The sequence below is a fragment of the Procambarus clarkii genome, chromosome 47, assembly GCF_040958095.1.
Source record: "Procambarus clarkii isolate CNS0578487 chromosome 47, FALCON_Pclarkii_2.0, whole genome shotgun sequence".
Taxonomy (NCBI): domain Eukaryota; kingdom Metazoa; phylum Arthropoda; class Malacostraca; order Decapoda; family Cambaridae; genus Procambarus; species Procambarus clarkii.
Genome location: NC_091196.1, coordinates 17,799,371 through 18,087,728, shown reverse-complemented (window position 1 = coordinate 18,087,728; position 288,358 = coordinate 17,799,371). Strand labels below are relative to the sequence as shown.

The 288,358-nt window shown below is 48.0% G+C and overlaps 3 protein-coding genes across 7 annotated transcripts; 1 reads left to right on the top strand and 2 right to left on the bottom strand.

The window, feature by feature from the left end:
- Positions 1 to 76,702: 76,702 nt before the first annotated feature.
- LOC123762883 (enteropeptidase) lies at positions 76,703 to 201,889 on the bottom strand. The gene is made up of 13 exons (XM_069302011.1): positions 201,737 to 201,889; positions 195,741 to 196,356; positions 139,793 to 139,828; positions 108,785 to 108,850; positions 103,152 to 103,275; positions 99,781 to 99,962; positions 97,751 to 97,938; positions 96,931 to 97,070; positions 96,005 to 96,240; positions 91,817 to 91,951; positions 90,084 to 90,308; positions 81,756 to 81,907; positions 76,703 to 80,855 (listed from the first exon to the last, which is right to left on the bottom strand). The coding sequence occupies exons 2-13, from the start codon at positions 195,849 to 195,851 to the stop codon at positions 80,732 to 80,734; spliced, it is 1,719 nt and encodes a 572-aa protein (XP_069158112.1). The 5' UTR covers positions 195,852 to 196,356; positions 201,737 to 201,889; the 3' UTR covers positions 76,703 to 80,731.
- Positions 196,414 to 200,285, top strand: LOC138350860 (coagulation factor V-like). The gene is made up of 4 exons (XM_069302305.1): positions 196,414 to 196,426; positions 196,946 to 197,511; positions 198,761 to 199,313; positions 200,218 to 200,285. The coding sequence occupies exons 1-4, from the start codon at positions 196,414 to 196,416 to the stop codon at positions 200,283 to 200,285; spliced, it is 1,200 nt and encodes a 399-aa protein (XP_069158406.1).
- A 33,619-nt stretch (positions 201,890 to 235,508) lies between the features above and the next one.
- Positions 235,509 to 288,123, bottom strand: LOC123762884 (uncharacterized). 5 transcript variants are annotated; one of them, XM_069302009.1, is made up of 12 exons: positions 287,430 to 288,123; positions 280,248 to 280,419; positions 276,356 to 276,467; positions 273,349 to 273,538; positions 266,642 to 266,915; positions 265,833 to 265,996; positions 262,667 to 262,803; positions 259,834 to 259,977; positions 258,383 to 258,523; positions 245,199 to 245,322; positions 238,144 to 238,326; positions 235,509 to 236,967 (listed from the first exon to the last, which is right to left on the bottom strand). In XM_069302009.1, the coding sequence occupies exons 2-12, from the start codon at positions 280,367 to 280,369 to the stop codon at positions 236,213 to 236,215; spliced, it is 2,346 nt and encodes a 781-aa protein (XP_069158110.1). In that variant the 5' UTR covers positions 280,370 to 280,419; positions 287,430 to 288,123; the 3' UTR covers positions 235,509 to 236,212. The 5 variants fall into 5 exon arrangements, 1 of the variants encoding a protein (XP_069158110.1); XR_011222258.1 differs by lacking the exons at positions 235,509 to 236,967; positions 258,383 to 258,523; positions 259,834 to 259,977; ... (5 more) ...; positions 280,248 to 280,419; positions 287,430 to 288,123 and adding exons at positions 246,037 to 253,297; positions 253,796 to 254,788 and having other exon boundaries at positions 238,301 to 238,326; positions 245,199 to 245,538; XR_011222260.1 differs by lacking the exons at positions 235,509 to 236,967; positions 258,383 to 258,523; positions 259,834 to 259,977; ... (5 more) ...; positions 280,248 to 280,419; positions 287,430 to 288,123 and adding exons at positions 246,147 to 253,297; positions 253,796 to 254,788 and having other exon boundaries at positions 238,301 to 238,326; positions 245,199 to 245,538.
- Between the last annotated feature and the right edge of the window lie 235 nt (positions 288,124 to 288,358).

Sequence of the window (288,358 nt, the reverse complement as noted above, 5' to 3'; positions counted from 1 at the left end):
GCGGGAACAGTACCTTCATGGTGTGCAGGACAGCAGCAGTGTGGATCAGATTGTCAGGTGTAGAGCGCTCTGGCAGTGTGTGCGCTCCTGCTGAAGTCAGAGGCAATAATGCGCACCTTGCTCTCCGCCTTATAATTTAGGTGCTCCCCCACACCCCTGTCCCCTCCACTACTGATACTTGCCACTGTTCACCATCTCAGAGTATATATATACTCCCCCACCTGTCCGCCACCACTGATACCTGCCACTGTCCAATCAATCAATCGGTTGAACAGGTAAAGTGTGAGCGGGAAGTGTGGGACAGATGGAAGAACAGTATGGAGAGGAAATGCATCAGTGGAAGAGTGTAGTGCCAGGGCTTGACGCAGCTGCTGGACTTGTAATCAGGCTATATGTACACCCAAGCGTCGAGGAAGCCACAATGGTATCGGAAGTCCCGACCAGCCATCATAAGATTCTTTTTTTAAATGAAGGGGGCGAGGGATTGGACTGGTCTAGGTGGAGTGGCTGTCGAAGTTAAACAGTTATGGGTTAGTGGCAAGTTATGTGGTTAGTGACATATTATGTATACAGTGGTGTGGGTGGTGGGTGTTGTGGTATGTTGGGAAGGTTGTCAGCGTTCATGTGTTGGTGAGGAATGTGTTGTGGTGGTGGTGGTAAGTGGTTAGTCTGTGTATCTGTTTGTTGGCCAGGTGTTTCTAGTATAAGTTTAAGGGTGGTGTGTTGGCCCTGAGGTGGAGGCTGCCATCCGTGACGAAGTCGTCCCAACGGGTGTCGTATATATGCACCTCAGAGCTTTGTTTTGGATGCGTTGGAGTTTTGTTTTGTTTGAGTGTGCTGCAAGCATTAGGGCTGCTGGGACGTATGTTATATGAGAGGACGGATTAGGGCTTTGTGTAGGTGTATCTTAGTGCGGAGGTGAGTTTGTTTGAGTCTGTATAGTATCCGTAGGGATTTTGTTGCTTGTGCGTGTTTACTTGCTGTGTTTGTGTGTATCTGAAGGTTGTTATCGAGGTTCAGGCCCAGTACTGTGGTGTTTTTTTGTGACTGGTATAATTGTGGGGGGCTGGTGATTGTTAGTAGAGGCTGACTGGTATTGTGTTGATACGTTTATTGTAGAAGAGTATGTGATGTTGGCTTTTGTGTGATTTGTCTGTATTCTCCAGTCGTATTCCTATGTTGTTATGTTGTTGATATCCTGTTGTGTGAGTGGTGAGAGGTTGTCAATGTGTTGTGTGAGTGGTGAGAGGTTGTCAGTGTGCTGTGTGAGTGGTGAGAGGTTGTCAGTGTGTTGTGTGAGTGGTGAGAGGTTGTCAGTGTGTTGTGTGAGTGGTGAGAGGTTGTCAATGTGTTGTGTGAGTGGTGAGGGGTTGTCAGTGTGTTGTGTGAGTGGTGAGAGGTTGTCAGTGTGTTGTGTTGATTAGTTGTCACGTCGTCGGCGTAGCTCAGCGTAAGAAATTTAAAATTTATAATAATTCATTGTGTCGGGGGACAGGAAGCCAGATTGTATTCATACACGTTTGGCTTTTATCGCCCCCTCCCCCCCCCTAAAGGCCGAATTACTGACCCCCGCCCAGGATACAACCCCACAACAAGCTGACTAACTCCTGAACACTGCTACGTGAACAGTGGCATTAGGTGAAAGGAAATGTGCCCAACCATTTCTGTCTCGCCCAGAACTCGAACCCGGTATTCTCGACTGTACTTCGAGAACGAACCCGACTGTACTACAGGGAACCTTTATTTAGGGTGTAGAGGGTCAGGTAAGTCGTTCACGTATAGTGTGTAGAGGGTTGGTGCAAGAACGGAGCCTTGTGGGACCCCTGAGTGGAGAGGGAAGTAGTCAGAGTGAAAGCTTTGAAAGGGGATCCTCATCTGTTGGTCGTCCAAGTAGTTACAGAGTAGTTTCTTAGTGGGTAAGAGTAAGTGGAAGTTGTTGGTCAGTTTGTATTTTAGTCCCTCGTGCCACACAGTGTTAAAGACCTATTCGACGTGTTTTGCTACTAGAGCTGTTTTAATGTGGCACCTCAATGTAACACAAGAATGTGGCACTACACAGTGACACAAGAATGTGGCACTACACTGTCACACAAGAATGTGGCACTACACTGTCACACAAGAATGTGGCACTACACAGTGACACAAGAATGTGGCACTACACAGTGACACAAGAATGTGGCACTAAACAGTGACACAAGAATGTGGCACTACACAGTGACACAAGAATGTGGCACTAAACAGTGACACAAGAATGTGGCACTACACTGTGACACAAGAATGTGGCACTACACTGTGACACAAGAATGTGGCACTAAACAGTGACACAAGAATGTGACACTCTGGACCTCAACAAGAGACAAGTGAAGCAGGTGAAGGAAAATAAAGAGATCATTGCTTCCTTCTTATTCTTTACTTGTAAAGTTGATGAACATAAAGTTTTTACACAAGTTAAAACGGCAATAATTTCATAATACAATACTTTGTACAGAGGCAATAATACAATACTTTGTACTGTGGCAATAATACCATAATACAATACCTTGTATAGAGGCAGTAATACCATAATACAATACCTTGTTAAGAGGCAATAATTCCATAATATAAAATATTGTAGGGAATGACCCTATATGTATTACAAACCAAAATTTCGGATGAAACCTACATCCTTACTCAAGGTGCTGTATACAATGTTCACTGTATTCAATGCACTCACAACATTGTATACAGTGCACCCACAACATTGTATACAGTGCACCCGCAACATTGTATACAGTGCACCCACAACATTGTATACAGTGCACTCACAGCATTGTATACAGTGCACTCACAGCATTGTATACAGTGCACTCACAACATTGTATACAGTTCACTCACAACATTGTATACAGTGTACCAACATCATTATATACAGTACACCCACAATATTGTATACAGTGCACTCACAATATTAAATACATTGCACATACAACATTGTATACAGTGCACTCACAACATTGTATACAATGTACTCACAACATTGTATACAGTGCACACACAACATTGTATACAGTGTACTCACAACATTGTATGCAGTGCACTCACAATATTGTATACAGTGCACCCACAATTTTGTATACAGTGTCCCCACAACATTGTATACAGTGCACCCACAATGTTGTATACAGTGTACTCACAACATTGTATACAGTGCACTCACAACATTGTATACAGTGCACTCACAACATTGTATACAGTGTCCCCACAATATTGTATACAGTGTCCCCACAATATTGTATACAGTGTCCCCACAATATTGTATACAGTGTCCCCACAATATTGTATACAATGCACCCACAATGTTGTATACAGTGAACTCACAACATTGTATACAGTGCTCTCACAACATTGTATACAGTGCACTCACAACATTGTATACAGTGCACTCACAACATTGTATACAGTGCACTCACAACATTGTATACAGTGCACTCACAACATTGTATACAGTGCACTCACAACATTGTATACAGTGCACTCACAACATTGCATACAGGATACCCACAATATTGTATACAGTGCACCCACAACATTGTATACAGTGCACCCACACCCACGGGGGGCCTCGTAGCCTGGTGGATAGCGCGTAAGACTCGTAATTCTGTGGCGCGGGTTCGATTCCCGCAGGAGGCAGGAACAAATGGGCAAAGTTTCTTTCACCCTAAGTGCCCCTGTTACCTAGCAGTAAATAGGTACCTGGGAGTTAGTCAGCTGTCACGGGCTGCTTCCTGGGGTGTGTGTGTGTGTGTGTGTGGTGTGGAAAAAAAAAAAGTAGTTAGTAAACAGTTGATTGACAGTTGAGAGGCGGGCCGAAAGAGCAAAGCTCAACCCCCGCAAAAACACAACTAGTAAACACTTACTCACCTTGAGAAAGGTTGAAGGTTACATCCAAAAATTTGGTCTTTAATTCACTTATACATATAATGGGTCTTTGCTTTACCTACATTCAAGCACTACGGCATTGTAGTAAGTTTCTCCACAATTTCTTGCAGAGAAGCACATAATACAATGTTCTCCACCTAAGAGTATACTTCCCCCTGTCCTCCCACCACTGATACCTGCCACTGTTCACCAAAATACATGTACACGCGAACTCTGCTGTTAGTGGTGACAACAGCTGTTGGTGGTGAGGTCTGCTGCTAGTGATGACGTATGTGAAAGTTACGACAACAGATGTTGGTGGTGATATCTGTTTTTAGTGTTGGAGGTAATGTCTGCTTTTAGTGTTGGCGGTGATGTCTGCTATTTGTAGTGACGTCAGCTATTATTGGTGACGACAGCTGTTTGTGGTGACGTCTGCTGTCGTTGGTGACGTCTGCTGTTAATAGTAATGACAGCTTCAGGTCACACACATATTACCTGCTCATTGTCTGCGGGTCACACATGTATTATCCAGTGATTGGTTGCGGGGCCTCACAGCTTAATCACAGAGGTAGGTTCCATCCCGCATGTGTACACACACCTTCCCGCAGGAGTACACACACGTCTGCTGGTTGCTGTCATATGTATGGCATGGAGGTTTACAGCTAGGACTATCACCAAGAACTGCCCTTTTGACACGTCTGCGCTGCAGGTCCGGGGTAGCGAGGACCGTCGGCAGCAGCAGCAGCAGCAGCAGCAGCGGAAGCAGGAGGCAGCAGACACACGGGAACTGTACCTTCATGGTGTGTAGGACAGCAGCAGTGTGGCTCAGGTTGTCCGGTGTAGAGCGGTCTGGCAGTGTGTGCGCTCCTGCTGAAGTTAAAGGCAATAATGCGCACGTTGCTCTCCGCCTTATACTTATATACTCCCCCACACCTTGTCCACCCACCACTGATACTTGCCACTGTTCACCACCTCAGAGTATATATACTCCCCCACCTGTCCACCCCACCACTGATACCTGCCACTGTTCAATCAATCAATCGGTTGTACAGGTAAAGTGTGAGTGGGAAGTGTGAGACACATGGAAGAACAGTCTGGAGAGGAAATGCATCAGTGGAAGGGAGTAGTGCCAGGGCTTGACGCAGCTGCTAGACTTGTAATCAGGCTATATGTACACCCAAGCGTCTAGGAAGTCACAATGGTACCGGAAGTCCCGACCAGCTATCATAAGATTCTTTTTTTTTTTTAATTGAAAGGGGTGGGGGAGGGGGTTAGTCCCGGTGGACTGGCTGTCCAAGTTATACAGTTAAGGGTTAGTGGCAAGTTATGTGGTTAGTGGTTAGTGACTTATTATGTATACAGTGGTGCGGGTGGTGGGTGTTGTGGTATGTTGAGAAGGTTGTCAGCGTTTATGCGTCTGTGAATTGTGTTGGTGAGGAATGTGTTGTGGTGGTGGTGGTAAGTGGTTAATCTGTGTATCTGTTTGTTGGCCAGGTGTTTCCAGTATAAGTTTAAGGGTGGTGTGTTGGCCCTGAGGTGGAGGCTTTCATTCGCGACGAAGTCGTCCAACGGGTGTCGTAAATCTACCTCAGAGGTTTGTTTTGGATGCGTTGGAGTTTGTTTTGCTTGAGTGTGCTACGAAGATTAGGGCTGCCTGGGCGTATGTTATATGAGAGAGCGGATTAGGGCATTGTACAGGTGTATCTTGGTGCGGAGGTGAGCTTGTTTGAGTCTGTAGAGTATGCGTAGGGATTTTGTTGCTTGTGCGTGTTTACTTGCTGTGTGTGTGTACTCACCTAGTTGTGTCTGCAGGATCGAGCATTGACTCTTGGATCCCGCCTTTCGAGCATCGGTTGTTTACAGCAATGACTCCTGTCCCATTTCCCTATCATACCTGGTTTTAAAATTATGAAGAGTAGTTGCTAATACTATATTATTGAAATATATATTTGTGTGTGTGTGTGTGTGTGTGTGTGTGTGTGTGTGTGTGTGTGTGTGTGTGTGTGTGTGTGTGTGTATCCGAAGGTTGTTATCGAGGTTCAGGCCGAGTACTGTGGTGTTTTTGTGACTGGTATAATTGTGGGGGCTGGTGATTGTTAGTAGAGACTGACTGGTATTGTGTTGATACGTTTACTGTAGAAGAGTATGTGATGTTGGCTTTTGTGTGATTTGTCTGTATTCTCCTAGGCCTTCGATAAATGTGACCATGGCGTGATAGCACACAAAATGAAGTCAATGGGAATAACCGGTAAAGTAGGACGCTGGATACTCAGTTTTCTGTCAAACAGGACTCAGCGAGTAACTGTCAACCATATAAAATCTAGTCCAAGTGCAGTGAAAAGCTCTGTACCTCAGGGTACAGTCCTTGCACCACTGCTTTTCCTTATTCTCATATCAGATATAGACAAAAATACAAGTCACAGCTTCGTATCATCCTTTGCAGATGACACAAAAATCAGTATGAAAATTACCTCGGCTGAGGACATTGAAAAACTTCAAGCTGATATTAATAAAGTTTTCGACTGGGCATCAGAAAATAACATGATGTTTAACAGTGATAAATTCCAGGTACTCAGGTACGGTAAAAATGAGGACCTTAAACATAATACAGAGTACAAAACACAATCAAATGTACCCATAGTAGGAAAACAGCATGTAAAGGATTTGGGAATAATAATGTCTGACGACCTAACGTTTAAGGAGCATAACCAAGCAAATATTGCGACAGCCAGAAAAATGATAGGATGGATTACGAGAACTTTCAAATCCAGGGATCCCATCACAATGGTTGTACTCTTCAAGGCACTTGTGTTGTCCCGTCTTGAGTACTGCTCAGTACTCACTTCCCCCTTCAAAGCAGGAGAGATTGCTGAAATAGAGGGAATACAGAGAACAAATACGGCACGCATAGACGCAATAAAGCACCTAAATTATTGGGATCGTCTCAAAGCCCTCCAAATGTACTCACTAGAAAGAAGACGAGAGAGATATCAAATAATATACACCTGGAAGATACTGGAGGGCCAAGTACCAAATCTACACAGTAAAATAACAACGTACTGGAGTGAACGACATGGAAGAAAATGTAGAATAGAACCAATGAAGAGCAGAGGTGCCATAGGCACAATCAGAGAACACTGTATAAACATCAGAGGTCCGCGGTTGTTCAACGTCCTCCCAGCAAGCATAAGAAATATTGCCGGAACAACCGTGGACATTTTCAAGAGGAAACTAGATTTATTCCTCCAAGGAGTGCCGGACCAACCGGGCTGTGGTGGGTATGTGGGCCTGCGGGCCGCTCCAAGCAACAGCCTGGTGGACCAAACTCTCACAAGTCGAGCCTGGCCTCGGGCCGGGCTTGGGGAGTAGACGAACTCCCAGAACCCCATCAACCAGGTATCAACCAGGTATCTCCAGTCGTATTCCCATGTTGTTATGTTGTTGATATCCTGTTGTGTGAGTGGTGAGAGGTTGTCAATGTGTTGTGTGAGTGGTGAGAGGTTGTCAGTGTGTTGTGTGAGTGGTGAGAGGTTGTCAGTGTGTTGTGTGAGTGGTGAGAGGTTGTCAGTGTGTTGTGTGAGTGGTGAGAGGTTATCAGTGTGTTGTGTGAGTGGTGAGAGGTTGTCAGTGTGTTGTGTTGATTAGTTGTCACGTCGTCGGCGTAGCTCAGCGTAAGAGATTTATAATCTGTAATAATAATTCATTGTGTCGGGGGACAGGAAGCCAGAGTGTATTCATACACGTTTAGCTTTTATCGCCCCCTCCCCCCCCCCCCCCTAAAGGCCGAATTACTGACCCCCGCCCAGGATACAACCCCACAACAAGCTGACTAACTCCTGAACACTGCTACGTGAACAGTGGCATTAGGTGAAAGGAAATGTACCCAACCATTTCTGTCTCGCCTATGATTCGAACCCGGAATTCTCGATTGTACGTCGAGAACGAACCCGACTGTACTACAGGGATCCTTTATTTAGGGTGCAGAGGGTCAGGTAAGTCGTTCACGTATAGTGTGTAGAGGGTTGGTGCAAGAACGGAGCCTTGTGGGACCCCTGAGTGGAGAGGGAAGTAGTCAGAGCGAAAGCTTTGAAAGGGGATCCTCATCTGTTGGTCGTCCAAGTAGTTACAGAGTAGTTTCTTAGTGGGTAAGAGTAAGTGGAAGTTGCACAGTTTATATTTTAGTCCCTCGGGCCACAAGTGCCACATGTCAACAGTATCCGTGGCGTAGTGGTTGCTTTGCTTTGCTTTGATGTCCAAAGAGCTTGGAGAGGATGTGGGATGAAGAAGGATGAGCTGATGAAATTCTTGAAAGAGGATCTGGATGTGGATAGAGGAGGCTTGAAAGTTCGGTGGCCTATACACCGCGGATTGGAGATGTTTTTTCGGTCAATGCCTGTAGCTTGAGTTCTTCTTCAGCAGCAGGAGGCTAGTGGTGAGGTGGTGTGATGTCGTCCTGGTTCACTTGAGGTGTTCTGTCTGGCTTGGAGGAGGCGTCTTCCCTATTGAGATGGTGAGAGGTGAGTTCACTGTTGCTTGGTTGTGTCTTGGCAGGGAGGTATTCGCATGTACTTCCCAAATGACAGCGCTGGTATTGGAGTTCCCATCGGGTCTTCATATTTGTCCAAGAAGGGCATTTGTCCTTTCTTGAAATTGAATTTCGGGTCGATGTATTTTCTCTTCAGAGCGTTGAGGTCTACATATTGTTCCACGGTCTCGTGGTGGACAAAGATTGGGTGAGGAAAGTCAGGGTGGTTTGTGAAGAGTTTGACGAGCCCGTTGCATTCTAAGGCGATGACTATTCTTGTGCTGTTGTTGCCGTTGAAGACGTCATCATCATGGGGAAAGAAAGGAAGTAAGGTTTTTTCTTGCTTGAGCTGCTTGGGTTTGGATCAAAGTTTGGTGCCACGTATATAATGATCTTTGCCAAATTGTCTGGATCAATTGGTTCCCGTGGTTGTGGATATGGTTCTGATTCTGAATCTGATTCTACTTGTTTTTTTGCTTATCTTTTTCCCTTTGTCACCCGCCTGTTGACGGTAGGTGTTGAGGCTTCCATTAGTTGTTGGGTTGACTGTTCTGGGGTGGAGGTGGACTGGGTGGATGTTGATGCCTGAGTAACTGGTGTTGAGTCCGCCTTAGGAGGGAGGGGGCGGTAGTGGAATGGCTTCGGTTGCTGGTGGTGTTGGAAGCTAGTCTGTTTGGGTTGAAGCAGCATTTTGAGGCTGCAGCATTTCCACTGGGATTGACATCGTAGGTAGATTGTTTTGGTCGAGCAGCATGTTCAATGCTCTCACGTATTTGGCGACGTCTGTCCCTGCCATCTTCTCAGCTACACTGATCAGGGATGGGATGAGAGTGGTGGCGGGCGAGACCGCTGATTGGTTGACTGGAGAGTTGGCTGGCTGGGCTGCAGTCGCCTGTGTGATGAGTGAATGAATCACTTAAATATAGGCCAAGATACCCAATGGGTGATGGGAAAGTGGGGATAGGGGAAAAATTAGTGGAGTGAGAGGAAGGGTTTCAGGAGGAGGCAAAGTGCCAGGGCTAGACCCAGCTGCGTGGCATTAAACATTATGACCAGACTAAGCAGTGGAGGCAAGGAATCGAATTTTTGTGACAACATTTCGTCTTTTCGGCGTTCCCACGGAGATGGCAGCCCTCAGCTGGGTGTGCTCTGGAGGCTCACACCAGTTGTGGTCTTGGATTTGCTAATCAGCATCGTGCCCTACACAGAGGCACTAGTAAACGGGAGCTAACAGGTCCCCCCCTCCTAAAGAGGGGGAGAAGAGTTAAGGTGGCTATGTAGTTTGGAACTAGGTGATTGAGTAGTAGTATAGGAGGAAAGAGGGGTCATGTAAATGACGGAGCAGGAGGTAGGTCGTCAATCAGGTTAAAGAGGTTGTGCGTATGTCTAGGTCTACTAGGGTGTTCTGAAGGTGTCGTAGTTGTCATGATAGGTGAGGATTCTTGTGATCTGTTTCTTCCCCATAGTGTCCCAGACCGTGTTCAGAGACGTGATGTTCGCCCTCTTATGCAGGGCTTCACTAGTGGTGAAGTCCTGCCAGTGGGTATCGAGCATCCATCTCAGGGCCTTGTTCTGGGTACGCTGGAGTTTTTTTTTCCTGTTTGGATGGAGGGATGGAGCTCGGTTGTCAGTGGCGTAATTCCTGTTCCTAGCAAGCTAACTGAACCCGGTTCGGCACAAATACGAAGTATTCGTGTGTCGTGAAGGTATTACTTGAGGGCAACTCCCAACTGCCAGTTGACTCGCACTATCACGAGGTTCTAGCAGTGGATCGGCATAGCAAAACAAGTCAGGCAGGGTGACACAGGGCGCAAGCACGTTCTGTGGCCCCAACTGGGAGGAAGGGACGAATACCTCTCAGAACTTTCACCGTACAGGAGGTTGGTCCCGACCTGGAGAGGAAGAAATGTTTAGCAGAGGAGAGAGAGTGCTATACCCGGCAATACCCATTACGTAAGTTAGGCTGTCCAGCTGTCCGTGGTTGTATTCAGGCTGGCAGTTCGGGTTGACCCACTAGGGTAATATATGTTTGCACGCTATCTCACTGATAAAGCTGTGAATCTAAACCGTGAACACGTCGAGAGGAAGCGCTGTCGTTGCCTGGGAGGAAGTGTGTGCCAGTTGGCCTGGGTGCTGCCATGGAGGCAAGAGGTCGTGGCCCCAGATAGTGTTACCACGAAAGTATACTCGTCTGGGCCGACCAAGCGGCGCCTTACCTTACAAGTTCCCCAGTGGGGGGGAGGGGGGGAAACTGGCCTGGTGTGGATGTCTGTGTAGCAGAAGCAGAAGTGCTGGGGAGCACTGGGAACGATGTAGCCTGGATATTGAAGCTCGCCGGCTGATTGGTTGTTGGGTTGGCAGTTACTGTTTTCTTGATTTCGTCCAGTCGTACTTGGCAGATCATGTAGACGGCGGTGTGAGCTCCTCCACAATTGAGAAACAATTTGCTGGGTGACTGGCAGGTTTTGAAGAATGTGGCACTACACTGTGACACAAGAATGTGGCACTACACTGTGACACAAGAATGTGGCACTACACTGTGACACAACTGTCGTCAAATGCAGAGAGGTGGTGGTACTGCTCTTTACTACCACCAAGACCTAACATGCTTAAAAATAATTAGAACTAGAGACTGCTGTGGGGAGTATATCTTCGCCAGTTTCAGAGTCAAGGGTGCCGAGTCTGTCCTGTCTGTGGGTGCAGTCTATAGAATTCCTAACACTGATGTGTCTGAATTCAACTCAAACCTTAGAAGTCTAATACTAGATAACAGATTGAACAAAAACCATCTAATTATCGCAGGGGACTTTAATATTGACCTCTGCGAGCCTGAACACCCTACTGCTGTTAGCTTCCTCAACTGTATGAATTCCTGCTTCCTCATACCCTTAATCACTAGACCAACTAGAATCACTGATAGTACTGCTACGACTTTAGATCACATCTGGACCAACATAACCTCTCCGCTTACTTCAGGTATAATCACCGATAGCACTACAGACCATTACCCCACATTTCTCTTAACTAACATTAGCAAACCACCTCTAGAGACAAGGGAGCTAAGCTTTAGGCTGCACAATGAAACTGCTATAAACAATTTTATAACTGCTGCTGATAATGTCAACTGGGAGTCCGAGTTAGGTAACATTGGGGACATCAACCTAGCAGTGCAATCTTTTCTTCAAACAACTCTTAGCCTTTATAACACCCACTGTCCTATGCTTACAAAACAAGTCACAAGCAAAAGACTTAACAATCCTTGGCTTACAAAGGGAATACTTAAATCCATTAACAAAAAACACGACTTTGAGAAGAAGTATAGGCTAGGAACAGTCTCCAAAGAATTCTCAAAGAATTACTCGTTATTGCTATCTAAAATAATTAGACGAGCCAAAACTAAATACTATGAAGATAAATTTACCCAAATAAAGAGCAACATTAAAAAAACTTGGAGCACAATTTCACAAATATTGGGATCAAAGAAGATTTTAAATAACAAACCAACACTCCTTTCCAATAACGCTGGTCAGCTTTCAGCCTCTGATTCTGCTATTGAGTTCAATAGGTTCTTCTCTTCCATTGGGTCATCCCTTGCAAATGATATTCCATCTTCCTGTACTGATGTTAAGGACTATCTTACAGGTAACTATCCACAGTCTCTGTACCTAAAGCCTACTAGTTCCACTGATGTCAATGAAATAATCCTTTCCCTTAAAACCAAGTCTAGTGCCCTCGAGGAGATACCAACTTTAATTTACAAAAAAGCCTCCAGATCTCTAGCCCCTGCTATTGCATTGCTCTTCAACAAGTCACTTGAACTCCAAACCTTTCCTGACATTCTAAAAAAAGCTAGAGTAACACAAATGTGGTGATCTCACAGATGTTAACAACTACAGACCTATATCAATCCTGCCTAACTTGTCAAAAATATTCGAAAAACTAATCTACAAGCAGCTTTACTCTTTTCTAGCCAAACACAATATACTTAGCTCTTGTCAATATGGCTTCAGACCCAAAAAAAGCACTAACGATGCACTTATTAGTATGATTAACTTAATTCACGCAGCTCTTGATAAAAAGGAGTTTCCTGTTGGGTTATTTGTGGACCTGCGTAAGGCTTTTGACACTGTCAACCATCAAAACCTTCTTCTTAAATTACATCATTATGGAGTCAGAGGACACTCCCTGCAATACCTCAAATCTTATCTTACAGACAGGCTCCAGTATGTTTCTGTGAATAATACAATTTCTCCCACCCTACCCATCAACATTGGTGTTCCTCAGGGCAGCATACTTGGCCCTCTCCTCTTTCTCATAAACATTAATGACCTTCCAAATGCCTCCCAACACCTCAAACCAATTCTATTTGCTAACGACACAACCTTCATTTACTCCAGTCCTGGCCCCCTTGCTCTAAATGCCACAGTAAATACTGAGCTAGAGAAAGTCCATCTTTGGCTAACCGCCAACAAACTCACCCTTAACATTGACAAAACGTTTTATATTCTGTTTGGCAATAAATCCTCTAATCAAATAAATCTCAAAATAAACAATACCCAAATTTGTAACAAATTAGATGGCAAATTCCTTGGCGTTCTCATCGACCACAAGCTGAATTTCCAGGGTCACATTCTAAATATATCAAAAAAAGTTTCAAAAACTGTTGGCATTCTTTCTAAGATCAGATATTATGTACCCCGCCCTGCCCTGGTTACTCTCTATTACTCCCTCATCTATCCATACCTCAACTATGGTATTTGTGCTTGGGGTTCTACTACCCAAAATCATTTACGTCCTCTTATTACCCAACACAAAGCTGCTATTAGGATAATATCCAACTCTGGCCCCAGACATCACTCGGTACCCTTACTCAAATCTCTGAATATGTTAGATATTAAGTCACTGCACATTCTCTCTTGTGTATTATACATATATAAAACGCTGAACTGTAATGCCAATCCTGACCTCAAAAGCTTCATTGAAGGTTGTAACAGAACCCATGAGCACCACACCAGAAATAAATACAGTTTTGATATTCCTAGAGTACGACTTAATCAAACTAGAAATGCTCTACAAATCAAGGGACCCAGAATGTGGAATGACCTTCCCAACCATGTTAAAGACTGTACCTCTCTCAACCAGTTTAAGATAAAAACTAAACACTACCTAATAAATTCCATGTAACCTACCTCACTCCTCTATTGTCAACCCATGTCTGTAATTTTTTTTTGTTTAATCAACACTGTTTGTCAACCTATTGTATTTGTGCTGCTTTTTCAGTCATGTTCCCCCCCCCCTTTTTTTTCTTTAATTGTATTTGTTCTCAACACTTTTTATTCTTTATGCTCAATTAGTATTAAGTTCTAGATATTAATGTTTTTCTTGCCCGAAACGCATTGCGTAATAGTGGTTTTAGGCATTGTATGTACTAGCTCTATCTATATATCAATCCATTAATGTAACATCACTTGTATGTATGTATGTACCTTACCTGAATAAACATATTTATTTATTTATTTATTTATTTTAAGAATGTGGCACTACACTGTGACACAAGAATGTGGCACTACACAGTGACACAAGAATGTGGCACTCTGGACCTCAACAAGAGACAAGTGAAGCAGGTGAAGGAAAATAAAGAGATCATTGCTTCCTTCTTATTCTTTACTTGTAAAGTTGATGAGCATAAAGTTTTTACACAAGTTAAAACGGCAATAATTTCATAATACAATACTTTGTACAGAGGCAATAATACAATACTTTGTACTGTGGCAATAATACCATAATACAATATTATGTAGAGGCAATAATACCATTATACAATACCATTTACAGAGGCAACATTGTATACAGTGCACTCACAACATTGTATACAGTGCACTCGCAACATTGTATACAGTGCACTCACAACATTGTATACAGTACACTCAAAACATTGCACTCACAACATTGTATACAGTGCACCCACAACATTGTATACAGTACACCCACAACATTGTATACAGTGCACCCACAACATTGTATACAGTGCACTCACAACACTGTATACAGTGCACTCACAACATTGTATACAGTGCACTCACAACATTGTATACAGTACACTCACTACATTGTATACAGTGCACCCACAACATTGTATACAGTGCACTCACAACATTGTATACAGTGCACCCACAACATTGTATACAGTGCACTCACAACATTGTATACAGTACACCCACAACATTGTATACAGTGCACTCACAACATTGTATACAGTACACCCACAACATTGTATACAGTACACCCACAACATTGTATACAGTACACCCACAACATTGTATACAGTGCACTCACAACATTGTATACAGTGCACCCACACTCACTCACCTTGAGAAAGGTTGAAGGCTACATCCAAAAATTTGGTCTTTAATACACTTATACATTTAATGGGTCTTCCCTTTACCTACATTCAAGCACTACGGCATTGTAGTAAGTTTTTCCACAATTTCTTGCAGAGAGGCAATAACATACGAACTAATACAATGTTCTCCATCTAAGAGTATACTCCTTCCTCTTCCCCCACCGCTGATACCTGCCACTGTTCACCAATATACTTATATACCCGAACTCTGCTGCTGGTGGTGATCCTTGCTGTTTGTGGTGACGTAGTAATGACAGCTTCAGGTCACACACATATTACCCGCTGATTGTCTGCAAGTCACAAATGCACCCAATCACAATCCAGTGATTGGGTGCTGGCAACAAATGTATTATCCAGTGATTGGTTGCGGGTCACAAATGTATTATCCAGTGATTGGTTGCGGGTCACAAATGTATTATCCAGTGATTGGTTGTGGGGCCTCATAGGTAAATCACAGGGGCTTCGTGCAGCCCACAGGAGTACACACACCTCCCCTGGTAACTGTCATATGTAAAGCATGGAGCTTTACAGGTAGGACCACCAGGAAGAGCTGTTGGCCTTAACGCAGTGGCCAGGACCACAGGCAGCAGCATCAGCAGGAGGAGGCAGACACATGGGAACTGTACCTTCATGGTGTGTAGGACAGCAGCAGTGTGGCTCAGGTTGTCCGGTGTAGAGCGCTCTGGCAGTGTGTGCGCTCCTGCTGAAGTCAAAGGCAATAATGTGCACCTTGCTCTCCGCCTTATACTTATATACGCCCCCACACCCTGTCCCCCCACCACTGATACTTGCCACTGTTCACCACCTCAGAGTATATATACTCCCCCCACCTGTCCACCCACCACTGATACTTGCCACTGTTCAATCAATCAATCGGTTGTACAGGTAAAGTGTGAGCGGGAAGTGTGAGACAGATGGAAGAACAGTCTGGAGAGGAAATGCATCAGTGGAAGAGAGTAGTGCCAGTGCTTGACGCAGCTGCTGGTCTTGTAATCAGGCTGTATGTCCACCCAAGCGTCGAGGAAGTCACAATGGTATCGGAACATCTATCTATAGATTACATCTCTAATTCAAAACATACAAGGCCTGGACCATGTCAGGAACGGAACCAGACTGTGTGGAGTCACGTCAAGGTCTTCAAAAGAAAATTCTCAGAGGAATTGACAGAGTGGGAGACTTGTATCCAAGATTGATCATGTAATATATCAATCATACAATGTATGTATGTGATGTAACTATATAACCTGAGCTTGTAAAAGCACCTTCATCACCTTCAGTGATTAAGTGCTTAATTGCACACTAGTTTCTTTATCAGCTACCTCACCCTGTCAGAGTAAATGAGACAAATGTATGTGAATGCATGTGTGTGTGTGCATATATGTATGTATATGTGTGTGTGTGTGTGTGTGTGTGTGTGTGTGTGTGTATGTATATGTATGGGTATAAAGTATATATGGAAGCTGATCAGAATTACATTTCACCTTTGTGAATGTACAATAATGACACTATGTAAAAGACACATCTAACACTTAATGTAGGGCATACGTAAATCTGTGTATCTATGTATTTACGTATGTAGGTTAGCTTAGCATTTTAAAAGCACCGAATCACCTTCTGTGGTTGAGTGTTCAATAAACCCTTGAACTATATGTTTAACACTTCTCTAACCCTGTCCATGGAGGACAGAAGAAAATGTATATATGCTGGTTAGCATTGTAAATGTCTGGCCACGTCTGTGGTAGAAAATAATAATAATAATAAAAAAAAAATGGTATCGGAAGTCCCGACCAGGCATCATAAGATTCTTTTTTTAAATGAAGGGGGCGAGGGATTGGACTGGTCTAGGTGGAGTGGCTGTCCAAGTTAAACAGTTATGGGTTAGTGGCAAGTTATGTGGTTAGTGACATTTTATGTATACAGTGGTGTGGGTGGTGGGTGTTGTGGTATGTTGGGAAGGTTGTCAGCGTTCATGTGTCTGTGTATTGTGTTGGTGAGGAATGTGTTGTGGTGGTGGTGGTAAGTGTCTGTGTATCTGTCTGTTGGCCAGGTGTTTCCAGTATATGTTTAAGGGTGGCGTGTTGGCCCTGAGGTGGAGGCTGCCATCCGTGACGAAGTCGTCCCAACGGGTGTCGTATATATACACCTCAGAGCTTTGTTTTGAATGCGTTGGAGTTTCGTTTTGTTTGAGTGTGTGTGTGTGTACTCACCTATTTGTGCTTGCGGGGGTTGATCTTTGGCTCTTTGATCCCGCCTCTCAACTGTCAATCAACAGGTGTACAGATTCCTGAGCCTACTGGGCTCTAATATATCTACATATGAAACTGTGTATGGAGTCAGCCTCTACCACATCACTGCTTAATGCATTCCATCCGTTAACTACTCTGACACTGAAAAAGTTCCTTCTAACGTCTCTGTGGCTCATGTGGGCACTCAGTTTTCACTTGTGTCCCCTTGTTTGCGTTCACCAGTGTTGAATAGTTTGTCCTTGTTTGCCCGGTCGATTCCCCTGAGGATTTTGTAGGTTGTGATCATGTCTCCTGTTACAAATTTGAGTATGTTCTATGGGGGGATTTAGTATTAAATGGATGTAGGGGCAGTAGTTACAATAAAGATGTATCTCTAGCAGTGGAGATCAGTAAGGCCCGGTCCCCAAATAAAAATAACATCAGTGAATATTAATTGGCTACCAGATAATGTCAGTCTAGAGGTTGATCATAGATCTCCTACACAGGAAGAATGGATACTCCTTTAACTAACTTACTTATTTATTAACCCCTTAACAACCCCCCCCCCCATATACATTCACACCAATAACAATAATAATAATTACTTTACCACACTATCTTACGTTAAAAGCCTTGGTCTACATAAGCAGGATACAAGGTTTACACTGAGAACAAGCTAGGGTAAAGTACTACTAGTGAAGAACTTGAAGCTTGAGTCAGCTTAGGGTAGGGAGACCACGTGGTTCCACTGGGACCCCTTTAGAATAACTAGGCATATAAACACTAGGAACTCCCAATTCATACAAAGTATAATACTCTACACATTAGAACACGCCTATGCCAGACAATGTGGACACAATACAGTATACTTATCTTGGTAATTAGACACAGAAATAGAGAGACAAGAGGTAGAGGAGGAAGTTCTTTTCACCACAACGCCAGCCCAGAGAAGGCAGACCGTCTCCAGTCTCCTTCCTCAGCTGCCTCGCTGCCGGCAGATTACCCAACTAATCGTACAGCAGCCCTATATCCAAATTTACTTAGATCTACTTTAATACTTTCTAATCATATGTAAACATAGTTGATGCCTATTTATTTACTTAATAATTAACCCCAAGCTCAGTCTTTAAATGTTCTTTGAGAAACAAGAATCGTCTTACGTCTGGCAGGGAAGATACAAACAAATACACCTCGCCATGCGTCCCACTACTATAAGATAGTTTATTTAGCTCAATTTGACCTTTGGTTTCCAAATGAGGAACCCAGGGTCGTAACATCTCCCCTTATTCTTCTGTTTTCCAGTGTTGTAAGGTGCATTTCCCGCAGCCTTTCCTCGTAACTCATGCCTCTTAGTTATGGGACTAGTCTAGTGGCATACCTTTGGACTTTTTCCAGTTTCATCTTGTGCTTGACAAGGTACGGGCTCCATGATGGGGCCGCACACTCCAGGATTGGTCTTACATATGTGGTGTACAAGATTCTGAATGATTCCTTACACAGGTTCCTGAATGCTGTTCTGATGTTTGCCAGCCTCGCATATACCGCAGAAGACGTTATTCTTTTTATGTGGGCTTCAGGAGACAGGTTTGGTGTGATATCAACTCCTAGATCTTTCTCTCTGTCCGTTTCACTAAGTACTTCATCTCCTATTCTGTATCCTGTGTCTGGCCTCCTGTTTCCACTGCCTAGTTTCATTACTTTGCATTTACTCGGGTTGAACTTCAACAGCCATTTGTTGGATCATTTACTCAGTCTGTCTAGGTCATCTTGTAGCCTCCTACTATCATCCACAGTTTCAATCCTCCTCATAATTTTTGCATCATCGGCAAACATTGAGAGAAACGATTCTATACCCTCTGGGAGATCATTTACATATATCAGAAACAGTATAGGTCGAAGGACTGACCTCTGTGGGACCCCACTCGTAACGTCTCGCCAATCTGAGACCTCACCCCTCACACTGACTCGTTGTCTCCTGTTGCTTAGGTGCTCCTTTATCCAATGGAGTACCTTCCCTTTCACTCCAGCCTGCATCTCCAGCTTTTTCACTATCCTCTTGTGTGGCACTGTATCAAATGCTTTCTGACATTCCAAAAATATGCAGTCTGCCCACCCTTCTCTTTCTTGCCTTATTTTTGTTGCCTGGTCGTAGAATTTAAGTAACCCTGTGAGGCAGGACCTGTAATCCCTGAACCCATGTTGATGCTGTGTTACAAAGTTCTTTCGCTCCAGATGTTCCACTAGCTTTCTTCGCACAATCTTCTCGATCAGCTTGCATGGTATGCAGGTTAGGGACACCGGCCTGTAATTCAGTGCCTCCTATCTATCCCCTTTCTTGTATATCGGGACTACGTTAGCTGCTTTCCAAATTTCTGGCAGTTCCCCTGTTGCCAGTGATTTGTTATACACTATGGAGAGTGGTAGGCACAGTTCTTCTGCTCCTTCCTTTAGTATCCAAGGGGAGATTCCATCTGGGCCTATAGCCTTTGCCACATCCAACTCTAGTAAACACTTCCTTACTTCCCCGCTGGTAATCTCAAACTCTTCCAGTGGTTCCTGGTTAGCTATTCCCTCTCTTATCTCTGGAATTTCCTCCTTGCTCTAAGGTGAAGACCTCCTGGAATTTCTTATTCAGTTCCTCACACACTTCCTTGTCGTTTGTAGTAAATCCTTCTGCCCCTATCCTTAATTTCATAACCTGTTCCTTTACTGTTGTTTTTCTCCTGATGTGGCATGCAGCAATTTAGGCTGAGTCTTTGCCTTGCTTGCGATGTCATTTTCGTATTGTCTTTCTGCCTCTCTTCTCATCCTGACATATTCATTTCTGGCATTCTGGTATCTTTCTCTGCTCTCCAGTGTCCTGTTATTTCTATAATTTCTCCATGCCCTTTTACTTTGCTGCTTAGCTAGCCTACACCTCTGATAAACCATGGGTTTCTCATCTTCATTTCACTGTTTTCCTTTTGGACTGGGACAAACTTGTTTGCTGCGTCCTTGCACTTCTGCGTGATGTAGTCCATCATATCTTGGACCGTCTTTCCCCTGAGCTCTGTTTCCCATGCTATTTCTGTTAGGAATTTTCTTATCTCCTCATAGTTTCCCTTTCGGTATGCTAACCTTTTGGTGTCGGTATCCCTCCTCGAGTTAAATAATCCTTCTTCTGTCAGGTACTCAAACACCAGTACACTGTGGTCGCTCATTCCTACTTGGGCCTCAAAACCGATTTCTCTTATGTCGGAGTCGTTCAGAGTGAAGACCAGGTCGAGTCCCGCTGGTTCGCCATTTCCTCTCATCCTTGTGGGTTCTCTGACATGCTGAGGTTAAAAGTTTCTAGTCACCACCTCCAGTAGTTTGGCTCTCCATGTATCCTCGCCTCCATGCGGTTCCTTGTTCTCCCAGTCAATCCTTCCATGATTGAAGTCCGCCTATGATGAGCAGGTGGGATCTATTTCTACAGGCAGCAGAGGCTGCCCTCTCAATTATAGTGTTAACTGCCATGTTGTTGTTTTCGTACTCTTGACTGGGTCTTCTATCATTTGGTGGAGGGTTGTATATTACTGCTACTACTATTGTTGGTCCTCCTATTGTCATGGTGCCTGCTATGTAGTCTCTGAACCCCTCACAGTCCGGGATAGCCATCTCCTTAAAACTTCATTCCTTTCTCATGAGTAGGGCCACTCCGCCTCCTCCCCTACCTTCCTTCTCTTTCCTTATTACTGTGTACTCCTGGGGAAACACGACATTCGTTATGATTCCAGAGAGTTTTGTTTCCATGAGTCCAATTACATCTGGGTTCACTTCCTGTGCTCTTTCCCTTAGTTCACTTGTCTTGCTTGTGATCCCATCTATGTTCGAGTACATCACCCTGAAACTGACTCTCTTTTGCTTCTCCTCTGGGGGGGACCTGTGGGATCTGGGGTGAGTGGTAGCTGGGAGGGTCTGGTACGGGAAGACTGGTGGAGGAGGAAGGGCTTGGGGGAGGGGTAGAGGGAGAGGGTAGGGGCGGAGAGTGAGAGGGGGAGGGTTGGGGGGGGGGAGAGTGAGAGGGGGGAGGGTTGGGGGTGAGAGGGGGTGGTTTGGGGGAGCATGGGGGGAGGAGAGGCTTTGGGAGATGGGGGGCTTGGGGGGCATGAAAGGGGGGAGGGCGTGGGGGGGGGGAGGAAAAGGAAGGCTGAGGTGGGTGAGGAAGAGGAGAGGGTTTAGGGGAGTGGTGGAGAGGGGAAGACGTAGCTGGGGTGGGGGAGAGTGGGAGGCTTAGGGGGGGTGGGGGAGAACGGAGGGCTTGGGGGTGGGAGAGACGGGAGGGCATGTGGGAGAAGGGAGGGCTTGGGGGTGGGAGAGACGGGAGGGCATGTGGGAGAAGGGAGGGCTTGGGGGTGGGAGAGATGGGAGGGCATGTGGGAGAAGGGAAGGTTTGGGGGTGGGAGAGACGGGAGGGCATGTGGGAGAAGGGAGGGCTTGGGGGATGGGGCAGAAGGGAGGTCCATGGGAGAGGGGTGAGTGGGAGGAGGGGGGTGAGTGGGGGGAGGGTGCCCTAGGTGGTTACTTAGTGGGGGGGGCTGACAGGGGATGGGGCATGTACGGTGTCTGTTGGGTAGAATGTAGGGGTGGTGCCCCATTCCTTGTGGCTGTTGCACTGTTTAAGGAGGGTTCCCCACTCCCCTCTGGGATTGTAGGGTTTGGGGTTGTGGTTCTCTGATTCCTTTCTCTCTCCCTGCTCTCCTTCCTCACGTCTGCTGCCTGCTTTCTCTCTTCCCTTGTCATATCCACCTGCAGGAATACTTTTTTGAACTTTTGTGGATTTGCTAGACAGCACTTCCTTGCTAACAGTTCCTCTTTCGTGATTTCACTCATGAATACCACCTTTATCATTCAGTGTGTGTGTGTGTGTGTGTGTGTGTGTGTGTGTGTGTGTGTGTGTGTGTGTGTGTGTGTGTGTGTGTGTACTCACCTAGTTGTACTCACCTAGTTGTGTTTGCGGGGGTTGAGCTCTGGCTCTTTGGTCCCGCCTCTCAACCGTCAATCAACAGGTGTACAGATTCCTGAGCCTATCGGACTCTGTCATATCTACACTTGAAACTGTGTATGGAGTCAGCCTCCACCACATCACCCCCTAATGCATTCCATTTGTCAACCACTCTGACACTAAAAAAGTTCTTTCTAATATCTCTGTGGCTCATTTGGGCACTCAGTTTCCACCTGTGTCCCCTTGTGCGTGTTCCCCTTGTGTTAAATAGACTGTCTTTATCTACCCTATCAATCCCCTTCAGAATCTTGAATGTGGTGATCATGTCCCCCCTAACTCTTCTGTCTTCCAGCGAAGTGAGGTTTAATTCCCGTAGTCTCTCCTCGTAGCTCATACCTCTCAGCTCGGGTACTAGTCTGGTGGCAAACCTTTGAACCTTTTCCAGTTTAGTCTTATCCTTGACTAGATATGGACTCCATGCTGGGGCTGCATACTCCAGGATTGGCCTGACATATGTGGTATACAAAGTTCTGAATGATTCTTTACACAAGTTTCTGAATGCCGTTCGTATGTTGGCCAGCCTGGCATATACCGCTGATGTTATCCGCTTGATATGTGCTGCAGGAGACAGGTCTGGCGTGATATCAACCCCCAAGTCTTTTTCCTTCTCTGACTCCTGAAGAATTTCCTCTCCCAGATGATACCTTGTATCTGGCCTCCTGCTCCCTACACCTATCTTCATTACATTACATTTGGTTGGGTTAAACTCTAACAACCATTTGTTCGACCATTCCTTCAGCTTGTCTAGGTCTTCTTGAAGCCTCAAACAGTCCTCTTCTGTTTTAATCCTTCTCATAATTTTAGCATCGTCCGCAAACATTGAGAGAAATGAATCGATACCCTCCGGGAGATCATTTACATATATCAGAAACAAGATAGGACCGAGTACAGAGCCCTGTGGGACTCCACTGGTGACTTCACGCTAATCGGAGGTCTCACCCCTCACCGTAACTCTCTGCTTCCTATTGCTTAGATACTCCCTTATCCACTGGAGCACCTTACCAGCTACACCTGCCTGTCTCTCCAGCTTATGTACCAGCCTCTTATGCGGTACTGTGTCAAAGGCTTTCCGACAATCCAAGAAAATGCAGTCCGCCCAGCCCTCTCTTTCTTGCTTAATCTGTGTCACCTGATCGTAGAATTCTATCAAGCCTGTAAGGCAAGATTTACCCTCCCTGAATCCATGTTGGCGATTTGTCACGAAGTCCCTTCTCTCCAGATGTGTTACCAGGTTTTTTCTCACGATCTTCTCCATCACCTTGCATGGTATACAAGTCAAGGACACTGGCCTGTAGTTCAGTGCCTCTTGTCTGTCGCCCTTTTTGTATATTGGGACCACATTCGCCGTCTTCCATATTTCTGGTAGGTCTCCCGTCTCTAGTGATTTACTATACACTATGGAGAGTGGCAAGCAAAGTGCCTCTGCACACTCTTTCAGTACCCATGGTGAGATCCCATCTGGACCAACCGCCTTTCTAACATCCAGATCCAGCAGGTGTCTCTTGACCTCCTCTCTCGTAATTTCGAACTCCTCCAAGGCCGCCTGGTTTACTTCCCTTTCTCCTAGCACAGTGACCTCACCCTGTTCTATTGTGAAGACCCCCTGGAACCTCTTGTTGAGTTCCTCACACACCTCTCTGTCATTCTCTGTATACCTGTCCTCGCCTGTTCTAAGTTTCAATACCTGTTCTTTCACTGTTGTTTTCCTTCTGATGTGACTGTGGAGTAGCTTTGGTTCGGTCTTGGCTTTGTTTGCTATATCATTTTCAAAAATTTTCTCTGCTTCTCTTCTCACCCTGACGTACTCATTCCTGGTTTTCTGGTATCTCTCCCTGCTTTCTGGTGTTCTGTTATTCCGGAAGTTCCTCCACGCCTTCTTGTTCAGTTTCTTCGCTTCCATACATGCCCTATTATACCATGGATTCTTTTGTTGCTTCTCGGATTTTTCCCTTTGGGCCGGGATGAACCTGTTTACTGCCTCCTGACACTTTTGGGTAACATAGTCCATCATACCCTGTACAGACTTGTCTCTGAGGTCTGTGTCCCAAGGTATTTCACTTAGGAAACTTCTCATCTGTTCATAATTCCCCTTTCGGTATGCCAGCCTTTTGATTCCTAGTTCTTTTTGGGGGGAGATAAGTCCTAGCTCTACCAGGTACTCAAAGTTCAATACACTGTGGTCACTCATTCCCAAGGGCGCTTCCATCTTAACTTCCCTTATATCCCATTCATTTAGGGTAAATATCAAATCAAGCATTGCTGGTTCATCTTCTCCTCTCATTCTTGTTGGCTCTTTGGTATGCTGGCTTAGAAAGTTTCTTGTTGCCACGTCCAGCAGCTTAGCTCTCCATGTTTCTGGTCCTCCATGCGGGTCTCTGTTCTTCCAATCTATCTTCCCATGGTTGAAGTCTCCCATAATTAGTAGTCCAGATCCATTCCTGCTAGCAACAGAAGCTGCTCTTTCTATTATGTTAATGGTGGCCATGTTGTTTCTATCATATTCCTGTCTAGGTCTTCTGTCATTTGGTGGTGGATTATATATGACTGCGACTATAATTTTTTTCCCTCCATTTGTTACAGTACCTGCTATGTAGTCACTGAAACCTTCACAGCCCTGAATATCCATCTCCTCAAAATCCCAGCCTTTTCTTACCAGCAGAGCTACACCACCCCCACCTCTTCCTTCCCTCTCTTTCCGCATAACATAATAGTCCTGTGGAAACACTGCATTTGTTATTGTTTTCGTGATCTTTGTTTCTGTGAGGGCTATTATGTCTGGGTTTTCCTCTAGTACCAGTTCTCCAAGCTCATTTGCTTTATTTGTAATTCCATCTATGTTAGTGTACATCGCTTTGAGGCTCACTTTCTTCTGTCCCTTCTCAAATCGCCTCCTTGGTGAGTGTTCTGCTGGTGGGGGAGGCTGTTCCATGGGTGTGAGGACCTGTGAGGTGGGTAACAGGATCTCAGAGGATACTGGAATGAGGGGCGGGGGATCCAGTGAAGGGGGAGGGACAGGGAGGGTATGGGGTGAAAGGGGAGGGAGGACGGGAAGGAAAGGGGGGGAGGGAGGACTCGGGAGGAGGGGAGGGGTAGAAGGGTGGGGATTGGGTGTGGGGGGAGGGAGATTTGGCTGAACTTTTGAGTGGGGGCAGGGAGGGTTTGGGGTAGGGGGGTTTTCTATGCAGAGGAGGGAGGCGGGGTTGTCCTCCCTTCTGGTGTTACTGGGTAGCTGGTTGTGGGTTCCCCCCTCGCCTCTGGGGGTGTTGTGTTGGGAGCTGTGACTTCCTGGTTTTCCCCTCTCGCCCTGCGCCTCTTCCTTGCTCCTGCCGCCACGGCTCTCTCCTCCCTTGTCATGTCTCGCTGGAGGAATACATTTTTTAATTTTCCCACGTTTTTCAGGGAGCTCTTCCTTGATAGGATCCTCTCCTTTGTGTTCTCGTTTGCAAACACTATCTTTATCATTCGGTCTCGGTCTTTGTTGTACCGGCCTAGCCTGAAAACCTTCTCAATGCTATGCTCGGCCCCTTCCATGTCTAGTGCCTTTAGTACTTCATTCACTGCTGCTTTGTCCTTGTCATTCCACTCTGTCCTATTGGTTCCTTCCTGTTCCCTAATACCCACAGCAACCACTGATCTTTTCCTTTCCAGCAGTTGGCTAGTGGAGCGTGCCGCCTCCTGCGAGGTGGCTGCTTTCATGGCCACCTCCATCACTGCAGTCATTACTTCAGAGTTATTTTTTTTTAGTATTTCCGCAAATGTTGCTTTTATTGTGGCATTCTCATCCAGAAAACTATTACCACCTTCTCCCTGGGTGGTTTTCTGACTCTCAGCCTCGATACCATTCTCTTTGAGGGTTCTAATCTCCTCCTTTGCTGCTGTCAGCTCTCTTTTCAGGTTGCTTATTTCGTTCTTCATTTCCTGCATCATTTCTTGCATCTCACTCTTGATGTCCTCCAGAAACTGGGCGAACATTTCCTTCATCTCGTCACCTTGGCTCTTTCCTGCTCCCCTGGGACCTCTGGCTGCCATCTTGACCCTGTTGGGATGGGGGAGGGAGAGAGAGAGAGAGGGAGAGAGAGAGAGAGAGAGAGAGAGAGAGAGAGAGAGAGAGAGAGAGAGAGAGAGAGAGAGAGAGAGAGAGAGAGAGAGAGAGAGAGAGAGAGAGAAAGGGAGTGATAAAGGGAGAGATAAATGGGTGGGTGGGGGGGGATCCGACCCTTCCACTGAAGTGAGAAGAAGGTAGAAGGGGAGGGGGGGAGGAGATGGAGAGAGAGGCGGGAGGGAGAGGAGAGGGAGAGAGTGGATGAGGAAGAGAGCGGGTGAGGGAGAGAGCGGGTAAGGGAGAGAGGGGGGGAGGTGTGTGTGTGTGTGTGTGGGCAGAGAGGGAGGGGGAAGGAAAGAGAGGGAGGGGGAGGGAGGGGGAAGGAAAGAGAGGGAGGGAGAGGGGGAGGGAGGGAGGGAGAGAGAGAGAGAGAGAGAGAGAGAGGGAGAGAGAGAGAGAGAGAGAGAGAGAGAGAGAGAGAGAGAGAGAGAGAGAGAGAGAGAGAGAGAGAGAGAGAGAGAGAGAGAGAGAGAGAGAGAGAGAGAGAGAGAGAGAGAGCAGGGGAGAGAGAGCAGGAGAGAGATAGTGGGAGTGGGAGAGAGGGAGTGGGAGAGAGGGAGAGTGGGGAGGGGAAGAGTGTGTGTATGGGCGATGCGGGGGACTGGGGGTGGGGGGGGGGCGGAGATGGCGACTAAGTCAGGTCAGGTCAGGTGGTGGGGTCAAGAGGGGGGGGGGATAGTAAGGTCTATCCCAGGTGTTAATGCCTTTTCCCCTGACTGAACAATTGTGTGTGTGTGTGCGCGTGCACGTGTGTGTGTGCGTGCACGTGTGTGTGTGTCTGTTTTAGCGTGTGCACACTTGTGTGCGTGTATACGTACGTGGGCGGGCGTGCTTGTATGTGTCAAGATATCCCTTATGCGTTACCTCTGCCTAAATGAGCCACTCTGAGATTTTTAAATATATTTTATATCCTGAACGAGAATTTGATAATCTTTTACCTCAATCTGTACACCTGATTAATTGACCAGAGAGGGGTACATACCAGACTGCCTCCCGCTCACACAACCAGATGAGCGATGTATGATGACGATGTTTATCCTTCGTTGTCTCCCACTAGGTGATTCACTAAATGCTGGTAGATTGATGAGGTCTTCTTCTCTGTCTACACAAAGCTCTGGAGTCAGTCACTGTATCGTTATGTGACAGTTCACTAATTCACTGTACCACTGATCACAGTCACCACTCACAGCACAATCAGGTAGCTCCACGGCGGGTCGTCCCACCCGGTCAGGTCACACACTTACATGCACCGGTGATGCCCTAGCTCCACTTTTCGTTTCTTCGCCAAATCTTCGCACTATCGCTAGCGATATGACTATGCTATGTTGCACCCTGCTAGCTAGCTACACACTGCGAGAGGCCAAATACTATGATCTAGCCTCTATACTCCTTCAATGTCCCGAGAAATTGACGAATTTCCGCGGACCTCACTAATCGCGTGTCTCCTACAGACTCCCGCGGTGTGTGTGTGTGTGTGTGTGTGTGTGTGTGTGTGTGTGTGTGTGTGTGTGTGTGTGTGTGTGTGTGTGTGTGTGTGTGTGTGTGTGTGTGTGTGTGTGTGTGTGTGTGTGTGTGTGTGTGTGTGTGTGTGTGTGTGTGTGTGTGTGTGTGTGTGTGTCCGAAAGTTGTTATGTAAGATCAGGCCGATTACTGCTGTGTTTTTTGTGATTAATATAAATGTGAGGGTCTGGTGATTGTTAGTAGAGGCTGACTGGTATTGTGTTGACACGTTTATTGTAGAAGAGTATGTGATGTTGGCTTTTGTGTGATTTGTCTGTATTCTCCAGTCGTATTCCCATGCTGTTATGTTGTTGATATCCTGTTGTGTGAGTGGTGAGAGGTTGTCAGTGTGTTGTGTGAGTGGTGAGAGGTTGTCAGTGTGTTGTGTGAGTGGTGAGAGGTTGTCAGTGTGTTGTGTGAGTGGTGAGAGGTGTTCAATGTGTTGTGTGAGTGGTGAGAGGTTGTCAATGTGTTGTGTGAGTGGTGAGAGGTTGTCAGTGTGTTGTGTGAGTGGTGAGAGGTTGTCAGTGTGTTGTGTGAGTGGTGAGAGGTTGTCAGTGTGTTGTGTGAGTGGTGAGAGGTGTTCAATGTGTTGTGTGAGTGGTGAGAGGTTGTCAATGTGTTGTGTGAGTGGTGAGAGGTTGTCAGTGTGTTGTGTGAGTGGTGAGAGGTTGTCAGTGTGTTGTGTGAGTGGTGAGAGGTTGTCAGTGTGTTGTGTGAGTGGTGAGAGGTTGTCAATGTGTTGTGTGAGTGGTGAGAGGTTGTCAGTGTGTTGTGTGAGTGGTGAGAGGTTGTCAGTGTGTTGTGTGAGTGGTGAGAGGTTGTCAGTGTGAGTGGTGAGAGGTTGTCAGTGTGTTGTGTGAGTGGTGAGAGGTGTTCAATGTGTTGTGTTGATTAGTTGTCACGTCGTCGGCGTAGCTCAGCGTAAGAAATTTAAAATTTATAATAATTCATTGTGTCGGGGGACAGGAAGCCAGATTGTATTCATACACGTTTGGCTTTTATCGCCCCCCCCCCCTAAAGGCCGAATTACTGACCCCCGCCCAGGATACAACCCCACAACAAGCTGACTAACTCCTGAACACTGCTACGTGAACAGTGGCATTAGGTGAAAGGAAATGTGCCCAACCATTTCTGTCTCGCCCAGAAATCGAACCCGGAATTCTCGACTGTACTTCGAGAACGAACCCGACTGTACTACAGGGATCCTTTATTTAGGGTGTAGAGGGTCAGGTAAGTCGTTCACGTATAGTGTGTAGAGGGTTGGTGCAAGAACGGAGCCTTGTGGGACCCCTGAGTGGAGAGGGAAGTAGTCAGAGCGAAAGCTTTGAAAGGGGATCCTCATCTGTTGGTCGTCCAAGTAGTTACAGAGTAGTTTCTTAGTGGGTAAGAGTAAGTGGAAGTTGTTGGTCAGTTTGTATTTTAGTCCCTCGTGCCACACAGTGTTAAAGACCTATTCGACGTGTTTTCCTACTAGAGCTGTTTTAATGTGGCACCTCAATGTAACACAAGAATGTGGCACTACACAGTGACACAAGAATGTGGCACTACACTGTCACACAAGAATGTGGCACTACACTGTGACACAAGAATGTGGCACTTCACTGTGACACAAGAATGTGGCACTTCACTGTGACACAAGAATGTGGCACTTCACTGTGACACAAGAATGTGGCACTACACTGTGACACAAGAATGTGGCACTACACTGTGACACAAGAATGTGGCACTTCACTGTGACACAAGAATGTGGCACTTCACTGTGACACAAGAATGTGGCACTTCACTGTGACACAAGAATGTGGCACTACACTGTGACACAAGAATGTGGCACTACACTGTGACACAATAATGTGGCACTACACTGTGACACAAGAATGTGGCACTTCACTGTGACACAAGAATGTGGCACTTCACTGTGACACAAGAATGTGGCACTACACAGTGACACAATAATGTGGCACTACACTGTGACACAAGAATGTGGCACTTCACTGTGACACAAGAATGTGGCACTTCACTGTGACACAAGAATGTGGCACTACACTGTGACACAAGAATGTGGCACTACACTGTGACACAAGAATGTGGCACTACACTGTGACACAAGAATGTGGCACTTCACTGTGACACAAGAATGTGGCACTACACAGTGACACAAGAATGTGGCACTACACTGTGACACAAGAATGTGGCACTACACTGTGACACAAGAATGTGGCACTACACTGTGACACAAGAATGTGGCACTACACAGTGACACAAGAATGTGGCACTACACTGTGACACAAGAATGTGGCACTACACTGTGACACAAGAATGTGGCACTACACTGTGACACAAGAATGTGGCACTACACTGTGACACAAGAATGTGGCACTTCACTGTGACACAAGAATGTGGCACTACACAGTGACACAAGAATGTGGCACTACACTGTGACACAAGAACGTGGCACTACACTGACACAAGAATGTGGCACTACACTGTGACACAAGAATGTGGCACTACACTGTGACACAAGAATGTGGCACTACACAGTGACACAAGAATGTGGCACTTCACTGTGACACAAGAATGTGGCACTACACAGTGACACAAGAATGTGGCACTACACTGTGACACAAGAATGTGGCACTACACTGTGACACAAGAATGTGGCACTACACTGTGACACAAGAATGTGGCACTACACTGTGACACAAGAATGTGGCACTACACAGTGACACAAGAATGTGGCACTACACTGTGACACAAGAATGTGGCACTGCACTGTGACACAAGAATGTGGCACTTCACTGTGACACAAGAATGTGGCACTACACAGTGACACAAGAATGTGGCACTACACAGTGACACAAGAATGTGGCACTACACAGTGACACAAGAATGTGGCACTACACAGTGACACAAGAATGTGGCACTACACTGTGACACAAGAATGTGGCACTACACTGTCACACAATAAAGTGGCACTACACTATGACACAAGAATGTGGCACTACACAGTGACACAAGAATGTGGCACTACACTGTGACACAAGAATGTGGCACTACACTGTGACACAAGAATGTGGCACTACACTGTGGCACAAGAATGTGGCACTACACAGTGACACAAGAACGTGGCACTACACAGTGACACAAGAACGTGGCACTACACAGTGACACAAGACTGTGACACTCTGGACCTCAACAAGAGACAAGTGAAGCAGGTGAAGGAATATAAAGAGATCATTGCTTCCTTCTTATTCTTTACTTGTAAAGTTGATGAACATAAAGTTTTTACACAAGTTAAAACGGCAATAATTTCATAATACAATACTTTGTACAGAGGCAATAATACAATACTTTGTACTGTGGCAATAATACCATAATACAATACCTTGTATAGAGGCAGTAATACCATAATACAATACCTTGTTAAGAGGCAATAATTCCAAAATATAAAATATTGTAGGGAATGACCCTTTATGTATTACAAACCCAAATTTCGGATGTAGCCTACATCCTTACTCAAGGTGCTGTATACAATGTCACTGTATTCACTGCACTCACAACATTGTATACAGTACACTCACACTCACTCACCTTGAGAAAGGTTGAAGGTTACATCCAAAAATTTGGTCTTTAATTCACTTATACATATAATGGGTCTTTGCTTTACCTACATTCAAGCACTACGGCATTGTAGTAAGTTTCTCCACAATTTCATGCAGAGAAGCACATAATACAATGTTCTCCACCTAAGAGTATACTTCCCCCTGTCTTCCCACCACTGATACCTGCCACTGTTCACCAAAATACATGTACACGCGAACTCTGCTGTTGGTGGTGAGGTCTGCTGCTAGTGATGATGTATGTGAAAGTGACGACAACAGATGTTGGTGGTGATATCTGTTTTTAGTGTTGAAGGTAATGTCTGCTTTTAGTGTTGGCGGTGATGTCTGCTTTTTGTAGTGACGTCAGCTATTATTGGTGACGACAGCTGTTTGTGGTGACGTCTGCTGTGGTTGGGGACGTCTGCTGTTAATAGTAATGACAGCTTCAGGTCACACACATATTACCTGCTCATTGTCTGCGGGACACAAATGTATAACCCAGTGGTTGAGTGCGGGTCACACATGTATTATCCAGTGATTGGTTGCGGGGCCTCACAGCTTAATCACAATGGTAGGTTCCATCCCACATGTGTACACACACCTTCCCGCAGGAGTACACACACATATTACCCGCACATTGTCTACGGGTCACAAATGTATTATCCAGTGATTGCGCGCTGGGGCAACGCAGGTGGGCTCCCCTGGCAGGAGTACACACACCTCTGCTGGTTGCTGTCATATGTAAAACATGGAGGTTTACAGCTAGGACTATCACCAAGAACTGCCCTTTTGACACGTCTGCGCTGCGGGTCCGGGGCGGCGAGGACCGTCGGCAGCAGCAGCAGCAGCGGAAGCAGGAGGCAGCAAACACACGGGAACTGTTTCTTCATGGTGTCTAGGACAGCAGCAGTGTGGCTCAGGTTGTCAGGTGTAGAGCGGTCTGGCAGTGTGTGCGCTCCTCCTGAAGTCAGAGGCAATAATGGCCACATTGTTCTCTGCCTTATACTTTATATACTCCCCCTCACCCTGTCCCCCCTCCACTGATACTTGCCACTGTTCACCACCTCAGAGTATATATACTCCCCCACCTGTCCCCCCACCACTGATACCTGTAACTGTTCAATCAATCAATCGGTTGTACAGGTAAAGTGTGAGTGGGAAGTGTGGGACAGATGGAAGAACAGTCTGGAGAGAAAATGCATCAGTGGAAGGGAGTAGTGCCAGGGCTTTTCGCAGCTGCTGGTCTTGTAATCAGGCTATATGTCCACCCAAGCGTCGAGGAAGCCACAATGGTACCGGAAGTCCCGACCAGCCATCATAAGATTCTTTTTATTTTTAATTGAAGGGGTGGGGGAGGGGGTTAGTCCCAGTAGACTGACTGTCCAAATTATACAGTTATGGGTTAGTGGCAAGTTATGTGGCTAATGGTTAGTGACATTATGTATACAGTGGTGCGGATGGTGGGTGTTGTGGTATGTTGAGAAGGTTGTCAGCGTTCATGTGTCTGTGAATTGTGTTGGTGAGGAATGTGTTGTGGTGGTGGTGGTAAGTGGTTAATCTGTGTATCTGTTTGTTGGCCAGGTGTTTCCAGTATATGTTTAAGGGTGGTGTGTTGGCCCTGAGGTGGAGGCTTTCATTCGTGACGAAGTCGTCCAACGGGTGTCGTAAATCTACCTTAGAGGTTTGTTTTGGATGCGTTGGAGTTTGTTTTGTTTGAGTGTGCTGCAAGCATTACGGCTGCTGGGGCTGATTAGGACTTTGTATAGGTGTATCATGGTGAGGAGGTGAGCTTGTTTGAGTCTGTATAGTACGCGTAGGGATTTTGTTGCTTGTGCGTGTTTACTTGCTCTGTGTGTGTGTGTGTGTGTGTGTGTGTGTGTGTGTGTGTGTGTGTGTGTGTGTGTGTGTGTGTGTGTGTGTGTGTGTGTGTGTGTGTACTCACCTAGTTGTACTCATCTAGTTGTGTTTGCGGGGGTTGAGCTCTGGCTCTTTGGTCCCGCCTCTCAACCGTCAATCAACAGGTGTACAGATTCCTGAGCCTATCGGGCTCTGTCATATCTACACTTGAAACTGTGTATGGAGTCAGCCTCCACCACATCACCCCCTAATGCATTCCATTTGTCAACCACTCTGACACTAAAAAAGTTCTTTCTAATATCTCTGTGGCTCATTTGGGCACTCAGTTTCCACCTGTGTCCCCTTGTGCGTGTTCCCCTTGTGTTAAATAGACTGTCTTTATCTACCCTATCAATCCCCTTCAGAATCTTGAATGTGGTGATCATGTCCCCCCTAACTCTTCTGTCTTCCAGCGAAGTGAGGTTTAATTCCCGTAGTCTCTCCTCGTAGCTCATACCTCTCAGCTCGGGTACTAGTCTGGTGGCAAACCTTTGAACCTTTTCCAGTTTAGTCTTATCCTTGACTAGATATGGACTCCATGCTGGAGTCCATGTGTGTTGGATTTTTCCATCCCGGATTTTTCCCTTTGGGCCGGGATGAACCTGTTTACTGCCTCCAGACACTTTTGGGTAACATAGTCCATCATACCCTGTACAGACTTGTCTCTGAGGTTTGTGTCCCAAGGTATTTCACTTAGGAAACTTCTCATCTGTTCATAATTCCCCTTTCGGTATGCCATGTTGTTTCTATCATATTCCTGTCTAGGTCTTCTGTCATTTGGTGGTGGATTATATATGACTGCGACTATAATTTTTTTCCCTCCATTTGTTACAGTACCTGCTATGTAGTCACTGAAACCTTCACAGCCCTGAATATCCATCTCCTCAAAATCCCAGCCTTTTCTTACCAGCAGAGCTACACCACCCCCACCTCTTCCTTCCCTCTCTTTCCTCATAACATAATAGTCCTGTGGGAACACTGCATTTGTTATCGTTTTCGTGATCTTTGTTTCTGTGAGGGCTATTATGTCTGGGTTTTCCTCTAGTACCAGTTCTCCAAGCTCATTTGCTTTATTTGTAATTCCATCTATGTTAGTGTACATCGCTTTGAGGCTCACTTTCTTCTGTCCCTTCTCAAATCGCCTCCTTGGTGAGTGTTCTGCTGGTGGGGGAGGCTGTTCCATGGTTGTGAGGACCTGTGAGGTGGATAACAGGGTCTCAGAGGATACTGGGATGAGGGGCGGGGGATCCAGTGAAGGGGGAGGGACAGGGAGGGTATGACTCCAGCATAGTCCAGGGTATGACCATGACTCCATATATGTGTGTGTGTGTGTGTGTGTGTGTGTGTGTGTGTGTGTGTGTGTGTGTGTGTGTGTGTGTGTGTGTGTGTGTGTGTGTGTGTGTGTGTGTGTGTGTGTGTGTGTACTCACCTATATGTACTCACCTATATGTGCTTGCAGGATCGAGCATTGACTCTTGGATCCCGCCTTTCTAGCTATCGGTTGTTTACAGCAATGACTCCTGTCCCATTTCCCTATCATACCTAGTTTTAAAAGTATGAATAGTATTTGCTTCCACAACCTGTTCCCCAAGTGCATTCCATTTTTCTACTACTCTCACGCTAAAAGAAAACTTCCTAACATCTCTGTGACTCATCTGAGTTTCCAGTTTCCACCCATGTCCCCTCGTTCTGTTATTATTACGTGTGAACATTTCATCTATTTCCACTTTGTCAATTCCCCTGAGTATTTTATATGTCCCTATCATATCTCCTCTCTCCCTTCTTTTCTCTAGTGTCGTAAGGTTCAGTTCCTTCAGCCGCTCTTCATATCCCATCCCTCGTAGCTCTGGGACAAGCCTCGTCGCAAACCTCTGAACCTTCTCCAGTTTCTTTATGTGTTTCTTCAGGTGGGGGCTCCATGATGGCGCGGCATACTCTAAGACGGGTCTCACGTAGGCAGTGTAAAGCGCCCTAAAAGCTTCCTCATTTAGGTTTCTGAATGAAGTTCTAATTTTCGCCAGTGTAGAGTACGCTGCTGTCGTTATCCTATTTATATGTGCCTCAGGAGTTAGATTAGGTGTCACATCCACTCCCAGGTCTCTTTCTCGAATCGTTACAGGTAGGCTGTTCCCCTTCATTGTGTACTGTCCCTTTGGTCTCCTGTCACCTGATCCCATTTCCATAACTTTACATTTACTGGTGTTAAACTCCAGTAGCCATTTCCCTGACCATCTCTGCAGCCTGTTTAAGTCCTCTTGGAGGATCCTACAATCCTCGTCTGTCACAACTCTTCTCATTAATTTTGCGTCATCTGCAAACATTGACATGTATGATTCCACTCCTGTAAACATATCATTTACGTAAATTAGAAAGAGGATTGGTCCCAGCACCGATCCTTGAGGTACTCCACTTGTTACTGTTCGCCAGTCCGACTTTTCGCCCCTTACCATTACCCTCTGGCTCCTTCCTGTTAGGTAGTTCTTCACCCATACTAGGGCCTTTCCGCTTACTCCTGCCTGCCTCTCAAGTTTGTATAGCAGTCTCATGTGCGGTACCGTATCAAAGGCCTTTTGGCAGTCAAGAAATATGCAGTCTGCCCAGCCTTCTCTGTCCTGCCTTATCCTTGTTACTTTATCATAGAATTCTAAAAGGTTTGTTAGGCATGATTTCCCTGTCCAGAACCCATGTTGGTGCTTGTTTACAAACCCAATGCTCTCCAGGTGCTCAACAAGTCTTAGCCTAATTATTCTTTCAAGTATTTTGCAGGGGATGCTTGTCAGTGATACGGGTCTGTAGTTAAGTGCCTCCTCCCTATCACCTTTTTTGAAAATCGGTACGACATTTGCCTCCTTCCAGCAACTGGGCAATTCTCCCGACATAAGTGACTCATTAAAGATCATTGCCAGAGGCACGCTGAGAGCCTGCGCTGCCTCTGAGTATCCACGGTGATACTTTGTCTGGTCCAACAGCTTTATTTGCATCCAGTGTTGTCAACTGTTTCATTACATCCTCTGCTGTCACCTCTATATCCGATAGTCTTTCATCTTGGGTAATCTCTTCTAACAATGGGAGCTGCTCAGGCTCGGTTGTGAACACTCCATGGAATTTTGCATTCAGTACCTCGCAGATTTCCTTGTCGCTTTCTGTATATGCCCCTTCTGTTTTCCTCAGTCTTGTCACTTGGTCATTTACCGACATCTTCCTTCTTATATGGCTATGTAGTAATTTTGGTTGCTTTTTCGCTTTGACTGCAATATCGTTCTCATAATTTCTTTCCGACACTCGTCTTATGTTAATGTAATCATTCCTAGCTCTGTTACATCTAATCCTGTTGTCCTCTGTCCTTTGTCTTCTGTACTTCCTCCACTCCCTCCTGCTTCTCACCTTTGCTTCCTGACACTGTCTATTAAACCATGGGTTATTATATTCCCTCCTGCTTTTTTCCTTTATTGTTGGAATAAATCTATCTTCAGCCTCCTTGCATTTCAATATGACTTGGTTCATCATACCTTGCACTGTTTTTCTTCTAAGTTCTTCCTCCCACTGCACTTCTCCCAGGTAGTCCCTTATCCTTCTGTAGTCCCCTTTTCTGTAATCAAGTCTCCTTTCCCGGACCTCTTGTCCTTTGGTCACAATTTTAAGCTCCATCATGTAGTCAAAGACTAGGACACAATGGTCACTAGCTCCTAGTGGTATTTCATGTTCCAACTGCTCGATGTCTTCTACATTCTGAGTGATAATGAGATCTAATAGGCTGGGCGTATCCCCTCCTCTTTCCCTAGTATCTTCTTTCACATGCTGTGTTAGGAAATTCCTGTCAATAACGTCTACCAGCTTCGCTCCCCAGGTCTCCTCCCCGCCATGGGGATTCCTCGTTTCCCAATTTATCTCTCCGTGATTTAGGTCCCCCATGACCAGCAGCTTCGCTCTCATTCTATGCGCTAAAGTTGCTGCCCTCTGCAGTTCATCCATACATGTCTTGTTGCTGTCCTCGTACTCCTGCCTGGGCCTTCTACTGTTTGGTGGGGGATTGTAGAGTATCAAGATTACAATCTTCTTCCCATCCACTGTCAGAGTTCCATGTATGAAGCTTGTGCTTTCATTGGTACCCGGATTTTCCAGCTCATCAAACTTCCATTTCCGCTTTATTAGTAGTGCCACTCCTCCTCCCTGTCTCTGTGTCCTTTCTTTTCTTATCACCTGGTACCCCTCTGGAAAGATTGCATCCGAGATCATGCCATTTATTTTAGTTTCCACTATTGCCACTATGTCTGGGTCTGCCTCACTAACTCTTTCTTTTATCTCTTCTGCTTTATTGGCTACCCCATCAGCATTGGTGTACCAAACCTTGAGACTCTTCTTGGAAACTCGGGTGTCAGAGTTCCCCCTTTCACCAGGGGTCTGGGGGGAACTGGGGGGTGTCTGGGGGGCAAGTGGGGGCTGTGGGGGTGAGTGGGGGGGTGCTAGGGGGGTGCCTGGGAGTGCCTGGTAGGCGAATGGGGTCTGGGCATCTAGGGGGGTAGGAAGGGCATAATGGGTCTGAAAGTTAGGGGTCTGAATAGCATAGGGGGGTTGAGAAATAGAGTGAGACTGAGAGTCAGATAGAGGTTGAGAGGTTGGGGGGAAGAGGGATACTGAGGGCGGAGAGCTGAGATGAGAATGGAGCATGGGTGCTGGGAGTGGAAGAGAGGGTATATTAGTTAGGGGGGAATCGGGGGTAGGTGGGGGTTTTGGGGTAGAAGAGGGGAAGAGGGAGATGGGGGAAGGTGTTAGGGGGTCACAAGGTGAGGGGGTTAAATGTGGGCTGGAGGTGCATAGGAGGGGTGAGGGTTGGGTGGGGTTTGGGGGTGAGTGGAAGAGGGGTGCAATGGAAGCTGGGATGGAGTAGATGGAATTGAAGTCAATGGGGTAGAAGGGGCAGGGGAGTGGGAAGGGGTATTTGGGGAGGGGGGATGGGAAGGTGGGTTTGGGGAGGGCATGGCTTGACCCACTGGGGTCGCTGACAAGTGTGATGTAGCAGGGGCAGGGGAATCGTTGTGGAGGTGCAAATGTGGAAGGGACAGGGGGGTTGTGGGAGGCTGAGGCAGGGGGGATGTATAGGAGGGCTGAGTTGGGGAGGATGCGACCTGGGAGGTGACCTGGGAGGTGCCCTGGGAGGTGACCTGGGATGTGACCTGGGAGGTGAGACTACCTGAGAGACTATTTCGGTGTCGTTGTTGCCATCTATTTTTGTGGGCTGTTTGCTCATCTTTCGTCATAAACCTCTCTATAAACACATTGTAATGGGTTTCACTTCCTCTGAGTAAATGCTTGCTCCTCATTATGTACTCCACTGCCTCCTCATTGGAGAATTGCACCAGAACAGGTCTATTCTTGGTACAATTGTAAGGTCCAACCCGTCGATTGATATCCACCTCGCGTTCTGCCATCTCTGCTCCAATACACCTCAATATCTCGTGCAATTCGTATTTTTCTGTTTCTATTCTCTCTTGTCTTGTTGGTGCCCTAGATTCGAATAATCCATGTATTATAATAGACCGTCTCCTCAGTAATTCATTGTCATGCTGGTAGCCTGTCCCCTGGGGATTCCCCATCCCAACCGCAGTCACTAACCCATCCCCCATTACTCCTCTATCCTTAGCCATGCTGCTAATCCTTCCTAATTCGTTTGTGATACGAGCACATTCCCTCTCCCAGTCCTCTCTTCCCTTCCTAATCTCTTCCTGAACATAGAGCATAAATTCTTGTTTCTGCCTCTCTACCGCATCCTGTATTTGCTGAAATACCTCACTTTTAATCCCCTGGATTAGATCCTCCAACCAATCACTCCTTCTCTCTACAAATTTCCCTATTAATTTGTCTATAAATCTGTCCTCCTCCTCATCCCTGCTGGTGATTGACCTTGAACCCCTTCTAGTCATTGCAGTAACAATCTAGCCAAAAAGGCGCTCCTCAATACCTTGCACAATCTGCCAGCACAATAGGTGAGTGAATCTCCAATCGTCGTCCCACGTGGTGGTAGAAGGGTTGCTGCGAGGTGAGGTCACGCGGTCAGAGGTCGGTGATGTCTGCTGCTTCCACACTGCACAGTATTTCCTCAACTATTTTGAATTACGCTAATTAAACTGTTTTTCTTCACTACCTTATGGCTCTGGTCAAAACCCAAGGTTTTTTCATTCACTTGTACATTCACTTATAGTCTTTTTCACTTCGAAGTTGCCTGATTACCCCTCCCACTCCACTAGTGACCCAGGAGCTCCCAACCCACGTCCACCCAACACGATGGTCACAAGACAAGTGTGTGTGTGTGTGTGTGTGTGTGTGTGTGTGTGTGTGTGTGTGTGTGTGTGTGTGTGTGTGTGTGTTTGTGTGTGTGTGTGTGTGTGTGTGTGTGTGTGTGTGTGTGTGTGTGTGTGTGTGTGTGTGTGTGTGTGTGTGTGTGTGTGTATCCGAAGGTTGTTATCGAGGATCAGGCCGAGTACTGTGGTGTTTTTTGTGATTAATATAAATGTGAGGGTCTGGTGATTGTTAGTAGAGACTGACTGGTATTGTGTTGACACGTTGATTGTAGAAGAGTATGTGATGTTGGCTTTTGTGTGATTTGTCTGTATTCTCCAGTCGTATTCCCATGTTGTTATGTTGTTGATATCCTGTTGTGTGAGTGGTGAGAGGTTGTCAGTGTGTTGTGTGAGTGGTGAGAGGTTGTCAGTGTGTTGTGTGAGTGGTGAGAGGTTGTCAGTGTGTTGTGTGAGTGGTGAAAGGTTGTCAGTGTGTTGTGTGAGTGGTGAGAGGTTGTCAGTGTGTTGTGTGGTTATTAGTTGTCACGTCGTCGGCGTAGCATAGCGTAAGAGATTTATAATAATAATTCGTTATGTCGGGGGACAGGAAGCCAGAGTGTATTGATACACGTTTGGCTTTTATCGCCCTCCCCTCTCCAGGCCGAATTACTGACCCCCCCCCCCCCCGGGATACAACCCTACAACAAGCTGACTAACTCCTGAACACTGCTACGTGAACAGTGGCATTAGGTGAAAGGAAATGAGCCCAACCACTTCTGTCTCGCCTATGATTCGAACCCGGAATTCTCGATTGTACGTCGAGAACGAACCCGACTGTACTACAGGGATCCTTTATTTAGGGTGTAGAGGGTCAGGTAAGTCGTTCACGTATAGTGTGTAGAGGGTTGGTGCAAGAACGGAGCCTTGTGGGACCCCTGAGTGGAGAGGGAAGTAGTCAGAGCGAAAGCTTTGAAAGGGGATCCTCATCTGTTGGTCGTCCAAGTAGTTACAGAGTAGTTTCTTAGTGGGTAAGAGTAAGTGGAAGTTGTTGGTCAGTTTGTATTTTAGTCCCTCGTGCCACACAGTGGTAGAGACCTTCTCAATGTGGGATATCTGGGGCTTGACTCAATTATTCAATTATTTACTTATTTAATTTAATAAACGAAGGACCACCCACTTTTGAGAAAAGAGGGAAAACTAATAAAAGTGATCATTAGAATAACACTAGAGAACCAGTGTCTATGGATAATTATTAAAAGGGATAATCACTTGAAATAATGAATGGACTGTATGATTAATTAACTAAAGTCAGAGCCTCAAACACCTACATTGGGGTGAAGGGGGGGTATTACTAGAACTTCATATAAGTCTAGAAACTAGTGTGGTTCGTCACCAGTTCATTGTTGAGTAAATAATATTATGATCTAAAATGCTATAGATTCAAATATGTGAACTCAAATTGTAAATTTTATGATTATTAAATTACGGAGCAACAGTCTAAGCAAACACATGAATTTCCAATCATCATATCTGGTAATAATATTGAATATAATGATCCTACAAAAATTGTATAAGAATCAATTTAGAGGAATTAAATTTGTACAAAAGAGTCTTAGCTTTAAGACGATTTCTATGACATCGTTTGTGATTCGTCCTCGTGATCACAGGATCTCCACATAGAAGGAACTAGAGGTGAATAGCACGAATGAAGAAAACGACTCGATGACTCCTCACATACGGGCTGAAAATTAAAGAATATTATGTAGCATTGGAATAGGCTACTTTAATCTCAATATTCATGAAAATAGAAGAAATGCTGATTTGGTACTAACGTTGGATATGGGGTCTTCTCACTATGTAACGACAGACTACTCACAAATATAGGATCTTAGATGATGCATCAAGAAAGAAACCTATACTTAACGTGAGTGTATGTAATACTGAAGTCTGCCGATATCGCGTCTGCCAGTCCCAGACGTTCACTGCGTTGTACGCGTATTTGTGGGTTTTGGCTTTAATTATAGACGCGTTATTGGCTGGCTGGGCACTATAGAGCACGTGGAGGAATAATTATTCACTATTAGTTGGGTATCAGCGTAATTCTTGCTGGTAACTCCCAATCGCCACGTGTCTCGCCACTCTTCGCGCCAGGACCCTCCTCTCTCGTACGCTGTCGTCTCCACAATGGCGTCGCCGCCTCCCTCAACCCGGCTCTCACATTCACCACAGAAATTATTAATCACGAATAATTCTTTTCCGCGCGATTATGGATGAAATACGTTAATGAGGACTGAGTTGCAATTATAGGGATTTAAATATTATCACATTCTCGTTTTATGGTGTTTAACGGGAAATGGAGAAGATTTTATTCTCTTCCATGACATTCGCGCGTGACAGAAAAACTATTACTTGATAACAACTGTAACTAATAACTCTCGGTTTGAGATTATTGGGAGTTATATTATCCGTAAGTAACTATTACACGGAATACTGATGATTTTAGAGAACCACGTTCAATTCTCTAACCCATTGGAAATAAATGTGTCTAACTAGACATTATCTGACGCAATGTTGCTGCTCTATTTCGTGAGAATTCTAGCATTAATACGCAGATGCTATGGTTAGTTTATGTTGACACTACCGTTAGTAAATTTAGTAACTACTGTAGTTAGTATATAATAATAATGATTTATTATAATACAATAGTAGTTTATTAGTGTTGGAAATTTCCAACACTCAACGTCTTTTGTCACTAGAGCTGTTTTACGTCATTCGTTGTGGTTGACGTGTATGTAGGTGAATATTATGTTGAGTGCGTCGCGTGTCGATCTCTGGGGTCTGAACCCAAAGTGGTTTACTGTTAGTAAGTTATTGTCTTCCAAGTGGTGTCCGAGTCTGAGGTTAATTAGTCTTTCGAAGACTTTCCCAAGAGTTTCGAGTAGGCTTATTGGCCTGTAGTTCTTGTGGTCAGTGTGTGGTTTGCCTGGTTAAGGGATGAGGTTCGCAGTTGCTTTATTGAAGAGGACTGAGAGGTATCCAGAAGCAAGGGATCAGGAATTGCATAGAGGCTTTGCGTGGGGAGTTTAGTAACATCGTCTTGACCTGGTCTGTTGTTGGTGTCGTAAGCGTTATCTCAGAGTCTAGGATGTTGGTGTCAATGTGTCGTTCTGGTGCTGTCTGGTGTGCGTGTTGGGTGATCCATGTTGTGGCTGTGTATGTTTGGACCTGCAGTTGGGGGTGCGGGGAGGTGCGGGTGAAAGTTTGACCGCCAGTGTTGGGGAAAACGTGTATTACCTCTGCTGGGTCTGTAATGTGCCGGTTGTTATGAATAATGTGTGTGAAAGTGGTGGAATTACTTCCCCTGAGGCAGGCAATGAGTCACAATAACGTGGCTAAAGAATGGTCCAGGACGGACCGAAACGTCGTCGTCCCTTCACCTTCTAGTGTGTGGTCTGGTCAACCTACTTCCCCTGACTTTCTTTTATGACGTTCCTGAAGTCTTGGAGCTTTGCTTCCTGTGTTGTTCTGCTGTTTTGACAAGACGTGTTCAGTGTTTGGCGTGATCATTGTCTCGCCTGGTGAGTATATGTGATGTCGCAGTATAGTGAGGTCCCAGAGTACTTGGCCGTGTCTGTGTTGGTTTGTGTGAACCTTGCAGGGTAACAGGTGAGAAGTCTCTTGGTCCGCACGGAGTGGAAAATCTTGCCACTGTTCACCACCTCATAGTATATATTTACCTGTTTACCTGAGTTTGCCTAAGTTTACTTGAGAGCCACTAGCACTAATGGCCTCCATGACGACAGGAAGCCGGCGGCCTGTCGAAGGTCCCCTCATTTGCCTTGATGATCTTTTCCAGCTGTACTTAAACGTTAACAGAGTTTTGTCATTTAGGGCATCGGCGGGTAGGCGGTTCCATGGGATTATGACCCCGTGGGTGAAGAAGCTGCTCCTGTTCTCAGTCCAACATTGTGGCTTGTTGAGCCTGAAACCGTTGCTCCTTGTTTGTGTTACATCTGACCTTTTGAAGAAATTATCAGGATGAACATCCTCCAAATTGTTCAGTATTTTGAACGTTTCACTGAGATCCGCCTTGTCATGCCTGGTTTGCAGTGTTGTTAGCTTGTGGCCCTCAACCGTTCCTGTTATGAGAGTTGACTTAGCTCTGGAATTACTTTTGTTGCCCGGTGTTGCACCTTCTCCAGAGCAGCTATATCCTACTGAAAATTAAGTCTTCTTCCCCTTCTGCCAGAGTATATATACTTCCCCCACTTCTTCCATTAAGCTAAATTCATTTATTTTCCTCCTCAGCTACTCCCGGCATGAAATATATTTGTAACCCCCTAGGTTTCATGCCTGAGCCTAGCAGCCTGGCACCCATGCAGTTTGTGGGAAGGGACGTTGGACTAGGATACGTCCCAGCGATTTCCCTTTTCCCAACTCCAAAAGTGGCGGCTTCTTAGGGAAATGGTTCGAGGCTGGGTGCTCGCCACCAGTCGCCTCGAGCCATTACCGAAGTTTATTCAATTCATGAATGGAGTTTGCTCCTGTCGGAACATATAGGGATGGCAGTATTAATCTGTCCATTTATTTATTTGGTTTATCCAGTCGTAGTAAATCACTCCTCCGAATCCTCTCAAGTTTTATGAACGCTTCCAATTGTGAGTTCAGAATACTGCCGCTACCTAAAGAAATCCAACAAAATCCGACAGAATTCCACCTTTTTTTCCTGCAGCCGATCTATTATAGAATAGTTTCATAGTGAGGGATAGACTTCTTTTCTTGATATTGTCAAGCTCTACCTCCGGGATCGTGATCTGGTTATAAGTACCTGTGTCTGCAGAATGTCAACGCCCTTAAGTCTGTAGCTATCTACCTTCCGAAGCCCAATTACCAGCTAATTGTCATCCCTCCTCTTGAGATGTCCGGTGACTTTCCGGAGATTTGGCTTCATTTTTCTAGATAGAATTACGTGAAGAGCTGTCAAAAGTTAACGAAACTAGTCCACTAAGTCTGTCAACTTGAGCGTCGCCTTAAGCTGCACTTTCACTGGACGGAGGTACCTCTAAGGCCTCACTGGACGGAGGTACCTTTAAGGCCTCACTGGACGGAGGTACCTCTAAGGCCTCACTGGACGGAGGTACCTCTAATGCCTCACTGGACGGAGGTACCTCTAAGGCCTCACTGGACGGAGGTACCTCTAAGGCCTCACTGGACGGAGGTACCTCTAAGGCCTTAATGGACGGAGGTACCTCTAAAGCTTCACTGGACGGAGGTACCTCTAAGAGTGGGAGGTAACTCTTGACCTTCTTTGCATTTTATTCTAAAACTTGTATTTATTCATTGTTGGCTCCCATTCAGTATTGATTATCGTCGTTACCTCGGAGGTGAGGTCTTCCAGGGCGTGTGTCCCGTGTCTTACCTTAACCATCATGCCACAGAAGTGAGCCCCTTCCCCTGGACAATAGACTCCTTCCTGGCACCTCGGACATGACGGAGGGTCCCGGTAGTAGTCGGGTTCGTTCTCGACGCACAATCGAGAATTCCGGTTTAGAATCCCGGGCGGGACAGAAATAGTTAGCCACATGTCCTTTCACCTAATGTCTCTGTTCACTTAGCAGTAAGTAGGTACTCAGGAGTTAGTCAGCTTGTTGTGGGGTTGTATCCTGGGCGGGGTTGTAATTCGACCTTTGAGGGAAACCTCAATATAAGACTACCGTGTATGAATACACTCTGGCTTCCTGTCCCCCGACACAATGAATTTTTATTATAAAATTATATGATGAGCTCTGCCGTTTTCTGTTTTAAAATCTGTTTCCTGGTTGCCTGCTTCCTGTTGCAGCTTGTCCATTGTGGTGCGGTTGGTCACGGCTCCACACTGGCTCCTGTAGCTTCCCACGGACCCATCGCCTCCCTCCTGCCTCCTGCCAGCTGCCGTTGTCTCCTCGTCCTCCTGGAGGCTCTAGTTACCCGCCACTGTCTCTGTCACAGACTTCATGGGGTCCATTCCTCTTCCAGCTGCCAAAGTTCTCGCGGCTGGGATCTCTCCGTCCGTTGCTGCTGAAGTCTCTCATCCACCTCTATCACCATTGTCACCATTGCAATTGTTCAATTTGTTCCCATTTCCATTGTTCCAGTTGTTGATGTGTCTCCAGCTGTCCTCTCGCCTGTTCACCTATCACGGTGGGACGCAATATCTGTGCTTCGACCTGCCTCTGATGCCATTTGGACCAAGAGTCTGTCTCCCGCCCTATCGTCCTCCTAGTTATTTGGTCCGGTACGCTGGGAGTCTCCTCCTGCCTGAGGTGTCGCTGGGAGTCTCTCTTCCTGCCCGAGGTGCCGCTGGGAGTCTCTCTTCCTGCCCGAGGTGCCGCTGAGAGTCTCTCCTCCTGCCCGAGGTGCCGCTGGGAGTCTCTCTTCCTGCCCGAGGTGCCGCTGGGAGTCTCTCCTCCTGCCCGAGGTGCCGCTGGGAGTCTCTCTTCCTGCCCGAGGTGCCGCTGGGAGTCTCTCCTCCTGCCCGAGGTGCCGCTGGGAGTCTCTCCCTCTGCCTGAGGTGCCGCTGGGAGTCTCTCCTCCTGCCTGAGGTGCCGCTGGGAGTCTCTCCTCCTGCCTGAGGTGCCGCTGGGAATCTCTCCCTCTGCCCGAGGTGCCGCTGGGAGTCTCTCCTTCTGCCTGAGGTGTCAATCATGGAGTATGCAGCTCCAGCCTGGAGTCCATACCTAGTTAAACACAAGACAAAGTTAGAGAAGAGTTAGAGGTACGCCACCAGACTAGTCCCAGAACTGAGAGGAATGAGCTACGCGGAAAGGCTACGGGAGCTGAACCTCTCGTCCCTGGAAGACAGAAGAGTAAAGGGAGACATGATCACCACCTACAAGATTCTCAGAGGAATTGACAAGATGGACAAAGGCATGGGTGGCACATGAACAAGGGGACACAGATGGAAACTGAGTACCCAAATGAGCCACAGAGACATTTGAAAGATTTTGTTCAGTGTCAGAGTAGTTAACAAATGGAATGCATTAGGAAGTGATGTGGTGGAGGCTGACTCCATACACAGTTTCAAATGTTAATTTGATAGAGCCCAGTAGGCTAAGGAATCTGTACACCAGTTGATTGACAGTTGAGAGGCGGGACCAAAGAGCCAAATCTCAACCCCTGCAGGCATAACTAGGTGAGTACACACACACACACACACACACACACACACACAGCGCAGTCAGTTCGTAATTTCCAAGTCCCAGAGTCGATTCCCGAGGCAGGACAAAGACGTTTAAGCACGTTTTCTTTTTCCTGATGCCTCTGCTCATCTATTGTGGTTTTCATCCTAAAAAAGGCCAGTCTCTGATCTTAGGAGACCTCGATAAAAGTAAACATACATCCTGTCTCCGAATACGGAAACCAAGCCCAGTCGTCAGCAAAGTTATTTGTGTTCAATTCTTAAGATTCCCCTTCTGTTTATTGTCTCATTTTCTTTCATATTGATATATGAGAACGAATTTAGGTGGTAAACTTGATCAATATATAACGGACCTCTGAACCTTACTTCATTGTGTCAGGGGACAGGAAGCCAATGTATATATACACGTTAGGCTTATATCGAGGTTCCCAAAAACTTTAATTCCCGACCCCTCCCAGGATGCCCCCACAACAATCGGACTAACTTCTGGATAAATACTTAGTGCTAGGTGAACAGGCACATTAGTTTTATTTATTTATATACAAGAAGGAACATTTTGTTGAGAACGTACACACATTGGTGATCGACTGTTGCATTGTTGTAAAGCCACTAACGCATAACGATTCCCGCATGTGCTTAAGTTAACAAATAAAAGTAATAATAGTTACATTGAAACAGAATTTGTGTTCAACATAATAATTACAGAACAGCTTGATAGAATAGATATTACTGGTGAAGTTGCTTGTCTTAAGTACTAAATTGGGTGATTGTGAAGCACAAGATTCAGTGTGAGTTAGTAGCACAAGGTGGAAAACCATGAGGATGAAATAAGATAGTTTAAGATAAAAGCTAAGCACTACCTAATAAATTCCCTGTAACCTACCTTACCCCTATATTGTCAACCCATGTCTGTTTTCTTAAACAACGCTGTTTGTCGACCTAATTGTATTTGTGCTGCTTTTTCTGCCATGTTGCCCTTTTTTTTTTTTTTTTTTTTATTTGTTCTCAACACATTTTATACTTTAATCTCAATTAGTATTAAGTTTTAGTCTTTATTGTTTTTCCTGCCCGAAACGCTTTGCGTAATAGTGGCTTTAGGCATTGTATGTACTAGCTCTATCTATAAATCTATCAATTTTTGTATAACCTCTTGTATGTATGTACTTTACCTGAATAAACATTTATTTATTGATTTATTATTTATTTTATTTAAAAAGATACTTTTACGTTTTACTTTTGAATAAAGTATAGGTTAGACAACTTTTCAAATTCAAGTTTTTATTCAAAATAATGTGTGTACAAAGAACATAGGAGTAATGTCCAGTTGAATGGGCAGGAGTTACACATACCAGTAGTAGGCATACTAATGAAGTCACAAAGCGCAAAGCGTTTCCCGAAAAACATAATAATTTGGAAAAACATACCTGAATTTACCGACGGGGACAGAAAGCCTTTAGCTTGTCAAAGGTCCCCCCCCCCCCCATTTACTCTGATGATCTTTTCCAGTTGTATTTTAAAACCCAACAGTTTTGACATTTAAGGCTTCGGCGGGTAGGCGGATCCATGGGTTCCATGAGATGAGAACACCTTTTGTTCTCAGTCCAACATTGTGGCTTGTTGAGCTTGAAACCGTTGCTCCTTGTTTGTGTTACATCTGACCTTTTGAAGAAATTTTCCGGATCAACATCCTCCAAATTGTTCAGTATTTTAAAAGTTTCAATAAGATCCGCCTTGTCATGCCTGGTTTACAAAGTTGTTAGCCCTGTGGCCCCTCAACCGTTCCTGATACGAAAGCAGACTTAGCTCTGGAATGATTTTTGTTGCCCGGTGTTGCACTTTCTCCAGAACAGCTTGATCTGTCTCTCTGAAGATGGAGTCTCCATGCTTGGATGCATTAATCCAAATGGGGGCGCACCAGGGACTTTTATACAATTGAATGACTACCTTCTTCTCCTTATAGGTAAAGGTACGCTTGATTATTCCTACGGTTTGGTTAGCTGTATTTAATGCCGGGAAAAATTGGGAAGTTCAAGACAATAACAGGTGAATACAGTAAAAAGGTGATACTGATGACAAGCACATTATGTAGTCAGTAGTTCTAGTAACAATACAGTAGTTTATTTACATTAATAACAGACCGGAGTACCGAGAATTAATTAAGAAAAGCAACTTAAACATAACATTGAGTAATATAGTATAATTTAAGTTTAATGTGGTTTTAATGGAGTATGATGATTTAATGGGGTTTCAATTCATTAGGGAGTGAGTTCCATAGACTGGGTCCTTTTATTTGCATGGAGTTTTTGTACACAGTTAGTCTGACTCTCGGGATATCAAAGAAATATTTATTTCTGTTGTTCATGGCTCATGGGTTCTATTACATCGTTCAAAGAAGAATAAATTCACGTTTAACATTGATTAAACCTTCCATATTTTGTTTGGTAACAAGTTCACTGATCAGATTAACCTTAGAATTAACGATATCAAAATTAGTATCAGCATAGAAGACAAATTCTTTCGTGTTGTCAATGATGATAAGTTAAATTTCCAGTGCCATATTCCAAATATAACTGGAAAAAACCTAAAACAGTTGGCATTCTTTCTAAAATTAGATATTATGAACCTCGTCCTGCCCTGGTGACGCTCTATTACTCGCTTATCTATACTTATCTCATCTATGGTAATTGTGCTTAGGGTTCTACTACCCAAAATCATCTACGATCCCTAATTACTCAATACAAATCAGCAATTAGAACAGTAACAAACTCAAGCCCCAAGCAGCATTCGGCCTCCATTACTTAAGTCTTTGAATATAATTAATAAATCATTTATTGTGTCGGGGGACAAGCAGCCAGTTTATACATACAGTACACGTTAGGCTTACTCTCCCACCCCCAAGGTAGAATTACTGACCCTCCCCAGGATACCACCCCACAGCAAGCTCCCCCACCCCCAGGGTAGAATTACTGACCCTCCCCAGGATACCACCCCACAGCAAGCTCCCCCACCCCCAGGGTAGAATTACTGACCCTCCCCAGGATACCACCCCACAGCAAGCTCCCCCACCCCCAGGGTAGAATTACTGACCCTCCCCAGGATACCACCCCACAGCAAGCTGACTAACTCCTGGGTGGCCATGTACTGCTAGGTGAACAGTGGCATTAGGTGCCAGGAAACACGCCCAACCATTTCTGTCCCGCCCCGTATTCTCGATTGTGAGTCGAGAACGAACGCGATTGTACTACTGGGACCCACCAGAGGATGTATTAGATATATGTTACATATTCCCGATAGATATCACCGGGGATATGTTAGATATTTAGCCACTACGCATCCTCTCAAGTGTACGGTATATGTATATGTATTAAACACTGAACTTCAATGCAAATCCCGACCTTAAGCGCTTCCTAGAGGGTGTAATAGAATACATGGGCACCACACTAGAAGAAAATATCTATTTGATAGTCCAGCAAATATAAGGTCCCCACAATGTTCAATAACCTTTCTAATCACGTCAAAAACTGTCTCTCTCAACCAGTTTAAATGAGAGTCCAAGTACTACCTACACAACTCTATGTAACCTACCTTACTTCCTAAAAGTCAACTTATCTCTTGCTCAAACTGAACAATAATGACTAAATCTGTAATGCTGCCGACTTCTATCTTGTTAAAATTTAATAACAAATAGAATTCCTTCTATTTATACTCCGTGTAAATTACTATATGTAACAATTACAATTTTAGAGACAATTGTTACTGTTACAATTTTTGCTGTTCCATTCACCATGTAATAATTGATTTTTTTTATATTTGTCTATTTCAATTCAGTTTTGCTCTTGATCTCAATTAGTTTCATGTTCTTTAGTTTTTTGTTTTCCACATGATGGCCGCAACGCTGTGCACATCAGTAGATGTAGGAACACGCCCTGCCTCTACACCCTACACTCTTCTTGTATGTATGTATGTACGTAGCTAACTTTCCTTAAATAACAATTATTTTGATACAATATAATAAGAGTTGCAAACCTTATAATATTTGATTTATATTATCATATATAAATAAATATATTAATATTGTTTTTTCGATTCTAATATATATTAGAATCGAGGAATAAGGTTGTGTACATGTAAATGGCACATGAGAATGTGTTGAGTGAATGTATGTTTATCATGTTTAGGGACTTAAACAGAGGGGCTGTGTATTGTCTGAAGACAACGAACAGTTTGTTATAGTTCTGATAGTAGACTTTTGCCGAGTGATGATGGGCTTGAGGTAATGTGTTGTGTGTGGGTGCTCAATTTCGATCTCTTTATGTATAGGCTCAGGAACTTTGTGTCATATTTACTATTAATGTTGACACTATCTATCTGATGGCGAATTTGGTTTGATGATTTACTTCCCATATAAAATGTTTTAGGCCTTTCGTATGTTTAGTGTGAGTTTGTTGGTCGACATCCATGAGTGGACCTTTTTTTTTAAATTCGTTATTTGCAATCTTGGTAGAGTGGGGGAGGTAATGTTCTGATGGCTATATATTGGTGTCTGTAATTAAGATATGATTGAATATAAATTTGTTCATTGATGCATCACGCTATTGTGATTTCTGTGTAATAATTGAATATAGTTCAGAGCGAGGCCTCGGATTCCATAATGATAAGTTGAAGTAGGAGGTAGTTATGGTTTACAGGATCAAAGGCGTCCAACTATTTCTGTCCTACCCGGGATTTGAACCAGGAATTCCTGAATGTGAGTCTAGAACGAACCCTATAAGTGTTACATTTGAATATTTACTTGAATTTACCTAAGGGCCACCCTCTCTTGTGGCCTCGACGAGGCCAGGAAGCCGGCGGCATGTCGAGCTGAGGGCGGGATGCTCCCAGGGGAATCACGGGAGGAGATCGATCGAACTCACCGTGACCTGCAGCACGGTTTACCCTAACTTTAGGGTTTACCCAGAGGCTCCTTATGTCGGGGAAAACATATGATAAAACTTGCAGAAATACCCAGCTTTGTTCGCGTGAGGGAGGCCCTATCTTCACTATACACGACCATCACGTGTCACTATCTTCACATAAACACGACCATCACGTGTCACCATCTTCACTATACACGTCCATCACGTGTCACCATCCTCACTATACACGACCATCACGTGTCACTATCTTCACTATACACGACCATCACGTGTCACCATCCTCACTATACACGACCATCACGTGTCACCATCTTCACTATACACGACCATCACGTGTCACCATCTTCACTATACACGACCATCACGTGTCACCATCTTCACTATACACGATCATCACGTGTCCTCATCTTCACTATATATTTTCACTCACACCAATACAAGTGGAAGCCCAACCACTTGGGCTGGACGGTAGAGTGAGTCTCGCTTCATGCAGGTCGACGTTCAATCCACACCCGTCCTAGTCGATGGGCTCCAATTCTTCCCCCGTCCACTGTCGGAAAATCCGACAGCATTTAATATATCATACAGATAATAGCTGTGTTGTATAAACAAGTTACCCATAGAAAACGTAACTTGTAGTGGAATTACCGTCTATAGAAAACGGGATATCATCACCACATACTATTATAATTCACCAGCTATTCTGCTGGGAATTGTTCTTAAATACATTAGTCTTTGGACTTTACCATCATAAAAACATCTTATATAAATTAACTTAATTATCAATATTAAAGTAGAGTAAATGTGACCCTTCTATCACTTTCTGAAATCTGGACAAAGTAGGCCAGGAGTGAGTGGGGAAGGAGGGCAGCCATTGTTGTGTCACCTCCGAGACGTGTGGAGCAAATTTAGCTCCTATCATATCTGGACAATGTCGGCCAGTAACGTCAATAGTATGGAGTGTTAAACAGCCATTGTTGAGACTAGACCAGAGGCTCACACGGGAGCAAATTCGGCTCCTGTTAATTTTACTTGGACGTAGTGTTATGGAAACCAAAGGTACCATCTCCAACACGATGTCTACAATTCAAGTTAAGTCTATCCGAAACCCGTTTATCATTCATTTATGGCCATTAATGTCAGGATATAGGGTGATCCGGTTAGATCACGTGGAAGCCTCAAACTAAAGGTAATTAAGCCAGGTTTTCAATGTTCCATGTACTGTATAGTGTTTTCTCTGATATACTTGTCATATATAGGTATCTGGCTTCACAGCTAGCGCACTTTTGACAGGTCAAGACGAGGATGCAAGATTTTGTGCACCAGTTACTGGGTGATATGGAAGCTACCTCAAAGAGGATAATTTGGTGTCTACACCCTAGTTATACCTGGTGGACTAACCTGCTGTACTATAAGATAAGGAACCTTTTCAATGTATGTAGTTACTTTAGTTTGATTGGCTGCATATATATTAATTTAATAACCCCCCCTAATGTGTAGAGGATCGATTTGTGAGATTAAGAGATTATTGCAGAAATACAGTCCACTTAACATTATACAAATTGCTATCGAAGTATATAAATTAACGTAAATATAAATTCATATAAATTAAATAAATATAAATCTCACAGGTCGGTTCCCACATCCACGCCCAAATCCTTATCCTGACCCCTTCCAATTATTATTATTAACATCTTTATTGACAAAATTAATTACAATTTTCCCTAATTTGAGGATTTTGATAGGTCTTATTAAAGTGAGGATAATGCTAGTATTCACTGTCACGCAGGACAGAGGGTCATACATAAGACAATAGGTCTAAACTGTAGGCTGAAGCACATATATATCATTGTTACAATCAATGTTTTAATGTATGCACAACCTGTTCTACCAGTGCCTAACTGCACAGAGCCATCAGTAAAGGCATAGGATTCAGTCGGTTTGAGAATTTGAAGATAACTGTCAATAGCTTCTAATGTTATACATCTCAAAATGTCAGTGTTATCCCTTCCAAGTGTTATATAGTCGAAATAGGAAAGAATTTTCCTGCTAGATCCCTTTCCTTCCTACTACAAGTGGTGGAGGAGTATATATACTCTGAGGTGGTGAACAGTGGCAGGTATCAGTGGTGGGGGGACAGGGTGTGGGGAAGTATATAAAGTATAAGGCGGAGAGCAAGGTGCGCATTATTGCCTCTGACTTCAGCACGAGCGCACACACTGCCGGACCGCTCCACACCTGACACTCTGAGCCACACTGCTGCTGTCCTACACACCATGAAGGTACAGTTCCCGTGTGTCCGCTGCCTCCTGCTGCTGCTGCTGTTGCTGCTGCTGCTGCCGGCGGTCCTCGCTGCCCCAGACCCGCAGCCCAGTCCTTTCTCTATCCTCGTCCTTTATAGAAATACAGGTTACAGATGGGGTCTACCGATTCGCGGGTAACACACCGCTTCAGCACCAGATGTCCTCGGGTAACACACCGCTTCAGCACCAGATGTCCTCGGGTAACACACCGCTTCAGCACCAGGTGTCCACGGGTAACACACCGCTTCAGCACCAGGTGTCCGCGGATAACACACCTCTTCAGCACCAGGTGTCCGCGGGTAACACACCGCTTCAGCACCAGGTGTCCACGGGTAACACAACGCTTCAGCACCAGGTGTCCGCGGGTAACACACCGCTTCAGCACCAGATGTCCACGGGTAACACAGCGCTTCAGCACCAGGTGTCCACGGGTAACACACCGCTTCAGCAAAAAGTGTCCGCGGGTAACACACCGCTTCAACACCAGGTGTCCACGGGTAACACACCGCTTCAGCAAAAAGTGTCCGCGGGTAACACACCGCTTCAACACCAGGTGTCCGCGGGTAACACACCGCTTCAGCACCAGGTGTCCGCGGGTAACACACCGCTTCAGTACCAGGTGTCCGCGGGTAATACACCGCTTCAGCACCAGGTGTCCGCGAGTAACACACCGCTTCAGTACGAGGTGTCCGCGGGTAATACACCGCTTCAGCACCAGGTGTCCGCGGGTAATGCATAATACACCGCTTCAGCACCAGGTGTCCACGGGTAACACCGCTTCAACACCAGGTGTCCGCGGGTAACACACCGCTTCAGCACCAGGTGTCCGAGGGTAACACACCGCTTCAGCACCAGGTGTCCACGGGTAACACACCGCTTCAGCACCAGGTGTCCGCTGGTAACACACCGCTTCAACACCAGGTGTCCGCGGGTAACTGCTTCAGCACCAGGTGTCCGCGGGTAATACACAGCTTCAGCACCAGGTGTCCGCTGGTAACACACCGCTTCAGCACCAGGTGTCCGGGAGTAATACACCGCTTCAGCACCAGGTGTCCGCGAGTAATACACAGCTTCAGCACCAGGTGTCCGCGGGTAATACACCGCTTCAGCACCAGGTGTCCGCGGGTAATACACCGCTTCTGCACCAGGTGTCCGCGGGTAACACACCTCTTCAGCACCAGGTGTCCGCTGGTAATACACCGCTTCAGCACCAGGTGTCCGCGGGTAATACTCCGCTTCAGCACCAGGTGTCCGCGGGTAATACACCGCTTCAGCACCAGGTGTCCGCGGGTAATACACCGCTTCAGCACCAGGTGTCCGCTGGTAATACACCGCTTCAGCACCAGGTGTCCGCGGGTAATACACCGCTTCAGCACCAGGTGTCCGCGGGTAACACATCTCTTCAGCACCAGGTGTCCGCGGGTAACACACCGCTTCAGCACCAGGTGTCCGCTGGTAATACACCGCTTCAGCACCAGGTGTCCGCGGGTAACACACCGCTTCAGCACCAGGTGTCCGCTGGTAATACACCGCTTCAGCACCAGGTGCCCGCGAGTAATACACAGCTTCAGCACCAGGTGTTCGCGGGTAATACACCGCTTCAGCACCAGGTGTCCGCTGGTAATACACCGCTTCAGCACCAGGTGTCCGCGGGTAATACACCGCTTCAGCACCAGGTGTCCGCGGGTAACACATCTCTTCAGCACCAGGTGTCCGCGGGTAACACACCGCTTCAGCACCAGGTGTCCGCTGGTAATACACCGCTTCAGCACCAGGTGTCCGCGGGTAACACACCGCTTCAGCACCAGGTGTCCGCTGGTAATACACCGCTTCAGCACCAGGTGCCCGCGAGTAATACACAGCTTCAGCACCAGGTGTTCGCGGGTAATACACCGCTTCAGCACCAGGTGTCCGCGGGTAATACACCGCTTCAGCACCAGGTGTCCGCGGGTAATACACCGCTTCAGCACCAGGTGTCCGCGGGTAATACACCGCTTCAGCACCAGGTGTCCGCGGGTAATACACCGCTTCAGCACCAGGTGTCCGCGGGTAATACACCGCTTCAGCACCAGGTGTCCGCGGGTAATACACCGCTTCAGCACGAGGTGTCCGCGGGTCACACAACGCTTCAGCACCAGGTGTCTGCGGGTAATACACAGCTTCAGCACCAGGTGTCCGCGAGTAATACACAGCTTCAGCACCAGGTGTCCGCGGGTAATACACCGCTTCAGCACCAGGTGTCTTCGGGAAACAGTTCAGCTGTTGATACAGATATGATATAAGCGTGTTTGAAATATATTGTATGGTACACAGGGACACGATCTAGTTTAGAGTCAGTGAACCTTAGACCTGAGTCTAGAACAGGTTCTTCCCAAGGAACTAGCGCTGGTGTGATTAGGCAAGACTGCCACAGCCTCCCTTTGTTTTTAATTCCTTTATGTAAAGAAATCCAGGTTACTATTCTATGTTGTATTTAATAATTACCCGTATTTACGTACCTATGTAATTTATCATCGTTTAAGTGTAAAGATTCAGTCCCCTTAAGTGGGCCAAGTGAATAGGAGTTAGCTTTGATAATGGTTCTAGTCTCGTTAATGGTTGATGGCAATCAGTGAGGCTAGTGAGTAGGCTTGGGTAGCTTGCTTGAACCTAAGGCGAGATCAGTGTGATCTTGGTGAGGCTGGAGTAACATCATCTCCAGAGGAAGAACAGCCAGAACATCGGCTGGCAGTTTGTAGACATGTTAAGGTAAATTCTGTTTGAGTTCAAGTGCGAGTTAGCTTCATATCAGTGCCTCAAGATTTAGGAACATTAGATAGGATTACGTTTTTTATTTATATATACAAGAGTTGTTACATTCTTGTACAGCCACTAGTACGCGTAGCGTTTCGGGCAAGTCCTTAATCCTATGGTCCCTGGAATACGACCCCCGTGTAGCATCTATTTTACAATCAGGTTCCCATTTTACTGTTGAGTTAAACAGAGGCTACAGTTAAGGATTTGCACCCAGTAAATCCTCCCCGGCCAGGATACGATAGAATATTTCATAATTTGTGTCAATAAACGAATTTTTATTATTTTAGGCTGTTTAACTAATTCCTTTCACAACTATTGTTCAATATATCACCAGAAATACACAAACTTGAGTCACCACACTAGAAATTGATAGCACTACGGCTGACTCCTCCTAAACATCACACAACACCTAAGTTGAAATCACAATATACGTGTGGGGAAATCTGGCTCTAGATTATATGCTAATAAAATAAAGTATAATTATAATATGCTCGAAGGACCAGAATTATATTCTAAATGAGAGAACCAGTGGCTTATGGATCTCTATGATTAAATGCATTTAAATTCTAAAGATTCTATTAATATGCAATAAATGAACTGTAGATTCTATAAATTCTAAAGTTGCTTCCCATCGCTGACTTTGGGGATTATTCTGTACGGTTAGTTTATATAATGCATGTAATGTATAATACATTTCATAAATAATGAAATAAGAAATGCATGTATAAATTATAAATCATATAAGAAATTATTCAATTAATCAAATAAATGTTCTATGAAACTACAAGAACGAAATAACAGTTTAGCTGTATGATAAAATAGTAGCATCGTCTGTCAATGATCGTCACTGAAACTCGTTGAATCAGGATATCCTAGGAACACGTTATCTTGATGTTATCTTGAGTTCATTTCGGGGCTTTTTAGTGTCCCCGCGGCCCGGTCCTCGAACAGGCCTCCACCCCAGGAAGCAGCCCGTGACAGCTGACTAACTCCTAGGTACCTATTTACTGCTAGGTAACAGGAGCATCAGGGTGGTTTTCTCAGCCCATGGTTTCTCGCCGGCGCCCGGGATCGAGCCCGGGACCTTAGGATCACATGCCCAGCGTGCTGTCCCCTTGACACGTGACTGAGGCAGAGGCTTATCTCCTTTCTTGCCAATAAGACACAGGCTGAAATACGAGCAGTATGTAAATACTATCTAAAAAGATATAATACCACACGTGTTTCTAAATGAAAGGTGAGAGCACCCTGAAATAAAGCTCACTTGTTATTTTTATTGGCCGTGCAGTATGACGACAACCGTCCTGTCTAATATTATATTGTGATCACAAACAATAAAAGTAAATAGGAATTTAGTTGCCGATATGGGTGTCTGAGAAATGATGAAGCTGCTCCGTCACTCTAACGTCTGCAGTAGTAAGGATAACGCAATAACGAGGTGGTAATTCTAGCGAGCTTCCAAACACTCTTTCTCTCTGTGAATAATGGCTACTTCTCTCTCCCTTCTCTGCTTGCGCATGCGCGGTAACCTGGAGTGTGGGAGTGGAGGAAAATTCTACTGTCACTCGCTAAACGATGCAAGGTAATAAAGACAAGGTTTATCATAAGAAAGCTAATATTAATTAAATTCTTGCTATGTAACAATTAATATGAAACGAAGTTCACATAGACGAAAAAACTAAAGGGGAAATTTATTCCTCCATGAATGCCCTGTGATAACAGTTCATAACTGTATATAATGACCTCAACAAACAATGTGATATTACTGGATTAATGGTGAATATTATTAGCTAGAAATTCTTGTAAAAGAATGCTGAAATAAACGAGAATTTAACTCAATTCTGGCGAATGTAACCGTGATGTGACGCAACACAGCTATTAATACTAGGAAACTTTTAGTATACTTACTACGCAGCATAATATGAACTAATGTTTTTACACTACTGGTAGTAGTATTAGTAAAATATAATGGTTAGTACAAGAATTACTTCTTAAAGGACTAAATGTTAGTAATTAAGTATTGGATGATTATGACGCCTAGTACAGGAAATACATCCTATTGTATTAGTGATTAGTAATTAGGTTTTGGAAATTTCCAACAATACGTTCACTGACCGAGGTCTCGGAGGCTAAGTTGGTAGAGAAGGGGGAAGGAGTGGTTACGGCTGGCTGAGTCCCGACCCGGCTCGACAGGTCTTGACTGGCTGCTGGCCTCTCTCGAGTAGCGGTCTATATCTCGCTGTCCTTCACAGTGTCTCAAATGAACAGTTCTATGGGTATTTATGGGGGAACTGGGAGCTAAGCTTCGCTTACCAAATAGTTAGCTTCTGGCTATCTACCTACTTCACCTAGACCGCGGCTTGTCTGATGGACAGACACGGCCAACCGGTTGCAATTATCATCTTAGCAGAAAGCAAGGTCACTTCACACAACCTGTTCACTCTCAACTTTTGAACAATTGGCACCTGAAAGGCGTGACTTTGAATGCTTATAGTGTGACTGTTGGCGCCTTCAATATCATGTGTGACTGACTCTCGTTGTATGTAAAACATATTAAATAAAACACATTTATGGTGTTACAGGGACAGGTAGGCGAGTACATATACTCTGAGGTGGTGAACAGTGGCAAGTATCAGTGGTGGGGGCAGGGTGCAGCCGGAGAGCAAGGTGCACATTATTGCCTGTGACTTCAGCAGAAGCGCACACACTGCCAGAGCTGTTGTTGTTGCTTTAGATTCAGCTACTGGGAACCAAAAGCTCCAAGTAGCATGGGTTATGGTGAGCCCGTAGCCGCCAGAGCGCTCTACACTATACAACCTGAGCCACACTGCTGCTGTCCTACACACCATGAAGGTACAGTTTCCGTGTGTCTGCTGCCTCCTGCTGCTGCTGCTGCTGCCGGCGGTCCTCGCTGCTCCAAGACCTTACTCTATCACCGTCTTATGTAATCGTCGGCGTATTTATGACAAGTTATTGAGGAGGTGTGTCAGAATTCCTCCTCCGATTAATAGGAGGAGGAATCGGAGGCACAACACACCGCTTCAGCACCAAGTCTCCACGGGCAATATACCGCTTCAGCACCAGGTGTCCGCTGGTAATATACCTCTTCAGCACCAGGTGTCCACGGGTAATATACAGCTTCAGCAGCAGGTGTCCACGGGTAATACACAGCTTCAACACCAGGTGTCCGCGGGTAATACACCGCTTCAGCACCAGGTGTCCGCTGGTAACACCGCTTCAGCACCAGGTGTCCGCTGGTAACACACCGCTTCAGCACCAGGTGTCCGCGAGTAATACACCGCTTCAGCACCAGGTGTCCGCGGGGTAATACACCTCTTCAGCACCAGGTGTCCGCGGGTAATACACCGCTTCAGAACCAGGTGTCCACGGGTAATACACCGCTTCAGCACCAGGTGTCCGCGGGTAATACACCGCTACAGCACCAGGTGTCCGCTGGTAATACACCGCTTCAGCACCAGGTGTCCGCGGGTAACACACCGCTTCAGCACCAGGTGTCCGCGGGTAATACACCGCTTCAGCACCAGGTGTCCGCGGGTAATACACCGCTTCAGCACCAGGTGTCCGCGGGTAATACACAGCTTCAGCACCAGGTGACCGCGGGTAATACACCGCTTCAGCACCAGGTGTCTGCGGGTAATACACAGCTTCAGCACCAGGTGTCCGCGGGTAATACACCGCTACAGCACCAGGTGTCCGCTGGTAATACACCGCTTCAGCACCAGGTGTCCGCGGGTAACACACCGCTTCAGCACCAGGTGTCCGCGGGTAATACACCGCTTCAGCACCAGGTGTCCGCGGGTAATACACCGCTTCAGCACCAGGTGTCCGCGGGTAATACACAGCTTCAGCACCAGGTGACCGCGGGTAATACACCGCTTCAGCACCAGGTGTCTGCGGGTAACAGTTCAGCTGTTGATACAGATATGATATAAGCGTGTTTGAAATATATTGTATGGTACACAGGGACACGATCTAGTTTAGAGTCAGAGTGAACCTTAGACCTGAGTCTAGAACAGGTTCTTCCCAAGGAACTAGCGCTGGTGTGATTAGGCAAGACTGCCACAGCCTCCCTTTGTTTTTAATTCCTTTATGTAAAGAAATCCAGGTTACTATTCTATGTTGTATTTAATAATTACCCGTATTTACGTACCTATGTAATTTATCATCGTTTAAGTGTAAAGATTTAGTCCCCTTAAGTGGGCCAAGTGAATAGGAGTTAGCTTTGATAATGGTTTTAGTCTTGTTAATGGTTGATGGCAATCAGTGAGGCTAGTGAGTAGGCTTGGGTAGCTTGCTTGAACCTAAGGCGAGATCAGTGTGATCTTGGTGAGGCTGGAGTAACATCATCTCCAGAGGAAGAACAGCCAGAACATCGGCTGGCAGTTTGTAGACATGTTAAGGTAAATTCTGTTTGAGTTCAAGTGCGAGTTAGCTTCATATCAGTGCCTCAAGATTTAGGAACATTAGATAGGATTACATTTTTTATTTATATATACAAGAGTTGTTACATTCTTGTACAGCCACTAGTACGCGTAGCGTTTCGGGCAAGTCCTTAATCCTATGGTCCCTGGAATACGACCCCCGCGAAGCATCTATTTTACAATCAGGTTCCCATTTTACTGTTGAGTTAAACAGAGGCTACCGTTAAGGATTTGCACCCAGTAAATCCTCCCCGGCCAGGACACGATAGAATATTTAATAATTTGTGTCAATAAACGAATTTTTATTATTTTAGGCTGTTTAACTAATTCCTTTCACAAGTATTGTTCAATATATCACCAGTAATACACAAACTTGAGTCACCACACTAGAAATTGATAGCACTACGGCTGACTGCTCCTAAACATCACACAACACCTAAGTTGAAATCACAATATACGTGTGGGGAAATCTGGCTCTAGATTATATGCTAATAAAATAAAGTATAATTATAATATGCTCGAAGGACCAGAATTATATTCTAAATGAGAGAACCAGTGGCTTATGGATCTCTATGATTAAATGCATTTAAATTCTAAAGATTCTATTAATATGCAATAAATGAACTGTAGATTCTATAAATTCTAAAGTTGCTTCCCATCGCTGACTTTGGGGATTATTCTGTACGGTTAGTTTATATAATGCATGTAATGTATAATACATTTCATAAATAATGAAATAAGAAATGCATGTATAAATTATAAATCATATCATAAGAAATCATTCAATTAATCAAGGAAATGTTCTATGAAACTACAAGAACGAAATAACAGTTTAGCTGTATGATAAAATAGCAGCAGCGTCTGGCAATGATCGTCACTGAAACTCGTTGAATCAGGATATCCTAGGAACACGTTATCTTGATGTTATCTTGAGTTGATTTCGGGGCTTTTTAGTGTCTCCGCGGCCCGGTCCACGACCAGGCCTCCACCCCCAGGAAGCAGCCCGTGACAGCTGACTAACGTCTAGGTACCTATTTACTGCTAGGTAACAGGAGCATCAGGGTAAAAGAAACTCTGCCCATGGTTTCTCGCCGGCGCCCGGGATCGAGCCCGGGACCTCAGGATCACATGCCCAGCGTGCTGTCCCCTTGACACGTGACTGAGGCAGAGGCTTATCTCCTTTCTTGCCAATAAGACACAGGCTGAAATACGAGCAGTATGTACATACTATCTAAAAAGATATAATACCACACGTGTTTCTAAATGAAAGGTGAGAGCACCCTGAAATAAAACTCACTTGTTATTTTTATTGGCCGTGCAGTATGACGACAACCGTCTTGTCTAATATTATATTGTGATCACAAACAATAAAAGTAAATAGGAACTTAGTTGCCGATATGGGTGTCTGAGAAATGATGAAGCTACTCCGTCACTCTAACGTCTGCAGTAGTAAGGATAACGCAATAATGAGGTGGTAATTCCAGCGAGCTTTCAAACACTTTCTCTCTGTGAATAATGGCTACTTCTCTCCCTTCTCTGCTTGCGCATGCGCGGTAACCTGGAGTGTGGGAGTGGAGGAAAATTCTACTGTCACTCGCTAAACGATGCAAGGTAATAAAGACAAGGTTTATCATAAGAAAGCTAATATTAATTAAATTCTTGCTATGTAACAATTAATATGAAACGAAGTTCACATAGACGAAAAAACTAAAGGGGAAATTTATTCCTCCATGAATGCCCTGTGATAACAGTTCATAACTGTATATAATGACCTCAACAAACAATGTGATATTACTGGATTAATGGTGAATATTATTAGCTAGAAATTCTTGTAAAAGAATGCTGAAATAAACGAGAATTTAACTCAATTCTGGCGAATGTAACCGTGAGGTGACGCAACACAGCTATTAATACTAGGAAACTTTTAGTATACTTACTACGCAGCATAATATGAACTAATGTTTTTACACTACTGGTAGTAGTATTAGTAAAATATAATGGTTAGTACAAGAATTACTTCTTAAAGGACTAAATGTTAGTAATTAAGTATTGGATGATTATGACGCCTAGTACAGGAAATACATCCTATTGTATTAGTGATTAGTAATTAGGTTTTGGAAATTTCCAACAATACGTTCACTGACCGAGGTCTCGGAGGCTAAGTTGGTAGAGAAGGGGGAAGGAGTGGTTACGGCTGGCAGAGTCCCCACCCGGCTCGACAGGTCTTGACTGGCTGCTGGCCTCTCTCGAGTAGCGGTCTATATCTCGCTGTCCTTCACAATGTCTCAAATGAACAGTTCTATGGGTATTTATGGGGGAACTGGGAGCTAAGCTTCGCTTACCAAATAGTTAGCTTCTGGCTATCTACCTACTTCACCTAGACCGCGGCTTGTCTGATGGACAGACACGGCCAACCGGCTGCAATTATCGACTTAGCAGAGAGCAAGGTCACTTCACACAACCTGTTCACTCTCAACTTTTGAACAATTGGCACCTGAAAGGCGTGACTTTGAATGCTTATAGTGTGACTGTTGGCGCCTTCAATATCATGTGTGACTGACTCTCGTTGTATGTAAAACATATTAAATAAAACACATTTATGGTGTTACAGGGACAGGTAGGCGAGTACATATACTCTGAGGTGGTGAACAGTGGCAAGTATCAGTGGTGTGGACAGGGTGCAGCCGGAGAGCAAGGTGCACATTATTGCCTGTGACTTCAGCAGGAGCGCACACACTGCCAGAGCTGTTGTTGTTGTTGTTGTTGTTGCTTTAGATTCAGCTACTGGGAACCAAAAGCTCCAAGTAGCATGGGCTATGGTGAGCCCGTAGCCGCCAGAGCGCTCTACACTTTACAACCTGAGCCACACTGCTGCTGTCCTACACACCATGAAGGTACAGTTCCCTTGTGTCTGCTGGCTCCTGCTGCTGCTGCTGCTGCTGCTGCTGCCGGCGGTCCTCGCTGCTCCAAGACCTCAATCTATCACCGTCTTTTGTAAACCTTGGCTTATTTATGACAAGTTATTGAGGAGGTGTGTCGGAATTCCTCCTCCGATTATGAGGAGTCACAACACACCGCTTCAGCACCAAGTCTCCACGGGCAATATACCGCTTCAGCACCAGGTGTCCGCGGGTAATACACAGCTTCAGCACCAGGTGTCCGCGGGTAATATACAGCTTCAGCAGCAGGTGTCCACGGGTAATACACCGCTTCAGCACCAGGTGTCCGCTGGTAACATCGCTTCAGCACCAGGTGTCCGCTGGTAACACACCGCTTCAGCACCAGGTGTCCGCGAGTAATACACCGCTTCAGCACCAGGTGTCCGCGGGGGTAATACACCTCTTCAGCACCAGGTGTCCGCGGGTATTACACCGCTTCAGAACCAGGTGTCCGCGGGTAATACACCGCTTCAGCACCAGGTGTCCGCGGGTAATACACCGCTTCAGCACCAGGTGTCCGCGGGTAATACACCGCTACAGCACCAGGTGTCCGCGGGTCATACACCGCTTCAGCACCAGGTTTCCGCGGGTAACACACCTCTTCAGCACCAGGTGTCCGCGGGTAATACACCGCTTCAGCACCAGGTTTCCGCGGGTAATACACAGCTTCAGCACCAGGTTTCCGCGGGTATTACACCGCTTCAGAACCAGGTGTCCGCGGGTAATACACCGCTTCAGCACCAGGTGTCCGCGGGTAATACACCGCTTCAGCACCAGGTGTCCGCGGGTAATACACCGCTACAGCACCAGGTGTCCGCGGGTCATACACCGCTTCAGCACCAGGTTTCCGCGGGTAACACACCTCTTCAGCACCAGGTGTCCGCGGGTAATACACCGCTTCAGCACCAGGTTTCCGCGGGTAATACACAGCTTCAGCACCAGGTTTCCGCGGGTAACACACCTCTTCAGCACCAGGTGTCCGAGGGTAATACACCGCTTCAGCACCAGGTTTCCGCGGGTAACACACCGCTTCAGCACCAAGTGTCCGCGGGTAACACACCGCTTCAGCACCAGGTGTCCGCGGGTAACACACCTCTTCAGCACCAGGTGTCCGCGGGTAATACACCGCTTCAGCACCAGGTGTCTGCGGGTAACAGTTCAGCTGTTGATACAGATATGATATAAGCGTGTTTGAAATATATTGTATGGTACACAGGGACACGATCTAGTTTAGAGTCAGAGTAAACCTTAGACCTGAGTCTAGAACAGGTTCTTCCCAAGGAACTAGCGCTGGTGTGATTAGGCAAGACTGCCACAGCCTCCCTTTGTTTTTAATTCCTTTATGTAAAGAAATCCAGGTTACTATTCTATGTTGTATTTAATAATTACCCGTATTTACGTACCTATGTAATTTATCATCGTTTAAGTGTAAAGATTCAGTCCCCTTAAGTGGGCCAAGTGAATAGAAGTTAGCTTTGATAATGGTTCTAGTCTTGTTAATGGTTGATGGCAATCAGTGAGGCTAGTGAGTAGGCTTGGGTAGCTTGCTTGAACCTAAGGCGAGATCAGTGTGATCTTGGTGAGGCTAGAGTAACATCATCTCCAGAGGAAGAACAGCCAGAACATCGGCTGGCAGTTTGTAAACATGTTAAGGTTCGTATCCTGGCCGGGGAGGATTTACTGGGCGCAAATCCTTAACTGTAGCCTGTGTTTAACGCAACAGTAAAATGTGTACTTGGTTGTAACAACGATTCTTCGCGGCGGGGATCGTATTCCAGGGACCTGCCCGAAACGCTACGTGTACTAGTGGCTGTACAAGAATGTAACAACTCTTGTATATATCTCAAAAAAAAAAAGGTAAATTCTGTTTGAGTTCAAGTGCGAGTTAGCTTCATATCAGTGCCTCAAGGTTTAGGAACATTAGATAGGATCACATTTTTTCATTTATTTATACAAGAGTTGTTACATTCTTGTACAGCCACTAGTACACGTAGCGTTTCGGGCAAGTCCTTAATCCTATGTTCCCTGGAATACGACCCCCACGAAGAATTGTTTTTACAACCCGGTTCCCATTTTACTGTTGAGTTAAACAGAGGCTGCAGTTAAGGATTTGCACCCCAGTCAATCCTCCCCGGCCAGGATACGATAGGATATTTCATAATTTGTGTCAATAAATGAATTTAATTATTTTAGGCTGTTTAACTAATTCCTTTCACAAGTATTGTTCTCTGAATCCACGATCCTGTGTTATGTGTTGTTAGTGTCCATGTGGTCCTACAAGCACTCTCATATATTGAAGATATTCTCCCTAGTTTGGTCTAAGCCGAACTTAACATAAACTATATCAATCCTTTTCAAACTTGGGATCCACATTCTTGATTTATGTTGCGCTTGACTGGCTCTTTCCCGCAGTCAATTACATGGGTATTAGGGAAGGTGGTAGGAGTGAAAAGAATACCGTAACTGGGATTAGTAGTGTTTCCTTGAGCCCTGTGGCAGGTGGTGATCAAACACCAAGTATTACAAGGCATCACTCGACTAGGGTCAGTGTAAGGAACAACAGTGAACAACATAACCGTTAATTAACGACCAGTTAAGACAGAGTAAGTGGCGTTGAGGTCATTACAAGTCGAGTCAGTGACACAGAGGTGTCAGTCTCTGTTCGTTACACACGGGTAACACACCGCTTCAGCACCAGGTGTCCACGAGTAACACACCGCTTCAGCACCAGATGTCCGCGGGTAACACACCGCTTCAGCACCATTTCAGCACAATTTTACAGTGTTGTTGTTATTGTTTAAGATTCGCTACTTGGAACAAAAAGTTCCAAGTAGTACGGGCTATGGTGAGCCCGTAGTGGATTTACCTGACACAGGAGCTGGGCTGTAACTTTTTCTCATTTTACAGTGTTGTTGTTGTTATAGATTCAGCTACTGGGAACAAAAAGTTCCAAGTAGCACGGGCTATGGTGAGCCCGTACAGTGATTGATTGATGAAGATTAAGCCACCCAAGAGGTGGCACGGGCATGAATAGCCCGTAAGTGGTACAATTTTTTTTCTCAGTATTCTGAGGTTGCATTTAACCATCAAGCTGTTATCGCGGGGGAGGATACTGCTTCACAGTCTTTATGAGGGTGTCCAGCTGCTGGACACCTTTGTTGACCAGGAGAGTGGCTGTGTTGATGGCTTCAGGGTGGCCACTGCATGATTCAGGAACTCTTAAAGCTCTTCTAAGGTCATTGGTTGCTTCACATTCCAGAAGATAGTGAAGTAATGGCTTTTCTGTGACAGTTTGGCAGAAGATGCACTCTCTCTGTCGGGGTTCACTAATCTCCCAGTTACATCTGTAACCTAGACGTAGTCTATATAACCTAACTGCTATTTCCCTGTGGATTCCTTTTGGGATATTTAACCTTTCTAATTTGGTTGCCTGAAGATACCATGTTGCAGATGGCGAACCTTCAGCTATTGTCTGGTGTAGGTAGGCTTTGTTGAGATGTGAGAGTTTTTTAGTGATGATGTTTTTTATGTTCTCTAGGCTGGGTTGAATTGTTTTATGTATCACTGGATGACGAGTTGCCAATTTAGCAATTTCATCAGCTTTTTCATTTAATGGGATTCCAATATGGGATGGGATCCAGTTTAAGGTTATGTTGAGTCCTTTGCCTTTAGCGACTGCTCCAAGATACAAAATGGTGGTAATTATTTCCACGTTATCTTTCCACTGTTTTTGTCCTAGTATTTGAAGTGCAGCTTTTGAGTCTGTGTGTATGATTACATTTTGAGTGTTTTGTGCAATCACATATGCGAATGCCTGTTGTATGGCAAACAGCTCAGTTTGGGTTGATGATACTAGTCCTCCCAGTCTCCAATATGCCTGTACGCTGGCCGTGCAAAGAGCAGCGCCAGCACTCTCATATTCTGTGTCCACCGATCCGTCTGTGAAGATGTGGGTGGCTCCTGCTACTACATTTGCTCTTCTATTATGCGCCTTAGGATTGTCGGATCATAGGCAGCCTTTTTCATTGGGAGACTTTCTATTACAATTTTGAAAGTAGGCTCTTTCCACGGTGCGGAAGGAGTGTAATTTGGGTGTGGATGATCACCCTCTCTATCAAGAATCATGATTTTTAAATGTAGTCTGTTTACGACTTTTCCTGCTCTTGCAACCCAAGAGTTTCCATTGTTTTGGCCTAGTCCAACCACCAAGGCCTGCCCGTACAGTGTTGTTGTTGTTGTTTAAGATTCGCTACTCAGAACGATAAGTTCCAGTAGCACGGGCTATGGTGAGCCCGTAAGTGGAGGCTCTTTGGAGCCATTATCTGTATCAGTGGCTGATACTAGAGATGTGGCGATGGATGGGGGTCTTCATGATGGTTTTCAGCCTGGAGGGCTGGCTATACCAGTTATGGAGCTGGTGGGGTTAGTGTAGACCTCTAGGTTTTCCGTTTTTTCTTTGCCTGCGTCTTTGGCTGAGCAGTGCTGTCGTTAGAGTTTGGTGACGTGGCCTCCATGAGGAAGTCTTGAACCATGTAGGTGTCGTATTTGTGATGCGGCGGTGGAGCTCCTACTATGATTTCCTCGTCTGAGGAGTCCGTAACCTCCGTAGTGGGCGTTTTTGTCTTTCGTCTCACAGCCTTAGGTAGGCTTAGGTGTCGTTGATTGGTGGTTGTAGCTATTTCAGGAGCGCTGGTGGTGCTGTTATCGTTTGTAGACAGCACGTCTGCTAGCGTGGCTGCTGAAATAGTGATGGTAGGAGTGTTGGGAGCTGGAGAAGGAATTACCTCTGTTTGTGTCGCCCGGGTCATGGGCGGTTCTGGAGTCGGTGTTGAAGTTGACCACTTGGTCGTCCTGGTGGTAGTCTCTGGAGTGGTAGAGGAGGCAGTGAGATTTACGCTAGTGGCTATGATGGGGGCCAGGCCATTGTCTATGTATAATGCTTTTAGTTCACTGACAAAGCGCTGGTTGTCTGGTCCTGCAAGCCTTTCCGCTAGTTTAAGAAGACCAGGGATAATGCCTGCACGTGATGCAGGGGGCTGTGAAGGAGCCTGTGGGACCTTGGGGACCTTGGGTCCACAATGAGAAGGCTGTGTCGCCTGTTGGGAGGAGCCACATGATGGTAGGACCAGAAAGTCTTCTGGTCGACTAGTGAGAGCTAAGGTGGTGGGTTGAACGCTTGGGGCTCTGGTCGAGGAGGTAGACGAGTTGTTTCTTTTGGCTTCAACCTGGGCCTTGATGATTTCCTGTCTGCGGGGGCAGCGGTATGAAATTGCGGGGTGATTGCCATCACAGAGCCAGCAGTGATGGACTGTTGCCTTGCATATGGAGTAGTGATGGTCCAGTGCGCACAGGCTGCACCTCTGGACAGGGTGCTGACACTTGTTGGTCGGGTGGGAGAGCTCGTAGCACTTAAAGCACTGCTGGATCTCATGGTATCGTTCCTTTTTTATTTGGTGGGGTGGTATTTTTAGGCCGAAGCAGTAGAATCCTTGTGTGGCAGCCTGGGTGGCCGCAGCTATGGTGGTGAACGTAATCTTCATTGATGTTTTGTCGGTGTTGCAGAACTCTAGGTTGAATACCGACAGGTTTGGATTTTCGTCCTCGATATTGTCCTTGATATGATGTTGAGGTCGCTCAGCGATCCACCGGCTGGTCCTGCTGGTAAAAACAGTTCTTCCGGCCAGGAACTGACGTGGGAAGTGAGGATGTAGGTAGTGCTCTTTGCAAAGAAAGGCATCGTTAGTGAGGAGTTTTTCTAGCTCCTCTTCACATGAAAAGTAGAGCACGATATCTTCACCTTCCTGACTAATGTCAGCGGGTTTGAGGCCAGTTACGTCCTTCAGGACCTTTAAAGTATTGCTTCTTCCGATAGCATGACCGTCAAGTGGAGTAGCTCTGACCTTAAGACGTTTGGGTCGCATTGTGACCACACTGCGCCTTGTGATGTGTTGGCGGGAGATGTCTCTCCCGTCCTGTGTGCACCTGCACAGTGATTGATTGATGAAGATTAAGCCACCCAAAAGGTGGCACGGGCATGAATAGCTCGTAAGTGGTGGCCCTTTTGAGCCATTACCAGTATCAAGAGCTGATAATGGAGATCTGTGGAGGTGCGACGGCACCCTGCGTGACGGGAGATGTCTCCCGTCGCCCCGTACAGTGTTGTTGTTGTTGTTTAAGATTCGCTACTTGGAACAATAAGTTCCAAGTAGCACGGGCTATGGTGAGCCCGTTGTGGACTTACCTGGCACAGGAGCGGGGCTGTATGTGCCGTACAGTGTTTAACTTCGGATTATATACTCTTTGGGTGAGGTGGTGGATGAATGCCATAATATAGGGGTATTAAATATATTAATGATTTAATGGATGAAGGGGGGGTATTAATTAGGTATTAAATGTATCAACAGGGCAGCTTATGATCCTTAGGTAGGGTCATTGAATGCTGTCTCTGCGTTGGTTCTGGGTCATGAAGTGGGTAGAATGTAATTATGTTAGCTGGTTGTTGAATGCTGGTCTGGACTTCTTAATATGTAGTGCCTCGGTGATGTCCAGTCTCCTGCTGTCGTTATATCTGTCGATTATATCAGTGTTGCTTGTTAAGATGTCTCTGGTGATGATCTGGTTGTGTGTGGAGATTACATGTTCCTTGATGGAGCCCTGTTGTTTGTGCATGGTTAATCGCCTAGAGAGAGACGTTGTTGTCTTGCCTATATACTGAGATCGTTAGAACTGACAGTCCTCAAGTGGGCACGTGAAGGCATAGACGACGTAAGTCTCTCTTAAGGAGTTTTGCTTGGTGTCTGGAGAGTTTTTCATAAGCAAGTTTGCAATCTTCTTGTTTTTGTAGTAAATTGTTAATTACATCTTCTGATTGGTGTCTGCGTTGGATAACGTTCCTTTCAATAATACCGTGCATTACACTTTCCTCCGTTTTATAGGCCGTGGAAAAGAAGTTCTTGTAAAGCAATCTAATAGGAGGTACAAGTGTTGTCTTGGTTGTTTCTTCAGAGGTTGCATGGCGTGTCACATTTCTTAGTATGACGTCCTCAACATAACCGTTAGAGAAGCCATTGTTGGCTAGGACCTGCCTTACCCTACAGAGGATCAGTGGTTTTTTAACTTCCCTCGACAGTGAAGAAAAACACAGGAAATATTTAGAAGATTCGTGTTAGAATCATTAATCTTACCCTTTCGGTCATATTCAACAACATATGTATTCACCTAGTTGTGCTTGCGGGGGTTGAACTCTGCTCTTTCGGCCAGCCTCTCAACTGTCAATCAACTGTTACTAACTACTAACTAGTTTTTTCCACACACATACACACACACACATACACATACACATACACATACACACACACACACACACACACTTGAAGAGACTTGATTCACAGAAAAGGGGACTACAGAAGGATAAGGGACTACCTGGGAGAAGTGCAGTGGGAGGAAGAACTTAGAGGAAAAACAGTGCAAGGTATGATGAACCAAGTCATATTGAAATGCAAGGAGGCTGAAGATAGATTTATTCCAACAATAAAGGAAAAAAGCAGGAGGGAATATAATAACCCATGGTTTAATAGACAGTGTCAGGAAGCAAAGGTGAGAAGCAGGAGGGAGTGGAGGAAGTACAGAAGACAAAGGACAGAGGACAACAGGATTAGATGTAACAGAGCTAGGAATGATTACATTAACATAAGACGAGTGTCGGAAAGAAATTATGAGAACGATATTGCAGTCAAAGCGAAAAAGCAACCAAAATTACTCCATAGCCATATAAGAAGGAAGATGTCGGTAAATGACCAAGTGACAAGACTGAGGAAAACAGAAGGGGCATATACAGAAAGCGACAAGGAAATCTGCGAGGTACTGAATGCAAAATTCCATGGAGTGTTCACTACCGAGCCTGAGCAGCTCCCATTGTTAGAAGAGATTACCCAAGATGAAAGACTATCAGATATAGAGGTGACAGCAGAGGATGTAATGAAACAGTTGACAACACTGGATGCAAATAAAGCTGTTGGACCAGACAAAGTATCACCGTGGATACTTAAAGAGGCAGCGCAGGCTCTCAGCGTGCCTCTGGCAATGATCTTCAATGAGTCACTTATGTCGGGAGAATTGCCCAGTTGCTGGAAGAAGGCAAATGTCGTACCGATTTTCAAGAAGGGGGATAGGGAGGAGGCACTTAACTACAGACCCGTATCACTGACAAGCATCCCCTGCAAAATACTTGAAAGAATAATTAGGCTAAGACTTGTTGAGCACCTGGAGAGCATTGGGTTTGTAAACAAGCACCAACATGGGTTCTGGACAGGGAAATCATGCCTAACAAACCTTTTAGAATTCTATGATAAAGTAACAAGGATAAGGCAGGACAGAGAAGGCTGGGCAGACTGCATATTTCTTGACTGCCAAAAGGCCTTTGATACGGTACCGCACATGAGACTGCTATACAAACTTGAGAGGCAGGCAGGAGTAAGCGGAAAGGCCCTAGTATGGGTGAAGAACTACCTAACAGGAAGGAGCCAGAGGGTAATGGTAAGGGGCGAAAAGTCGGACTGGCGAACAGTAACAAGTGGAGTACCTCAAGGATCGGTGCTGGGACCAATCCTCTTTCTAATTTACGTAAATGATATGTTTACAGGAGTGGAGTCATACATGTCAATGTTTGCAGATGACGCAAAATTAATGAGAAGAGTTGTGACAGACGAGGATTGTAGGATCCTCCAAGAGGACTTAAACAGGCTGCAGAGATGGTCAGAGAAATGGCTACTGGAGTTTAACACCAGTAAATGTAAAGTTATGGAAATGGGATCAGGTGACAGGAGACCAAAGGGACAGTACACAATGAAGGGGAACAGCCTACCTGTAACGATTCGAGAAAGAGACCTGGGAGTGGATGTGACACCTAATCTAACTCCTGAGGCACATATAAATAGGATAACGACAGCAGCGTACTCTACACTGGCGAAAATTAGAACTTCATTCAGAAACCTAAATGAGGAAGCTTTTAGGGCGCTTTACACTGCCTACGTGAGACCCGTCTTAGAGTATGCCGCGCCATCATGGAGCCCCCACCTGAAGAAACACATAAAGAAACTGGAGAAGGTTCAGAGGTTTGCGACGAGGCTTGTCCCAGAGCTACGAGGGATGGGATATGAAGAGCGGCTGAAGGAACTGAACCTTACGACACTAGAGAAAAGAAGGGAGAGAGGAGATATGATAGGGACATATAAAATACTCAGGGGAATTGACAAAGTGGAAATAGATGAAATGTTCACACGTAATAATAACAGAACGAGGGGACATGGGTGGAAACTGGAAACTCAGATGAGTCACAGAGATGTTAGGAAGTATTCTTTTAGCGTGAGAGTAGTAGAAAAATGGAATGCACTTGGGGAACAGGTTGTGGAAGCAAATACTATTCATACTTTTAAAACTAGGTATGATAGGGAAATGGGACAGGAGTCATTGCTGTAAACAACCGATAGCTAGAAAGGCGGGATCCAAGAGTCAATGCTCGATCCTGCAAGCACATATAGGTGAGTACATATAGGTGAGTACACACACACACACACACACACACACACACACACACACACACACACACACACACACACACACACACACACACACACACACACACACACACACACACACACACACACACACACACACACATCATAAAAGGTTGATGCATAAGCTGGAGAAATAGGCAGGAGTAACTGACAGGGCGCTCCAGTGGATAAGGGAGTACCTAAGCAATAGGAAGCAGAGAGTTACAGTGAGGGGTGAGACCTCAGATTGGCGTGAAGTCACCAGTGGAGTCCCACAGGGCTCTGTACTCGGACCTATCCTGTTTCTGATATGATCTCCCAGAGGGTATAGACTCATTCCTCTCAATGTTTGCTGACGACGCCAAAATTATGAGGATTAAGACAGAGGAGGACAGCTTGAGGCTTCAAGAAGACCTGGATAAGCTGAAGGAATGGTCGAACAAATGGTTGTTACAGTTTAACCCAACCAAATGTAATGTGATGAAGATAGGGGTAGGAAGCAGGAGACCAGATACAAGGTATCATTTGGGAGATGAAATACCTCAAGAATCAGAGAGAAAAAACCTGTGGGTTGATATCACGCCAGACCTGTCCCCTGAAGCTCATATCAAGAGGATAACATCAGAGGCATATGCCAGGTTGGCTAACATAAGAATGGCATTTAGAAACCTGTGTAAGGAATCTTTCAGAATATTATATACCACATATGTCAGACCAATCCTGGAGTATGCGGCTCCAAGCTGGAGTTCATATCCAGTCAAGCATAAGACTAAACTGGAAAAGGTTCAAAGGTTTGCCACCAGACTAGTACCCGAGCTGAGAGGTATGAGCTACGAGGAGAGACTACGGGAGTTAAACCTCACTTCGTTGGAAGACAGAAGAGTTAGGGGGGACATGATCACCACATTCAAGATTATCAGGGGAATCGACCGGGCAGATAAAGACAGGCTATTTAACACAAGGGGCACACGCACTAGGGGAAACAGGTGGAAACTGAGTGCCCAAATGAGCCACAGAGATATTAGAAAGAACTTTTTTAGTGTCAGAGTGGTTGACAAATGGAATGCATTAGGAAGTGATGTGGTGGAGGCTGACTCCATACACAGTTTCAAGTGTAGATATGATAGAGCCCAATAGGCTCAGGAATCTGTACACCAGTTGATTGACAGTTGAGAGGCGGGACCAAAGAGACAAAACTCAACCCCCGCAAGCACACTTAGGTGAGTACAATTAGGTGAGTACACACACTCCAGGAAGCAGCCCGTAATTGCTGTCTAACTCCCAGGTACCTATCTACTGCTAGGTAACAGAGGCATCAGGGTGAAAGAAACTGTGCCCATTTTGTTTCCACCTCCACCAGGGATCGAGCCCGGAACCTCAAGACTACAAATCTGAAGCGCTGTCCACTCAGCTGCCACGCCATGTGAGGTGATAGGACATGAATCAATGGGAACATTGCGTGTTTTATCTTCTTGCTTCTGTGTTGGTTCGGGAGTCTTGAAGTGGGTAGACTGTAATTATGCCATAATTGGTTGTCGATTGTGGTTTTGACTTTTTGATGTGTAGGCCCTTGCTGATGTCGAGTCTTCTGTTGTCGTTGTCTCTGTCGATAATTTCTGTGTTGTTTGTTAAGATTTCTCTGGTGATGGTCTGGTTGTGTGAGGAGATTATATGCTCCTTGATGGAGCCCTGTTGTCTGTGCATTGTTAATCGCCTAGAAAAAGACGTTGTTGTCTTGCCTATATACTGATATCTTAGGGCTGATAGTCCCCAAGTGAGCACGTGAAGGCATAGACGACGTAGGTTTCTTTCAAGGTGTTCTGTTTGGTGTCTGGGGAGTTTTTCATGAGTAGGTTGGCCATTTTCTTGTTTTTGTAGTAAATTGTTAATTGTATCTTCTGATTTGAGTCTGTGGGAATAACGTTCCTATTAATAATATCTTTCAGGACACTTTTCTCCGTTTTACGAGCCGTCGAAAAGGAGTTCCTGAAAAACCTTCTAATAGGAGGTACAAATGTTGTGTTAGTTGATTCTTCAGAGGTTGCATGGCGTTTCACCTTTCTTTTATTAACGTCTTCAACATAAGCGTTAAAGAAGCCATTGTTGACAAGGACTTGCCTTACCCTAAACAGTTCTTCGTCGACCTGCTTCCAACCAGAGCTGTGAGTGAGAGCTCTGTCGACGTAAGCACAACACTCCTCTTGTACCTGTCCGGGCAGTCATTATTGGCATTAAGGCACATTCCTATGTTCGCTTCCTTAGTGTAGACTGCTGTGTGGAAGCCACCATTCCTTTCCATGACTGTTACATCTAGAAAGGGCAGCTTCCCCTCACTCTCCATCTCGTGAGTGAAAATTAACACCGAATTTTGCTGGAATGCCTCCTTCAGCTGCTGGAGATGTCTGACATCAGGTACCTGCAGAAATTTATCGTCAACATACCTGCAGTATATGACGGGTTTCAAGTCCATGTCGACTAAGACCCTCTGCTCGATGGTACCCATGTAGAAGTTCACAAACAGGACACGTAGGGGAGAACCCATGGCGACCCATCTACTTGTTTATACATGTGTCCATCCGGGCTCAAGAAGGGTGCCTCTCTAGTGCAGGCTTCGAGTTACTTCCTCACTGTTGTGAGGAAGTTATATATAGGCACTATTTTTCCCCTAGTAAATATGATTGATAGAAAATGTGTGTCTGATCTGTAACAATCCTCTGGCGTCATTGGACACTAGGGTTTCGTGGAAAAGCCGCCCGATTCCCAGTCCTTTTTAGTGATCTGAGGTTGGTCTATCGGTTAGCACACAGGCCAGCTACACGGCTGCTTCAGGTTTCGATTCTCTCATATTGGAGGTGTTCTATTTGTTAAAATATTCTACCGTATATCTCCCGACTTATCTTGGCATATCGACCAGGAAGAACAAAATTCCAGAGTGATTTCTGTATAAATGTGGCTCTGATAACATGGTGACACTGGACACACAAGTGTTGGGTCGATGTACGGGATCCTGAGTCGATGTTGTCTCTTCACAGTTCAATATTTGTATGAACAAATATAACAAAAACAATCGCTAATGCAACACACTAAAATTAAGTTTGGAGATTAAAAAAGACAGCAAGCATTTTACAGACCTTTTATTGTTACAAAAGTACAAATATTGGGACTAAGAATAAATAGAGTATTTGAGCACGACGCTGCGTGAGGAGTCTACAGTTATCACATTATGGCAGAGTACATCATGGCTCGAAGATATCATACATGTAGGTATCACATTATGGCAGAGTACATCATGGCTTGAAGATATCATACATGTAGGTATCACATTATGGCAGAGTACATCATGGCTTGAAGATATCATACATGTAGGTATCAAATTATGGCAGAGTACATCATGGCTTGAAGATATCATACATGCTTACCTAATATATCACTTTTCCTATATAATCTAATCAGGTCACAAAATCACGCCAAACGTCAGTAGTTCTCAGTGGTAGCAAGTGGTCTTTCTCAATGGTAGCAAGTGGTCTTTCTCAGTGGTAGCAACTGGTCTTTCTCAGTGGTAGCAACTGGTCTTTCTCAGTGGTAGCAAGTGGTCTTTCTCAGTGGTAGCAACTGGTCTTTCTCAGTGGTAGCAACTGGTCTTTCTCAGTGGTAGCAAGTGGTCTTTCTCAGTGGTAGTAACTGGTCTTTCTCAGTGGTAGCAAGTGGTCTTTCTCAGTGGTAGTAACTGGTCTTTCTCAGTGGTAGTAAGTGGTCTTTCTCAGTGGTAGCAACTGGTCTTTCTCAGTGGTAGCAAGTGGTCTTTCTCAGTGGTAGCAAGTGGTCTTTCTCAGTGGTAGCAAGTGGTCTTTCTCAGTGGTAGCAAGTGGTCTTTCTCAGTGGTAGCAAGTGGTCTTTCTCAGTGGTAGCAACTGGTCTTTCTCAGTGGTAGCAAGTGGTCTTTCTCAGTGGTAGCAAGTGGTCTTTCTCAGTGGTAGCAAGTGGTCTTTCTCAGTGGTAGTAACTGGTCTTTCTCAGTGGAAGAAGCATATATTTCTCAAAGGTAGAAGATCTTTCTCAATTGTAGAAGCAAATGTTTCATATATATTGATGTAAAAGATGGAGAATGAGACAAAAACTTTAGATGAGAATCGAATCAGAAGATGAGAAAGATATATATACAGGAATATATATATAATAGGAAGAGTGAGACACACAGTCACAGCAAGTATCAACGGGGGAGTGAGACACACACTGACAGTCTCAACAGGTATCAACGGGGGAGTGAGACACACACTGACAATCTCAACAGGTATCAACGGGGGAGTGAGACACACACTGACAGTCTCAACAGGTATCAACGGGGGAGTGAGACACACACTGACAGTCTCAACAGGTATCAACGGGGGAGTGAGACACACACTGACAGTCTCAACAGGTATCAACGGGGAGTGAGACACACACTGACAGTCTCAACAGATATCAACGGGGGAGTGAGACACACACTGACAGTCTCAACAGGTATCAACGGGGGAGTGAGACACACACTGACAGTCTCAACAGGTATCAACGGGGGAGTGAGACACACACTGACAGTCTCAACAGATATCAACGGGGGAGTGAGACACACACTGACAGTCTCAACAGGTATCAACGGGGGAGTGAGACACACACTGACAGTCTCAACAGGTATCAACGGGGGAGTGAGACACACACTGACAGTCTCAACAGATATCAACGGGGGAGTGAGACACACACTGACAGTCTCAACAGGTATCAACGGGGGAGTGAGACACACACTGACAGTCTCAACAAGTATCAACGGAGAAGTGAGACACACACTGACAGTCTCAACAAGTATCAACGGGGGAGTGAGACACACACTGACAGTCTCAACAGATATCAACGGGGGAGTGAGACACACACTGACAGTCTCAACAGGTATCAACGGGGGAGTGAGACACACACTGACAGTCTCAACAGGTATCAACGGGGGAGTGAGACACACACTGACAGTCTCAACAAGTATCAACGGGGGAGTGAGACACACACTGACAGTCTCAACAGGTATCAACGGGGGAGTGAGACACACACTGACAGTCTCAACAGGTATCAACGGGGGAGTGAGACACACACTGACAGTCTCAACAGGTATCAACGGGGGAGTGAGACACACACTGACAGTCTCAACAGGTATCAACGGGGGAGTGAGACACACACTGACAGTCTCAACAGGTATCAACGGGGGAGTGAGACACACACTGACAGTCTCAACAGGTATCAACGGGGGAGTGAGACACACACTGACAGTCTCAACAGGTATCAACGGGGGAGTGAGACACACACTGACAGTCTCAACAGGTATCAACGGGCAACAGACAAGCACCATAAGCTCCCAACAGGTAAGACGTGTCGGGCACTGACCTGCCCCCCCCCCCCTCACAGGAGTGTCACTACAGGTTACACAAGCGTAACGCTGCCGGGGCACTGACCTGCCCCCCCCCTCACAGGAGTGTCACTACAGGTTACACAAGCGTAACGCTGCCGGGGCACTGATCTGCCCCCCCCCCCTCACAGGAATGTCACTACAGGTTACACAAGCGTAACGCTGCCGGGGCACTGACCTGCCCCCCCCCTCACAGGAGTGTCACTACAGGTTACACAAGCGTAACGCTGCCGGGGCACTGACCTGCCCCCCCCCCTCCTCACAGGAGTGTCACTACAGGTTACACAAGCGTAACGCTGCCGGGGCACTGACCTGCCCCCCCCCCCCTCACAGGAGTGTCACTACAGGTTACACAAGCGTAACGCTGCCGCAAGCGTCAAAGTCTCCGCTGATTTGATTCTCAAAAGCTTGAACACAAAATTTCTAATTTTTAACCAAATATTGCTGTACCGCATTTCAGTCTCTGGATTTATTAATCACGTATAAAATATAATGCTTAACATATCACCACTGAAGAGCTGTCAAAAGCTGAGGTTAACTCCACGGAGAAGGTGGATGCTGCTACTCTCACAGGAGGAAGATGCTCAAGTTACCTCACCACTAACTACACCTGTCCAGGTACACTTTGCCCTCTCTTGCACAGTGTCGCACCTGTGCCAGCCCTCTCACTCCAGTAACTGTGGGGGGGGGGACACCACGTCCCCACTCACTCACTCACTCCAGTAACTGTGGGGGGGGACACCACGTCCCCACTCACTCACTCCAGTAACTGTGGGGGGGACACCACGTCCCCACTCACTCACTCCAGTAGCTGGGGGACACTTTGTCCTGTCCCAGCAAGCACTACACGCCACCACACGACGGCATGTGTCCCAGCAAGCACAAGTAAGGGTTCGACGCCTCGTTGAAAAGCGTGGGAAGTGATGGTGACTATTCCATGGGACGGTGGTCTCTCCCTTTTCCACTGGCTCCCATCACTGATGGTGATGGTACCTGCGACGCTCCTCTGCGCTCGTCATAGGTGATCTGATTCACTCTATTTGTCTGAGGAGTTTGTGTACGTCCGTCAGGCGTAAAGACTTGATCACGCCTTCATCTGTGAAACTCACAACCATAGTTCATCTTCGCTTAGCACAAGGCCATCATAGCATTTCTCTCTGACTGACTGACAGACAAGTCTCACATAATACTCATTAGAATGAGTCAAGATCCACGACAGATGAGTACATTGAGTGTTGTCACCCTTTGCTGACTGGTGGTTCTTGAAGCCTTAGTGTTTCCCTCTGTTATTGTGACTTGGTGCCGCAGCGAGGACGACCCGGTCCTGGCCTCCACCCCTCATGGTGGACCTCCTGTTGATTACTGTCGTGCCAGCTCCAGCCCCTTCATCCAGCCCCACCCATCGTTCCAGGGTCAGTGGCAGTATTTAAGGACAAGTGGCACAATTCAGTGGTAAGAGGTCATTTTCAAATGTTAGAACCAGTATTTAAGAGTCAGGGGTATTAAATATAATGACTAGCGATAATGTTTAGAGGGTAACACATTGTGCTCAAGTGCCAGAGTTTGTTTTAGAGTCTTGGGCAGTATTCAGACGACGAGCAGTCAAGGATCAGGGTTATCTTGACGGATGATGGGCAGGAAAACCTTCAAGATCCAGCACGTCGTTCGAGGACGAGAGCAGCGCTCGAAGTTGAGGGCATGAGTGAAGGTAGGGAGCATTGTTCAGGGGTAGGGAGTGGAGATGACGCTCTGTACCCAGTGGCGGTAGTTGGACACTCTGGCGTAGATGCCAAACTTTCCCCGCTTACCGCAACCCTCCCCGAACGACGTGATGCCATAGATGTACCTGAAGGAAGGAGAGAAATTAGTCACATTGGACGATTACTGCTGTCTTTGTCACCCTAGTGGGTTAGACAACGCTGGCATACCCGTTTGTCACCCTAGTGGGTTAGACAACGCTGACATACCCGTTTGTCACCCTAGTGGGTTAGACAACGCTGACATACCCGTTTGTCACCCTAAAGGGTTAGACAACGCTGACATACCCGTTTGTCACCCTAAAGGGTTAGACAACGCTGACATACCCGTTTGTCACCCTAAAGGGTTAGACAACGCTGGCATACCCGTTTGTCACCCTAGTGGGTTAGATAACGCTGGCATATCCGTTTGTCACCCTAGTGAACAGGAAAAATTAACACAGTTTTGTCACCCAAGAAAGATGAACAGAGGTACACCTATTTTCATTGCTCCAAATGAACATACAACAGGCAAGCTCTTCACTGACTCCTATCCATCAGGTACTTCCTCAGCCAATCAGGTACCTGCCTCCGGTTATCTGAACCTGCTTCTCCCTCTCGTTAGAAATGTTTCTATGAAGGATGATATGAAAAGCTGTTTAGCACTAAAGGACGATGGAGTATACCAATCATTTGAACTCCTGTCCTGAAGCTCTATGATCTTTGCCTCCGTTATTAGTCTCCTGCTGCCTGTCCCAGATATTTTTTGTCGGTAACACTTGTCGTGTTCCAGTTGTCTGAGAGTTAATGTCTCTAGTGAGTCTGAGAGTTAATGTCTCTAGTGAGTCTGAGAGTTAATGTCTCTAGTGAGGCTGAGAGTTAATATGTCTCTAATGAGGCTGAGAGTTAATGTCTGTAATGAGTCTGAGAGTGTGTGCACATGTCAGTGCACTTGTAGACTTAATAATTTAATGGTAATGTACGGTTGGGGGTTGAGTGGGTTGGCTCACCATCGGCCGTAGCGGTGACACAGAAGCGGTCCTCCGGAGTCCCCGGCACACGAGTCGACGCGGCCCTTGCGGTAGCCGGCGCAGAACATATTGGAAGTGATGAAGTAGTCCTCGTACACCGCCTCGCACACCTTGCTGGCGATGATGGGCACCTGCGACGCACACAACACTACAGTTACTACCTTCCTCGCAGCCCTCAACACACACACACACACCCAACACATTAATATGTGTCACCGTTGAATAAACGCCTTCTACAGCATTTGTCAAGTAATATCTTAAGAATGCTCGTTTATAAGGATTTGAAATTATTATCTGCATTATGAATTGTAATTATATATATATATATATATATATATATATATATATATATATATATATATATATATATATATATATATATATATATATATATATATATATATATATATATATGACAGTGTCAGACCACGGAGGAAAATTGAAACAGGAATTTCCTTAAGTACTTTCGTATATTAGTACATCTTCAGAAGGAGTGGTTTTACTGGACATAAATAGGCAGGAGAGAATGGTGGAGGAGTGAGGTGAGGTACAATAAGTGGACACAAATATGAACCGCACAAAAACTGCAGAGGGCCTATTGACCCATCCGATGCAGCTCCCATTCATAACCACACACAGGCCCACGCATGGATAATCATAGCATAACATAGTAAATATTTACAATAAATTAGTGAGACAAATGTGTTCCAATGATCCTACTCAAATCGCTCTTTAATTGATCTATCGAAAAAGGATCTAAGTTATATAAACCACTGCTAATGTTCATATTACTTTCTTTTGTGATCTGTATCAAAGCAGATTCAATTATGTTTCTGTTATAGGTGCTTTTACAATTCGTTATTGAAGACGCCATCTCCCAATCAATTTGGTGAGCATCTTCTGACAGATGAACAAACAAAGCATTAGACAATTGGCCATGTCTTACAGAGTATTTATGTTGCGAAATTCTACATTTCAAATCTTTAGATGTTTGCCCAACATAGAACTTATTACAGTCTTTACAAGGTATTTTATAAATGACACAATTATCACTACGAGGGCTGTTTCTAACTAATAGCTTACCAACAGTATTTTCATAGCTAAACAATACATGTATATCAAAAAGACTTGAGAATGGTCCAGGACGGACCGAAACGTCGTTGTCCCTTCAACTTCTAGTGTGTGGTCTGGTCAACATGTATATCAAAAAGTTTCAAGGCCTTGACTCTGTCCGTTTCGTGACGGACATGTTCCATTCGGTATCTAGTGTCTGGCCTCCTATTTCCTCCGTTTAGTTTCATTGCCTTACATTTACTTGGGTTGAACTTTAGTAGCCATTTGTTGGACCATTCATTCAGTTTGTCTAGGTCATCTTGTAGCCTCATACTATCTTCCTGTTTCTTGATCATCCTCGTAATTTTTGCATCATCAGCAAACATTGAGAGGAACGAGTCAATTCCCTCTGGGAGATCATTTACGTATATCAAAAACAGTATAGGTCCAAGGACTGGTCCCTGTGGGACTCCACTGGTGACGCCTCGCCACTCCTAGTCCTCACCCCTCACAGTGACTCGCTGTCTTCTGTTCCTTAGCTACTCTCTTATTTAGTGGAGTACTTTCCCTTTCACTCTTGCCTGCATTTGCAGCTTGTGAACTAGTTTCTTATGTGGTACTGTGTCAAAGGCTTTCTGGCAGTCCAGAAATATGCAGTCTGCCCAACCCTCTCTATCTTACCTAATTTTTGTTGCCTGGTCATTGAAGTCAATTAATCCGGTGAGGCAGGGCTTGGCATCCCTGAATACATGCTGATGTTGCGTTACAAAGTTCTTTCGCTCCTGATTTTCTACTAGCTCTTTTCGCACAATCTTCTCCAACTTGCATGATATGCAAGTTAGGGACACTGGCTTGTAGTTCAGTGTCTCCTGTCTATCACCCTTCTTGAATATCGGAACTACATTAGCCATCTTTCAAATTTTTGGCAGTTCACCTGTTACCGGTGATTTGTTGTTCACCATGGCGAGTGGTAGGCACAGAGCTTCTGCTCCTTCCTTTAGACTCCATAGTGAGATACCATTCGACCCTATAGCGTTTGTCACATCCAAATCTAGCAGATGCTTCCTCCACTGGTAATCACAAACTGCTCTAGTTGTGCCTGGTTAGATATTCCCTCTCTTATCTCTGGGACTTTTCCTTGCTCTGATGTGAAGACCTCCTGGAATTTCTTATTGAGTTCCACGCACACTTCCTTGTCGTTTGTAGTGAATCTGTCTACCCCTATCCTCAGTTTCATTTCCTGTTCTTTCACTGTTGTCTTCCTCCTGATGTGGCTGTGCAGCAATTTGGGTTGAGTCTTTGCCTTGCACGTTATGTCATTTTCATATTGCCTCTCTGCTTCTCTTCTCACCCTGACTTATTCATTCCTGGCACTCTGGTAACTTTCTCTGCTCACTAGTGTCCTGTTATTTCTATAGTTTCTCCATGGTATTGTACTTAGTTGCCTTGCTAGCTTACATCTCTGATTAAACTATGGGTTTCTCATCTACATTTCCTTTTTTTTCCTTTTGGGCGAGGCACACGTGTATGTGTGTGTGTGTACTCACCAAGTCGAACTCACCTAGTTGTGCTTGCAGGGGTTGAGCTCTGGCTCTTTGGTCCCGCCTCTCAACTGTCAATTAACTGGTGTACAGATTCCAAAGCCTACTGGGCTCTATCATATCTATATTTGAAACTGTGTATGGAGTCAGCCTCCACCACATCACTGCCTAATGCATTCCACTTGTTAACTACTCTGACACTGAAAAAGTTCTTTCTAACATCCCTGTGGCTCATTTGGGTACTCAGTTTCCACTTGTGTCCTCTTGTTCGTGTACCAGCCGTGTTAAACTGTTTATCCTTGTCTACCATGTCAATTCCTCTGAGAATTTTGTAGGTTGTGATCATGTCTCCCCTTACTCTTATGTCTTCCAGCGTCGAGAGGTGCATTTCACGCAGCGTTTCCTCGTAACTTGTGCCTCTCAATTCTGGGACTAGCCTAGTGACATACCTCTGATTTTTTTCCAGCTTCATCTTTTGCTTGACAAGGTACGGGCTCCATGCTGGTGCCGCATACTCCAGGATTGGTCTTACTTATGTGGTATACTAAGTTCTGAATGATTCCTTACAAAGGTTCCTGAAGGCAGTTCTGATGTTAGCCAGCCTTGCATATGCTGCAGATGTTATTTTTTTTTTATGTGAGCTTCAGGAGACAGGTTTAGTGTGATATCAACTCCTAGATCTTTCTCTCTGTCCGTTTCATAAAGGACTTCATCTCCTATTCGGTATCCTGTGTCTGGCCTCCTGTTTCCATTGCCTTGTTTCATTACTTTACATTTACTTTGGTTGAACTTTAGTAACCATTTACTGAATCACTCGTTCAGTTTGTCTAGGTCATCTTGTAGGCTCATACTATCTTCCTCTGTCTTAATCCTTCTCATAATTTTTGCATCATCAACAAACAATGAGAGGAACGATTCTATACCCTCTGGGCCATTTACTTTTACTATACCATTTACGTATATCAGAAACAGTTTAGATCCAAGGACTGAACCCTGCGGGACTCCAATGGTGACGTTTCTCCAATCTGAGACCTCAACCCTCACAGTGACTCACTATCTTCTGTTGCTTAGATACTCCATTGGATAGTACCTTACCTTTCACTACGTACCTTTCTTCTCTCAAGAGGAGACTCTGGGAGAGATTAAAGCCCTTGCGGGTCCTTGTTGGTGTCAATCATGGAATTAATGTGAGACTTGCTAGAATGTTTTATGTATCATTTATACGCTCAGTGATTGACTACAATGCTCTACATCTCACACTGTATACTGACAAAGAGCTGAAATCTCTTGAAACCTTACAAAATGAAGCTATGCGTCTCATCCTTGGGGCTCCAAAGTCCACGAGAATAGTTAATATGAGAGCAGAGTTAAAATTACCTACCATAAGTGAGAGAATTTTGTCTATTAGCACAGTTTTCGGCATGAAGGCATTGAGTAGATCTAGGCAACACATGAAGTTTCAAGCTAAACTTTCTAATATGCTGCACTCACCTGAGGTCTATAGAAGAAGAACGAAATCTGATTATATATTTTGGTTCTACAAGGTAGCCAACTCCATCTAAATATTAAATATGTACCAACTCAATTAATGATTAATCAACCAATTACTCCATGGGATAACTGGGATCTATCAATTGATTTTGTAAATGCGCCCAAGAAAGATAGTGTGCACTCTACATTATTAAAACAGTTAACACTGTGCAGCATCACTGAAAGTACTCAGAGTATGGGTAACGATGTGTATCAGTGCTATACCGACGGCTCTGTAGAAGGTGGACGATGTACCGGATGTGCATGTAATATATTTGAATAATCTTCTCTCGTACATACAGTAATGAAGCGCGTCAATGACTGGGCAAGTACAACTCAAACCCAACTTGCAGGCGTATACCTTGCCACTGAATTTTTAAAAGACAAAGGAAGTGGACTTATTTACTGTGACTCGCAGAGTGCACTCCTGGCATTGAACGCACATAGTAGTGACACCCAGAAAATAGTCAGTGATATTCGAATGAATGTTTTAGCTGCCAAAGAAAACAGATTTGAGATTAAATTCCTATGGATACCATCAGATGTTGGCATCTCAAGGCATGACACTGTTGATATGCTTGCAAAGACTGCCTGTAGAAAAACAGTGGTAAACAATGATATGGATGTTTCATTAGCAGTGACAAAGAGAATACTTAAACAAATATCTAATGAAGATCTCACAGACCTAACGAATTCACAAAGACCTGAAAGTTGTAGCATTAAATATTATGATAGATATCGTGAGGAGACATTCACATATGGGACTAATAGAACAAGAACCCGGCAATGTGATGTTATAGTGGCCAGAATACGCCTGGGATATAGACGTATCTGGCAGCTTTCTCAAAACCCAAATGTCGAGTACACAATGTGTCAACTTTGTGAAAGAGAAAACATGCACTCTCTTGAACATTATATTATAGAATGTCCCATACTGACTGACTTTCGCCCTCCTGGGCTGAGGTATGCTGAACTCTGTAATTACTATATGAGTACTGGAACACTTGATGATATATTGGACTTGTACCCAAGATTGACCATGTAATGTATCAATCATACAATGTATGTATGTGATGTAACTATACAACCTGAGCTTGTAAAAGCACCTTAATCACCTTCAGTGATTAAGTGCTTAATTGCACACCAGTTTCTCGATCAGCTATCTCGCCCTGTCAGAGTAAAAGAGACAAATGTATGTGAATGCACGCGAGTGTATATATGTATGTATATATGTATTTGTACGTATGTGTGTGTGTACTTACTAATTATACTTACCTAATTGTGCTTGCGGGAGTTGAGCTCTGGCTCTTTGGTCCCGCCTCTCTACCGTCAATCAACAGGTGTACAGATTCCTGAGCCTATTGGGCTCTATCATATCTACACTTGAAACTGTGTATGGAGTCAGCCTCCACCACATCACTGCCTAATGCATTCCATTTGTCTTCTACTCTGACACTGAAAAAATTCTTTCTAACGTCTCTATGGCTCATTTGGGAACTCAGTTTCCACCTGTGTCCCATAGTGCATGTGCCCCTTGTGTTAAAAAGTCTGTCTTTATCTACCCTATCAATTCCTCTGAGAATCTTGTATGTGGTGATCATGTCCCCTTAAACTCTTCTGTCTCCCAATGACGTGGGGCTTAATTCCCGTAGTCTCTTCTCGTAGCTCATACCCCTCAGTTTTGGTACTAGTCTGGTGGCAAACCTTTGAACCTTTTCCAGTTTAGTCTTATGCTTGACTAGATATGGGCTCCATGCTGGAGCCGCATACTCCAGGATTGGCCTGATATATGTGGTATATAATGTTCTGAAAGATTCTTTACACAAGTTTCTAAGGGCCGTTCTTATGTTAGCCAACCTGGCATATGCCGCTGATGTTATCCTCTTGATATGAGCTTCAGGGGACAGGTCTGGCGTGATACCAATCCCCAGGTCTTTCTCTCTCTCTCTCTCTGACTCTTGCAGTATTTCATGTCCCAAATGATACATTGTATCTGGTCTCCTGCTCCCTACACCTATCTGCATTACATTACATTTGCTTGGGTTAAACTCTAACAACCATTTGTTCGACCATTCCTGCAGCTTGTCCAGGTCTTCTTGAAGCCTCAAGTTGTCCTCCTCTGTCTTAATCCTTCTCATAATTTTGGCGTCGTCAGCAAACATTGAGAGGAATGAGTCTATACCCTCTGGGAGATCATTTACGTATATCAGAAACAGGATAGGTCCGAGTACAGAGCCCTTTGGGACTCCACTGGTGACTTCATGCCAATCTGATGTCTCACCCCCTCAGTGTAACTCTATGCTTCCTATTGCTTAGGTACTCCCTTATCCACTGGAGCGCCCTACCAGTTTCTCTAGCTTATGCATCAGCCTTTTATGGAGTACTGTGTCAAAGGCTTTCCGACAGTCCAAAAAAATGCAGTCCGCCCATCCTTCTCTTTCTTTCTTAATCTTTGTCACCTGATCGTAGAATTCCATTAAACCTGTAGGGCAAGATTTACCCTCCCTGAACCCATGTTGATGGGTTGTCACGAAATCCCTTCTCTCCATATGTGTTACTAGGTTTTTTCTCACGATCTTCTCCATCACCTTGCATGGTATACAAGTTAAGGACACTGACCTGTAGTTCAGTGCCTCTTGTCTGTCGCCCTTTTTGTATACTGGGTATACTGGGTAGTATACCCAGTATAGTATACTATACTGGGTAGGGGCCTCGTAGCCTGGTGGATAGCGCGCAGGACTCGTAATTCTGTGGCGTGGGTTCGATTCCCGCACGAGGCAGAAACAAATGGGCAAAGTTTCTTTCACCCTGAATGCCCCTGTTACCTAGCAGTAAATAGGTACCTGGGAATTAGTCAGCTGTCACATGCTGCTTCCGGGGGGTGGAGGCCTGGTCGAGGACCGGGCCGCGGGGACACTAAAGCCCCGAAATCATCTCAAGATAACCTCAAGATACATTAGCCGTCTTCTATATTTCAGGTATTTCTCCCGTTTCCAGTGACCTACTATACACTATGGAGAGTGGCAAAGTGCTCCTGCACACTCTTTCAATACCCATGGTGAGATTCCGTTCGGCCCAACAGCCTTTCTCACGTCCAGTTCCAATAGATGCCTCCAATAGGTGCCACCAATAGGTGTGTATGTATATGTATGTGGATAAAGTATATATGGAAGCTGATCAGAATTACATTTCACCTTTGTAAATGCACATTAATGACACTATGTAAAAGGCACATCGAACACTTTATGTAGGGCATACACAAATCTGTGTATCTATGTATTTACATATGTAGGTTAGCTTAGCATTTTAAAAGCACCGAATCACCTTCCGTGATTGATTATTCAATAAATCCCTGAACTATATGTTTAACACGTCTCTAACCCTGTCCATGGAGGACAGAAGAAAATGTATATATTCTGATTAGCATTATAAATGTGTGGCCACGTCTGTGGTAGAAAATAATAATAATAAAAAAGCTACTGCCTACATCTCTAGCTTTTGCACTAGTCTCTTGTGTGGTACTGTGCCAAAGGCTTTCTGGCAATCCAAAAATATGCAGTCTGCCCACCCTTCTCTTTCTTGCCTGATTTGTGTTGCCTGGTCCAATAATTCATTTAATTCTGTGAGGCAAGACTTGCCATCCCTGAATCCATGCTGATGTTGAGTTACAAAGTTCTTTCGCTCCAGATGTTCTACTAACTTTTTTTGCACAATCTTCTCCATCAACTTGCATGGTATGCAAGTTAGGGACACTGACCTGTAGTTCAGGGCCTCCTGTCTTTCCCCTTTCTTGTATATCGGGACTACATTATCAGTCTTCAAAATTGTTGGCAGTTCACCTGTTACCAATGATTTTTTATATAGTGTGGAGAGTGGACACGGCTTCTGCACCTTCCTTTAGTATCCATAGTGAGATCCCACCCGGGCCTATAGCCTTTGTCACATCCAACTCTAGCAAAATCTTCCTTACATCCCCACTGGTAATCCCAAAATCTTCTAGTGGTGCCTGGTTAGCCATGCCTTCTCTTATCTCTGGAACTTCTTGCTCTAATGTGAAGACCTCCTGGAATTTCTTATTCAGAAATTGAATAATTTCTGCTGTGTGTGTGTGTGTGTGCGTGTGCATGCGCGTGCGTGTGGACAGCGTGTGAGTGGAAGGGTCGCCGGCCACCACCACCACTACCTCAGCTTCGTGGAGAACATCGGTGCCGAATATGTGTGTGTTGCGCTCCTTGCCCCAGCCGATGATGGTGCAGGTGTCGCCGACCGGCAGCGTGGCGCCCTGCTCCGGCAGGCAGACGGGGGCGATGCGGGCGCCAGACTCCACCGCCTCGGGCAGCTGCAGCAGCGCCACGTCGTTGTCCACGGTCGTCGGGTCGTACTGCGGGTGTACGACCGTCCGCGCCACCTGCCGACGGCACAGAGGCGTCACACAGTGTAGCATGATGAGAGGGTCACACATTGTGGCATGATGAGAGCGTCACACAGTGTAGCATGATGAGAGGGTCATACATTGTGGAATGATCAGAGGGTCACACAGTGTGGCATGATGAGAGGGTCACACATTGTGGCATGATGAGAGCGTCACACAGTGTGGCATGATGAGAGGGTCACACAGTGTGGTATGATGAGAGGGTCATACATTGTGGCATGATGAGAGGGTCACACAGTGTGGCATGATGAGAGGGTCACACATTGTGGCATGATGAGAGCGTCACACAGTGTGGCATGATGAGAGGGTCAAACAGTGTGGCATGATGAGAGGGTCACACAGTGTGGCATGATGAGAAGGTCATACATTGTGGCATGATGAGAGGGTCACACAGTGTGGCATGATGAGAGGGTCACACAGTGTGGCATGATGAGAGGGTCACACATTGTGGCATGATGAGAGCGTCACACAGTGTGGCATGATGAGAGGGTCAAACAGTGTGGCATGATGAGAGGGTCACACAGTGTGGCATGATGAGAGGGTCATACATTGTGGCATGATGAGAGCGTCACACAGTGTGGCATGATGAGAGGGTCAAACAGTGTGGCATGATGAGAGAGTCAAACAGTGTGGCATGATGAGAGGGTCATACATTGTGGCATGATGAGAGGGTCACACAGTGTGGCATGATGAGAGGGTCACACATTGTGGCATGATGAGAGCGTCACACAGTGTGGCATGATGAGAGCGTCACACAGTGTGGCATGATGAGAGGGTCATACATTGTGGCATGATGAGAGGGTCAAACAGTGTGGCATGATGAGAGGGTCATACATTGTGGCATGATGAGAGGGTCACACAGTGTGGCATGATGAGAGGGTCAAACAGTGTGGCATGATGAGAGGGTCACACAGTGTGGCATGATGAGAGCGTCACACAGTGTGGCATGATGAGAGGGTCATACATTGTGGCATGATGAGAGGGTCATACATTGTGGAATGATCAGAGGGTCATACATTGTGGAATGATGAGAGGGTCACACATTGTGGAATGATCAGAGGGTCACACATTGTGGAATGATCAGAGGGTCATACATTGTGGAATGATCAGAGGGTCATACATTGTGGAATGATCAGAGGGTCATACATTGTGGAATGATGAGAAGGTCATATATTGTGGAATGATGAGAGGGTCACACATTGTGGAATGATCAGAGGGTCATACATTGTGGAATGATCAGAGGGTCATACATTGTGGAATGATCAGAGGGTCATACATTGTGGCATGATGAGAAGGTCATATATTGTGGAATGATGAGAGGGTCACACATTGTGGAATGATCACGACTATAGACATTGTAGTCTGACCTCCAAATCTGGTCTATCCCACCTTGCAGGGACACGTGCCTCACCTGACGTGCTGCGACACGTGCCTCACCTGACGTGCTGCGACACGTGCCTCACCTGACGTGCAGCGACACGTACCTTGTACTCCCGCTCGGGTCCCTCCCTGACGGCCAGGTCGTGCTCTCCGAGACGCACGTACAGCTTCCTCCTGACGCAGTGGGCCGCCGTCAGCACCCAGCGAGAGGCCACCAGCGTCCCCCCACAGAACGCCTCCTGCAACACCAGACACGTCACCACCATACACGTCACCACCATTCACGCCACCACCATACACGTCACCACCATACTCGTCACCACCATACACGCCACCACCATACACGTCACCACCATACTCGTCACCACCATACACGTCACCACCATACTCGTCACCACCATACACGTCAACACCAGACACGCCACCACCATACACGTCACCACCATACACGTCACGACCATACACGTCACCACCATACTCGTCACCACCATACACGCCACCACCATACACGTCACCACCATACTCGTCACCACCATACACGCCACCACCATACACGTCACCACCATACTCGTCACCACCATACACGTCACCACCATACTCGTCACCACCATACACGTCAACACCAGACACGCCACCACCATACACGTCACCACCATACACGTCACCACCATACACGTCACCACCACACACGTCACCACCATACACGCCACCACCATACACGTCACCACCATACTCGTCACCACCATACTCGTCACCACCATACACGTCACCACCATACACGCCACCACCATACACGTCACCACCATACACGTCACCACCATACTCGTCACCACCATACACGCCACCACCATACACGTCACCACCATACTCGTCACCACCATACACGCCACCACCATACACGTCACCACCATACTCGTCACCACCATACACGTCACCACCATACTCGTCACCACCATACACGTCAACACCAGACACGCCACCACCATACACGTCACCACCATACACGTCACCACCATACACGTCACCACCACACACGTCACCACCATACACGCCACCACCATACACGTCACCACCATACACGTCACCACCATACTCGTCACCACCATACACGTCACCACCATACACGCCACCACCATACACGTCACCACCATACTCGTCACCACCATACTCGTCACCACCATACACGTCAACACCAGACACGTCACCACCATACACGTCACCACCATACTCGTCACCACCATACACGTCACCACCATACACGTCACCACCATACACGTCACCACCATACACGTCACCACCATACTCGTCACCACCAGACACGTCACCACCATACTCGTCACCACCATACACGTCACCACCATACACGTCACCACCATACACGTCACCACCATACACGTCACCACCATACACGTCACCACCATACTCGTCACCACCATACACGTCACCACCATACTCGTCACCACCATACACGTCAGGATAGTTACACCCGGGACCAATGGAACTTTCCCAAGGAAATGTTAAACAGAGAAACTTATTAATTAAACCACTGCCACCATCCTGCCTGACCATTAGGTATATCAAGCAATGAGGCATGAAGCATTTATTATTATTATTATTTTCTACCACAGACGTGCATTGCTTGGATATTGAGCGTTCTCCTCTAGATATTTTTACTTAATGACCGGTTGTTAACAAAACTGAGCTCAGAGGATAAGAGGTTCAATGTCCTTGCCCAATGGACGAATCACTTCCAAAACAACACACCCTGGACGCAAACACAGTGGCCTCCTTACCAGAGCCTCAGATATTGACACCAAGTAAGGCTTCCAGCACTTCCACTAACACGATAACATCATTTATATTTGCCAACATCCAGGGTATAAAAACACGCAAATCCAACAAAGTTCACTTTATAGATGGTCTCCTTCATGAGGCAAATGCAGTGTTTGCAGCCCTAACAGAAACCCACACAAAGGACTACCATGATGGTGAAATATGGATCTCAGAGTACAATCTTTTCAGATGTGATAGGAAACACCGGCTTCAGGGTGGGGTCAGCCTCTACATCAAAGACACACTCATCTGTACTGAGCTGCTAAACACCTCAAATGATATGGTGGAAGTGCTGATAATCAAGATAGAGATTCTAAATGTAGTTATTGTCCTTGTATATAAGTCATCGGAGGCAAACCCTCAGCAGTTTAAAGACCAACTAATGAAAATAGAACACTGCTTGGAAAACCTCACAAATCCAGCTCCGAACATCATTCTGCTTGGGGACTTCAACCTACGGCACCTGAAATGGAAGCACCTGGCTAATACAGTAATATCAGAAAGAATACCAGGAAGTAGCCTAAATGAACAGGCACATGCAAATGACCTGCTACGGATGTGCGATAGGTTTGCCTTAAACCAGCAAATAGTAAAACCAACTAGGAAGGAGAACACGCTGGACCTCATTTTCACTAATAATGATGAGTTGATCGGGAACATAATGATTACAAATACCTGTTACTCAGATCACAACTTAATTGAAGTTCTGACAACCATGGGAAGTACACCTTCAAAACCAGTCCAGATTCCCGGTGGAGGAGATTTCAACAAATTCAACTTCAATAATAAACAGATAAACTGGGAGCAAATAAACCAGGACTTCACAGAAATAAACTGGGAAGAACAGCTAGAAAATGCAAACCTGAACCAGTGCCTGGAAAAAATAAGCTCAGTAGCACTAGAAATATGTTCAAACCGCATACCCCTAAGAAAAAAGAGGAAGAGATGCAGATTGGAACGTGAACGTCGTTCCTTCTATAGGCGAAGAAAACGAATCGCGGAACAACTTGAGAGTCGCACCCTATCTCAAGAACGGCGAAGAAGGTTAGGTAGAGAAATAGAAACAATTGAACTCAAGCTACAAGAATTATACAAAACCCAGAAGAGGCAAAGAGAGCAAAAGGCCATCAGTGAAATAGAGAGAAATCCGAAATATTTTTTCTCCTATGCAAAATCAAGATCAAAAACCACATCTAGTATCGGGCCCCTGCGAAAGGGAGATGGAACTTTCACCGATGACAACAAAGAAATGAGCGAGCTACTGAGGAAGCAGTACGACTTTGTTTTCAGCGAGTCATTAAACACACTAAAGATTGATAACCCAAATGAATTTTTCATGGATATGATACCAACATCAAATCATATATCAGACGTCACCCTATCCACACTGGATTTTGAAGAAGCCATAAACAGTATGCCTATGCACTCTGCACCAGGCCCGGATTCGTGGAACTCCATATTCATAAAGAACTTTAAAAAAACACTATCGCAGACCCCTCCACATTCTGTGGAGACAAAGCCTAGATACTGGCGTTATTCCTGATATACTAAAAACAGCAGAGATAGCACCACTTCATAAAGGAGGAAATAAGGCAGAGGCAAAAAATTACAGACCGATAGCACTAACATCGCACATCATAAAAATTTTTGAGAGAGTGCTAAGAAGTAAGATCACAAAATACACGGAATCACAGCATCTCCATAATCCCGGACAACATGGTTGGAAGGGGCAGGGCACCGGGGTAAGGGGCAGAGCACCGGGGTAAGGGGCAGGGCACCGGGGTAAGGGGCAGGGCACCGGGGTAAGGGGCAGAGCACCGGGGTAAGGGGCAGGGCACCGGGGTAAGGGGCAGAGCACCGGGGTAAGGGGCAGGGCACCGGGGTAAGGGGCAGAGCACCGGGGTAAGGGGCAGAGCACCGGGGTAAGGGGCAGGGCACCGGGGTAAGGGGCAGAGCACCGGGGTAAGGGGCAGGGCACCGGGGTAAGGGGCAGGGCACCGGGGTAAGGGGCAGGGCACCGGGGTAAGGGGCAGGGCACCGGGGTAAGGGGCAGAGCACCGGGGTAAGGGGCAGAGCACCGGGGTAAGGGGCAGGGCACCGGGGTAAGGGGCAGGGCACCGGGGTAAGGGGCAGGGCACCGGGGTAAGGGGCAAAGCACCGGGGTAAGGGGCAGAGCACCGGGGTAAGGGGCAGGGCACCGGGGTAAGGGGCAGGGCAGCAGGGTAAGGGGCAGGGCACCGGGGTAAGGGGCAGAGCACCGGGGTAAGGGGCAGGGCACCGGGGTAAGGGGCAGGGCACCGGGGTAAGGGGCAGGGCACCGGGGTAAGGGGCAGGGCACCAGGGTAAGGGGCAGGGCACCAGGGTAAGGGGCAGGGCACCAGGGTAAGGGGCAGGGCACCGGGGTAAGGGGCAGGGCACAAGGGTAAGGGGCAGGGCACCGGGGTAAGGGGCAGGCTCACGTGGTAACGGTTGAGAATGACAGCCTGCCAGGGCCACTCTCCAGGCTGCGCAGTCCGGCCGCCGATGATGCGCAGACTCCAGCCTGGCGTGGTGACGTTGCTCACGCCACACTCCCGGGGCAGCGTCCGCTCCGACGACGACAACGACGACGACGATGACGACGACGGCGACGACGACACGGATATCGTGGAAGAATACGCTGAACCAGAAGATGTAGTCTCGTTGTCGTCCTCGCCTGTAGGAGGAGAGTGGAGTAGCATCAACTGGGCCAGGTGAGGTGGTGCAGACGACCAGGGAGTCACTGTTCTCGTGTACCAACACTATGGGCTACAATATACTTACTGGTTCTCTTTCAAAGTGTTGGAAGCGCAAGTAGTTTATGAGTGTTTATAAGTGAGGTGAAGGGGTTTGTTAGCACCTCCTGGATGACAACTTTATCAGAGGGTCACAGGTCTTTATTATTATTTTTATTATTATTTTCTACACAGACGTGGCCACACATTTACAATGCTAACCAAAATATATATATTTTCTTCGGTCCTCCATGGACACAGTTAGAGACCTGTTAAACATATAGTCCAGGAATTTATTGAACAATCAACCACAGAAGGTGATTGTAGTGCTTTTAAAATGCTAATCTAACCTACAGACATAAATACACAGGTTATGGTAGGCTATCATTGGGCGGCATTCCATAAAGGCTTCGGGTGGTGAGCGGAAGCAAGTGGGCACGGGCCTGTCTGTGACAGGGTCACGGGCCTGTCTGTGACAGGGTCACGGGCCTGTCTGTGACAGGGTCACGGGCCGGTCTGTGACAGGGTCACGGGCCGGTCTGTGACAGGGTCACGGGCCGGTCTGTGACACAAGGAAGCAGCACCTGTGTGACACAGGGAAGCAGCACCTGTGTGACGGATACACTACTCACCAACACCGTCGGAAGGTTTCCGTCTGCGGGAGTTGTGTCTGTTGGTGCGGTACCACTTCTCACAGAGGGAGCCCTGGATGTAGCAGTAGGCCTCCTCGTGCACCACGCTGCCTCCACAGAACAGCGGGTACTTGCACGACCTGTGGCAGGGACCTGGAGGTCAGCCCCACGCTCACCCTTACGTGTGGGGAGGGCGCAGTGGGTCGAGGGCTCGGTCAAGGAATAGATCACGGAGTGGGTCAAGATGACGGTCATGTAGTGGGTCAGAAGGACAGTCAAGGAGTGGGTCAAGAGGAAGGTCAAGACGTAGTTCAAGGAGTGAGTCAAGATGACGGTCAAGGAGTGGGTCAAGAGATAAGTCAAGGAGTGGGTCTAGGAGTGGGTCAAGATGTAGGTCAAGAGGGAAGGAGCAGCACCTGTGTGACACAGGGAAGCAGTACCAGTGCACCTGTGCACCTGTGCACTCCTCTGGTCAAGGAGTGGTGTCAAGGGGTAGTTATTAACACCATGTTGAGTGGAAAACAGTAGGTAGTAATAGTGTAAGGCACAGTAATGTACCATTATGTGTCATGATGGGTCAAAAGAGTCGGGGAGGTCACAGAGGTGAATCATGGGGTGACTGGGTACTCGAGGTATACATATAGCACAAGACATATAGATACTTGACCTATGTACATTCGGTATATAGCTCAAGTATCTTTTTCATATATTAAATTGATCTTCTAATGGGCTAAACGATAGATATCAGAACAAAAAGATCTAGTAAACAAGTTTATCAACAGCAGGGAAGGTGGAGAGGGCGACGGGTGAAGGACCTGACCTGTATCTGCGGGTGAGGCACGACCTGCTGCAGGACGACCAGCGCGACCAGCGAGTGTAAAACATGGAGTTGAAGTTGAGGAGGACGCGCATGTCGTTCCTGGGAGGCTGACGCGAGAACTCCTCCGGCCGGATGATGTGGAATGGTCTCCGACCTGAGCACCGGCCGCCTGTGCAGCTCCGCTCCTCCTGTGGGGGTTCATAGGTCGGTGAGCGTCCTTATAACACCCAGATATCTCTGGTGAGTTAGTATCTATATCTAAATGTTGCTAACAACCTTCACGTAGTATCTATATATAAACGTCAGCAAGAACTGTCACATATGTTCGATATCCTAATGTCAGCAAGAACTTTCATGCAGTATCTATATGTAAACGTTAACAATAAACTCCATACAGTATCTATATCTAAATGTCACCAAATTCCTTCACTTTGTATCCATATATATATATATATATATATATATATATATATATATATATATATATATATATATATATATATATATATATATATATATATATATATATATATATATATATGTCGTACCTAGTAGCCAGAACGCACTTCTCGGCCTACTATGCAAGGCCCAATTTGCCTAATAAGCCAAGTTTTTATGAATTAATTGTTTTTCGACAACCTAACCTACCTAACCTAACCTAACCTAACTTTTTTGGCTACCTAACCTAACCTAACATATTAAGATAGGTTAGGTTAGGTTAGGTAGGGTTGGTTAGGTTCGGTCATATATCTACGTTAATTTTAATTCAAATAAAAAAAAATTGACCTCATACGTTATGAAATGGGTAGCTTTATCATTTCATAAGAAAAAAAATAGAGAAAATATAATAATTCATGAAAACTTGGCTTATTAGGCAAATCTGGCCTTGCATAGTAGGCTGAGAAGTGAGTTCTGGCTACTAGGTACGACATATATATATATATATATATATATATATATATATATATATATATATATATATATATATATATATATATAAGCAAGAACATTTACGTAGTATCCATATCTAAACTTCAGTAAAGAACTTCATGTGCTATCTGCATCTCAATATCAGCAAGAACCTTCACATATTATCAATATTTAAACTTAAGTAAGAACCTTCGCGTAGTATCTGACCGTCAGTAAGAAGTTATGGCTTCCAAGCCACACGTCAGAAGATGTGGAAACGTCGACGATCGTTCCGTCCTGAACCAGTGAAATCATGAAGTGTCGTCGCTGCTCCACCTTCTGATGTGTGTTTGGTGAGCATATTTTCCGTCACGTTATTGTGACTTTGTCTCCATCAGTAAGAGGAGTTGTGACCAGCCACTGACCTTGAGGACGGCGGTGACACTGACCTTGAGGACGGCGGTGACACTGACCTTGAGGACGGCGGTGACACTGACCTTGAGGACGGCGGTGACACTGACCTTGAGGACGGCGGTGACACTGACCTTGAGGACGGCGGTGCCACTGACCTTGAGGACGGCGGTGACACTGACCTTGAGGACGGCGGTGACACTGACCTTGAGGACGGCGGTGACACTGACCTTGAGGACGGCAGTGACACTGACCTTGAGGACGGCGGTGACACTGACCTTGAGGACGGCGGTGCCACTGACCTTGAGGACGGCGGTGCCACTGACCTTGAGGACGGCGGTGCCACTGACCTTGAGGACGGCGGTGACACTGACCTTGAGGACGGCAGTGACACTGACCTTGAGGACGGCGGTGACACTGACCTTGAGGACGGCGGTGACACTGACCTTGAGGACGGCAGTGACACTGACCTTGAGGACGGCGGTGACACTGACCTTGAGGACGGCGGTGCCACTGACCTTGAGGACGGCGGTGCCACTGACCTTGAGGACGGCGGTGACACTGACCTTGAGGACGGTGGTGACACTGACCTTGAGGACGGCGGTGCCACTGACCTTAAGGACGGCGGTGCCACTGACCTTGAGGACGGCGGTGACACTGACCTTGAGGACGGCGGTGACACTGACCTTGAGGGCGGCGGTGCCACTGACCTTGAGGACGGCGGTGCCACAGACCGCAGGGACGCGACAAGACCTCCGTCGACGTTGTTTACACCGCCTGGAGCAGCGCGACCAGCTGGTCCAGTCGGTGTAGAGGCCGCCGCCCAGCTCCGCCAGGTGCTGGTGGATGCTGTTGCTCGACGACCCCAACCCGACCAGCTTGGCGCCACCACCTGCAACCCCACAACAGTCACACATTGTTATAACCTGTCACCCACTGTTATAACCTGTCACCCACTGTTATAACCTGTCACCCACTGTTATAACCAGTCACCCACTGTTATAACCAGTCACCCACTGTTATAACCAGTCACCCACTGTTATAACCTGTCACCCACTGTTATAACCTGTCACCCACTGTTATAACCTGTCACCCACTGTTATAACATTGGTTGATGTTGGGTTGTTGTTGACCGGGGATGGTCGAAGGTTACTCGGTGGTGGGCAGGAATTGGAGTACCAAACGTCCACTGCTTTTTCTTAGTTTATTATAAAAATATATATATATATATATATCTTCTACACTGGGCCACGAACTAGCTCGGAGAGTGTGAGGGAGCGTGTGTGGAGGCTCCATTGCCCAGGTCGTCTCTGAAGGTCTGAGGGCTGCAGGCACAGAGCAGATTGCATTCAAATCTGCTGACAACGTTGTTGATACCTATTAAGTTGTTTAGCTTAAGAGGGTATTAGGTCAGCCTATGTGTATGTCCATGGCGACTAACTAGCGTCCAACACCGCTCGGCACGCTATCATCGGCGTCCTCGGCGATCTGCTTGACAAATTTGACAACCCTTTGACCGGGGGGAGCCGGTCGGCCGAGCGGACAGCACACTGGACTTGTGATCCTGTGGTCCTGGGTTCGATCCCAGGCGCCGGCGAGAAACAATGGGCAGAGTTTCTTTCACCCTGTGCCCCTGTTACCTAGCAGTAAAATAGGTACCTGGGTGTTAGTCAGCTGTCACGGGCTGCTTCCTGGGGGTAGAGGCCTGGTCGAGGACCGGGCCGCCGGAACACTAAAGCCCCGAAATCATCTCAAGATAACCTCAAGATAACCCTTGGGCGTGTACCTAACTAACATTATATACAGTGATTTACCTATAGTGGCCGTAAACAAACAAGTTTTGAGACGTCCAACATCTCGGGGGATGGTCGAAGGTTACTCGGTGGTGGGCAGGAATTGGAGTACCAAACGTCCACTGCTTTTTCTTAGTTTATTATAAAAATATATATATATATATATCTTCTACACTGGGCCACGAACTAGCTCGGAGAGTGTGAGGGAGCGTGTGCGGAGGCTCCGTTGCCCAGGCCGTCTCTGAAGGTCTGAGGGCTGCAGGCACAGAGCAGATTGCATTCAAATCTGCTGACAACGTTGTTGATACCTATTAAGTTGTTTAGCTTAAGAGGGTATTAGGTCACCCTATGTGTATGTCCATGGCGACTAACTAGCGTCCAACACCGTTGTAACCAGTCACCCACTGTTGTAACCAGTCACCCACTGTTGTAACCAGTCACCCACTGTTATAACCAGTCACCCACTGTTGTAACCAGTCACCCACTGTTGTAACCAGTCACCCAGCTGTTATAACCAGTCACCCAATGTTATAACCAGTCACCCACTGTTGTAACCAGTCACCCACTGTTATAACCAGTCACTCACTGTTATAACCAGTTCATTATCCCACACATTAACATCCAAGACAAAACTCTGCCCATGTACCCAGCTGCTCAGGTTACCATGAAGGACAAATTATGCAATTGTTACCAGAAGGTTAAATTACAGCGAGGAAGTTACATACTAAGGATAAGTTATTTATTAAAATACCTGTGATAATAGGTGGGCCATGTGTTAGGTGGGTGAGTGGGCGCCAGGGTGGGTGAGTTGGCGCCAGGGTGGGTGAGGGGGCGCCAGGGTGGGTGAGGGGGCGCCAGGGTGAGTGAGGGGGCGCCAGGGTGGGTGAGTTGGCGCCAGGGTGGGGTGAGTTGGCGCCAGGGTGGGTGAGGGGGCGCCAGGGTGAGTGAGGGGGCGCCAGGGTGGGTGAGTTGGCGCCAGGGTGGGTGAGGGGGCGCCAGGGTGGGTGAGGGGGCGCCAGGGTGAGTGAGGGGGCGCCAGGGTGGGTGAGTTGGCGCCAGGGTGGGTGAGTTGGCGCCAGGGTGGGTGAGGGGGCGCCAGGGTGGGTGAGGGGGCGCCAGGGTGAGTGAGGGGGCGCCAGGGTGAGTGAGGGGGCGCCAGGGTGAGTGAGGGGGCGCCAGGGTGGGTGAGGGGGCGCCAGGGTGGGTGAGGGGGCGCCAGGGTGAGTGAGGGGGCGCCAGGGTGGGTGAGGGGGCGCCAGGGTAGGTGAGTGGGGGCCAGGGTGGGTGAGTTGGCGCCAGGGTGGGTGAGGGGGCGCCAGGGTAGGTGAGTGGGTGCCAGGGTAGGGGAGTGGGGGCCAGGGTGGGTGTGTGGGCGCCAGGGTGGTTGAGGGGGCGCTAGGGTAGGGGAGTGGGTGCCAGGGTAGGGGAGTGGGGGCCAGGGTGGGTGTGTGGGCGCCAGGGTGGTTGAGGGGGCGCTAGGGTAGGTGAGGGGGCGCCAGGGTGGGTGAGTGGGCGCCAGGGTGGGTGAGGGGGCGCTAGGGTAGGGGAGTGGGCGCCAGGGTAGGGGAGTGGGCGCCAGGGTGGGTGAGGGGGCGCCAGGGTAGGGGAGTGGGCACCAGGGTGGGTGAGGGGGCGCTAGGGTAGGAGATTGGGCACCAGGGTGGGTGAGGGGGCGCTAGGGTAGGGGAGTGGGCACCAGGGTGGGTGAGGGGGCGCTAGGGTAGGGGAGTGGGCGCCAGGGTGGGTGAGGGGGCGCCAGGGTGGGTGAGGGGGCGCTAGGGTAGGAGAGTGGGCACCAGGGTGGGTGAGGGGGCGCTAGGGTAGGAGAGTGGGCACCAGGGTGGGTGAGGGGGCGCTAGGGTAGGGGAGTGGGCACCAGGGTGGGTGAGGGGGCGCTAGGGTAGGGGAGTGGGCGCCAGGGTGGGTGAGGGGGCGCCAGGGTGGGTGAGGGGGCGCTAGGGTAGGAGAGTGGGCACCAGGGTGGGTGAGGGGGCGCTAGGGTAGGGGAGTGGGCGCCAGGGTGGGTGAGTGGGCGCCAGGGTGGGTGAGGGGGCGCCAGGGTAGGGGAGTGGGCGCCAGGGTAGGGGAGTGGGCGCCAGGGTAGGGGAGTGGACGCCAGGGTGGGTGAGTGGGCGCCAGGGTGGGTGAGTGGGCGCCAGGGTAGGGGAGTGGGCGCCAGGGTAGGGGAGTGGGCGCCAGGGTAGGGGAGTGGACGCCAGGGTGGGTGAGTGGGCGCCAGGGTGGGTTAATAGTCATCATAGTGAGAGGGCAGGAGGGTAAGTACCTACCTCTTCCCGGGGCGTGGGCGTGGGTGTTGGCGTGGGCGTGGGCATGGGCGTTGGCGTGGGTGTGGGCGGGGCGTCTGTGAGGTCCGTGTGGGCGTGGTCGCTGCCCTCCACTGGCGTCCCCGGCCTGTGGGAGGTGATACAAGGTCACTACAGCATGGGGGAGACACTGGGTACTGTGGGAGGAGGTACAAGGTCACTACAGCATGGGGGAGACACTGGGTACTGTGGGAGGAGGTACAAGGTCACTACAGCATGGGGGAGACACTGGGTACTGTGGGAGGTGTGACGATAATCTCTTTCAAGAGAGATTGAGCCTGCTCTTCCCTACAAAGTACGTCAATATAAAAGATAATATAGAAGATACGTCCAGCAAGTATCGCCAAACGTTTTGCCCAGAGAGCAAATCGTACCCAGCACACAGTGACACCTGCTAGCTACCACCGCCGTAACCAGCAAACTGCTCGTCCTTTGCCTGCCTGTCGCTGATTGGCTGGTGTCCCGTTGCACCTGCCCTCCGCCCTCCACCACAAGTCGATGTCTGGGCTGCAGTGCTCCAGTATTGTCAGAATATCTCAGTGCTCCAAGCAGTTGACATCTCTCGCTGGTAGACTAAGCCTTGGCTTTCTTGTACTAAGGGAGGTGGCAGCTCGAAGCCGGTATTCCAGCACCACTAATACTTTATTTTGCTATCACTGTAACTCGTTTGTCTTAACGTAACTTTTCATTTGCCAGTGATTATTCATATTATTTTGTTTGTTGACTTGTCTTTTATATTTTATGTGCTTAACTTTATTCATGTCTTGTTTTTCTAAAGTAATTAAAATTTCATTGTTAATTTACTTGTGTTTTGTGTGTCTTCCCATTACCTTACCACAGACGAAAGCTCCAGCTTCTCTTTTTTTTTCTATTATGTGACGAGGCCCTGCCCCTAGCTTTTGAAACAGCCGAACACCAACGCTTTACCGTCACAGAGGTGATACAAGGTCACTACAGCATGGGAGAGACACCGGGTACTGTGGGAGGTGATACAAGGTCACTACAGCATAGGGGAGACACTGGGTACTGTGGGAGGTGATACAAGGTCACTACAGCATGGGAGAGACACTGGGTACTGTGGGAGGAGGTACAAGGTCACTACAGCATGGGAGAGACACCGGGTACTGTGGGAGGTGATACAAGGTCACTACAGCATGGGGGGAGACACCGGGTACTGTGGGAGGTGATACAAGGTCACTACAGCATGGGAGAGACACTGGGTACTGTGGGAGGTGACTCATCAACCCATCCTTGTGAAATGTGGTACTTTTAGTAACTATAATGTCGACCGTACTAGTATGTAGTGATGGATCACAATAAGCCATTTTTTGTAATATTTTTATATAGTTCTGAAAAACTAAAGCTAAAAGCCAAACTTAAATATTCCCAGGCCTAGTATAGCACACATATGTACTATATTAGGCCTCAGAGAGCGTGCATTAGGCCTAGGATAGTTAGGTTACGGCACGGACGGCATGGTCATCTCTGCCAAAGGACAGGAGGATGGCATACAGGACACAGCGAGGTTAATGACATTATTTAAGTTAAGGTTCCAGGTACCTTAACTTAATAACGTACCTGGTACCGTGGTTAAAGTACCAGGTACACCAAGGTGCATATTGCTCCTGGCTGTCTGTCTATGGCACCCAAAACATTCACTTCACATAGGCCAGTACCCCTCCAATAATCTGCAGACCAGGCCTTATACTATGTCTACTCTTACAGCCGGGACAGACAAAGTTTCAACCAGTCCTAAGGGTTCAGGTAACACTAATCGAGCTAAGACTGGTTCGACACGTTCGACCAGCACTGGGTGTGTTCATTGTCATAAGAAAAGACATGTTGTCTGATATTGTTTTCAATTACATCCAGAGTTAAGACCAAATGCCTTAATTGTTTTCAGGGGAAGGCAAGAGGGTCATAATTCTGATACTGTGTGTATGGGCAAGCCACAGAGGCTCGCCGATTTTGACCCTTTCATGATCAGTGCTTAGGATGATTGGAGTTGTTGAAAAGTGGGGACCAGCGGTAATGTTTTGGGGGATACTGGTGCTTCACAAACATTAATTACTTCCAGTATGTTGTCAAAGGTCAAGAAGATTGACTTGAAAGATGTAATGCTAATTCAGGGTAAAGCAGGAGTAGTGTAATGTGTTCCATTTATGCAAGTGTATATTAAATCCTCGTATACTCCTGGGTTATGTACTGTTGGTGTTTGTGATACTTCACCCATTCCTGGAGTTGATATAATATTAGGAAGGACATTGCTGGGAAATTGAAAAATAGCCATTTCAATATAATGATTGCTGACCCAGGTAGAGTTTTCTCAGAAGTGAGTGAGATAACTGTTATTGTGTATCCCACTTGTGCAGTCACCAGCTTCCAGGATGCTAAGTCTCAGAGTGATGTTTCCAGTTCTACGACCGGAGGGAAGGCTGGAAAACCTCCACAGGTGGACCCGGAAATAAACTTGGCCGACACCTTCCTAGCCCATTTATATGAGGTTAGTACAGTTGAGGACGTGATGCCCTGTGATGAAGTTGTTCCCCCTGATATTACCTCTCCCCCTTTTTCTGATGTTGAATCCCACACTTTGTCCCAACTCCAAAAGGTTGACCCCAGTTGTATGTTTTTCTGAGGCAGTTCCAGAGGAGGATGCTTTGGCAGAGGAGGTTGGATACTACATTCAGGATCAGATGCTGATGAGACGATGGAGACCTAAGGTTTCTCCCTCTTAAGAGGACTGTATGAGTGTTTGTTATCCAGCTTGTTGTCCCCATAGCATAGCGTGAACAAGTCCTCACAGCGGTCCATGGCGATCCTTTAAGTGGTCACCCAGGGGTCAGTAGCATGATGTTTCAGGTAACCAAACATTTTTATTGGCCTAAAATCAAGAAAGATATTGCCAAATATTGTCGGCAGTGCTTAACCTGCCAAGTGGTGGGGAAACCCAGCCAAACTGTTCCTAGCGCTTCCCTTCATCCAATTGTTGTTCCGCGTGAACCATTTTCCCACATTCTCATTGATTGTGTAGGCCCACTTTCCCGAACCAAGTCCGTTCAAATGTAAGTAATTACGTTTATGTGCCACAACCAGATTTTCTGAAGCCTATCCTGTGCAAAATATTAGAGCTAAGACGGTTATAAATCATCTGGTGAAGTTTTGTACCTTGTTAGGACTGCGTCGTGTGATCCAGCCAGTGGGAGCAATTTCCGCTCATGTGAATTCCAACACTTCTGTTTGAGATACCACATCAAACATCAGTTTTCTAGTACTTATCATCCCCAGAGGTTAGGTGTCTTGGAAAGGTTTCACCAGACACTGAAGCAGATATTGTGGACTGTTGGCGAAGACTCTGGACACAACTGGGATGAGAACTTACCCTTTGTCCTATGTGCAGCTCGTAGCGGACTACAGCATTCCTTCGGGGTGTTCTCTATTTCAATTAATTTTGGTCATCAAGTGAGAGGCCCTATCCAGTTGCTGCGTGAGAGACTGATGGGAATTTTTCTCTCACCGAGAGACGACGTTTGCTGAGCGAGATCCATTCCAAACTCATGAGATACCAGGACGTTGCGAGAGCACATCTGGAGAAAACCCAGCTCAAGATGAAGCAGCACCATGACAAGAAGTTCAGATGTTTCAGGCCAGGTGACCTTATTCTAGTTCTTAAAACACGAGTGGAAGCTGCTCTAGAACATCAGTTTGAAGGCCCATTTGAAGTAGCATCAAAACGTTCAGAGTTGACCAATAAAGTTCAGAGTTTGAAGGACCACTCTCAAATTTTGGTTGTGCACATCAATCGACTAAAAGCTTTTCAGGGTTCCAGACATGTGTAGTACAGGAGGCAGTCACACCTGTAAATCATATAAATCATGAAGTGTCTAATCCTTCCTCTTGTTATTCTGTTTAGTGGAGATGTTGGGTCACTTGGATTAAGAAAAATGGGAAGAGATGCAAACTCTGTTACACGAATATGGTTGTTTGGTTGGGGAGGTGCCTACTCAGACCCATGTCATTAGCAATGATATTCAGCTCACAGACCCGACGCCTATTCGTATGCATCCCTACAGAGTGTCGCCAGAGAAGAGCGCTATTATAAGGAAGGAAGTGAAATTCCTCTTAGAACAGTGTCTCATTAAACTTAGCCAAAGTTCCTGGTGCTCGCCCTGTTTGTTGGTTCCTAAGACGGATGGGAAGTGGCGCCTGTGTACTGAGTACAGGAGACTAAATAAGGTAACTGAGGTAGATACTGTCCCCTTACCTTTACTTGAGGATTGTATCGACCAGTTAGGTCATTGTCAGTTTATTTCTAAGCTAGATCTGTCAAAAGGTTATCACCAGGTGCCCTTGACACACCGAGCAAGATACTTTAATGGCCGTTGAATAGCTGCCTTACAGTGTGTCTCTGGATGGTCATTAACATAACGTGACGCTTGTTGTTGTAGCAGACTTAGTTCTTGTTGATTAATTTTGATTGCAAGTGGAGTCATGAGCGGGCACACCTGTGTTCAGGTGTGTACAGTAATCAGCCTCGCTGCAATTGACAGGCTGCTAGCTGTCTTTAGCGTGCCACTGGATGGACATTAACATAACGTAAAATATTTGTTGTAGTAGGCTTTGTCCTTGTTAAATAAACTTGTTATTATTACAGAAAACGGACTTTATGTCAGTACCTTCCACACATGTTTTACATTGAACGATTGTTCTAGTAATGTGATCTTTTAATGAAGGACGGCTTCTGGGAATTCGAAACTAGATTTATAGCGCCACACTCAATACAAATATTGAGGTGAGAACCCGTTGGTTACTCTTCATGGTGTCTTGTCACCCGAGGAGCCGCAGCGACCCAAGTGGATGGGACTTCAACAGAGCTCGGCGGTTTGCTCCCGCCCTGCTATGGTCTCTTGCCTAAAGTACAAGCTGCACACCAACGTGTTGACCAAGCAGTCCTTACTGTTAGAGGCCCACCCGTCCCTAGTGTGGGGCGGGGGAACATAGAACAATCTCACATGGTCGGTGTAATATAATGTCACATAACATATGTACATAATAGTGCATCAAAGATAGAGTAAGATCAGTCAACACTGCGGTACAATGACTTAAGGCATGATCACTGCCTATACCAGTCATACTGGTATATGCCGGATCATGACAGATGGTGAAGGTGTTGATACTTGTGTTGAAGATAGTGACGGTGATGATGACGACGATGGCTAAGATGGTGATGGTGACGATGATGACAATGCTAAAGACGATAATAATGAAGGTGATGACACTGATGAAGGGGAGAAGAATGAAGGTGATGAGGATGGTGAGAGTGATGATGATGATGATGATGAAGATGATGGTGATGAGAATGATAAGAGTGACGAGGATGGTGAGTGATGAAAATGATGATGAGAGTGATGTGTTGGAAATAATTTCCACCATTATACAGGTGGAAGTTGGTGGACAATAGTCTGTTGAAGGCATGAAAATATAATGAAAATTACTTTATCACATAACCCTACAATGATGATGACGATGGTGAGAGTGATGAAGATGGTGAGAGTGATAAAGATAGTGAGTGATGGTGCAGGATAGTGAGGACCTACCTGGTGTTCCCACCAGCGTCGCCAGCTCTTCCAGGGCCGCACCTCGGAGCCGCTCCCAGCACCTCCCTGGAACACAACACCACACAGTTAGTACACGTGACAGTGACGGTGATGGTGACAGTGACGGTGATAGTGACAGTGACGGTGATAGTGACGGTGGTGGTGGTGTTGACACCTCACGGCAGCAACACCTGGTGTTACAGTCACTATGGACCAGTAACCGGGTTCTTGATGGGTGAACCTCGTTTATAATGTCCGACCCCAAGTCAGTAGTACGCGTTCAAGAATTGGCAATATAGTGCAATAAGAGAAAGGTGGGATGAACAATACACAGTTCCCTTCACCACTATATTTACACTTATACCTTTAAGATATAATAAATAGATTATTATTACACCTATTTACAGTGATGTCACTTTCACACAGGACACCAAAAGCGCTCACATGCAGTGTTGGCCAACACCAGTGTATCCACCACCCAGTACCTCATCCACCCGTACTGGGAAACACTGGCGAGTTCACCTTTCACGTGGGCCAGTCCCCCGACACAGTATCACGAGGTGCCTATACCCCACTATCTCTCTCCAGCCACTCGCTGGTAGAGGACTTCAGCCACACGCTGATTGGGGTCACTAACAACCGTATACAGTGGCAGCTAACTCCTGGCAGAAGCCTCTAGCAACCGGCTAGCAGCACTTCACCACAGGCGCCTCACTGTCGTCTGTTACTCTCCTAAGCCAATCCCGGGGTACGCCGATCTCTACCAACACTGTGTAGAGTAACAACTAACACACTGCTCAGATCGGCGGCAGCTTACTTAGTCATCTTTCAGGACCAAGCTCAGAGTTCGTGGACTGCCCAAGGTAAACTGCCTTCTTCAGTACGACTGCCTCCACACATCACCTCTGTGGACTTACTGGGATTCCCTCACTCTAACCCTCCCTCATTCTAACCTTTGATTCTCAGGACAGGAATACCTTGTGTAGTTTGCGGGGATCAACAGCCCCGCGGCCCAATCTTCGAACAGGCCTCCCGGTTTGTCGTCCGGGTAACCAGGCTGTTAGACGCGGCTGCTCGCAGCCTGACATATGAATCACAGCCTGGTTGATCAGGTATCCTTTGGAGGTGTTAGCAGAGTTCTCTCTTGAACACTGTGAGGAGTTGGTCAGTTATGTCCCTTATGTATAGTGGAAGCGTGTTGAACAGTCTCGGGTCTCTAATGTTGATAGAGTTCTCTCTCAGAGTACCTATTGCACCTTTGCCTTTCAACGGGGGTATTCTGCACATTCTGCCATGCCTCCTAGTCTCAGGTGATGATATTTCTGTGTGCAGGTTTGGGACCAGCCCCTCTAATATCTTCCACGTGTTGATTATTATGTATCTCTATCACCTGCGCTCTATAGAGAATACAGATTACGATCGTTTAATCGGTCCCAATAATTAAGATGACTTATAGAGTGGATTCTAACGGTAAAGGATCTTTGCACGCTCTCTAGGTCAGCAGTTTCTCCGGCTCTAAACTGGGCTGTTAGACTGCAACAATATTAACCCTAGAGCGCACTAGTGTCCATTGGTTCATTAGGTCCATGGGGGAGGTGGGTGAGACCCGTAGGTGAGGCGCCGGGCATGAGGAAGGAGGGTGAGGGGCCGGGCATGAGGAAGGAGGGTGAGGGGCCGGGCATGAGGAAGGAGGGTGAGGCGCCGGGCATGAGGAAGGAGGGTGAGGCGCCGGGCATGAGGAAGGAGGGTGAGGCGCCGGGCATGAGGAAGGAGGGTGAGGGGCCGGGCATGAGGAAGGAGGGTGAGGGGCCGGGCATGAGGAAGGAGGGTGAGGGACCGGGCATGAGGAATGATTGTGAGGGGCCGGGCATGAGGAAGGAGGGTGAGGCGCCGGGAATGAGGAAGGAGGGTAAGGGGCCGGGCATGAGGAAGGAGGGTGAGGCGCCGGGCATGAGGAAGGAGGGTGAGGCGCCGGGCATGAGAAAGGAGGGTGAGGCGCCGGGCATGAGGAAGGAGGGTGAGGGGCCGGGCATGAGGAAGGAGGGTGAGGGGCCGGGCATGAGGAAGGAGGGTGAGGCGCCGGGCATGAGGCAGGAGGGTGAGGCGCCGGGCATGAGGAAGGAGGGTGAGGGGCCGGGCATGAGGAAGGAGGGTGAGGGGCCGGGCATGAGGAAGGAGGGTATGGTGTCTGTTATAATGTAAACAGAGGAACTCTGTTTACATTATAACAGAGGGAGTTTATCTGCAGGAGCTGTCTGGCGACCCAGGGGCACTGACCTCTCTGCGGGGGCGTGTCTGCGGCAGAGGCACCTGCGACAGAGGCACCTGCGACAGAGGCACCTGCGACAGAGGCACCTGCGGCAGAGGCACCTGCGACAGAGGCACCTGCGGCAGAAGCACCTGCGGCAGAGGCACCTGCGGCAGAGGCATCTGCGACAGAGGCACCTGCGACAGAGGCATCTGCGGCAGAGGCACCTGCGACAGAGGCACCTGCGGCAGAGGCACCTGCGGCAGAGGCACCTGCGGCAGAGGCACCTGCGGCAGAGGCACCTGCGGCAGAGGCACCTGCGGCAGAGGCATCTGCGACAGAGGCACCTGCGGCAACCTCTCAAACTGCGGCCGTGGCCACACGTCTTACAGCCGTCTCTTACATAACTGGACCATAACATTACCTCGGCAGAGCAAGATGACAAGAGTCTGCCTTGACCCACGGAGACTCTCAAGTAAGGAAGCACTAGGTTTATCTTGCGACATGATCACTCACAGCTGTGATGGGTACTGTGATGGGTACTGTGGTGGGTACTGTGATGGTACTGTGATGGGTACTGTGATGTTCAGCAGTATGTGAATATTGGAGCCAAGATTGAGGAAGACGCTCTCATTAACTATAAATTCGAGAGGTTCTTGATAGCAAGATTAAGCAGTCGTAAATGTGTTTATATAGCTGCCGAACATCTCAGCTCTACAATTCGCCCAAATTTGTGCAGTTATTGATGTCGTTATTGTTGGCACCGTAAGGCAGTCGTGGACATGTAGAAGGAACCCATCCTTGGCGACAGTGTGCTGGGAACCCTTCGTCCGTCTCTCTCTCAAGACATTCTGTGTTACCTTCACTACTCTCCCTATTTCTTCCTTGGCTGCTACCCGCAGTGTCTCTCCAGATCTCATCAGCCATTGCTCTCCTTGTGCTCTGACGCCCTTCACCTTCACTACTCCATTCGTGATAGAGTCCTGCTTCGAGTGCCCAGCACTCTCACCATCACAATGACCTCGGAAGACTTTCAAAGTCGTGGCAGCGTTGTGCTCGTTCATGCTAGGCTCCTGCAGCCTCTTCTGAACACGGTCACTGCCTCTCAATACGTTCTCCCAAAATCCTGGCAAAGGCAGAACATTGTAACTAAGTTTGTCTGACTTTAATATACGGTGGCACTGTACTGGCACCCCCCATCAAGTGGCTCCCGGGCATATTGTGGCACTGTATTGTAGAGGCATTCCTAACATATTGATCATCAACCCTCCATCAGTCACCAGTGACGCCAATATATTGATCATCTACCCTCCATCAGTCACCAGTGACGCCAACATATTGATCATCTACCCTCCATCAGTCACCAGTGACGCCAACATATTGATCATCTACCCTCCATCAGTCACCAGTGACGCCAACATATTGATCATCTACCCTCCACCAATCCAATAGGTTCTTTGGGCATGATTTCCCTTCTCTAAAGCCATGTTGGGGTTTGTTTACATGCAAAATTCTCTCTCCTGTGTGTGTACTCACCTAGTTGTGCTTGCGGGGGTTGAGCTTTGGCTCTTTGGTCCTGCCTCTCAACCATCAATCAACAGGTGTACAGGTTCCTGAGCCTACTGGGCTCTATCATATCTACACTTGAAACTGTGTATGGAGTCAGCCTCCACCACATCACTTCCTAATGCAATCCATTTACTAACTACTCTGACACTGAAAAAGTTCTTTCTAACGTCCCTGTGGCTCATGTGGGTACTCAGTCTCCACCTGTGTCCCCTTGTTCGCGTCCCACCAGTGTTAAACAGTTTATCTTTATCTGCTCTGTCAATTCCTCTGAGAATTTTGTAGGTAGTGATCATGTCTCCCCTTACTCTTCTGTCTTACAGTGTCACAGAATGTGTGTGTAATTACCTAAGTGTAATTACAGGATGAGAGCTACGCTCGTGGTGTCCCGTCTTCCCAGCACTCTTTGTCATATAGCGCTTTGAAACTGCGTTATATGTGTCTGTGTGTGTGCTCCTCTATTTGTACTCACCTGTTTGTGCATGCAGGATCGAGCTCTAGCTCTTGGACCCCGCTGTTCTAGCCGCTGGTTGTTTACTGTAATGATTTCTGATCTATTTCCCTGTCATCTGCTTCTAAAGTTGTGGAGTGAGGTGGTTGCCTCTACAGTCTACTCCTTCAGGCTGTATGCGCGCGCGCGTGTGTGCCTGTGTGTGGTGAAGAAGATAGATCGACAGGTGTTGGGTGAAGGGAGTGTAGCACTCTCGTGTGTAGTGTCACCTGGTGTCACCTGTCCCTCCCTAAGTGTCACCTGGTGTCACCTGTCCCTCCCTAAGTGTCACCTGGTGTCACCTGTCCCTCTCTAAGTGTCACCTGGTGTCACCTGTCCCTCCCTAAGTGTCACCTGGTGTCACCTGTCCCTCCCTAAGTGTCATCTGGTGTCACCTGTCCCTCTCTAAGTGTCACCTGGTGTCACCTGTCCCTCCCTAAGTGTCACCTGGTGTTACCTGTCCCTCCCTAAGTGTCACCTGGTGTCACCTGTCCCTCTCTAAGTGTCACCTGGTGTCACCTGTCCCTCTCTAAGTGTCACCTGGTGTCACCTGTCCCTCCCTAAGTGTCACCTGGTGTCACCTGTCCCTCCCTAAGTGTTACCTGGTGTCACCTGTCCCTCCCTAAGTGTCACCTGGTGTCACCTGTCCCTCCCTAAGTGTCACCTGGTGTCACCTGTCCCTCCCTAAGTGTTACCTGGTGTCACCTGGTGTCACCTGTCCCTCCCTAAGTGTCACCTGGTGTCACCTGTACCTTCCTAAGTGTCACCTGTCCCTCCCTAAGTGTCACCTGGTGTCACCTGCCCCTCCCTAAGTGTCACCTGGTGTCACCTGTTCCTCCCTAAGTGTCATCTTGTGTCTCCTGTCACTCCATAGGTGTCACCCCTTACTCTTCTCCCTAGGTGACTTCCCCTGTCTGTCTCTCTCTCTCTCTCTCTCTCTCTCTCTCTCTCTCTCTCTCTCTCTCTCTCTCTCTCTCTCTCTCTCTCTGCCCCCTCCCCTCCCCCTCCCCCCTCAACAATCATTAACCCAGATCGGCGCTGCCCATCTTTTTTGAGGTTGTGTCTAGTGGTGAATACTACAGCAGAGGAGGAAGGGGGTGGAGCATGTGTCATTGATGGTGTGGAGCATGTGTCATTGATGGTGTGGAGCATGTGTCATTGATGGTGTGGAGCATGTGTCATTGATGGTGTGGAGCATGTGTCATTGATGGTGTGGAGCATGTGTCATTGATGGTGTGGAGCATGTGTCATTGATGGTGTGGAGCATGTGTCATTGATGGTGTGGAGTATGTGTCATTGATGGTGTGGAGCATGTGTCATTGATGGTGTGGAGCATGTGTCATTGATGGTGTGGAGCATGTGTCATTGATGGTGTGGAACATGTGTCATTGATGGTGTGGAGCATGTGTCATTGATGGTGTGGAGCATGTGTCATTGATGGTGTGGAGCATGTGTCATTGATGGTGTGGAGCATGTGTCATTGATGGTGTGGAGCATGTGTCATGGATGGTGTGAAGCATGGGTCATTGATGGTGTGGAGCATGTGTCATTGATGGTGTGGAGCATGTGTCATGGATGGTGTGGAGCATGTGTCATTGATGGTGTGGAGCATGTGTCATTGATGGTGTGGAGCATGTGTCATTGATGGTGTGGAGCATGTGTCATTGATGGTGTGGAGCATGTGTCATTGATGGTGTGGAGCATGTGTCATTGATGGTGTGGAGCATGTGTCATGGATGGTGTGAAGCATGGGTCATTGATGGTGTGGAGCATGTGTCATTGATGGTGTGGAGCATGTGTCATGGATGGTGTGGAGCATGTGTCATTGATGGTGTGGAGCATGTGTCATTGATGGTGTGGAGCATGTGTCATTGATGGTGTGGAGCATGTGTCATTGATGGTGTGGAGCATGTGTCATTGATGGTGTGGAGCATGTGTCATTGATGGTGTGGAGCATGTGTCATTGATGGTGTGGAGCATGTGTCATTGATGGTGTGGAGCATGTGTCATTGATGGTGTGGAGCATGTGTCATGGATGGCTGGAGCATGTGTCATGGATGGGTGGAGCATGTGTCATTGATGGTGTGGAGCATGTGTCATGGATGGTGTGGAGCATGTGTCATTGATGGTGTCGAGCATGTGTCATTGATGGTGTGGAGCATGTGTCATTGATGGTGTGGAGCATGTGTCATTGATGGTGTGGAGCATGTGTCATGGATGGTGTGGAGCATGTGTCATTGATGGTGTCGAGCATGTGTCATTGATGGTGTGGAGCATGTGTCATGGATGGGTGGAGCATGTGTCATTGATGGCGTGGAGCATGTGTCATTGATGGTGTCGAGCATGTGTCATTGATGGGGTGGAGTATTTTTCATTGATTGTGTCGAGCATGTGTCAGGCAGTGTAGGGGAGTGTGTGGGAGTGGGTGGGAGTGTGTGGGGTAGTGTGTAGGTGGAGTGTGTTAGAGTGCACTCCAACTGGCCTGCAGAAAATAACATGATGTTTAACAGTGAAAAAATCCAGGTACCCAAATACGGTAAAAATGAGGACCTTAAACATAATACAGGGTACAAAACACAATCAAATTTTCCCATAGTAGGAAAGCAGCATGTAAAGGATTTGGGAATAATGATGTCCGACGACCTAACGTTTAGGGACCATAACCAAGCAAATAATGCGTCGACAGAAAAATGATTGGATGGATTACGAGAACTTTCAAATCCAGGGATCCCATCACAATGGTTGTACTCTACACATCACTTGTGTTATCCTGTCTTGAGTACTGCTCAGTACTCATTTCCCCCTTCTGGGCAGGAGAGTCAGGTATACCAAATAATATACACATGGAAAATACTGGAGTGCCAGGTCCCAAATCTACACAGTAAAATAACAACATACTGGAGTGAACGATATGGAAGAAAATGCAGAATAGAACCAGTGAAGAGCAGAGGTGCCATAGGCACAATCAGAGAACACTGTATGAACATCAGAGGTCCACGGTTGTTCAACACACTCCCAGCGAGCATAAGAAATATTGCCAGAACAACCGTGGACATCTTCAAGAGAAAACTAGATAGTTTTCTCCAAGGAGTGCCGGACGAACTGAGCTGTGGTGGATATGTGGGCCTGCGGGCCGCTCCAAGCAACAGCCTGGTGGACCAAACTCTCACAAGTCAAGCCTGGCCTCGGGCCGGGCTTGGGCAGTAGAGCTCCCAGAACCCCATCAACCAGGTATATGTGGGCCTGCGGGCCGCTCCAAGCAACAGCCTGGTGGACCAAACTCTCACAAGTCAAGCCTGGCCTCGGGCCGGGCTTGGGGAGTAGAAGAACTCCCAGAACCCCATCAACCAGGTATCAAGCAGTGTGTGGGAGTGTGAAAGGGAGTGGGGGAGTGTGTGGGGGAGTATGTGGGATAGTGTGTGGGAGTGTGGGGGAGTATGTGGGATAGTGTGTGGGAGTGTGGGGGAGTATGTGGGATAGTGTGTGGGAGTGTGGGGGAGTATGTGGGATAGTGTGGGAGTGTGTGGGGGGGACCTGCCTTTAACATCACTTATGTGATTAAATACTGGTCGTTATTAACTCTATTTATCCCCAAAGTGTCCAATGTAACCTCTAGTCCAAAATCCTCGAATTTAAAACGTTTGATCGCTTAGATATTAAACGTCACGAGGACACGGTACCTTTTATGGTACTGTGCAACTTCGGGGCACGCCGCCACCACCACCCCGAGTTCCACTAGCTATTAACTGTTTACAGGTTGGATCATTAAATTAAACATGAATTCCTATAAGGCTGATCCCCAATTAATTGAAAAGGGAGGGATGAATTTACGTTTAGTGTGGTTTAAATCAACGCACAGAGGGATCATCTGAGGTATTATATAAATTCTTGCAGGCCTGCAGAGGAGCCTAGTACAAGGCCTGGGGTCTGGAGCCCAACAATAGCATGAAAAATACGTTGTTTTTTTTTTTTTTTTTTTTTTTTTTTGGGGGGGGGGAATCCACTAAACACCATAAACCCTAAACAAGATTTATTAAAACAAAGTTTATCAATGAAAATAAAAGAACACACTCTATCTGAACACTTCGTAAACTGAGGCAATGGTATTGACTACAAAATAATGTAGATTCTACAACTGCACTTAAAACAAACAGACAGATTTTTTTTACCCAAAATACCACCATGTTCTGCCTCGGTACCCGGGGGGGGGGGAGGGGGGAAGCAGTCCCACCTCCAGTTGCTGCCCAGTCCACAGTCCACACTGACTAACTTCTCTACTGACCTCTGTGAGGCTGACCTTAGCTTAGTTGCCAAATTAATCTTCAACGACGAGACGCTTACTAACTAAAATCTTGTACTCGTCACTGAAGGCGACTTATTATTCCAAAACAATTGGGAAATTATCTAGATACTTGAGCCAGGCTAATTGCAATATTCAATAGCACTTGCATTTCACTAATTTACATAAATTAATAAGCAAACTGGTAGGTACATGTTTCCCAAGTAACGAGATACCATAGTCTCACTGAGGTCAAATGCCTCTTTAACAACATACAAGGCTTATTCTTTATTCTCAATTGACGTTAATTTTAACATACGTACTTAAACATGATTGATTATTCCTACAATTACTTTAATAACTGAATTATTTTACATTGTTGAATTATTCTCACAGGGCCCATGTGGCGCTCCTTGTTCCTCTCACATGAGCTCTAATACCTTGGAGGAGGGGGGAGGGATGGCCCTTCCTGGCCTTTCAACCAACTCACTTCATAATTTTACAAAGGGTGAATCTTCCCTTCTGGTGAAGGACTACTTTTAATGTTATATCTATGGCCTTCTATATTAACAGTTATACTGGGAGTGTGTGTAGGAGTGTGTGTGGGAGTGTGTGTGTGAGTGTGTGGGAGTGTGTGTGTGGGAGTGTGTGTGTGTGTGTGGGAGTGTGTGTGGGAGTGTGTGTGGGGGAGTGTGTGTGGGACTGTGTGTGTGTGGGAGTGTGTGTGGGAGTATGTGTGGGAGTGTGTGTGTGTGGGAGTGTGTGTGTGAGTGTGTGGGAGTGTGTGTGTGGGAGTGTGTGTGTGAGTGTGTGGGAGTGTGTGTGTGGGAGTGTGTGTGTGAGTGTGTGGGAGTGTGTGGGAGTGTGTGTGGGAGTGTGTGTAGGAGTGTGTGTGGGAGTGTGTGTGTGAGTGTGTGGGAGTGTGTGTGTGGGAGTGTGTGTGTGAGTGTGTGGGAGTGTGTGTGTGGGAGTGTGTGTGTGTGGGAGTGTGTGTGTGGGAGTGTGTGTGTGGGAGTGTGTGTAGGAGTGTGTGTGGGAGTGAGTGTGTGTGGGAGTGTGTGTGTGAGTGTGTGGGAGTGTGTGTGTGGGAGTGTGTGTGGGAGTGTGTGTGTGGGAGTGTGTGTGTGGGAGTGTGTGTAGGAGTGTGTGTGGGAGTGAGTGTGTGTGGGAGTGTGTGTGTAGGAGTGTGTGTGGGAGTGTGTGTAGGAGTGTGTGTGGGAGTGAGTGTGTGTGGGAGTGTGTGTGTGAGTGTGTGGGAGTGTGTGTGTGGGAGTGTGTGTGTGAGTGTGTGGGAGTGTGTGTGTGGGAGTGTGTGTGTGAGTGTGTGGGAGTGTGTGTGTGGGAGTGTGTGTGTGAGTGTGTGGGAGTGTGTGTGTGGGAGTGTGTGTGTGAGTGTGTGGGAGTGTGTGTGTGGGAGTGTGTGTGTGAGTGTGTGGGAGTGTGTGTGTGGGAGTGTGTGTGTGTGGGAGTGTGTGTGTGGGAGTGTGTGTGTGGGAGTGTGTGTAGGAGTGTGTGTGGGAGTGAGTGTGTGTGGGAGTGTGTGTGTGAGTGTGTGGGAGTGTGTGTGTGGGAGTGTGTGTGTGTGTGTGGGAGTGTGTGTGTGGGAGTGTGTGTGTGGGAGTGTGTGTAGGAGTGTGTGTGGGAGTGAGTGTGTGTGGGAGTGTGTGTGTAGGAGTGTGTGTGGGAGTGTGTGTAGGAGTGTGTGTGGGAGTGAGTGTGTGTGGGAGTGTGTGTGTGAGTGTGTGGGAGTGTGTGTGTGGGAGTGTGTGTGTGTGTGTGGGAGTGTGTGTGTGGGAGTGTGTGTGTGGGAGTGTGTGTAGGAGTGTGTGTGGGAGTGAGTGTGTGTGGGAGTGTGTGTGTAGGAGTGTGTGTGGGAGTGTGTGTGTGTGTGTGTGGGAGTGTGTGTGGGAGTGTGTGTGGGAGTGTGTGTGGGACTGTGTGTGTGTGGGAGTGTGTGTGTGTGTGTGGGAGTGTGTGTGGGAGTGTGTGTGGGACTGTGTGTGTGTGTGGGACTGTGTGTGTGTGGGAGTGTGTGTGTGGGAGTGTGTGTGGGAGTGTGTGTGGGAGTGTGTGTGTGTGTGGGAGTGTGTGTGGGAGTGTGTGTGGGAGTGTGTGTGTGGGAGTGTGTGTGGGAGTGTGTGTGTGTGGGACTGTGTGTGTGTGGGAGTGTGTGTGTGTGGGAGTGTGTGTGGGAGTGTGTGTGGGAGTGTGTGTGTGTGTGGGACTGTGTGTGTGTGGGAGTGTGTGTGTGTGGGAGTGTGTGTGGGACTGTGTGTGTGTGTGAGTGTGTGTGGGAGTGTGTGTGGGACTGTGTGTGTGTGTGAGTGTGTGTGTGAGTGTGTGTGGGAGTGTGTGTGGGAGTGTGTGTGGGAGTGTGTGTGTGTGTGGGAGTGTGTGTGTGTGGGAGTGTGTGTGTGTGGGAGTGTGTGTGGGAGTGTGTGAGGGACTGTGTGTGTGTGTGAGTGTGTGTGTGAGTGTGTGTGGGAGTGTGTGTGGGAGTGTGTGTGGGAGTGTGTGTGTGTGTGGGACTGTGTGTGTGTGGGAGTGTGTGTGTGTGGGAGTGTGTGTGGGAGTGTGTGTGGGAGTGTGTGTGGGACTGTGTGTGTGTGGGAGTGTGTGTGGGAGTGTGTGTGTGGGAGTGTGTGTGGGAGTGTGTGTGGGAGTGTGTGTGGGAGTGTGTGTGTGGGAGTGTGTGTGTGGAGGAGTGTGTGTGTGGGAGTGTGTGTGGGGGGGAATGTGTGTGTGGGGGTGTGTGTGTGTGGGAGTGTGTGTGTGGGACTGTGTGTGTGAGTGTGTGTGGGAGTGTGTGTGTGGGAGTGTGTGTGGGACTGTGTGTGTGTGTGGGAGTGTGTGTGGGAGTGTGTGTGGGAGTGTGTGTGTGGGAGTGTGTGTGGGAGTGTGTGTGGGAGTGTGTGTGTGGGAGTGTGTGTGTGTGAGTGTGTGGGAGTGTGTGTGGGAGTGTGTGTGTGGGGGAGTGTGTGTGTGGGAGTGTGTGTGTGGGTGTGTGTGTGTGTGGGAGTGTGTGTGGGACTGTGTGTGTGTGGGAGTGTGTGTGTGGGGGAGTGTGTGTGTGGGGGTGTGTGTGGGACTGTGTGTGGGAGTGTGTGTGGGGGGGAGTGTGTGTGTGGGGGTGTGTGTGGGACTGTGTGTGTGTGGGAGTGTGTGTGTGTGGGGGAGTGTGTGTGTGGGGGAGTGTGTGTGTGGGAGTGTGTGTGGGACTGTGTGTGTGTGGGAGTGTGTGTGTGGGGGAGTGTGTGTGTGGGGGTGTGTGTGGGACTGTGTGTGTGTGGGAGTGTGTGTGGGAGTGTGTGTGTGGGGGAGTGTGTGTGTGGGGGTGTGTGTGGGACTGTGTGTGTGTGGGAGTGTGTGTGTGGGGGAGTGTGTGTGGGACTGTGTGTGTGTGGGAGTGTGTGTGTGAGTGTGTGGGGGAGTGTGTGGGGGAGTGTGTGTGGGAGTGTGTGTGGGAGTGTGTGTGGGAGTGTGTGTGGGAGTGTGTGTGTGGGAGTGTGTGTGGGAGTGTGTGTGGGAGAAGTAGGACTGGTAGCTCCCTACCAGACATTCCTACTGCCTAAGTCGGCCGCGTGTGTTGTGTGACTAAACACAGAGACCTCTTCCTGGTTCCTCCCCTCAACACCACTACCACCTGGCCTGCCTCACCAGGTCCCTCACCAGGTCCCTCACCAGGTCCCTCACCAGGTCCCTCACCAGGTCCCCCTCAACATCACTACCACCTGGCCTGCCTCACCAGGTCCCTCACCAGGTCCCTCACCAGGTCCCTCACCAGGTCCCTCACCAGGTCCCTTACCAGGTCCCCCTCAACACCACTACCACCTGGCCTGCCTCACCAGGTCCCTCACCAGGTCCCTCACCAGGTCCCTCACCAGGTCCCCCTCAACACCACTACCACCTGGCCTGCCCCACCAGGGAGACAGAGGGAGACACAGAGACACAAAGTGAGAGACACAAAATATGGGGTTCCTGAAGAAGTTATGGTTAAGTCAGAGTAACAGTGCTTCAATACATATACTCTTTCATGCGATCTTCATCAAGTTCACTTCGGAGTTGAGGTCCCGTTTGACAATGTCCTTCATGACCCTTAAGTTGTCGTGCCCAGCGGCGCCTTGTGGGGAAGTTGTCGTGCCCAGCGGCGCCTTGTGGGGAAGTTGTCGTGCCCAGCGGCGCCTTGTGGGGAAGTTGTCGTGCCCAGCGGCGCCTTGTGGGGGAAGTTGTCGTGCCCAGCGACGCCTTGTGGGGAAGTTGTCGTGCCCAGCGGTGCCTTGTGGGGAAGTTGTCGTGCCCAACGACGCCTTGTGGGGAAGTTGTCGTGCCCAGAGGCGCCTTGTGGGGGAAGTTGTCGTGCCCAGGGGCGCCTTGTGGGGAAGTTGTCGTGCCCAGCGGCGCCTTGTGGGGGAAGTTGTCGTGCCCAGCGGTGCCTTGTGGGGGAAGTTGTCGTGCCCAGCGGCGCCTTGTGGGGGAAGTTGTCGTGCCCAGCGGTGCCTTGTGGGGAAGTTGTCGTGCCCAGCGGCGCCTTGTGGGGACGTTGTCGTGCCCAGCGACGCCTTGTGGGGAAGTTGTCGTGCCCAGCGGTGCCTTGTGGGGAAGTTGTCGTGCCCAGCGACGCCTTGTGGGGAAGTTGTCGTGCCCAGCGACGCCTTGTGGGGGAAGTTGTCGTGCCCAGCGGCGCCTTGTGGGGAAGTTGTCGTGCCCAGCGGCGCCTTGTGGGGGAAGTTGTCGTGCCCAGCGGTGCCTTGTGGGGAAGTTGTCGTGCCCAGGGGCGCCTTGTGGGGGAAGTTGTCGTGCCCAGCGGTGCCTTGTGGGGGAAGTTGTCGTGCCCAGCGGTGCCTTGTGGGGAAGTTGTCGTGCCCAGGGGCGCCTTGTGGGGGAAGTTGTCGTGCCCAGCGGTGCCTTGTGGGGGAAGTTGTCGTGCCCAGGGGCGCCTTGTGGGGGAAGTTGTCGTGCCCAGCGGTGCCTTGTGGGGAAGTTGTCGTGCCCAGCGGTGCCTTGTGGGGGAAGTTGTCGTGCCCAGCGGTGCCTTGTGGGGGAAGTTGTCGTGCCCAGCGGCGCCTTGTGGGGGAAGTTGTCGTGCCCAGGGGCGCCTTGTGGGGAAGTTGTCGTGCCCAGCGGTGCCTTGTGGGGGAAGTTGTCGTGCCCAGCGGTGCCTTGTGGGGGAAGTTGTCGTGCCCAGGGGCGCCTTGTGGGGGAAGTTGTCGTGCCCAGCGGCGCCTTGTGGGGGAAGTTGTCGTGCCCAGCGGTGCCTTGTGGGGGAAGTTGTCGTGCCCAGCGGCGCCTTGTGGGGGAAGTTGTCGTGCCCAGCGGTGCCTTGTGGGGAAGTTGTCGTGCCCAGGGGCGCCTTGTGGGGGAAGTTGTCGTGCCCAGCGGTGCCTTGTGGGGAAGTTGTCGTGCCCAGCGGCGCCTTGTGGGGAAGTTGTCGTGCCCAGCGGCGCCTTGTGGGGAAGTTGTCGTGCCCAGCGGCGCCTTGTGGGGGAAGTTGTCGTGCCCAGCGGTGCCTTGTGGGGAAGTTGTCGTGCCCAGCGGCGCCTTGTGGGGGAAGTTGTCGTGCCCAGCGGCGCCTTGTGGGGGAAGTTGTCGTGCCCAGCGGCCGCCCCCGCCCGCTGGGCTGCACTAAACATTACATAAGACCTGGGAAGGGGTGGGGGGGGGAGGAGAGTGACGTAGAGGGGAACAAGTCGGCACTACCACAACCTGCCACAGTCCTCATCCTGCATATATTGCATGGTAGAATAATAGATCATTTATAGCATCACTGGAATACCAACATTGCTGTAACAATATACTGTAATAACAATATGATGTTTTGGAAGCTGTAGTACTGAATGTAGTTTTTGTTCTAGGAGAACAATACTTGTTCTAAGAGAACAAGTATTATGGATTTGTCTTTATTTCGCCGATGGCTTTTTGCTCTCTCTGCCTCTCCTGGATTTTATATTATTCTTCCAACTTTAGCTCAATCGTTTTTATTTCTCTACGTCGCCTTCTTTGTCGTTCGTGAGAGCATTCAAGTTGTTCTGCGGTTATTGTTCTTCGTCTATAGAGGAAACGTCGTTCTCGTTCCAGTCTGCAGCTCTTCCTCTTCTGTCTTAGAGGTGTGCGGCTTGAGCCCATGTGTAGAGCCTCTGAGCTTAGTCTTGAGGCTCTGGAGGTCGGCACTGTCTAGCTGGTCGTCCCAGGCCACCTCTGTGAGGTCTTGTTCTACTTCTTCCCAGTTAATCTCTCTATTATTAAAGTTAAATCTGTTGAATTCTCCAGTAGAATTTGGGAATGGGAATTTGGGTAGATGGATGGATGGATAGAAGGTCAGATGGGGGACACAGACCCGGGCAACGCCGGGTATCTCCTTAGCAATTAATATAAATGTGGCAGAGTAAATAGGTCGCATGAAGGAATAGGTTGATATTATACCTGCTAGTATACACACCTACTGCACCCAGCATACACCTTCATGCTCGGAGCTTATACCGAGCATACACCTTATATACTCATGACATATACCGAGCATACACCATACATGCTCGGATCATATACCAAGGTGTTCCGTAACTCCCCTGCATAACAGCAGAAAGCTGCCTCTCCCTACCGCCCTCAACATGCTACCATGCCTCCCCTACAACACCACAGCCTCCAGCGCCCTCAACATGCTACCATGCCTCCCCTACAACACCACAACCTCCAGCGCCCTCAACATGCTACCATGCCTCCGCTACAACACCACAGCCTCCAGCGCCCTCAACATGCTACCATGCCTCCCCTACAACACCACAACCTCCAGCGCCCTCAACATGCTACCATGCCTCCCCTACAACACCACAACCTCCAGCGCCCTCAACATGCTACCATGCCTCCCCTACAACACCACAGCCTCCAGCGCCCTCAACATGCTACCATGCCTCCCCTACAACACCACAACCTCCAGCGCCCTCAACATGCTACCATGCCTCCCCTACAACACCACAACCTCCAGCGCCCTCAACATGCTACCATGCCTCCCCTACAACACCACAGCCTCCAGCGCCCTCAACATGCTACCATGCCTCCCCTACAACACCACAACCTCCAGCGCCCTCAACATGCTACCATGCCTCCCCTACAACACCACAACCTCCAGCTGCACTTGTGGAGACCTCCGCCCCGGACCCCGTACCCGGGCCCGAGAGCGCCACACCTGGTGTGTGCCGGGGACTTGTCAGCACACACACACTACCTGTTACCTGGCCGGCCCATAGTTACACCTCACCTCACCAACCAGATTACTGCTGGTGCTCTCTCGGGGTCTACACGTCCCCCCTTCCCTCGCTGTGGTCTTCCAACGACCCGTGACGGTTGAGGTGCAGTGACGGTGGTGGTGCAGTGACGGTGGTGGTGCAGTGACGGTGGTGGTGCAGTGACGGTGGTGGTGCAGTGACGGTGGTGGTGCAGTGACGGTGGAGGTGCAGTGACGGTGGTGGTGCAGTGACGGTGGTGGTGCAGTGACGGTGGAGGTGCAGTGACGGTGGAGGTGCAGTGACGGTGGTGGTGCAGTGACGGTGGTGGTGCAGTGACGGTGGAGGTGCAGTGACGGTGGTGGTGCAGTGACGGTGGTGGTGCAGTGACGGTGGTGGTGCAGTGACGGTGGTGGTGCAGTGACGGTGGTGGTGCAGTGACGGTGGAGGTGCAGTGACGGTGGTGGTGCAGCCTCCATTAACGTGGGCCTGTCCTACAACAGGTGTAGTGTGTTGGTGGCAGGTGTAGTGTTGGTGGCAGGTGTAGTGTGTTGGAGGCAGGTGTAGTGTGTTGGAGGCAGGTATAGTGTGTTCGAGGCAGGTGTTGTGTGTTGGAGGCAGGTGTAGTGTGTTGGAGGCATGTGTAGTGTGTTGGAAGCAGGTGTTGTGGGTTGGAGGCAGGTGTAGTGTGTTGGTGGCAGGTGTAGTGTGTTGGTGGCAGGTGTAGTGTGTTGGTGGCAGGTGTAGTGTGTTGGAGGCAGGTGTAGTGTGTTGGAGGCAGGTGTAGTGTGTTGGAGGCAGGTGCAGTGTGTTGGAGGCAGGTGTAGTGTGTTAGAGGCAGGTGTAGTGTGTTGGAGGCAGGTGTAGTGTGTTGGAGGCAGGTGTTGTGTGTTGGAGGCAGGTGTAGTGTGTTGGAGGCAGGTGTAGTGTGTTGGAGGCAGGTGTTGTGTGTTGGAGGCAGGTGTTGTGGGTTGGTGGCAGGTGTAGTGTGTTGGAGGCAGGTGTGTGTTGGAGGCAGGTGTAGTGTGTTTGAGACAGGTGTAGTTTGTTGGTGGCAGGTGTAGTGTGTTGGTGGCAGGTGTAGTGTGTTGGAGGCAGGTGTAGTGTGTTGGAGGCAGGTGTAGTGTGTTGGAGGCAGGTGTAGTGTGTTGGAGGCAGGTGTAGTGTGTTGGTGGCAGGTGTAGTGTGTTGGAGGCAGGTGTAGTGTGTTGGTGGCAGGTGTAGTGTGTTGGAGGCAGGTGTAGTGTGTTGGTGGCAGGTGTAGTGTGTTGGAGGCAGGTGTAGTGTGTTGGTGGCAGGTGTAGTGTGTTGGAGGCAGGTGTAGTGTGTTGGAGGCAGGTGTAGTGTGTTGGTGGCAGGTGTAGTGTGTTGGAGGCAGGTGTAGTGTGTTGGTGGCAGGTGTAGTGTGTTGGAGGCAGGTGTAATGTGTTGGTGGCAGGTGTAGTGTGTTGGTGGCAGGTGTAGTGTGTTGGAGGCAGGTGTAGTGTGTTGGAGGCAGGTGTAGTGTGTAGTGTGTTGGAGACAGGTGAAGATGTCCCTGAAGACTTTAGATCCATGTGACCTCACCACCGACGTTGAGCAGTTACGTCTCGGGTGCTGACCTCAGTGGTGGGTGCTGGCCTCAGTGGTGGGTGCTGGCCTCAGTGGTGGGTGCTGACCTCAGTGGTGGGTGCCTCAGTGGTGGGTGCTGGCCTCAGTGGTGGGTGCTGGCCTCAGTGGTGGGTGCCTCAGTGGTGGGTGCTGGCCTCAGTGGTGGGTGCCTCAGTGGTGGGTGCTGACCTCAGTGGTGGGTGCTGGCCTCAGTGGTGGGTGCCTCAGTGGTGGGTGCTGGCCTCAGTGGTGGGTGCCTCAGTGGTGGGTGCTGACCTCAGTGGTGGGTGCTGGCCTCAGTGGTGGGTGCTGGCCTCAGTGGTGGGTGCTGGCCTCAGTGGTGGGCGCTGGCCTCAGTGGTGGGTGCTGGCCTCAATGGTGGGTGCTGGCCTCAGTGGTGGGTGCTGGCCTCAGTGGTGGGTGCTGGCCTCAGTGGTGGGTGCTGGCCTCAGCGGTGGGTGCTGGCCTCAGTGGTGGGTGCTGGCCTCAGCGGTGGGTGCTGGCCTCAGTGGTGGGTGCTGGCCTCAGTGGTGGGTGCTGGCCTCAGTGGGTGCTGACCTCAGTGGTGGGTGCCTCAGTGGTGGGTGCTGGCCTCAGTGGTGGGTGCTGGCCTCAGTGGTGGGTGCCTCAGTGGTGGGTGCTGGCCTCAGTGGTGGGTGCTGGCCTCAGTGGTGGGTGCTGGCCTCAGTGGTGGGTGCTGGCCTCAATGGTGGGTGCTGGCCTCAGTGGTGGGTGCTGGCCTCAGTGGTGGGTGCCTCAGTGGTGGGTGCTGGCCTCAGTGGTGGGTGCTGACCTCAGTGGTGGGTGCTGGCCTCAGTGGTGGGTGCCTCAGTGGTGGGTGCTGACCTCGGTGGTGGGTGCTGACCTCAGTGGTGGGTGCCTCAGTGGTGGGTGCTGACCTCGGTGGTGGGTGCTGACCTCAGTGGTGGGTGCCTCAGTGGTGGGTGCTGGCCTCAGTGATGGGTGCTGGCCTCAGTGGTGGGTGCTGACCTCAGTGGTGGGTGCTGGCCTCAGTGGTGGGTGCTGGCCTCAGTGGTGGGTGCTGGCCTCAGTGGTGGGTGCTGGCCTCAGTGGTGGATGCTGGCCTCAGCGGTGGGTGCTGGCCTCAGAGGTGGGTGCTGGCCTCAGTGATGGGTGCTGGCCTCAGTGGTGGGTGCTGGCCTCAGCGGTGGATGCTGGCCTCAGCGGTGGGTGCTGGCCTCAGTGGTGGGTGCTGGCCTCAGTGGTGGGTGCTGGCCTCAGTGGTGGGGGCTGGCTTCAGTGGTGGGTGCCTCAGTGGTGGGTGCTGGCCTCAGTGGTGGGTGCTGGCCTCAGTGGTGGGTACTGGCCTCAGTGGTGGGTGCCTCAGTGGTGGGTGCTGGCCTCAGTGGTGGATGCTGGCCTCAGCGGTAGGTGCTGGCCTCAGCGGTGGGTGCTGGTCTCAGTGGTGGGTGCTGGCCTCAGTGGTGGGTGCCTCAGTGGTGGGTGCTGGCCTCAGTGGTGGATGCTGGCCTCAGCGGTAGGTGCTGGCCTCAGTGGTGGGTGCTGGCCTCAGTGGTGGGTGCTGGCCTCAGTGGTGGTTGCTGGCCTCAGTGGTGGTTGCTGGCCTCAGTGGTGGGTGCTGGCCTCAGTGGTGGGTGCTGGCCTCAGTGGTGGGTGCTGGCCTCAGTGGTGGGTGCTGGCCTCAGTGGTGGGTGCTGGCCTCAGTGGTGGTTGCTGGCCTCAGTGGTGGGTGCTGGCCTCAGTGGTGGGTGCTGGCCTCAGTGGTGGGTGCCTCAGTGGTGGGTGCTGGCCTCAGTGGTGGGTGCTGGCCTCAGTGGTGGGTGCTGACCTCAGTGGTGGGTGCTGGCCTCAGTGGTGGGTGCTGGCCTCAGTGGTGGGTGCTGGCCTCAGTGGTGGATGCTGGCCTCAGCGGTGGGTGCTGGCCTCAGAGGTGGGTGCTGGCCTCAGTGGTGGGTGCTGGCCTCAGTGGTGGGTGCTGGCCTCAGTGGTGGGGGCTGGCTTCAGTGGTGGGTGCCTCAGTGGTGGGTGCTGGCCTCAGTGGTGGGTGCTGGCCTCAGTGGTGGGTACTGGCCTCAGTGGTGGGTGCCTCAGTGGTGGGTGCTGGCCTCAGTGGTGGGTGCCTCAGTGGTGGGTGCTGGCCTCAGTGGTGGGTGCTGGCCTCAGTGGTGGGTACTGGCCTCAGTGGTGGGTGCCTCAGTGGTGGGTGCTGGCCTCAGTGGTGGATGCTGGCCTCAGCGGTAGGTGCTGGCCTCAGCGGTGGGTGCTGGTCTCAGTGGTGGGTGCTGGCCTCAGTGGTGGGTGCCTCAGTGGTGGGTGCTGGCCTCAGTGGTGGATGCTGGCCTCAGCGGTAGGTGCTGGCCTCAGTGGTGGGTGCTGGCCTCAGTGGTGGGTGCTGGCCTCAGTGGTGGTTGCTGGCCTCAGTGGTGGTTGCTGGCCTCAGTGGTGGGTGCTGGCCTCAGTGGTGGGTGCTGGCCTCAGTGGTGGGTGCTGGCCTCAGTGGTGGTTGCTGGCCTCAGTGGTGGGTGCTGGCCTCAGTGGTGGTTGCTGGCCTCAGTGGTGGGTGCTGGCCTCAGTGGTGGGTGCTGGCCTCAGTGGTGGCCTCAGTGGTGGGTGCTGGCCTCAGTGGTGGGTGCTGGCCTCAGTGGTGGGTGCTGGCCTCAGTGGTGGGTGCTGGCCTCAGTGGTGGCCTCAGTGGTGGGTGCTGGCCTCAGTGGTGGGTGCTGGTCTCAGTGGTGGGTGCTGGTCTCAGTGGTGGGTGCTGGCCTCAGTGGTGGGTGCTGGCCTCAGTGGTGGTTGCTGGCCTCAGTGGTGGTTGCTGGCCTCAGTGGTGGGTGCTGGCCTCAGTGGTGGGTGCTGGCCTCAGTGGTGGGTGCTGGCCTCAGTGGTGGTTGCTGGCCTCAGTGGTGGGTGCTGGCCTCAGTGGTGGTTGCTGGCCTCAGTGGTGGGTGCTGGCCTCAGTGGTGGGTGCTGGCCTCAGTGGTGGGTGCTGGTCTCAGTGGTGGGTGCTGGCCTCAGTGGTGGGTGCTGGCCTCAGTGGTGGGTGCTGGCCTCTGTGGTGGCCTCAGTGGTGGCCTCAGTGGTGGGTGCTGGTCTCAGTGGTGGGTGCTGGCCTCAGTGGTGGGTGCTGGCCTCAGTGGTGGGTGCTGGCCTCAGTGGTGGGTGCTGGCCTCAGTGGTGGGTGCTGGCCTCAGTGGTGGGTGCTGGCCTCAGTGGTGGGTGCTGACCTGAGTGGTTGGTGCTGGCCTCAGTGGTGGGTGCTGGCCTCAGTGGTGGGTGCTGGCCTCAGTGGTGGGTGCTGACCTCAGTGGTGGGTGCCTCAGTGGTGGGTGCTGGCCTCAGCGGTGGGTGCCTCAGTGGTGGGTGCTGGCCTCAGTGGTGGGTGCTGGCCTCAGTGGTGGGTGCTGGCCTCAGTGGTGGGTGCTGACCTCAGTGGTGGGTGCCTCAGTGGTGGGTGCTGGCCTCAGCGGTGGGTGCCTCAGTGGTGGGTGCTGGCCTCAGTGGTGGGTGCTGGCCTCAGCGGTGGGTGCTGGCCTCAGTGGTGGGTGCTGGCCTCAGTGGTGGGTGCTGGCCTCAGTGGTGGGTGCTGGCCTCAGTGGTGGGTGCTGGCCTCAGTGGTGGGTGCTGGCCTCAGTGGTGGGTGTTGGCCTCAGCAGTGGGTGCCTCAGTGGTGGGTGTTGGCCTCAGCAGTGGGTGCCTCAGTGGTGGGTGTTGGCCTCAGCAGTGGGTGCCTCAGTGGTGGGTGTTGGCCTCAGTGGTGGGTGCTGGCCTCAGTGGTGGGTGCTGGCCTCAGTGGTGGGTGCTGGCCTCAGTGGTGGGTGCTGACCTCAGTGGTGGGTGCCTCAGTGGTGGGTGCTGGCCTCAGCGGTGGGTGCCTCAGTGGTGGGTGCTGACCTCAGTGGTGGGTGCTGGCCTCAGCAGTGGCTGCTGGCCTCAGTGGTGGGTGCTGGCCTCAGTGGTGGGTGCTGGCCTCAGTGGTGGGTGCTGGCCTCAGTGGTGGGTGCTGGCCTCAGTGGTGGGTGTTGGCCTCAGCAGTGGGTGCCTCAGTGGTGGGTGTTGGCCTCAGCAGTGGGTGCCTCAGTGGTGGGTGTTGGCCTCAGCAGTGGGTGCCTCAGTGGTGGGTGTTGGCCTCAGTGGTGGGTGCTGGCCTCAGTGGTGGGTGCTGGCCTCAGTGGTGGGCGCTGGCCTCAGTGGTGGGTGCTGACCTCAGTGGTGGGTGCCTCAGTGGTGGGTGCTGGCCTCAGCGGTGGGTGCCTCAGTGGTGGGTGCTGACCTCAGTGGTGGGTGCTGGCCTCAGCAGTGGCTGCTGGCCTCAGTGGTGGGTGCTGGCCTCAGTGGTGGGTGCTGGCCTCAGTGGTGGGTGCTGACCTCAGTGGTGGGTGCTGACCTCAGTGGTGGGTGCCTCAGTGGTGGGTGCTGGCCTCAGCGGTGGGTGCCTCAGTGGTGGGTGCTGACCTCAGTGGTGGGTGCTGGCCTCAGCAGTGGCTGCTGGCCTCAGTGGTGGGTGCTGGCCTCAGTGGTGGGTGCTGGCCTCAGTGGTGGGTGCTGACCTCAGTGGTGGGTGCCTCAGTGGTGGGTGCTGGCCTCAGCGGTGGGTGCCTCAGTGGTGGGTGCTGACCTCAGTGGTGGGTGCTGGCCTCAGTGGTGGGTGCTGACCTCAGTGGTGGGTGCTGGCCTCAGCAGTGGGTGCTGGCCTCAGCGGTGGGTGCTGGCCTCAGTGGTGGGTGCTGGCCTCAGCAAAGCCTTATACGATATGTGTTACAATTCTGGCAAGTTAACGCTCATGGACAGTGCAGTTTGATCTATAACTTTGCACTGTTAGCAAACACTGCAGTTGGCCAGTTGCCTGTCCGACACTGTTCAACTCTGTTGACATTTTCATCATTGCAGTGAAACCTAAGACCACGTCACCCTTGGAGCTGGTAACCCGAGCTTAATGCGGCGCGTGTGTGCCTCTGAGGCACTATTGTGCTCCCGCAACACAGTAAGTGGCTCATAAATGGTCGAATTCTTGGGCCATGTTGCAGGTTATGGCACTGCACCTGCCACGTCGTGGTCAGTGTGCATCGTGTGCACTGTTGCAACTCTGTTCCTTTGTGTTCACTTGACGCTGTTGCTGTGTGTTGGTGGTGACATTGGTGCTTGTTGATGGCACTTGACACCTTCATGTTCAGCGTCAACCTTGTTGCTAGACCCGTACTGGTCCCCGCGCACAGTTACTGGGTCATAACTAGCTCCCCCGCACAGTTACTGGATCATAACTAGCTCCCGCGCACAGTTACTGGGTCATAACTAGCTCCCGCGCACAGTTACTGGGTCATAACTAGCTCCCCCGCACAGTTACTGGATCATAACTAGCTCCCGCGCACAGTTACTGGATCATAACTAGCTCCCCCGCACAGTTACTGGATCATAACTAGCTCCCGCGCACAGTTACTGGGTCATAACTAGCTCCCCCGCACAGTTACTGGATCATAACTAGCTCCCCCGCACAGTTACTGGGTCATAACTAGCTCCCCCGCACAGTTACTGGGTAATAACTAGCTCCCCCGCACAGTTACTGGGTCATAACTAGCTCCCCCGCACAGTTACTGGGTAATAACTAGCTCCCCCGCAAAGTTACTGGGTAATAACTAGCTCCCCCGCACAGTTACTGGATCATAACTAGCTCCCCCGCACAGTTACTGGATCATAACTAGCTCCCCCGCACAGTTACTGGGTCATAACTAGCTCCCCCGCACAGTTACTGGGTAATAACTAGCTCCCCCGCACAGTTACTGGATCATAACTAGCTCCCCTGCACAGTTACTGGGTAATAACTAGCTCCCCCGCACAGTTACTGGATCATAACTAGCTCCCCCGCACAGTTATTGGATCATAACTAGCTCCCCCGCACAGTTACTGGATCATAACTAGCTCCCCCGCACAGTTACTGGGTCATAACTAGCTCCCGCGCACAGTTACTGGATCATAACTAGCTCCCGCGCACAGTTACTGGATCATAACTAGCTCCCCCGCACAGTTACTGGATCATAACTAGCTCCCCCACACAGTTACTGGATCATAACTAGCTCCCCCGCACAGTTACTGGGTAATAACTAGCTCCCCCGCACAGTTACTGGGTAATAACTAGCTCCCCCGCACAGTTACTGGGTAATAACTAGCTCCCCCGCACAGTTACTGGATCATAACTAGCTCCCCCGCACAGTTACTGGATCATAACTAGCTCCCGCGCACAGTTACTGGATCATAACTAGCTCCCCTGCACAGTTACTGGATCATAACTAGCTCCCCTGCACAGTTACTGGATCATAACTAGCTCCCCTGCACAGTTACTGGATCATAACTAGCTCCCCCGCACAGTAGGTGAGGCGCCGCCACCGTGACCCCGAGTGTTGCGGTGAAGCTGTCACAGACCCTGTGTGTTGCGGTGAAGCTGTCACAGACCCTGTGTGTTGCGGTGAAGCTGTCACAGACCCTGTGTGTTGCGGTGAAGCTGCCACAGACCCTGTGTGTTGCGGTGAAGCTGTCACAGATCCTGTGTGTTGCGGTGAAGCTGTCACAGACCCTGTGTGTTACGGCGAAGCTGTCACAGACCCTGTGTGTTGCGGTGAAGTTGTCACAGACCCTGTGTGTTACGGCGAAGCTGTCACAGACCCTGTGTGTTGCGGTGAAGCTGTCACAGACCCTGTGTGTTGCGGTAAAGCTGTCACAGACCCTGTGTGTTACGGTGAAGCTGTCACAGCTTGGGAAGGATGAGCAGCAGACGCCGGGGGGGGTGTCGGGATGGCTCGCCCTGAGGACACATTATCAAGTGTACAGAGGTCAACACCGCGGTGACTGGAGCGGGAACTTGGACGTAGTTCGTCGTCAGTGTCCTTTTCAAGGGGGTCAAAAGTAAACATTGTGCACCCTTTGAGTTGGGTACACCCCAGGGTGGAGTGCTAAGTCCCACACTGTTCAATGTTCTGATGCACAAATTAACAATTGATATTCCCACACTACCTGACGAAGCCGTCATTTGTTATGCCGATGATATTTGCATTGTTGCAAATTCCCAAACTAGACTGCAAGCTCTACTTGATTCATTCGCTGCTAAAAGCATTGAATGTGGTCTTGTTATCTCTATAACTAAATCCAGAGTTCTCCATCCCAAAGAGAAAACTCATGTCCCTATAACTTTCAAGGTCAACAACCAGAACATTGAAACGTGTAGGCAGCACAAATACCTTGGAGTTGGTATTAACAGTGACATTGTAAATGATCTACACCGTAGGTTAAAAGAAAGACTAAAACCATTGACAACACTTACTGGTAAGAATATTGGTATCAATATTAAATATGCCAGACTATTCTATATGATGTTTGTTAGATCTCTCGTTGATTATAATGCTCTGCACTTAATTAATTTCCCCTCCTCTGTGTTGGACAAACTTGAAGTAGTACAGAATGAGGCCATGAGGATAATTCTTGGTGCCCCAAGATGCACAAGAATCATCAACATGAGGGAAGAACTGAAGCTTCCAACCATACTAGAGAGAATAATGCAAGTTAACACTACCTTTTGCCTTAAAGTCATGAGAGATCCTACATCTCCTGCATTGCTCAGAGACAAATTATTTAGTGCTGTTAACACCCTTTTGATTGGTGCCGACATACCAACTCACTCCTTTAATGATAATTGGCTGAGAAACAATGCTTACAATCTCATTAAACTTAACATTCCTTTTAAGTGCAATCTACCTGTCTCTGATATTCCTCTTTATCTGTACCCCTCCATTCAAGTATCATACACACCTGTCACCAAGAAAGATAATGAGAATCTTGCTCTACTCAAAGCTGTCACTCTTGAAACAATTGCCTCCTCCATCGAGAGTCTAAGATCTCACGAGCACTGTGTCTACACCGACGGCTCAGTCCAGTCTTCTACTGGACGGACTGCAGCAACATGTAGGTTTTATAGAAATAATATTTGCACAAAGTCTGTCAGTGTCAGGCTAAACAACTGGCTGACCTCCCCACAAGCAGAACTAGCAGCATTACATTTAGCAACCAGCACATTAAAAAACATTGGAGGAGGAATAATATTCTGCGATTCAAAGTCTGCTCTTCAAGCAATCGAAAACTTCTCTTGGAAGATCGACAGCAAGAACCTCATACTCCCAATTATAAATGACCTAATTGATGCACAGAGTAACGGGTCTCGAATCTCCTTTGTATGGATACCTTCACACATAAATATAACCCATCATAATGAGACAGACATTGCAGCCAAATTAGCGTGTAACAAGTTTGAAGTTGAATTAGATCTAGGTATCCCCATCTCTGCTGTCAAAACTGTATTGATCCAAACATTCAGATCTGATAGGAAAGAACTTACTGACTCCCAACGACCTGAAAGTACTAGTATAAAAAGCTATGATTTGTTCAGATCTGAAACCTACATCTATGGACAGCACAAAACGTCCACTAGACTGTGCGACACAGTGGTTGCAAGGATCAGGTTGGGTTACCGTTACCTGTGGCAGGTGGCTGCAGGTGACGGGTCTCCCAATCCTGAGCACTCCAGTTGCAAACTCTGTGAGCAGGAACTACGGCATGATCTCCCGCACTACATCACTGAATGCCCAGTTATTAGACCTTTCAGACCAGTTGGCATGAGGTACCTGGAGCTTTGCAATTACTTTATTCACTCTCGTATTCTTGAAGATATCCTCACAGTATACCCAAAATTTGCCAGTGCAGGCTATTAAACATATAGCCCTGTATGACTAACCATCCTGCGAGATGGGGACTTGTATTATCACTGCTACCTTATTCAATCTTGTATTGTTGTTATTCTCAAAATGCATCCGGAGTCTGCCAGTGCAGACCGCTTATCACATGCCTCTGTATGACTAACCATCCTGTGTGATGAGGATTTTTTAGCATCACCTAGTTAGCTTCTTTTTGACACACTGTACTCCACTTCATATAGTCTAGGGTAGCTGCACTAATGCAGATGTACCTAATATGTTAATAAAAAAAAAAAGTCTCCATCGACTGTATTTACTATCTCAAAGTTGTTGACGGTGTTCCAGCTCTAATTGTTGCTACTGGACGCTCCTGTCTCGTCGTATTTGCTCTTCATTATGTATCTTAATTTAGCGTTCCTTGAGTTTGTTGGGTGAGCAGGCATGCACGATGGTCCTTTACACAGCTTGACCACAACGTTACTGTTACGTTGATGCAATGTTGTAACAATGTAGTTAAAAAGCGTCGTTGCGGAGTGTGTGAAGCAGTACATTATGTACAGCAGAACAAAATTTGGATATGGAGGACCAAACATCATTTTCTTGCTTCATAGGATTCACTGAGAATTGCGACAGAAACCGATCTTTCTTAAAAGTTAGCAATGTGGCCGATCCCGAATTGGTTGCGGCAGACTCAACCAATGCCATCAATTAGTGGCTTTAGGCATACTGTGCCTAAAGCCACTAATGACCACAGCGTTTCGGGCAAGATGTGGGAGAAACACTTAGACTAAAACTTAAAACTAATTGAGATCAAAAGCATAAATTGAAGTGAAAAAGGAAAAAACATACATATACACACAAGCAACCTCCGCCGACGAAAGGAGTTATCAAAGCATTCTCCACAGAGGTGAGCCTAGAGGCCTAGACCAATGCCAAGGTTGGTGGCGAAGCTGTGACAGAAAACGGAGAGGAGCGAGGCAGGACTGAAGTACTTTATGTTTGGTCAGTGATACTTGTCGCTGATGAGGGGGCTCCTGGCCTAACTTTGTCTGTATAGACACAGGCCAGGTGTCTGTGTGTGTAAACACAGGTCAGGTGTCTGTGTGTATAAACACAGGCCACGTGTTTGTATAAACACAGGCCAGGTGTCTGTGTGTGTAAACACAGGCCAGGTGTCTGTGTGTGTGTAAACACAGGCCAGGTGTTTGTGTGTGTAAACACAGGCCAGGTGTCTGAGTGTGTAAACACAGGCCAGGTGTGTGTGTGTGTGAACACAGGCCAGGTGTTTGTGTGTGTAAACACAGGCCAGGTGTCTGTGTGTGTAAACACAGGCCAGGTGTTTGTGTGTATAAACACAGGCCAGGTGTTTGTGTGTGTAAACACAGGCCAGGTGTTTGTGTGTATAAACACAGGTCAGGTGTTTGTGTGTGTAAACACAGGCCAGGTGTTTGTGTGTATAAACACAGGCCAGGTGTTTGTGTGTATAAACACAGGCTAGGTGTTTGTGTGTATAAACACAGGCCAGGTGTTTGTGTGTGTAAACACAGGCCAGGTGTCTGTGTGTGTAAACACAGGCCAGGTGTTTGTGTGTATAAACACAGGCTAGGTGTTTGTGTGTATAAACACAGGCTAGGTGTTTGTGTGTATAAACACAGGCCAGGTGTTTGTGTGTATAAACACAGGCCAGGTGTCTGTGTGTGTAAACACAGGCCAGGTGTCTGTGTGTGTAAACACAGGCCAGGTGTCTGTGTGTGTAAACACAGGCCAGGTGTTTGTATAAACACATGCCAGGTGTTTGTGTGTTTATATGGCTTTTATTATGTGTTTGTGAGTAAAAAGGAGCTTGTGCTGTGTGTGCAAGCAGCGTGTGTGTGAGTTTGTGTGTGTACTCACCTAGTTGTGCTTGCGGGGGTTGAGCTTTGGCTCTTTGCTCCCGGCACACAACTGTCAGTCAACTAATGTACAGGTTCCTGAGCCTATTGAGCGCTATCATATCTACATTTGAAATTGTATATTTGTGATTACCTTAAGTGAAGTTACAGGATGAGAGCTACGCTCGTGGTGTCCCGTCTTCCCAGCACTCTTTGTTGTGTGTACTCACCTAATTGTGCTTGCGGGGGTTGAGCTCTGGCTCTTTGGTCCCGCCTCGCAACCATCAATCAACAGGTGTACAGGTTTCTGAGCCTATTGGGCTCTATCATATCTACACTTGAAACTGTGTGTGGAGTCAGCCTCCACCACATCACTTCCTAATGCATTCCATTTGTCAACCACTCTGACACTAAAAAGTTCTTTCTAATATCTCTGTGGCTCATTTGGACACTCAGTTTCCACCTGTGTCCCCTTGTGCGTGTTCCCCTTGTGTTAAATAGCCTGTCTTTATCTACCCTATCGATTCCCTAGAGAATCTTGAATGTGGTGATCATGTGTGTGTGTGTGTGTGTGTGTGTGTGTGTGTGTGTGTACTCACCTATTTGTGTCTGCAGGCTCGAGCATTTACTCTTGGATCCCGCCTTTCTAGCCATCGGTTGTTTATTGCAATGACTCCGGTCCTATTTCCCTATCATTTCTAACCATAAAATTATGAATAGAGTTAGCTTCCACGACCTGCTCCTTAAGTGCAATCCATTTTTCTACTACTCCCAAACTAAAAGAAAACTTCTAACATCTCTGTGACTCATCTGAGTTTCCAGCTTCCACCCATGTCCCCTCGTTCTGTTACTATTACGTGTGAACATTTCGTCTATTTCCACTGTCAATACCCCCAAAATATTTTATATGTACCTATCATATCCCCTCCTCTCCCTTCTTGTTTCTAATGTCGTAAGGTTCAGTTCCTTCAGGCACTCTTCATATCCCATCCCTCGTAACTCTGGGATGAGCTTCGTCGCAAACTTCTGAACCTTTTCCAGTTTCCTTATGTGTTTCTTCAAGTGGGGACTCCATGATGGCGCGGCATAATCTAAGACTGCTCACACGTTGGCAGTGTAAAGCGCCCTAAAAAAAACTCACTTAGATTTCTGAATCATGTTCTAACTTTTGCCAGTGTAGAGTACGCTGCTGTCGTTATCCTATTTATATGTGCCTCAGGAGTTAGATTAGGTGTTACGTCCACTCCCAGGTCTCTTTTTCGAATCGTCACAGGTAGGCAGTTTCCCTTCATTGTGTACTGTCCCTATGGTCTTCTGTCACGTAATCCCATTTCCATAACTTTACATTTGCTCGTGTTGAACTACAGTAGCCATTTCTATGACTATCTCTGCAATATGTTCAAGTCCTCTTGGAGGATCCTACAATCCTCATCTGTCGAATATCGACATGTAGGATTCTACTCCTGTAAACATGTCATTTACGTATATTAGAAATAGAACTGGTCCCAGGACCGATCCTTGAGGTACTCCACTCGTTACTGTTCGCCAGTCCGACTTCTCGCCCCTTACCGTAACCCTCTGGCTCCTTCCAGTTAGGTAGTTCGTTACCCATACTAGGGCCTTTCCGCTCACTCCCGCCTGCCTCTCAAGTATGAATAGCAGTCTCATGTGCGGTACTGTGTCAAAGGCTTTTCCCGGCCAACACTGAGACGTGGACTGCTAAGCTGGGCCCCACTCTTCACCCAGTTACCTCACCCAGCCACCTCCCACAGACCAACAACCACCTCGGCGTTATTGTCTACACACCAATGACCTTGGTTGATTACCGATGGCCAGGGAGGAGGGACGGGAGCCAGGGAGGGGGGACGGGAGACAGGGAGGGCGAGACAGGGAGCCAGGGAGGGCGAGACAGGGAGCCAGGGAGGGCGAGACAGGGAGATACAAAGCCAGCAATAGACCCATCACTGCAACTATTGTTGGCAACTAGGCGCTGCTGTGGTGCCCATAACAAGGGGTCAAGGGAGCTCCAGTAAAGATGATTTACGCGCCGTTAACTATCACTTCTATACAATTACTCCGGCTCGGTGTGAAGGCGCGCCCTTAATGACCTCATTTGCATACTCACCACAACTGTTTGTTCTTGAACCAGGAAATAATCACAGTACTGTGGCGGGTGAGTGTTGGTGGGAGGCGGGCGCGGCGGTCCACTTGACTGTGATGGCTGGCACTCAGTACGGCTCCAGGGATTACACAGGTCCACTTGACTGTGATGGCTGGCGCTCAGTACGGCTCCAGGGATTACACAGGTCCACTTGACTGTGATGGCTGGCGCTCAGTACGGCTCCAGGGATTACACAGGTCCACTTGACTGTGATGGCTGGCACTCAGTACGGCTCCAGGGATTACACAGGTCCACTTGACTGTGATGGCTGGCGCTCAGTACGGCTCCAGGGATTACTGCTCTTTACATGTCTTGTTTGGCTCAAAGATAACTCGTGTGTTCGAGAGTTTTCCAGGCACCAGTTGGGACGGGGAGTTGATAGTCCGGCTGACGGAAGCGTTACTCTTCCACCTGTCAACTGGAAATGTTTCTTGACCGTTAAATTTGACACCAAATGATCGCGTGACAGCTTCCTTGACGCCACATTTGATTAGACAATCCAAGAACACTAGATGACAGAACAGTTGGATTCTCGTTGACACTACAGGTTCCTGGAATGTTCCTCCACACATGTTCTCCCGTGTTCACTTTCCCTCCACACTTGTTCTCCCGTGTTCGCTGTTCCTCACTGAGGTGGACCAGCTCCATTAAAAGTGTAAAATAATCTATGGAAAGAAATACTTATCAGTGTTCTTCCCAAGTGAAGAACAACCTGCGTAACAGAGAACATTCCTTCTAACAAGTGTAACACTCCAATATTACAAGTGTAATTGGCAATATAATTAGAGATGGTAATTAATAGTGATAATGAAGCAGTAATTACCACACTGTACTGGAAGTGTAACAAGCACAGTGGTTGTGTGTTCACTTACCTTCCCGCCGGCTCGCTCCGTCTTCATCCCCTGCAACTGAACAAACATCAAGTAAGGAATCTTGTACTTGAACACCATTTAGTAACTCTTAACAAAATTTAAAACATAAAAATATGCTAAATTTATCTTTAAACAATAAATATATGAGTTTTTACCTTTGTTGGTTATCAGACCATGTTGCTAGAAGGGGGCACCACCGCGGCCATTACCCTCCTCCTACCTCAGAACCCATACCTGCCCCTGCTTCTCCCCTGCCCCTAGCACACCCTCTTTCTGACGCCCAACTTCACTCTACCTCTCAGCCCCCCTATGTCTCTCAGACCCTCCCTACCCCTCAGACCCACTATGCCCTTCAGACACCCGTAATTGCCCAGACCCCATCTGCCCCCCAGCCCCCCTGCCTCTCATATTCCCTCTGCCTCTTATTCCCCTGCCTATTCCCTGACACTCCCCACCTCACAACCACTTATTGGAGATTGGTCTGCGGCCATCTCTCGCCTGCAGCACATAACGAGAGAGACAGGTAGGCAGATGAGTTACATGAACTCCGGTACCAGAGTTTCCAAGAAGAGTCTCAAGATTTAGTTCACCAGTACTGATGGGATATCCAAAAAAGCAGAGGAAATAAAAGAATGGGTTAGTGAAGCAGATCCAGACATGATTGCTATAGTGGAAACTAAAATAAATTATATGATCTCAAATGCAATCTTCCCAGAGGGATACCAAGGGATAACGAAAGAAAGGAGATAGGGAGGGGGAATGGTACTCCTCACAAAGCAGAAATGGAAATTTGAGGAACTTGAGAATCTGGGGACTAGTGGAAACAAGCTCCATACTTGGGATTCTGACAAGTGATGGAAAGAGGATTGTGATCTTGATAATCTACAATCCCCACCAAACAGTAGAAGGCCCAGACAGGATGATAACAAAACATGTATAGATGAACTGCAGAGGGCAGCAGCAACAACAGCTCACAGAATGAGAGCAGAACTGCTGGTCATGGGGGACCTCAATCATAGAGAGCTCGATTGGGAATCAAGAAATCCTCTTTGATGGATAAGAAACGTGGGGAGCAAAATTAGTGAAAGTTATAGATAGGAATCTCCTAACACAACATATGAAAGAAGACACTAGGGACAAAGGAGGGGATCCACGGAGCCTATTAGACGTTATTTTCACCCAGAATAAGGAAGACATTACGAATATAGAACATGAAAGACCACAGAAGCCACTGACCATTGTGTCCTAGTTATTGACTTCATGATCGAGCTTAAAATTGTGACCACAGGATATGACGTCTGAAAACGGAGAGTAGACTATAGGGAAGGGGATTACAGGAGCATAAGCAAATATCTGGGAGAAGTGCAGTGGGAGGAAGAACTAAGAGGAAATACAGTCCAAGATACGATGGACTTAGTCAAGTGAAAATGCAAGGAGGCCGAAGAGAGTTTTATTCAACAGTAAAAGAAAAAAGTAGGAGAGAATAGAATAACCCATAGTTTAATAGACAGTGTCAGGATGCAAAAATGAGAAGCAGGAGGGAGTGGAGAAAGTACACAGGACAAAGGACAGAGGACAATAAGATTAGATGCAAAAGAGCTAGGAACGATTACATTAACATAAGAAGAGTATCGGAAAGGAATTATGAAAACGATATTGCCATCAAAACAAAGAAGCATCCTAAACTACTACATAGTCATATAAGAAGGAAAATGTCAGGGAACAACCAAGTGACAAGACTAAAGAAAACAGATGGAACATGTACGGAAAGTGACAAGGAAATCTGCGAGGCACTGAATGCCAGTTTCCATGAAGTGTTCACAATCGAGCCTGAGCAGCTCCCATTGGTAGAAGAGGAGATGATCGAAGATGAGAGACAAACGGATATAGAGGTAATGATAACGGCAGAGGAGGAAATGAAACAGTTGACAACACTGGATGCAACTAAAGCAGTTGGACCAGACAAAGTATCACCGTGGATACTAAAAGAGGCAGCGCAGGCCCTCAGCGTGCCTCTGGCAAGGATCTTTAACGAGTCACTTATGTCGAGAGCTCGATTGGGAATCAAAAATTCCTCTATCATGGATAAGAAACGTGGGGAGCAAAATTAGTGAAAGTTATAGATAGGAATTTCCTAACACAACATATGAAAGAAGACACTAGGGAAAAAGGAGGTGATACACGGAGCCTATTAGACGTTGGTCTAGGTCTACTTTTAGTTAGTCTACTTCCAGCCCAGTTGCTGGAAGAAAGCAAATGTCGTACCGATTTTCAAGAAAGGAGATAGGGAAGAGGCACTTAGCTACAGACCCGTATCACTGACAAGCATCCCCTGTAAAGTACTTGTAGGAATAAATAGGTTAAGACTTGTTGCGCACCTGGAGAACATTAGGTATGTAAACAAACACCAACATGGGTTCAGAGAAGGGAAATCATGCCTAACAAACCTTTTGGAATGTTATGATAAAGTAACAAGAATAAGGTAAGACAGAGAAGCATGGGCTGACTGCATATTTCTGGACTGCCAAAAAGCCTTTGACACAGTACCGCACAGGAGAGTGCTATTCAAACTTGAGAGGCAGGAGAGAGTAAGCGTAAGCGGAAAGGCCCTAGCATGGGTAAGGAACTACCTAACAGGAAGGACCCAAAGAGTAACGGTAAGGGACGAGAAGTCTGACTGGTGAACCGTAACTAGTGGAGTACCTCAAGGATCGGTGCTGGTTCTGTTTCTAATATTCGTAAACAACATGTCTGCAGGAGTCGAGTCCTATATGTCGATGTTCGCGGATGACGCGAAATTAATGAGACGAGTTGTGACAGATGAGGATTGTAGAATCCTCCAAGAGGAATTCAACAAACAACAAACTCAGATGGCTACCGGAGTTCAACACGAACAAGTGTAAAGTTATGAAAATGAGATTAGGTGATAGGAGACCAAAGGGACAGTACACAATGAAGGGGAACTGCCTTCCTGTGACGATTCGAGAAAGAGACATGTGAGTGGACGTAACACCTAATCTAACTCCTGAGGCACATATAAATAGGTAACAGCAGCAGCGTACTCCACGCTAGCAAAAGTTAGAACGTCTTTCGGAAACCTAAGTAAGGAGGCATTCATTCAGAGCGTTTTACACTGTTTAAGTGAGACCAGTTTTAGAGTATGCCGCCCCGTCATGGAGTCCCCTCCTAAAGAAACACATTAGGAAACTGGAAAAGGTTAACAAAAATTGTGACGGGGCTAGTCCCGGAGTTGCATGGGATGGAATATGAAGAGCGCCTGAAGGAACTGAACCTGACGACGATAGAAAAAAGGAGGGAGCGAGGGAATATAATAGCAACATACAAAATACTTTGGGGGATTGACAGATTGGAAATAGACGAAATGTTCACACGGAATAGTAAGAGAACAAGGGGACATGGGGTAGAAGCTGGAAACTCAGATTAGTCATAGAGATGTTAGAAGGTTTTCTTTTAGCGTGAGAGTAATGGGGAAATGGAATGAACTAAAGGAGCATATTGTGGAAGCAAACACTCTTCATAGCTTTAAAACTAGGTATGATAGAGAAGAATGACAGGAGTCATTGCTTTAAACAACCGGCGGCTGCTAAGGCGGGATCCAAGAGCCAACGATCGAACCTGCATACTCAAATAGGTGAGTACACACACACACACACACACACACACACACACACACACACACACACACACACACACACACACACACACACACACACACACACACACACACACACACACACACACACACACACACACACACACACACACACACACACACACACACACACACACACACACACACACACAGATCCTGCAGGCACAAATATACCACTTCACACCCTCTTTCACCCAGAGATCATTCATCAAAACTTTAATTAAACAAGACTGAAGTTTGTCTTCGTCTCCCTGTAATGCTTTTGTGGCCGACTGTTGGCATGTGTGGACTCACCTAGTTGTGCTTGCGGGGGTTGAGCTCTGTTTTTTCGGTCCGCCTCTCAACTGTCAATCAATCAACTGTTACTAATTACTAACTAACCATTTTTTCCACACAAACAGCCCGTAACAGCTGTCTAACTCCCAGGTACCTATTTACTGCTAGGTAACAGGGGCATCAGGGTGAAAGAAACTCTGCCCTTCTGTTTCCAGGAAGCGAACCCCGGTCCACAGGACTACATATATAGCGTGCTGTCCACTTATCCACCAGCGCCCTATGTGTATGTGTGTGTGTGTGTGCGCGCGGGTGTGTGTGTGTGTGCGCGCGTGTGTGTGTACTCACCTAGTTGTACTCACCTAGTTGTGCTTTCGGGGGTTGAGCTCTGGCTCTTTGGTCCCGCCTCTCAACTGTCAATCAACAGGTGTACAGGTTCCTGAGCCTATTGGGCTCTATCATATCTACACTTGAAACTGTGTGGTGGAGGCTGACTCCATACACAGTTTCAAGTGTAGATATGATAGAGCCCAATAGGCTCAGGAACCTGTACACCTGTTGATTGACAGTTGAGAGGCGGGACCAAAGAGCCAGAGCTCAACCCCCGCAAGCACAACTAGGTGAGTACAACTAGGTGAGTACACACACACACACACACACACACACACACACACACACACAAACACACACACACACACCCGCGCGCACACACACACACACACATACACAATAGGGCGCTGGTGGATAAGTGGACAGCACGCTATATATGTGTGTGTGTGTGTGTGTGTGTGTGTGTGTGTGTGTGTGTGTGTGTGTGTGTGTGTGTGTGTGTGTGTGTGTGTGTGTCTGTCTGTCCGTGTGTGTGTGTGTGCGTGTGTGTGCGTGTGTGTGTGTGTGTGTGTGTGTGACTGGGATTCCCATCCCATGAGCTGGAGCTTCCCAGGACGTCACGAGAGGAGGGCGGCCACCAGAGACTGGTTCCTTGTGATCATCAGTGAACAATGTTCTCCAGGCTTCACTAGAACAGTGCCAGCCGGCACTGGTCTTCCCCGCCCTCACAGCCAATCACAGTGCCTCTCTCACCACACCAGAGCCCTTGGCTGGCCTTGTCATTAGTGTCAACTGGGGGACACAGGGGCGGCAGGCTTCGAGACCCAGATTTGGGGATTGTGTAGGACCGGACATGTGGAGGTGACGCAGACGGCGAGTGAAGGTACTCTGTGGACAGCCAGAGTACTCCTGCATGAGGACAACCACAGTACTCGTGCATGAGGACAACCACAGTACTCGTGCATGAGGACAACCACAGTACTCGTGTATGAGGACAGCCACAGTACTCCTGCATGAGGACAACCACAGTACTCGTGTATGAGGACAGCCACAGTACTCCTGCATGAGGACAACCACAGTACTCGTGTATGAGGACAGCCAGAGTACTCCTGCATGAGGACAACCACAGTACTCGTGTATGAGGACAACCACAGTACTCGTGTATGAGGACAGCCACAGTACTCGTGCATGAGGACAACCACAGTACTCGTGTATGAGGACAACCACAGTACTCGTGCATGAGGACAACCACAGTACTCCTGCATGAGGACAACCACAGTACTCCTGCATGAGGACAACCACAGTATGGGGTGCACAATACACTACCACCACAGGACGAGTATGGGGTGCACAATACACTACCACCACAGGACGAGTATGGGGTGCTCAATACACTACCACCACAGGACGAGTATGGGGTGCACAATACACTACCACACACAGGACGAGTATGGGGTGCTCAATACACTACCACCACAGGACGAGTATGGGGTGCACAATACACTACCACACACAGGACGAGTATGGGGTGCACAATACACTACCACTCCCAGGACGAGTATGGGGTGCACAATACACTACCACACACAGGACGAGTATGGGGTGCACAATACACTACCACTCCCAGGACGAGTATGGGGTGCACAATACACTACCACACACAGGACGAGTATGGGGTGCACAATACACTACCACTCCCAGGACGAGTATGGGGTGCACAATACACTACCACTCCCAGGACGAGTATGGGGTGCACAATACACTAACAATCAGGGAGAGGTCCGGGGGATTGAGATCTCACACAACCTGTCACCTGAAGCCCACATCAACCAGATACCATCAGGTCAACTCTTGAGAATATTCAGCGTCGGTGTGGAGTCCTTATCCTGCCTGGTGTGTCACCTGACTTGTCCCGCAGCTGCGAGATGGACAGCTGCACGAGGGCACGGGGATGCACAGCTGCACGACGGCACGGGGATGGACAGCTGCACGACGGCACGGGGATGCACAGCTGCACGACGGCACAGGGATGGACAGCTGCACGACGGCACGGGGATGGACAGCTGCACGAGGGCACGGGGATGCACAGCTGCACGAGGGCACGGGGATGGTCAGCTGCACGACGGCACGGGGGATGGACAGCTGCACGAGGGCACGGGGATGGTCAGCTGCACGAGGGCACGGGGATGGTCAGCTGCACGACGGCACGGGGGATGGACAGCTGCACGAGGGCATGGGGATGGTCAGCTGCAAGAGGGCACGGGGATGGACAGCTGCACGAGGGCACGGGGATGGACTGCTGCACGAGGGCACGGGGATGGACTGCTGCACGAGGGCACGGGGATGGACTGCTGCACGAGGGCACGGGGATGGACTGCTGCACGAGGGCACGGGGATGGACTGCTGCACGAGGGCACGGCGATGGACAGTTGCACGAAGGCACGGCGATGGACAGTTGCACGATGGCACGGGGATGGACAGCTGCACGGCGGCACGAGGATGGCTCCATCTACTTAAATAATTATGAAAAGACATGTACCATCATGTTAGTGATAGTGAGAGGTGCCAGGACTGTACCGCCATCATGTTAGTGATAGTGAGAGGTGCCAGGACTGTACCACCATCATGTTAGTGATAGTGAGAGGTGCCAGGACTGTACCGCCATCATGTTAGTGATAGTGAGAGGTGCCAGGACTGTACCACCATCATGTTAGTGATAGTGAGAGTTGCCAGGACTGTACCACCATCATGTTAGTGATAGTGAGAGGTGCCAGGACTGTACCACCATCATGTTAGTGATAGTGAGAGGTGCCAGGACTGTACCGCCATCATGTTAGTGATAGTGAGAGGTGCCAGGACTGTACCACCATCATGTTAGTGATAGTGAGAGGTGCCAGGACTGTACCACCATCATGTTAGTGATAGTGAGAGGTGCCAGGACTGTACCACCACCATGTTAGTGATAGTGAGAGGTGCCAGGACTGTACCACCACCATGTTAGTGATAGTGAGAGGGGCCAGGACTGTACCACCACCATGTTAGTGATAGTGAGAGGTGCCAGGACTGTACCACCATCATGTTAGTGATAGTGAGAGGGGCCAGGACTGTACCACCACCATGTTAGTGATAGTGAGAGGGGCCAGGACTGTACCACCACCATGTTAGTGATAGTGAGAGGTGCCAGGACTGTACCACCATCATGTTAGTGATAGTGAGAGGGGCCAGGACTGTACCGCCATCATGTTAGTGATGGTGAGAGGTGCCAGGACTGTACCGCCATCATGTTAGTGATAGTGAGAGGAGCCAGGACTGTACCACCATCATGTTAGTGATAGTGAGAGGTGCCAGGACTGTACCGCCATCATGTTAGTGATGGTGAGAGGTGCCAGGACTGTACCGCCATCATGTTAGTGATAGTGAGAGGTGCCAGGACTGTACCACCATCATGTTAGTGATAGTGAGAGGTGCCAGGACTGTACCGCCATCATGTTAGTGATGGTGAGAGGTGCCAGGACTGTACCGCCATCATGTTAGTGATAGTGAGAGGTGCCAGGACTGTACCACCATCATGTTAGTGATAGTGAGAGGTGCCAGGACTGTACCGCCATCATGTTAGTGATGGTGAGAGGTGCCAGGACTGTACCGCCATCATGTTAGTGATAGTGAGAGGTGCCAGGACTGTACCGCCATCATGTTAGTGATAGTGAGAGGTGCCAGGACTGTACCACCGAGGAAGTGTGGTACTCATCACTATTCACAGCCTCACCAACCAGAGTAGGGCAACGTGGGAGTGGGACAGAGAGGGTGAGGGAGGGATAGGCAGGCAGGCAGGCAGGTAGGGAGGTAGGGAGGGACGCAGGGAGGGAGAAAGGTAGTCAGGAAGGAAGAGAGGCGAGGCAGGGAGGCAGGAAGGGAGGCGAGGCAGGGAGGGATGGAGGGAGACGAGGTCAGGGCCCGTGAAGGGTCAAAGGTCATCAAGGTTCCCTCCCGGAAAGCAGAAGGAAGTGGATTGCTGGAAGGTCAGCTGCTGCTTCCTGGCGCCCACACACGCCCTTGTTGCTGCTGCTGCTTCCCGGCACCCACACACACCCTTGTTGCTGCTGCTGCTGCTTCCCGCCACCCACACACGCCCTTGTTGCTGCTGCTGCAGCTTCCCGCCACCCACACACGCCCTTGTTGCTGCTGCTGCTGCAGCTTCCCGCCACCCACACACACCCTTGTTGCTGCTGCTGCTGCTTCCCGCCACCCACACACGCCCTTGTTGCTGCTGCTGCAGCTTCCCGCCACCCACACACGCCCTTGTTGCTGCTGCTGCTGCTTCCCGCCACCCACACACGCCCTTGTTGCTGCTGCTGCAGCTTCCCGCCACCCACACACACCCTTGTTGCTGCTGCTGCTGCTTCCCGCCACCCACACACACACTTGTTGCTGCTGCTGCAGCTTCCCGCCACCCACACACACCCTTGTTGCTGCTGCAGCTTCCCGCCACCCACACACACCCTTGTTGCTGCTGCTGCTTCCTGCCACCCACACACGCCCTTGTTGCTGCTGCTGCTTCCCACCACCCACACACGCCGTTGTTGCTGCTGCTGCTGCTTCCTGCCACCCACACACGCCCTTGTTGCTGCTGCTGCTGCTTCCCGCCACCCACACACGCCCTTGTTGTTGCTGCTGCAGCTTCCCGCCACCCACACACGCCCTTGTTGCTGCTGCTGCTGCTTCCCGCCACCCACACACGCCCTTGTTGTTGCTGCTGCAGCTTCCCGCCACCCACACACGCCCTTGTTGCTGCTGCTGCTGCTTCCTGCCACCCACACACGCCCTTGTTGCTGCTGCTGCTGCTTCCCGCCACCCACACACGCCCTTGTTGCTGCTGCTTCCTGCCACCCACACACGCCCTTGTTGCTGCTGCTGCTGCTTCCCGCCACCCACACACGCCCTTGTTGCTGCTGCTGCAGCTTCCCGCCACCCACACACACCCTTGTTGCTGCTGCTGCTTCCCACCACCCACACACGCCCTTGTTGCTGCTGCTGCTTCCCACCACCCACACACGCCCTTGTTGCTGCTGCTGCTGCTTCCCGCCACCCACACACACCCTTGTTGCTGCTGCAGCTTCCCGCCACCCACACACACCCTTGTTGCTGCTGCTGCTTCCTGCAACCCACACACGCCCTTGTTGCTGCTGCTGCTTCCCACCACCCACACACGCCCTTGTTGCTGCTGCTGCTGCTTCCTGCCACCCACACACGCCCTTGTTGCTGCTGCTGCTTCCCACCACCCACACACGCCCTTGTTGCTGCTGCTGCAGCTTCCTGCCACCCACACACGCCCTTGTTGCTGCTGCTGCTTCCCACCACCCACACGCCCTTGTTGCTGCTGCTGCTGCTTCCCGCCACCCACACACACCCTTGTTGCTGCTGCTGTTGCTGCTTCCCACCACCCACACACGCCCTTGTTGCTGCTGCTTCCCGCCACCCACACACACCCTTGTTGCTGCTGCTGTTGCTGCTTCCCACCACCCACACACGCCCTTGTTGCTGCTGCTGTTGCTGCTTCCCGCCACCCACACACACCCTTGTTGCTGCTGCTGTTGCTGCTTCCCACCACCCACACACACCCTTGTTGCTGCTGCTGTTGCTGCTTCCCGCCACCCACACACGCCCTTGTTGCTGCTGCTGTTGCTGCTTCCCGCCACCCACACACGCCCTTGTTGCTGCTGCTGCTGCTTCCCGCCACCCACACACGCCCTTGTTGCTGCTGCTGCTGCTTCCTGCTACCCATACACGCCCTTGTTGCTGCTGCTGCAGCTTCCTGCCACCCACACACGCCCTTGTTGCTGCTGCTGCTTCCCGCCACCCACACACGCCCTTGTTGCTGCTGCTGCTGCTTCCTGCCACCCATACACGCCCTTGTTGCTGCTGCTGCTGCTTCCTGCCACCCACACACGCCCTTGTTGCTGCTGCTGCTGCTGCTGCTTCCTGCCACCCATACACGCCCTAGTTGCTGCTGCTGCTGCTTCCTGCCACCCACACACGCCCTTGCTGCTGTTGCTGCTGCTGCTTCCCGCCACCCACACACGCCCTTGCTGCTGTTGCTGCTGCTGCTGCTGCTGCTTCCCACCACCCACACACGCCCTTGCTGCTGTTGCTGCTGCTGCTGCTGCTTCCCGCCAGCCACACACGCCCTTGTTGCTGCTGCTGCTGCTTCCCACCACCCACACACGCCCTTGTTGCTGCTGCTGCTGCTGCTGCTGCTTCCTGCCACCCATACACGCCCTTGTTGCTGCTGCTGCTGCTTCCTGCCACCCACACACGCCCTTGTTGCTGCTGCTGCTGCTTCCTGCCACCCACACGCGCCCTTGTTGCTGCTGCTGCTGCTTCCCGCCACCCACACGCGCCCTTGTTGCTGCTGCTGCTGCTTCCTGCCACCCACACGCGCCCTTGTTGCTGTTGCTGCTGCTGCTTCAAGCCACCCACACACGCCCTTGTTGCTGCTGCTGCTCCTTCCTGCCACCCACACGCGCCCTTGTTGCTGCTGCTGCTGCTGCTTCCTGCCACCCACACGCGCCCTTGTTGCTGCTGCTGCTGCTGCTGCTGCTTCCCGCCACCCACACACGCCCTTGTTGCTGCTGCTGCTCCTTCCTGCCACCCACACGCGCCCTTGTTGCTGCTGCTCCTTCCCGCCACCCACACACGCCCTTGTTGCTGCTGCTGCTGCTTCCCGCCACCCACACACGCCCTTGTTGCTGCTGCTGCTTATCACCACCCACACACGCCCTTGTTGCTGCTGCTGCTTCCCGCAACCCACACACGCCCTTGTTGCTGCTGCTGCTTCCCACCACCCACACACGCCCTTGTTGCTGCTGCTGCTGCTGCTGCTTCCCGCCACCCACACACGCCCTTGTTGCTGCTGCTGCTGCTTCCCGCCACCCACACACGCCCTTGTTGCTGCTGCTGCTTCCCACCACCCACACACGCCCTTGTTGCTGCTGCTGCTGCTGCTTCCCACCACCCACACACGCCCTTGTTGCTGCTGCTGCTGCTGCTGCTTCCCGCCACCCACACACGCCCTTGTTGCTGCTGCTGCTGCTTCCCGCCACCCACACACGCCCTTGTTGCTGCTGCTGCTTCCCACCACCCACACACGCCCTTGTTGTTGCTGCTGCTGCTTCCCGCCACCCACACACGCCCTTGTTGCTGTTGCTGCTGCTGCTGCTTCCCGCCACCCACACACGCCCTTGTTGCTGCTGCTGCTGCTTCCCGCCACCCACACACGCCCTTGTTGCTGCTGCTGCTGCTTCCCACCACCCACACACACCCTTGTTGCTGCTGCTGCTGCTGCTTCCCACCACCCACACACGCTCTTGTTGCTGCTGTTGCTACTGCTGCTTCCCACCACCCACACACGCCCTTGTTGTTTCTGCTGCTGCTGCTTCCCGCCACCCACACACGCCCTTGTTGCTGCTGCTGCTTCCCACCACCCACACACGCCCTTGTTGTTGCTGCTGCTGCTTCCCGCCACCCACACACGCCCTTGTTGCTGCTGCTGCTTCCCGCCACCCACACACGCCCTTGTTGCTGCTGCTGCTCCCTGCCACCCACACACGCCCTTGTTGCTGCTGCTGCTGCTTCCCGCCACCCACACACGCCCTTGTTGCTGCTGCTGCTTCCCACCACCCACACACGCCCTTGTTGCTGCTGCTGCTGCTGCTTCCCACCACCCACACACGCCCTTGTTGCTGCTGCTGCTGCTGCTGCTTCCCGCCACCCACACACGCCCTTGTTGCTGCTGCTGCTGCTTCCCGCCACCCACACACGCCCTTGTTGCTGCTGCTGCTTCCCACCACCCACACACGCCCTTGTTGTTGCTGCTGCTGCTTCCCGCCACCCACACACGCCCTTGTTGCTGTTGCTGCTGCTGCTGCTTCCCGCCACCCACACACGCCCTTGTTGCTGCTGCTGCTGCTTCCCGCCACCCACACACGCCCTTGTTGCTGCTGCTGCTGCTTCCCACCACCCACACACATCCTTGTTGCTGCTGCTGCTGCTGCTTCCCACCACCCACACACGCTCTTGTTGCTGCTGTTGCTACTGCTGCTTCCCACCACCCACACACGCCCTTGTTGTTTCTGCTGCTGCTGCTTCCCGCCACCCACACACGCCCTTGTTGCTGCTGCTGCTGCTTCCCACCACCCACACACGCCCTTGTTGTTGCTGCTGCTGCTTCCCGCCACCCACACACGCCCTTGTTGCTGCTGCTGCTTCCCGCCACCCACACACGCCCTTGTTGCTGCTGCTGCTCCCTGCCACCCACACACGCCCTTGTTGCTGCTGCTGCTGCTGCTTTCCGCCACCCACACACGCCCTTGTTGCTGCTGCTGCTTCCCACCACCCACACACGCCCTTGTTGTTGCTGCTGCTGCTTCCCGCAACCCACACACGCCCTTGTTGCTGTTGCTGCTGCTGCTGCTTCCCGCCACCCACACACGCCCTTGTTGCTGTTGCTGCTGCTGCTGATTCCAGCCACCCACACACGCCCTTTTTGCTGCCGCTGCTGCTTCCTGCCACCCACACACGCCCTTGTTGCTGCTGCTGCTGCTGCTTCCTGCCACCCACACACGCCCTTGTTGCTGCTGCGGCTACTTCCCACCACCCACACACGCCCTTGCTGCTGCTGCTGCTGCTGCTTCCTGCCACCCACACACGCCCTTGTTGCTGCTGCTGCTGCTGCTTCCCGCCACCCACACACGCCCTTGTTGCTGCTGCTGCTGCTTCCCGCCACCCACACACGCCCTTGTTGCTGCTGCTGCTGCTTCCTGCCACCCACACACGCCCTTGTTGCTGCTGCTGCTGCTGCTTCCCGCCACCAACACACGCCCTTGTTGCTGCTGCTGCTGCTTCCCGCCACCCACACACGCCCTTGTTGCTGCTGCTGCTGCTTCCCACCACCCACACACGCCCTTGTTGCTGCTGCTGCTGCTTCCTGCCACCCACATACGCCCTTGTTGCTGCTGCTGCTGCTTCCCGCCACCCACACACGCCCTTGTTGTTGCTGCTGCTGCTGCTGCTTCCTGCCACCCACACACGCCCTTGTTGCTGCTGCTGCTGCTTCCCACCACCCACACACGCCATTGTTGTTGCTGCTGCTGCTGCTGCTTCCCACCACCCACACACGCCCTTGTTGTTGCTGCTGCTGCTGCTGCTTCCTGCCACCCACACACGCTCTTGTTGCTGCTGCTGCTGCTTCCTGCCACCCACACACGCCCTTGTTGCTGCTGCTGCTGCTTCCCGCCACCCACACACGCCCTTGTTGTTGCTCCTGCTGCTTCCCACCACCTACACACGCCCTTGTTGTTGCTGCTGCTGCTTCCCGCCACCCACACACGCCCTTGTTGTTGCTGCTGCTGCTGCTGCTTCCTGCCACCCACACACGCCCTTGTTGCTACTGCTGTTGCTTCCCGCCACCCACACACGCCCTTGTTGCTGCTGCTGCTGCTGCTGCTTCCCGCCACCCACACACGCCCTTGTTGTTGCTGCTGCTGCTGCTGCTTCCTGCCACCCACACACGCCCTTGTTGCTGCTGCTGTTGCTTCCCGCCACCCACACACGCCCTTGTTGCTGCTGTTTCTGCTTCCCACCACCCACACACGCCCTTGTTGCTGCTGCTGCTGCTTCCCGCCACCCACACACGCCCTTGTTGCTGCTGCTGCTGCTTCCCGCCACCCACACACGCCCTTGTTGCTGCTGCTGCTGCTGCTTCCCGCCACCCACACACGCCCTTGTTGTTCTGCTGCTGCTTCCCGCCACCCACACACGCCCTTGTTGCTGCTGCTGCTTCCCACCACCCACACACGCCCTTGTTGCTGCTGCTGCTGCTGCTTCCCGCCACCCACACGCGCCCTTGTTGCTGCTGCTGCTGCTTCCCGCCACCCACACACGCCCTTGTTGCTGCTGCTGCTTCCCGCCACCCACACACGCCCTTGTTGCTGCTACTGCTGCTTCCCGCCACCCACACACGCCCTTGTTGCTGCTGCTGCTGCTTCCTGCCACCCACACACGCCCTTGTTGCTGCTGCTGCTGCTTCCCGCCACCCACACGCGCCCTTGTTGTTGCTGCTGCTGCTTCCTGCCACCCACACACGCCCTTGTTGTTGCTGCTGCTGCTGCTGCTTCCTGCCACCCACACACGCCCTTGTTGCTGCTGCTGCTGCTTCCTGCCACCCACACACGCCCTTGTTGCTGCTGCTGCTGCTTCCTGCCACCCACACACGCCCTTGTTGTTGCTGCTGCTGCTTCCTGCCACCCACACACGCCCTTGTTGTTGCTGCTGCTGCTTCCTGCCACCCACACACGCCCTTGTTGCTGCTGTTGCTGCTTCCTGCCACCCACACACGCCCTTGTTGCTGCTGCTGCTTCCCGCCACCCACACACGCCCTTGTTGCTGCTGCTGCTCCTTCCTGCCACCCACACGCGTCCTTGTTGCTGCTGCTCCTTCCCGCCACCCACACACGCCCTTGTTGCTGCTGCTGCTGCTTCCCGCCACCCACACACGCCCTTGTTGCTGCTGCTGCTTATCACCACCCACACACGCCCTTGTTGCTGCTGCTGCTGCTGCTTCCCGCAACCCACACACGCCCTTGTTGCTGCTGCTGCTTCCCACCACCCACACACGCCCTTGTTGCTGCTGCTGCTGCTGCTTCCCACCGCCCACACACGCCCTTGTTGCTGCTGCTGCTGCTGCTGCTTCCCGCCACCCACACACGCCCTTGTTGCTGCTGCTGCTGCTTCCCGCCACCCACACACGCCCTTGTTGCTGCTGCTGCTTCCCACCACCCACACACGCCCTTGTTGTTGCTGCTGCTGCTTCCCGCCACCCACACACGCCCTTGTTGCTGTTGCTGCTGCTGCTGCTTCCCGCCACCCACACACGCCCTTGTTGCTGCTGTTGCTGCTGCTGCTGCTTCTTGCCACCCACACACGCCCTTGTTGCTGCTGCTGCTGCTTCCCACCACCCACACACACCCTTGTTCCTGCTGCTGCTGCTGCTTCCCACCACCCACACACGCTCTTGTTGCTGCTGTTGTTACTGCTGCTTCCCACCACCCACACACGCCCTTGTTGTTTCTGCTGCTGCTGCTTCCCGCCACCCACACACGCCCTTGTTGCTGCTGCTGCTGCTTCCCACCACCCACACACGCCCTTGTTGTTGCTGCTGCTGCTTCCCGCCACCCACACACGCCCTTGTTGCTGCTGCTGCTTCCCGCCACCCACACACGCCCTTGTTGCTGCTGCTGCTGCTGCTGCTTCCCGCCACCCACACACGCCCTTGTTGCTGCTGCTGCTCCCTGCCACCCACACACGCCCTTGTTGCTGCTGCTGCTGCTTCCCGCCACCCACACACGCCCTTGTTGCTGCTGCTGCTTCCCACCACCCACACACGCCCTTGTTGTTGCTGCTGCTGCTTCCCGCCACCCACACACGCCCTTGTTGCTGTTGCTGCTGCTGCTGCTTCCCGCCACCCACACACGCCCATGTTGCTGTTGCTGCTGCTGCTGATTCCAGCCACCCACACACGTCCTTGTTGCTGCCGCTGCTGCTTCCTGCCACCCACACACGCCCTTGTTGCTGCTGCTGCTGCTGCTTCCTGCCACCCACACACGCCCTTGTTGCTGCTGCGGCTACTTCCCACCACCCACACACGCCCTTGCTGCTGCTGCTGCTGCTGCTTCCTGCCACCCACACACGCCCTTGTTGCTGCTGCTGCTGCTGCTTCCCGCCACCCACACACGCCCTTGTTGCTGCTGCTGCTGCTTCCCGCCACCCACACACGCCCTTGTTGCTGCTGCTGCTGCTTCCTGCCACCCACACACGCCCTTGTTGCTGCTGCTGCTGCTGCTGCTTCCCGCCACCAACACACGCCCTTGTTGCTGCTGCTGCTGCTTCCCGACACCCACACACGCCCTTGTTGCTGCTGCTGCTGCTTCCCACCACCCACACACGCCCTTGTTGCTGCTGCTACTGCTTCCTGCCACCCACATACGCCCTTGTTGCTGCTGCTGCTGCTTCCCACCACCCACACACGCCCTTGTTGTTGCTGCTGCTGCTGCTGCTTCCTGCCACCCACACACGCCCTTGTTGCTGCTGCTGCTGCTTCCCACCACCCACACACGCCATTGTTGTTGCTGCTGCTGCTGCTGCTTCCCACCACCCACACACGCCCTTGTTGTTGCTGCTGCTGCTGCTGCTTCCTGCCACCCACACACGCCCTTGTTGCTGCTGCTGCTGCTTCCTGCCACCCACACACGCCCTTGTTGCTGCTGCTGCTGCTTCCCGCCACCCACACACGCCCTTGTTGTTGCTGCTGCTGCTTCCCACCACCTACACACGCCCTTGTTGTTGCTGCTGCTGCTGCTGCTTCCCGCCACCCACACACGCCCTTGTTGTTGCTGCTGCTGCTGCTGCTTCCTGCCACCCACACACGCCCTTGTTGCTACTGCTGTTGCTTCCCGCCACCCACACACGCCCTTGTTGCTGCTGCTGCTGCTGCTGCTTCCCGCCACCCACACACGCCCTTGTTGTTGCTGCTGCTGCTGCTGCTTCCTGCCACCCACACACGCCCTTGTTGCTGCTGCTGTTGCTTCCCGCCACCCACACACGCCCTTGTTGCTGCTGTTGCTGCTTCCCACCACCCACACACGCCCTTGTTGCTGCTGCTGCTGCTTCCCGCCACCCACACACGCCCTTGTTGCTGCTGCTGCTGCTTCCCGCCACCCACACACGCCCTTGTTGCTGCTGCTGCTGCTGCTTCCCGCCACCCACACACGCCCTTGTTGCTGCTGCTGCTGCTTCCCGCCACCCACACACGCCCTTGTTGCTGCTACTGCTGCTGCTTCCCACCACCCACACACGCCCTTGTTGCTGCTGCTGCTGCTGCTTCCCGCCACCCACACGCGCCCTTGTTGCTGCTGCTGCTGCTTCCCGCCACCCACACACGCCCTTGTTGCTGCTGCTGCTTCCCGCCACCCACACACGCCCTTGTTGCTGCTACTGCTGCTTCCCGCCACCCACACACGCCCTTGTTGCTGCTGCTGCTGCTTCCTGCCACCCACACACGCCCTTGTTGCTGCTGCTGCTGCTTCCCGCCACCCACACGCGCCCTTGTTGTTGCTGCTGCTGCTTCCTGCCACCCACACACGCCCTTGTTGTTGCTGCTGCTGCTGTTGCTTCCTGCCACCCACACACGCCCTTGTTGCTTCTGCTGCTGCTTCCTGCCACCCACACACGCCCTTGTTGCTGCTGCTGCTGCTTCCTGCCACCCACACACGCCCTTGTTGTTGCTGCTGCTGCTTCCTGCCAGCCACACACGCCCTTGTTGTTGCTGCTGCTGCTTCCTGCCACCCACACACGCCCTTGTTGCTGCTGTTGCTGCTTCCTGCCACCCACACACGCCCTTGTTGCTGCTGCTGCTGCTGCTTCCCGCCACCCACACACGCCCTTGTTGCTGCTACTGCTGCTTCCCGCCACCCACACGCGCCCTTGTTGTTGCTGCTGCTGCTTCCTGCCACCCACACACGCCCTTGTTGTTGCTGCTGCTGCTGTTGCTTCCTGCCACCCACACACGCCCTTGTTGCTGCTGCTGCTGCTTCCTGCCACCCACACACGCCCTTGTTGCTGCTGCTGCTGCTTCCTGCCACCCACACACGCCCTTGTTGTTGCTGCTGCTGCTTCCTGCCACCCACACACGCCCTTGTTGTTGCTGCTGCTGCTTCCTGCCACCCACACACGCCCTTGTTGCTGCTGTTGCTGCTTCCTGCCACCCACACACGCCCTTGTTGCTGCTGCTGCTGCTGCTTCCCGCCACCCACACACGCCCTTGTTGCTGCTACTGCTGCTTCCCGCCACCCACACACGCCCTTGTTGCTGCTGCTGCTGCTTCCCGCCACCCACACACGCCCTTGTTGCTGCTGCTGCTGCTTCCTGCCACCCACATACGCCCTTGTTGCAGCTGCTGCTGCTTCCCGCCACCCACACGCGCCCTTGTTGCTACTGCTGCTTCCCACCACCCACACACGCCCTTGTTGCTGCTGCTGCATCCCGCCACCCACACACGCCCTTGTTGCTGCTGCTGCTGCTTCCTGCCACCCACACACGCCCTTGTTGCTGCTGCTGCTGCTTCCCGCCACCCACACGCGCCCTTGTTACTGCTGCTGCTGCTTCCTGCCACCCACACACGCCCTTGTTGCTGCTGCTGCTGCTGCTTCCCGCCACCCACACACGCCCTTGTTGCTGCTGCTGCTGCTTCCCGCCACCCACACACGCCCTTGTTGCTGCTGCTGCTGCTTCCTGCCACCCACACGCGCCCTTGTTGCTGCTACTGCTGCTGCTGCTTCCCGCCACCCACACGCGCCCTTGTTGCTGCTGCTGCTGCTGCTTCCTGCCACCCACACGCGCCCTTGTTGCTGCTACTGCTGCTTCCCGCCACCCACACACGCCCTTGTTGCTGCTGCTGCTGCTTCCCGCCACCCACACACGCCCTTGTTGCTGCTGCTGCTGCTTCCTGCCACCCACACGCGCCCTTGTTGCTGCTGCTGCTGCTGCTGCTTCCCGCCACCCACACACGCCCTTGTTGCTGCTGCTGCTGTTGCTGCTGCTGCTGCTGCTTCCCACCACCCACACACGCCCTTGTTGCTGCTGCTGCTGCTTCCCACCACCCACACACGCCCTTGTTGCTGCTGCTGCTGCTGTTGCTGCTGCTGCTGCTGCTGCTGCTTCCCGCCACCCACACGCGCCCTTGTTGCTGCTGCTGCTGCTTCCCACCACCCACACACGCCCTTGTTGCTGCTGCTGCTGCTGCTGCTTCCCACCATTCACACACGCCCTTGTTGCTGCTGCTGCTGCTGCTGCTGCTGCTGCTGCTTCCCACCACCCACACACGCCCTTGTTGCTGCTACTGCTGCTGTTGCTGCTGCTGCTGCTTCCCGCCACCCACACACGCCCTTGTTGCTGCTGCTGCTGCTTCCTGCCACCCACACACGCCCTTGTTGCTGCTGCTGCTGCTACTGCTTCCCACCACCCACACACGCCCTTGTTGCTGCTGCTGCTGCTGCTTCCCACCACCCACACACGCCCTTGTTGCTGCTGCTGCTGCTACTGCTTCCCACCACCCACACACGCCCTTGTTGCTGCTGCTTCCTACCACCCACACACGCCCTTGTTGCTGCTGCTGCTGCTGCTTCCTGCCACCCACACACGCCCTTGTTGCTGCTGCTGCTGCTGCTTCCTGCCACCCACACACGCCCTTGTTGCTGCTGCTGCTGCTGCTTCCCGCCACCCACACACGCCCTTGTTGCTGTTGCTGCTGCTTCCCGCCACCCACACACACCCTTGTTGCTGCTGCTGCTTCCCGCCACCCACACACGCCCTTGTTGCTGCTGCTGCTGCTGCTGCTTCCCGCCACCCACACGCGCCCTTGTTGCTGCTGCTGCTTCCCGCCACCCACACACGCCCTTGTTGTTGCTGCTGCTGCTGCTGCTGCTTCTTGGCACCCACACACGCCCTTGTTGCTGCTGCTGCTGCTTCCCACCACCCACACACGCCCTTGTTGTTGCTGCTGATGTTGTTGTTGCTGTTGGTGATCCCATAGGGTTCCTTCTTTCCTGCCCCCCCCCACGCCTTTTTCAATCTAACCTCCACACCCACACCCATCCCCACGCCTACCCTCACCCCCACACCCCCACCCCCGACCCCCACCGTCACCCCCACGCCCACCCTCACCCCTACCCCCCCCTCACGCCCACCGTCACCCCCACGCCCACCCTCACGCCCACCCGCACGCCCACCCACACGCATCACAAGTGATTGATACGTAATGAAACAATGAGTCACTCGGGCGCCGAGCTTGGAGTCTTAACTGTTAAACTATTGTATCAGTCGCTCCCTAGCGGTGATGGACAGGTTGACGGAGCCGTGGACGGTGATGGACAGGTTGACGGGGCCGTGGACGGTGATGGACAGGTTGACGGAGCCATGAACGGTGACAGGAAGGCTGACGGAGCCGTGGACGGTGACAGGAAGGGTGACGGAGCCGTGAACGGTGACAGGAAGGGTGACGGAGCCGTGGACGGTGACAGGAAGGGTGACGGGGCCGTGGACGGTGACAGGAAGGGTGACGGAGCCGTGGATGGTGACAGGTAGGGTGACGGAGCCGTGGACGGTGACAGGAAGGGTGACGGAGCCGTGAACGGTGACAGGAAGGGTGACGGAGCCGTGGACGGTGACAGGTAGGGTGACGGAGCCGTGGACGGTGACAGGAAGGGTGACGGAGCCGTGGATGGTGACAGGTAGGGTGACGGAGCCGTGGACGGTGACAGGAAGGGTGACGGAACCGTGGACGGTGACAGGAAGGGTGACGGAGCCGTGGATGGTGACAGGTAGGGTGACGGAGTCGTGGACGGTGACAGGAAGGGTGACGGAGCCGTGGACGGTGACAGGAAGGGTGACGGAGCCGTGAACGGTGACAGGAAGGGTGACGGAGCCGTGGACGGTGACAGGTAGGGTGACGGAGCCGTGGACGGTGACAGGAAGGGTGACGGAGCCGTGGATGGTGACAGGTAGGGTGACGGAGCCGTGGACGGTGACAGGAAGGGTGACGGAGCCGTGGACGGTGACAGGAAGGGTGACGGAGCCGTGGACGGTGGCAGGAAGGGTGACGGAGCCGTGAACGGTGACAGGAAGGGTGACGGAGCCGTGGACGGTGACAGGAAGGGTGACGGGGCCGTGCACAGTGACAGGAAGGGTGACGGAGCCGTGGACGGTGACAGGAAGGGTGACGGAGCCGTGGGCGCCTGTACGAGACCCGACTTAGGGCGTGTCGCTCTGTCGTGAAGTCCCGTCTAAAAATACATGCAGATATTATTTCTACATGCTGCGGTCCGTCCAGTAGAAGATTGGACTGAGCCGTCGGTGCAGACACAGTGCTCGTGATCGAGATCTTAAATGTTCGATGGGGGAGGCAATTGTTTCAAGATTGCCAGCTTTGAGAAGAGCAAGATTCTCATTACCTTTCTTGGTGACAGGTGTGTATGATACTTGAATGGTGGGGTACAGATAACATCAGTCACTTTTTTTTTATTAATACATGAAGTACATCTGCATTAGTGCAGCTACCCTAGACTATATGAAGTGGAGTACAGTGTGTCAAATAAGCTAACTAGGTGATGCTAAAAAATCCCCATCACACAGGATGGTTAGTCATACAGAGGCATGTGATAAGCGGTCTGCACTGGCAGACTCCGGAAGCATTTTGAGGATATCATCAACACAAGATTGAATAAGGTAGCAGTGGTAATACAAGTCCCCATCTCGCAGGATGGTTAGTCATACAGGGCCATATGTTTAGTAGCCGGCACTGGCAAATTTTGGGTACACTGTGAGGATATCTTCAAGAATACGAGAGTGAATAAAGTAATTGCAAAGCTCCAAGTACCTCATGCCAACTGGTCTGAAAGGTCTAATAACTGGGCATTCAGTGATGTAGTGCGGGAGATCATGCCGTAGTTTCTGCTCACAGAGTTTGCAACTGGAGTGCTCAGGATTGGGAGACCCGTCACCTGCAGCCACCTGCCACAGGTAACGGTAACCCAACCTGATCCTTGCAACCACTGTGTCGCACAGTCTGGTGGACGTTTTGTGCTGTCCATAGATGTAGGTTTCAGATCTGAACAAATCATAGCTTTTTATACTAGTACTTTCAGGTCGTTGGGAGTCAGTAAGTTCTTTCTTATCAGATCTGAATGTTTGGACCAATACAGTTTTGACAGCAGAGATGGGGATACCTAGATCTAATTCAACTTCAAACTTGTTACACGCTAATTTGGCTGCAATGTCTGTCTCATTATGATGGGTTATATTTATGTGTGAAGGTATCCATACAAAGGAGATTCGAGACCCCAGTCAATTAGTCGAGGGACGATGAAAATCTACGGTAAATGAACCACCAGTTTACTTGGCTGAACTTGTCACACAATGGAAGCTATTTATATATATTGTTTACAAACACATGGAAGTTAATACAAATTAGCACTTCTCAGTGCAGCTGCATGATGCCCAGATCAAGAGGTCACGCTTAAAACTAGATGCTGTTATATTAAACTAGTCACAAGCTTAGTTACACACAACTTTGGAACATTGGTACACTATCTTGAGGTTATCTTGAGATGATGTCGGGGCTTAGCGTCTCCGAAACACGCCCCAGGAAGCAGCCCGTAGCATCTCCCACCTACCTATTTACTGCTAGGTAACAGGAGCATCAGGGGGAAGGAAACTCTGCCCATCTGTTTCGGCCAGCTGCGGGGATCGTTTGTGTGTGTGTGTGTGTGTGCATACCTGATCAACCAGGCTGTGAGTCATACGTCAGGCTGCGAGCAGACGCATCCAACAGCCGGGTTGACCAGTCCAGCAACCAGGAGGCCTGGTCGAGGAACGGGCCGAGGGAATATTGAGCTCCGAAATCATCGCAAGGTAACCTCAAGGTTAGGTAAGATGTGCGTGTATGTGTGTGTGTGTGTACACACTATACATACATATACACACACACGTGTGCACGTTATCTCTGCATGTTAGAGTGCAGCGTCACGCCATCATGACTAAGTCTGGACGCGTCAAGTATGCAGGGGAGGTTGCCATAGTGGGCCAGGGAGGGTGCCATAGTGGGCCAGGGAGGGTGCCATAGTGTGCAGGGGGAGGGTGCCATAGTGGGCCAGGGAGGGTGCCATAGTGGGCCAGGGAGGGTGCCATAGTGGGCCAGGGAGGTTGCCATAGTGGGCCAGGGAGGGTGCCATAGTGGGCCAGGGAGGGTGCCACAGTGGGCCAGGGAGGGTGCCATAGTGTGCAGGGGAGGGTGCCATAGTGTACAGGGGAGGGTGCCACAGTGGGCCAGGGAGGGTGCCATATTGGGCCAGGGAGGGTGCCATAGTGGGCCAGGGAGGGTGCCATAGTGGGCGAGGGAGGGTGCCATAGTGTACAGGGGAGGGTGCCACAGTGGGCCAGGGAGGGTGCCATAGTGGGCCAGGGAGGGTGCCATAGTGGGCCAGGGAGGGTGCCACAGTGGGCCAGGGAGGGTTCCATAGTGGGCCAGGGAGGGTGCCATAGTGTGCAGGGGAGGTTGCCATAGTGTGCAGGGGAGGGTGCCATAGTGGGCCAGGGAGGGTGCCATAGTGGGCCAGGGAGGGTGCCATAGTGTGCAGGGGAGGGTGCCATAGTGTGCAGGGGGGGGGTGCCAAAGTGGGCCGGGGAGGGTGCCATAGTGGGCCGGGGAGGGTGCCATAGTGGGCCGAGGAGGGTGCGACAATGGGCCGGGGAGGGTGCCACAGTGGGCCAGGGAGATTGCCACAGCGGGCCGGGATGGCTGCCATAGTGGGCCGGGGAGGGTGCCACAGTGGGCCGGGGAGGGTACCAAAGTGGGCCAGGGAGATTGCCACAGTGGGCCGGGGTGGCTGCCATAGTGGGCCGGGGAGGGTGCCACAGTGGGCAGGGGAGGGTACCACAGTGGGCCGGGGAGGGTGCCATAGTGGGCCTGGGTGCCATAGTGGCCCGGGGTGGTTGCCATAGTGGGCCAACATGGTGACATGGACCTCACCTGGTGACTGGAGATAATGAACACACAGGCCTCCGGGTCGTGACGCCTCCAGACCTCACACTAACTTGTAGGAGATAACTGCTGACACTGGCGCCACCACTGTACTTACCTAGTTGTGCTTGCGGGGGTTGAGCTCTGGCTCTTTGGTCCCGCCTCTCAGCTGTTAATCAAATGGTGTACAGGTTCCTGAGCCTACTGGGCTCTATCATATCTACACTTGAAGCTGTGTATGGAGTCAGCCTCCACCACATCACTTCCTAGTGCATTCCATTAGTCTACTACTCTGACACTGAAAAAATTCTTTCTGGCGTCTCTAATGTCTCTGAGGCTCAGAGACATTAGAGACAAAAATTCAGTGTCAGAGTAGTTAGTAAATGGAATGCATTAGGCAGTGATGTGGTGGAGACTGACTCCATACACAGTTTCAAGTGTAGATATGATAGAGCCCAGTAGGCTCAGGAACCTGTACACCTGTTGATTGTGCTTGTGGTGTGTGGTGAACACCACACACACACGCCTCCACCAACCATGTGGGAGTATACACACACGCCTCCACCAACCATGTGGGAGTATACACACACGCCTCCACCAACCATGTGGGAGTATACACACACGCCTCCACCAACCATGTGGGAGTATACACACACGCCTCCACCAACCATGTGAGAGTATACACACACGCCTCCACCAACCATGTGGGAGTATACACACACGCCTCCACCAACCATGTGGGAGTATACACACACGCCTCCACCAACCATGTAGGAGTATACACACACGCCTCCACCAACCATGTGGGAGTATACACACACGCCTCCACCAACCATGTGGGAGTATACACACACGCCTCCACCAACCATGTAGGAGTATACACACACGCCTCCACCAACCATGTGGGAGTATACACACACGCCTCCACCAACCATGTGGTAGTATACACACACGCCTCCACCAACCATGTGGGCGTATACACACACGCCTCCACCAACCATGTGGGAGTATACACACACGCCTCCACCAACCATGTGGGAGTATACACACACGCCTCCACCAACCATGTAGGAGTATACACACACGCCTCCACCAACCATGTGGGAGTATACACACACGCCTCCACCAACCATGTGGGAGTATACACACACGCCTCCACCAACCATGTGGGAGTATACCCACACGCCTCCACCAACCATGTGGTAGTATACCCACACGCCTCCACCAACCATGTGGTAGTATACACACACGCCTCCACCAACCATGTGGTAGTATACCCACACGCCTCCACCAACCATGTGGTAGTATACCCACACGCCTCCACCAACCATGTGGTAGTATACCCACACGCCTCCACCAACCATGTGGTAGTATACACACGCCTCCACCAACCATGTGGGAGTATACACACACGCCTCCACCAACCATGTGGAAGTATACACACACGCCTCCACCAACCATGTGGGAGTATACACACACGCCTCCACCAACCATGTGGTAGTATACCCACACACCTCCACCAACCATGTGGGAGTATACACACATGCCTCCACCAACCATTTGGGAGTATACACACACGCCTCCACCAACCATGTGGTAGTATACCCACACGCCTCCACCAACCATGTGGTAGTATACCCACACGCCTCCACCAACCATGTGGTAGTATACACACACGCCTCCACCAACCACGTGGTAGTATACCCACACGCCTCCACCAACCATGTGGTAGTATACCCACACGCCTCCACCAACCATGTGGTAGTATACCCACACGCCTCCACCAACCATGTGGTAGTATACACACGCCTCCACCAACCATGTGGGAGTATACACACACGCCTCCACCAACCATGTGGAAGTATACACACACGCCTCCACCAACCATGTGGGAGTATACACACACGCCTCCACCAACCATGTGGTAGTATACCCACACGCCTCCACCAACCATGTGGGAGTATACACACATGCCTCCACCAACCATTTGGGAGTATACACACACGCCTCCACCAACCATGTGGTAGTATACCCACACGCCTCCACCAACCATGTGGTAGTATACCCACACGCCTCCACCAACCATGTGGTAGTATACACACACGCCTCCACCAACCATGCGGTGAAGCATTTATCGTTGACACAGTACATATAACACAGGCAGTGCTGCCCGTTAACCTCCCCCCCCCACCACTACTCCGTCGACCCCCTCCCCTCCCCACCACTAGTGCCTCGACCCCCTCCCCCCCACTAGTGCCTCGACCCCTCCCCCCCACTAGTGCCTCGACCCCTCCCCTCCCCACCACTAGTGCCTCGACCCCTCCCCAGTGCTGAGGGAACTCCGGCACTTGTGAATGGCTCTACCGGGCGTCTCCCCTCACTGGTAGTGACGTCCCCTCATGACGTCATCACCACCACACTTGTGACACCCCGCGCCCGCTGAGTACCTCTACCATACGAGGGGTACCATACGAGGGGTACCATATGAGGGGTACCATGGGATGGGTACCATCCCATGGTACCCATCCTATGAGACGGGTACCGTGGGAAAGGTACTATGTAACAGGTACCATATGAGGGGTACCATGGGGCGGATAACATACGAGGGGTACCATGGGAGGGGGTTCCATGGCATGGATACCATATGAAGGGTACCATACAAGGGGTACGATGGGAGTGGTACCATGGGAGGAGAATAATGGGAGGTGCGCTGTACCGGTATCGACAGCGTCACTGGATTGTGGAGTGGCAATTCCTGCGCCATTTATGGGGTCTGCACTCCAACTCCCCGGTAGTGGATGCAACACAGACAACGCCATCTGTTGGTGATGGCGGGGCATCGGTGAAAGGCTCCGGTTTCCTGCCTCAGTTAGAAGGTGAGGTCGATGAGGATGGCCTCTGGTGGGTTGCGTATCAAGATCAACACCATCTAGGTTGCGACTGCTATCGTAATTTTAATTCTCCGGTGGAAGGGTGTTGTCCTAACACCCTATGTTAAGGTAACATAGTATACTGTCTGTCTAGCTAATGACTTTTTATGTTTACAAACGTGGCATAAGGAGGCGATTGGGCTGAGGAGGGCAGTTCACCTTGGCCAGTCCTGAACTCTTGACTTGGTCCTGTGAGAGGACAAAGTGGCCGTCGTCGGTTATAGCAGTGTGTTAGCTGTTGATTTATGCAGTGTTGTATAGGCCGATGTACCACGGATTGGCCAGGAATAGTTTCGAAAGGACAGTTGTGCGTCTGTTTAGAAGTGCTGCTAGTGAGCGACTAGAGACTTCTGCCAGGGTGTTAGCTACCCCTGTATGTGATCGTTTGAGACCCCTGTCAGCATGTTGCTGAAACCCTCTGCCAGTGTGTAATTGGAGGGCGGAGGTGGGGAACTGGCACATCATGACAATACGGTGAGCATGGACTGGCCCATGTTGAGGAAGGTGAACTCGCCGGTGTTTGCCATTAGGTGTGGACGGCGTGTACCTGGAAAATGGACTCACCGTGATTGATGAACACTGCCGATGTATTGGGTCCTGAGTGAAAGCGACACTTTGTAAATATTTGTAGTAATACTTTAATATAATGTATAGTGGTGAAGGTGTTAATAGATTGGTGAAGGTGTAATTGTGTATTGTTTATCCCCCTTTATTCTTTACACTACTACTTGCCACAACCAGTTCTTTAAAAACTTACCACCGACATGGGGTTGGATACAGACGAAGAGGTTATAAGATACATTAATAGCAAGAACCCGGTTACTGATCCAAAGTGGCTGTAACATGCACCATATAATAAGAACTACGGGCTCACCATAGCCCATGCTACTTGGAACTTTTTGTTCTAGGTAGCGAATCTTTAACAACAACAACAACAACAGCACAACGGGAGGAGTACCACGCCAGGGGGCCCAGTCATAGTGCCGGCAGCCCACAATAACAATACTGGTAACCATTATGAAAGACTGCCAGAGTACACTGTGAAGGTGACTGCCAGAGTACACTGTGAAGGTGACTCCCAGAGTACACTGTGAAGGTGACTCCCAGAGTACACTGTGAAGGTGACTCCCAGAGTACACTGTGAAGGTGACTGCCAGAGTACACTGTGAAGGTGACTGCCAGAGTACACTGTGAAGGACTGCCAGAGTACACTGTGAAGGACTGCCAGAGTACACTGTGAAGGTGACTGCCAGAGAACACTGTGAAGGTGACTGCCAGAGTACACTGTGAAGGTGACTGCCAGAGAACACTGTGTAGGACTGCCAGAGTACACTGTGTAGGACTGCTAGAGTACACTGTGTAGGACTGCCAGAATACACTGTGTAGGACTGCCAGAGTACACTGTGTAGGACTGCATGAGTACACTGTGTAGGACTGCCAGAGTACACTGTGTAGGACTGCCAGAGTACACTGTGTAGGACTGCATGAGTACACTGTGTAGGACTGCCAGAGTACACTGTGTAGGACTGCCAGAGTACACTGTGTAGGACTGCCAGAGTACACTGTGTAGGACTGCATGAGTACACTGTGTAGGACTGCCAGAGTACACTGTGTAGGACTGCCAGAGTACACTGTGTAGGACTGCCAGAGTACACTGTGTAGGACTGCATGAGTACACTGTGTAGGACTGCCAGAGTACACTGTGTAGGACTGCATGAGTACACTGTGTAGGACTGCCAGAGTACACTGTGTAGGACTGCCAGAGTACACTGTGTAGGACTGCCAGAGTACACTGTGTAGGACTGCCAGAGTACACTGTGTAGGACTGCCAGAGTACACTGTGTAGGACTGCCAGAGTACACTGTGTAGGACTGCATGAGTACACTGTGTAGGACTGCCAGAGTACACTGTGTAGGACTGCCAGAGTACACTGTGTAGGACTGCCAGAGTACACTGTGTAGGACTGTCAGAGTACACTGTGTAGGACTGCATGAGTACACTGTGTAGGACTGCCAGAGTACACTGTGTAGGACTGCCAGAGTACACTGTGAAGGTGACTGCCAGAGTACACTGTGAAGGTGACTGCCAGAGAACACTGTGTAGGACTGCCAGAGTACACTGTGTAGGACTGCCAGAGTACACTGTGAAGGACTGCCAGAGTACACTGTGTAGGACTGCCAGAGTACACTGTGTAGGACTGCCAGAGTACACTGTGTAGGACTGCCAGAGTACACTGTGTAGGACTGCCAGAGTACACTGTGAAGGACTGCCAGAGTACACTGTGTAGGACTGCCAGAGTACACTGTGTAGGACTGCCAGAGTACACTGTGTAGGACTGCCAGAGTACACTGTGAAGGACTGCCAGAGTACACTGTGAAGGACTGCCAGAGTACACTGTGTAGGACTGCCAGAGTACACTGTGTAGGACTGCCAGAGTACACTGTGTAGGACTGCCAGAGTACACTGTGAAGGTGACTGCCAGAGAACACTGTGAAGGTGACTGCCAGAGTACACTGTGAAGGTGACTGCCAGAGGACACTGTGAAGGTGACTGCCAGAGAACACTGTGAAGGTGACTGCCAGAGTACACTGTGAAGGTGACTGCCAGAGTACACTGTGAAGGACTGCCAGAGTACACTGTGTAGGACTGCCAGAGTACACTGTGTAGGACTGCCAGAGTACACTGTGTAGGACTGCCAGAGTACACTGTGTAGGACTGCCAGAGTACACTGTGTAGGACTGAAAGAGTACACTGACCGGAACGGGGAGCCAAGAGGCCCCCAGCAGGACGGGGAGGCAGGAGCCCCCAGGAGAACGAAGAGCCAGGAGCCCCCAGCAGGACGGGGAGGCAGGAGCCCCCAGCAGGACGGAGAGCCAGGAGCCCCCAGCAGGACGGGGAGGTAGGAGCCCCCAGCAGGACGGGGAGGCAGGAGCCCCCAGCAGGACGGAGAGCCAGGAGCCCCCAGCAGGACGAGGAGGCAGGAGCCCCCAGCAGGACGGAGAACTAAGAGCCCCCCAGCAGAACGGAGAGCCAGGAGCCCCCAGCAGGACGGGGAGCCAGGAGCCCTCAGCAGGACGGGGAGCCAGGAGGCCCCAGCAGGACGCGGAGGCAGGAGCCCCCAGCAGGACGGAGAGCCAGGAGCCCCCAGCAGGACGAAGAGCCAGAAGCCCCCCAGCAGGACGGAGAGCCAGGAGCCCCCCAGCAGGACGGGGAGCCAGGAGCCCCCCAGCAGGACGGAGAGCCAGAAGCCCCCAGCAGGACGGAGAGCCAGGAGCCCCCCAGCAGAACGGAGAGCCAGAAGCCCCCAGCAGGACGGGGAGCCAGGTGCCCCCAGCAGGACGGAGAGCCAGGAGCCCCCAGCAGGAAGGAGAGCCAGGAGCCCCCAACAGGACGGAGAGTCAGGAGCCCCCAGCAGGACGGAGAGCCAGGAGCCCCCAGCAGGACGGAGAGCCAGGAGCCCCCAGCAGGACGGAGAGCCAGGAGCCCCCAGCAGGACGGAGAGCCAGGAGCCCCCAGCAGGAAGGAGAGTCAGGAGCCCCCAGCAGGACGGGGAGGCAGGAGCCCCCAGCAGGACGGAGAGCCAGGAGGCCCCAGCAGGACGGGGACGCAGGAGCCCTCAGCAGGACGGGGAGCCAGAAGCCCTGCAGGACGGAGAGCCAGGAGCCCCCAGCAGGACGGGGAGCCAGGAGCCCCAAGCATGACGGGGAGCCAGGAGCCCCCAGCAAGACGGGGAGCCAGGAGCCCCCAGCAAGACGGGGAGCCAGGAGCCCCCAGCAGGACGGAGAGCCAGGAGCCCCCAGCAGGACGGAGAGCCAGGAGCCCCAAGCATGACGGGGAGCCAGGAGCCCTCAGCAGGACGGGGAGCCAGGAGCCCCCAGCAAGACGGGGAGCCAGGAGCCCCCAGCAAAACGGGGAGCCAGGAGCCCCGAGCAGTGCGGGGAGCCAGGAGCCCCCAGCAAGACGGGGAGCCAGGAGCCCCCAGCAAGACGGGGAGCCAGGAGCCCCGAGCAGTGCGGGGAGCCAGGAGCCCCCAGCAAGACGGGGAGCCAGGAGCCCCGAGCAGTGCGGGGAGCCAGGAGACCCCAGCAAGACGGGGAGCCAGGAGCCCCCAGCAGGACGGGGAGCCAGGAGCCCCCAGCAGGACGGGGAGGTAGAAGCCCTGCAGGACGGACAGCCAGGAGCCCCCAGCAGGACGGGGAGTCAGGAGCCCCAGCAGGACGGGGAGCCAGGAGCCCCGAGCAGGACGGGGAGCCAGGAGCCCCCAGCAGGACGGGGAGGTAGAAGCCCTGCAGGACGGACAGCCAGGAGCCCCCAGCAGTACGGGGAGCCAGGAGCCCCGAGCAGGACGGGGAGCCAGGAGCCCCCAGCAGGACGGAGAGCCAGAATCCCCAAGCAGGACGGGGAGCCAGGAGCCCCAAGCAGTACGGGGAGCCAGGAGCCCCGAGCAGGACGGGGAGCCAGGAGCCCCTCAGCTGGACGAGGAGGCAGGAGCCCCGAGCAGGACGGGGAGCCAGGAGCCCCTCAGCTGGACGGGGAGGCAGGAGCCCCGAGCAGGACGGAGAGCCAGGAGCCCCTCAGCTGGACGGGGAGGAGGGGGCCCAAGCAGGACGGAGAGCCAGGAGCCCCCGTAATATGGCGTCACAGGCATTATTCAGAGTTATGTTCTCCCGAGGCACCATTGGGTCTTATGTGGCTCTCAGACGTGACGTGATCCGAGACATTATGAAGATGACAGTAACGTGACGTGACATGATTTGAGACATGATGAAGTTGACAGTGACGTGACGTGATTTGAGACATGATAAAGATGACAGTAACGTGAAGTGTCATGATCTGAGACATGATAAAGATGACAGTAACGTGAAGTGTCATGATCTGAGACATGACTCTTGAATCTCCTGTGATCAATATTCCTTTCTTCAGCAAACGAATAAATAAATCAAAATAAGAAGTGATCAATGTAGGCAACAAGAATATTGCAGCATCTTCCTAGAATGTTCCGGAAGGAAGCCATGCAACACCTTGCATCAGTAAATTGTCACGCAAGCACAATTAGGTGAATACGTGATATCTGTGCGAGCTCATAGGTTCCTGATCTCAATAAGTAGCTGGTAAATACTTTTAAATTAATCATTTCAAAGTTAATATTTACCTAACACCAAAAAGTGTATCTACTTTATACAATGCTGAAATTGCTTGGGAATGAAGAGGAATTTACTAAGGAACGGATAACGAGACTTCTAATGTCTGAATCCACAAAAATTCTTGGTAGGCCCAAGATGCTTTTTGGGGCAATTACTTTACCCACATACGTTCATTCCAACTTATTTATGTATATTTACATATTAGTATTATTGATGTAGAATTATTATATAAATATACATGCCATGAACATAGAAAATATGCGATAGAACGATGCTTAACGTATACAAGTGAGTGGCAACAATTACAATTATTGCATTGGCTGGCCGGGCCGTAAGCGACCATCACAGGTCTCCTGGGTCAGGTACGTACTCTTGGGCTACGTATATTCTCCTGGACCAGGTATGTACTCTAGTGCCAGGTATGTACTTCTGTACCAGGTATATACTCTTGTGCCAGGTAAGTACTTCTGTACCAGGTATATACTCCTGTACCAGGTATATACTCCTGTGCCAGGTATGTACTTCTCTACCAGGTATATACTCCTGTGCCAGGTATGTACTTCTCTACCAGGTATATACTCCTGTGCCAGGTATGTACTTCTCTACCAGATATATACTCCTGTGCCAGGTAAGTACTTCTGTACCAGGTATATACTCCTGTGCCAGGTATGTACTTCTGTACCAGGTATATACTCCTGTGCCAGGTATGTACTTCTCTACCAGGTATATACTCCTGTGCCAGGTATGTACTTCTCTACCAGGTATATACTCCTGTGCCAGGTATGTACTTCTCTACCAGGTATATACTCCTGTGCCAGGTATGTACTTCTCTACCAGGTATATACTCCTGTGCCAGGTATGTACTTCTCTACCAGGTATATACTCCTGTGCCAGGTATGTACTTCTGTGCCAGGTATGTACTTCTCTACCAGATATATACTCCTGTGCCAGGTAAGTACTTCTGTACCAGGTATATACTCCTGTGCCAGGTATGTACTTCTGTACCAGGTATATACTCCTGTGCCAGGTATGTACTTCTATACCAGGTATATACTCCTGTGCCAGGTATGTAGTCCTGTACCAGATATATACTCCTGTGCCAGGTATGTACTTCTATACCAGGTATATACTACTGTGCCAGGTAAGTACTTCTGTACTAGGTATATACTCCTGTCAGGTATGAACTTCTGTACCAGGTATATACTCCTGTGCCAGGTATGTACTTCTGTACCAGGTATGTACTTCTGTACCAGGTATATACTCCTGTGCCAGGTATGTACTTCTATACCAGGTATATACTCCTGTGCCAGGTATGTACTTCTGTGCCAGGTATGTACTTCTATACCAGATATATACTACTGTGCCAGGTAAGTACTTCTGTACCAGGTATATACTCCTGTGCCAGGTATGTACTTCTGTACCAGGTATATACTTCTGTACCAGGTATATACTCCTGTGCCAGGTATGTACTTCTGTACCAGGTATATACTCCTGTGCCAGGTATATACTCCTGTGCCAGATATGTACTTCTGTACCAGGTATATACTCCTGTGCCATGTATGTACTTCTATACCAGATATATACTACTGTGCCAGTTAAGTACTTCTGTACCAGGTATATACTCCTGTGCCAGCTATATACTTCTGTACCAGGTATATACTCCTGTGCCAGGTATATACTCCTGTGACAGATGAATGATCTTGTGCCAGGTATATACTCCTGTGCCAGATATGTACCTCTGTCAGGAATATATTGAGCCAGGTATGTACTCCTGTGCCAGGTATATACTTCTTTGCCAGGTAAATACTCCTGTGCCAGATATATACTCTTGTACCAGGTATGTACTTCTGTGCCAGATATATACTCCTGTTCCAGGTATGTACTTCTGTGCCAGGTATATACACCTGTGCCAGGTATGTACTACGCCTTCACCATAGTCCTTGCTGCTCGGAACTTTGTGTTCCCAGGAGCTGAATCTAAAACAGCAAGAAAGGCGTGCCACACGGCGTCATGTAAAAACAACACACAATAAACAATGTTCTTCACACCGTCATTCTCAACACTGACGCGCCATGGTGAGGCGTCTCCTTATCACTAGTACTCGTGCTGTCATTAGAGGATAAACCCTCCATGTAAACGAACCATCAACAAGAAGTAACAGCTAGAGGCAGGTACATACCACCAACCTTTCCTTATACCATATTAGACATCAAATACAACTGCCGCGTTCTATAATTGCATAAGAATTAAGAAGCTGAATGCTAAGCTTGCAATTAGGATAGCCAGAGATCCCCATTACAATGATATTGCTAAGAAAAAATGATTTATGTGCTACTTTCAAGGGCAAACAGGAGAAGCAAAAAATGTCATCACAGATCAATCTGCTACCTCGAAGAACTTCACCTGTTTGAGCAAGCCCGTGAGCTCCTGCCTGTAGAAAGGTTACCTCCCTGGGAGGATGACTCATGCAGGACTATCATCAATGAAATGGCAAAGAAAAAATCCAACATGATACCACAAGAAATGAGACACAAGTATCTCGAGGAAAATTATAATGAAGCCGGAGATGAACTAGAACAAATCTACACTGACAGGTCATCTAATCCTGTCAATGGCAGGCCTGGTGCAGCATACACGGTAATTAATGATAATGCTTTCCATCGCAGAAATGAAGAAAAAGTGCGCATTGAGAACTATGCCTCTTCAACGCAAGCAGAGCTAACTAACATTGTTATGGCGTTAAGGTTTCTTGAACGGAACACTAATGGTGCAGTGATTAGCACCGATTCAAAAACGGCACTGCAAAGCCTAAGTAAAAATCGGGCAGAAAATCTTGCAATAGTCGCTGAAATCAAGAGAGCTGTGAGAGTACTTACCAATCAGGGAAGAGTCATCAAGTTTCTGTGGATCCCCTCCCATGTCGAAATATGTGGGAATGAACGAGCAGATTTACTAGCTGCTGAAGGAGACCATATTGAATACTTCATACCCAAGACTCTACTACACTTTAGAGGTATTGTCAGGCAACATCACCGTGACAAGGAAAGGAGGATAGAAGCACAAACTAGTGAATCTGTACGATGGTACAACATGGTTGCAGCTGGCAATCCCAATCAATATGGGCGAAGAGGAGGAGGACGAAGGAGAGAATCATTAATAGCGAGAATCCGTCTTGGATACAAATATCCATGGCGAATCAGAATGGAAACAACAGTTGATCAGCGAAGTTGCAGAATCTGTGATGAGAGTGACGGACACCGCCTTGACCACTATCTACGTGAATGTGAACACCTGAGAGACATTAGAAATATGTATAGAATAATAAACCCCACATTGTTTGAGTTAGGAAAACACTATTTGTCAAATATTTATACTGTTCTTCAAAGATTCTCCCATTTTGCACCCGTAAGCTTTGAAGGGTTGACAGATGTTAATCTTCTTGTTTGAGGAGCTGTTCACTTGAGACAGTTAAGCAAATCCCACCTGTGCCTGGGTACAAGTGACAGAATGAACAACCCAGCGGGTTTTCTTCCTTTTGGGGAGTGTTGTACATGCTGCTATGGCGGTATGTCCACTCACAAGATGTGTGGCGCTGCCCAATAAACTCGCCCCTCGGGGCAAAATTTATATTGGTATTATCTATCCTGTATAATTGGACTAAAGCTTATAATCTCAGCAAGACCATTATCGCCCACTCTCACCCACCTCACCACCGTCTTCACACGGAGTTCTTACATGTAAACAGCGATCCCATTCTGTAGCGTATAACGACGTTACGTAAAACAGATCCTTACAGACCAGAGAGACGCACACGAGCACACAGCTATGTAGGCACGGAAAATATATAACAAACAAATTGCGCTAAAACTTTATATAATTAGCACTAGACGGTGTGAGACACAATTAGTTAAGATTTCTATGCCTCTGAAAATATCTGCGTGTGTTTAATAATCATAATGATTGTTTGTATATGGTCGAGACGCAGCTCTGCAGCCTCGGTTATCAACGTTCACTTCCCCACAACACTGAGTCTCTAGGACTCCTGAACACCTTTCAATACACTGAACATCACAATTTTGTTTATAGTTTATTATTTAAATATTTTAAATATTAAGGTTTAAAAGAAATTACAGTTTAGTATTGATAATTTTGGGGATTAATTAACATACACTCAGAGAGGTAGGGTGATGGAGGTAGTGTGAGGGAAGTAGGGTGAGGGAAGTAGGGTGAGGGAAGTAGGGTGAGGGAGGTAGGGGTGAGGGAAGTAGGTTTTTTTTCTACCACAGACGTGGCCACACATTTACAATGCTAACCAGCATATATATATTTTCTTCTGTCCTCCATGGACAGGGTTAGAGATGTGTTAAACATATAGTTCAAGGGTTTATTGAACACTCAACCACAGAAGGTGATTCTGTGCTTTTAAAATGTTTAGCTGAGGGAAGCAGGGGGAAGGATGCATGATGGGAGAGGGAGGAAGGGTGAGGGAGGTAGGGTGAGGGAAGTAAGGTGAGGGAGGTTGTCGTGAACACTGGGGTCACCACGTAAGACTGGTAAACCAGATAACACTATTCACACCCTAAGGGTCTATGTAACGTTACATAGTTTTAAGTGCGCATTTGAACATTCTTTTTGGTGTTCCTGGGTAAGAGATCGGTGCCACCCGTAGCCCTTGAAGCAGCTCTCAGTAAGGGATACCACCTCACTCCTTAGACCAGGTATAACACATATATGCGCTAATATAGGCGTAAAATGTCAGTTACAGCCCCGCTCTTGTGCCAGGTAAATCCACTACGGGCTCACCATAGTCCGTGCTACTTGCCCCGCTCCTGTGCCAGGTAAGTCCACTACGGGCTCATCATAGCCCGTGCTACTTGCCCCGCTCCTGTGCCAGGTAAGTCCACTACGGGCTCACCATAGTCCGTGCTACTTGCCCCACTCCTGTGCCAAGTAAGTTCACTATGGGAACACCATAGCCCGGGCTACTTGCAACTTTTGTTCCCAGTAGATGAATCACAAACAACAACAACGTAAGATGGCGCATATTAAGCCTAGGTCAAGTTAATTTAGGCTGTATGGTTACGCTAACAGTTTTAGGCCTACTCTGTGGTATTCGAATAGTACAAAAAGTGAACATTTGGGTGTCACAGTCCATTTTGATACATTCTAGCCTAGGTCAACACTTCCCATTTATCAATAGTTATAATGCTCGGAATCACCATGACCCTTTGTTCCGTGTTCCTGGGACAATCCCAGAACACCTGGCCTACACGTGTTGTTCCCTGTTTATGGAACATTCCCAGAACATCTGCCGGTCCTACACGTGTTGTTCCGTGTTCATGGAACAATCCCTAAACATCTGGCCGGTCCTACACGTGTTGTTCCGTGTTCATGGAACAATCCCTAAACATCTGGCTGGGCCTACACGTGTTGTTCCGTGTTCATGGAACAATCCCAGAACATCTGGCCGGGCCTACACGTGCTGTTTCGTGTTCATGGAACAATCCCAGAACACCTGGCTGGAGCTTCACGTGTCGTTCCGTGTTCATGGAACAATCCCAGAACACCTAGCTGGAGCTTCACGTGTTGTTCTAAAGTGGGTTTTATTTTGTAGTTTTTTGTTTTTCAAAACATTTTAAAGAAACACTTTTCTAACCAGATGTTTCAAATGTTTAATTATATATGTCCATATTTAATATGGACATGTATAATAACGACATCCATGTCGATGTATAATCCATCGACATCCATGTCGATGTTTGTTACTCACAAAGTCATACAACATTAATTCAAATATTGAATGATTTTAATTGAATCCCAATTTACTATTTACCTTTTTCCACATATCTATGCATTAATATTTTGGCTGCAGCTCCCTACTAATGACGGCACAGATATTGTGTACACCCACACTTGTCAACATTGTACACCTGATATCTGATAACTGTTATCATTAGATAAGCTCACAACCTTACATTTTAAGCATTACATCGTATCTCCAAACTTTTCGTTCCTTAATAAGCCCATCTTGTTTGTCTTGCTGTTCCTCTGTGGTCTTTAAGGTCATTTCCGCTTCCGTCAAACACACAAGGAAGTGAGAATAACGCGACACATCTACCAGTGTCTGTCTCAACCAGGACGGGAGCCAACCAGTGTCTGTCTCAACCAGGACGGGAGCCAACCAGTGTCTGTCTCAACCAGGACGGGAGCCAACCAGTGTCTCTCTCTACCAGGACGGGAGCCAACCAGCGTCTCTCTATACCAGGACGGGAGCCAAACAGTGTCTCTCTCTACCAGGACGGGAGCCAATCAGTCTCTCTCTACCAGGACGGGAGCCAACCAGTGTCTCTCTCTACCAGGACGGGAGCCAATCAGTCTCTCTCTACCAGGACGGGAGCCAACCAGTGTCTCTCTCTACCAGGACGGGAGCCAACCAGTGTCTCTCTCTACCAGGACGGGAGCCAACCAGTCTCTCTCTACCAGGACGGGAGCCAACCAGTCTCTCTCTACCAGGACGCTGAGCCAACCAGTCTCTCTCTACCAGGACGGGAGCCAACCAGTGTCTCTCTCTACCAGGACGGGAGCCAACCAGTGTCTCTCTCAACCAGGACGGGAGCCAACCAGTGTCTCTCTCTACCAGGACGGGAGCCAACCAGTGTCTCCTCTTCCACTTTAATCATTTATTAATTATTCAAGCTCTAAACCCCACTAAGCTCATCTTTACATTCCTTAAGCACGCCGGCGAATGTTTCGTCTGGCCCTGGGGGCCTCGTCTGGCCCTGGGGGTCTCATCTGGCCCTGGGGGCCTCGTCTGGCCCTGGGGGTCTCATCTGGCCCTGGGGGTCTCGTCTGGCCCTAGGGGCCTCGTCTGGCTCTGGGGGTCTCGTCTGGCCCTGGGGGCCCTCGTCTGGCCCTGGGGGTCTCGTCTGGCCCTGGGGGCCTCGTCTGGCCCTGGGGGACCTCGTCTGGTCCTGGGGGCCCTCGTCTGGCCCTGGGGTCTCCCTGGTAACCACCAAACTAGTCCAGCCGGACTCCTCATCACCTCCATAGAGGCCCTCAGGTGCCGCCATCTTACATTCATCTCGGGTAAATACAGAGATAAAGTCCTTGTTTAAAACACTACTGCTCACGACTGTGTCTCATTACCTCACTTCTCTCCACTGGTCCACCCCCCCCCCCTGGTCTATGTCCCATGTTACTAATCTCCGTGTAACACCGGGTCTGGTCTCCTCGTATATACTCTGTGAACTTTATCTCCATATATTTGATACATTTCTAACTTGTCTGACAAATTGTGGTTCGAGATCACCTTCACAATTCTTAATTAGTTGTGGATTCTAATTCTTTAATTAGTTATCAATTAAGAACTAATTCTTAATTAATTCTTATTCATGGGATTCTTTAATACCATGGTTATTCATTTTGGGTCGTTATTCATACAAAACATTTGATACGTCATACAACGTTCTGCACTTAACTATGAAAGCTTAAGAGATATTATATGAATGAGTCTCTCGCAGCCACCGGTTTGAGACCGGGGTGGGGGGGGGGGGTGGGGGGTTTGTGACGTGTGTGGGGGGGAGGGTTGTGACGTGTGGGGGTTGTGACCTTGGAGGTGTGTATTACTTTGCAAGGTGAGGATGGTGGCGACGTGAGGCATCGCGCATGTTGGGAAATAATGAGGTTTGTCGCCAGCAGTCTGGAGTAGGGGTCCCCCCCCCCCAACACTGCTTCCCCCCCCCCCCCCCAACACTGCCTTCCCCTCCCTGCTACACTGCCTTCTTCTCCCCCCAACACTGCCTTCCCCTCCCTGCTACACTGCCTTCCCCTTCCCCCTACACTGCCTTCCTCTCCCCCCTACACTGCCTTCCCCTCCCTGCTACACTGCCTTCCTCTCCCCCCTACACTGCCTTCCTCTCCCCCCTACACTGCCTTCCCCTCCCTGCTACACTGCCTTCCCCTCCCCCCCCTACACTGCCTTCCTCTCCCCCCTACACTGCCTTCCTCTCCCCCCTACACTGCCTTCCCCTCCCTGCTACACTGCCTTCCCCTCCCCCCTACACTGCCTTCCTCTCCCCCCTACACTGCCTTCCCCTCCCTGCTACACTGCCTTCCTCTCCCCCCTACACTGCCTTCCTCTCCCCCCAACACTGCCTTCCTCTCCCCCCTACACTGCCTTCCTCTCCCCCCTACACTGCCTTCCTCTCCCCCTTACACTGCCTTCTTCTCCCCCCTACTCTGCCTTCCTCTCCCCCCTACACTGCCTTCCCCTCCCTACACTTCTTTCCCCTCCCCTTACACTGCCTTCCTCTCCCCCCTACACTGCCTTCTTCTCCCCCTACACTGCCTTCCTCTCCCCCCTACACTGCCTTCCCCTCCCTACACTGCCTTCCTCTCCCCCCTACACTGCCTTCCCCTCCCTACACTGACTTGCCCTCCTTGCTGCTGCTCGCTGCTTGCTGTGTACCGAGTAAGTGGTCCAAAATCACTGTCGTATGGACACAAACTCAGACGAGCGTCACTCATGAAGGTGAGGCAGACATCAGCAACATTAACACGTAAGGAAGTAGAAGTTCAATTAGATCTGATGTTTTCTATTGTCAAAACATATTGCTTCAAAATTTTAGGTCCGATATGAGTGAAATCTCCGACGCCCAACGGCCGTCGGAGATTTATATATATATATATATATATATATATATATATATATATATATATATATATATATATATATATATATATATATATATATATATATATATATATATATATATATATATATATATATATATATATTCAGCACACAACGTGGACCAGACTGTGCGACACAGTGGTTGCCAGGATCAGGTTGGGTCACCGTTACCTGTGGCAGGTGGCTACAGGTGACGGATCTCCCAATCTTGAGCACTCCTGGTGTAAACTCTCACTCCAGGTGATCATGATCTCTCACACTACATTGCTGAATGTCCAGTCATTACACCCTTCAGACTTGCTGACATGAGGTCCCTGGAGCTTGTTAATTACATTATTACCTCTCGTGTTCCTGATGATATCCTCATAATGCATTGAGAGTGTGGCAGGGCAGACTACTGATGACTGTCCGTGGTGCGAGGCGGACTGGCGGCCCGGCGCTGTGTTAAGAACATTACTGCAGGAGAGAGGAGAGGAGAGGACGTTGTGTCGGGAGGCGACTGTCACCTCTCGGCTCCCTAACCTATATAAGGAGAGAGTCGCCTAGTGTCTCGTGTGAGACATTGTGGCCAGCCTGGCCCCTCAGCTGGTGGCTGACCTGGACACAAGTGATGGCCAGCCTGGCCCTCAGCTGGTGGCTGACCTGGACACAAGTGATGGCCAGCCTGGCCCCTCAGCTGGTGGCTGACCTGGACACAAGTGATGGCCAGCCTGGCCCCTCAGCTGGTGGCTGACCTGGACACAAGTGATGGCCAGCCTGGCCCCTCAGCTGGTGGCTGACCTGGACACAAGTGATGGCCAGCCTGGCCCCTCAGCTGGTGACTGACCTGGACAGTTGGAGTTGTTAAAAGAGACAGAATGGAGAGACACAAGAGGCCTCAAATGGTACCAAATGGCTTGACAGTCAATGGTAACTGTATTTTATTACTAAAATTTATAATAATAATATGAATAATAATACAGAGGGAAGGGAATTATCATGGGAAAGCGCCGAGCCATTACGACTATATAGCACTGGAAGGGGTCAGGATAAGGACTTGGGATGGGACGGGGGGAAGGAATGGTGCTCAGCCACTTGTGGACGGTCAGGGATTGAACGCCGACCTGCATGAAGCGAGACCGTCTCTCTATCGTCCAGCCCAAATGGTTAGAAAAAATAAAGAGACATATATTGCGTGGAGACACAGCTCCACGCAATACCAAGACAATTGTGTTGAGGTGTGTGTGTTGCTGTGGCCCGTTACCAAGCCAAGGCGGGAGAAGGGAAAGTGAGCACACAGCAAGGCGCCAGACACATGCAAGTAGGAAGGTGTTAACAGAGAGAGAGAGAGAGAGAGAGAGAGAGAGAGATCCTACCCGAGCTCAGGCAGGATAACAGCTCTTGCTAACAGTTTCACCAGGTTCCTCGTATGATAATTCCCTATGGGATAGTTTCAAAGTACACTCTCATGAAATAAGTGAGTTTCTAGGAGCAGGCTTCAGATGAGCTGCGGTAGGATAACAGCTCTTGCTTGCAGTTTCACTAGGTACGTCATCTGACAGCCCTTATGTTTAAACCTTATGTCTTGGTTTAAAATAAAAAAAAAAGAGAGAGAGAAGAGAAAGTGAGAGAAGGGGAGGGAGAAAGAGAGAGGAATGAGAGAAGAGAAACACCTTCACCTTATCCAGTACCCCTTCCCTTGCGGGGGTTGAGTTCTGGCTCTTTAGTCCCGCCTCTTAACTCTCAATCAACTGATATTCGATCAATAGATTCCTGAGCCTACTGGGTTCTATTAAATGTACATTTGAAACTGTGTATGGAGTCAGCCTCCACCATCATTTATTCAATGTTATATTCAATATATCATTTATTCAATGTTATATGATGTAACTATATAACCTGAGCTTGTAAAAGCACCTTCATCACCTTCAGTGATTAAGTGCTTAATTGCACACTAGTTTCTTTATCAGCTATCTCACCCTGTCAGAGTAAATGAGACAGATGTATGTGAATGCATGTGTGTGTATATGTATGTATATGTATGGGTATAAAGTATATATGGAAGCTGATCAGAATTACATTTCACCTTTGTGAATGTACATTAATGACACTATGTAAAAGACACATCAAACACTTTATGTAGGACATACGTAAATCTGTGTATCTATGTATTTACGTATGTAGGTTAGCTTAGCATTTTAAAAGCACCGAATCACCTTCTGTGGTTGAGTGTTCAATAAACCCCTGAACTCTATGTTTAACATTTCTCTAACCCTGTCCATGGAGGACAGAAGAAAATGTATATATGCTGGTTAGCATTGTAAATGTGTGGCCACGTCTGTGGTAGAAAATAATAAAAAAAAAAAAAAAAAAAAAAACTACCTAATGCATTCCATTTGTGTGTGGTTCACTTGAGTACTCAGTACCCCCCCCCCCGTGTCCCCATGTGCGAGAACCCCCCTCCCCCACCCGTGTGAATGACGTGACGGTGACTCTGAGGGTAAAGGTGACAGTGAGGGTGAAGGTGACAGTGAGGGTAAAGGTGACAGTGAGGGTGAAGATAACAGTGACAGTGAAGGTGACAGGCCAGCAGGATGTGACCAAGAATGCGGCAGAGGAAACGTGTAATGTGAGAAGAAAAGCAAAACACAGATGGTAAGATGGGTAGAGCAGTGGGAGGGGGCGGTGAAGCAGAGGGGGGCGGTGGAGCAGGGAGTGGAGCAGAGGGGTGGAGCAGGGGGGCGGTGGAGCAGGGGGGTGGAGCAGGGAGGATGGGCAGGGAGGAGGGGCAGGAGGATGGGGGAGAGAAAGAAAGAAAGAACATGAGAGAAGGAGGGTGAAGTTTACTAGATGAAAACCCCGCCCCACAGAACATAATTCCCAGATGAAATACTGACCAGAAATCCTTCCCCCAATAATTGGAAAAAATTGAGTATGCATGTGTGAATGTATAGGTGGTACCCCTATATATATGTATATGGGTACCACCTCTGGTGCAATGGCAGGGACCCACATCCTCGAAGAAGAAAACAAAGAGCATTCAGAGAAGACCTTTTGGATTTTCACTGAACACTTTAATCTTTTCTAAAAAGAAAACACAGCCTATGTGCGCTCCGTCATCGACTATGCAGCACCAGTTTTATGCACCTACTCCCAAAGCGATATGAAAAGGCTCGAAAGCGTTCAAAATGAAGCCATGGCAATCATTCTTGGAGTCCCAAGAACTGCCAAAACGTCTAATCTACGAGAGGAGTTGTCCCTCCCCAGTGTTAAAGGCAGAATTAAGGATGTGAATGCTAAGCTTGTTTTAGGATAGCCAGAGATCCCTATTACAATGATACTACTAAGAAAAATCTGAGTTCTGTGCTCGTAACAGGAGAAGCAAAAAATGGCATCACAGATCAGTCTGCTTCCTCGAAGAACTTCACCTGCTTGGGCAAGCCCGTGAGCTCCTGCCTGTAGAGAGGTTATCTCCCTGGGAGGATGACTCTTGCAGGACTATCATTAATGAAATGGCAACGAAAAAATCCAACATGATACCACAAGAAATGAGGCACAAGTATCTCGAGGAAATTTATAAAGAAGCCGGAGATGAATTAGATCAAATCTACACTGATGGGTCATCAAATCCTGTCAACGGCAGGGCTGGTGCAACATACACTGTAATTAAGGATAATGCTTTTCAACGCAGAAATGAAAAAAAGCGCGTATTGAGAACTATGCCTCGTCAACGCAAGCAGAGCTAATTGCCATTGTTATGGCGTTAGCATTGCTTTAAAGAAACACTTATGGTGCAGTGATCTGCACTGATTCAAAAGCAACACTGCAAAGCCTAAGTAAAAATCGGGCAGAAAATCTTGCGATAGTCGCTGAAATTAAGAGAGCTGTGAGGATACTAACCAACCAGGGAAGAGTCGTCAAGTTTCTGTGGATCCCCTACAAGGTCGGAATATGTGGGAATGAACGAGCAGATGTGCTGGCTGCTGAAGGAGACCACATTGAATATTTCATACCCAAGACTTTTCCACAAGTAAGAGGTATTGTCAGGCAACATCACCGTGACAAGGTAATTGAGGAAAGGTGGATAGAAGCACAAACAGGTGAATCTGTACGATGGTACAGCATGGTTGCAGCTGGCAATCCCAATCATTATGGGCGAAGAGGAGGAGGACGCGGGAGAGAATCAGTAACAGCGAGAATCCGTCTTGGATACAAATATCCATGGAGATTCGGAATGGAAACAACAGTTGATCAGCGAAGTTGCAAAATTTGTGAAGAGAGTGACAAACACCACCTCTCCATTATCTACGTGAATGTGAACACCTGAGAGACATTAGAAATATGTTTAGAATAATAAACCTCACATTGTTTGAGTTAGAAAAACACAATTTGTCAAATATTGATACTGTTCTTAAAAGATTCCCCCATTTTGCACCCGCAAGATAACGTAAGATTTTATAGGTTGACAGATGTTAATCTTCTAGTTTGAAGAGCTGTTCACTTGAGACAGTTAAGCAAGTCCCAGCTGTGTCTGGATACAAGTGACAGGATGAACAACCCAGCGGGTTTTCTTCCTTTTGGGGAGTGTTGTACATGCTGCTAAGACGGTGTGTCCACTCACAGGATGTGTGGTGCTGCCCAATAAACTCGCCCTTCGGGGCAAAATTTAATAAATGTATATTGGTTCTAGCTTTTCGTTGGTGTTCCACACCCTGATGGCTTGGTGCTGTAGTCTGATGTTTAGTGGCTGTATGTTCAGGAGTTCATGGAGCTCCTGGATTGTCTGATCATATGGTGGACGGTGTTTTGCTGCTCTCCTTAGTGCCTTATTTTGCACTGCTTGTAGTTTTTGCATGTTAGTTTTCTTTATGATGTGTAGTGGTACTGCGGGATATTCTAGATGCGGCGGACGGGAGCCTTGTGTAAGTGTCGCTGTGTAAATGGTGCTGTGTAAGTGTTTTGCTGTGACGGTGCTGTACTCACCTAACTGTGCTTCCGGGGGTTGAGCTTTGGCTCTTTGGGCCCGCCTCTCAACTGTCAATCAACTGGTGTACAGATTCCTGAGCCTACTGGGCTCTATTATATTTACATTTAAACTGTGTATGGAGTCAGCCTCCACCACATCTCTGCCTAATGCATTCCACCTGTTAACTACTCTGACACTGAAAAAGTTCTTTCTAACGTCCCTGTGGCTCATTTGGGTACTCAGTTTCCACCTGTGTCCCCTTTAAATTTTAAATTTTGCCCCGAGGGGAGAGTTTATTGGGCAGCGCCACTCATCTTGTGAGTGGACCATTGTTCGCGTCCCACAAGTGTTGAATAGTTTATCCTTCTCTACCCTGTCAATTCCCCTGAGGATTTTGTAGGTAGTGATCATGTCTCCCCTCACTCTTCTGTCTTCCAGTGTCGTAAGGTGCATTTCATACAATCCTTCCTCGTAACTCATGCCTCTTAGTTCTGGGACCAGTCTAGAGGCATACCTCTGAACTTTTTCCAGCTTCGTCTTGTGCTTGACAAGGTACGGGCTCCATGCTGGGGCAACATTCTTCAGGATTGGTCTTACGTATGTGGTGTACAAGATTCTAAACGATTCCTTACACAGGTTCCTGAAGGCTGTTCTGATGTTAGCCAGCCTTGTATATGCCGCAGACGTAATTCTTTTTATGTGGCCTTCAGGAGACAGGTTTGGTGTGATATCAATTCCTAGATCTTTCTCTCTTTCCGTTTCATTAAGTACTTCATCTCCTATTCTGTATCTTGTGTCTGGCCTCCTGTTTCCACCGCCTAGTTTCATTACTTTGCATTTACTCGAGTTAAACTTTAACAGCCATTTGTTGGACCATTCACTCAGTATGTCTAGGTCATCTTGTAGCCTCCTACTATCATCCTCTGTTTCAATCCTCCTCATAATTTTTGCATCATCAGCAAACATTGAGAGAAACGATTCTATACCCTCTGGGAGATCATTTACATATATCAGAAACAGTATTGGTCCAAGGACTGACCCCTGCGGGACTCCACTTGTGACGTCACGCCAATCCGAGACCTCACCCCTCACAGTGACTCGTTGTCTTCTGTTATCTAGGTACTCCCTTATCCAACGGAGTATATTCCTTTTCACTCCAGCCTGCATCTCCAGCTTTTTCACTAGCCTCTTGTGTGGTACTGTATCAAAGGCATTTTGACAAGCCAAAAATATGCAGTCTGCCCACCCCTCTCTTTCTTGCCTAATTTTTGTTGCCTGGTCGTAGAATTCAATTAGCCCTGTGAGGCAGGACTTGCCATCCCTGGACCCATGTTGATGCTGCTTTACAAAGTACTTTCGCTCCAGATGTTCCACTAGCTTTCTTCGCACAATCTTCTCCATCAGCTTGCATGGTATGCAGGTTAGGGACACTGGCCTGTAGTTCAGTGCCTCCTGCATATCCCCTTTCTTGTATATTGGAACTACATTAGCTGCCTTCCAAATTTCTGGCAGTTCCCCTGTTTCCAGTGATTTGTTATACACTATGGAGCGTGGCAGGCAGAGTGCTTCTGCTCCTTCCCTTAGTATCCAAGGGAAGATTCCATCTGGGCCTATAGCCTTTGTCACATCCAACTCTAGTAAACACTTCCCCACTGGTAATCTCAAACTCTTCTAGTGGTTCCTGGGTAACTATTCCCTCTCTTATCTCTGGAATCTCTCCTTGCTCTAAGGTGAAGACCTCCTGGAATTTCTTATTCAGTTCCTCACACACTTCTTTGTCGTTTGTAGTGAATCTTTCTGCCCCTACCCTTATATTCTTTACCTCTTCCTTTACTGTTGTTTTTCTCCTGATGTGGCTATGCAGCAATTTAGGCTGAGTCTTTGCCTTGCTTGCGATGTCATTTTCGTATTGTCTTTCTACCTCTCTTCTCATCCTGACATATTCATTCCTGGCACTCTGGTATCTTTCTCTGCTCTCAAGTGTCCTGTTATTCCTATAGTTTCTCCTTGCCCTATTACTTTGCTGCTTAGCTAGCCTACATCTCTGATTAAACCATGACTTTCTCATCTTCATTTCATTGGTTTCCTTTTGGACTGGGAGGAACTTGTTCGCTGCTGCCTTGTACTTGTGCATGATGAAGTCCATCATGTCCTGGGCCGTCTTTCCCCTGAGCTCTGTTTCCCATGTTATATCTGTTAGGAATTTTCTTAACTCCTCATAGTTCCCTTTCAGAATGCCAGTTTTTTGTTTTCAGTATCCCTCCTCGAATTTAATAACCCTTCCTCAACCAGATACTCAAAACTCCAGTACACTGTGGTCGCTCATTCCTATTGGGGCCTCATAGCCGATTTCCCTTATGTCGGAGTCGTTCAGAGTGAAGACTGGGTCGAGTCTCGCTGGTTCATCGATTCCTCTCATCCTAGTGGGTTCCCTGACATGTTGGCTTAGAAAGTTTCTTGTCGCCACCTCCATTAGTTTAGCTCTCCAAGTATCCTCCCCTCCATGCGGTTCCTTGTTGTCCCAGTGTATCTTTCCGTGATTGAAGTCTCTCATGATGAGCAGATGGGATCTATTTCTACAGGCAACAGAGGCTGCCCTCTCTATTATAGTGTTAACTGCCATGTTGTTTTTGTCATACTCTTGCCTTAGTCTTCTGTCATTTGGTGGAGGGTAATATATCACTGCTACTACTACTTTTGGTCCTCCCAATGTCATGGTGTCTGTTATGTAGTCTCTGAATACCTCACATCCCAAGATGACCATCTCCTTGAAGCTCCATTCCTTTCTCATTAGAAGGGCCACTCCACCTCCTCCTCTACCTTCCCCCTATTTCCTTATTACTGTGTACTCCTGGGGAAACACCACATTCGTTATGATTTCTGAGAGTTTTCCTTCTGTGAGTCCGATTACATCTGGGTTCACCTCTTGTGCACTTTTCCTTAGTTCACTTGTCTTGCTTGTAATCCCATCTATGTTCGAGTACATCACCCTGAAACTGACTCTCTTCTGTCCTTCCTCAGTTTCCGTTGATTCTCCTGAAGCAGGGAAATAGGGAGGGTCCGGGATGGGAGGGACTAAGAAGGGGGGACCTGGGGGATCTGGGGTGTGTGGGGGGGGGTGACTGGGAGGATCTGGTTCGGGGAGGGTGGTAGAGGAGGAGGGCTTGGGAGGGGGGAGGAGAAGAGAGGGAATAGGGGGGGGAAGAGGGTCGCCCACATCGGGCCCAAACCAAGTTCGACCTTGGCTGCGAGGGAGGGTGAAGGTCGACCTTGGCTGTGAGGGGGGTGAAGGTCGACCTTGGCTGCGAGGGAGGGTGAAGGTCGACCTTGGCTGTGAGGGAGAGTGAAGGTCGACCTTGGCTGCGAGGGAGGGTGAAGGTCGACCTTGGCTGTGAGGGGGGTGAAGGTCGACCTTGGCTGTGAGGGAGAGTGAAGGTCGACCTTGGCTGCGAGGAAGAGTGAAGGTCGACCTTGGCTGTGAGGGAGAGTGAAGGTCGACCTTGGCTGCGAGGGAGAGTGAAGGTCGACCTTGTCTGTGAGGGAGAGTGAAGGTCGACCTTGGCTGCGAGGGAGAGTGAAGGTCGACCTTGGCTGTGAGGGAGAGTGAAGGTCGACCTTGGCTGCGAGGGAGAGTGAAGGTCGACCTTGGCTGTGAGGGAGAGTGAAGGTCGACCTTGGCTGCGAGGGAGAGTGAAGGTCGACCTTGTCTGTGAGGGAGAGTGAAGGTCGACCTTGGCTGCGAGGGAGAGTGAAGGTCGACCTTGGCTGTGAGGGAGAGTGAAGGTCGACCTTGGCTGCGAGGGAGAGTGAAGGTCGACCTTGTCTGTGAGGGAGAGTGAAGGTCGACCTTGGCTGTGAGGGGGGTGAAGGTCGACCTTGGCTGCGAGGGAGAGTGAAGGTCGACCTTGTCTGTGAGGGAGAGTGAAGGTCGACCTTGGCTGCGAGGGAGAGTGAAGGTCGACCTTGTCTGTGAGGGAGAGTGAAGGTCGACCTTGTCTGTGAGGGAGAGTAAAGGTCGACCTTGGCTGCGAGGGAGAGTGAAGGTCGACCTTGGCTGTGAGGGGGGTGAAGGTCGACCTTGGCTGTGAGGGAGAGTGAAGGTCGACCTTGGCTGCGAGGGAGAGTGAAGGTCGACCTTGGCTGCGAGGGAGAGTGAAGGTCGACCTTGGCTGCGAGGGAGAGTGAAGGTCGACCTTGGCTGCGAGGGAGGGTGAAGGTCGACCTTGGCTGTGAGGGGGGTGAAGGTCGACCTTGGCTGCGAGGGAGAGTGAAGGTCGACCTTGGCTGCGAGGGAGAGTGAAGGTCGACCTTGGCTGCGAGGGAGAGTAAAGGTCGACCTTGGCTGTGAGGGGGGTGAAGGTCGACCTTGGCTGTGAGGGAGAGTGAAGGTCGACCTTGGCTGTGAGGGAGAGTGAAGGTCGACCTTGGCTGCGAGGGAGAGTGAAGGTCGACCTTGGCTGCGAGGGAGAGTGAAGGTCGACCTTGGCTGCGAGGGAGAGTGAAGGTCGACCTTGGCTGCGAGGGAAGGTGAAGGTCGACCTTGGCTGCAGGGGGTGAAGGTCGACCTTGGCTGCGAGGAGGGTGAAGGTCGACCTTGGCTGTGAGGGGGGTGAAGGTCGACCTTGGCTGCGAGGGGGGTGAAGGTCGACCTTGGCTGTGAGGGGGGTGAAGGTCGACCTTGGCTGTGAGGGGGGTGAAGGTCGACCTTGGCTGTGAGGAGGGAGAGTGAAGGTCGACCTTGGCTGTGAGGAGGGAGAGTGAAGGTCGACCTTGGCTGTGAGGGGGGTGAAGGTCGACCTTGGCTGCGAGGGAGAGTGAAGGTCGACCTTGGCTGTGAAGGGGGTGAAGGTCGACCTTGGCTGCGAGGGGGGTGAAGGTCGACCTTGGCTGTGAGGAGGGAGAGTGAAGGTCGACCTTGGCTGTGAGGGGGGTGTAGGTCGACCTTGGCTGCGAGGGGGGTGCAGGATAGGAAGGCGTGCCGCCAGAGAGGCGTGGGAGCGGATGAGGTAGACCCCAGGAGACCCTCAAGGCGCGTCTGGTTACGCCCAAACACTTCCTGGTAAAGCGTACAAATGTGACGCAATAGATATATAATCCACAAAGCAATCGACCACAAGACCCCATGTAACTGGACTTAATAACTACAGCCTTAAATGTGTTCACAACAATGGTGACTCCACCTTGGTAAAGGATGTGGGGTTCATCGAAAATTTTGGTTTAATATCACAGCTTCACATGTATTGAGTCTCCCTTCACCTTCATTCAGATACTATGGTACTGTAGCAAGTTTATCAATAATGTCAGTAATAATAATAATTCAGAGTCGAGTGCTAGTAATATTGAGATACTGATCGTAGGGGTACGTTCGGTACAGGATCATGTGGTATTATTTTCGTTTATGCCAATCCCCGCCCACTTGTATTCGTCAAGTACCCAACAGCAATTACTGGGGAAAATTTGGTGAAGCTGACCCCAAGCATCTGGACCCCAACCATTGTCAAACAGACAGACATTTCTGTTTAGATCAGTTAATGATCACCACACGCGCTAGTAACAGCAGGAGGCTACGAACACTTAAGGCCATATTCAAGAGCTGGTCACAATTATTAACAAAAATTAAATTAACATATAACATACAATTGTTTGGTGGCCCTCCTTTGACCTGGAGGGATTTAATGGTTGTCATGTTAGACAACCATTAAATGAAGTTAGACAGCAATCACTTTACCTTATACTTTGTCGCTCTCTAATATTAAGGACGACTTCTTCATAGAGCAAGGTAAAGTCACCCTTATATATGTATAAGGGTGACTTTATTTCTTGTATGTAATCTTAGTATACTTGTGTCCTTTGATTGTGTTATGTGTATGGTGACCCTGGACACGTGTTGCAGACATGTGCTTATGTTGAGTGGAGATCCGGAAGCCAGACTACAGCCAGAGTCCTGGACCCCCCTGCCCCCCCCCCCGCACACACACACACACACACTGGACTGGGCAGCACCAAGCCTCGACCACCATATAATATTACGGATATAAGATCATGTTCCCAGACTGTGTGGTGGTCACTGGTCTGGCTGAGTCATCCTCTGTCTCCCCCTCACACCTGATACCCCCTCCCCCCACCCTCGCTAAGCTTGCCTCTCAACCTTACTGTAACGTTGACCCAACGTTGATCAAACGTTGTCCCAGTGTTGATCAAACGTTGCCCCAGCGTTGATCAAACGTTGCCTCAGCGTTGATCAAACGTTGCCTCAGCGTTGATCAAACGTTGCCTCAGCGTTGATCAAACGTTGCCTCAGCGTTGATCAAACGTTGCCCCAGCGTTGATCAAACGTTGCCTCAGCGTTGATCAAACGTTACCCCAGCGTTGATCAAACGTTGCCTCAGCGTTGATCAAACATTGCCTCAGCGTTGATCAAACGTTGCCTCAGCGTTGATCAAACGTTACCCCAGCGTTGATCAAACGTTGACCCAACGTTAATAACGCAGACCCAGAGTAGATTAAACGTTACTGGAAGACAAGGGCCAGGAAGGAGTAAGGTCGACCGCACCAAGGACGCGCCCGCCCGGTACCGTGTTCACTTCCCAACCCATAAACCTGCATTTAATCATTCAAATTCTTTTTTGTACTAACCTAATAACAAATTAAACCACTTAAAGAGGGGAATAAATGGCTTCGTATATTATAATATGAAAGTACAATCATATCTCAACACTTTGCGACGTTTCAGTAACAATGGTCACTCTTGTTCTCAGATTTATTTTGATGCGATTATCTCCAGCAGGCAGCAAGCCAGGAGGACAGCTCACTCAAGCAGGCACCAAGCCTGGAAGATTGCTCACTCAAGCAGGCACCAAGCCTGGAAGATTGCTCACACAAGCAGGCACCAAGCCTGGAAGATTGCTCTCACAAGCAGGCACCAAGCCTGGAAGATTGCACTCACAAGCAGGCACCAAGCCTGGAAGATTGCACTCACAAGCAGGCACCAAGCCTGGAAGATTGCACTCACAAGCAGGCACCAAGCCTGGAAGATTACTCTCACAAGCAGGCACCAAGCCTGGAAAATTGCTCTCACAAGCAGGCACCAAGCCTGGGAGACTGCTCACACAAGCAGGCACCAAGCCTGGAAGATTGCTCTCACAAGCAGGCACCAAACCTGGGAGACTGCTCACACAAGCAGGCACCAAGCCTGGAAGACTGCTCACACAAGCAGGCACCAAGCCTGGAAGACTGCTCACACAAGCAGGCACCAAGCCTGGGAGACCTCGTCCCACTGAGACCCAACAACACCCAATAGGTCCTCCATCATGGGCCTCGTCCCACTGAGAACATGCCGTTAACTCATGAAATGGATTGAAGACTACCTCACAGAGAGGAAAGCCAAGGTCTGCTTCAATGGAGCAGTCTCCAGTAAAATGAGTATGGAACTCGGGACCCCCCAAGGTGGAGTCTTAAGCCCACACTATTCAATGTACTTATGAACGCCATTGCAAATATTGAATTTCCAGAAGGAACACAACAAGTGGGATATGCAGATGATGTCCTAATACAAGCTCCCACCTTGGGAAAAATTAAACAGTCCATTGAACTCCTTGGAAGGAAATGTGTTGAACTTGGCTTCACTCTCTCCACAAACAAGACAAAAGCATACTCTCATCACAAGAGGAGAGCAAATGAAGAACTACAAATTAATGGTGTAACACTTGAATGGGTTGACCACTATCGGTACCTTGGCGTCACTGTCGGCTCTAACAAGGGAAAGAAAGAGGAGCTCAACCAACTCATAGGAACATGCAAAAGTCGACTCAGGGCACTGAAAGCTATGACCTGGAATGCACATGGGGCCTCTATTGTCGTGCTTAAAATGATGTACACAGCCTATGTGCGCTCTGTCATAGACTATGCCGCACTAGTTTTGTGCACCTACTCCCAAAGCAACATGAAAAGGCGGGAAAGAATCCAAAATGAAGCCATGACAATCATTCTTGGAGTACCAAGAACTGCCAAAACGTCTAATCTACAAGAGATTGGTTGTCCCTCCCCAGTGTTAAAAGGAGAATTAAGGAACTGAATGCGGAGCTTGCAATTAGGATAGCCAGAGATCCCAATTACAATGATATTGCCAAGAAAAAACTGAGTTCTATGCTACTTACAGGATAAGCAAAAAAATGGGATCACAGATCAGTTTGCTACCTCGAAGAACTTGACCTGCTTGAGCAAGCCCCTAAGCTCAAGCCTGTAGAGAGGTTACCTCCCTGGGTAGATGACCCATGCAGGATTATCATCAATGAGATAATCATCAACAACGAAAAACTCCAACATGATACCACGGGAAATGAGGCACAATTACCTTAGGAAATTTATAAAGAAGTCGGAAATGAATTAGATCAAATCTACACTGACTGGTCATCTAATCCTGTCAACGGCAGGGCTGGTGCAGTATACACTGTAATTAGGAATAATGCCTTTTTTTTTTTTTTTTTTTTTTTTTTTGAGATATATACAAGAGTTGTTACATTCTTGTACAGCCACTAGTACACATAGCGTTTCGGGCAAGTCCTTAATCCTATGGTCCCTGGAATACGATCCCCTGCCGCGATGAATCGTTAAACTTTCAACGCAGAAATGAAGAAAAAGCACGTGTTTAGAACTGTGCCTCTTCAACGCAAGCAGAGCTAACTAACATTGTTATGGCGGTAAGATTCCTTGAAAGAAACACTAATGGTGCAGTGATCTGCACTGATTCAAGAGCAGCGCTACAAACCCTAAGTAAAATTCGGGCAGAAAATCTTGCGATAGTCGCTGAAATTAAGAGAGCTGTGAGGATACTAACCAACCAGGGAAGAATCGTCAAGTTTCTGTGGATCACCTCCCATGTTGGAATATGTGGGAATGAACGAGCAGATGTGCTGGCTGCTGAGGGCATTGGAGACCACATTGAATACTTCATACCCAAGACTCTTCTACAAATTAGAGGTATTGTCAGGCAACATCACCGCGACAAGGTAACTGAGGAAAGGAGGATAGAAGCACAAACCAGTGAATCTGTACGATGGTACAACATGGTTGCAGCTGGCAATACCAATCAATATTATTACGGTATCGACACCATCGTCGGAGTGTGGCGTGACAATTCCAGCGCCATCTATGAGTCTGCACTAAAAATTCCCCAGTATTGGGCGATATGTAGACAATTCCATCTGTTGGTGGTGGCCTGGTATCAGCGAATGGCTCCAGTTTCCTGCCTTAGTTAGAAAGAGAGGTCGATGTGGATGACCTCTGGTGGGTGGCATGTCACGATCAGCGCCATCTAGGTTGTGGCTGCAAGGCTTAATGTCAACTCCCCGGTGAACGAGTGTTAGCTTATGGTTTCCCTAGTGTACTGTCCATCTAATTAATGACGTTTTATGTCCTCAGAGGTGACAAATGGAGGCAGTTGTACTGAGGAAGGCAGTTTACCTTGGCCAGTCCATGAACCCTTCCCTTGGTCCTGCAAGAAGACTAAGTAGCCGTCGTCGATCTAAGCAGTGTGTTAGCTGCTGATATACGCAGTGTTGGTGAAGATCGGCATACCCGGGATTGGCAAGTGAGGGTTACGGAAGACAGTGATGTGCTTATCATGAAGTGCTGCTAGCAAGCTGCTAGAGGCTTCTGCCAGGGGGTTATCTACCCCTGTATGAGTTAGTTTGGGACGCCTGTCAGCGTTTTGCTGAAGCCCTCTGCCAGTGAGTAACTGGAGAGCAAAGGTTGGGTGTAGGCACATCGTGATACTGTATGAGTGGAATGGCCCGTGTAGAAGGTGAACTCACCAGTGTTTGCCAGTATGAGTGGACAAGGTACTGGGACCTTGGCAGTATTGGCGCTGCCCAATACTGCCACTATGGCGGTGTGTCCATTCACAGGATGAGTGGCGCTGCCCAATAAACATGCCCCTCGGGGCAAAATTAAAAAAAATACCAGTAACGCCGTAACATCGCTTCTCACTTTGCTGTCAAATGCTCCAAAAGAAGCGAGTTTTAAAGAAGCATTTCCGCCATGTTTGTCATAGGTTAATATTACTTTACTAAACCTTCAGTAGCTGCCCGGAAGAGAGTTAGTGGGTCAACGATGGGTTGAAACCTACCGTGGTCAGACGAGCAACAGTGATTAATACTGCCAGTAAGTGATCAACACTGTCCAGCAGTGATCAAAAGCGATCAACAATGATCAACAGTAGTGAACAGGTAAAAAAAATCACAGTGTTAATAACAGAACATAAGAACACGGCATAAGAATACAGAGAACATAATAACACAGAATAAGAACACAAAAAACAGAGAGGAATACACTCACCGTTTTCTTCTTGGTGTGTCGTCGCTTGTGAGGGCCCTTGGCGCCGTCCGCTGGGTCCCCGACCACCACCACCACAACCACCACAACCACAACCACCAACCACAACCTCATGGTTGGTCCCTCGTACCTCTCTAAGAGCAGCAGGTAGAGGTGGTTGAGGAAGGCGAGTACTGTACTCAGCTGGTTGACACTTGGTCCAGTGCGGTTGGAGACAGGTTGCGTTCCGGTTGACTGCCGGTAAGTTCCTCTTCTGTTGTTGTTGTGTCCAGGTACAAAAGTTCCACAAATCCTCGTACCAGTTCCAGCTTAAAGGTCCGCAGGTATTGGAATTATCGTCCTAGTACCAAAGTTCTGTGAATCCTGGTATTAACGCTCTAGTACCAGTTTGTTCACACAAATACTGGTACCAATGTTCAAGTACCAAAATTACAAGAGTCTTGGTGCCACTGTACGGAGTGTGTGTCGCCTGTGTGGACCAATGTTGTGTTGGGCGCCTTCACCAGCGTCGGTCCTGCGGTCAGCTGGGCCCAGCCTTCCCACACTGGCGCGAGATCTGCCACCCCAACTTGGGATGGAGCCTACCTTGGGATGCAGCCCACCTTGGGATGGAGCCCACCTTGGGATGGAGTACTACTTAGAAATTGTTTGCTAACCATAGAGCCACATTGTTGTGATGGCATGCAAGAGTGAGTGTGTAGAGCGGGGCGTGTGTGTGTGCAAGGCGGGGCGTGTGTGTGCAGGGCGGGGCGTGTGTGTGTAGGGCGGGGCGTGTGTGTGCAGGGCGGGGCGTGTGTGTGTAGGGCGGGGCGTGTGTGTGTGCAAGGCGGGGCGTGTGTGTGCAAGGCGGGGCGTGTGTGTGCAGGGCGGGGCGTGTGTGTGCAGGGCGGGGCGTGTGTGTGTAGGGCGGGGCGTGTGTGTGTGCAGGGCGGGGCGTGTGTGTGCAGGGCGGGGCGTGTGTGTGCAGGGCGGGGCGTGTGTGTGCAGGGCGTGTCACACAGGATACTCTTGTGCTCACAGATGTCACTTTCCTTAACATTGAACTTTAAATGGTTGATAAGAGAGACGAGGACAGACCAGTGACCATGACTGTGGGTGTGACACAGCTGACAGTGACTGTGACACAGCTGACAGTGACTGTGGGTGTGACACAGCTGACAGTGACTGTGGGTGTGACACAGCTGACAGTGACTGTGGGTGTGACACAGCTGACAGTGACTGTGGGTGTGACACAGCTGACAGTGACTGTGACACAGCTGACAGTGACTGTGGGTGTGACACAGCTGACAGTGACTGTGGGTGTGACACAGCTGACAGTGACTGTGGGTGTGACACAGCTGACAGTGACTGTGGGTGTGACACAGATGACAGTGACTGTGGGTGTGACACAGCTGACAGTGACTGTGGGTGTGACACAGCTGACAGTGACTGTGGGTGTGACACAGCTGACAGTGACTGTGGGTGTGACACAGCTGACAGTGACTGTGGGAGTGACACAGCTGACAGTGACTGTGGGAGTGACACAGCTGACAGTGACTGTGGGTGTGACACAGCTGACAGTGACTGTGGGTGTGACACAGCTGACAGTGACTGTGGGTGTGACACAGATGACAGTGACTGTAGGTGTGACACAGCTGACAGTGACTGTGGGTGTGACACAGCTGACAGTGACTGTGGGTGTGACACAGCTGACAGTGACTGTGGGTGTGACACAGCTGACAGTGACTGTGGGTATGACACAGCTGACAGTGACTGTGGGAGTGACACAGTGACTGTGGGTGTGACACAGCTGACAGTGACTGTGGGTGTGACACAGCTGACAGTGACTGTGGGTGTGACACAGCTGACAGTGTGGGAACCGACCTGTGAGATTTATATTTATTTAATTTATATGAATTTATATTTACGTTAATTTATATACTTCGATAGCAATTTGTATAATGATAAGTGGACTGTATTTCTGCAATAATCTCTTAATCTCACAAATCGATCCTCTACACATTAGGGGGGGGTTTAATAGTTTATATATATATGCAGCCAATCAAACTACAAAATTAACTACATACATTGAAGAGGTTCCTTATCTTATAGTACAGCAGGTTAGTCCACCAGGTATAACTAGGGTGTAGACACCAAATTATCCTCTTTGAGGTAGCTTCCATATCACCCAGTAACTGGTGCACAAATCTTCCTTCCTCGTCTTGACCTGTCAAAAGTGCGCTAGCTGTGAAGCCAGAATCCTATATATGACAAGTATTTCAGAGAAACTGTACATGGAACATTGAAGACCTGGCTTAATTACCTTTAGTTTGAGGCTTCCACGTGATCTAACCGGATCACCCTATATCCTGACATTAATGGCCATAAATGAATGATAAACGGGTTTCGGATAGACACTTAACTTGAATTGTAGACATCGTGTTGGAGATGGTACCTTTGGTTTCCATAACACTACGTCCAAGTAAATTTAACAGGAGCCGAATTTGCTCCCGTGTGAGCCTCTGGTCTCAATCAAAACAATGGCTGTTTAACACTCCATACTATTGACGTTACTGGCCGACATTGTCCAGAATGATAGGAGCCGAATTTGCTCCACACGTCTCGGAGGTGACACAACAATGGCTGCCCTCCTTCCTCACCCTACTGACGCCTGGCCTACTTTGTCCAGATTTCAGAAAGTGATAGAAGGGTCACATTTACTCTACTTTAATATTGATAATTAAGTTAATTTATATAAGATGTTTTTATGATGGTAAAGTCCAAAGACTAATGTATTTAAGAATAATTCCCAGCAGAATAGCTGGTGAATTATAATGGTATGTGGTGATGATATCCCGTTTTCTTTAGATGGTAATTCCACTACAAGTTACGTTTTCTATGGGTAACTTGTTGGTAATACAGCTATTATCTGTATGATTATTAAATGGTGTCGGATTTTCCGACAGACAGTGACTGTGGGTGTGACACAGCTGACAGTGACTCTTGGTGTGACATAGCTGACAGTGACTGTGGGTGTGACACAGCTGACAGTGACTCTTGGTGTGACACAGCTGATGGTGACTGTGGGTGTGACACAGCTGACAGTGACTGTGGGTGTGACACAGCTGACAGTGACTCTTGGTGTGACACAGCTGACAGTGACTCTTGGTGTGACACAGCTGACAGTGACTCTTGGTGTGACACAGCTGACAGTGACTCTTGGTGTGACACAGCTGACAGTGACTCTTGGTGTGACACAGCTGACAGTGACTCTTGGTGTGACACAGCTGACATTGACTCTTGATGTGACACAGCTGACAGTGACTCTTGGTGTGACACAGCTGACAGTGACTCTTGGTGTGACACAGCTGACAGTGACTCTTGGTGTGACACAGCTGACAGTTACTCTTGGTGTGACACAGCTGACAGTGACTGTAGGTGTGAGACAGCTGACAGTGACTGTGGGTGTGACACAGCTGACAGTGACTGTGGGTGTGACACAGCTGACAGTGACTCTTGGTGTGACACAGCTGACAGTGACTGTAGGTGTGACAGTGGCTGACAGTGACTCTTGGTGTGACACAGCTGACAGTGACTGTAGGTGTGATACAGCTGACAGTGACCACTGTCACTGTACACTGGCAAGTGTAATAATCAGGTCACTATCACCTGCATTTAAACGACATATTTCCGTTTATTCTTAGCGTCGCCCCACTTGCGGGTAATGGAGCCCAGATACTGGTGACGGCTTCCTGTCCCCTGGCGAGGATAGGCTTCCTGGTCACACCTGCCACCACACACCCGTCACACCACACACCCGCCCCGCCACACACCCGCCCTGCCACACAACCGCCCCACCACACACCTGCCACACCACACACCCGGCACACCACACACCCGCCCCGCCACACACCCGCCCCGCCACACACCCGCCCTGCCACACAACCGCCCCACCACACACCTGCCACACCACACACCCGGCACACCACACACCCGCCCCGCCACACACCCGCCCCGCCACACACCCGCCCTGCCACACAACCGCCCCACCACACACCTGCCACACCACACACCCGGCACACCACACCCGCCCCGCCACACACCCGCCCCGCCACACCACACACCCGGCACACCACACACCCGCCCCGCCACACACCCGAGACACCACACACCTGCCCCACCACACACCCGCCCCACCACACACCCGCCCCACCACACACCCACCACACCACACACCCGCCACACCACACACCCGGCACACCACACACCCGCCCCACCACACACCTGCCACACCATACACCTGCCACTCCCCTCGCCATACAGCACACACACAGAACTGAGTATCATCGAAGAGCCTACAAATCTGGTACACAAATGCTGATGGAATGTCCAGCAAAGTAGATGATCTGAGAGAAAGTAAGAACTGGTGAACCGAACCATGACGTAATGGCAATAGTAGAAACTAAATAACTTAAATGATCACTAATATAATATTCCCCAGACGATGTGAGACAAGAAGAGAAAGCAGAGGGTAATTGGGAGAGTGACACTACTCGGCTGAAGAAATAAGCGGTCTGAACAGATAAATGTTTAGGAGGATACCAATAATGCAGATTATCTCACAGGGATTATTTCAGAGCTTATATATTCTGTTTACACCAGAATGTAAACAGCAAAATATATCATACAAAGTACGGTGAATCATCTGTTACATGCAGAGGGATGCTACTAGTAAGGAGAATATTTCAGTCCTGAGCAAACTAATTAGGAACCAATAGATATAAGACGATGAGAAGAAATATGTAGAGAAAAATTGATAGAGGTTGCGGGAAGAAACTTCCGGACACTCCACGTTAGGGAGACACCAGAGACCAGCAGGACTGGACCAGTACCCTCATTTTTTTTTTCCCTGTCCCATAGCAAGGATAGGCTTCCCTGGTCTTCCGGCCACACCTGCCACTACACACCCGCCTCACCACACACCCGTCACACCACATTATGTGTGGTGGATGCCCTGCCACACAACCAGGCATAGATGAAGGGAAGGATGGAGGATGGAGAGGCATAGATGAAGGGAAGGATGGAGGATGGAGAGGCATAGATGAAGGGAAGGATGGAGGATGGAGAGGCATAGATGAAGGGAAGTTTAGAAGTGGGAAATACAGTGAGAGGCATGAAAGCAGGCGGACTGTCCGCCTTGCTCACCCTCAAGTGACCATCGACTGTTACCAGGTGAATATGTTGTTATTGTGACGGCTGATGGCAGGAGACGAGGGTAGCAGAGTGTTCCCCACACTACACCTGCGCCTTGTTCACTTCCCCACACTACACCTGCGCCTTGTTCACTTCCCCACGCTACACCTGCGCCTTGTTCACTTCCCCACACTACACCTGCGCCTTGTTCACTTCCCCCACACTACACCTGCGCCTTGTTCACTTCCCCACACTACACCTGCGACTTGTTCACTTCCCCACGCTACACCTGCGCCTTGTTCACTTCCCCCACACTACACTTGCGCCGTGTTCACTTCCCCACACTACACATGCGCCTTGTTCACTTCCCCACGCTACACCTGCGCCTTGTTCACTTCCCCACGCTACACCTGCGCCGTGTTCACTTCCCACACAGAACACGGGCCGTGTTCACTTCCCACACAGAACACGCGCCGTGTTCACTTCCCACACAGAACACGGGCCGTGTTCACTTCCCACACAGAACACGCGCCGTGTTCACTTCCCACACAGAACACGCGCCGTGTTCACTTCCCACACAGAACACGCGCCGTGTTCACTTCCCACACAGAACACGGGCCGTGTTCACTTCCGCCACAGAACACGGGCCGTGTTCACTTCCGCCACAGAACACGGGCCGTGTTCACTTCCGCCACAGAACACGGGCCGTGTTCACTTCCGCCACAGAACACGGGCCGTGTTCACTTCCGCCACAGAACACGGGCCGTGTTCACTTCCGCCACAGAACACGGGCCGTGTTCACTTCCGCCACAGAACTCGGGCCTCACCTCACAAACAACACGCGACTGCCTGGTTCACGCCGCCAAACTAGTGATGGACTGGCGGGGTGTGAGTGATGGATGACCGCACGCGCGTGTGTGTATGTGTGTGTGAGCCTTGGGTCCAGCTGCACCACCTCCGCCACGCTTCACCGTCACCACTGCACTGACCCGACTCCCCGCCCCACACCTCCGCCAGCCCCCACACCACGGCCACTACCCCCTCCATCTCACAACACTACTGCCACTACCCCCACATCCCCAGGCTCCGCCGGGGACCTCGATATAAGTCTAACGTGTATGAATACACTCGGGCTGCCTGTCCTCCGACACAATACCCTGTACTAAGCCCACAAACATAGGATTATGCCTATATAAAGTGGTAGGAGTGAGTGCCCACAGAGATACAAAGCCAGTGTTCTCAACGCTTATATTCGTCGTGGCCTCACCCACTGCTCTGAATGGAGCAAGGTGAGTAGGGAGTGTGAAAGGACAACACAAGTACTGGTGAACAATGGCTATAGTAACCACCAGATCAACACTACTTTAACACGACACTACGACCGGTGGTACAACTCTGAACCAAGAACAGAAACCACAACACCTAAAATATAATATTACAAATCCACCATGAACAGTGAATATAAGCGTAAAGAATAATGCAAGAAATAATCCTTACAAGAGTAAGAAGCACAACTCCTTAACCAAAGCACAGACATCATCATATTCTATAAAACAAAGAACACTACCGACCACCTCATTAAAAACAGCTTGAAGCCGACGGAGAACCCTTTATAGCAGTCAAACGTGGTATATATGTCCACCTGCCCCCCACGAAGGATGTAGCCTTCAATCTAAGTACATAGGTATGACGTCGACCAAGCTGACGAGGCGTTTGACCTGTCATCTTCAATCAGGTGCCCCTAAAAGTCTAATGAGACAAGCCTATCATTATTATTAACATCTTTATTGACAAAATTTAATTATAATTTTGCCTAATCTGAGGATTTCAATTAAGTCTTATTAGAGTGAGCATAATGCTGGTATTCACTGTCACACAGGCAGAGGGTTGTAACGCCCAGAGAAAGTACACCCATGACTCACCATGGGAACGTCCTGATAAGGTCAGCCTGTGACCTCAGATTCAGCTAGAGTTAATTGAAATATTTTCTGGCTCCGCCCTGTCAGCTTGTTCCTGTTTATGAATAATCCTGATAGTCTTGGCAAACAACTTAATGGTACATCTTGAGTGCTTTTTTGCACACCATAGGGAGCTGACGCCCTGATGTGCTGACGAACTATTTAGGTGTGCAAAACACTTCTTCCCGTGTAGGCTGAATCAGCTGGGAGCAGGACCACACCAGACTTTCCCACAACAGTATAAAATGTCCCCCCCCCCCCTCCTGATTCGGTTGAATATATACTCCTGTATGATAGTTAGGAGAGAGAGTGCTGGAGGCAGCGTGAGGCTGCAGGTCATCGAGTGAGAGCCTCAGGAGAAAGAGTGAGTCCACCAGATTGAAAGGCAGAGGTCTAAGGTAATGTGTATGTTCTTTGATATTGTTCCATGACTAAATTACTTACCCTTTTGGTCAGTGTTAGCATAGGGACTTATAGGTGGTGAATGTCATATTTTATTCTCAATAAATCCATGTTAAACTCTCCTTGTGTCAATTTAAGGAACCTCGTATCCTCGGAGTTCAGTTGTGTTAACAATCGGTCAGGCATTAATGACAGCTACAAGAGGACTCTCAAAGCTAAGCAATGCTTCTTGCCTCATTGCTTGAGATAACTAAAGTGACAGGCAAGATGGTGGCAGCGATCTACTTAATAAGTTCTCTGGGTAGCATTTCCTTGGAAAGTTACCATTGGTTCCGGTTGTAATCATCAGAGGTACTCCATATTTCAATTCCTATTACATATCATCTAAATTACCAGAATTTCAGTAACTAATATCCTCATGCCTTTATCAATTTTTATAAAGAGTTACCAAGTGCAACCAATAGGAAGTGCTACCATACATAAGTGTTACACTACACTAAGGGTACTATATATTTTATAATATTCAAGTGTTACAGGGTCATACACTAGACAATAGGTCTAAACTGTAGGCTGAAGCACATAAGTATCATTGTTACAATTAATGTTTTAATGTATGAATATGTAAAAACAACTTTCTATTGTGCACTGCCACACAAGAGCAGGGATGGGTTCATAAGAGATGCAGCTTAAAAATAATATAAATCAAATTGTTCTTCATTTTTTTTAAATTGACAAGCAAATTTAGGATAAGTTGTTAGGATGTCGTCCAGTACACCATATTCAATGAAATAGTTACACAGTTGGTGGTACAATAGGCCAGTAGGTCTAAAATCTTTTACGGTTTCATAAGCTGTTACGAACCCGATTCCATCGTCGGAGCATGGAGTAGCGACGTCAATGCCATCTGTGAGTCCGCTGCCGAAACCCCCCACAACATGGACGACGCCATCTAGTGGTGGCAGGATGACACCAGCAAGAGGCGCTAGTTTCCTGTCATGGTCAGCTCGAGAGGTAGCTGGTGCTGACCTCTAGTGAGGTGGCGCCTAGAATATCAGCGCCATCTATTGTAGGAGGAGTTGTATGTCTATGTCAGAGTCCGTAAGTGATGTTTCCTAGTGTCCCATGTACTGACCAGTATACTGATGACGTGTCTGTATCCACAGAGTCGACGTAGGGCTGCGGTGGTACGAGGACAGTCAGTCTACCCAGGGCAGCCAATATCTCTCTACTCCATTCTGCTTTACGGAAGCAGTGAGCCGCCGCCGAAGAACTGTGTAGTGTTCTTAGTGTAGTGTTCACAGTGTAGTCTGCCTGTGAAGTGGCAGTGACGGAATTCGGCGTATCCCGGGACTGGCTAGCAGAAGAGAACACTGACAGTAAAGTGCTACGGAGGAGTGTAACTAGCTAGTTGCAAGAAGCTCCTGCCAGGGGTTCGCTACCCTTGTATTTGTTCGTGAAGAGGCCCAGCAGCACGAGGCTGATGTTCTCTGCCAGCCCCAGGCTGGAGAGTGATTGTGGGCGTTCACAAGGAGCACCTAGTGAGACTGTGTATAGGCTGGCCCATGGCTAGGGTAGACGCGTTGGTGTTTCCCAGTACTGGTTGAGGACGGTACTGTGTGTTGAGGAAACACGGAAGCTAACAAGACTGCATCGATTGAGCATCGAGGAGCGCTTAGTGTCCTATGAGAGAGACACTTGTGTATATATTAAGTGTAGTAATACTTCCTTTAGGATTATATATAAGGTGGTGGGAAAGTGAATATATTGATAATTGATGAAGTGTCGTATTCAATGCAACATCCCCCCCCTTTGTGTTTTACTCGCATTACCTGGTTGATACCTGGTTGATGGGGTTCTGGGAGTTCTACTCCCCAAGCCCGGGCCGAGGCCAGGCTTGACTTGTGAGAGTTTGGTCCACTAGGCTGTTGCTTGGAGCGGCCCGCAGGCCCACATACCCACCACAGCCCGGTTGGTCCGGCACTCCTTGGAGGAATAAATCTAGTTTCCTCTTGAAAATGTCCACGGTTGTTCCGGCAATATTTCTTATGCTTGCTGGGAGGACGTTGAACAACCGCGGACCTCTGATGTTTATACAGTGTTCTCTGATTGTGCCTATGGCACCTCTGCTCTTCACTGGTTCTATTCTACATTTTCTTCCATATCGTTCACTCCAGTACGTTGTTATTTTACTGTGTAGTTTTGGTACTTGGCCCTCCAGTATCTTCCAGGTGTATATTATTTTATATCTCTCGTCTTCTTTCTAGTGAGTACATTTGGAGGGCTTTGAGACGATCCCAATAATTTAGGTGCTTTATTGCGTCTATGCGTGCCGTATATGTTCTCTGTATTAAATTACCGAGCTCACTCCTTGAAAGCCACTACTAACTTGGGGCCGGATACCAGAACTTTAGTTCCACCAACAAAGAACCCGGTTGCGACCCATTGTGGCCGTAACAGAAGCAACAATATAGTGTTCTAGCAAATGCATTAAAGGTTTGTCACAGTTTACAATGTGAATATTCGGGTAGTGGCTCAGCCTCACTAACCTGCCAGATGTGCCTATAGCCAAGGCGAATTTCCACAAATGACTACATCACATTGCCTGGTCCGGTTAGTTTGTCCAGGTCTTCTTGAAGCCTCATTCTGTCCTCTTCTGTCTTAATCCTTCACATAATTTTGGCGTCGTCAATAAACATTGAGAGGCATGAGTCTATACTCTCTGAGAGATCATTTACGTATATCAGAAACAGGATAGGTCCAAGTACAGAGCCATGTGGGACTCCACTGATGACTTCACGCCAATCTGAGATCTCACCCTTCACAGTAACTCTCTGTTTACTATTGCTTAGATATTTCCTTGTCCACTGGAGCACCTTACCAGTTACTCCTGCCTGTTTCTCCAGTTGTGTCAAAGTTGGTAAATGGTACTGTGTCAAAGGCTTTCCGACAGTCCAAGAAAATGTAGTCTGCCCAACCTTCTCTTTCTTGATTAATCTTTGTCACCTGATCGTAGAATTCTGTTAGACCTGTGAGGCAAGATTTACCCTCCCTGAACCCATGTTGATGGGTTGTCACGAAGTCCCTTCTCTCCAGATGTGTTACTAGATTTTTTCTCACGATCTTCTCCATCACCTTGCATGGTATACAAGTTAAGGACACTGGCCTGCAGTTCAGTGCCACTTGCCTGTCACCCTTTTTGTATATTGGGACTACATTAGACGTCTTCCATATTTCTGGTAGGTCACCCGTCTCCAGGGACCTACTATACATTATGGAGAGTGGCAAGCAAAGTGCTTCTGCACACTCTTTCAGTACCCATGGTGAGATTCCGTCTGGACCAATTAGCCTTTCACACGTCCAGATCCAACAGATGCCTCTTTACCTCCTCAATGGTAATTTTGAACACCTCCAAGGCCTCCTCCTGGAGAGGTGCCACCTCTCCTAGCTCAAGGACTTCATCTCGTTCTATTGTGAAAATCTGGAATCTCTTGATGAGTTCTTCACATACCTCTTTGTCATTCTCTGTGTACCTGTCCTCATCCGTTTTAAGTTTCATCACCTGTTCTTTCACTGTTGACTTCCTCCTGATGTGGCTGTGGAGCAGCTTTTGTTTGGTCTTGGCTTTGATTGCTAAATCATTTTCATACTGCCTCTCTGCTTCTCTTCTCACACAAACATACTCATTCCTGGTTCTCTGGTATCTCTCTCTGCTTTGTGTTGTTCTGCTATTTTGGAAGTTCCTCCACGCCCTTTTGTTCCTTTCCTTTGCTTCCATACAAGCCCTATTACACCATGGATTATTCTTTTGCTTCTCATTATTTTTTTCCTTTTGGGCGGGGATAAACCTGTTTACTGCCTCCTGACACTTTTGGGTGACACAGTCCATCATGTCTTGTACGATCTTAGCTCTGAGTTCTGTGTACCATGGTATTTCTCTTAGGAATTTTCTCATCTCATAATTTCACTTTCGATACACTAGCCCCTTGTTTTCTAGTTCTTTTGGGGGGAATATGACTCCTAGCTCTACCAGGTACTCAAATATCAGTACACTGTGATCACTCATTCCCAAGGGGGCGATGAATGTGTGTACTCACATAGTTGTACTCACCTAGTTGTGCTTGAGCTCTGGCTATTTGGTCCCGCCTCTCAACTCTCAATCAACTGATGTACAGGTTCCTGAGCCTACTGGGCTCTATCATATCTACACTTGAAACTGTGTATGGAGTCAGCCTCCACCACATCACTTCCTAATGCATTCCATTTGACAACCACTCTGACACTAAAAAAGTTCTTTCTAATATCTCTGTGGCTCATTTGGGCACTCAATTTCCACCTGTGTCCCCTAGTGCGTGTGCCACACACACACACACACACACATACACACATGCTGTGTGTGTGTGTGAGGGAGAGAGTGTGTGTGTGGGGGGGGTGCTGATGAAGTGTCACACCATAAATCAACACATAATCACACTGGGATCATCACACACTAATGATGAGCAGGTTCTGGGCAGCCATCACCTGGCGCCAAGTATGGGTGTTATCATCTGGTATCTGCACCAGGTGTGTGACGGGGTCAACATGTTCCCCGTGACTCCAGCAGGTATGGGAGACCTCTCATGCCTCTAGCTGCCCGTCACACCTCAGGCAGCCTGTGCCCTGGTGTCTGTGCCCTGGTGCCTGTGCCTGTGCCCTGGTGCCTGTGCCTGTGCCCTGGTGCCCTGTGCCTGTCCCCTGGTGTCCCTGGTGACTGTGCCCTGGGGCCTGTGCCCCGGTGACTCTGTGTTCGAAATTTACAACAGTTATTCTCATCCCTAATACAACAGGATGTATTTCCTTTATTAGGCTTCATACACATCTAATATTCATTTACTAATCCTTAATACAACAGGATGTATTTCCTGTATTAAGCGTAATAATTAACTAACACTACTAATATGTAGCTTAGTATTGTGGAATTTACTGTATTAGGTTGTGGAACATCATGTAATTTCTCCTAGAATTGTGTAGTGTTGCGTCAGCCACGCACGGGGGATAAAATTTCCACATACCTGTAGATCTACCACAAGTACAACCATTTACTTCCCTTTATTAGGAATAATTATTTAGTAATAGGTTTACTTTTAGTATACAACAGTTTACTGGAATTCTTGTATCCAGCTTAATCGCTGTTCCAGTAAATCATATCATAATCTAACATCATTTCCACCACCAAGCAAGTATTGTTTTATTTGTGCAGTCTATATTAACTGACTTGCACTGTGAGAATAAAACATCACCACATCAAGAATTTATCTAAACCATCAAGAGTGTTTATACACAACCCCTTCCCTATTTAGCTTTAATAAATAAATATAATTTATGCTCGAATCCTCAGAGTTATTGCGCATGCGCGACTTTCGGGACGAGGGAGAGAGGACTCTCGCCATATTCGATCAACAAGCGTGACGGTGCTCCGAAGCGGTCCAACAAATCTTACCATCCAGACGACATCATAACATCCCTGGCCGCTAGATTGAGGACGCAGCTTACAAGAATCACGGACACCAGTTCGGCAGGCATTTTTACCTTTTAGTATCATTGATGAGCCCACAATAATAACTAATATAGGTATCCATGTCGTGACCTGCAGGCGTACCAAATATTCCCATGTGAGTGCAACTCTTTTCCCTCCAAATATTTAGATATTACCTCATGTGTGTGAATACTACTTTGGGGTGGAAATTTCGGAATTATCATTATTGCAGCATGGTGCAACACCCTGGAAGAAGCGTGTGACCGCCATACCCTCACGTGTTCCAAGTATCACTATCTCAAACTGTTTCCAGACTGGCGTACAGTGGACTGCATCTACGTCCCTCTGTCACAGCTAAGATTGAATCATTTTTCATTGTAGATAGTACCTTATTATTCAGTATATATATATATATATATATATATATATATATATATATATATATATATATATATATATATATATATATATATATATATATATATATATATATATATATATATATATATATATATATATCTGATACTGCCTTTTATGCATATTAATCTTTACATTGCAGTAGTATTTCTTGCATTATATATTTTACTCATTATCTATGTGTGTGCATATTATGCTCATTATTATTATTGCATAATATATGCTACACATAGATTAATCTTATAGAATACCCCCCCCCCCCAAAAAAAAAATAAAAAAGTGACATGGCAGGCTGGCTCTAGAATGATCTAATTTACAGTCATTGCTTAATAGAATTTATTCACATATAATCATAGATCTATAAACCACTGATTTCTCATTTCATTACTCATTCTGGTCCTTCGAGCTATCTTAGAATTATTCATTATTTTGCAGTCTTAAAATTATACATTTTATCAGCATTATACTGGAGCCAGATTTCCCCACACTGTGCCCTGGTGACTGTAATTACCTAAGTGTAGTTACAGGATGAGAGCTACGCTCGTGGTGTCCCGTCTTCCTAGCACTCTTTGTCATATAACGCTTTGAAACTACTGACGGTCTTGGCCTCCACCACCTTCTTACCTAACTTGTTCTCAAGTTGTTCTCTTGTTATCTCAAGATAACTCAAGAAGTTCCAACCGTCTACCACTCTGTTTGCAAAAGTGAATTTTCTTATATTTCTTCGGCATCTCTGTTTAGCTAGTTTAAATCTATGACCTCTTGTTCTTAAAGTTCCAGGTCTCAGGAAATCTTCCCTATCAATTTTATCAATTCCTGTTACTATTTTGTATGTAGTGATCATATCACCTCTTTTTCTTCTGTCTTCTAGTTTTGGCATATTTAATGCCTCTAACCTCTCCTCGTAGCTCTTGCCCTTCAGTTCTGGGAGCCACTTAGTAGCGTGTCTTTGCACCTTTTCCAGTTGATGTGCTTCTTAAGATATGGGCTCCACACAACCGCTGCATATTCTAGCTTTGGCCTAACAAAAGTCGTGAACAATTTCTTTAGTTTATCGCCATCCATGTATTTAAAAGCAATTCTGAAGTTAGAAGGCGTGGCATAGGCTCCTCGTACAATATTCTTTATGTGGGCCTCAGGTGATAGTTTTCTATCTTTAGTATTAAGGAATTAGTATTAAGTTTTAGTCTTTAATGTTTTTCCTGCCCGAAACGCTTTGCGTAATAGTGGCTTTAGGCATTGTATGTACCAGCTCTATCTATAAACCTAGCAATTTTTGTAAAAATCTCTTGTATGTATGTACCTTACCTGAATAAAGATTTATTTATTTATTTATTATTTATTATTTATTTACTTATCTAGAACCACCCCTAGATCTCTTTCTTTATCAGAATTCTTTAAAGATTTCTCACATAATATATAGGTTGTGTGGGGTCTATGTTCTCCTATTCCACATTCCATAACAAGGCATTTATTAACAATAAATTCCATTTGCCAAGTGGTGCTCCATATACTTATTTTGTCCAGGTCATCTTGAAGGGCATAACAAGCATCTAAGTTTCTTATCCTTCCTATTATCTTAGCATCATCAGCAAACATGTTCATATAATTCTGTATACCAACTGGTAGATCATTTATGTTGACAATAAACATCACTGGTGCAAGAACTGAACCCTGTGGTACTCCACTTGTGACATTTCTCCAGTCCGATACATTGCCTCTGATCACTGCCCTCATTTTTCTATCAGTCAGAAAATTTTTCATCCATGTTAGAAGCGTACCTGTCACTCCTCCAATATTTTCCAGTTTCCAGAACAACCTCTTATGTGGAACTCTGTCGAAAGCCTTTTTTAGGTCCAGATAGATGCAGTCAACCCAACCATCTCTTTCCTGTAATATCTCTGTTGCTCAATCATAGAAACTGAGTAAATTCGATGCACAGGATCTTCCAGATCGAAAACCATACTGTCTGTCTGATATTATATCATTTCTCTCCAGGTGTTCTACCCATTTAGTTTTAATTATTTTTTCCAATATTTTGACTATTACACTTGTCAATGATACCGGTCTATAATTAAAGGGGGGTCTTCCCTGCTTCCACTTTTGTAGATTGGAACTATGTTAGCCTTTTTCCACACTTCAGCTACAACTCCTGTAAACAGGGATGCCTGAAAAATCAGTTGAAGTGGAATGCTGAGCTCAGGTGCACATTCTCTCAGAACCCATGGTGAAACTCCATCTGGACCAATTGCTTTGTTATTATTTAGCTCCTTGAGCATTTTTTCCACTTTGTCTCTAGACACCTCTATGTGCTCTATGTTTTTCTCTGGAATTCTTATTGTGTCTGGTTCCCTGAAGATTTCATTTTGTACAAACACACTTTGGAACTTTTCGTTTAATGTTTCACACATTTCCTTTTCATTTTCCGTGAATCTATTTCCCATTTTCAACCTCTGAATATTATCCTTTACCTGCAATTTGTTGTTTATGAATATATAGAATAGATCTGGTTCTGTTTTACGTTTGTTTGCAATCCCTTTTTCAAAGTTTCTTTCTGCCTCTCTCCTCACTGCCGTGTAGTTGCTTCTCGCATCTTTGTATCGCTGGTATGTTTGGGGGTTTGGCCTCTTCCTGTATTGATTCCATTTTTGTGTCTTTTGGTCTCTGGCCCTCTCGCACTTTCTGTTGAGCCAATGCTGTTTCCTAGTTCTGCATCTCTGTTTTGGTATAATTTTTTGTGCCTTTATCATATATTTCACAAAACTTGACATACATCTCATTCACTTCCTTGCCTAGCAACAAGTCTGTCCAATTATACTCACTAAAAAAAATCTAAGGTTGCCATAATGTCCTCTCCTAAAGTCAGGTCACCAGGGCACTGTGCCCTAGTGACTGTGTCCTGGTGCCTGTGTCCGGGTGACTGTGCCCTGGTGACTGTGTCCGGGTGACTGTGCCCTGGTGACTGTGTCCTGGTGCCTGTGCCCTGGTGACTGTGCCCGGGTGACTGTGCCCTGGTGACTGTGCCCTGGTGACTGTGTCCTGGTGCCTGTGTCCGGGTGACTGTGCCCTGGTGACTGTGCCCTGGTGACTGTGCCCTGGTGCCTGTGACCTCGTGCCTGTGACCTGGTGACTGTGCCCGGGTGCCTGTGTCCTGGTGCCTGTGCCCTGGTGCCTGTGCCCTGGTGCCTGTGACCTGGTGCCTGTGCCCTGGTGCCTGTGCCCTGGTGCCTGTGCCCTGGTGACTGTGCCCGGGTGCCTGTGTCCTGGTGACTGTGCCCGGGTGCCTGTGAGAACAGCTCTCTCACACTCTGGGGGAAATGTGGCGCCCTCGGCCACATTTTTCAGGGATCACCAGAAGGAAGGTTATGTGTATAGATGTTCCCTTGTTCCTGCCTCCCTGCCACTGTCTGTCTGTCCCTCAGTCCCTGTCTGCCTCTCTATCATTCAGTCCCTGTCTGTCAGTCCCCCAGTCCCTGTCTGTCTGTCCCCCAGTCCCTGTCTGTCCGTCTGTCCCTCAATCCCTGTCTGCCTCTTTGTCCCTCAGTCCCTGTCTGCCTCTTTGTCCCTCAGTCCCTGTCTGTCCGTCCGGCCATCAGCCCTAGTGTGTGTGCCTGGCCCTCAGCCCTAGTGTGTGTGCCTGGTCCTCAGCCCTAGTGTGTGTGCCTGGCCCTCAGCCCTAGTGTGTGTGCCTGGCCCTCAGCCCTAGTGTGTGCCTGGCCCTCAGCCCTACTGTGTGCCTGGCCCTCAGCCCTAGTGTGTGCCTGGTCCTCAGCCCTAGTGTGTGTGCCTGGTCCTCAGCCCTAGTGTGTGTGCCTGGCCCTCAGCCCTAGTGTGTGCCTGGCCCTCAGCCCTACTGTGTGCCTGGCCCTCAGCCCTAGTGTGTGCCTGGTCCTCAGCCCTAGTGTGTGTGCCTGGCCCTCAGCCCTAGTGTGTGTGCCTGGCCCTCAGCCCTAGTGTGTGTGCCTGGCCCTCAGCCCTAGTGTGTGTTTGCTCGGCCCTCAGCCCTAGTGTGTGTGTGTGCCTGGCCCTCAGCCCTATTGTTTGTGTGCCTGGCCCTCAGCCCTAGTGTGTGTGTGCCTGGCCCTCAGCCCTAGTGTGTGTGCCTGGCCCTCAGCCCTAGTGTGTGTGCCTGGCCCTCAGCCCTCGTGTGTGTGCCTGGCCCTCAGCCCTAGTGTGTGTGTGCCCGGCCCTCAGCCCTCGTGTGTGTGCCTGGCCCTCAGCCCTAGTGTGTGTGTGCCTGGCCCTCAGCCCTAGTGTGTGTGTGCCTGGCCCTCAGCCCTAGTGTGTGTTTGCTCGGCCCTCAGCCCTAGTGTGTGTGTGTGCCTGGCCCTCAGCCCTATTGTTTGTGTGCCTGGCCCTCAGCCCTAGTGTGTGTGTGCCTGGCCCTCAGCCCTAGTGTGTGTGCCTGGCCCTCAGCCCTCGTGTGTGTGCCTGGCCCTCAGCCCTAGTGTGTGTGTGCCCGGCCCTCAGCCCTAGTGTGTGTGCCTGGCCCTCAGCCCTAGTGTGTGTGCCCGGCCATCAGCCCTAGTGTGTGCCTGACCCTCAGCCCTTGTGTGTGTGCCTGGCCCTCAGCCCTAGTGTGTGCCTGGTCCTCAACCCTAGTGTGTGCCTGACCCTCAGCCCTAGTGTGTGTGTGCCTGGCCCTCAGCCCTAGTGTGTGCCTGGCCCTCAGCCCTAGTGTGTGCCTGACCCTCAGCCCTAGTGTGTGTGCCCGGCCCTCAGCCCTATTGTGTGTGCCTGGCCCTCAGCCCTAGTGTGTGTGCCTGGCCCTCAGCCCTAGTGTGTGCCTGGCCCTCAGCCCTAGTGTGTGTGCCTGGTCCTCAGCCCTAGTGTGTGTGCCTGGCCCTCAGCCCTAGTGTGTGTGCCTGGCCCTCAGCCCTAGTGTGTGTGCCTGGCCCTCAGCCCTAGTGTGTGTGCCTGGCCCTCAGCCCTAGTGTGTGTGCCTGGCCCTCAGCCCTAGTGTGTGTGCCTGGCCCTCAGCCCTAGTGTGTGTGCCTGGCCCTCAGCCCTAGTGTGTGTGCCTGGCCCTCAGCCCTAGTGTGTGTGCCTGGCCCTCAGCCCTAGTGTGTGTGCCTGACCCTCAGCCCTAGTGTGTGTGCCTGGCCCTCAGCCCTAGTGTGTGCCTGGCCCTCAGCCCTAGTGTGTGCCTGGTCCTCAGCCCTAGTGTGTGTGCCTGGTCCTCAGCCCTAGTGTGTGTGCCTGGCCCTCAGCCCTAGTGTGTGTGCCTGGCCCTCAGCCCTAGTGTGTGCCTGGCCCTCAGCCCTAGTGTGTGTGCCTGGCCCTCAGCCCTAGTGTGTGCCTGGCCCTCAGCCCTAGTGTGTGTGCCTGGCCCTCAGCCCTAGTGTGTGCCTGGCCCTCAGCCCTAGTGTGTGCCTGGCCCTCAGCCCTAGTGTGTGCCTGGTCCTCAGCCCTAGTGTGTGTGCCTGGCCCTCAGCCCTAGTGTGTGCCTGGCCCTCAGCCCTAGTGTGTGCCCGGGGCTCTCTTTACAACACACCGGGGCCCGGCCGGGCTGTCACTAGTGTCTCAAGTCTTCACATTCTTCCTGCGTTACGGCTGATAAACAAACTCCCCCATATATATAAATGGCCACTGTTGCCAATCTTACCTCCCGTGGAGGTTAGTCTTCATAATAATTTGTATATTAACACATAAGAGTTGATTAAATTGTAACGTACGATTATGTTACGTTGTTGGGTTGATTAGATACACAATGTTTAGTGAGTTTCATATTTATTTAGTAGTCCTGGATACAACAGTGTCGTAGACGTTGAGACGAAGCCTGGAGCAGAGCAGAGAGCTGAGTGTGGCCGGAGTCGCAGAGCTCTATGTGGGAGAGCGTTGTAGCTGGATGAGGTCGTAGTCTGCTGTCTGCTCTGTGTCGAAGCTGTAGCGTCTTGGGTCGATTAGAACTGCCTACACCGAGTACTACATTCTTGACTGGAGATTGTACTGGTTTGCTATTCGATTGATTGATTGATGAAGATTAAGCCACCCAAGAGGTGGCACGGGCATGAATAGCCCGTAAGTGGTGGCCCTTTTGAGCCATTACCAGTATCAAAAGATGATACTGGAGATCTGTGGAGGCGCAACTGCACCCTGCGTGACGGGAGATGTCTCCCGGACCAAATGGTGACCAAATGGTGTTTGCTATTCTCAAATCGCTGGCTTATATACGGTGACTACATCTCACAATAAGATAGTAGGGTGGAAAAACCGTTACCTGTAAATAGGGATAGGATTATAGCTTGTGTAATTAGTTATGCCATTAAGATGATGAGATAATGGAGCGAGTATAGGATTACTCTCTACAAAATAATGTTTTCTTGAAAGACATCTGCGGCTGGCAACTGGGAGGCCGCATTTTACCCCGCCAGCAAAGTAGTACCTTTTGTACTGGAGATTGTGCAGGAAGAATGTGTATTGGTATAGCAAAACTATGTGAAGGAATAATGGACTGAATCAATAAACCTGCACGGGGAATATGGTAAATGGAGTCAGTAAAAGGTTTGATTGGAAATGTTGAAGATTAAAAAGTATTAAAGCGCGATGACACACCAGGGACGGACGCCATCTTGACCTGACGCGAGGAGGACCGGTGCCGACCAGTCCTTGCTCTCCCGGGGGATTTCTCTTGCCATATGTGAAGATAAGCCACCCGATTGTATCACCAGGGTTGCAAGAAAGGCTACAGTATGTTGACAGTCTACTGAGCAGTTTCTGGGATTTATATACATGAGTCCAGGTTGTTGTTATAGATTCAGCTACTCGATCAAGTTCAAGTAGCACGGGCTATGGTGAGCCCGTAACTTACCTGGCACAGGAGCGGGACAAGTAGCACGGGCTATGGTGAGCCCATAACTTACCTGGCACAGGAGCGAGGCAAGTAGCACGGGCTATGGTGAGCCCATAATGGACTTACCTGGCACAGGAGCGGGACAAGTAGCACGGGCTATGGTGAGCCCATAACTTACCTGGCACAGGAGCGGGGCAAGTAGGACGGGATATGGTGAGCCCGTAATGGACTTACCTGGCACAGGAGCGGTGTGAGTCCAGGTCTCCTAGGGATTTATATAGGTGTGTCACCGGCTGACAGGTGTGGAGGCCGAGTGCTCTGTTCCAGTGTTGGACTAAGAGCCGCAGGGAGGCCAGAGACCTGTTTGGGTGATATGATACCAAGTTTTCCTTCAAAATAACCTTGAGTTGTAAGGAGTGAATTTATACCATGTAATATTTCCTGTGCCTGTTTATAAATATAACTTTGTCAGCTTCTTCCTTAGTGTTTCCCTACTCCTTGAAGACCTGGTGGCTCATGTAAAAGATTTATTCCCAAAGACATTAAGATACATGACGAGAGCGTGACAGTCGCCAGTAACTATATTATATGGCTGCCAGTGAGTACCCATTACACCATACCCATCCCGTGGGTGGTGGTGGACCCCATCCCGTGGGTGGTGGTGGACACCATACCCATCCCGTGGGTGGTGGTGGACACAATACCCATCCCGTGGGTGGTGGTGGACACCATACCCATCCCGTGGGTGGTGGTGGACACCATACCCATCCCGTGGGTGGTGGTGGACACCATACCCATCCCGTGGGTGGTGGTGGACACCATACCCATCCCGTGGGTGGTGGTGGACACCATACCCATCCCGTGGGTGGTGGTGGACACCATACCCATCCCGTGGGTGGTGGTGGACACCATACCCATCCCGTGCGTGGTGGTGGACACAATACCCATCCCGTGGGTGGTGGTGGACACCATACCCATCCCGTGGGTGGTGGTGGACACCATACCCATCCCGTGGGTGGTGGTGGACACCATACCCATCCCGTGGGTGGTAGAGGACACCATACCCATCCCGTGGGTGGTGGTGGACACCATACCCATCCCGTGGGTGGTGCTGGACACAATAAGCATTCTACGTTTCCTTGTGATTTTCAAAGTAGTGAGGCGGCGCCTGTGACCTCACCAGCCCTGGCTGACCTTTGGCACTGTGCCACGGGAAGCAGGAAGGTCAGAGAGTGGAGGGTGAGGGCACTGATTGCCACCCGCGCTAATGTGCACATGTGTACCTTACACAAGACATTTAAGGTACATATCTGAACCCGAGTATACACATGCCAACCTGTGCTGTGTGTACATGTTTCAACACATATAAGATTCTCAGAGGAATTGACAGGTGTAGATAAAGACAATTTAACACAAGGGGACACAGGTGGACACTTAGTACCCACACAGATATAAGAAAGAACTTTTTTTATTGTCAAGAGTTGTTAACAGGTGGAATGCATTAGGAAGTGATGTGGTGGAGGCGGACTCCATACACAGTTTCAAATGTAGATATGATAGAGCCCAATAGGCTCAGGAACCTGTACACCAGTTGATTGACAGTTGAGAGGCGGGACCAAAGAACCGAAGATCAACCCCCCGCAAGCACAACTAGGTGAGTACGAGTGAACACAGAGTCACCATGGCTTACTATGTAGACTGTGTCAACACCACTGATCTACACGTGAAAATAAACACCCCACACACACACACACACACACACACACACACACACACACACACACACACACACACACACACACACACACACACACACACACACACACACACACACACACACATACACACACACACACATACACACACACACATACACACACACACATACACACACACACACACACACACACACACACACACACGTACACACACACACACGTACACACACACATACACACATACACATACACATACACATACACATACACACACACACACACACACATACACATACACATACACACACACGTACACACACATACACATACACATACACACACACACACACACACACACATACACATACACACACACGTACACACACATACACACATTGAAAGATATTAAAATTACCAAAGATGAGGTTAGGAGATATTTGGTAGAGCTGGACGTGACTAAGGCTGCTGGACCTGATGGAGTCGCGCCATAAATGCTAAAAGAGAGGGGAGGGGGGGGGCAAAAGCTGTTAGCATGCCACTATCTCTGATGTATAACAAGTCGTTTGAAACGGGAGACCTGCCAGAGAGGTGGAAGACAGCTAATAGTCCCGATCTACAAAAAGGGGCATAGGTAGGAGGCCCTAAGCTACAGGCTGGTGTCCTTAACTTGTAAACCATGCAAGAAAAAAGCTGGCAGCACATCTGGAGAGAAGGGACTTTGTAACACGTCACCAGCATGGGTTCAGGGATGGCAAATCGTGCCTCATGGGTTTAATAGGATTCTATGACCAGGCAGCAAGAATTAAGCAGGAAAAAGAAGGGTAAACAAACTGCATTTCCTTGGACTGTCAGAACGCAATTAATAAATTTCCGCATAAGAAATTGTTGCATAAGTTGAAGAAACAGGCTGCAGTAACTGGTAAGGTGCTGCAGTGGATAAAGAAGTACCTAAACAACAGGAAGCAGAGAGGTACTGTGAAGGTGAGACCTCAGAATGACGTGATGTCACCAGCGGAGTCCCACGGGGTTCTGTACTCATGGATATCTTGTTTCTGATATACGTAAATGATTTTCCAGAAGGTATAGACTCATTCTTCTCAATGTTTGTTGATGATGCTAAAATGGACAGACTGAAGGAATTGTGCAACAAATAGCTACTAGAGTTTAACTCGAGCAAGTGCAAAGGTTAGATAGACATAGGGAGCAGGAGGCCAAACACAAGGTACCAGCTGGGAGAGGAAATTCTGCAGGAGTCAGGACGAGAGAAACATCTGGGTGTTGATATCACTCCAGACCTGTTCCCTGAAGCCCACATCAAATGGATAACATCAGCAGCGTATGCGAGGCTGGCAAATATAAGAACTGTCTGCAGAAACTTTTGCAAGGAATCGTTCAGGACCTTGTATACCACTTATGTCAGACCAATCCTGGAGTATGCAGCTCCAGTCTAGAGTCCACATCTAGTCAAACACCAAACGAAGTTAGAAAAAATTCAGTATGCCACCAGGCTTATCCCCGAGCTGAGAGGAATGAGCTACGAGGAATGATACTGGAATTAAATATCACGACACTGGAAGACAGAAGAGTTGGGGGAGACTTGATCACTACCTATTAAAAGCTCAGAGGAATTAACAGGGTAGATCAATATAAACTATTTAGCACGGAGCACGGATAGTACGCGAACAAAGGGATACAGGTGGAAACTGAGTACCCAAATGAGCCACAGGGACGTTAGAAAGAACTTTTTCACTGTCAGAGTAGTTAACAGGTGGAATGCATTAGACAGTAATGTGGTGGAGGCTGACTCCATACACAGTTTCAAGTGTAGATATGATAGAGCCCAGTAGGCTCAGGAACCTGTACACCTGTTGATTGACAGTTGAGAGGCGGGACCAAAGAGCCAGAGCTCAACCCCTGCAAGCACAACTAGGTGAAAATACACACACACGCACGTCGCCTACCTGCCACCACAAATTAGAGCTGTGAAGTGTGATAATAAGCGATAAGTAATGAGCGAGGCGGCCCGGTGACCTTGACGCGAGGTTACCATTGAACATTCACAGGCAGCCAGACTCCCCTAATTATTCTCTCATAGAAAACGGATGGTCGTCAAGGACAAACTAAAGCAAAGGAGATATCATCTACACCCGACATAGAGCAGACGGCTTCTTCAGAGTTTGAAACCATGCTTCCTGACGATGCGGGGTCACATGCTTCAGTGATGACCTTGCCAACACGCTGTGCCTGCAGGATGGCCATGAGGCACTTCTCACACAACACCCACACACACAATTACAATTCCGGAACTCACAACTAGAGATAATTATTGTGATTGTAGGTTATAGTAATAGACTACAGATATACAGTGACTTACAACCACACATACAATTAGTATTAGCTTAAGATCTACCAGAAATAATGTGTGTAATATTGGCTTTAAAAATACTATGTAGTAATTTTAGTAAATAATAAATTTCCTAAATTATTAATTTAAGATTTTTATTTGTTAATTATATATGCAAGAGTTGTTACATTCTTGTACAGCCACTAGCACGCATAGCGTTTTGGGCAAGTCCTTAATCCTATGTTCCCCGGAATACGACTCGCCAAATTGTTTAACAACCAGGTACCCATTTTTACTTATTTTATTATTAACATCTTTAGTGACAAAATTAAATTACAATTTTGCCTAATCTGAGGAATTCAATTAGTTTTATTAGAGTGAGAATAATGCTGGTATTCACTGTCACGCAGGACAGAGGATCATACACAAGACAATAGGTCTAAACTGTAGGCTGAAGCACATATATATATCATAGTTTCAATCGATGTTTTAATGTTTGAATATGTAAATACAACTTTCTATTGTGCACTGCCACACAAGGACAGGGATGGGTTCATAAGAGATGCAGCTTAAAAGTAATATTAATAAAATTGTTCTTCATTCTTTAAAATGGACAAGCAAATTCTGGATAAATTGTTAGATGTGTAACTTACGATTATGTTACGTTGTTGGGTAGATTAGGTACACAGTATTTAGTGGGTTTTCATATTTATTTAGTAGTCTTGGATACAGCAGTGTCGTAGACGTTGAGAGAGAGCTTGGAGCAGAGCAGAGAGCTGAGTGTGGCCGGAGTCGCGGAGCTCTATGTGGGAGAGCGTTGTAGCTGGATGCGGTCCTAGTCTGCTGCCTGTTCTGTGTCGAAGCTGTAGTCTTGGGGTCGATTAGAACTGCATACGCCGAGTGCTACATTCTTGGCTGGAAATTGTACTGTCGAATATTCGCAATTCCCTTAGTTATATTCGGTGACTAAACTTAAGAAATGCCCAGAGACCTGAAAGCTGCAGTATTAAATGTTATGACAAGTTTTGTAATAATAGGTATTTGTATGGTCAGCACAGTAACCGAACCAGGCAATGTGATGGAGTCATTGCTGTAATTCGCCTTGGCTATAGACACACCTGGCAGGTTAGTGAGGCTGAGCCACTACCAGAATACTCAGATTGTAAACTCTGTGATAAACCTTTAATGCATTCACTAGAACACTATATTGATGAATGTGAAGCCGTAAAGGACTTTAGGCCTCCTGGCCTCTTGTACCACCAACTGTGTAACTATTTTATTGACTCAGGTGTTCTGGATGACATCCTAACAATTTATCCAAATTTGCTTGTCCATTTTAAAGAATGAAGAACAATTTTTATTTATAATATTTCTAAGCTGCATCACTTATGAACCTGTAGCGAGTAGATTATCCAATAATATACTCGCTCCAAATGCATTGTTAATATTCCTGTCAACCTTTGGAGATGAATGAGGTGAGGTGTTGCCCGGGCAATACGGTGAGGAGTTGCCCGAGCATATAAGCAGCAGAATAGCAAACATTAACCAGAGTCTACTTTCAAGTGTGGTCTAGAGCAGACACTTGCGAGATACTGTACCGACGCTCAGTGCGCTCAACTCACACCAAAGTATCACCGGTGTACTTCTGTATATTCGACCAAATATATATATAGTATCTTAGTGTCTGTGTTTATTTGTCACCATACTTTACGTAACAATAGAACCGTTACATTGGTGACCCCAGAGAGTTTCGACGATACCCAGCCACGATGGACTACAACATGGACTCTCACTGGACCTCCACTGCTGCTGCTTGCTGTGGACCGCAGCCACCTGTCATGGAACGTTGCCAACACCCTCGCCATAGCTATGATTTTCATGGCGATCGTCTCTGCATTTTCATCTACTACGGCTTGCTGCTCCACGATCACTACTCACTCATCTGGCAGCTTCATCAGTAACTACATAATGTGGGATCTACAGCCTGTCCTGCCGACTCTCCGTCGCTGCCAGGGCACTGCTTGTTCTACAGGGGCGCCCACGAAAGCTGCTCTTTCGTCAGATTCATCTACACGTTCACTGCATTCTGATACTCTGCCGACTCAAGCACTTTGCGCAGTACAGGACTTACAGCTTGCGTTTCCGACTCTTCGTCGCCTCCAGGACAATTCAGCTCTAGCAGTGATTACCTCGTTGTCCTAACTACGTGCCTACATTACCTCCTAATGTCCTGGTGCCCGAGCCCATCCGCCCCGGATCTAAATGCTCCACCAGCGACCCAAGGACGCAACAATTATGCACATTCTTCTCTCCTGCTACACCGAGCTTGTCCACACACTGCCTACATCTTTTGGTACCAGACTACAATTTCCACACCATCTGGTCACCACTTGGTCCGGGAGACATCTCCCGTCACGCAGGGTGCAGTCGCGCCTCCACAGATCTCCAGTCTCATCTATTGATACTGGCGATGGCTCAAAAGGGCCACCACTTACGGGCTATTCATGCCCGTGCCACCTTTTGGGTGGCTTAATCTTTATCATCATCATACAATTTCCACAGTCAACAATGTAGTACTCGGCGTGTACAGTCCTAATCAACCCAAGACGTTACAGCTTCGACACAGAGCAGACAGCAGACTACGACCACATCGAGCCGCCACGCTCTCCCACATAGAGCTCCACGACTCCGGCCTCACTCAGCTCTCTGCTCTGCTCCAGGCTTCGTCTCAACGTCTACGATACTGCTAAATCCAGAGACACATCCACCGACTACGCAATTCACTTTTCGACCCCAGTTACCAGCAGCGCCGCCACCTACGACAACGGATGATCCTGTACGACCTCCCACCCTACAACCCCAGTTACCAGCCGCACCACAACCTGATCCTACGACGACGGACGATCCTGTGCGACCTCCCACCCTACGACCCCAGTTAGATGACATCAGGGAAGAGGAGGAAGTTAACTTTGATGGTTATGTAACGCGAGCAGGGCGTACAATTCACCGACCAGCTAAGTTCCTTGATCAAGTATTTTTCCTTTCATCCCCTGGGAGGGGGAGTTCTGTAGCGAGTAGATTATCCAATAATATACTCGCTCCAAATGCATTGTTAATATTCCTGTCAACCTTTGGAGATGAATGAGGTGAGGCGTTGCCCGGGCAACACGGTGAGGTGTTGCCCGGGCATATAAGCAGCGGAATAGCAAACATTAACTAGTCTACTTTCAAGTGTGGTCTAGAGCAGACACTTGCGAGATACTGTACCGACGCTCAGTGCGCTCAACTCACACCAAAGTATCACCTGTGTACTTCTGTATATTCGACCAAATATATATATAGTATCTTAGTGTCTGTGTTTATTTGTCACCATACTTTACGTAACAATAGAACCGTTACAAACCCATCCCTGCCCTTGTGTGGCAGTGCACAATAGAAAGTTGTTTTCACATATCCATACATTAAAACATTGATTGTAACCATGATATATATGTGCTTCAGCCTACAGTTTAGACCTATTGTCTTATGTATGACCCTCTGTCCAGCGTGACAGTGAATACCAGCATTACCCTCACTTTAATAAGACTTAATCGAAATCCTCAGATTAGACAAAATTGTGATTAATTTTGTCAATAAAGATGTTAATAATAATAAATAAATACACCTCAGCTTCCTCCACTAGGAGAGGTGGATGGAAGAACTGTTACCTGAATAGGAAAGAACTGAATAGTGATAGGATTGTAGCTTGTGTAGTTACTGCTAATTAGTTATGCCATTAAGATAATGAGATAATGGAGCGAGTCTAAGGTTTACTCGCTACAGATGTAATCCAGTATACCATATTCAATGAAATAGTTACACTGTTGGTGGTACAAGAGGCCAGGAGGTCTAAAGTCTTTTACGGTTTCACAAGCAACAATATAGTGTTCTAGCAAATTCATAAAAGGTTTATCACAGAGTTTACAATCTGAGTATTCTGGTAGTGGCTCAGCCTCACTAACCTGCCAGGTGTGTCTATAGCCAAGGCGAATTACAGCAATGACTCCATCACATTGCCTGGTCCGGTTACTGTGCTGACCATACAAATACCTATTATTACAAAAGTTGTCATAACTTTTAATACTGCAGCTTTCAGGTCTCTGGGCATTTCTTAGTTCTTCTAAATCTGAAGTAATTTCTTTAATTTGTATGTTTCTTCAGAGTTTCGATGTCAGGGGCATGTCTGTGGCCCCCTGGGCATGTCTGTGGCCCCCTGGGCATGTCTATGGCCCCCTGGGCATGTCTGTGGCCCCCCTGGGCATGTCTGTGGCCCCCTGGGCATGTCTGTGGCCCCCTGGGCATGTCTGTGGCCCCCTGGGCATGTCTGTGGGCCCCTGAGCATGTCTGTGGCCCCCTATGCATGTCTGTGGCCCCCTGGGCATGTCTGTGGCCCCCTGGACATGTCTGTGGCCCCCTGGACATGTCTGTGGCCCCCTGGACATGTCTGTGGCCCCCTGGGTGTCTGTGGCCCCCTGGGCATGTCTGTGGCCCCCTGGGCATGTCTGTGGCCCCCTGGGCATGTCTGTGGCCCCCTGGGCATGTCTGTGGCCCCCTGGGCATGTCTGTGGCCCTCCTCCAAACAACGCACAACTAACAAGCATAACACGTGTATACTTTATATATATATTGCGTAGAAAAAGCGTACATGCCATAAACCTGCCCAACCGGTTCTCTGGTACGCGTTCACATCCCACCTAACCGGTTACCCGGTATCGATCCCGGCGATAACAAGACACGGACCGCCAGTACCGAGGTGGGGCGCCAGCGCGACTGACACGGAGCCATTGACGGCTAACGTCTCCGTGCCCTCCACATCTCATAATTAAATTCTGGCTTTTCCCGCCATCTTAATGATTGCCTAAAACAAGGAATTTTAGATCATCTTGAGTTTATTTTTATTATTAAGGGCAAACTTTGCTATTTTGTTTTGTAAATACCTTACAGCATAGTCAAGGGGGCATGGCACTGCACCATAGACAAGGAGGCTTGGCACTGCACCATAGACAAGGAGGCATGGCACTGCAACATAGGCAAGGGGGCATGGCACTGCAACATAAACAAGGGGTGCATGGCACTGCAACATAGACAAGGAGGCATGGCACTGCAACATAGACAAGGAGGCAGGGCACTGCAACTGTTACATCATGGCCGCCAAGCAAGGCTCGTGACAAAGACTTTTCCTCCACGCCATAGTTGGCACTCCAGGACTCACGCATATGACACCATAATGGGCTCGGGATGTAGTCAAAGTCTACATTACAAGTCACCAGTTTACTGGGGTGAACGGAGTTTACAGCTGCTATTTACAAGGTATACACAACAACAAGGTATACAACAATGTTGGTCACAAGGCACTACACACATCAGCTTGGTGTTACTAAGTTAATGAGGTGACAGACTTAACAACTAGGCTACACTAGAGAACAAGTGAAGTGCATGTAAGTTGTGCTCAAAGTTGATAAAGGTGACGTTGTTCACAAGCAAAGTCACTAAGGAATACAGTAATCTAAATTAAAGTGTCAAGAGACTCAACATTAACAAGTAACCAGTGTGGGACACCTTAACATTAACATCAATAAGTGTGGGACAACTTAACATTAACAAGCAACAAGTCCCGCCAGAAACTCAACATTGCCCTAAAAGACTAAGTCCCAACTGGACTGGCAAAGTCCAGTTCCTCAAATGCCTTGGACAAATGACCAAGTCCCCCACGAAGGACAAAATATCATATCACTTAACCCGAGACCTACAGGAGTATGTACACTGTTAACTACCACAATCCTTCACAAATATTTACTCTCTTACTTTACTCAACATTATATACAAATGTTCCTGCTTACTCAAGAGACCAACTTGCTTCCTGTTCCTTCTGTCCTTCCCTTCTTCTTCCCACTGTCTTGAGTGGGAAGGTGACAGGTGGGAGGGTGACAGGTGGGAGGGTGACAGGTGGGAAGGTGACAGGTGGGAAGGTGACAGGTGGGAAGGTGACAGGTGGGAAGTTGACAGGTGGGAGGGTGACAGGTGGGAAGTTGACAGGTGGGAGGGTGACAGGTGGGAGGGTGACAGGTGGGAGGGTGACAGGTGGGAGGGTGACAGGTGGGAGGGTGACAGGTGGGAGGGTGACAGGTGGGAAGGTGACAGGTGGGAAGTTGACAGGTGGGAAGGTGACAGGTGGGAGGGTGACAGGTGGGAAGTTGACAGGTGGGAGGGTGACAGGTGGGAAGGTGACAGGTGGGAAGGTGACAGGTGGGAGGGTGACATGTGGGAAGTTGACAGGTGGGAAGGTGACAGGTGGGAAGTTGACAGGTGGGAAGGTGACAGGTGGGAGGGTGACAGGTGGGAGGGTGACAGATGGGAAGTTGACAGGTGGGAAAGTGACAGGTGGGAGGGTGACAGGTGGGAAGTTGACAGGTGGGAAGGTGACAGGTGGGAGGGTGACAGGTGGGAGGGTGACAGGTGGGAAGGTGACAGGTGGGAGGGTGACAGGTGGGAAGGTGACAGGTGGGAGGGTGACAGGTGGGAAAGTGACAGGTGGGAAGGTGACAGGTGAGAGGGTGACAGGTGGGAGGGTGACAGGTGGGAGGGTGACAGGTGGGAGGGTGACAGGTGGGAAGGTGACAGGTGAGAGGGTGACAGGTGGGAAGGTGACAGGTGGGAGGGTGACAGGTGGGAAGGTGACAGGTGGGAGGGTAACAAGTGGGAGGGTGACAGGTGGGAAGGTGACAGGTGGGAGGGTGACAGGTGGGAAGGTGACAGGTGGGAGGGTGACAGGTGGGAGGGTGACAGGTGGGAAGGTGACAGGTGGGAGGGTGACAGGTGGGAGGGTGACAGGTGGGAAGTTGACAGGTGGGAAGGTGACAGGTGGGAGGGTGACAGGTGGGAGGGTGACAGGTGGGAGGGTGACAGGTGGGAGGGTGACAGGTGGGAAGGTGACAGGTGGGAAGTGTATAATACATCATACACTCTCAGGGTAATACATCATACACTCTCAGGGTAATACATCATACACTCTCGGGATAATATCAAGGACAATGTAAGAAGACCCAAGTAAGGAGCTCTACACACTAGAACATACGCACCTGTTCTACACAAATAATAATAACAATAATAATAACAATAATAATAACAATAATAATAACAATAATAATAACATATATAATAACATATATAATAACATATATAATAACATATATAATAACATATATAATAACAAACATTGTCAGTCACACCCGTGAGGGTTGGCCGCCCTGTAGCATGACTCTGGAACACACAACAGCCACCGACCCAGGCACACACACACACACACACGACGCTCAAACATGCAGTCAGACACAACAATACATCTACATATTATATATTAACAATAATTATACATATATACACACATCAGCCCCATCCTCCTGTGTTGGTAGTCTGTATAGTAACGATGAGAACCATAGTATAGTATATATAGTATACCATAGTATACATATACCCACCTACAACGGTATTAGAAAGTAGAAATCTGTACTATTAAGTTGGTGAAACCGGAAAAGTATTTTCTACTTATGCTGCAAAGACAAACTAACTATAGACTATTATATATATATATATATATATATATATATATATATATATATATATATATATATATATATATATATATATATTATTTATATATATATATATATATATATATATATATATATATAGATATATATATATAGATATATATAGATATAGATATATATAGATATATATATATATATATATATATATATATATACATATATAATATATATATATATATATATATATATATGCGAACAAGCCTGAATGGTCCCCAGGACATATGCAACTGAAAACTCACACCCCAGAAGTGACTCGAACCCATACTCCCAGAAGCAACGCAACTGGTATGTACAAGACGCCTTAATCCACTTGACCATCACGACCGGACATAATGAGGTGATAGCCGAGGCTATTTGAACCACCCCACCACCGGCACTCGGATAGTTATCTTGGGCATAGCATTTTACCAAATTACCTCATTCTTTGGGGCACACGTGAGGAACACAAATGCGAACAAGCCTGAATGGTCCCCAGGACATATGCAACTGAAAACTCACACCCCAGAAGTGACTCGAACCCATACTCCCAGAAGCAACGCAACTGGTATGTACAAGACGCCTTAATCCACTTGACCATCACGACCGGACATAATGAGGTGATAGCCGAGGCTATTTGAACCACCCCACCGCCGGCACTCGGATAATTATCTTGGTCAAGTGGATTAAGGCGTCTTGTACATACCAGTTGCGTTGCTTCTGGGAGTATGGGTTCGAGTCACTTCTGGGGTGTGAGTTTTCAGTTGCATATGTCCTGGGGACCATTCAGGCTTGTTCGCATTTGTGTTCCTCACGTGTGCCCCAAAGAATGAGGTAATTTGGTAAAATGCTATGCCCAAGATAACTATCCGAGTGCCGGCGGTGGGGTGGTTCAAATAGCCTCGGCTATCACCTCATTATGTCCGGTCGTGATGGTCAAGTGGATTAAGGCGTCTTGTACATACCAGTTGCGTTGCTTCTGGGAGTATGGGTTCGAGTCACTTCTGGGGTGTGAGTTTTCAGTAGTGATATATATATATATATATATATATATATATATATATATATATATATATATATATATATATATATATATATATATATATATATATATATATATAGCTCCCTGAATACTGGGAGAGGTTGTTGTTGTTTTAGATTCAGCTACTCAGAACAAAAAGTTCCAAGTAGCACGTGCTATGGTGAGCCCGTAACTGGAGGCTCTTTGGAGCCATTATATATATATATATATATATATATATATATATATATATATATATATATATATATATATATATATATATATATATATATATATATATATATATATATTATTAAATATGACCGAAAAAGTAAGATTAATAATTCTAACACGAATTTTCTCAATCTTTCGTACATTACGCTTCACTGTTGGAGGTAAATCAAAAATCACTTCTCCAAAATTCATTGGAAATGAATTTAGAGTTGGAAAAGTTGAGTAGAGTTGGAAATTCTGTTGGACGACATATTCGACCTCGAGACACAAAAGAAGGTCACTACCAAAGATACCTTACAAGCAGAACTTATTGCAGAAGGAGGAAAGAATCGAGGCAACTACAGAAGCACCATACTGTCCCCCGAGCTTAAAGCGGCAGCTAAAAGCCTTCGTGAGAACAAGGAGATAGTTGTCAGGAGAGGTGACAAGTCGCCAATATATGTCATTCTTAAAAAAGACGAATATCTGGCGAAAATGAACATCATACTCTCTGACCAAACTAAGTTCCAAAGGGTAACGAAGGACACTACAGCCGAATTAAAAGCAAAGGTCAACAAACTGATCGAAACTGTAAACGCCAAGAAATCCGGACTCCACCTGCCAAAGATCATTGGGGAATATAAACCTGGATATGCGTATGGAAATGTCAAGACGCACAAGCCTGGAAACCCACTTCGGCCAATCATTAGCCAGATACCCACACCCACGTACAGACTGGCAAAGCGACTCAACGGCCTGCTGACTCCTTATGTTCCTTGCGCCTTCAGCCTGAAGTCTCCAAAGGAATTTGTGGACTTACTGCGGGGCACACGGGCCACAGGGATAAGAGCCTCGTTGGACGTAGAATCGCTGTTTACCAACGTACCTGTGGACGAGACAATCGGAATGATAGCCGACAGAGTGTATCGTGATCCAGCCTGTACTCCTCTTGACATGCCAGAAAGTATTCTGAGGAAACTACTCCAAGCTTGTACTAAAGAGGCACCCTTCTTGAGCCCGGATGGGCACATGTATAAGCAAGTAGATGGGGTCGCCATGGGTTCTCCCCTAGGTGTCCTGTTTGCAAACTTCTACATGGGTACCATCGAGCAAAAAGTCTTAGTCGACATGAACTTGAAACCGGCCATATACTGCAGGTATGTTGACGACATTTTTACACAGGTACCTGATGTCAGACATCTGCAGAAGCTGAAGGAGGCATTTGAGCAGAGTTCCGTGCTGCGTTTCACTTACGAGACGGAAAAGGTTGGGAAGCTGCCTTTTCTAGATGTAACAGTCATGGAAAAGGGCGGAGGTTTCCACATTGCAGTCTACACTAAGGAAACAAACATAGGAATGTGCCTAAATGCCAACAGCGACTGCCCTGACAGGTACAAGAGGAGTGTTGTTAACGCATACGTCGACCGTGCTCTCAGCCACAGCTCAGAATGGAAGCAAGTCGACGAAGAACTCTGTAGGGTAAGGCAGGTCCTAGTCAATAACGGCTTCTCCAATGGTTTCATCGAAGACATCATAAGAAGGAAAGTGAAAAGCCATGCAACCTCTGAAGAGACAACTAACACAACACCTATACCCCCTATTAGACTATTTTACAGGAACTTCTTTTCCACAGCTCATAAAACGGAGGAAAGGGTCCTGAAAGATATTGTTAATAGAAACGTTATCCCTACAGACAAAAATCAGAGGATACAACTGACGATTTACTATAAAACCAGAAAAACGGCCAGCCTACTCATGAGAAACTCTCCAGACACAAAACAGAACGCTTTAAAAGAGACTAATGTCGTCTATGCCTTCAAATGCCCACTTGGGGACTGTAAGCTCCAAAAAACCCAGTATATAGGCAAGACAACAACATCTCTTTCTAGGCATTTAACGATGCATAAGCAACAGGGCTCCATTAAGGAACATATAATCTCTTCCCATAACCAAACCATCGCCAGAGAAATCCTAGTAAACAACACAGAAATCATCGATAGATACAGCGATAGCAGGCGGCTTGACGTTTGCGAGGCACTACACATCAAGAAGTCAACACCAGCAATCAACAGCCAATTTTTGCACAACTATATTCTACCCACCTCAAGACTCCGCTCCAATATAGAAGCATCAAGAAATATGGACCAATAGGCTTTCTACAAACACTTCTATTCAATACCCATTGTTTCTGTTCTGTCTTGTGTTGATACTTTTAATACCCTATTAATATCCCCTCCTGTTCTGTCTTGTGTTAATGCCACATCACCCTTCCCACCTCACTCAAATGTAGATATAAAATCAGAGATACGTTCTAATCAGTTGTGTATTTGTGAAGTCTTTGAAAATGTAATAAGTTTTACGAAACGCGCCCGTGTCGCGTCAGACTAGAAATAAAAATGTATTTTGGAGAAGTGATTTTTGATTTACCTCCAACAGTGAAGCGTAATGTACGAAAGATTGAGAAAATTCGTGTTAGAATTATTAATCTTACTTTTTCGGTCATATTTAATAATATATGTCTACAGGAAAGACTGCTACCAAAATATACTAATATATATATATATATATATATATATATATATATATATATATATATATATATATATATATATATATATATATATATATATATATATATATATATATATATAAGGCACAACTCTCCTAAACACGAGAGTGAAGTATACAACTTTAGAACACTTTCCCACCAGGAGACTCGAACCCTAGCCAGCACAGAAGCCTTCCAGCAACTGGCATAACAGGTACGCCTTAACCCTCTCCACCACCTGCTCAGACCCTTAAAAGAGATGGTAATTTCGGAGTATTTAAATACACCAAAGATCAACACCATCCATCCACCAAAGAAATTACCATCTCTTTTAAGGGTCTGAGCAGGTGGTGGAGAGGGTTAAGGCGTACCTGTTATGCCAGTTGCTGGAAGGCTTCTGTGCTGGCTAGGGTTCGAGTCTCCTGGTGGGAAAGTGTTCTAAAGTTGTATACTTCACTCTCGTGTTTAGGAGAGTTGTGCCTTAAGCATAGACACTGTGTCTTCCCATATTAACAGGGACTTGATGAAATTAACGTCTAAATGACCCCTCACTTGCTCTAGTGCTCTTGGGAGGTGTTGATCTTTGGTGTATTTAAATACTCCGAAATTACCATCTCTTTTAAGGGTCTGAGCAGGTGGTGGAGAGGGTTAAGGCGTACCTGTTATGCCAGTTGCTGGAAGGCTTCTGTGCTGGCTAGGGTTCGAGTCTCCTGGTGGGAAAGTGTTCTAAAGTTGTATATATATATATATATATATATATATATATATATATATATATATATATATAATATAATATATATATATATAATATAATATATATATATAATATAATATATATATATAATATAATATATATATATAATATAATATATATATTATATATATATATATATATATATATATATATATATATATATATATATATATATATATATATATATATATATATATATATATATATATATATATATAATGTGTGTGTGTGCTTTACTAGGCCTAGGAATATTTAAGTTTGATTTTAGCTTCATTTTTTCCTACTCTATAAAGTTAACAGTACAAAGTTGTACTATCTAATTGTTTAGAACGTCAATATTTGTACTATGGGGCACATAGTACATGTCACTAATGTAGACTACGGTCATGTCACTGACATTGACTAGGGTCATGTCACTAATGTAGACTACGGTCATGTCACTGACATTGACTAGGGTCATGTCACTAATGTAGACTACGGTCATGTCACTGACATTGACTAGGGTCATGTCACTAATGTAGACTACGGTCATGTCACTGACATTGACTAGGGTCATGTCACTAATGTAGACTACGGTCATGTCACTGACATTGACTAGGGTCATGTTGCTAACATAGACTACGGTCATGTCACTGACATTGACTAGGGTCATTTTACTAACATAGACTACGGTCATGTCACTGACATTGACTAGGGTCATGTCACTGACATTGACTAGGGTCATGTCACTAGCATTGATTAGGGTCATGTCACTAGCATTGACTAGGGTCATGTCACTAGCATTGACTAGGGTCATGTCACTAGCATTGACTAGGGTCATGTCACTAACATGGACTAGGGTCATGTCACTAACATAGACTAGGGTCATGTCACTGACATTGACTAGGATCATGTCACTAATGTAGACTACGGTCATGTCACTGACATTGACTAGGGTCATGTCACTAATGTAGACTACGGTCATGTCACTGACATTGGCTAGGGTCATGTCACTAATGTAGACTACGGTCATGTCACTGACATTGACTAGGGTCATGTCACTAGCATTGACTAGGGTCATGTCACTAGCATTGACTAGGGTCATGTCACTAACATAGACTAGGGTCATGTCACTAACATAGACTAGAGTCATGTCACTAACATAGACTAGAGTCATGTCACTAACATAGACTAGAGTCATGTCACTAACATAGACTAGGGTCATGTCACTAACATAGACTAGAGTCATGTCACTAACATAGACTAGGGTCATGTTACTTGTGGAAAATTCCACTCATCATATTAATATTAATATTATCTAAGGAATGTATTATTCCATAACTTATTTATATATCAGAATCATATCAGATTCCTTATCTATTGATCATATCTCCAGCAGCATCCTTCGTGACCATTTGGTCACGTACACTATTGAGCTCAATGTCTATATTACATTGTACACGTGATCTCCAGAATTTAGAAGCTTCAAGGTAATCCAAAAATATTGCTGGAACCAAAGTTATAACTTCCAGTGATGTAATTCCAAAATCCTTAATAAAGAACAGAAGGTACTATCAAGTACTGATAATAATCTTTAAATGCACTCATCTTCTGATATAACTTTATCACAATAATCAGTCTAAATTATGAAAATAATCATTTTATAATCATTGCCGGCACCTCCACTGTGGAGGAGACGCCACCAGCAGATGATGGTGGGCAGAGGTAATACGGGCTCACCATAGCCCGTGCTACTTGGAACTTTTTGTTTCAGGTAGCGAATCATAAACAATAAACAACAACAGCTGGTGGGCAGAATGGTGGTACCGGGCGGCCTCGTGTTTACATCTAGGAGATCAAATTCAAAATTCAAAAATCAAAGATCACTCCTGTGTAGGGCTGGAGACTCTTTTACAGCAAGATATTTATACACAAACTATTGACAATCTTCAGTGATAGCGCCCTGAATACTGGGAGAGGTTGTTGTTGTTTTAGATTCAGCTACTCAGAACAAAAAGTTCCAAGTAGCACGTGCTATGGTGAGCCCGTAACTGGAGGCTCTTTGGAGCCATTATCTATATCAATAACTGATACTAGAGATGTGGGGATGGAGGACTAGTGCCACGGTGGTGTGGGGATTGTCCTGTAGGATTCAAGGATAATATATAATATGATCTATAACACTAAGACAGATCACATATGTTCTTAAACAATTGTTTTACATGAAATGTTTGAGCTCCATGTTGCCATTCGCGCCAAAATTCTTGTAAATAATGAATTATCGAAATGTTTATCACATTATCAGGTGATAACACCCAGATAACTTTTAACATTAAATTATAATTATAAATTATATAAAAAATTATAATTAAATAATTTAAATAATTTAATTAAGTCAACCCTTAATTATTATTGTTATTTAGAGCAGAACACACTTATCATAAGCTTAATAAATAATATATTATCAAAGACTTAAGCTACATGTTCCGTCGTCTAAGGGTTAAACATCTTTGGAATGTGGTCGTGGTTTAAACAATATTGGTGTCTAGCATTAAATTAATGTAATTTTGCCCCGAGGGGCGAGTTTATTGGGCAGCGTCATTCATCCTGTGAGTGGACACACCGCCTTATTGACAGTATTGGGCAGCGCCACTCATCCTGTGAGTGGACACACCGCCATAGTGAGAGTATTGGGCAGCGTCACTCATCCTGTGAGTGGACCAACCGGGCTGTGGTGGGTATGTGGGCCTGCGGGCCGCTCCAAGCAACAGCCTGGTGGACCAAACTCTCACAAGTCGAGCCTGGCCTCGGGCCGGGCTTGGGGAGTAGAAGAACTCCCAGAACCCCATCAACCAGGTATCAACCAGGTATCAACCATAGTGACAGTATTGGCCAGCGTCACTCATCCTGTGAGTGGACACACCGCCATAGTGACAGTATTGGGCAGCGTCACTCATCCTGTGAGTGGACACACCGCCATAGTGACAGTATTGGGCAGCGTCACTCATCCTGTGAGTGGACACACCGCCATAGTGACAGTATTGGGTAGCGTCACTCATCCTGTGAGTGGACACACCGCCATAGTGACAGTATTGGGCAGCGCCACTCATCTTGTGAGTGGACACACCGCCATAGAAGCACGTACAACACCCCCTAATAGGAAGAAAACCCGCTGGGTTGTTCATCCTGGCACTTGTACCCAGACACAGCTGGGACTTGCTTAACTATCTCAAGTGAACAACTTCTCAAACAAGAAGATTAATATTTGTCAACCCCTAATCTTACGTTACCTTGCGTGGGCAAAATGAGGGAATCTTTTAAGAGCGATATCTATATTTGACAAATAGGATTTTGCTAACTCAAACAATGTGGGGTTTATTATTCTACACTTATTTTAAATGTCTCTCACATGTTCACATTCTCTCAGGTAGTGGTCAAGGCGGTGTCCGTTACTCTCATCACAGATTCTGCAATTCTACTGTTCAACTGTTGTTTTCATCCGAAATCGCCATGGATTTTTTGTATCCAAGACGGATTCTCGCTATTACTGATTCTCTCCCGCGGCCACCACCTCTTCGTCCATAATTATTGGGATTGCCAGCTGCAACCACATTGTACCATCGTACAGATTCACTGATTGTGCTTCTATCCTCCTTTCCTCAGTTACCTTGTCACGGTGATGTTGCCTGACAATACCTCTAATTTATAGAAGAGTCCTGGGTATGAAGTGTTCAATATCAGCAGTGCCTTCAGTAGCCAGCATATTTGGTTTATACTATGTTGATATGTGGCCGTGGTTTAAACAATGTTGGTGTGTAGTAGTAGGCATCCATCAGTCTCAGGAGACTATGGACTATGGAGAAGGTGTAATAGTAGTAACCTAACTACTACTATGTGGTTGTGGTTTAAACCATGTTAGAATGTGGGTGATAATTTGAAGGTTGGTAACATGTGGGCTCTTGACTGAGAGGGTCCACTCGAGAGCGAGGTGTGGACACACATGGTAGATGGGTGTGACCTTATAGAGTGTTGTGGGGCTTGTCTGATTGTTGCGTGTGTGTATGTAGCAGCGTGTGTGAGAGAGAGGCTGTATAGCTGGGGGTGTCGCAGGCTTGGGTGTCGCAGGCTTGGGTGTCGCAGGCTTGGGTGTCGCAGGCTTGGGTGTCGCAGGCTTCAGTATCGCTGGCGGAGAGGGGCAACAACGGGTCGTAATTCCCAGGCCGCTGCGACTCTGATACCGTCTCTGTGCAGGCGCTGCTCGCACAGTGTGGAGGAGGATTATCGAAGAACGGACTTGTGGGCGTGATGCAGGCGGTGGATGGACTCGTGGGCGTGATGCAAGCGGTGGATGGATTCGTGGGCGTGCTGCGGGCGGTAGATAAGTTAGTGAGAGAGGTGCATTCGGTAGAAGGACTGGTTGGAAAGCTGTGGTCGGTGGACTGGTCGGTGGACTGGTCGGTGAGGGCAGAGAAGTCGGTAAAGGAACACGTTGGCACAAGGTTGTCGGTGGAGGTAGCGTGAGTGATGGCATAGGGAGAGTAATGGTCGCAGTCCTCGCAGGAGGTGCAGGCGAGGTCCCGCTGGTCTGTGGCCGCCTCCTGCTTCATGGGTTGATGGGGAAGGTTGTGAGTGACGCCGTGGGTGGAGAGTGGGTGCCACCTGACCACAAGCACCGGGAAGGCTCTTAGCATGTCTTGCCAGTGATGACGACCCTCCTCACTGACGCAGCCCCCGCACCCCACCACGCACGACCCCACCACGCGACGACCACATCCTGCACGGCCAGAAAGGATGTCAGCATCACTGCAGCGAGTGCTGTCATCAGCAAATTACTGCATGGTTTAATGATCCTAATGGAATTAACTTTAGCTAGTTTAAATGTGGTGTGTAGTGAGGGAAGTTGTAGTCATCGACGCTGGTGTCTTGTGGAACACATACCGGGTGTTCCATGTTATATGACTGAAATTGGACGAATATAAATTGGAACTATCTTGTATAGGACAATATGCTTTCTACGGTTTTCATGAGGGCATTTAATGAGGATAAGTTCCAGCTTCTGCGCTATGGAAAATTTAAATTATAAAAAAGGAAATCACGTACAAAACGCAGTCAAATCATACCATAGAACGAAAAAGCAATGCAAAGGATTTGGGTGTAATCAAGGCAGAAGACCTTACTTTAAAGAACACTATAAAGTAGCCATCACAACTGCAAGATAAATGATAGGTTGGATAACAAGAACATTTCAAAGCTGGTCAAATTGCTGACCTGCAGAGCGCGCAGAGAGCCTTTACTGCTCAAAATCTCTCAAATAAAACATCTAAATTATTAGGATCGATTAAAATCCTCAAATCTGTATTCTCTAGCTAATTTATACATGGAAAATATTATAGGGGCTGGTCCCAAATCTGCACACAGAAATAACATCACATGGGACCTGAAGGCATGGCAGGATGTGCAGAATACCCCCCGTTGAAAAGCAACGGGGGGTATCCATGGTTAGGTTAGGTTAAGGTTGCTTAAGGTTAAGGTATTTATACGTAACCTTAGGTCAAGTTTTATTACGTTTGGTTACGTTAATACATTGTAATATTAACTATAATGTAAAATATGGAATTCGAAAACTATTTGAGTGTAACCGAGAATTCCGTTTACAGTAGTTTATATTCTTCGAACAAAAACTATTTCAGCATATAATTCATACCTTTTAAACCAACGATTTATAATACAATAAAGTTATAACTTGAGACCGTTATTTATTACAAAGGTTCACTTGCCACTTTACAAGTAGACTTTTACTGGGACTGATTATATGAAATTGGCGGGTGGGGGGGGGGGGCAAGTTTCTCAAGGTAATGGTTTTAGTCTGAGGAGGACTTGACTGGTGGCAGCACTGCCTATATGGCTCAACCTGGCAGACATCGCAGATTACTGTGTGGAGGTGACGTACCTGGTCTGGTACGAAGTCTGGCGCTGAGGACGAGGTGTGTGGCGTCAAGGTCAAGCTCGGGCATGTGGAGGCCCAGGTCCTCCTCGATGACCGCCATCTCTCCCTCCAAGTCACGTGGGGTCGTCCTCCTCCAGCACAGGATGGTGTTGTTGATGTACACCGTCACCTTCACATACACCTGAGCTGTGGCCACACCATACACACTTATAGTGCCTAAAGTGTACAAACTTTTGTATACGTATATTTCAATATTGATTTATTTACATCTGAGTGTAACCTGGTAATGCTGACCACTGCTTCCACCGTCTTAGGGGGCCAATACTACCCTCGCACTGGATCCACGATACTTTCAAAGAATAACTTACATCAAAACTGGGAACCAGCTGCCACCACCCCATTATTTTTTGTATTCCAAGAGTATTAATTTAAGAGAGTTCCTGTTGATAATTGCTAATTAATGGATTGCCAGTGGATTGTAGAGTAACCTCCGCGCCCTTTTAATAAGATTTTAGGTCTGATACTGAATTAGTTAACGTATGGATTAAAGGTTTGATTACTGTATAGTAATTACCAGGTGTGAGAGGAAGGATTACCGGCTGTTAATTTAGACTATGTTAGAGTGCAAGCCATCAGGGTGCACTCTGACACGAGTGCACTCAGTCTAGATTCTGTAACTCTTCAGCTAGACTTCTCTTGTTTGGTGTCTATGTGAAGCATAGAACTAGGGCATAGAATGGGACCTGACAGCTGAATGAACATCGCTTCGGATTCGTACTCCTGAGGTTCCGGGTTCGATCCCTAGTGGAGGCGGAAAGAAATGGCACAGTTTCTTTCACCCTGATGCCCCTGTTACCTAGCAGTAAATAGATTCCTGGGAGTTATACAGCTGCCAAGGGCTGCTTCCTGGGGGGGGGGGGTGTAACAAAAAGGAGTCCTGGTCGAGGACCGGGCCGCGGTGACGCTAAGCTCCGAAATCATCTCAAGATAAGGGCTATTTATTAAGACTACGTTGGCCACCATAGCTTCTCTGTGAGTAGAGATACAGCCACTAGCATGAATGTAGCATGAAAGTGTATAGACAGAGGGAGAGAGAAGCAGAGAGGACTTGCGGTCAATAGAGGGTTTAGGTCAACAGTTTCTCGCTTGTATCAACACAGGCTGGGAAGCCGTGACCTCATCCCAGACATCATATGACTTGAGGAAGGCCTGACGTTGGTGGAGGCACCAGGCCGATGCCGCGCTCTCCTCTGATTGGTGGATTCATAGTCAGAGGGGAGCAGCGTGCCCCGCTTCTGCCTTGTCCTCGACAACCATTCTGGGCTGTTCGCTATGTTTGAAAGACGTGTCTTCTTGTAGTTTGGCCAAACTGTGAGGAACACCGTCTATAGCGACAATTAAGAAACTTATTTATCATCATTCCGTCAAGCAGAATCCTGAATCACCTTAGATTAGATTTACATTAGATTTGGTCACCCTTGAGGTGCTTCCGGGGCTTATCGTCCCCGCGGCCCGGTCGTCGACCAGGCCTCCTGGTTGCCGGACTGATCAACCAGGCTGTTGGACGCGGCTGCTCGCAGCCTGACGTATGAGTCACAGCCTGGTTGATCAGGTATCCTTTGGAGGTGCTTATCCAGTTCTATCACGGCGATAGGAATTTTGATAATTAAGAGTGAAACTAAGTAAATAGTGTGTATCACCACGTGATCACCACAGACGCAACCAGACTGCATGATCCGTGATCATTGTCAGCATCCGTAGTCATCCGTCACTTCATGACTACGATACCTGACTAGGAGGGAATAAGGACGGTTTCTCAGTGTTTGTGAAATTCTCCTGTGGTAATTAAGTGAATTACCACCACTTTGGTGAACACAGAATTCCCGCCGACCGCGTCACCATCGTCTCACCTCACCACACACTAGTACGAGCAGCATCACGCTCGTTGTGTGTGTGAGAGAAGCTGCCCACACAAATTCCTGTGTCAGTGAGGGAGCAAAGCTGTGCTCACTTCGCTGCGTCACCGTGCTGTGTCCCCGGGGATGAAAGAATTCGTCGTCATCACCTGATCAGAACCCTGTGTCACACCGGGTCACACTCCGTGGTCTCCTATGGAGGAAGTTTGGATGATCTTCAGTCAACTGCCGATTTCAGTGTCTGTATGTATGTGGAGGTGTAACAGAGAAGACCGGTCTAAGTGAGCACTCATATATATGTTTTGGTGCTGAAGTTTCTGGACTGACGTCGAGTCAGGTTCCGGCTGTGCATTGTCCTAAACACCAGACTAGGTGAAGGGAGACACACCTGTAAAAGAACGACCACAGTATGTTCGAGGGAACTACTGTGATCAAGTCGTTAATATGTGTGTGTGTGTGTGTGTGTGTGTGTGTGTGTGTGTGTGTGTGTGTGTGTGTGTGTGTGTGTGTGTGTGTGTAATACACCTGGGAACACATAAATATAGTCAGAGGTACTATAGTGTGTATTGAGTTGATCGGTTCAATATTATACCGTTCTGTGCAAGATTTTCCATGTATGTGTTGTCTCATTGCAGGAGACACCAGGAATTCCTGAAGAAGTAAAGGGTGAACTGCTGTGACACCCTGTGTATGTAATTACTGTGCTATTGATTTATATCCGTGTGATTATTAATTGTGATTTGTGTTGTGTTGTGAATTTTGGGCTGTGTTATAGGTTAGCACTGAGTGGTGTAACCATTGTTATTGTGTTTTGCTTGTCTGTGCAACAAGATCTTGGTGTAATCTTTAATTGGTAATTAAGGATTCAATGAGAAGTTATTTTTTTTGTTACATGCAAGCATGCAAGTTAAATACAATAAATACAATAAAACAACAGAGGAAACATGTTAACAAAGCCAAACAAAACACCACTGGCCAGAAGGCCCGACAGCACAGTACAACAACAAGCATAACTAGAGAAAAACAGCAAACATCAAGACAAGAACAGAACTCAAAGAGAAAACAATGTAAACAAGCAATCAATGCACAAAACATAATAACACATGAAACAAAACAATCATAATGACGTACAGGTAAGGCATAAATATAACAACATGAAATATAATAAGAAAATCAAAATATACAAGCCATAAATAAAAAACAAAAGCCACACAGGGCACAATTACAACACAAAACACATAAACAAGAACACTCACAACTACCCACCGGCCTCGCAACAAAGGGAGAGGCACGAGCACAGAGCACAATAGGGTAAACATACAGCCAGAGGGGCACACAGTACTACATAAGCAAAGAAACAGGTAATCAGTGGACATACTTGCCCAGGAACCAGGCCCGCGGGAACCGCACATGGAACGCTTCCCAGAGCAACCACCGCCTAGGGTCTAGCTCATCCACTGGGGAAGCCATAACCTCCGGAACCCCGGCAACAAACACCCACAAACAGGGGACCCAGATGGTATTACTGACGAGGCGCGTAGTCGCCACGCGTCCCCACACGACGGGAAAGGAGCAACATGTTCAAAGGAGCAACCGCAGCCTCAGTGCACTTGGCAGCCTGATGGCCCAACAGGCCACAACGAAAACACGTCCGCGGTTGCCGTGCATAGTACACCCATACGTAGTACCCTAAGAGCTGGACAGAGGATGGAATGTCCGACCTCAGACGCATCCCTAGGATACGAATGTTGGTCTTCACACCCGCATACTTGCCAGAAGACAGCGAGTGCATCCGCACACTGACGACGGTGCCAAACCGCTGGAAGAAACGCCGGAGGAGCATCTCAGGAAACTCCATGGGGGCCCCATGGACACTCACATACGTCATGGCACCGCTTCGATCCGATATAGACACAGATCCGGTGCCATTTGGCAGCTGCAAGGTACGTCCCTCGTACCGTTGGAGAAAGTCACTGTACGCCGCTTCTCCTACAAACTTGATAACCACACGACGAGCAGTTACCAGCTCAACAACGTAGATTTCCATGACCGGAATACGGAGCATGTCACACATGACCATCTCCACGACAGGATATCCTGCACGCCCAGTAACCTCCAAACCCACGGAGTTTACCCTCATAACAGGGGGAAGATGGCCGCCCATGTCAAAAGCGCCACGTCCACACCAGCCAGGAACAGCAGGGAGGGTAGAGACACTCACACCCCCTGCCGACGAAAGCGGCATACACTTCAACTACCAGAGAGCCCAGGCTACACATCTGCACCTCACGGCAGCTATAGCGCCTCTCAAGTTAATTAGGGTTAATTAACGTCACCAAGGGAAATCACATAGATTTGATGAGAGAGAGCTGTTGTGAGTGACAGTGTTGAGTTAATGTAATTTGTTCTGGATTAATTATCTGTCCTTTGGACAGTAATTACTCAAGTTAATTAAGGGTAATTAATACCAGCTGTTGTGAGAGCGTTGTTTAACGTAATTCATTTTCAATTAATTATCTGTTTGTTTAACAATAATTAATGTAATTAGTCACCGAGTGCTTAATTGGTCAGAATGACTGATTAATTATGGCTAGCGAATTATTGTTTTGAGTTGTTCAATTGTCTGAGAGAGAAGATTGTGATTAACGTAGAATGCTTTGTTGTTGACTGTCCGGTTGACAGTGAATTAACGTAATTAATCACCGAGACTCATGAGTGTAGTTTACTACACTAATGTTTTGATTGTCTTGAGAGACGTTACACCCAGAAATCACAATTGCGTGATTTGTTCCTTTGAGAGACTTGTTAACGTAAGTGACGGGTTACTGTTGGTTGTCTCATTGACTTGCCTTGCATTGTTTACACTGTTAAATTGTTTTTGCTGCAATTACTTTAATTGCAACTTGAGTGTTAAGTGAGAGTATTGTTAAGTTAGTTCATTATTCAGCCTGGAACGACACAGATGGTAATGTGTGTTATACTGAGAGTGGCAGAGGAGAGAGGGCGTCTCCCTAAACTTGCTGTTTGGATAGTTGTCTTTTAAGTGTCACTTAAGAACATTAACGTAACATCAAGATTGTTTTGTTTTGTATTAGATTTAGTTCTTTATGAATAAATTGTTATTGTCGCAAAAGAACTGTCTATGTCAATACCTTCCAATATTATTTCCCCACACCTACTGCAACATATCGAACTGTTCTTGCGCTTCTTTAATAAAGGCCTGATTCTGGATTCGAACCCCATTTCAAAGCCGCACACATCAATTTAAATTTGGTGTGAGAACTCCTGAGGTGCCCCTTAATATTGCACTAAACAATCGAGAAGCTCAACGACTTGATGGATAAGGGTTGGAAGTGCCTTGGTACCCTGCATGGTGGCTGCTCCCACCTAGTATTCCAGGTTTTAAGTAATTAATCTGGTCTGGCGCTTAACGTGCTGGGTTATGCAGTCCTGTCTGACTGAGGACATTTGCCTCAGTGACCAAACCCTCGTAAGGGTTAATAATACGAAAAATCTCACACCAGGACTTTCTCGAGGACTGATCTTTGATAATTACTACTGAAACCGAAAGTTTTCAATTATTGAAAAAAAATTATGATTTTAATAAACCGACAGTTATGTTTGACAAATTAATGCTAGAGGTTATTAAGCAAATATATTCATCAAATTTTCCTAAGCTAGGCCTATCTTGCTGTTAGGAGTTTCACATGTATAATACGAGTGAGGAGTTTCACATGTATAATACGAGTGAGGAGTTTCACATGTATAATACGAGTGAGGAGTTTCACATGTATAATACGAGTGAGGAGTTTCACATGTGTAATACGAGTGAGGAGTTTCACATGTATAATACGAGTGAGGAGTTTCACATGTATAATACGAGTGAGGAGTTTCACATGTATAATACGAGTGAGGAGTTTCACATGTATAATACGAGTGAGGAGTTTCACATGTATAATAACAGCGGAGACACAGCACATTACCTAAAGATATATTATCTCCACACAGTGTTAAGACTGTTGGCTCCTCACAGGACCGTCACACACACCACCTCTCCCATCACTCCAAAGTTACAATGACATATCTCTTGATTGATAATTTAAGAAGACTAAGCCTCCCAAGAGGCTTTACAGTCTCCGTGGTGTAGTGGTAAGACACTCGCCTGGCGTTCCGCGAGCGCTATGTCATGGGTTCGTATCCTGGCCGGGGAGGATTTACTGGGCGCAATTCCTTAACTGTAGCCTCTGTTTAACGCAACAGTAAAATGTGTACTAGTGGCTGTACAAGAATGTAACAACTCTTGTATATATCTAAAAAAAAAAAAAAAAAAAAAAAAAAAAAAAAAAAAAAAAAAAAAAAAAAAAAAAAAAAAAAGAGGCGGCACGGGCATGAATAGTCCGTAAGTGGTAGAAATATATCTTCAAGATATATTTATATATCTTCAAGTCAAGCAGACTTGTAGTCTGTTGACAAGCTGTAATTGGTCAGCAACTTATAAAAAGATCAGCCAGCTTGTAGTGGTAAGCTTGGTTGACCAGGGTTGTACCTTGCAATTCACCATTTTTTCTGAACCTATTAAGTTTTCAGACAAAACATTCCACTCAGCATCTGCTACGGCGGGATGTTAATTACAAACTGTTAACAGCATAAGGTCAGCCCGCTGAACCCTTGACTGTTCAGCAAACCTGGAGAATGGGCATGAGAGAGAGAGAGAGACACACAGAGACACAGAAACACAGAGACAGACCTAGGGACCTATCAGGGGAAAGCGCCAAGCTCTTACGACTATATAGCACTTGGAAGGGGTCAGGATAAGGATTAGGGATGGGACGGAGGGAAGGAATGATGCCCAACCACTTGGACGGTCGGGGATTGAACACCGACCTGCATGAAGTGAGACCGTCGCTCTACCGTCCAGCCCAAGTGGTTGGACAGAGAGAGCGGGGCAGGGGACAGAGGGAAGGACCCTGTGGCTGCCCAGGGGTCAAGCCTGATGACTGTGACTCAGCACATGACAATGTTATTGACACAACACATCACCCCGGACCCCGGCGGTCCCCAGGCACCCGTCACCGTGCACACCCGCCTCTGACCTCACCCCCCCCCCCCCCCCATCACCAGCAGCTGGCGACCCAAACCCACCTGTGTCACAGACGGGCAGATGGTGGTGCAGCTGGAGGCCCGTCAGCTGGCATACCCTGATGGTGAGGTCACTGGTGTCACTCTCCCAGCTGAGCCCCACCTGCAGCTCGCCGCCAACACCCACCTGTCGGAGGTGTGGGAAAAACCTGCTGGGATTGATATAAGAGGAGACTACCAGGGACTTGTACTGAACTAAATTAAAAATTTACTGTCTGCAAATTAATTCAACTAAAATCTCTAGCTAGGGTTGTAAATCCTAGATCCTCTTTTCCTAATGACAAACTGTGGGCTGTAAGGGACAGGTGGGGTGAATGACTAGTTGATAGAAGTTCCAATCCACCTGTAGACAGGGATCTCACATCAGCTTGTATTTTATACAAGGATAAGATTTGATAAATTCAGTTATCTGACTGAACACTGGCTCTGTTTAAATCAGAGATTTAAACATACATAGTCTAACCTAGTACCATAACTTAACAGCCAATATGTACTTATACTATAAACAACAAATTAAATTGTAAAAGTATAAATAAATGACCTTAAATGTAGTCTTAATACTATTAACTTAGTACTAGAAATTATATTCAATTAAATGAACTTATATGATAACTTATAAATAACTAAGCAAGCTATTGATAACTTAATTTATATATTCAAATATATGCAGACATATTCAATTTATATGATACAGTTAGCTTGAGTGAATCTCTTCCCACGCTATGGACACTTGTGAGGTTTTTACTTATTGAGGCTGAATTATTTTCTGACACAATGGACACCCATGAGGTTCAGTGCTTGGATAAGATTCACAGCTACACTACAATTTTAATAAACGTACCGAAATGTGAGGCTTTGCCTCGCTTTTTAACCAACAGACAGATTTATAGGATATTAAAGCTACACAAGCATACAATTGGCCAATCATATACCAAATAACCTTCAATATACTTCTCTGCCAGTCGGGGTGCCTGTCTGACAAGTTTGCCAGACTGATTAACTCTCTTGTCGAGTTTAGGCACGATATTTTGCTACAGCGTTGCTGTATGATGATCTGGTAGCGTTGCTACGTGATTATCCTGCAGTTGCAGAAGAATGATTCGAGATAAAAGTTTATGAATGAAGGTGGAGGAAACCGTGTCACTGATCTCCACTATACACTCTATTTTATGTGAATGTTCACGGATTTTCCTTGTAGATATTGTCCAGGTACTCCCCCAGTTCTAGAGAGTATTCACTGGCGATAAAAATGTTAGATAAGGTGTCCTTGAGCTGGTAATGTTCGCTAAGGATCAGTCACTTGTTCACTCATTTGTAAACAAACGCGGAGTGCCGCTGGGCTTGTTGGTGGGCGCTTCACTCCCCCCCATCGCCCTACCATGCTCTCTGAGCACGGTAGCCTTCAATGAATATTGATTGATTATTTTTACAGTCTAGACTTATGATTAAGATAAGATGTGATTATAATATAATTAGATATAAGATTTAAAGATTATAAGTAGTATTTGAAAGTACCACTGATTCTTATTAAGGATTCGATTTTTAATCCTACCGGAAGTTGAATCAATGTTCCAATAGTTTTTTAATTAAGAAGTCCTTCTAGAAGCTTCTGGATCCTTGAAAGATCATGTACAAAGTCACGTAGGCATCAAAAGGGGCCCCTGTTGCGTACGTGTTCATGGTGCCATTGTCATCCAGGATCAAGCTATATAATGAATTTTTCATGATTCTAATATGATTTTTGATACGATTTAGATATGATATAGAAATTATACATTTCTTAGATGATTATTAGATATGGTGGGTAAAAATTTCCCACATCTTCCAGAGGGAGAGAACTGGCACAGAGTCCAATACTTAGGACAATAGTAACCATATGTATTTATTTACTCTCCATTGGATTGATAATACAAGTGCAAATTTTGCTTGCACTTTTGTGCTGCTGTCCGTTGTGGACGATTGTGTCTGTTAGGAGTCTGTGGGTCTTGTGGAGTTAGAGTGTCTTGAGGTCTCTCAGGATCTAACTGCAGCTGGCTCACTGATTCCATGTGGATGAGTTTGTCCAATGTCTTCAGGGAAGTTGTTCCTTTAGACAGGATTTTGACTATTCTCAAAATCCCCTGACTATCTGGATGGACTGAGACAACTTTACCTAATGGCCAGTCAGCCCTAGGGCCATCACTGTCTACCAAGACAATATCGCCAGGTTGGAGATTAGCTATATTATGTGGGACGTTGGCCCCATAGTGATGTTCTCGTAGAGATGTAAGATATTCTTTTGTCCAAACATCATTCCATTTTTGGATTATGCTAGACAGATGCTTATACCCCTGAACCAACTCGCTCTGACCCACATATGAGGGATCTCTGATCTCATCATCCACTAGAGATGGTACTGGAGTCAGAAGTCTTCCATACATTAGGTGGGCAGGACTTAATGGCTCATGTTGAGTAGGATCCTCAGACAAGTAAGTCAACGGCCGGTTATTCACCCTTGATTCTATTTCCGTGATTACTGTCTGGAGTTCTTGAAGATTGATTTTCTGACGGTGTAGAGATTTTCTCAAGGATCTTTTTACAGTTCCTATTAACCGTTCATAAAATCCTCCGTGCCATGGGGCTCTTGGAGGGATAAATTTCCATCTGCAATGACGCTGTTCCAGTGTGGAAGTAACTGCAGGATGGGAACAGATTTCCCGTAGACATGCTTCTCCAGCTACCAAGTTTGCTCCGTTATCTGAAATCATCAGCTTAGGGCATGATCGGCGTGCTGCGAATCTGCGGAAAGCTTGAATAAATGATTGAGCAGTCATATCGGGTGTTACCTCTAGATGTACTGCCCTGGTGGTAGCACAGGTGAACAGACAGATGTATGCCTTGATAGGTTGCTTATCTGCAGTCCCTGTTAGATATATTGCTCCTGTATAATCTACTCCTGTCGTTTCGAAAGGTTGTAGATGGACCACTCGTTCCTTTGGTAGGGGTGGTGGCCCTGGATAAGAGCAAGTTCTTGCATCGTACCTTCGGCATATCATGCAATTCTTCAAGATTGATTTGACTGACTGTCTTCCCTGAGGAATCCAGTACTGCTGTCTGATTTGTGTGAGTGTGTCTAACACTCCTCCATGTTTGATGATTTGTTGATGTGTATGCAACACAATCAACCTTGTGATCCAATGATTTTTTGGTAAAAGCCATGGATGCACGGTATCTAGATTAATATCTGCGTGTTTAAGTCTCCCTCCACAACGCAGAATGTTGTGATTTTCTTGGTCTATCCACAGACCGAGATTGTGTTTTAACTTATGCGGAAGATTTTCATAGTTATTCCCATAAGTTTCCCTCTGGGCTTGTCTTACCCAATAGAGAAGTGCATCTGGAAAAGTGTATTTTATACCTTTTTTCCTGAGATAATGAAACACGTTCTGTGTTACATTGATTAATTTGATGAGCGAGGAGTAACGAGTACAATCCAAGACTGATATTTGAGCTTGCTGCCTGGTGGTAGTTATGGTTTGTGTCGTAATGACGTGTGGCTTTTGTTCAGGCCAACTACCATTCACTAACCATCGAGGCCCATGAAACCAAATATCTGCCTTTGCAAACTGTTTAAATGTCATACCTCTTGATAAGAGATCAGCTGGATTATCCTTTGTTGGTACATGCAACAATTGAAAGCCTGCGGAAATTTCTTTAATTTCCGAGACGCGATTTTTTACATATGGAGTTGGACAGTTGTCGTTTCGTACCCATTGTAAGACAGCTTCATTGTCAGACCATATAATGACATCTTTGATGTTCATGGTAGACAAGACTTGTTTGATATGCACTGCTAAGCGTGTGCCAGTTAGCAGTGCTGTTAGTTCCATCTGAGGCAAAGTCCTCTTTTTTAATGGAGCGACTCTGGCCTTAGAGGTGATAAGATATGATTGATTAGAAGTCACTAAGTAAGCACAAGCTCCAAAAGCTTTGGCTGACGAGTCTGCGAATACATGTAGTGATACTTCTTCATTTTCCTCGACTATGTGTCTCGGAAAGATTATCCTTTCAACTAAAGTTTGTTCTTGAGCTACTTCCATCCAAGCTTTTTGTAACTGGATTGGTAGTGGATCATCCCAACCAACCTTAGCCTTCCATGCTTGTTGCACCAATAAACGCCACTTGATAGTCAAAGGATTTAGTAGACCCAGTGGGTCGAATACTTTGCTAACTTGTGAAAGCAAATCCCTTTTTGTAGTGATGTTGTAATTTACTGGCACAGATTTGATCGATATTGTGTCCGAGATTAAATCCCAATCCATACCTAACACCTTTTGTGATTCTGGTACGTGATATTCAGGGTAATCTCTTGCTATTTGATTATTCAATGTTGCATTATTAGAGGCCCAAGATTGTAGTGGCATGTTGGCACCTTGTAGCTCCTTGTTGGCCTCTTGATATAATTGTAACAGTTCAGTAGTACTGTTAACTGTCCCTTGAAAATTATCTACATATAGATTTTGACTGATTTCAGTCTTACAGGGACTTGATGATTTCTTCAGATGAGTATCTAGAGTTGCTTGCAACAGAAATGGACTGCTTGTCGCGCCGAAAAGAACTGAAGAGAATCTGAAAGTCACTACAGGACTATTGACATCTTCTGGGTTCTCTACCCATAGAAACTTAGTGAAGTCTCTATCTTCTTCCTGCAAGCCAACTCTGAGAAAGGCCTTACTTATATCTGCTGAATACGCATATTTGTTAAGTCTAAACTTCAACAGTATGTCATACAATTTCTGAGTTAGACTTGGACCTGTTTGCAAACAATCATTTAGACTGGTTCCTTGGGGTCCAGATTTAGAGCTACAATTAAAAACTATCCGTAAAGGAGTTGTTTTTGATTCTCTCATTACAGCCATGTGTGGTAAAAAATGGCCTATTTGCGTATTGTCATGTTTCACGACTTCGATGAATTTATTCTTTAATTGTTGAGCTATAATCTCATGATAGAGTTTTAAATGCTCAGGCCTTTTTCTTAGCTTTGCTAATTGAGATTTAAATTGACTATAAGCCATGTAATAATTGGTAGGTAAGGTTTTATGGTTGATTTTCCATGGTAGCCTTACCCAGTACTTTCCATCATGGTACTGTACAGTTTCTATGTACTGATTGTATGCACAGACATCATCAGGACTTGGTTGTTCAGGAATTATTCCTATGGCATCAAGTTCCCACAATTGAGGTACAGATTCTAATCCATCATCAATCATGTGGGGGATTTTAAGTGGTGACTGTTCTTTGCCTAGTCATGCCACTATTACAGTTTCTGTATGATGTGATTTTTCAGGAGTTGAAGGTTCAAGATCTAGTATAGGTCCTGTCATCAATATGCCTCCTGCTGATTTGAGTATATTCATACCCATAGATTCTTCTGATCCCAGAATGAATCGATGATAGTAGTCAGCTCCAATCAGGATTCCGATATCCCCTATGTAGTCAGACTCAAGCAGAGGATCTGCTAATTGGATTCCTTTTTCTTTTAGGAATTTAATTGTTGCTGTCAGACCAGTCACTTCCATTTCAGTAGGAATTTTATCAACTACTATGGCTTCTACTGTCCTTTGGGATGTACCTAGACAGACATTGAGTTTTACTACTGGAAAGGTTCTACGACCAGAATTAGTAAAAAACCCTGATATGGATGTAGATACTTGCTTTGAAGATTTAAGTTGTAAATCTTCTGCCATCTTTTTACTGATAAAGGTTTTCTGTGACCCTTGATCAAAAAAGCCTCTAGTTGGAATACAAATTCCTTGATTGCATAGTTCTAGCTGTGCAGTAGGCAATATGGCTGTTGTAACAATTTCTGTATCCAAGTCGTTGACATTGCTCATTACTGTACAGAATTGTACGGCTGTTGTGGTATTATCATCTTTGGGCTTTGCCTGAGATGCAGGTTGATTATTGGAAGTCTGTGATCTGGATTGAGTGTTAATATCACCACAGAGTGCTGTGTGATGTACACTTTTATGACAATATTGGCAGTTCTGCAATTGAGTGATACACTCACTAGTATCGTGCTTCCGTAGACAACGGATGCACCTGTTCAGAGATTTCAGTCGATCGATTCGACTGGCACGGCCTACATAAACTGTGCATTGATAAATGGTATGTGCTTCTTGACAGAATAAACATTTTGGGGCACTTGTAGCTCCTTTTGTCTTATCTGTCTTAGGAGCTTGGTTTCCTACAGTTCTGTTAACTGTGGGGGATATAGCATAAGAGCCAACATTATTCTGTTTCCACTTTGCAGAAGAGGAGTTTTGTTGCCTTGATTTTTGACTGCCATTCTGGACATTTTTGCTTTTGTCCGTGGATTCACCTTTGTGGATTTTTTCTTGAGATTTAAGTTTTCCTCGGCTTCGTAATCTTTGTACGTAAGCTCGAAGTCCATCAAAGATTTGGCTTTGTGATAAGATGTTGTTACAAGTATGTAACACTTGTAGGTAAGCAATTACATGGAAGTAGGTTATACAAGCATGTAACACTTGTACTCCTCCAAGGATTTCCTTAAAGGATGAATTGTATCTGTAATAATGTGTATCTACATTATTCATGATGTGATGAAGCATTTTGCTTTTTCTTTTTTTTTCTCGGCTTTGCCTTTTCTATTAAGTAAGTCTCTTTGAGATGCTTGATTAACTTCAGATTTTCTGAGGCTGCTTTCACTCCAGTGAAAGCATGAGATTAGGTAATCAAGACTATATTCTTGGATTAAGATAGTTATCTTAGATGGATGATAATATTTGTATTGACATTGTCAATGTGTTGTTAGCCTTTCAGATTGTGATGTGAGATTAAGATTGGTCTTAATCCCCAATTGTAGACTATTGTAGCCAAGTGATGATGACATTTGTCTATCACCTGATTTAAATGGTCTGTAGGCTGTAGATTCAAGTGATTTTTTTAGACACTTTGTGTCCTTTTCTTTTCTGTTTCAGCTGCTGGTGGAATACTGTTAGCCATTTTGACCTTTTCCGAGTTTTGGAGATTCCGAGATTTTTCTCTTTTTTCTGATAAATATGTATGATGTTAATGTATTTTGATAAATGAGCTTTCCTGTCTACTTAGGTAATGATTCCAAAGATCGTCCTTCATTTCCTCCCTGGAATCTGGTTGTAGCAGGTGTTCAATTATCAAAAGTACTGTAATAATTTGATTTGTGACCCGAATGCACGAATGCACCAAGTTGGTAAATCCTGTAATAATTTTTTAAAAATAGTAAATGGCACTATTTTTGCAAAGTTATTACAAAATCTGTTACCATAATAATTGTTAGATAAAATACAGTAGAATGTCTACTGGTTTTACCTGGAATAGGGTTTGATACAGTTGATTATAGTTAGATTGTAATGATATGCTCTTACAGTGATGATAACACTTTTTTAAAGAATATTATGTAATGAGCAGCTCTGAAAATCAGTAGATTAGAGATAATGCTAGATAATACACTTAAATATACATGTAATGTTACCACAATGAGGTAGATAATGGTATTTTATGATTAAGATGCAGTGCAGTGTCTTTGACACTGATATAATTAAGTACTGTGGTTTCTTAACACAAAACAATATCAGTATGCTATGAATACTATGAATGCTTACTAGTTAATGGATATGGTGGCTTAAGCCACTGCAAACAATATGTTTACTTAGATATATAGCTATGACAAATATTGGCTGATAGCTAGGTTAGGCCAGAATATGTAAGAATTATTCCAATGCAAAATCAAGAAGTTTCTTATGTATTTGGCATTGAAATATTCGGTAAACGAATGATCATAAATATCTAGGTATAAAGGACCATTATTATCTAGGTTCGAAGGACCATTAATATCTAGGTTCGAAGGACCATTAATGTGGGAAAAACCTGCTGGGATTGATATAAGAGGAGACTACCAGGGACTTGTACTGAACTAAATTAAAAATTTACTGTCTGCAAATTAATTCAACTAAAATCTCTAGCTAGGGTTGTAAATCCTAGATCCTCTTTTCCTAATGACAAACTGTGGGCTGTAAGGGACAGGTGGGGTGAATGACTAGTTGATAGAAGTTCCAATCCACCTGTAGACAGGGATCTCACATCAGCTTGTATTTTATACAAGGATAAGATTTGATAAATTCAGTTATCTGACTGAACACTGGCTCTGTTTAAATCAGAGATTTAAACATACATAGTCTAACCTAGTACCATAACTTAACAGCCAATATGTACTTATACTATAAACAACAAATTAAATTGTAAAAGTATAAATAAATGACCTTAAATGTAGTCTTAATACTATTAACTTAGTACTAGAAATTATATTCAATTAAATGAACTTATATGATAACTTATAAATAACTAAGCAAGCTATTGATAACTTAATTTATATATTCAAATATATGCAGACATATTCAATTTATATGATACAGTTAGCTTGAGTGAATCTCTTCCCACGCTATGGACACTTGTGAGGTTTTTACTTATTGAGGCTGAATTATTTTCTGACACAATGGACACCCATGAGGTTCAGTGCTTGGATAAGATTCACAGCTACACTACAATTTTAATAAACGTACCGAAATGTGAGGCTTTGCCTCGCTTTTTAACCAACAGACAGATTTATAGGATATTAAAGCTACACAAGCATACAATTGGCCAATCATATACCAAATAACCTTCAATATACTTCTCTGCCAGTCGGGGTGCCTGTCTGACAAGTTTGCCAGACTGATTAACTCTCTTGTCGAGTTTAGGCACGATATTTTGCTACAGCGTTGCTGTATGATGATCTGGTAGCGTTGCTACGTGATTATCCTGCAGTTGCAGAAGAATGATTCGAGATAAAAGTTTATGAATGAAGGTGGAGGAAACCGTGTCACTGATCTCCACTATACACTCTATTTTATGTGAATGTTCACGGATTTTCCTTGTAGATATTGTCCAGGTACTCCCCCAGTTCTAGAGAGTATTCACTGGCGATAAAAATGTTAGATAAGGTGTCCTTGAGCTGGTAATGTTCGCTAAGGATCAGTCACTTGTTCACTCATTTGTAAACAAACGCGGAGTGCCGCTGGGCTTGTTGGTGGGCGCTTCACTCCCCCCCATCGCCCTACCATGCTCTCTGAGCACGGTAGCCTTCAATGAATATTGATTGATTATTTTTACAGTCTAGACTTATGATTAAGATAAGATGTGATTATAATATAATTAGATATAAGATTTAAAGATTATAAGTAGTATTTGAAAGTACCACTGATTCTTATTAAGGATTCGATTTTTAATCCTACCGGAAGTTGAATCAATGTTCCAATAGTTTTTTAATTAAGAAGTCCTTCTAGAAGCTTCTGGATCCTTGAAAGATCATGTACAAAGTCACGTAGGCATCAAAAGGGGCCCCTGTTGCGTACGTGTTCATGGTGCCATTGTCATCCAGGATCAAGCTATATAATGAATTTTTCATGATTCTAATATGATTTTTGATACGATTTAGATATGATATAGAAATTATACATTTCTTAGATGATTATTAGATATGGTGGGTAAAAATTTCCCACAGGAGGACACACAGACGGTTATCTGTTCCTCCACAGTGTCTCCACTCTCTCTCTTCTTAACGGCACTTCTTCTTGGAGGTGTTCACAGTACAGTATACCAGTATGTAGTGATGGACCACCGGAAAGTACCAATATGTAGTGAGGGACCACCGGAAAGTACCAGTATGTAGTGATGGACCACCGGAAAGTACCAATATGTAGTGATGGACCACCGGAAAGTACCAATATGTAGTGATGGACCACCGGAAAGTACCAATATGTAGTGAGGGACCACCGGAAAGTACCAATATGTAGTGATGGACCACCGGAAAGTACCAGTATGTAGTGAGGGACCACCGGAAAGTACCAGTATGTAGTGATGGACCACCGGAAAGTACCAATATGTAGTGATGGACCACCGGAAAGTACCAATATGTAGTGATGGACCACCGGAAAGTACCAATATGTAGTGAGGGACCACCGGAAAGTACCAGTATGTAGTGATGGACCACCGGAAAGTACCAATATGTAGTGATGGACCACCGGAAAGTACCAATATGTAGTGAGGGACCACCGGAAAGTACCAGTATGTAGTGAGGGACCACCGGAAAGTACCAATATGTAGTGATGGACCACCGGAAAGTACCAATATGTAGTGATGGACCACCGGAAAGTACCAATATGTAGTGAGGGACCACCGGAAAGTACCAATATGTAGTGATGGACCACCGGAAAGTACCAGTATGTAGTGAGGGACCACCGGAAAGTACCAGTATGTAGTGAGGGACCACCGGAAAGTACCAGTATGTAGTGAGGGACCACCGGAAAGTACCAATATGTAGTGATGGACCACCGGAAAGTACCAATATGTAGTGATGGACCACCGGAAAGTACCAATATGTAGTGAGGGACCACCGGAAAGTACCAATATGTAGTGATGGACCACCGGAAAGTACCAATATGTAGTGAGGGACCACCGGAAAGTACCAATATGTAGTGATGGACCACCGGAAAGTACCAATATGTAGTGATGGACCACCGGAAAGTACCAATATGTAGTGAGGGACCACCGGAAAGTACCAATATGTAGTGATGGACCACCGGAAAGTACCAATATGTAGTGAGGGACCACCGGAAAGTACCAATATGTAGTGATGGACCACCGGAAAGTACCAGTATGTAGTGAGGGACCACCGGAATGTACCAGTATGTAGTGAGGGACCACCGGAGAGTACCAATATGTAGTGATGGACCACTGGAAAGTACCAGTATGTAGTGAGGGACCACCGGAAAGTACCAATATGTAGTGATGGACCACCGGAAAGTACCAATATGTAGTGATGGACCACCGGAAAGTACCAATATGCAGTGATGGACCACCGGAAAGTACCAATATGTAGTGAGGGACCACCGGAAAGTACCAATATGTAGTGATGGACCACCGGAAAGTACCAGTATGTAGTGAGGGACCACCGGAATGTACCAGTATGTAGTGAGGGACCACCGGAGAGTACCAATATGTAGTGATGGACCACTGGAAAGTACCAGTATGTAGTGATGGACCACCGGAAAGTACCAATATGCAGTGATGGACCACCGGAAAGTACCAATATGTAGTGATGGACCACCGGAAAGTACCAATATGCAGTGATGGACTACCGGAAAGTACCAATATGCAGTGATGGACCACCGGAAAGTACAAGTCTGTAGAGATGGACCACCGGAAAGTAACAGTATGCAGTAATGGACCACCAGTGAACCTCTTTTTGTACTATTAATTTGTATAAAGACAGGAAAAAAGCTAGAACCTAATTCAAATATTCTAAGGCCTAGTATAGCACATATATGTACTATTTTAGGCCTCAGATAAGGTGTATTAGGCCTATGATTGCTTGAAGAGGTTAGGACATATTTATGTTGCTTTAAAAAAGTTTCCCGTTTGTCCAAATTCAGTACCACAAAAGTCAACTTTCTCTTGGTCCATCACTACATATTAGTTCTTTCTCTTGGTCCATCACTACATATTAGTTCTTTCTCTTGGTCCATCACTACATATTGGTGCTTTTTGGTGGTCCATTACTACATATTGGTGCTTTCTGGTGGTCCATCACTACATATTGGTTCTTTCTCTTGGTCCATCACTACATATTGGTGCTTTTTGGTGGTCCATTACTACATATTGGTACTTTCCAGGTGGTCCATCACTACATATTAGTTCTTTCTCTTGGTCCATCACTACATATTGGTGCTTTTTGGTGGTCCATTACTACATATTGGTGCTTTTTGGTGGTCCATCACTTCATATTGGTACTTTCCAGGTGGTCCATCACTACATAATATCTTCAGTCAGACTGATAACTTCAGTCACACTGATAATATCTTCAGTCTCACAGACAATATCTTGTTATGTAAAAACCTCAGTTGCACTTATAATATATCAATCCATACTGCTAAAATATTATAGCATACTCACAACATCTAACCACTCAAATAGCTTATTTTTCTATACTGGATAACATATCGAATCATACTGACAACATATCTAACCATACTGACAACATATCTAACCTTACTGACAACATATCTAACCTTACTGACAACATATCTAACCTTACTGACAACATATCTGACCATACTGACAACATATCTAACCTTACTGACAACATATCTAACCTTACTGACAACATATCTGACCATACTGACAACATATCTAACCATACTGACAACATATCTAACCATACTGACAACATATCTAACCTTACTGACAACATATCTAACCATACTGACAACATATCTAACCTTACTGACAACATATCTAACCATACTGACAACATATCTAACCATACTGACAACATATCTAACCATTCTGACAACATATCTAACCATACTGACAACATATCTAACCTTACTGACAACATATCTAACCATACTGACAACATATCTAACCTTACTGACAACATATCTAACCATACTGACAACATATCTAACCATACTGACAACCATACTGACAACATATCTAACCATACTGACAACCATACTGACAACATATCTAACCTTACTGACAACATATCTAACCATACTGACAACATATCTAACCATACTGACAACATATCTAACCATACTGACAACCATACTGACAACATATCTAACCATACTGACAACCTTACTGACAACATATCTAACCATACTGACAACCATACTGACAACATATCTAACCATACTGACAACCATACTGACAACATATCTAACCATACTGACAACCTTACTGACAACATATCTAACCATACTGACAACCATACTGACAACATATCTAACCATACTGACAACCTTACTGACAACATATCTAACCATACTGACAACCATACTGACAACATATCTAACCATACTGACAACCATACTGACAACATATCTAACCATACTGACAACCTTACTGACAACATATCTAACCATACTGACAACCATACTGACAACATATCTAACCATACTGACAACATATCTAACCATTCTAATACCGTATGTAACCACACCGACAACATGTTACTCACACTGATAACTTATTAATAACCTGTTGCCTCCTTACATTAAGCAGAGGGCTGACTGGCTACAGTAACAAGACAGGTGTTTACAGACCTGCTGGTCCGGGGCGGTCTCCTGCAGGTGTAGGATGACGGGGCCGGTGTCCAGGTCATGGGCGAGGCCGGCCCGGAGCCCCGTCGACGCCAGGCTCAGCGCCGCGTACCCCACCACCACCCGCCGCCCGCACTCCGTCACCTTGATTTATTTATTTATTTATTTATATACAAGAAGGTACATTGGGTTTGTGAGAATACATAGCATAGTACAGTATTTACAATCTTGTAAAGCCACTAGTACGCGCAGCGTTTCGGGCAGGTCCTTAATCTAACAGATAATTTTAAGTAGGTAAATTCTATCAGAATTAATAAAATGATAACAAATACATTGCAAGAAAAAAATGAGAGTGAAATGAAAAGATGAGAGAGATTAGTAAGTATATGAAAGCACATTGGTATATTAAAGCTCTGATTGATTACATTGACAGCTTGATTGGTAATTTAAACAAGATTAATAGACACCATACAGCAGATTGACAGTACATATAAGACAGCAATGATCACAATGATAAAGATAAATTACTAACTCTCAAAGGCCTGAAAGCACCAGTATGAAAAGCGCTGATTTCTATGAATCCAAACCCTATGGACCTTCAGGCCCCCCCGCCCCCCCGACACTCTGGAGGACCCACCTGACACTCTGGAGGACCCACCCGACACTCTGGAGGACCCACCTGACACTCTGGAGGACCCACCCGACACTCTGGAGGACCCACCTGACACTCTGGAGGACCCACCCGACACTCTGGAGGACCCACCCGACACTCTGGAGGACCCACCTGACACACTGGAGGACCCACCTGACACTCTGGAGGACCCACCCGACACTCTGGAGGACCCACCCGACACTCTGGAGGACCCACCCGACACTCTGGAGGACCCACCTGACACACTGGAGGACCCACCTGACACTCTGGAGGACCCACCTGACACTCTGAAGGACCCACCTGACACTCTGGAGGACCCACCTGACACTCTGAAGGACCCACCCGACATTCTGGAGGACCCACCCGACACTCTGGAGGACCCACCTGACACTCTGAAGGACCCACCTGACACTCTGGAGGACCCACCTGACACTCTGAAGGACCCACCTGACACTCTGAAGGACCCACCTGACACTCTGGAGGACCCACCTGTCACTCTGGAGGACCCACCTGACACTCTGGAGGACCCACCTGACACTCTGGAGGACCCACCTGACACTCTGGAGGACCCACCTGATACTGGAGGACCCACCTGACACTCTGAAGGACCCACCTGACACTCTGGAGGACCCACCTGACACTCTGAAGGACCCACCCGACATTCTGGAGGACCCACCCGACACTCTGGAGGACCCACCTGACACTCTGAAGGACCCACCTGACACTCTGAAGGACCCACCTGACACTCTGAAGGACCCACCTGACACTCTGAAGGACCCACCCGACATTCTGGAGGACCCACCTGACACACTGAAAGCCTGAGGGTGGCGTGGGCGAGGCGCGAGGCCCGGGCGGCGTGGGTAAACACGGCGTTGAAGGTGGCGTTCTGGGTGGCTGGCACCAGCGGCGTGGAGAACCGCACTCGCTTCTCCGGCAACAGCACCGCCTGCAGGTCAGGGAGGGTCAGTGAGCGCCGCCTGCAGGTCAGGGAGGGTCAGTGAGCGCCGCCTGCAGGTCAGGGAGGGTCAGTGAGCGCCGCCTGCAGGTCAGGGAGGGTCAGTGAGCGCCGCCTGCAGGTCAGTGAGCGCCGCCTGCAGGTCAGGGAGGGTTAGTGAGCGCCGCCTGCAGGTCAGGGAGGGTTAATGAGCGCCGCCTGCAGGTCAGTGAGCGCCGCCTGCAGGTCAGGGAGGGTCAGTGAGCGCCGCCTGCAGGTCAGGGAGGGTTAGTGAGCGCCGCCTGCAGGTCAGGGAGGGTCAGTGAGCGCCGCCTGCAGGTCAGGGAGGGTCAGTGAGCGCCGCCTGCAGGTCAGGGAGGGTCAGTGAGCGCCGCCTGCAGGTCAGGGAGGGTCAGTGGGCACCGCCTGAAGGTCAGGGAGGGTCAGTGAGCGCCGCCTGCAGGTCAGGGAAGGTCAGTGAGCGCCGACTACAGGTCAGGGAAGGTCAGTGAGCGCCGACTACAGGTCAGGGAGAGTTAACAAGCACAGGTCGTTGTCGGAAATCCGTCACATAATATACTAACTTATAACCATCATAAGATGTAGTTAATTTACTTTAGTTAGACATATATAACTTATATAACATATATATAGCTTTTATAACCTTAATCTATCTAATAAATCTGTCGTTACAGCTTGGGGCAACGCCCCAGATTTCAGTAAGTTTTGATTAATCTTTCAGCCACTGAAACTTTGCAAGCTATCTGGACACTTATTCATTAAAATTATTCAATGCTAAGTGGACCCTCAGTCATTGAAAGTCTAGCAATGCTTGACTGAATCTTTTCATATAAATTGGAATATATCTGAATATATAATTGATAATATACATTAAGTTAACAATTGCTTACTAAGTTATCTTTAATTTAGCATATAAGTTTATCATATTGAATATAAATTCTTGTATCTAGATTCCAGTGCACTTGGACCACATTTTAGGTCCTTTGATTACATATTTACATATATCATACCTCTATAATACAAATTGTTGTGTTTATTAGTATGTGGATATTGGCTGTTGTAATTATAGAGCTCGGCTGGAGTATGGATATTGTTTAGATCCTTGATATAAACAGAACTAGTCAGTGTTCAGTTACAAAAGTGAATTATTTAATCTTATCCTTGTATGAACAACACAAGCTGTTGTGTTAATTGTCTGCAGGCGGATTGTTGATCTCCCATCAACTTCTCCATTCACCCTCAAGGGCCCCACCTGCCCCTTACACCCCACAGTCTGTCGTTAAGATAAGAGGAGCTACGATTTACAACCCTAGCTAAGGACTTTTGATGTATTACTTTTGCATACTGTAATTTTTAAGTTAGTACAGTACAAGTCCTAAGTAGTTCTCATATATCAATCTTAGCAGTTTTTCCACAAGCTGTAAACTAATTCACAAACTATTGTATACTAACAATTAGTAGTAAATTTCTATTAATCGTAATTAAATTTAATTAATGTTAATTTAATTAATGTAATTAAACCCCCAACTTGTGTAGAAAGCTACTTGTGGGAAACTTTAATATCATATAGTCCATTTTAGAATCATACAGTCCGCTATCGAAATAAATAAATTAATAAATTAATTAACTATAATTAAATCATAAATAATTAAATAAATTATTACTTGTAATTTAGATAAATAATAAAACCCCATGAGTCAAGTTCCCCCCCCCCCAGTAGTTTTATTTAAGAAATAAGATTGTGAAGAGGTGAAAGTAAATCCTGCAAGAGACAAAAATATATTGGTCTCTCTGTGCTCAGAATGGCACCCTGACATTTCTCCAACATTATGAGAAGTTTGCAGTTAGTAAGGAGTAGCCAGACAGTGGAGAGATTGCAATAATGAAAAGGTAGTTAGTGGGTACCCCTAAGAAATCTTTTCCTCGTTGCCTCTGGCTGAGAGTTGTATTAGTATGTAAAATAAATTAGCTTGCAAGTATATGAAAGCACCCCTGAAGGTCACAGACAAGAGTGTAGGCAGTTGAAGCTGGTTACTAACCAACTGGTAACTGACTTTGTTAGGTTAGAATCCCCATCATTAGAGCGGTACTCAACCCTTTAGGTGGTGAAGGGTTGAAAAGTAGAGTGGACGGGTGCTGGCAGCCGCCCTCGTCCTGGTGGAGGTGGACGGAGGAAGACAGTAACAATATGAACAATGTTATAGTAACTGACAGTGTTGACAGAGGTCATGTTGGTGTTTAGAGGCAAGACTGTAACCCAGAGACCTGAGAACCAGGACCTGAGACCCGAGACTCAGGACCCGGGACCCGGGACCCAGGACTCAGGACCCGAGACCCAGGACCCGGGACTCAGGACCCGGGACCCGGCAAAGTGTGAGATGGCAGCCAGAGTGCCTCTCGTCTGGAGGAAGGTGGAGGCGTTACCACTGGAACCTGTCAGTGGGTGTACGAGAGGAGACACCCACCTTGGTGTAGGAGAGGAGACACCCACCTTGGTGTGGGTGTAGGAGACACCCACCTTGGTGTGGGTGTAGGAGATACCCACCTTGGTGTGGGTGTAGGAGACACCCACCTTGGTGTGGGTGTAGGAGACACCCACCTTGGTGTGGGTGTAGGAGACACCCACCTTGGTGTGGGTGTAGGAGATACCCACCTTGGTGTGGGTGTAGGAGACACCCACCTTGGTGTAGGTGTCGACGGGGTCCGGGCCGAGCCTGAGGGGCAGCTGGTCAGCAGAGAGGACAGTGAGGGTGAGGAGCCGGGTCCGGAGGCTGTAGCACAACCTCACCCGCACCTCCCCGAGGCCGCACCCGCCTCCTGCCCAACACTACATCAATTATTATTATGCATTAATTATAACAAACAAAATAACAGTATTTTATTCAAATAATTAGTAATAATACAAATAATTATTATTTATTATTCCAATTATAATTGGCGAATTATATCCATATAATTATTAAAAAGAACAGTAGTAGTTTGTTATTAGTTAGTGGTATAGTGGCAGTGGCTGGCAGAGCCATCAGGTTATGTGGTGAAGGGTTCTCAAGGTGGACCTTGACGACGGCTGCCAGGGACCTGCCCCCCTCCTCCCCTCGTGTGCACTCTTGCACGCACCACAACTCTCTTCCTGCGCTGAGAATTACAGTGAAAATCTGTAGATATTCGAGACGAGGCGATATCTACACTAGCTACTTCATCTACCAATAGACTACCATGTAAGAAGCATATCTACACGTCACCCCATGTGGGCGGGGCGGACGCCCACACATGGGTGTGACCCCGCCCACCCCACCTTCGGCTCCATGCAGCCCAAGAACCTCCCTCACTGTGGGTACATGGTCTGACTGTAGCTGACACTGTGGGTACATGGTCTGACTGTAGCTGACACTGAGGGTACATGGTCTAACTGTAAGCTGACACTGTGGGTACATGGTCTGGCTGTAGCTGACACTGAGGGTACATGGTCTAACTGTAAGCTGACACTGTGGGTACATGGTCTGACTGTAGCTGACACTGTGGGTACATGGTCTGACTGTAGCTGACACTGTGGGTACATGGTCTGACTGTAGCTGACACTGTGGGTACATGGTCTGACTGTAGCTGACACTGTGGGTACATGGTCTGACTGTAGCTGACACTGTGGGTACATGGTCTGACTGTAGCTGACACTGAGGGTACATGGTCTAACTGTAAGCTGACACTGTGGGTACATGGTCTGACTGTAGCTGACACTGTGGGTACATGGTCTAACTGTAAGCTGACACTGAGGGTACATGGTCTGGCTGTAGCTGACACTGAGGGTACATGGTCTGGCTGTAGCTGACACTGAGGGTACATGGTCTGGCTGTAGCTGACACTGTGGGTACATGGTCTGACTGTAGCTGACACTGAGGGTACATGGTCTAACTGTAAGCTGACACTGTGGGTACATGGTCTGACTGTAGCTGACACTGTGGGTACATGGTCTAACTGTAAGCTGACACTGAGGGTACATGGTCTGGCTGTAGCTGACACTGAGGGTACATGGTCTGGCTGTAGCTGACACCGTGGGTACATGGTCTGACTGTAGCTGACACTGTGGGTACATGGTCTGACTGTAGCTGACACTGTGGGTACATGGTCTGACTGTAGCTGACACTGTGGGTACATGGTCTGACTATAGCTGACACTGTGGGTACATGGTCTGACTGTAGCTGACACTGAGGGTACATGGTCTAACTGTAAGCTGACACTGTGGGTACATGGTCTGACTGTAGCTGACACTGTGGGTACATGGTCTAACTGTAAGCTGACACTGAGGGTACATGGTCTGGCTGTAGCTGACACTGAGGGTACATGGTCTGGCTGTAGCTGACACCGTGGGTACATGGTCTGACTGTAGCTGACACTGTGGGTACATGGTCTGACTGTAGCTGACACTGTGGGTACATGGTCTGACTGTAGCTGACACTGTGGGTACATGGTCTGACTGTAGCTGACACTGTGGGTACATGGTCTGACTGTAGCTGACACTGTGGGTACATGGTCTGGCTGTAGCTGACACTGTGGGTACATGGTCTGACTGTAGCTGACACTGTGGGTACATGGTCTGGCTGTAGCTGACACTGTGCGTACATGGTCTGACTGTAGCTGACACTGTGGGTACATGGTCTGACTGTAGCTGACACTGTGGGTACATGGTCTGACTGTAGCTGACACTGTGGGTACATGGTCTGACTGTAGCTGACACTGTGGGTACATGGTCTGGCTGTAGCTGACACTGTGGGTACATGGTCTGGCTGTAGCTGACACTGTGGGTACATGGTCTGACTGTAGCTGACACTGAGGGTACATGGTCTAACTGTAAGCTGACACTGTGGGTACAGGACCCTATACTGGAGGCGGGACTTACCGGACCCTATACTGGAGGCGGAACTTACCGGACCCTATACTGGAGGCGGAACTTACCGGACCCTATACTGGAGGCGGAACTTACCGGACCCTATACTGGAGGCGGAACTTACCGGACCCTATACTGGAGGCTGAACTTACCGGACCCTATACTGGAGGCGGAACTTACCGGACCCTATACTGGAGGCGGAACTTACCGGACCCTATACTGGAGGCGGAACTTACCGGACTCTATACTGGAGGCGGAACTTACCGGACCCTATACTGGAGGCGGAACTTACCGGACCCTATACTGGAGGCGGAACTTACCGGACCCTATACTGGAGGCGGAACTTACCGGACCCTATACTGGAGGCGGAACTTACCGGACCCTATACTGGAGGTGGGACTTACCGGACCCTATACTGGAGGCGGGACTTACCGGACCCTATACTGGAAGCGCAACTTACCGGACTCTATACTGGAGGCGGGACTTACCGGACCCTATACTGGAGGCGGGACTTACCGGACCCTAAACTGGAGGCGGGACTTACCGGACCCTATACTGGAGGCGGGACTTACCGGACCCTATACTGGAGGCGGGACTTACCGGACCCTAAACTGGAGGCGGGACTTACCGGACCCTATACTGGAGGCGGGACTTACCGGACCCTATACTGGAAGCGGAACTTACCGGACTCTATACTGGAGGCGGAACTTACCGGACCCTATACTGGAGGCGGAACTTACCGGACCCTATACTGGAGGCGAGACTTACCGGACCCTATACTGGAGGCGGGACTTACCGGACCCTATACTGGAGGCGGGACTTACCGGACCCTATATTGGAGGCGGGACTTACCGGACCCTATACTGGAGGCGGGACTTACCGGACCCTATATTGGAGGCGGGACTTACCGGACCCTATACTGGAGGCGGGACTTACCGGACTCTATACTGGAGGCGGGACTTACCGGACCCTATACTGGAGGCGGGGGTCCACACCGGTCCCCAGCCGTCGACGGAGTCCGGGGTGGTGACGTCGGCGGGGTCGGGGCTGGCGGGGGTGCGGGCGGGGCGGGGCAGGAGGAAGGACTGGTGGAGGGCCTGGCGCAGCTCCTCCAGGCACGGGGCGCTCCTGTAGGGGCGCGGCGGGGGGCTCCTGTTATTGGCTAGCTCTCTGCTGCTGCAGGAGGGGCAGGTCGCCCCCCTGCAGAGTGGTGGTGTAGGTCAAGCTTACACGAGAGGTTAGAGATGCTCTACTCTATAGGAAGCGAGGTTAGAGCTGCTCTACTCTATAGGAGGCGAGGTTAGAGATGCTCTACTCTACAGGAAGTGAGGTTAGAGCTGCTCTACTCTACAGGAGGTGAGGTTAGAGCTGCTCTACTCTACAGGAGGTGAGGTTAGAGATGCTCTACTCTACAGGAGGTGAGGTTTGAGCTGCTCTACTCTACAGGAGGTGAGGTTAGAGCTGCTCTACTCTACATGTACCGAGCAGTGTGAACACGACTACCTCACTCACCCTCACACACTCATGGAAGACATACCACTATCTTGCCATTCACTTCCCCGCTGCCTCTGAAGATGCTAAGGTGCACTTTAGTGAAACACATGAAGCCAATTAAGTGTTAAATGAACTTTGGGAGACTCAACTTGTCTACATCCTTCCCAAGTGTAGAAATATAGAGAGTCGCGTAGACTCTTTGGTTAACTTCCCTGTAAACTGTCTACAGGAACTAATATGTTACATATGATATATGTCATGAACATTGTAGTGACTTACTTCCTGATGTAGTGGGCCCTGGGGAGGCCTGGCGGGGTGCCGGGGGAGTGGGTCATGGGTGAGGTGGGGCGAGGCGGGGTCACGTGGGGCCCGGGCCACCACCTGCTCACCCCCAGGGGCAGGGAGTGAGGCGGGGTGAGGGAGGCGGTTCGCAGGAGTCCTCGGGGCGGGGCGGAGCGGGGTCGCTGGACGGCTGTGGGGCGGGGCGGGGTGGCGCTGGCCCCGGGGGACCCGCTGAAGGCCGCCATGCCGCCTCCTGCTGGTAGCCTTCCCTCTGGGGGCGGTGACGCATCCCGTTACTCATCTCTTCTTTAGTGGAGGAGAGTGTACACACCCTACATTGTGTACATTGTGTACACTGTGTGCATGGTGTGCATGGTGTACACTGTGTGCATGGTGTACATTGTGTACACTGTGTGCATGGTGTGCATGGTGTACATTGTGTACACTGTGTGCATGGTGTGCATGGTGTACATTGTGTACAGTATGTGCATGGTGTACATTGTGTACACTATGTGCATGGTGTACATTGTGTACAGTATGTGCATGGTGTACACTGTGTGCATGGTGTACATTGTGTACAGTATGTGCATGGTGTACATTGTGTACAGTATGTGCATGGTGTACACTGTGTGCATGGTGTACATTGTGTACAGTATGTGCATGGTGTACACTGTGTGCATGGTGTACATTGTGTACAGTATGTGCATGGTGTACATTGTGTACACTATGTGCATGGTGTACATTGTGTGCATGGATGTGTGCCGGAAACGCTATGCGTGCTAGTGGCTTCACAAGAATGTAAATTCAACTTAATTTCTATATTCTCTGTTAACCCTCAATGTACCTTCTTGTATATAAATAAATAAATAAATAAATAAATAAATAAATAAATAAATAAATAAATAAATAAATAAATAAATAAATAAATAAATAAATATGTAATGGGGTGGTGGCAGTCAGTGTTTCTACTTTTAATTGAGATTAATCATTTCCGTGAACGTACCATTTGTTCTGTGTGAGACAAGTGTTGCCAGGATATACTCAACTGTAAATATTGTGTAAACTGTTTAAGGAAATATACTTAAGAGCACCAGTGTGTAAACCTACAGTGGTACAGTGGTCTCAGGTAGGGATTACAAAAGTAGCCGGAGTTACACAAGCACGGAGAACATCTTCAGAAGAACATAGCTGCTCTGGAGAAGGTGCAACACCGAGCAACAAAAATAGTTCCAATGCTAAGTCAACTCTCATACGAGGAACGGTTGAGGGCCACAGGGCTAACAACACTACAAGCCAGGCATGACAGGGCGGATTTCAGTGGTTTAAAAAATTTTGAACAATTTGGAGGATGTTGATCCTGACAATGTCTTCAAAAGGTCACAAACACAAACAAGGAGCAACGGGTTTAAACTCAACAAGCCACAAGAAACAAGTAGTGTATTGTGACGACTAATAATAAACAGAAGCTCCCCTATGACTCTGTAATATCCCCATTGGCCAAACTATTATGTATTAACGACAAGACCTACCATTAATGTATGATGACTTACTGTAAATATGTAGCTCTTGTAATAGCACTTTCTCTGTAACTAGCTGACATTGTATCTATAAGGTGTGAAGGATTGAAGAAATTGTTTATGTAATAATCTAAGATGAGGTCTGATAAAGACCTTTTGTGCCCTCTGTAATGCTTTTGCGCTACCGCTCACAGGATGAGTATGGGGTGCACAATAAACTAGCCGCCTTCGGCGGCAACAATCAAAAAGCCACAATGTTGGACTGAGAACAGGAGCAGCTTCTTCACCCACGGGGTCATAATCCCATGGAACCGCCTACCCGCCGAAGCCCCAAATGCCAAAACTCTGTTGAACTTTAAAGTCCAGCTTGTAAAAATTACCTGAACAAATGTAGGGACCTTTGACAAGTAGCCGGCTTCCTGTCCTCGTCGAGGCCATGGGAGTTAGTGGCCCGTCAGGTAAAATTAAATTCAGGTAAATTTTAGTTTTTTTGAACTGATAAGAATTGTGTTCTGCCTCTAAATCTTTACAGTTATGGAGATTGTTCATTTTCCTGGCTAATACACCCCCTCAGCCAGGCATGCAAGGATATTAAAAGAATTAAAGGCGATAAGATCGGCCAAGTAGCACACCCTCACCCTCTACACAGAGCAAACGAGTTAGTCGATGCTTGGGCAACCACCTCTAGCTTCAATAATCTTCCCCCAGACATACAGTTCAGATTAAATGCTGGTTACGGAGATCGAGAAAGGCTCGTAGACTTCATGCTCCACAAGGAAGATGAATGCAACGTGCCATTTACTGAGTTTGAATTACTCGCGGCCCTAAACAAAGGTAAAGCCACATCCCCTGGTGAAGATGGTATCACTTATGACATATTGCGTCTGCTTCCTTTAGTACCAGGGAATCCCCTGCTTGAGCTGTATAATATGAGCTATGTTACTGGGGAGCTTCCTAACTCTTGGACCAACAGTATAATCATTCCATTTCCCAAGCCATATCAAGAGAATGCTTTCCGCCCAATTTCCCTTACTAGCTGCATTTGCAAAACATTCGAGAGAATGGTCCTAAACCGTCTCCTCCATAGAATCAGAACCATGCTATCCCCCCAGATATATGGCTTCATGCATGGAAGGAGTGTGCATCATTGCATCACCACCTTTCTTACCCTGCACACTGAAAAGTCATATACCACCTTCCTAGATCTCAAGTCTGCCTTTGATATTGCAAATAGACATGTTATCTTGAGTGAGCTTGCAAGAATGAATATTGGTGGTCGGCTTCTTTGTTGGATCAGGGGTTACTTATCCAACAGGAAGTCATCTGTATTTTTCCAGGGGCACGGGAGTGTAACAAGAGACTTTGAACTAGGTACCCCGCAGGGTGGTGTCCTCAGTCCTACCTTATTTAATATCTTAATAAACACGCTGTTAAACTCTATACCGCGCAAACCCAACGTCCACACCATTAGCTATGCTGATGATATAATGATACACACCACTGGGTATGCTAACACGCAGAACACTCTTAACTCTGTATTAGACTCATGTCAGGGCCTAGGTTTAATTATCTCAGCAGAGAAAACAAAGATACTAAATCGGCGCCCACCCAGGCAGGGAGGAGCTGTTCGCAAGATGCAACTGTCTGATGGCTCCCAGCTTGACTTTGTAAACAGATTCAAATACCTTGGCCTTGAGGTGCCACTGTATGGTCTTGTTGTATTCAGACTCTGTCGTCAGTATAAAGAGAGGCTCCGAGCTCTCAAGGCTGTTGCAGGTTATCACTCAGGCTATGGTGCCAATGTCAGAATTGTCAAAATGATATACCTTGCATACATCAGATCTTTAGTGGATTATGTTGCACCTCTGCTTGTTTTGATGCCTGAAAGAAAGCTTGGAGGGCTTGAAAAATTGCAGAACGAAGCCTTGAGGATAATCCTTGGGTGCCCTTGTACCACAAAGATACTTAATATGAGAAAGGAACTTAATATTCCGAGCGTTGTTGATCGTGTTATTGAAATTAACTGTCAAATTTGTATAAAAATGCTTAGGCTACCTCATCCTAACCCTTGCACAGAAGCCCTCCAGAATTTCTTTATTGAAGATGAGCATTGTTCCAAATGGATAACAAAAACTGGAACTCAACTCAGAAAGTATCAGGTTCATGATTTGTACCAAGAGAAACGACAACGGCACTTTGCTGCACCGTGGGAGGTTCACCCTTTCCAGTTTTAATCCCTCCCTTTCCACCCAAGAAGCAAATTAGAGATCAGCCCAAGCTTCGTCTTGAGGCAAAGCTCAACGCCTTAAGCCATATTGATGTTCTGTCCACAGAGCATTCTCTCTCTCAAATCATATACACTGATGGTTCCCTACACCGCACCACGGGTGCAAGTGCAGTTGTTCTGACAATGGGCGATGGCTTGTACTTTGAGTGGGAAGTCCGTATAAACAACTGGGCCTCTACCCTTCAGACTGAACTATTTGCCTTGCTCCTTGCACTGAAATGTGTACAAGTCTCCAAACTTGATACATTAATTGTAAGTAACTCCTTATCATCCTTAAATGCTCTCAACTCTTTAAGACATAACTGTAACATGCTCGTGTACGAAGCTAGACACAAATACAACAAAATTATTAAGGATGGTAACAGAGTCCATTTCATGTGGTCTCCATCTCATGTTGGCCTCCGAATGCATGATAGAGCTGATAAGGTAGCCAAAGAATCTGCCTTTAAAGGAGACGTTGAGTGTAACCTTGGATTGTCAATGAGCAATCTGAGAGCAGCAGTACACCGAGAACTTCAACAAGATCTTGTAGATCTGAGGCAAAGTGAAATTGACACCAGTAATTCCATCTATCATCATACTATCATGCAAGAGGATCCACACATCTATGGATCATCCAATAAAATCAGCAGACTTCTAGATGTTACTACTGCTCGGCTTAGACTCTGTTACAAGTATCTCTGGGAATTCTCATTATCTGCTGATGTAGACCTGACCAAATGTAAGCTGTGTCAACGAAATTATTCCCACACCCTCCGTCACTATGTGATGGAGTGCGAAAAGATACGTGAATTTAGAGACAATTCTATAACCAATGTTCCAACGATGTGTAAATATTTCATTCAAAATGATCTGGTACCAGAAATTTTTGCCAAATATCCCCAGTTTGCTAACTGTAGGTAGTAACTAAGTGATTGTAACCTATCCACCGCTGCCCACTGGATGGGGGGCGGTGTGCAGGACAAACATATCAATTGTGACACTAGCTCTCCACATTTTTTTTTTTTTGAGATATATACAAGAGTTGTTACATTCTTGTACAGCCACTAGTACGCGTAGCGTTCCGGGCAGGTCCCTGGGATACGATCCCCTGCCGCGAAGAATCGTTTTTTCATCCAAGTACACATTTTACTGTTGCGTTAAACAGAGGCTACAGTTAAGGAATTGCGCCCAGTAAATCCTCCCTGGCCAGGATACGAACCCATGACATAGCGCTCGCGGAACGCCAGGCGAGTGTCTTACCACTACACCACGGAGACGTATGTCAGTTGCTTAATTTAGGACCTGTACTTGTGGTCGATCTCGAACCCATTGTTGATGTGACGACTTATATTGAATTTTGTAACTAGCTCATCAAGATTGTAACTTGCTTAGCTAAATAAATTGTGGGGTTCAGTCCCTGAGCCCATTATGTGCCTCTGTAACCCTTCCCACTACCGCCCACAAGATGGGTATGGGGTGCATAATAAATGAACTAAACTAACCTGGCTAATATTACCTAATAAAGTTATAAATCTTGTTATTACTCAAATATCATTAATTTATGTCTCAGATCATCCCGTAAGATTGTGCACAATCATTTTAAAACCTTATTTGGGTACGGTTTATGTTCGTCTGTCATATATGTCATTTTCTTTTAATGGCATAAAAGAAAACCTTAAATTATGGGAAACTCTTCTATACTAATTTCAGGCTCCTAAATAATAACTCAATATATCACTTACTGCTAGGTGAACAGACACATTAGGTGATAGGAAATGCACCCAACCATATCTCTCCTGCCCAGGATTCGAACCCGTAATTCCTGATTATGAGTCGAGAACGAACCCGATTGCACGGCAAAAATCGAAATTTAATTAAAGTGATATTATGGGGGTTGTATTATGCATATCTATGAAAACAAAAGACATTTTAAAATAATTATTTCATATTCCATAATTGTAACTGCTATATGAAAAGACGAAAATAATTTTGAATGCACATTCAACATGCCGGTGACTGACATAGTGCGGATCACGGAGGGTTAAGGACGCCTGCCAACTGGGCGGGAACCAACAGCTTGTTACATTGACGGTTGGATTGTCTACGTAAATTTTGGATTATGATACTGCCGTTTGACATTCCTATTACATGGTCCGGATTGTTACGACGCCTGGCGCACCTGTCGCCTTGGGTCACGGGAGAGTTGGTAGATTGTGAGCGTGTTCTGGCTGGTTCTCCCGGCGGGGTGACGGTGTCCGGCGCCGGCTTGGCCGAGAGGTGCCGGAGGTTGGTGGGCTCCTGGTGTGCCCTCGGCCGTGGTGGTGGACTTCTGGTGTGCCCTCGGCCGTGGTGGTGGACTTCTGGTGTGCCCTCGGCCGTGGTGGTGGACTTCTGGTGTGCCCTCGGCCGTGGTGGTGGACTTCTGGTGTGCCCTCGGTCGTGGTGGTGGACTTCTGGTGTGGGGCCTCGGCCGTGGTGGGCTCCTGGTGTGCCTTCGGCCGTGGTGGCGTGCCCTCAGCCGTGGTGGTGTGCTCCTGGTCTGACCTCAGCCGTGATGGGCTCCTGGTCTGACCTCAGCCGTGATGGGCTCCTGGTCTGACCTCAGCCGTGGTGGGCTCCTGGTGTGCCCTCGGCCGTGGTGGCGGCCTCCGGGTGTGCCCTCAGCCGTGGTGGGCTCCTGGTGTGCCCTTAGCCGTGGTGGGCGGCTGGCTTCTGCTCTGCCGCGGGGCCGGTGTTTGTCACCCTGAGGGAGTCTTGGGGCTCCCCAGTCATGTTTATTGGCCGCCAGACACACTAGTTTCAGCGACATTCATTTCGCCATTAGGCTTCGCCATTAACCCTTCGCGAGTGTGCCGGGGCGTCCGACCCCACGACCATTGTCCCTAAATCAACAGCAACAATAAAAATGAGGTACTCACTAGCAGGGTGGAGGCAGCTGCGGTCGACGCCGAGGGTGTGGAGACCATCGCCCACCCGCCCCACGCCTCTTCCGGGCTCTGTGGGCGTAAGGATGGTGGTGGGCGTGAGGATGGTGCAGGTGGTGGGCGTGAGGATGCTGGTGCTGGTGGTGGGCGTGCACGCCTCGCTTCCCGCCTCACTCTGCATGATCTGTGGTACAAAGCTCAGTGTCCTCACGACCATATCATCAGTAATTGTGGAACCTAACCATGAAGTTGGACAACCATGGTCCCGAGCACCAGTGTCAACCATGGCTTCCATCATGCCAACCATGTATTATTATTATTATTATTATTATATATATATATATATATATATATATATATATATATATATATATAATATATATATATATATATATTATATATATATATATTATATATATATATATATATATATATATATATATATATATATATATATATATATATATATATATATATATGCATATATATATAACTCAATTGAGAAATCTGTTACACCTTGGTCCTCTTTCCTCGGGAAAATATGCAGGTATTTGAGTAAACATTGAGAGAGAAGATATCTTTGAGTAGTCCAGCATACATGTTCATCTCCCGGGAACCCGGGTAACTGGATGCAACTGACGCTGAACTGTTGACAGTTGTCACGAATCTTATTACGATTCTGCCAATTCTCTCGAACCTCGTATTATGTTATTGCTTTCTCTACGTAAATATTGCTGTCAGTTGTATAAGATTTGTATATATAGATATATATACATTATATATATATATAACATAGATAGCTGGGTAGTGTGTGTAAGGTTTGTTTTGGTGGTGGATGTCACGTGAAATTAGCCGTGTGGGCGGTTGACAATATTTGGGAATAGCCAGGGCGATTGTTGGCAAATCAATTGCCTATAGTTTTATATTTATTTATTCCCATATTTGGTAGCCGTAATATTTCAAGGAATGTGAGACCAGTAATTACAACTCTTAGCTAATAATGTTGGAGTTAGGGCTGACCTTTGTAAATAGAATGTTCACAATGTTCATGCGAACGTTAATTGGTGTTTGGGTAGACGGTTAGTCGACGTTGGGCCTGCGGACCCCGTCCTGGGCAGTAGAGTGGCGGCTGCGGTCGAGTGCAATTGTGTTTAAGCTAAGTTTTTGGTTTTTGTTATTTTAAGCCCATATAAATATTAATTTATCTGGATAGACGATTTTAGTGTACTTATGGCTTACTCCATATTCTGGTGATAGTGCTCAGGTCTCAAATAATTACTTGCATTCTATAGTATTACATGCTGATAAATATTTCTGGCTACTATTTATTTAATGGTTGTTAAGTTGTCACCCTTAGCAAAATATATTGTTCTCCCGTTTTTATACAGTGATTAATTATACCCCTAGACACCTATTGGCATGGCAGATTTTTATTTGTTCTTTACACTGTGGGGAGAAGAACATTATTTAGTCTCAAGGGTCGTGACAACAGTCAAGCGGGTCGCCAGTCCCTGACACCAGCTGACTCTACAACCACTTGTGGAGCCGTCAACACAACGAGTGTATGGTGCCACTACCAGGACCATGGGGTGGTCCAGGGGCAGTACTCAGTGGGCATGATGATGACCATGGGGTGGTCCAGGGGCAGTACTCACAGTGGGCATGATGATGACCATGGGGTGGTCCAGGGGCAGTACTCACAGTGGGCATGATGATGACCATGGGGTGGTCCAGGGCAGTACTCACAGTGGGCATGATGACCATGGGGTGGTCCAGGGGCAGTACTCACAGTGGGCATGATGACCATGGGGTGGTCCAGGGGCAGTACTCACAGTGGGCATGATGATGACCATGGGGTGGTCCAGGGGCAGTACTCACAGTGGGCATGATGATGACCATGGGGTGGTCCAGGGGCAGTACTCACAGTAGGCATGATGACCATGGGGTGGTCCAGGGGCAGTACTCACAGTGGGCATGATGATGACCATGGGGTGGTCCAGGGCAATACTCACAGTGGGCATGATGACCATGGGGTGGTCCAGGGGCAGTACTCACAGTGGGCATGATGATGACCATGGGGTGGTCCAGGGGCAGTACTCACAGTGGGCATGATGATGACCATGGGGTGGTCCAGGGGCAGTACTCACAGTGGGCATGATGATGACCATGGGGTGGTCCAGGGGCAGTACTCACAGTGGGCATGATGATGACCATGGGGTGGTCCAGGGGCAGTACTCACAGTGGGCATGATGACCATGGGGTGGTCCAGGGGCAGTACTCACAGTGGGCATGATGATGACCATGGGGTGGTCCAGGGCAGTACTCACAGTGGGCATGATGACCATGGGGTGGTCCAGGGGCAGTACTCACAGTGGGCATGATGACCATGGGGTGGTCCAGGGGCAGTACTCACAGTGGGCATGATGATGACCATGGGGTGGTCCAGGGCAGTACTCACAGTGGGCATGATGATGACCATGGGGTGGTCCAGGGGCAGTACTCACAGTGGGCATGATGATGACCATGGGGTGGTCCAGGGCAGTACTCACAGTGGGCATGATGAAGGCCATGGGGTGGTCCAGGGGCAGTACTCACAGTGGGCATGATGATGACCATGGGGTGGTCCAGGGCAGTACTCACAGTGGGCATGATGAAGGCCATGGGGTGGTCCAGGGCAGTACTCACAGTGGGCATGATGATGACCATGGGGTGGTCCAGGGCAGTACTCACAGTGGGCATGATGAAGGCCATGGGGTGGTCCAGGGCAGTACTCACAGTGGGCATGATGACCATGGGGTGGTCCAGGGGGCAGTACTCACAGTGGGCATGATGAAGGCCATGGGGTGGTCCAGGGGGCAGTACTCACAGTGGGCATGATGAAGGCCATGGGGTGGTCCAGGGCAGTACTCACAGTGGGCATGATGAAGGCCATGGGGTGGTCCAGGGCAGTACTCACAGTGGGCATGATGAAGGCCATGGGGTGGTCCAGGGCAGTACTCACAGTGGGCATGATAAAGGCCATGGGGTGGTCCGGCGGAGCGTAGGGGTCAGACTTGCGCCTCGACACAAGGAAGGTGGCCGGACTCGGGTCCCCGGAGTGTCCCCGGAGCCGCCTGTAACAACGTACATACAAGATCGTAACAGTCCCTTGACACTCCGTAAGAAATATAACTGTTTTACCTCACCAGAAACATACGAACCCAACCAACCCACCTAACCTACCACGGTCAGCGGCCACAAAACGTTAGTATTGAGGTGCTTTAGTTGTCCTAATACGTCGCATTCCTAATGGTTGAGTCCATTATAAACGTGACAAGATGTATCGTAACTCACGTGACGGTCATCACGATATATCGTAACTATCCCAGAAGACATTGATAAATTTATTGATGACCTTAATCACCAAATTGAGAGCTGTCTCAGAGCTCCGCGCCGCACGACTGGGCGAAGTATCCTTCAGAAGAAGAAAATAAAATGGTATGAGAACGATTACATAAAGATGCTCAATGCAAATGTAAAAGACATAAGTAGACAGTACCAGAGACATCCCACTGAAAGCAACCAAGAGCTGTTTAAAACTGTGTGTCAAGTAGCCAGGGAAGAGAAGATTAAAGAGCAGGAAATACAATGGCTTGAGTTCACTAGCTCTATTGGAAAAGAAACATCTGCAAGACAAGTGTGTGGTCAAAGATACAGAAAGCTAAGGGGAGCAGAGCCCGGCCTGCGGCTCACAAAGACCCCCAGGGTAAGGCTGAGGAACTAGTACACGAGTGATGCATCCTCCTCCTCCTCCTCCCTCCCTGTAGAAATAAGCAGGGAACAGCTCTTGCGATATAATAACAGAAGAATTGGGATAACAATTAACAGGAAGTAAAGGGGGGCTATGAAAAAGGGTAAAAGTACTGCACCTGGTGAAGATGGCGTCACCTACGACATACTTAATGCACTGTGTGAAGTGTCTGGGAATCCACTACTCCACCTGTTTAACAAATCACTCCTAGTGGAGTGTTGCCCACACAGAGGAAACACGCAATAATCCCCTGCTTACCTGCTCTAGGTTCCTTGGAACTTTAAGGAGAGGGGAGCATGGATTGTTAGGAACCCAAGTTCATCGTCGGAGCACGGAGCAGCGACGTCAACGCCATCTGTGAGTCCGCTCCCGAAACCCCCACAACCAGGACAACGCCATCTAGTGATGACGGGAATATACCGGCAAGAGGTGCTAGATTCCTGTCCTAGTCGGCTCGAGAGGTAGCCGGTGCTGACCTCTAGTGAGGTGGTGCTTAGAAAAGCAGCGTCATCTATTGAGCGACAGGGTGTACGTCTATGTCAGCCAGTAAGTGATGTTTCCTAGTGGTCCCCATGTAGTGTCCCAGTGTACTGAGGACGTGTCTGTATTCACAGAGTCAACGTAGGGCTGTTGTAATGTATGAAAAGTCAGTCTACCCACGGCAGCCAAGGTCTCTACACCAGTCTGCTTTACAGAAGCAGTGAGCCGCCACCGGACGAGAACTGTAGTGTTCAACTGTCTGCCCGTGGAGTAGCAGTGACGGGATTTTCCGTACCCGGGGCTGGCTGGTGGAAGAGACAACCGACTGTGGTGCCGAAAGAGGAGAGTAACCAGCGAGTTACACGAAGCTCCTGCCTAGGGCTCGCAACCCTAGTATTCGCTCGTGAAGTGGCCTAACAGCGTGAGGCTGATTGGTACCTGCCAGCACCAGGCTGGACTGTGGTTGTGGCCCTTCACGAAGAGGCACCTAGTGGAATTGTGGTTTGCCTGACCCGTGGCCAGGGTAGACTCAACGTTATTTCCTGGTACCTGCTGAGGGCAGTACCACGGATAAGGAAACCCGGTACAAGACTGCAAGGAATGAGCTTCGCCGAGTGTTCAGTGTTTTCTGAGAGACGATGATGTACATAGTGTAGTAATACTTCTTTTTTAAGACTTTTATATAAATATGGTGATGGGAAGAAGAATTATATATGGTTAAAGTGACGAACTGGTGTATTTAATGTACCTCCCCCCTTTGTTTTACTTGCATTACTGAGCTCACCCCTTGAAAGCCACTACTAGCTTGGGGCCGGATACCAGAACTTTCGTACCACCTGAAAAGAACCCGGTTGCTTCCCATTAGGGCCGTAACATGGATTTGTTAAAGGACGGAGCACAGCAAATTGTATAGTTAATTACTTGGCTTATGACACAGCTAAGTATTCTGTATTTGTTGACATCAAAGGAGCCTTCAACAAAGCACAGGGGATTGCGATCCTGGACAAGCTTGCATGCATGGGTGTCAAGGGGAGACTCATGAAATAGACTGAAGACTACCTCGCAGGGAGGAAAGCCAAGATCTGCTTCAATGGAGCAATCTTGAGAACAATGAATATAGAACTCGGGACCTCCCCAAGGAGTAGTCTTAAGATCCACATTCCTCAGCATACTTATGAACGCCATTACAAATATTGAATTTCCAGAAAGAACACATCACTGGGATATGCAGATGATGTCCTAATACAAGCTCCCACCTTGAGAAAAATTAAACAATCCATTAAACTCCCTGGAAGGAAATGTGTTGAACTCTGTTTCACTCTCTCCACAAACAAGACAGAAGCATACTCTCATCACAGGCGGAGAGAAAATGAAGAACTACAATTTAATGGTGTAACACTTGAATGGGTTGACCACTATCGGTACCTTGGCGTCACTGTCGGCTCTAACAAGGGGAAGAAAGAGGAGCTCAACCAACTCATAGGAACATGCAAAAGTCGACTCAGGGCACAGAAAGCTATGACCTGGAATGGACATGGAGCCTCTATTGCCGTGCTTAAAATGATGTACACAGCCTGTGTGCTTTCCGTCATAGACTATGCCGCATCAGTCTCGTGCACTTATTCCCAAAGCAATATGAAAAAAATTAAAGCATACAAAATGAAGCCATGACAATCATTCTTGAAGTCCCAAGAACTGTCAAAACATCTAATTTTCGAGAGGAGTTGTTCCTCCCCAGTGTTAAAAACAGAATTAAAGAACTGAATGCGAAGCTTGCAATTAAGATAGACAGAGATCCCCATTACAATGATATTGCCAAGAAAAAAACAGAGTTCTGTGCTACGTATAGAAGGAAACAGGAGAAGCAAAAATGTCATCACAGATCAGTCTACTACCTCGAAGAACTTCACCTGCTTGAGCAAGCCCGTGAGCTCCTGCCTGTAGAGAGGTTACCTCCCTGGGATGACTCAGGCAGGATCATCATCAATGAGATGACAGCAAAAAAGTCCAACATGATAACACAAGAAATGAGGCACAAGTATCTCGGGAAAATCTATAAAGTAGCCGGAAATTAATTAGATCAAATCTACACTGACGGGTCATCTAATCCTGTCAACGGCAGGGCTGGTGCAGCAATCCTCGTTTAAATTACCAATCAAGCTGTCAATGCAGAGCTTTAATATACCAATGTGCTTTAATATACCTATTAATCTCTCTCATTTCATTTTTTTTTCTTTCTTGCAATGTATCTGTTATAATTTTATTAATTCCGCTAGTATTTACCTACTTAAAATTATCTGTTTGATTAAGGACCTGCCTGAAACGCTGCGTGTACTAGTGGCTTTACAAGATTGTAAATACCATGCTATGTATTCTCACAAACCCAATTTACCTTCTTGTATATAAATAAATAAATTCACTGTAATTAGGAATAATGCCTTTCAACGCGGAAATTAAGAAAAAGCGCGTATTGAGAACTATGCTTCCTCAACGCAAGTGGAGCTAACTGCCATTGTTATGACGTTAAGATTCCTTGAACGAAACACTAATGGTGCAGTGATCTGCACTGATTCAAAACCCCCACCACCATCACTACTCACCACCACCACTCACCATCACTCACCTGCACCAGAGAGCGAGACAGAGCGCCGTACAAAACAGAGTAGCTGTGCCGAGAGAGACGCCAATGACGAGGCCGGCCACCAGGGCGGAGTTCATGGTGGGGGAGACGAGCTGTGCCGCCATGGAGGCGGGAAGGTCCGGTCCCGGGGTGACCTCGGCCCTCACACACGCTCCTGCTAGACCCAATAACACTCCATTATTATGTCATAATTGTACCCTCAAGTGTGAGAAATTGTGGTGCTCAATTGGGGTGCTCAGTAGACAGGTGTGTCAGGAGGTAGTGGGGTGCTCAGTAGACAGGTGTGTCAGAAGGTAGTGGGGGTGCTCAGTAGACAGGTGTGTCAGGAGGTAGTGGGGTGCTCAGTAGACAGGTGTGTCTAGAGACGGGCTCCTCACACAACACAGCACCAGCAGTGTGGACGAGGACTTCTGGCAGCGGCCGCAGCGCCCTCTCATGGGCGGACATTTTAAACTAGATATTGGAACATTGTGAATTTACCCGAGAGCCACTAATACTAGGGGCCTCGACAAGGACAGGAAGCCGGCAGCTTGTCAAATGTCACCCGATTTTTTGCCCAGTTGGATTTTAAAGTTCAGAGTTTGGCATTTAGGGCTTCGGCGGGTAGGCGGTTCCATGGAATTATGACCCTGTGGGTGAAGAAGCTGCTCCTGTTCTCAGTCTTACATTGTGGCTTGTTGAGCCTGAAACCGTTGCTCCTTGTTTGTGTCACGTCTGACTTTTGAAGAAGTTGTTAGGATGAACATCCTCCAAATTGTTCAGTATTTTAAAAGTTTCACTGAGAACCGCCCTGTCGTGCCTGGCTTGTAGTGTTGTTAGCCCTGTGACCCTCAACCGTTCCTGATACGAGAGTTGACTTAGCTCTGGAATGATTTTTGTTGCCCGGTGTTGCACTTTTTCCAGAGCAGATATGTCTATCTGACGATGAGGTCTCCACGCTTGGACATAGTAATCCAGGTAGTGCGCACCAGATATTTATACAGTTGAATCACTACCTTTTTTTCCTTAAAGTTAAAGGAACGCTTGATTATTCCAAGGGGTTGGTTAACATTTTTGACTGTTGCTCCTGTAATGCTGCTGAATATATGAGGGATACTGCGTTAACATAACCAAACGGAATGAAACCAAAACTAACCTGACCAGAGAACTGTAATGGAGAGGCAGACCCGCTGTGAACAGTCGTCAGCGACCAAGTTGAAGGCACCAGTGACCTTCCCATCATCTCTAACACAAACCATCTCTAACATCCTAGGAGCTAAACAACATTCACATAACCAGATAAAGCTCTCCAAGAATGGTTATACACCTCCAACAGATTTAGAAACAGCAACTGAATTTAATAGCTTCTTACATCGGTTGGTGCTAACCTTGCCAAAAAAAAATCCTGCAGACTCAGACACATGTTACCACATATCTTTCAGGCAGCTATCCTAACTCTCTTCTCCTTTCATCAGTCAGCCCAACAGATGTGTCCATCATTCACTCACTAAAAACCAAAGCTAGAAACATTAATGAAATACATCTATGGTATACAAGAGTGCCTCCCATGCCCTCGCGCCACACATAGCTCTGCTGTTCGACAAAACTCTAGAGTGTCATATGTTTCCTGATATTCTTAAAACACAAGTAACGCCAGTTCATAAAGGAGGCAATCCGGCAGACAAACAATTACAGACCAATCTCAAATCTGCCTATATTATCAAAAACATTTGAAACAATCATTTACAAACAGCTCTACACCTACCTCGTATAATTCAACATACTAAGTCCCTGCCAGTTTGACTTCCGCTCCCTAATGAGTACCAATGATGCAATTATTAGTCTGCTTGATATAATCTTCTCAGCCCTTGACAAAAATGAGTTTCCGATTGGACTCTTCGTTGACCTGAGAAAGGCCTTTAATACTGTTAACCATAACTACCTCTTACTCCGCTATTATGGAATCCGAGGCCTTGCCCTGGACTATATCCGATCCTATCTTAGTGACAGACACCAATATGTAGCCATCAATGATATAACCTCTCCTACTTTACCATTAACCAACAGTAGGGGTGCCGCAGGGCAGCATCCTAGGACCTCTCCTGTTTCTTGCATACATCAATGATCTGCCTAATATCTCTAACATGCTTAAACCTATATTATTTGCTGACTACATTACCCTCATCAGGCCCCAACTCACACACATTAAATAATGTTGTAAATAATGAATTTAAAAATGTCCACTTATGAATGTCAACCAACAAACTCACACTAAACATAAAAAAGACCAACTACATCTTATTTGGAAGCAAATCAACAAATGCAATTCAGCTTCAGATATACAATGTTAACATCAGCAATAAAAGTGATGGAAAGTTCCTTGGCCTATACTTAGACAGGAGGCTCAGCTTCAGCACCCACATGCAGCATATAACCAAGAAAGTCTCAAAAACAGTTGTACACTCTCTAAGATCAGATATTATGTTCCAAACTCTGCTCTCCTCTCATTATACTTCGCGCTAATCTATCCCTATCCTACATATCGTATCTGTGCATGGGGCTCAACCTCTGCAAACTACCTCAAGCCCATCATCACCCAGCAAAAATCTGCTATCAGAACAATAACAAACTCTGCTTTCAGACAACACTCAGCCACCCTGTTTAAATCCCTAAACATGCTAAACATGACCTCACTCCACACATTCTTTTGTGTCAATTACATTTACAAAACCCTGCTCTTAAGTGCAAACTCTGCTCTGAAACTCTTCCTGGACAGATGTAATAGGACCCATAATCACCACACCAAAAATAAATCTCTTTGATATCCCCAGGGTCAAACTTAATCTGTGTAAACACTTTATGCAAATAAAGAGACCTAGTCTATGGAACTCACTCCCTAATGAATTGAAAAGCTGTCCAACTTTTGCCTTATTCAAAAATAAAAATAAATGTATCTAATTTCATTTTGATAGTTTCCTACAGTGTTTTAAACTCACACTGTATCTAGTGCCCCTCAATCCCCCAATATATGTATCTAAGACATATAACTTTACCATTGTAATCATTGCTATCACCTTATATAATGGTTGTTATATTGAATGCATATTTTACTGAATTATACCATTAAATAATCCTCAAATTATGCTACCATGTACCTGTTGATAACCCTCAAATTTTACATTAATGTACCTACTAATCTTAGTTAAATTTTCTAACTATGTACCTGTAAAGAAAAAAATCAATTTTGCTAGATTACCTACTTAAAATAATCTATTAGTTTAAGGACCTGCCCGAAACGCTATGCCTGCTAGTGGCTTTACAAGAATGTAAAAACATTTATTGCTCTGTACTCTCATAAACCCAATGGACCTTATTGTATATAAATAAATACATAAATAAATAAAAATGTGCATTGAATTTTGTAACTAGCTCATCAAGATTGTAACTTGTTTAGCTAAATGAATTGTGGGGATCAGTCCCTGAGCCCATTATGTGCCTCTGTAACCCTTCCCACTACCACCCACAACATGGGTATGGGGTGCATAATAAATGAACTAAACTAAACACTGAGGGAACACTCGCCTTCCCTCTCACACTGAGGCAGGTGGGAGAGAGGAAGAATGTGTCATATCCTGAGTTGTGTTGTGGCGCTAAAGGTTACTGAACTCTGACACATACACACACAACCCGTTCTCGCACTTTCGTATAGTCAATATTGACTTATTAAATACGTGCATATGTGACATACTAATTTATTGTGAATATTTTAGTTTACCTTAAAAAGCTTCATAGAAAAGCTTACCTAACCTTCTTAGTATATTAAGATAAGCATCTTATTGCTTCGTAATTACAATTATTACTTAACCTATTATAGATATAGATTAAGTAATAATTGTAATTACGAAGCAATAAGATGGTTATCTTAACATACTAAGAAGGTTAGGCAAGGTCGGTGTTTTCTATGAAGCTTTTCAAGGTAAACTAAAATATTCACAATAAATTAGTATGTCATATATGCACTTATGTAATAAGTCAATATTGACTGTAAGAAAGTGCGAGAACGGGTTGCAACCACACACACACACATACACACACACACACAGACACACACACACACACACAGACACACACACACACACACACACACACACACACACACACACACACACACACACACTCACATACACACAAGCCAGGACCGAGTATGTTAGTGCAAGAAGAGAAGCCGATAAAAAGTATAATAATGATGTAGCAAACAGAGCCAAGACCGAACCAAAGCTATGCCACACTCACATGAGGAGGAAAACAACAGTGAAGGAACAGGTGATGAAACTTGGAACGGGTGAGGACAGGTACACAGAGAATGACAAAGAGGTGTGTGAAGAACTCAACAATAGGTTCCAGGAGATCTTCACAATAGAACAAGGAGAGGTCACTCCGCTAGGAGAGGTGGCAGTAAACCATGCGGCCTTGGAAGGGTTCGAAATTACAAGAGATGCTGTCAAGAGGCATCTGTTGGATCTGGAGGTGAGAAAGGCCCTTGGGCCGGACGGAATCTCCCCATGGGTACTGAAAGAGTGTGTAGCAGCACTTTGCTTGCCACTCTCCACAGTGTATAGTAAGCCACTGGAGACGAGAGACCTACCAGAAATATGGAAAACGGCGTACGTAGTCCCAATATACAAAAAGGGTGACAGACCAATCCTGGAGTATGCAGCTCCAGCCTGGAGTCCATACCTAGTTAAACACAAGACAAAGTTAGAGAAGATTCAGCGGTATGCCACCAGGCTCGTCCCGGAACTGAGAGGATTGAGCTACGAGGAAAGGCTAAAGGAGCTGAACCTCACATCCCTGGAAAACAGAAGAGTAAGGGGAGACATGATAACCACCTACAAAATTCTCAGGGGAATTGACAGGGTGGACAAAGACAAACTCTTCAGCACGGGTGGGACACGAACAAGGGGACACAGGTGGAAACTTAGTACCCAGATGAGCCACAGAGACGTTAGAAAGAATTTTGTCAGTGTCAGAGTAGTTAATAAATGGAATGCACTAGGAAGTGATGTGGTGGAGGCTGACTCCATACACAGTTTCAAATGTAGATATGATAGAGCCCAGTAGGCTCAGGAATCTGTACACCAGTTGATTGACAGTTGAGAGGCGGAACCAAAGAGCCAAAGCTCAACCCCCGCAAGCACAATTAGGTGAGTACAATTAGGTGAGTACAAGAGGCACTGAACTACAGGCCAGTGTCCTTAACTTATATATCATGCAAATAGAGAAGATCGTGAGAAAAAACCTAGTAACACATCTAGAGAGAAGGGACTTCGTGACAACCCATCAACATGGGTTCAGGGAGGGTAAATCTTACCTTACAGGCTTAATAGAATTCTACAATCCGCTGACAAAGATTAAGCAAGAAAGAGAAGGATGAGCAGACCATTTTCTTGGACTGTCGGAAAGCCTTTGACACAGTACCCCGTAAGAGGCTGATGCATAAGCTGGAGAAACAGGCAGGAGTAACTGGTAGGGCGCTCCAGTGAATAAGGGAGTACCTAAGCATTAGGAAGCAGCGAATTACAGTGAGGGATGAGACCTTAGATTGGCGTGAAGTCACCAGTGGAGTCCCGCAGGGCTCTGTACATGGACCTATCCTGTTTCTGATATACGTAAATGATGTCCCAGAGGGTATAGACTCATTCCTCTCAATGTTTGCTGACGACGCCAAAATTATGAGAAGGATTAAGACAGAGGAGGACAGCTTGAGGCTTCAAGAAGACCTGGACAAGCTGCAGGAATGGTCGAACAAATAGCTGTTAGAATTTAACACAAGCAAATGTAATGTAATGAAGATAGGTGTAAGGAGCAGGAGACCAGATACAAGACATTTGGGAGATGAAATACTTCAATAGTCAGAGAGAAAGACCTGGAGGTTGACATCACGCCAGACCTGTCCCCTGAAGCTCATATCAAGAGGATAACATCAGTGGCATATGAAAGGTTGGCTATAAAAAAAACGGCCTTTAGAAACTTGTGTAAGGAATCATTCAGAACTTTGTATACCACATATGTCAGACCAATCCTGGAGTATGCGGCTCCAGCATGGAGTCCATATCTAGTCAAGCATAAGACTAAACTGGAAAAGGTTCAAAGGTTTGCCACCAGACTAGTACCCGAGCTGAGAGGTATGAGCTAAGAGGAGAGACTACGGGAATTGACAGGGTAGATAAAGACCAACTATTTAGCACGGGTGGATCACGAACAAGGGGATACAGGTGGGACCTTGGTACCCAAATGAGCTAAAGACATTAGAAAGAATTGTTCAGTGTCAGTAGTTAACAAATGAAATGCATTAGGCAGTGATATGGTGGAGGCAGACTCCATACTCAGTTACAAATGCAGATATCATAGAGCCAAATAGCCTCAGGAACCCCTCTCTCTCTCTCTCTCTCTCTCTCTCTCTCTCTCTCTCTCTCTCTCTCTCTCTCTCTCTCTCTCTCTCTCTCTCTCTCTCTCTCTCTCTCTCTCTCTCTCTCTCTCTCTCTCTCACTCTCTCTCTCTCTCTCTCTCTCTCTCTCTCTCCCTTCCTTCCTTGTATTCTAACCGTCAATGAACGTACTAGAAGAAAGGAATAAAGATGGAAGAGAGTCACCAGACCACAGGTGGAGGGGAGGGACAGGGTGAGTCATAATATCAGGTGATCACTTGAGCATGGAGGGAAATCAATAAGGAACAGAATGACACGGAGGAAACAATAAGTTCACAGTGACCGGAGAGCAGTAAAGGAGGCAGTACAACAACCCAAAGAGAAGCCAACTCATCCTCTATACCAGACAACCAACCCCCCAAGATGCTGGGAATATGTCAGTGGAAGGAACTCCTCGAGAGGAAATCACTTTCTCTTCCTCGTCAAGGCCATCAGAGTGTTAGTAGGTAACTTCAAGCAAAAGAAGTTGCCATGAAAGTAGCCACTACACAAGGAGCAAGAAGGTGTAGTAGTCAGCTGCTGGAAAGGAAGGGCTGTAGTCATAATAAGTATTAAGAAACAAGAACACTCCAGTCAGGAAGATTGAAAGCTAATGACAGATGTGCAGTGACCAAGGTACAGATGGAGGAGTGGAACAAACACGTCGTGAGAGTGCAGGGATATACCCGAGTGTCACACAACTGGTAACTGACACTTACACTTTCTCCCGCCCTCTGAGCCACAACACATCTCTGCAGCACCAGCTGTTGGGACACCACCACACACGTCACCAGCTGTTGGGACACCACACACGTCACCAGCTGTTGGGACACCACACACGTCACCAGCTGTTGGGACACCACCACACACGTCACCAGCTGTTGGGACACCACCACACACGTCACCAGCTGTTGGGACACCACCACACACGTCACCAGCTGTTGGGACACCACCACACACGTCACCAACTGTTGGGACACCACCACACACGTCACCAGCTGTTGGGACACCACCACACACGTCACCAGCTGTTGGGACACCACCACACACGTCACCAGCTGTTGGGACACCACCACACACGTCACCAGCTGTTGGGACACCACCACACACGTCACCAGCTGTTGGGACACCACCACACACGTCACCAGCTGTTGGGACACCACCACACACGTCACCAACTGTTGGGACACCACCACACACGTCACCAGCTGTTGGGACACCACACACGTCACCAGCTGTTGGGACACCACCACACACGTCACCAGCTGTTGGGACACCACCACACACGTCACCAGCTGTTGGGACACCACCACACACGTCACCAGCTGTTGGGACACCACCACACACGTCACCAGCTGTTGGGACACCACCACACACGTCACACTGACCCTCACCACAAGGCTCCCTGTAGAGAGCACACAGTAGAACTGAAGGGACTACCAGCACTTGTGCGTGTGTGTGTGTGTGTGTGTGTGTGTGTGTGTGTGTGTGTGTGTGTGTGTGTGTGTGTGTGTGTGTGTGTGTGTGTGTGCAGGTGTTCCTCACACCTGTGCTCAGCTTACACTCACCACAACCTCCTACTGCCAACCATCCTCATTCCACCTGTCCTCTACTTGCTTACCTAGTTCTCCCTCCCGGGAAGGTGAGC

What these genes read in the sequence shown, in the direction of transcription:
- LOC138350860 (XM_069302305.1), top strand. An exon ending in GTGGGAGTGACACAGTGACT is followed by an intron (nt 197,512 to 198,760) that starts GTGGGTGTGACA and finishes GGTGTGACACAG; the next exon opens with CTGACAGTGACTCTTGGTGT. An exon ending in TGACACAGCTGACAGTGACT is followed by an intron (nt 199,314 to 200,217) that starts GTAGGTGTGATA and finishes AATATTCCCCAG; the next exon opens with ACGATGTGAGACAAGAAGAG.
- LOC123762884 (XM_069302009.1), bottom strand. Translation starts at nt 280,369, where the DNA reads ATGGCGGCACAGCTCGTCTCCCCCACCATGAACTCCGCCCTGGTGGCC. An exon ending in CAGCTGCCTCCACCCTGCTA is followed by an intron (nt 266,916 to 273,348) that starts GTGAGTACCTCA and finishes CACCGCCCCCAG; the next exon opens with AGGGAAGGCTACCAGCAGGA. An exon ending in TCTGCCCGTCTGTGACACAG is followed by an intron (nt 238,327 to 245,198) that starts GTGGGTTTGGGT and finishes GTGTGGCCACAG; the next exon opens with CTCAGGTGTATGTGAAGGTG.
- LOC123762883 (XM_069302011.1), bottom strand. Translation starts at nt 195,851, where the DNA reads ATGAGGTTGTGGTTGGTGGTTGTGGTTGTGGTGGTTGTGGTGGTGGTG. An exon ending in CGCCCACGCCCCGGGAAGAG is followed by an intron (nt 99,963 to 103,151) that starts GTAGGTACTTAC and finishes GTGGGGTTGCAG; the next exon opens with GTGGTGGCGCCAAGCTGGTC. An exon ending in TCATTCTCAACCGTTACCAC is followed by an intron (nt 91,952 to 96,004) that starts GTGAGCCTGCCC and finishes CTGGTGTTGCAG; the next exon opens with GAGGCGTTCTGTGGGGGGAC.